The sequence below is a fragment of the Chionomys nivalis genome, chromosome 25 (genome assembly GCF_950005125.1).
Source record: "Chionomys nivalis chromosome 25, mChiNiv1.1, whole genome shotgun sequence".
Lineage (NCBI taxonomy): Eukaryota > Metazoa > Chordata > Mammalia > Rodentia > Cricetidae > Chionomys > Chionomys nivalis.
The window spans coordinates 22,885,521-23,173,878 of NC_080110.1; the positions used below are offsets into that span (position 1 = coordinate 22,885,521).

Here is a 288,358-nt window from a genome sequence, read left to right on the forward strand (position 1 = left end):
TTACCTTGTCAAACATTTAGGATTTTGCTTCAATTTCCTTTCGAGTGATTAGCTGGAAAAATGAAAATTCTATAGGCCATGGGGAAAATTACAGCCAAAGAGTCTCTTCTGGCAAAACTCTTACCTTCTGATAATTTAGAACCTACCTATTGGATGGATGCTAGCAGATTCTAGATCATCTGTATTGTGACACCCAGGGCTCGAACAGTGTATGTTGGTGCTCACTTCCCTGAAAACCAAGCATAAGTCTACTCCCTTTCGCTTTAATGCTTTAAATCTACTTGTCAGTTGCTGTTATTTGGTGATAAACCACAAGTTTTCTGTAATATTTAACGGTAATTTTCAGTATTTCTAGGTTAGTAGTTCTAATACTCAGGTTGTGTAAATAAATATTTAGGTTATTTACAGGGACATTTAGTTCAAGTAAATGCAAGTTGATGCTCACTGAATGTTCTGTCCCAATCAGCTAACCTCACCAGCAAAACAAATCACCAAAAACTTATTTATATGAAACCAGTTACCATTTTTTCCTTTAGCAGAAAGCAGAAATTATGTTATGACAGGAACAGAGAAACAACATAAACTCAAGCAACAACAGCAGTAGCAATAAATCCGAGGATTCTAACAGAATTCCTATGGAGCGAGAAAGGACGTGTTTCTGATTTATTATCTGCTGATGAGGGCTCGCTGTGTGCATTGCTGTGGTGTCACACACACGGGCAAGCTGGGTTTCTCACATCCCCCACACCGGTACACATATAGGGATGTGTGTTCTCATGGACTTAGACAGACTATTGGTCCACATACATGCTTGTGTATAGACCTACATGCCTCTGCAATTATATAGCCTGACTATGGCAGATACACTGGTACCAGTTGTATGTACCGTTTTTGGCTCAGTGACATCTATCAGCTTGACAAGGATGCTCCTTGCTCCTCAAGTCTCCCCTGATCTTTCTTCAGTTTGTACTTGAAGGCGTTCATATTTCTTCATGGAATCAATTGCTAATTGGGATTACGTCCATTTCTGTAAGCTCCTGCCTATCAGGCTGTGCCTTTCCCATAAACAGTGGCCTTACTTTCTCCATTCATTTTTTCTAAAACAGGTCCTTTACGCGTTCAGTAAAAGTTTGTTGACTGAATAAAGAAACGAGCATGCTACTATTAGGTTGTATGTGTTTCACCTTCTGGACCACAGAAACTGTATCTTATTCATCTTTTGCATGCACAAAGGGCCTAATAAACATCACTGATTAGGTCAGTGATACAAGGCAATGATCCTTAGGCTCATATAGCTTACCTTTTCTAATCTTCGCACGTTAGCAGATTGTGTGTGTCTGGTGTATGATGAATACATGAAAGACTGGGTGGTTATGAAAATAAATATCGAAAGCAACACATGAGCTTCAAATGAAAATTTTCTAGGTGCTGAAGATGGCCCAGGGAGTAAGACTACATACCTGTGTGCCTACAACCCCAGCAGTGGGGAAAGGTAGCGAGACAGAGGGACTCTTCTAAGTTTTGTGTTTGCTTTTGCTTTTGTCTCATGTAGCGCATGCTGTTGCTCTTCAACTCACTATGTAGCTGAGACTGATCTTAGACTTGGGAGCCTTCTGCCCCCACTTCCTGAGTGCTATGCTTAACCATCCCATTAGGTTTTTCAAATATCAAATATCCTCCTTATTCATGCCGGGCTGGCTGCATCGCCACCAGTGAGTAGAGTTTCTGTGCCTTCAAAACAGATTTGAATTTTTAATCTGAAGCTGTTTTTAATGTGCATATTTTGACACCCATTGTTAGGAAGAAAGCTAGCTTTTAAAAGCTATCGCAGTCAGCAAAAGCCAAACAAAACAAAACAATTTTAAGCCTCAAGGTTTGCAGGTCTGACGTCGCATTGGTGACGATACCACCAATTGTTATCGGAGTAGAATTTTATCAATATGTCAGCTAACTTTGTTCCTTTATGGCCAGGTAGCTGCGACCCAGACATGGTGCAGAAATAGCTAAGATTTGGGTTAGAAAATTGGTGGTAGGCTGGGATACAGGATGCTTTTATGTTGTTTTCTCCTTAAATATTAACCTGGACTCTGGGCATCTGGTAGTTGCTCTGTGAAACCGTGTTCAAGGGAATTTCATTAAATGAATAATCCACCAAGGGTCGTGATCCTTGCCGGGTTTTGGCGCTCTCCTGATGCAGGAGATGCTTGCTTGAGTGAGTCCCCTCCTGTGCTTTTACTCCAGTCCAGGGTTTAGGGCAGAGCTGGGTTCTTAGACCTGGAAGGTTGTGTGGTAAAGCAGAAATCCTTTAGACTTTGGGGTGAGTTCGCCCCAAAGTGCAGGGTGTGGAAGTAGCGGGGTGGAAAGATGGGAGGCACAGCATGAGACCCAGAGGCGGCCAGGCAGAAACTAAGGATGGAGCTTTGAAGCCTCTTTTATTACTGGGAAGTTGAAAAGGGCAAGGTGGAAGCTTCATGAACCAGCGCCAGTTGCCTAGCAACTTGAGACGCTGGCCCTGTTTGCTGGGAACTGTCCCTTGGGCTGGCGACGGGAAGCTCCCAGAAGCAAGTTCTTGGTGGAATCTGGTTTATACTCCTTTCAGCCCTTCTTTTCCGGGTCTGGGCTTTACAGAGCTAACATTGTTAGGTCAAATCAACTTGGCTTGTTCCGTGTCCCCTTGAGTCCCAGATGAGGTGGAAGGTGGATTCCTTTTGGCACACCCCAGGTATTGTGAAGTAAGATTTTAATTGAATTAGGAACAACTTTGTGTTCAATCTCAGATCTTGAGTGGGTTGTCACCACGGATTCAAGGTGGGGTCTGTGTCCCTCATGAAATTTAAGTACTAAACTGTATTTACTAATCTTTTTCCCTCTTTCTTGTTTGTGAACTAGATTGGATGGAGTTAAGCCAAGTGACTGTTACCTTTCCGGGTCTCAGCTTGCTCAGTGTAAAAATCAGAAGCTTGGGCGATTTTAGCTTTTGAAGCTCTGTCCAAATTGTTAGATTCTCTAATTGGGGGGCTAGTAGGCAGATGCTAATCCTTCAGACTCCAGTGTGCCCCTTATGGCAACATTTCCCTTTGAACACTCTTATTTGCATTGGGATGAATCACTTTTGTGAATGAATCACTTCTACGCTGTGCCATTCTGAGTTAGCGCATGCCTAATTGACTGAATTTGCTCATTTTCTAGGCTTTCTCCCAAGTCTTGAGATATAATGTGGGCATCCACTGGAGTTATTGATTTTATAAGTTTCAACTCGGTTTTACTGAAGAGTACTTGGCGCTATTTGGTGCTGCAAACCCCTTACTGGATTGTTTCCTGAAAGACTTCTATGTTGGCATTGCGATGGGTGTAGTTAGATACAGAGAAATGAATTTAACATGGCTATATTTCAAGTGTATATGGACATTTATGATGCATTAATTTATCTATTGACTCAACAAGTATTCATTAAAGAATTTATGTTATATGAAGGGCAGTAACTACTAGCCTTTGTGGTTGCGATACCACACTAAAAACTCAGTGGAGAAGCACAGGGGACAGTAGGAACAGGACATTCTCGGTTTTTTATTTGCTCTTGTTATTAACTGCAAACCAAGTCTAGTGGTTTAAAACGTCATATGGTTATTTGGAATGGCAACCAGAGTTGCTAAGGTATGAAGTTGAGAGGCTGGGCATTGTGTCAGAGAGAAAGACATATATTGGCTGCTCAGCGTCTCCATCTTAACTTTGGCTTGAGTTTGAGTTACTGATCTATTGCTGTGAAGGGGCACCATGACAGAGACAACTTACAAAAGAAAGCATTTAACTGGGACTTGCTTGCGGTTTCCAAGGGTGAGTTATGACCATCGTGGCAGGGAGCATGGCAGCAGGCAAGCAGACATGACCTTGGAGTAGTAACTGAGAGATTATATCAAGCTCAGCCTGATGTGGGCCTTTTGAAACTTCAAAGCCCAGCCTTGAGGCGTACCTCCTCCACCAAGTCCACCTCCTAATTCTTCCTACACAGTTCACCAACTGGGGACCGAATATTCAAATATGCAAGCGTGTGGATCTCTGCGACTGTCAAGGGCACGGGAGTGACCAGCTGCAGGAGACCAGAAGGCAGTTCTGCTCAAAGTGACTTTGCAGTCAGGGTTGGTGCAAACTTCAGGAGGCTGACCCTGAGTGACTTATTCGAGTCATATTTAAGCACAACACAATTGGATGCAAATTATTCTGGTCATGATGAAAATTTTGAGGACAGATAGAGTCATTTGATTTTTATTTTGTACCTATTGACAAGTTGAGTATATCTACTCAATATGTTCTTTTACATCATTACATAGTTACTGATCATTCTGTTTGGTAGAAATATTTTCATTAGTCTACCCTGACAGTATCAAAATCCATCACGGCCTGAGAAGTGAATATACAGAAGAATAAGCTCATTTGGTAGAGAAGACAGGCAGATAATTTATTTTCCAATTTTGCTCTAAAACCTTACAACAGACGGAGTGACTTTAAGAAATATAAACGTATTATATTATAATCTTGGAGATCAGTGCACAAAATTTTGTCTATGACGGCTTAAAACAAGCTACCAGCAGAACTGGTTCCTTTAGGAAGTCCCAGGGGAAGTGTCGTTCCTTGTCTCTTGCACATTCTAGAAAGTGCTCGTTGTCTTTTCCATCTTTGGTGGCAGTTGTATAGCATCTGTGTTCTTCTAAAGCTTGCGACTCCATCGTCCCCCCCTTCTCGGTCTCACCCGAGACCTCCTGTACCCCTCTTCTAAGGACCTGTGTGGTTCCAGTGAGCCCAACAGATTAATTTTTCCATTGAAAATTTTAATTTAATCCCACCTGATATATCCCTTTTGCCATAAAAGGGACATATTCATAGAGCATAAAGATTAAGAGAAGGACTTCTTTGGGCATATGTCATGTCATGCAGGCTTCCATGAAGCACGATGTATTTGCATCACCAAAACTTGATTTCAGTTTATAAAGTCAAAACTAATTCATTATTAGCCATGGCAATTAAACACAATGGCTTCTCTGTATGGACAAGGGCTGTGTATGGATTATTTAAAATTTGAATAAAAGTGACCATTTTGCATTTATTTTATCTCTTGAAAAGAGCAGCACATTGCATGAGAAACACATACATTTGAATGGATTTAGAGGTCAAAGGAGTGGCTGCATCTAGGAACCAACCTCGCCTATTTTCTCAACGAAAGAATTCACTACAAGTATGTAAGCCATAGGATTTTCCTCTTATAGAAGGATCCCTTCAATTGTTTCCACTGTCTTTTCCTCTGTTTTCACTCACAAATGTTTAGGCTCTAGGAAGCCTGGGACCACCGAATTTGAAGATAATTATTGTTTTAAAATAGATTGATTTAGTTTTAAGTTTTTAATTTTAAGATTATTGCTTTATCATTGTTATTTTAAAAAATCCCTGCATATTATCAGAAAATATAAGTGAAAGGAGAAAATTTAAAGGAAGAAGAAAGTATCATTTTCTTTACAGTGTTGTCCCTATTACATGCTAGTAGATTTATGGTTAATTGGCACATCATTTTAAACTGCATACTTAATCACACATCCTATAACCATTTTATGTATTAAATACTCTGAAAGTATTAGTATGCACAAAAGATATAGTGTAACATGTACAAAAGATTTAAAATATCATAAACTAAACTTTCTCTACCTTGTACACTGTTTAAGATGGAGTTTCAGTGACTGAATCCCTCGAGTCTTATTTATTTTGTGCTCATAACCCACTTAGCATAGTACTGGGTACTAAAGGTCCAACAATCAATGAAATGAAGACTTAGCTCAAGGAACCTCTCATCTTACAGATGGGATTCATATTCCAACAGTATTGAATTCAACTAGGAAAGATATTTAAAGGAAACCCATGACTCCCTAAAGCAGAGAAGATGGGGAACCATAGGCTAAAACCAAAGGCTTCAATGAGACTTACACCTCCACTCTCTGTGTTCAGGGCTCTGAGAGGCAAAGAGGCGAAGACGTTAATGACGTTAATGACATTGCTGATGGCTACAGAGTCAAGCCACAGGGCTGTGGCTCATGTAGCTGTCACCAACTTGCTATTTTTGTATTTACATTCAAATGAAAATGTTTGAGGAACAAATCTTATGCTTTTATGTTAGTTGTGTCGGAAGGGTATCCAGATATGTATTGTGGGGAATCTCCTTCTCAACTCTCAAGACACTACTGTCTGTGTTTCATGGAGTAACTAAATGCAATTTCTCTCTCTGGTATTTTTATTTGTTTATTGATAATTTCATTTATGAGTACTATAATTATATCGGTTTCTACTCCCTCAATTCCTTCCAACTCCTTCCATGCTCTCCAAACTTCCTCCTCCATGGCCTTTTACTCTTTATTATCATATGTATGTATATAATTTATAAATATAACCCGCTGAGTCCCTTTAGAGTTGTTCATATGTATATGCCCTTAGGACTGACTACTTGGGATTGGTTAACCCATCCGGGGCTTTTCCCTGGAGAAGTGGGATCGCTCTCTCTTAACCAGCCATTAATTGCCTGTAGCTCTTTATGTAGGGGTGGGGCCACAACATCCTGCCAACTGGTGATGTTGTTTTTCAGGTCTTGTTTAAATAAGCACATTGTTGAGGTCTCATGGGTACAGCTTCCCTGTCATGTGTACACCTAACAGAGCCATCCCAGTCCTCTGGCTGTCACAGTCTTCCTGCCTGTTTTAGTCTTGTCATTGTTTGAGGACCCATCTTCCCAAGCTGACAGTGCTGGGCAGGTGGTCACTGTCTTAGCCATCATTTCCTCCATGTCTTAATTACAATGAGTAGAGTCTTGGGAGGCACATTTTCTATGGCGTTTACAGGGGGAAAAATGTAATTGTCTTTATTGTATCCAGTCATGGCTTATCTTTTAATGTTTAATGCACACTGATTCTCTCCCTCTCTCTCTCCCTCTTTAATTAAAGCAAGGATGGACTTCCAGATCATGGGCAATCCAGAATCCCTGCCTACCTGTGTGAGCTACATTTCCTTACGTTTCCATTGCTGAACCGGCACAGATTCATGATACTTTGAGTAGTTAAAACTACATATGCATATATTTTATATTGAAAAGCAGAAAAGTCTGCATAGAGAAAGCATGAATGTTATCATTCCAGAATTAAAAAAAAACACCTCTTTCAATAGGATAGTAGGAATATGGACAATATTCTATTGTTCTTATTTAATGCTGTTCTCACAATTTCCTGAAAAAAGAAATTCTTTCTTAAAAAATTCATTTTGTTATTTTAAGATTCAAGTTTAATTTAAAATGACACATAACATCATAAAACTATGAATTTAGGAATTCTATAGGGTATTTTGATACATGTAGAAACCAGGGTAAGTATACTTACTCTAAAGAAATGTATGACATTCTTCATTTTGTGATTGGCATAGTAAAAGTTACCTAATAGTAACGATACCTGTATTTTAAATTGTCATGTTGATAAATATGAGAATGTAATTGATATTAGTAAAGTTTTCTTTTTTTAGAATATGTCATATATTATAGTTTCATACATTTGAAAAGTAAAATCATTTTTCATGTAGTTTAGATTACAAGACATGTAACTTCGTAGGTTGAATTACACCATAGTAATACTTTTGCAGACTAAAAATAAACAAGGTCAATAATTTCATCTGTTTCTACATGGTAGATACCTTTGTCTTCAGCTGGATATGAAACTTAAGTGACTTTTAAGTTAAAAAGCTATGCTTATGTACTGAACACACAATATAGATAATAGCAAGGGGCATGTCAGAGAGGGTGTAGCAAGTGGTCTTCTAGTTGTATGCTAATCTACAGTTTATAGTGGATGTGAAAATTTATTAAATATTTACTCTACATTTTATTCACTCATTATAAAAATTAAATGCATGTTGTTGGTCAAAGCTTTTGTTACATAAATTATATATAGCAAGAAATTTTCATAGCTCATAAAATATGTAAACTATTATAAAATCCATTTAGGCAATTTGTACCCACAGAATGCTTTGTTTGTTTTTCTCTGAATATCTATAATCAGCCTATGGCTGTAGTGATGAGCCAATTCCAGTGTGAATGTTGGGCGATATTTTTATTTGCTATGAAATATTATGAGTGGTTGCTTGGTGAAACCAATTTTGAATGCTTAAAATAATATTGCTGAACATTCTCTTGTTCCACTGTACTAGCTGGTTTTGTGTGTCAACTTAACACAAGCTAGAGTTATCTGAGAGGAAGGAGCCTCAGGTGAGAAAATGCCTCCATGAGATGCAGCTGTAAAACACTTTCTCAATTAGTGATCAGAGGGGGAGGGCCAGCCTATGGTGGATGGTGCCATCCCTGGGCGGCCCATCATGGCTTCTTTAAGAATATGGGTTGAGCAAGCCATGGGAAGCAAGCCAGTAAGCAGCATCCTTCCATGGCCTGTGCATCAGCTTCTGCTTCCAGGATCCTGCCCTGTTTGAGTTCCTGTCCTGATTTCTTTCAGTGATGAACAGCAATGCTGAATTTTAAACCAAAGAACCCTTTCCTCCCCACCTTGCCTTTTGGACATGATGTTTCATCACAGCAACAGAAACCCTAATTAAGACAGTAACCCAGCACTAGACAGCTACATATGTGGTGTATTACATTTTATTTGAATTATTAATATTTTCTGCCTCCACTTTTTAAGTCTCAGAAGTCAACAAAATAGTAAGTCAAATCTTGATTCCTAGTATTTGCTGATTTCCATGCAAACAATCCAGTGCTGGCTGACTTAAAGTGAGCAGATTTGGAAAGGGAAGTGTGCAGTTATAACATAACACAGATTTAGATCTTATTAACCTGTTCCATGCTCACCTCAGCAACACACAAGATACCCTAGGGCATTACAACAACAGAGCAGGAAAACTATTAGGATAGTGGACTTTGAATACTTATTGCCTTTGTTCTTATGTGTCTGTATATGTTTGTGGTGTGCACCTGTGCTTCATACTTTGGGGAGCCCTTCTCATCCTCCTGAGTGCTGATGACAAGCAGCTGCCACACCTGCCTAGATATTATGTGGGTTCAGGGCATCTGAACCACTCTCCTGCCTGGAAAATGCCTCGGTCATTGAGGCACCTCCTTATCACCACCCTTGTTTCAAATATAATTTATTTAATTTTACATTTGTATACTTTTATTATTATATTTCATTTATTATTTTATAAATAATGACTGTATTTAATAATCAATTTGAAAAGTTACTAAACATTTATCAAAATCTACAACCCTTCCTGCTATGCTATGCTAAGCTAACACACCATTAGCTTAATTGTGACTTTGTATATAGATAATGTATTTGAAAATGATTTTTCTGTCATTACAGACTCACTTAAAATTATATGAGCTGTATAGATTATTTCTTTTAGGGTCCCACCACTTGATTTGGGAAGCCTTGTTGACTCTGATGAGGAGGTAATTTTAACTTTTTTTTAAATATAATAAATATTTGACAACAGTAGCACCTATGAGCATGTACTATCATTCTATTTTATTTTTTAGGATAATTTTTCAGAAGCACCATGTGGTACAATGCACGCTCATCTCAAGCCACCAAAGTTACCTTCTTCGACTCTGGCTTGGATTACGCCATGTCAAAGACCATCTACACAGTATCTTCTGAACGAAGTGGTCAGTATGCATTTAGTCTGTGTGTTACAGTGGCTATTGCTCTAAATTTGGCCTCAGTCATCTTCTGTGTTATATTTGTACTGTCTCAAAACTCTCCAAGAGTTGGACATAAATATATATTCCCAACACACACATATATGCATACACACATATAATATATCGGTATCTGTGCCTATCTAAGTCAGAACAAATGCTCACTGACTCTATTATCTTTTGCTACCATGAAAATTTGACAAGCAGCCACAAAATACTAGGGAATAAAATATGGTGATACTCTGGAAATGGCAGCCGGTGCTTTTAATTAGTGTTGTTAATCTCTAATTCCTAGGGCTGTTTTGATTAAAAAATCAAAGCCCTACATAAAATATCTAAGAAAAATACCTTGATGTTAATTCTTTCAAGTCACTTTTGGAGCAGACCTTCAGCCGAGCAGAGAGTAAAGGATTCCCGAGGCCACGTGCCCATTCTGGTCAGGTCACCTGTGATCAGTGCTCTGTCAGCTGGATATCTTATTGTCCCTTCTGTTTGGAACACAGACTACAGTAGTTTTCTTTACAGCTAAGAGCTAAAGTAAATGGTAAGCCTGGCAATGTCAACAAGAAAAATACTACTTAAAAAAAAAAACTTTTCTAGACTGTGGTGCTGGTGCACACCTTTAATCCCAGCACTTGGGAGACAGAGGCGGGTGGATCTCTGTGAGTTTGAGGCCAGCCTCATCTATAGCATAAATTCCATAGCAGTCAGGTCTGTACAGAGAAAGCCTGTCTGGAAAACAAACAAACAAACAAACAACCCCAAAGAAACAAAAAGCCAAAATACCATTTTCTGGCCATCAAAGAGAGTTCTGTGAGAAGGATGTTGAAATGTAGGTGACCACGGCTGATGGCTTCCGGCATGGGTGCAGGTGCGGAAGGAGTCAAGGGGCTGGTCACTGGGAGTTTGACCATGCTCCAGTATGGATAGCACAAACTGAACTTAGTTTTCTCTCTCTTTCTTTTTTTTTTTTTCAGGGTTGGAGGAGGGTGTGTCACAAGGGTTGTGGGGAGGATCTGGGAGCACTAGGAAGTGAGTTTGGTCAATTTATGAAGTGAGATTCCCAAAGAACCAATAAAAATATTATGAGAGACCTAGCTTTCTGGTGCACAGCATGCTTTGTGTGTTACCTCTAGGAACAGGACATCATCCCAGAGGATTTACCAGCACCCACAGGCAAGTACAAGCAGAAATATGAGCAATATGCGGTGGAAATGAAGGAGGGCTACAAACAGCACATTCGGAGAACCGCAGAAAAGACGAAAGCTACCAGCAGGCAAGACCTGGAAGGAAGCAAGATGAATGAGAAGGTAACGTGAGAAACTTGTAAAGTGTGCATGAAACTTAAAGCGAACAATGCCCGTGTCTTAGAAATATCCTTTCTGCTGTCAATTTAGAAAGTTTAACACTGAATGTTTATTTTAATAAGTCAGGGCTATTTAAAGTATTTTATTTTAATTTTCAAGACATACCCAAAGCACTGCTGTCAGTATCTTTTGTACAGAAAACTTTGTTCCTATACTTTTAAGTATGTGACCTTCCAAAGAAGATGGACAGTAAGAAGAAATCCCAGAGGAGAAACTCTTAAAGCCTGGCAGGGTTCTTCACTAGTTGCTTTGTTGGTTATGATCATTTCTGTCTTTTACTTAATGTCTACTGTATATCAGGTATATACAAGAATTTATCATTTTTTGATACAGTATCGACAGTTATCCCAGTTTATGGCTAACGAGGTTCAGAAAGGTCATCTAGCTAAACACATGGAAGCCTGCACCCCAAGACTGGCTGGTACTCTGAATTCTCCAACAGCCTTTTCGGGAATACGTGCCCGATGGTTTGTTTTTTGCCTTCCTTGTGTAGTGTGATCAGGTGGAAGAAGCCCCTGTGGATGACCTTCTGACTTTGGATAGGAAAGCCCTCCTGCAGCAAGGTTATGCGGATAGCCCTCGCCATATAAGGAGCAGCACAAGGACATCAGATGCCGTAAGCCACCAGCACTTTCCTTTATTTGATAAGTCATTAATGTATTTATCCTCCCAAGATTTCACAGTTGTAATTGGATAAAGAGTTATAGCAGTGAATTTGGACTAGGAGGAATACTCATTAATATCTAAATTTAGCCCTTAGTAATTGTTTATAAACAATTTACTTGTGTTAGGTATGTTTTCTGAGGAAAATTTTTTTGAATCATTGAATTTGTGAAAATTTAGTTTATTCTGCTCAAAATATTAGTTGGCCACTATGGTGGTATGCTTTGAATTTGGCACCACTTTCTTGCCACAAAATAAAGCCCAATATTTTGGTTTAAGATTATGTTTTAACTACATTTCTCCCTTTGCCTTTCTCCCTTAAATACCTTTTCTGTGTGTGTGTGTGTATATATATATATACACACACACATATATACACAACACATGCATATAATATAGGTATACATGTATATATGCAAATATACATAATAAATACACACAAATATATGTATATTTGTGCACACGAAATTTTATATATGTATATATAAATATATAATGCACATACATATACAAAAATGTATGTGTTTTCACACACACACACATATATATTTCATTAGCTACTGATATTATACAAATTTAGGCCAGTTATGGAAAAGTCCAGGAGTTAAGTTGGTTCTTTTTAAATAAAGTTAAGGCTCTAGACTTTATGGTCAGAGAGATGGTTTAGTCAGTCAAGTACTTGCTTTGAGATCACAAGGCCTTGAGTTCAATACTCAGAACCCACATAGCCAAAGTTGGGTGCAGTTTCAGGCACTTGTAATCCTAGAGCTATGAGTAGGGCTGCATTGATCCTGGGTCACAGTCACCTGGCTATTTAGCCTGGTGGACCCCTTTGGCAAACCTCTCTCTTCAAAATTTACATTGTGATTCATAACAGTACCAAAATTACATTTATGAAGTAGCAATGAAAATAATTTTGTGGTTGGGGGTCACCACATTGGGAGGAACTGGATTAAAGGGTCGCAGCATTAGGAAGGTTAAGAACCACTGGTTTAACCTAATTGGGGGGGCTCCCGGCCAGTAAGAGACTCAATAAATAAAGAAAGAAAGAAAACAAAACCAAAACAGGTAGATGGAATCTGAAGAATAATACCCTAGTTTATCTTCTGACCTGCACACAGATGTTCCTGTGAATGTGCATATGTGCACACACGCACACACACACATACACACACACTTCAGGCTATTAAATTTAAACCTAAATTTATGTTTTTTTTTTTTTTCAAAATGAGTTAGGCTGATGAATATGACTTAGGCCAGGCCTGCTATAAATAGGTAATTATCACATTTCTCTGGGGTCCAGCAGTACTGGAAAAAGTTGCTGACAGGTAAGGTCCTCGGGTCCTCCCCAACTGCCAGGAGATTAATATCTTAGGCATCCCAGAAAGGCAGACAAAAGACCAGCATGGCAACTCGCAATGCGGAAAGTTGTGGTTTGTACAGTCGAAATAATAACAAAACAATAGGCTTTATCCAGCTACACAAGTGTTATGATTTAAGGCAGAGGTTCTCAACCTTCCTAATGCTGTGACCCTTTAATACAGTTCCTCATGCTGTGGTGACCCCAACTATAAATTTATTTCCAGTCCTACTTCATAACTGTAGTTTTTCTATTGGCTATAAATCATAATGTAAATATCTGATATTCAGGATATCTGATATGCAAGCGCCCCCCCCCCAATATGGTCATGACCCACAGTTTGAGAACCGAGATTTAAGGGGTTCAAGCTGTAGTCATTTGGTTGCTGTCGTCCACAATCCGTATGCAATGTATTTCGCAGTGGGATGGGGAGACTGGTTTTGTTGGTGGATGTGAATCTGTTACAGCTTTTGCTGTGTGTAGACCCACACGGGCAATTCTCTGTGCCTATTTACGTTTAGAGGGATAGGGAGCATTATCAAGGTTATCATCTAAAAATAACAAAAGCTACTCACGAGGAGGCCTACTTTGTTATCTCCCGAAGCTGTGCTTGAAAGTGATGTCTCCAGTACCTAAGTCCCACAGAGACTGTACTTGCCCTAACCCCAAACCATCTGAATGGCCATGAATGGATTTCATTTCTTTAACAATGGCATCATCAAGTAGGCCAGAGGTTTACTTCTTCCCAGTAACACTCCTTTTTATCTGTTTTGTGCCACCTCCCCTCCCTTCTCCACTTCCACCGCCACATACTCGTTTGCTTGAGTGAACTTTCTCAAGGCATCTAAAAAGAATACCCATTGATTGCCAGTGGAAGTGTCTTGATGTAGTTTCTAGCAATTTAAAGAAGAGCAGAGCTGTGAGTTTTGACAACCCCCTTCTCAAGTTCCTTTGCCGCTTTTGTAGTGTGGACAGGACGCCTGTGCTTTTAAACTGTCTCATGCATGCTGAGCTCTGAATCGGTGGTTCCGATCTTTAACAGGACCTTTAGTCTAAGCCACCCTAAACCTTAGCCCTCAAGCCGGGCTTTCTGTATGGACACCATCACAGCCCCTGATCGCTCTCTTCTGCTTACTTTTGTGTTTTACAGCTATGTTTTCATCAAGGTAGATTTTTTTTCTCTGTAGATAGTGTCAGTACGTTTCAGTTATTGTCTACTCTTTGTACGACCCTTCAATATCATAAAAGGCACGTTGTTTTACTGAACTTGTATTTAATTGCTGCTCTAAGTTAGATCAAAATTGTAATGTCATGATCTTAGAGAATGTACTTATTAAGTGATATAAACTCTATTTGGGGCATATTTGGATGTATGAATGTTAAATCTTAAATATCTGCCAAATAAAAGCTAAATTTAATTATAGGCTACTATTTAGGTGATTGTGTTCATTTCTTAGGTTTCTTAGGATTTTTTACTTTTTATTTTGGTGCTCTGATTTTGACATTCTTATTTGCTATTTTATGGCTGCTTCAAATAAAACTAAGGTTGCAAAGCCTCTCTTTAAAACAGGGCCATCAGTTTTCTTTTTATTTATCGGCGTGAGCAGTAGAGATGCAGAAATTGCATTCTGAGATCAGAACACTCTTCGATTTGACTCCTTAAATTGAAACAGTTTTATCCGTCTTTCAAAAGAAATACTTTAGTGTTTGCAGTTGCATGATAAGCTAACTGGAATTGAACAAATCTCCCAGTTGGATATTCCCTAAAATGTAGCAAAACATATTTTCAGGTGAGTTAGAATGTGAAAAAAATAACATGAAGACAGTTTTTATAATTTCTAATAATTTTTTTGTTGAGAATCTCATACACATAGACAATGAGATGTGATCATATTTGCCCCTATTTGATTGCCCCAACTTCTCTCCTTATCTCCCATTATACATCCCTCTCCCAACTTAATGTCTTGCTTGTGTGTGTGTATTTGAGAGGGAGGGAGGGAGGGAGAGAGAGAGCACCCACTAAGTTTGATTGGTGCTGTCCATATATGTATGTGGATGGGGCCATCAATGGGAGCATGATAAACCTACTATGAATAAAAGAAGAATAAGGAGAATGGTTCTGCTTTGTCCAGCAGCTCTCATCTCCCAGCAGCTTTTCAGGAAGGAGTGGGGCCAGGAGAGCACTTCCCTCTCCTGTGCCAGAATTTTGGTTGTCTTGACCTTGTGCAGGTATCTCTTGCTGCCCTGTGTTTATGAGTATGGTAGTCATGCCACATTCAGAAGGAAGCATTTATGAAGGCAGTTTGATAAATCAGTAATCAAATAAAGATTATTCTTATTAATTAATTATGTACAGGGGAAAGATTGTATTCTTTCTGTGATATAAGGTTTCTTTCCATTAATCAATTGTCATATTTGAGTGTGTATATATATGCATACGCCCCTGTGAGCATCTGGGCGTCAGGGACAACTTACAGGGATTGGTTCTCTCCTTTCATCATGTGGGTCCCAGGGATTGAACTCAGATTGAACAAGGCTTGACAGCAGGTGCCCTTGCCCGCTGAGCCACCTCATCAGCTGCTTTTAGGTTTGTGATGAAAACTGAATGCTTTCCATTGTTTGTCTTCTCTGCTGTGACTTGTTTCAATGAAGTTCTTGTTCTCTCTCTCTCTCTCTCTCTCTCTCTCTCTCTCTCTCTCTCTCTCTCTTTGTATGTGAGTGTTCATGTTGAGGATCTCCCTATAGCAAGTTGAGATGGGGTTTCCAGGATGTTCTGACTGAGAAATGCAAGGCAACTTGTTGGAACTAGATCATGATGTGTATTGAAATTTTAGTGTGTTCATTTTAGGGAATGGTAATTTAATGGGGCTGAAGAGATGGCTCAGAGGTTAAGAGCACTGATTGCTCCTCCAAAGGTCCTGAGTTCAGTTCTTAGCTACCTTATGGTGGCTTATAACCACCTATGTTGGGATTCAGTGCCCTCTTCTGGCATGTAGGTGTACATACAGATAAAACATTCATATGCATAAATACATAAATAAGTCTTAAAAAACAAGCTGAGTAGTAGTGGAATATGCCTTTAATCCCAGTACTTTGGAGTCAAAGGCAGGTGGATCTCTGTCAGTTAGAGGCCAGCCTGGTCTACAAAATGAGTCCCTGGACAGCCAGGACTGTTACACATTGAAACCAGAGAAACCCTGTCTTGAAAAACCAATTTTTTTTTTAAAAAAGGTTTACTAATTGGAATTTAACATCTATACTTATGGAAAAATCAGAAAAAACATTCATATTTTATAATTTGTGCTAACTCTTCTGCTTTGTGGATAATGAAGTTGTTTTTTATTTTATCTTCTCAGGAAACCGTGGCAGCAGAGAAGAAGAAGCAAATGGTTACAGAGCAAATGATGATAGACCACTTATCCAGGTGAGACTAGCTACTCATAACAAATCTGTATTCAGAAACTGACTACAAAATATCTTTTTCATACAAAGCACCCATATTCTTGTCAACCAATGCCTAGCTGATAGCAGTTCCCAAACTTTCTGTTCACAGCAGTTTTGTCATTTTAGTGACTTTTTAAAGAACTAAAAACACTCTGAGATGAGTAGAAATACTTAACATTCAGTCTGGGGAGAAAGTTCAGTCTGTGAAGGGCTTGCCATGTAAGCGGGAGGACCTACTTTAAATCCTCAGAATCAATGTGAAAAATCCAGGCGTGGTAGCAAGGGGGCTGTAGTTTCTATTCAGGGAAGGAGACAGGTGGGTCCTTGGGCCTTGCTAGTTAGCCAGCCTAGCTTACTTGGTGAGCTCCAGGCCGATGAGAGACTGTCTCAACAAACAAGAAGTGTTCTGGGTGGTGCACACCTTTAATCCCAGCACCTGGGAGGCAGAGGCAGGTGAAACTCTGTGATTTCGAGGCTAACCTGGTCTACAGAGCAAGTTCTAGGTCAGTCAGGGTTGCACAAAGAAATCCTATCTCAAAAGTAAAAAACAACACCCCCCCCCCAAAAAAAAATCCCATCCTCCCAAAACAGGAAGGGTGAATTTTGAGGAATAACACCAGAGTTTGGTCTTTGGAGCACACTCATGTGGGTACATACCTGCACCCTTGTGCTCACATGATCATGTAATTACAGGCATGTAGGCCCAGATGCACATGCATGTGTGCACGTGCACACACACACAGTTAAAAATTCTACTTCTTGATTTTATTAAGTATTTTTATTCAAACTACTTAATTATTTCCTTTCAGCTAATGAATATTTGAATTACATATAAACTAGAAGATGGCATTTTTAAATTTCAGTCTTAGATTTTTGTAAGCTCCTTTTGGGCACCGTAGAATCATTTAGAGTTACCCTCTGATCTATACTGATTGTCACATGACATTGGTCTGTTGTCATAGCACCCATAGAAAACGTGCCTTTCAAAGATGTGATATCATTTAAGGAGATTAGTAAGGCATCTTGCTGAAGCTAGGACTCGCCCTTGAGCCAGTTGCTATGGTTTCCAAATGGTGATGAGCATCTTATCTTTATATTCATTAGAAATGAATATCCCACAGAGTCACTGTGGTAACCGAGATGACTGGTGCAGAGTTGAGAATTTTGGCCGTAATTGTCAATAACTTAAATCCCTCAGAAAGCAGTGTGAAATATACATAAAATAAATCGAAGTGTGACAAAAACATGCTTCATTTGAGGGCTATCCACATTTGTTTAGCATGTTCCTTTTCTCCCTTTTTCTTTTCTGCATTTGGTGCTGGAGTTTGAACCCAGGGCCTTCCATATGTTGCCTTAAGTGCCGACAAGTTCTGAGAAGTCACTGCCTGCAAGATGTCTCTTTCTTTTCATAAGAAAAGTGGTGATGCCATGTCGTTGGTTAAAGGGACTTCTTAGTTGTCAGTGTCTTGGTCTATCATCAGTGTTTGTCTCCATTGAGAACTTTAATCTTTTTGAAGCAATGTTCTTCTATTTGCCTGCCTTGCGCTCACCTCACTTGGCCGTACTTGTTGCAGCCACTTATTCTCGGTTCTTGTTCATCCATAGCCACTTGCTCATTCATGGTCAATGAATTCCATCTCCAACATTTTTACCTCCTGATTTCAACCTTCTTCTATATTCCAGTGCATCATCAATCTTCAAGATTGTGATTTCCCTTTTTTCTAATCTAAATTTTCTTATTTGACCAGCTCTTTTAATTTTCCTCCATGGCAATTCCATTCTTGAAATTATTTAGTCCTCAGTCCCCAAGTTTTAGTGATGCCTTTGACCCATTTCTTTTTCTCAACTCCAATATCAACTTGACAAAGACTCAGTTCTAGCAAATTAAGTTCATTTCTTATATTGCCACCCTTCTCCTTGTTGCCACTTCCTAGCTCCCGGATAATTTCTTTCAGTTCCTACTGGCTTTCATTGGTTCTTTATTAACTTCTTATTTATTTATTCTCAACTCACTCACTAAAGTGAAACAGTTGGAAGACAGGCCAGATGAAATCATTAACCAATTACCTAGCTCAATCTCAGGAAATTCAATAATTTCTTGATTATATAAAATGTCAAAATTTAGTAGCTAAAAGTAATTTTTTTTTCCATGTGTCTTCAGGCTAGACTTGGTTGGTATCCTATTTAGGGTTTCTGCTGCTGTCAAGAGACACCATGAACACAGCAGCTCTTATAAAGGGAAACATTTAATTGAGGTGGCAGGTTACAGTTTCAGAGGTTCAGTTCATGTGGTAGTTTGAATGTCATTGCCTCCCAAAAAATCGCATAGGGAATGGCGCTATTAGGAGGTGTGGCTTTGTTGGAGTAGGTACGGCCTTGTTGGAGGAAGTGTGTCAGCTGTGGGGGTGGGCCTTGAGGTTTCCGGTTTCCTGTGCTCAGGATACTGCCCGGTGTCTGCACAATGTAGGACTCTCAGTTTTTTCTCCAGCGCCACGTCTGCTTGCGTGCCACAAAGCTCTCTGCCATAATGGACTGACTGAACTGCTGAACTGTATGCTGCCACCCCAATTAAATGTCTTCATTTATAAGAGTTGCATAGTCATGGTGTCTCTTCACAGCAATACAAACCCTAAGAAAGACAGTCCATTATCATCTTGGTGGTGAGCATAGTGGCATGCAGGCACACATGGTGCTGGAGAAGGAGCTGCTACATGTTGATATGCAGGCAGCAGGAAGTAGACTATCACACTAGGAGTAGCTTGTGCATAGGAGACCTCAAAGTCCACCCCTACATCCCTATGGAGGCCATATTTCAAACCACCACAGCTGGTCTGATGTCACTGATTACTTAGACAAGTCATATATGAACAAAAAAATATGATGTCACCTCTGAGCTTAGGCCTTAAGAATCTGCATGTATTTCTGTTTATACTTTTGTGTTTTTATGACAAGAGGACAAATGGCCATCTGGTGGCTGACATTTTCCAACTGCTTGAAAACAAGTGAGCACACATTTTGTCATGCTAGACACTAGATTTCGTGTCTTCCTGCCTAGGGCCGTCATCAGTGATCCAGAACAAGGTTTAAACACTGAGGAACAAGAGAGCTCTCATGCCCCTCCAGACTCAGAGAGGGCGCCACTTCGAGTTAGGAGACGAACTCTGCATGAAACGAAGTAAGCAAAGTTTAACGACGCATTGTTGAAATACATTTCTGTACACGTCCATGTTTTTTAAACCATATAAAGAGCAGTAAAAGTTTTGAGATTTCAGATCTCAGTGCCATCTCCTTAAAATTTTTATTCTACCTTCTGTCCTTGCATTCCAAGTTTCTACATTTATAGTTTAGAAGGGAAGTCACAAATTTTCAGGATAGTATATATGTGAAAATGAGCAATATAGTAATTTAGACACCTCTGCCTGGGATGATACCCTGGCTAAATCAGACTTATGTAATATATAAAGGACCATCATTCCAGACATGCCCTGCTTGTTAACTAGTTCATTTCATTCTAGATCCCTGGGAGGGTAATCATGCCTTTGACACATAGTCTAGGGGTCTTACTAGATCCTAACTGTAGCCGTTAATGGGATATTTTTCCAGTCCTTTGGCATAGCCCACTGAACTTAATGACTTTGCTGACAATTGACATTCAGCCTCATATTTGATAGGAAATCTATTGTACACAATAGCCCTTCTATCTTTTCAGACTGCTATAAATGTTTGTCTTACCATTTTGTCTCATTCTTAGCTTATTGTTTATACATTCAAATATTTGAGGGATAATGTGCTAGATTCCTGTTGTCACAGGAACACATTCCCACGAACAATGCATTGCTGTGAACAGTATTTTAAAACAATAAAATTTATTCATCTTCTTCTAGAGATACAAAGTCTAAAAACAAGGAGCTGACTTAGTCATGTCTTTCACAGCTTCTGAGGTTTTCTTTATTCTTGGACTCATGGCTCCTTCTTCCATCTTCAAAGTCAGAACTTATGATACCACACCACTTTGACACTCCATTGTAGATAAAACTTTATCGCATGCACCACACACACACACACACACACACACACACACACACACACACACACAGATGGCTGTATTGAACCTGCCTGAATAACACAGATAATCTCCCTATAGTAGGATCTTCAACTTAGCAACACATTCCAAGCTTCTTTCATTATGTATGGCTAACATTTCCACATGTTCTGAGCGTTAGACTATGCTATCTTGAGGGGGTAAACCACTTATCTACTGTATATCTAATATCCATACTGTATATTTAATATATCTACTGTATATTTAAGTGGTTTCCTTTTAAAGTAAATTGAAATGAGGCATAATTTCAAAAAGTGTACACATTTGAAATTATGATAGAGGAACCATGACAAACAGATCAATATTCATGTGTCCAACTCCCACATGGAGACACTAAGCATGAACAATACCCCCATAAGTACCACTGCCCTGTCTCATTCTTCTCCACTTCACTGCTGTGTCCTGTTCCTACGACGTCCTAACCCCATCGATTAAAATTCAAAAAGACAAATCAGAAAATTTGGTCTCTACGGTTTAAAGTTTTTAAATTTTATTATGTAGATATGCATATCTCTGTCTGAATATGTTTACTTTGGTGCCAGTGCCTGGGGGAGGCAGAGAGATTGGATCCCTTTGGTGCTCATAACACACAGTTATGAGAGATCCGGCGTGGGTGCAGGGATTCAGACTTGGATCCCCTGTAAGAGCAGCTCAGGTTTTTAACAGCTGAGCCACCTCTCTAGCCCTGGATCTAGTCCCGACCCCCCGAAATACTATCTATCTTTTTGTCTGTATTTCTTCTTCTCCTTTACTGTCATCATCATCACCATCACCATCATCATCATCATCATCATCATCATCATCATCATCATCATCATCACTACATCATCATCACCATCATCATCAATATAATATGATGTTTTATAAAGATTCTCAATGAAGTATGTCTAATGCCTTTTCCCCAATATTATCTTTAGGAATGTCATCCATGCTGTCATTTATAGTTGTTTTTCTCATTCTATCCATCATTCCATTATATGGATATATCACAACGTATGACTCACAGACGCTTAACATGCCTAGTGATTCATAAATTATACCGCTGTGAACTTGCTTGTGCATGCCTCCTGGTAAAAATGAACACTCCCTTGTGCTGAGTGAATACTTTGCCTTTATGGACCACTTAGTATGCCCACGTTCAGCTCTACATGACACTGGCAAATAGTAACCCCGGAGCCAGAGGCAGGGTGAGTGGTCTAATTGCTGTCCGTTTTGGCCAGCCCTCGGTGTTGCCTGTCTTTTTCATTGTCTTTCTCATACTGAATACGTCTTGGTGATTTTATTTTGCATTGCATTGGAGACTAATGATGCTGATTAATTTTCACGTGTGCATTGTTCATCCAGATGTCCTCATGTGGAGTTTGACCAATTTTCCAAGCTATTCTTAGATTGCCGGTACACTTTGGCTCATCTGTTTCCCTGCACCTGTCGAAGTATTGCTTTACACCAAATACACGCAGCTCGTTTAAAGGCAATCCAGTTCAGAAAAATTCCATGGGGATTGTTGATTAGGATTTTCAGATCCATGGCTTCCTAATCTTTTGTTTTCACCAGAGAAGGAGGAAGAGGAGGAGGAGGAGGAGGAGTGCAGCCCCCACCTTTTCTCTGGGGACAGCCTACTGCAGATGCATACATTTCATCGTTGTGCCTAACTTTATAGGTTTTTCACCAGTAAAAAGAAGCAGCTAGTCTGTGTAATTCTAGTGCCAAGCAGTTAGCCTGTCATTGCTGCATACCTAAACCATGCTTTCCACCAAACTTTGTCAAACATTTATCTTTAGTTAGCATTCAATGTGCTTAATTCTTCTTTTCGAACGGACTCAGAACTTATATAGAGAAGCATGTGTGCTACTTAGCGGGCACCTCGAACCTAATGTGGCACTCTGCATTCCGTAATATAAATATGTATTTGCTTATATCCTTTTGCGATGACTCCAGGCTCCTTGTTGCAGTTACCTTGCCTCTCACCTTTGCTCATGACTAAGAAATAATAAATTGTAATGATAAGAGCAAGGTTGTTTCCAGATCTGTCATGGGCTCATACGGCTATAAGCAACGACCTATCTTGTCTTCCATGATAAATATGTTTATTAAACGGGGATAGTGGCACTTACCTCACAATTTTATTTTTAAATTTTATTGCAAGCATTAAATAAACCACTGGATATTAAAGTGATTTGATGGTGACTAGTGTCTACAAAGTCCTCATTAATGGCAGCCAGTCCTGCTGCCTCTTCTCTTTTCCCAGCATTTAAAGTCATTCCAGGAACATCGAATGCTCGATGACTTCATTAGTTCCAGTGGGTCACACTAAATTGAGATGCTGCAGCCTTCAGGGCTCCTCCTGTGTTCCCAAACTCTCCTTGGGGTAGCAGACTGTTGTTTCCTAGCTCCAGCTTCTATTCTGTGGGTGTTAGAGGTGCTAGAGGGGCAAAGCTTCAACTGTTTCCAGTGACTGCTGTCTGCATTCTTACTATTATACCATTGCTATTTCATTATTCCTGCAGTTTTCATAGAGATAGATGAACAGTAATGGTACATCATTGACTCTTAATTTCTCTCTCTCTCTCTCTCTCTCTCTCTCTCTCTCTCCCTTCCTTCCTTCCTTCTTTCCTTCCTTCCTTCCTTCCTTCCTTCCTTCCTTCCTTCTTTGCTTTCTTTTTTTGAGACAGGGTTTCTCTGTATATCTCTGGCTGTCTGGAGCTTGCTTTGTTGACCAGGCTGGCCTTGAACTCACAGCAATTCACCTGCCTCTGCCTCCCTCAGTTCTGGGATTAAAGGTGTGCACCACCCCCACCTGGCTATCATTGACTCTTATCCCTTAAGGTAAAGGACATCATTAAGTATAGGGTATCCAAGGGTGTCCATTCTAGTTTTGCTTCATATTTTAAAGACTTTTAGGGCTAGGAACCTTTAGAAGGTCAGCAATGCTCTCTGTAGAGTGTGAAGACATATAGTTGATTGATCCCCAAGCCTGAGCGTGGTTCATTCATCCAGCACTCTTTCTCACCATTTTCTGGTGAGGAATAGAATCAGCTGTTACAGTTTGACTGCTTGGGCTCTGGGTGCCAGCATTTGCCCTCCTGTGTAGTAACGAAGTGACTTAGAAGTAGGCATATGTTGTTTTGGTCATACAGCTCATGGTGCTGCAGCTCTGGGCTGTAGTTGATTCTGCCATTGTGCTCCCCTTACTGTTCACAGGCAGGGAATTCTAACCATCCTCCTATCTCACAAGGACAAGGATCTTTCACGGGAGATTAAGGTTGCTTTTGTTGGTCACAATTGCAGGTGGTAAGAAACCCAGCGCGATGCTGGGAGGAAGGTACGAGAACAGGGTTAGAAATGGGGCTGGAGAGATGGCTCAGAGGTTAAGAGCATCTTCCAAAGGTCCTGAGTTCAATTCCCATGCAACCACATGGTGGCTCACAACCATCTGTAATGAGGTCTGGTGCCCTCTTCTGGCCTGCAGACATACACACAGACAGAATATTGTATACATAATAAGTAAATATTTTTTAAAAAAGAAAGAAATGGGTTCTGAGCTGGTGGGCAGGCTCAGGTCGATAGCCCCAGCACATGCCAGGCTAGCACAGACTATATAGTAAGGGTGTAATAGCAAAGGAAAGGAAATGAAGGAGAAGACAGTGGCATAGCTAAGGGCACAATGTCTTCTGTGTCTTTATGTATTCATACTCTGAATTTTCATTTTCATTTTTAATCTGTGCCCTCTCAGAATCTTGCCACAGCCCTTTGGTGCACTTGTCATTTGTGTCAATTGCAATTGTTCTAAAACAATGACTTACAGAATGTATTTTGGCAGGATAAGAACCACCTCCACATTAACAGAGAATGACCTTTCTCAGAAGGTAGAATTTGATGGGAGGGTCTTATCAAGGTAACTGCCACTTTATCTTTTTTTTTTAACTTATAATAATATATTCTCTTCTTTCATAGAAATGTCAAGATTAGATAAATTTATGCTAATACTGAAATATGTGAATTTTGGGGTTATAAAAATTTAAGCCATAGCTTTATTGTTATATAAAACAGGACACTGTAAGATAAATATTTTAAGAATATTTAAAAGTAAGACTTTTGAAAAGATCGTATTAATTAGTGTATTATGAATAGACGATTCTAAATCATTTAAAAGTTAATTTTTATGTCCGATGGTTAATTTAGTTTTAGTTAACAGATTGCTGATAGAGCCAATGACAAGGAAGATGGCGTTTTAAATTTTTTTTTACCGCAGTTTTGTAAATTTTGCAAGCTTAACGTTTTATCTTAAGTCTCTGTAGCTTAGCAACCTGCGTTGTGACAGAGCCGGACGCTCCCGCTGTTCAGCTTATGTCTTTTCATAATAGACAGTTCCAAACCTCTCAGTCGGGGCTTTCCACAAGCTGTGGTGTGTTTCCCACAAACCCGTGTGACCCGTACTCACTGCCATTCAAGAGACTTAAGAAATTGCTGCTTGAGATGAATGCTCTTAGTTTCCTATTTAATTTTAAAATCACCGTATTTAAAATCATTGACATCATTTTGCTAGAAATGGACGCGATGCCTGCAGAGAACTGATCGGGTTTTTCTTTACCCACGACCAGTCCCTAACCGTGTATGAATATCGAAAGTTCGGGAAAAACAGGTAGGCTTTGAAATACTGTTAAGAACCCTAGAGAACTGCTTTTCAAGAGGAACTGGATGACTTCATTTGGTTGTCGCTGTTGTTGTTTAACTTCTAGAACAAATGTGCTTCCTTTCATTAAGAAAGACATTTATAGTCATCAGTGTGGACGCAGAAAAGGAAAGCGGTACGGGCTCGGCGACTTCTATACTGTAAGTTTGAGTGTACGCTGGCACTTCACGCCTTGTGTCGGACTGTGTGCATCACTCTGGTGTGGAGCGGGGGTGGGGGGGTGGGGGGTGGATGCGGGTCCAGTTTATTTTCGCGAGCAGAGACATTTGTGTGAATGGCGAATGGTTGTTTCCCAAGAAGGTTCTGCCTCCCAGATAAATCCCAGTCATAATCGTAAGCATAATATTTATTTTCTATAAACATCCACACACTGTTCCTTAGTGGAGACTGTTGCCAAGAGAGCTTGGCTCTTAGTACTTTTGAAACACTCTGTAGGAGGCTTGTTCTGGGTAAGTGGCTACCTTAGTCGCACTGGGAGCCGTAGAACAGCTAAGGAGGTGCTTGGGGAGTGGCGCTGTCCTCTGGAGCTGTGACTATGATAACCTTTATTCTTGTGACTCTCCCGTGTTTCCTAGTGTGCTGAATTTTTGAATTATTAAATTCACATACAATTGCAGTGAAACACTCTCTGTACCAATCATTCCTATAATACTCATAAATGCTCACATTCTAAACACCGGAGGTAGAAAGCTGGATAATTCGGAGCCAGTCATTGTTTGTTTTGTGGTCACTGGGGTATAATGGGAATGAGTTAGACAGGAGCCAGACTGGAGAAACAGTGGACCCAACTGTATAAACTGTAAGACTTCTTAGAAAAAAATGCTGTCTGAGCTAAATTAAAGACATGCCATCTCATTGTTGGGGTGTTGGAGACAGGTCAATCTTTGGTTTATGGGCTGGACACAACTTAGTTTGCTTGGTGAGTTCTGGACCAGAGAGGGACCTGGTCTTATAAAAAAATTAAAAGGGTGGATAATTCATACAGTATGCTACTTAAGGATGTTCTCTGACTCCCACACATGAGCATCCATACTCTCCCACAAGTAAATAAAAAGTGGGCTAATATTAAAGAGCGATATGTAATATATCAAGGAGTCACTGAAAAGAGGATGTTGGTAGAATGGAGAGGCTATATGATCAGATTTTTACTCTTGAAATAGCTTTCTGATTTCAATGTGTGGGATGGTTTGAAGACCAGGCACATAGGCAGGCATGGATTGGAAGGATAAAGTAGGAGAGAACTCATGATGTGTGTGTGTATGTGTGTTTGTGTGTGTTTGTGCTGCCAATCCTGAATTTTTACATGGATTCTGGAATTTGATCCTTTTCCTCTTGCTTGCAAGATTAAATCCTCTACCAACTGATCCCCAGTCCAAGACTTTTTTCTTTCATCCCCACTCTGTGACTGTATTCCAACCAAATATTGCAACCTTGATAAGCAAGTGACAATGGCTACAAAGGAAGTTAGAAAACAAATCCTTAGGGAATATAAGCACCAAGATGTGATGACCAAGTCCGGAAGGAGTGAAGGAGGAAGAAGCGCTAGATATCTTAATCATGGGTTAAATGCTCAATGCTCATGACGTTAATACTTGTCTCTTGATGTCTAGAGAAAGTAAGTTTGGATCCTTCTTGTGTAATTCAAAAATGACATGCCTACTGTCTATTGGAGGTGACAGTAGCTACCATTTCTGAACTGTTGTTGTAATCTGGTGTAGTTGCTGATCTATGCTTACCCTCCCCGCCACCCATGTGAACCAAATGTGGGAATTCATTTACTTCTTTTATCCCATGAAAGTGAAAAAGAAAGAAAGTAGGAAGGAGTCAGGAATGGAGAAGGGGAGGAAAAGAGGCAAGAAGGAAGGAGAGAAGAAGGAATTGTTACCCTCGCTTTGTATTTAGAGTATACATTTTGAAAGGTTGTCTCAGCAGATTCATGTACAGCAGCAGCTTTTGTGTGTTATCTCTCCCTTGATATTTACCTTTCCTAGAATGGTTTCTGGTTCTGTGGAAACACTTTCCTTGGCCAAAAATCTAACAATAGATATCTAACTTCCAAAAGAAGTTATGTGTACCTCAAATGGAGAAGAAAGTGCCTATGCCAATTATTAATTTTCTAAAGGAACTCTTCCAAGAAGGAGGAAAAGAAAACAGCCCCTTTATCCTTTTTTTTTTCTTATTTTTCTTTTAGGAAGAATGAAGCCTCTTTTATTGAGTTTGCATTTGCTCTTACACTGGTCACAGGTATAGGAGAGCAATTCTGAAATTAGAATAGTAATTCTGTAGTTTGGGTTAAGAATTTTTGGTAGGAATTTTGTCATTGAAACTTTGATGCCCTAATCAGGTTAAAAGTTGGTTTTGTAGTTTTGGAATGTCTATCATCCAAAGACCAAGCAAAAGAGTACAATCATTCTACCAGAGTTCCCCATTCTTTTTTTAAAATTGATTTTTATTGAGCTCTACATTTTTCTCTGCTACCCTCAGAGTTCCCTATTCTACACAGCATCTTTCTGTGAACCAAGAGCTCTGGCTTGGGGATTGTCTTAGGTTTTTTCCCCTGGCTGTTGCTGTGATGAAATACCATGATAAAAGCAACAGAAGGGAGAGAAGGTTTACTTGGCTCACAATTCCAGGTTACAGTCATCATCACAGGAAAATCACAGGTGGCAGGGAATTGAAACAATCTGTCATGTCACGTCCACAGCCAGGCACAGAGAGCAATGCATTGGCAAGGCAAATGTGATTTGCTCAGCTTGCTTTCTCCAGTCCTAGACATCCAGGATTCCCCTGTCTAGGGAATGATGTCACCCACAGTGGATGGGTCTTCCCAAGTCAATGTTAAAAAGATAGTTTCCCCTGCCACCCGTGCTCATTGTTCAGCCTAAGGTAGTCTTGCTTTGAGACTCCTTACCCAGGTGACTATGTGATGGGGATCTACCAATCACATCTAGTTAAGGCGTGGCTACCTGGAGCCCAGGAAGAAAAACTATGAGGACCCAGGTGTTCTCTCTCTCTCTCTCTCTCTCTCTCTCTCTCTCTCTCTCTCTGTGTGTGTGTGGCTCCCACCAGACAGATAAGAAGTCAGACCTCCCACTCTTATAGCGTGAGTTTTCCCCTTATAACCATTAAAACATAATTGTTATTCTTGAGCTGGCCTGGTTGTTTATCGTACCAATCTAATTTGCAACAACTATGCATTATGTTATGTTGACAGAACTAACCACCACAGGGATGGCCACACATTCAGTGGAGTTCACGTAATATTTCCTGTGGTTCTTATTTAATATATGAATTCTCCTTTTTTCAGGTGGATTATTGTATAGGAGTAAGTGCACTGTTTTAGGTTATTTTTAATTAGCTCATGTTTCTATAGTATTAGCTGGAACCATGTAGTCCTTAAGTATTCTTCAAATCTACTATATTTTGGTTACTAATAGAATATCCTAAGGAAATTATAATAAAAAATTAGATCCCTTCAATCAGAATGAGTTGTATTTTAACTTTGGATACCTTCTAGCTTTTAAAAAAAATCTGTTTGTTCATTTCCTCAGGGTGCAACTTTGACATTTTTGAGCTGTGATCATCTTAGCCTTCCAAAGAGCATAAAAGAAAATACATTATTTAGACTTCGAATTACAAATGTTGATCAGATAGCTTTGAGTTCTCTGAAGTAAGTCAAATGCATTTGTCATTTTGAAAATCAGTGAAATCACTGTAGTTTGTGTTCCCATCACAAAACACTCATGCTAAAATTAAGGTTTATATCTACAAATAATAGCTGCATATATCTACTTTATGTGCTACTCTATTATAATCAAACTCACTTCCGTGTTTGGGAACAGTTATGACCAGTAAAAATTTAAAATTGTCTTATTTATAGGATGAATAATTTGTTCATTTGTTTTTGCTATTTTACTAAATGCTATCAAAGTGGTGCTTTCAAAGACAGGGTTTCAGACCAACATTTAAACTATTTCCTACATGGTTGGTGTGATGCCTTTGATCACTGAAAAGCTATGGCCTCTATGGTGATGCTATTAATTGATTGACTACATAGTGAAAAAATGCTATGAATGAACAATGATATCATGGGTTATTTTAAATAATAGAAATACACGTTCTTCTTGCTGAATATTTTCTTGACTCTACATATAATCAAAATGGTAATAATTGATGTACTGTATATATAAGAGAATACAGTCTACAGTCTAATTGTAAGAATATTTGTTATTTATTATTGTACTTTCAGGCCTATAAAAGTGTTTTTACAGTTTATACTTTGAAAGCTACAACTGCTCTTAAAATGAAGTTACAGTTAAATATTTGAAAACATTAAAGCAGTTGTAAACGTTAATGTCTTCAGAGATCGTGGCCCTTTCATAGCTCTGGACTTAATTCTCCATAAAACCAATAGCAGGGGACAGAGGTAGGATTTCCTCTAGCTTGCACTCCTCCAGGTCTGCTGAGAGCATCTTTGGAGTGGGGAAACGCGGCTTAGAGCATCTGTTCTCATTACAGAACTGCTTCTGTGGAACACGAGGAAGACACAGCCAGTCAGGAGGCGCAGGATCGGCAGGTTCTGCGGGCCATTCAGGGTATGCTGTGTTCTTCTCCACTCTCAAATACTATTTATAATTCTCAACTAGTTTCTGTGTTATCAGTTCAAACAGTATTTTTGTTACTTCCACGTTTTATAGACTTTGATTTGTAATTCTCATTTTTTAAAAAGTATAATATTTTCTAAAATAGTATATCTTTTCATTATGTGATATATATACATAATTATATATATTATATATAATTTATAGTATTTTTATGAGGCTGGGCAGATGACTAAGCAAAGAGAAGACCTTGTTGCTACTCTAGAGGACCTTAGTTTGGTTCACAACACCCACATCGAGTAGCTCACAACCTTCTGTAGCTCCGCCTCTGGGAGATCTCATGCCCTCTCTTGGTCTCTGTGATCACCCATAAGCATGTGTACATGTACCCACACACAGAAAAAAAATTTGTAAATAGTTAATAAAATATATCTTGATATGCAAATATATATATGACTAATAAAATAGTTATTGAAATATTTTTATGATTTTTCTGTATTAATGGTACTAAATAAAAAGCATGTGAATTATAACCAGTAATTTTAGAAATGTTAGATACTATGGTTTTAATTATAAGCTAAATAAAGTATGACACTGAATTTTAAAATATTTTAAATATATTTACTTGTGTATGTGTGTGTTTCTGTGTGTGGACACATGTGACACAGCACAGGAGCGAGGTAAGATGACAACTTGCAGGAGTCAGCTCTTCCTGCAACTCAAACTCAGGTCATCAGAATTGAGGACAGGCACCCTTTATCCCCTGACCCATGTTCTTGGGAAATGGTATATACATATATATGATATATGTACATACACAAATATATATATACACACACATACATGCACACACATATATGTATAGACACACACAGACACACACACACATGCACACACACACATATATAGGCTCACACTGTAGCTTAGGTGGTAGATTGGTACTCACTGCAGACCAGGCTGGCCTGGAACTCACAGCCATCCTCTCACCTCCACTCCAGAGCTCTTGGATTACGGGCATGAACCACTATATACCTATTTTATGCCTCAGATGGCATCCTGAAGGGACTCCTGGTTCAGTGCCTGACTGTATGTCTCCAGGTCATGATCTACAGAATGGGTTCTAATGCCTGTGAACAGATCCCGCTGTCCAGTAGACATGCAACTTTGTGTTGATTCTTTGCAGCTCTTCCTTCACCATTTCTTCCTCCCCTGCTCTGTCATAGATGATACAATTTTTGTCACTACTGAGGCAAGAGACACTTTTTCTTTTCTTTTTCTAGTATATTCATTGTAATAGGATACAGATGGCATCAAATGAAATAGCTGTGCTACATGGAGAATTTAGCAGCCAGAACATGTAACCTCTAAGAATTTCTGGGAAAATAATGGTTATTGTGAATATGTATGTACAGCCTAGTACTTCAAAACCTAGATGCACATCATGATCCAGTTTGAAACTTTCAAACTCTTAAAAATTTCTGAACTGATTGTGTGTGCACATGGGTGTGTGTGTGCGTGCATGTGTGCATGCATGTGTGTATGTGTGTGCGTGTGTGTACATTTATGTGCGTGTATGTGTGCATATGTGCTTGTGCATTTGTGTGTGCATGTGTGTGTACATGTTGCACATGTGTGCATGTGTGCGTGCGTATATCTGCGCATGTATGTGTGCACGTGTGTGCATGTGTGTGTGTGATTTGCCTGGCATCAATTTTGTAATTCAGTTAGTGTAAATAAAGAAATCAGAAAGACAGTGAGGATATGGGGCAGTTAGATAAAGGGGTCTAAACAAGAGAAACTAGAATTTTATTTGTAACATTTAGATTATTCTGGGTAAAGAGAGACAATTTTATCTGTATGTAAAATGTAACAGTTTCACCACATGATGGTGCTGTAGTCTTGGCAGATTATGAACATAACAGTTGTGCTGGCATTGTCTTTACTAAAACATTCTTCTTTCCAAAGTCCTTTTTCAGTTCAATTTAAGGTTTTCATTGAATACCAACGTTCCCTATTTTCATTATTATTAACTTGCTTTATTAAAAGAGAAACAACTGCATTTTGATGGCTTTGTGCACAGAAGCAATAGTTTCCATGTCTCTGTTTATTAAACAGATAAACTAAAGGAACAGCTACACAAGAGAGGTGTCCGGATTTTGACTGGATTGGGAAAGCACTTCCAACACTTGGACAAGGAAGGCAGTGGGCTTTTGGAAAAGGCAGAGTTTCAGCAAGCTCTGAAAACCTTCCACTTAGAAGTGTCTGAACAGGTATGTACCCCACATTACTTTTCGATGTGGGTGCATTCTTGCATGACTGTGTTCACTTTCCTAATGAAATTTCAGTAGCTCATTTGTTTCCTTTTTAATGCTTTGCATCAATGTTAACACAACTCCCACTGATTTTGTTTTGTTTTGTTTTTGAATTTTGACTTTTTGTCCCTTATTGTTTGCAAACATGTGCTAACCTCTGAGATAACATACTCTCCACTCTCATAACCTTTAAATGAGGAAAATAGTTCATAGGTGCATCAAATAGAAGACGCTTTGGGAACGCAGGTGGTACTCAGTTCCAAGCCAAGCCAGCAGGAAGGAGAGGGAAAGACCAAGGCAAGACCCCCGAAGGAGGATGCTTCCAGATTGGGCTTTGAATAATGAGGAAGAACGAGTGGATGGGGTAGAGAAGAGAGCAGAGAGCAGATCTTCATGAAGAGTGAGCATGGCTCAGACGATGATCATTTTGTGGAAAGGAGAATTATGTTTCAGCATGAATTGTGGCTCTTCCTCAAGCTTCAGGGGCCTACTTCCTACACACTCTTCATTCTGATGTGAATGATCTTCCACTAGATATGTGTGTGCTAGAATTTTTTTTCTCACCATTTAGGCCACAGCTTTCTTTACAGAAGAGATCTGCCATCTGATCTCGAATCTATTCTATAGCAACTTCCATTTTGTTTTTTTCGTGGCTCTTTGTAGCTGTAAGTAAAACGGCACATCCCATCCAGATGGGGACCAGGGTGACTCCTGTCCTGCTCTTTCTTTAGCACCTTGAACTGAATCTAGCATAGCAAGCATGAAACCAATAGTTCATAGCTTGAGCAAGTAGATAGAAGAGTGGGAGAAATTAAATCTGGTACGTGAACGCCTTGTGTTCAGTACTGGGAAATTTTGCTTGTATGTTAAAAGTTTATGAGTGATTCAGATTAAGTATCATATACAAGATTCTCTTGCATTTTCTCTTTTGCTAAAAAATTATCTTGCCACATGATCTTTATTTCTGTAATTGTGTAAGCACTCTACCAACTGAGTCATGGCCCCAGCATATACAATATTTATTAATGATGAGAAATAAAGGTCACCATAATGTATCTTTGTTAATATAAAGCACAAAAATTTAAATTACCCAAAACTCTTCTGTTTTCACTCCATGTAACTATCCAGAAGAGAGAGCCATTTAGTTGTGTAATCTTACACAAGTGTTTTGACTTTCATTGAAGGCTCTGCCTGAGCAGTTCTGAGACAATAGCTATATTTAGGGAGGCATGGGAGTGCAAATAAAAAGTTACATGAGGATTAGCTTTATCAAGTATAAAATTCTGTGTCGGTGTGATACTGTATGTCAGTGTTGTAACATAATTATCTTTTAGTTGGTTGAGATGATGACATTGAATTTTGTTGCCTGTCTAGTGATAACAACTCAGGGGCCATTCACCTTCACAACTTACATTCATAGATAGAAAAATAAAACAATGATAGGAAATTAGAAAGCTATGGTATATTTTGGTTAAACAAACAAATAATCTATAACTGATAGAGGACTGGTGTCCAGATAATCTGGCCCTGTGTATATGGGAAAGTACTGTATTACTTTGATGCTTCTGTAATTGTTTATGACCTATTTATAATTTGTGATTAAGACTGTAGTTACCCGAGACTTCTGTCTTAGTTGCTCTCCTAGTGCTGTGACAAACCTCCATGATCAATGCAATTTATGAAAGAAAACATTTAAATTGAAGGCTCTTAGTTCCCCGGAGGGTTAGAGTCCATGGTGCTCTTGGTATGGGACATGGCAACAGGCAGACAGATATGCCTCTGGAATAGTCACATCCTTCATGTTGACACAGTAACCATGAGACAGAGTGAGAGAGACAACTAGGACTGGCATGAGCTTTTGAAACCTCAAAGCCCACGAATAGTGACACATCTCCTCTAACAAGGCCACACCTCTTAATCCTTCCCAAACAGTTCTACAAACTGGGAATCAAGTGTTTAAATATATGAGCCTCTGGGGGCCATTCTCATTTAAATTACCACAACCTAAGAAAGACAACAAAAGATGTGTTTCATCCTTTCTCATATGTTTCATTTTATTATAAACTTAATCTGTTAATTTTCTAATTTTTTAATGGTGCTCGAAATTGGTCCTGAGTTCTCATACATGCAAAGTAAATTTTCTACCATTGATCCCCACATCCCTCCATCTCACACATTTTAACTAATATTCTTGTTTTGCTTCTTGTTGTATCACCATGCTATATATATATGTATATATATATACACACATATATATGTATATATACGTATGCTCTTGCAGTCATAAGTACATGCAGAGGGAGGTGAGGCTGGGTCTCACTGTAGAAGTAGATAGAACCTATGTGTGAAAAGACAGAGCCATTCTCTCTGATTTTAAATAAAAAGTGATATGCTCCACAATGAACCAAGTTTATATAGAAATTCTCCCAGTAAAGTTAAAAGTCCATCTGAACTAGTTTCTGTTCTGAACATTGTGTAGACTTAGTCATATCATTTTTCATCACTAAAGTTACACTTCTTAATTCTTGAAGACATTTTTTTCCTGAGCCTTTAGAGGTCCTTTTAAGTCTGTAATTCTTTGAGTTAAGTGAATACATTTGTCTCCTGTCCATTGTTCTCATGATTTGTAAAAGTTAAACTTAGGCTTAACTCAACATATGCATATTTTCTTGGTAATGTATGAGGCATTTCCACATGCAAAAACTGTGTAGATCATTGGCTACTCGGGGGGGGGGGGGCAGGTTAATTTGAGCCTTAGTTTTCTAATTACAGTTTTATTTGAAAACACTAGGAAGTGGAAGAGAATAATTTTTGAGTATTTATTTGCCAAGGTGGGTGTTTTAGTAACACTCTCATTTAAAGTTTGTAAAAAGATTTAGAATATATCTGAGGTTCAGTAAAAAAATGCTATAATTTCTTTTGTTGCCAGGATCATGGAATAGAAGGATGTATTAAGTAACACTTTTGTCAGAGAAGCACTTGGGCATGGCAGTGAACAAACTGACATAATGTGTTTAGTTAGAATTATGCTATTTAGTGTAAATTGGGGAATACTTTGGAAGTCATTCAAACCTTCTATGCTCCCAAGATCAGATGAAACTCCATGAATAGTCTCAGTATTTCAGAACCTGAATAAGCTTTCAAACTGTCACAGATACAAGTTAAAAATGGAGAACAAAATGATTCAAAACCAAGTACACAGCAACCATTACACTTTATATGAAAAGACACTGAATGGTAAATGGTGGGGAGTGCAATGTATAGAGAGAAAGGAAGAGGTTGGCCGAATGGCATGAATTAGCATTTGGATAAGAGGATGAGTTTTGTCTATTGCACGGCCTGGTGAATAGTATCAAGAATAATGTAGTGTGTGTTTAAAGATAGCTAAAACAGATTTTAAATATTCTTACTACAAAAATGCTAAATATTTTCAGTGTCAGAGATAATATTTAGTCTGACTTGTTCTTTCTGCAGTGTATATATACATTGAGATATCACGTTAGGCTACTAATATATGCTATTATTTATCACCAAAAAATTATGATAAGATTCTTAAGAATGTAGACCAGTGATTGATGGTATGCAAGAGGTCCTAGGTTCAACCCTCAGTAGTTCTTTGCCCTCAAATAACATACTTTTAAAAAGCATATATTGTGAATTATCAGTCATTTAGAACAGACCCTGAACCTCGCTTAAGTGTTCACCCCAGAATTCCTTCCACAGTTGATTTCCTAGGTTTATCTGTAACTTTTTGAATTTTTTTCCTAAGTAGGTTACCTTGTCTAGGGCCATAGATAACCTAAAAAAAAATAACTCTGATCTTGTGACTTATATAACTAAAACATGTAATGGCATTTTCTGTGGGCATTTCTAGGATTTTGAGTCTTCCTGGCTGATTCTGCAAGGCGGTGACCCCAGCAAGAACAAGGTTGATTATGGAGAATACAAACGTGCCATTTTTGGTGAAATGAACGAATATAGGAAATCATTTGTTCGCAAGGTAACTGTTACCTGACCTCAAACTATTACATTTATTAGATTGTTAGATCCATTGTTTAGCATCTTTCGTGGGTCATCATTTAAAGCATATTATATCATTTTAGCTGGGTTTAATAAGAGTTAAAGTAAGCAAGCTTATATATGTTTGTACAATTCTACCTAGAATAAAACAAAATCATCTTTCCTAGAAAAGATTGGAGGAGAGAAAAATAAAATATTAAATTGAATTGTCTTCATAAATTCTTAGTATTGTCCATTACTAGCTATCCAGCTATATTCCCGTGTCCAATCCTAAGCCTGCTGGCTGTTCCTCAGAGCTAGTAGAGAGATTGCCTGTGATGGTTCCTTTCTTAGCAATCCCAACTATTCCGGTGTCAGAGCTCAGTCTTCCTTTATGATGATGACTGAACGTGTTCCTCTGGTTTTTCTGAGATGCATGTAAAGTGTTAAAAGGAAAATAACAAAGATCATTATTAAGTTGGAATTAGAGTCCTGGAGTTGGAGACGTAGATCATTGAGTAAAGTGTCTCTAGTGCAAGTGTAAGGACCTGAGTTCAAACTCTCAGTTCCCGTGTAAATGTAGAGGTAGTAACACATGTCTGTAATTCCAGTACTCTTACGACAGGATGAGAGGCACGGGTAGGAAAGCCCATGAGGCTCACAGTTGACTAGCCTGGACATGCATTACCTAACAACAAAGAGACCCTGTCTCAAACAAGGTGCGATAAAAGGACTGACCCCCTGCCTGTTTGTGTTGTACACGCACATACATGCACACATTATGCATACATCACATATACACAGATCCCCAAGTTTTAAAATAAAAAAAATATACTATAACTTAGTACTTAATTGTTCTTTGAATATCATCGTGATAATTTTGAGTATCAGACTGGTCTATCAAATTGCTTTTTTGTAGTTTGTAGAATAGAAATCAAAGAAGGGTGGGCACGCTTGGCTTCCTCTGAGGTCCCTCTGTAACTGTTCCACTGTTTTTCCATGGCTGCCCTCCCTGAGCATTGTGCTGCCTTTTGTTAAAGGATTAACAGTCATCCTGTGCTGGGGCCTACCCCAATGATTCTATTTTATCTTAATTACTTCCTTAAGTACCCCACTTCCTCATACAGTCCTATTCTGGGGCATCTAAGTATTAAAATTCAGGAAAGGAATTTGGGGCACAATTGAATCTACAGCTGGTATAAGGTTGCCGTGAATTAAATATTGTGAGTGATGAGGATGCGTCTGGTTTTAACTCCTGGCAAACACAGGCTGCCGCTTTGGGTAGATTGGAGTGTCTGTGTATCTTGTTTCTCTCTTAGTATTTTTAGTATGTAGAGTTGCATTGGGTTGGAAAAACAGTAAGTGAACCAGAAATCAGAAAGGCGGTGTTATGTTTTGAGAAATAAACATTTCATCTGTTCATTAATTCTTTTGATGCTGAGTTCGTAGCTTCACTTTTGAACTAGCAATCAAACAAAACTTCACATAACTTCCTAGCTCTTTGTTTTGGTCATTTATCAATTTTATGAGTCCTGGCGCTGAAAGTGGCCAAGGGCTTTGACCCAACTCTTTAGTTCCTGGCAGGAGAGTGGGATCGACCGTTTTCTGCAGGTCAGGATGCTCAACAGTGAACACATAAAATGCTTGAATGAGGCATTCCCAGTTTTTAGTTTAGTCTCCTTCCTCCTCGTTTAATCAAGCACCTGTTTATTTCCTTCAAAATATCTTGTTTACAGTTCGGAAACAATCGGCTGATAATTGCTCCTCATACGTAACGATTTCACAAAGAGAAACCCTGTCTTTCTTTAGGCCTTCATGAAACTGGATTTCAACAAAACTGGTATTGTGTCTGTGATAGACATAAGGAAGTGTTACTGTGCCAGGAAGCATCCACATGTGATTTCAGGTAACTATCAAATACCAGATACATTTGGTTTTTACCGTGCTTATTAATAAAAGCGTCTTTCTTCAAATTACACTAATCCAAAGCATCAGCTGGATTCAGGAAAGAAATAAAACAAATTTTGTTTGAGGCAATGTTTAGAGTCATTTTCCCTTCTATCGTCTGTACTTATTGATTTCTTTGACAGTTATAATCAAGCTAGAACTCCCATTTCTTGTTTGGAAGGTAAGGAATTGGGGTTTAAAAGAGATTTGGTAAAACTTCTGTTAGGCTCCCTGGTAGAACTACTGAATCTTTTGATACAGTTATTCATCCTTGAGGATCGAGGAGGGTTTGCGTCTGATCTAGGGGTGGAATTACATACACAATGGCGCTATGGATCTGTCAAAATCCAGCCTTAGTGTGGCTGAACACAGCACTTAGGAAGAGGAAAGAGATGTTTGAGGGCAGATAGGGCCACACACTGAGACTTTGCCGCAAAAACAGGAGGAGGGCATACTGAATTTCTTAAAGCAAAATTTTAAAGCCTCATTTCCTATTATAGTTCTTACTCTTTTGTGTAGTTGATTTATGACTACACCTTATCACAGTGTTTAGCCACGAAAACTACCTTAATTTCATTTTTTTTGTCTTCAAAAGAATAAACCTTGTAGCCCTGTAACATATCTCTCAGTCCTTACTCATTGATTTTTCATAATCTGCTAACAGTTTGTAGGGTTTTTTTTTTTCTGACTTGAAAGCTGTATTAGAGTTTCTGTTTTGTAATTTGTTTTTGACTGAACGGTGTATTTTGGAGCTACTTAGATGTAAATCCACATTGAGACATCTTAGTTTTATTTGCCACATATTATCCACTTAATAATAAACACATTGCAATGTGTACAGATATTCTTCTATTGGTGGACTTTTAATTTTTAATTATTTACGTGCATCTAGTGACACATTCATAACAATTTCTCTGATAAAAGTTGTCTGTTTTCCCCCTACTCCTCTTTCTTTTCCTCTTTTTTCTCCCCCTTCTCCTTCTTCTTTATTTTGAGACAGGATCTTGCCAGGATGGTCTCCTGCTCATGGCTTCCCTCTGTTTCTGCCTCCTGCATGCTTGGCTTCACAGTCTAAGTTATAAAAAACACTCTATTTCTTACTTTCTTAAGTGATTTGTTAGAGGGAAAATGCTTTCATAATTTTGTAACTCTTTCTGGTCTGTTAGAGCAAGGAAAACAAATCTATCACGGGTAATGGGAGACGGGTCTTTCCTAAGTGGGAGGTTTTAAGAAGTTATACATTTCTTGATAATGGAAGCATAAATTTAAGTAAAACTTGTCTTAATTAGGAAATTTATGTTTCCTTATACATTAGATGTTGGTTAGATTTAGCTTTGACTAACAATCGCAAATCTACTTTATTATCTAGTATAATCTTTGTATAACCGATATTTCATTTTAATAAAATGATGACCTTTCTATTTGTCATGTATGTTCTTAAATGACAGCAACATGTTTTCTTGAGCTTATTTTTACATGTGCGTATGTGCATTTGTGTTTCTGTGTGTGGATATGCTTACTTACTGAGGCTAGATGATGGTGTCCCATTCCACAGAGCTGGAGTTACAGGCCATGGTGAGCCATGCAATGTGGGTGCTGGAGGCCAAGCTTGGGTTCACTGGAAGAGCAGCAAGCATCCTTGATCACTGAGTCATCTTCCCGGCCTCCTGACTTAAAAATAGTTTAAAGATAATTTTAAAGATCATTGATTACCTACTGCCATCGTTTTTGCTTTGTTAATACATGCTTCTATTTATTTTTATTTTGGAAATTATCTGATCATTTTCTGTGACTTTTTATCTTTAAATCAGTGTACTATTTTGAAGCTTTTTTTCTATACTAAAGGCTTGAGAATAGATCAATGTATGAAAGGAAGAGGAGGAACAGAGAGGCAGATTGTGGGAGAAATGAATTCTGGTTAATGTTTGGCATACAATTTGAAATTATTGAAATTATTTCATAAGATGAATAAGTATTCCTTTATTATCATCCGTCATCTTGCTGAACTTTTAGGGAAAATATTTCACAGTTATTCCTCTTCCTGCAGGGCATTCATCGGAGGAGGAAATCAAATCGTCTTTTTTAGAGACATTAAGAGAGGCCTGCAGCAAGTCTGACGAAGTTTCCTATGGTGAATTCGAAGATTACTATGAAGGCCTAAGTATAGGAATAACAGATGATGAAGATTTTGTTAGCATCTTATGTACTCCATGGGGAATTTAGTCTTTAACAGTGCACAAACTTATCGGCACCAAATATTTTTATAGAAAGGGTGAATTTTATATAAAATGTGATCATCTTGTAGTATACTTTTCTATGATTCTTTTTATTTTTTATTTTCCCAAAAATGTTGAGTCTGGGAAGCCCTACTTAGGAATAGATGCAGATATGTGTTTGTAAGCACAAGTGCATGTCTACTTGTCCAAATGTCTATAAAGACAGGCTCTTTCTGTTACTCCTTATGCTTAGAGTTTAGAAAAGTAATCAAAAATTAGCCTTAATAGAAAAGTTCCATCTTCATTAAACTGTGTGAGGACTTGTATATAGTAATCAAGTTTCCTATCCTTTCTCAAGTTTCTTAAAACCTTTTCCTAGAATATAGTTGCCAATGTATGTAATGACTTGGGATTCAGATCAAGGCTGAAATAGTGCAGCTTCTTTGAAACATACAAAAATATTAACATATATACAAAACAGTGTCATAATCAGTATGATTATAGGTGTTTTCTGTGCACTGTATTTTGAGCAGTTAGTGTTTACCTCTCAGTGTTCGTTTAAAGAGATTTGTCAGGTATATTTTTGTCTCCATAATTACATACTACTCTTTTTTCAGTGCTAAAAAACAAACCATATTTTCCATTTTGACTGTCATATTATCTGGATACAAATGTTACTTATATATAAACAACAAAATGTTGAAAATATTGGAATGTAGAAATATTTCCTTAGACTATCATATGAAGAATTCAAGGACAATTCAACATTTTTTAGACAAAATTTAAAAGCATATTTTGTGTCACAAAATGAAGACATAGTATTCCAAACACCTCTTTTTGGTACACTAAACATTCAGAACATTTTCTTCTAAATATGGTGTTTTATGTCTTCCTGTTCTACATGCATTCTTTATAAATGGCATTCTTTGCTTTTTCCTGGATGGAATGTTCTCAATGTTGGGATTATGGATCTGTAACTTTCAAATTGTTGTTAGTTTCTTATATAGATCATCAACAATAATTAACACTTTAGGGAAAAGAACATGGAATAAAGATGTCAGTTAAGAAACTTACCAATGAGAACCCCTTTTCTATCTATCTATCTATCTATCTATCTATCTATCTATCTATCTATCTATCTATCTATCTATCTATCTATCATCTACCTATCATCTATCTATCTATCTATCTATCTATCTATCTATCTATCTATCTATCATCTATCTATCTATCTATCTATCTATCTATCTATCTATCTATCTATCTATCCATCTATTTCTGTTAGAGTTTCTGATATGATAAATCATTCTTATTTTGATTAGCTTCACTGCCAACATTCTTCTTAGACCTTGGCATAGTGAAAATGACTTAGTATGCATTTTAATAGAAGAGCGCTGAAGGAATTGACATTTTCAAGCACTTACAACATCAACAATTTGTGTTTCCTGTTCCCAATAGTCTTTAAGATTCGGAAATACTTTCTATTAACTTTAAAAGGTTTTACATTGTGATTTTGTTGCATGAGTTAGGTAAGGAATAGATTTTCTAATTAACTAGATATTTGTCATTTACTTGCCTAAGGTAGTACAGAATCATTTCCCCAGTTCACTACAATAACATCACTGAGCAGTGTGAATTGATTGTACTGTCTCTATTCATATATCTTTCTTTTTACAGAATGTTAGGGAAATGGGGATATATCTAGGGCTTTTTGATTTTATTTTAATGGAAAGAGTAGACATTCACAAGATGGAAGAGTCATAGGATATTCATAACCAGAGTAAAGATAGGCACATCCCTCAAACTCTCTGGCCAGTCAGTCTAGCCCAAAGTGAGAGACCCAGAAACAGAGGAATAAAGATAACTGATATCTTACTCTAGTCTCTGCATGGGTGCACCATGCACACTCACACGTCTGCATCATGCAAATATACAACACACACATACACACACACACACACACCTCCTCCACACCAATTAATGCTGCATGTTAGATAAATAAACCATTCAGTGACACAGTCATTAAATTTGTTGAGTAGTGACATCAACACAATTGCTGACAGTGTGGACATACTAGGTCTTTCTCATACTGCTAATATCATTCAGCCTTAGGTACTATGAGATGTTACTTCTGAATCTCTCCTTTCTTTCGTCTTCAATGGTCATGTCCACACTCTTAGCACTTTTCAATATATTCACATGTATTTCTCCACATCAACTCTGTCTCTTACCATCTTAACATGTGACACACATTGCTGTTGGGGTGACCATTTTCTCTTTTTTTTTGTTATATTGCGGATTAAACATCATGCATATTAAGTAAGCTTTCTCCTACAGAGCCATATGCCTCACATCTTGGAGACATCTCTTAAAAATATATATTACTGTCTGAATAAAAGTACTCCACAACATTCCACATCTTTCAAAAAAGTTTGATCTCCCAACTAACTCATAAAATCTAAACAATACATGTTCCTGATGCTTAACTACCTATACTCAGAGAATATTGCATATTCTTTTAGCTTTTCTGAATTCCTTAAAAATTTTTAACTAGATTTTGACATTTCAAATCTCAATACTGTCATACATGCTGTGTTACTGCCATCCAAAATGATTATCTCTGTTTAGTAGATCCAAATTCATCCATTCTGGACTTTTAGTACTACCTCAAAAATGATGCTATCTAAGATCCCCATTGCACACAAAGTATATCATTAGTATAGTATCCACTACTATACACTATAATGCCATTTTGCTTACGTGCTTTCTATTAGATGGGGAAATACCTTAGAGGCAGCAACCATATACTTATGATCCTGGTGTCTAGTTATGTGTCTCACATGGGATAGGAGTTATGCCAATGTTATTAGGAAACGTGTGTGATTTATTGAGTCACAGCTATTTACTGTGGGACAATGGTCTTGTTCTCTGTAAAGATTTGTCACTTGTATTAGTTTAATAAAACACTGATTAATCAGTAGCCAGGCAGAAAGTATAGGCAGTGTGACTAGAATAGGAGAATTCTGGGAAGAGGAAAGGCTCAGTCTGCAGTCGTCACCCAGACCAAGAGGAAGCAAGATGAGAATGCCTCACTGATATAAGGTACCTAGCTATGTGGCTAACAGACAAAAATTATGGACTAATTTAAGATGTAAGAGTTAGTTAATAAGAAGCCTGAGCTAACAGGCCAACCGGTTTAGAAGTAATGTAGGCATCTACGTGTTTCTTTGGGACTGAACAGCTGCAGGATCAGGTGGGACAGAAACCTCCATCAACAGCTGTTTTGGGGTTCTTGCTCTTGATCAATTTTGCATTAAAATATTCAGCAAAAACCATGCAAGAAGTCTAAATGTGCTTGTTAACACAAGTTCCACCTTGCAAATGCAGTAAATTTACAATGCAGAGTGAACTGTTGTAGTTAGATGGGAATGATTTCTAGTGAGCTATTCAGTGAATGGTGACTATAATAAATGTGACATCTTGTGCACCTAAAATTGCTAAAGGTAGATTTTAAATATGTTTTTAATAACAAATAATAAGTAGTTTGTCACAGTTGTACATGCCTATATTCCCAGCACAGAGAAAATAGAGGTAGGAGGATTGATTCTTCATTAACCTTTGCTATGTAATGAGATCAGCAATGAGACTCTGTCACAAAAATAATGAATGAATGAATAAATAGTAAACATGTGAAGTGATGGAATGTTGACTATTCTACATTGTAAACATGAATTAAAATATAATAATATACCCTATGAATATATACAATTATTTGTCCATTAAAAATATAATAAAATGCTCAGATTTTTAGCTAGGTATTATGGGACTAAGGTTCCCTTCTCAGAGACCATGATGTTCAGTTATGAGGAACTCAGATTAACTCCAAAGGACTGAATGAAAAGTTTTCTATGTGATGGCAAATTCTATACATATAGGAGAAAGGGCCACGGTCCTTGCTGAATTTGTCATTTCCTTTTATCTTGTTAGAATGAGGTTTCTGAGGCACGGCTAAATTAGTTTAAAGATGAAGTGAAATGCCATTTGCCTTTGCAACAGCACACTGAGTTTCCTGGAATTCATAGATGATATTAAAGCTAATATGAATCAAAAGGGTGCGTCTCAGGGAACTCACTGTGTCACTTATTCAAGCTCCACACTTACCAAGAAGATGGAAGTAAGAACTTTTTACTAAATATTAAAAGAATAATTTTAAGAAAGCTTTCAGATGGCCATTCCACCAAGGAAAACTATGTACTGGCATTAGTATTTTAATATAGCTGATATGGTAGGCAGGACAGGCTAAGCAGTTCTAAATGCTGTTTTCAAACTTATACTCTTCTCCAGATTACCTGCATGTGTTTGGGAAGATGCTCCCTGGCAAGTGATGTACGGATTGAATAAATATAGCTATTCACAGATAGACACACACACACGTAATAGGCAGGAAAAGTATTTTAGATAGTAGTTTTGTAGGAGAAAGTGATTGGTACAGTTATGGCTGAAGGAGTCAGACAAATTTGTGGTTTTGTTATCTCCAAGTCAGAAGCAGAAACTACTGTGAAAACCTGAGCTTCAACTGTCAGTGAATTGCAACTGGATACGAATCTGAACCCCTTTCTCTCTCTCTCTCTCTCTCTCTCTCTCTCTGTGTGTGTGTGTGTGTGTGTGTGTGTCTGTCTCTGTCTCTCTGTGTGAATGATTGTGTGTGTTTATGTATGTGTGTATGTGATTGTGTGTGTTTGTGTGTGTGTGTGTGTGTGTGTGTGTGATGTTTGAGTAGGAACTAAAGGATAGAGATCTACCTGTCTCAGAATAGGACATTTTTGATAGTTTCTTCTGAGAGAAGAAAAAAAAAACCCACCTGTTTCTGACCCCAAAAGACATGGTCTCAGGTCCTGTTCTTTGGAAGCAGATTCCCAGGGAGGTCACAGGCTCTCAGAGGAAAATATATGTGTAGGCACTATGCTTCCAGCCTCTGGGTCACAGATAGGACTCCAGGATGTCAGGTTTTTTATCAACTAATTCATCCATTAGTTCACCCAGTGCACACATATTGAGTAGGACTGTGGGCAGACCGTATTCGAGTTCAGGAGATAGCACTGGGAGGAATCAACATAAATCCCCTGCTTTGGATAGGGGGAAGAGTCTGTGAACAAATAAATGAATAAGGCAATTTTAGTTAAGTGCTTTGAAGAGGAGACAAAACAAACAGTGTGGGCAGAGCCTGACAGAGAAAATCTTCTCAGAGGAGATAATTCCACTTAACCTAAATCAGGACAACTGGAAGAGAAAGAACATTCTAGGCAGAAGAAACTGTGGCTAAATAAATCCCTGAAGTGGAAATGAACTTGGTGTATTCAAGGCAAAGAAAGAGTGAGGCTCCTGAAACATAGTTGTTCCCGCACACACTGTGTGTGTGGAGAGAGAGAGAGAGAGAGAGAGAGAGAGAGAGAGACTGAGAGTATGAGGTTCTCTGTGTGTATGTGATTCTGTATGCGAGTATGTGTGTGTGTGTATGTGACTGTGCTTGTATGAGATTCTCTGTGTGTGTGACTGTGTGTGTATGAGATTTTCTCGCTCTGTGTATGTGTGTGTATGTGATTGTGCTTGTATGAGATTCTGTGTGTGTGTGTGACTGTGTGTGTATGAGATTTTTCTCTCTCTGTGTATGTTTGTGTATGTGACTGTGTTTGTATGAGATTCTGTGTGTATGTGACTTTGTCTATGTGATTCGCTCTGTACATATGTATGTTTGTGTGTATGTGTGTATGTGGTTGAATAAGAATTAATGGATAGAGGTAGTGGGAGGTCAGGAGGAGGCAAGGTCGGATCAAACAAAGCCTTATATTCTTGGAGACGAGCTTGGATTTGTGTTTTAAGTTGAAGTAGTGATAGCGGTGCTGCGATTTGATTTTCACCCGTGGGCAGACAATGAAAACCGGCATGTGTGTGGATGCACTTGGGAGGGAGGAGATGTGCTAAGAGGTAACATTAATACTTCAGATGATGGTGAATTGGAAAGGTGGGACTGCAGCTTTGGAAGTGGAGAGATGTGGGTGGATTTGTGATGGGCTTTGGAGATAGAACAGCACCTCTAGGTGGCCCATACAGATTGGGAAATAGGAAGCTAGCTGCACTAGACTGAGCAAGTGAGTGGGTAGATTAGGGAGGAAACAGACTTAGATGCGAATGTTTGTTTTTTCTTAGTTATAATTTTTTATAAAACATCTGCATAAGACTATCAAATAGGTAATTGGATTTGTATGTAAAGAGGAAATAAGGAAATAGGAGCGGGCAATATAGAATCACTAGTAAGTAGGTAGCATTTAAAAATTTTGAGATTTTTTTGTGAAGTATCAAAGGATATGGTGTAGACATGAAAAAGCAACAATTAAAATGATGGCCAAGGTATGAGCCCTAGAGACACGTACAGGTTTGGTAAAGAGTGGAGAGTGCTGCCGTAATTGACTTTCTACTGTTGGGTTAAAACATTGACCAAAAACAACTTCTTGTTTATTTCTTCTTATACCTTAAGGCAACTGTCCTGAAGAAAGTCAGTACAGGAACTGAAGGAAAGAACCTGGAGGGAGGATGCTTACTGGCTTGCTCCCATGACTTACTCAGATTTCTTTCTTTCTTTCTTTCTTTCTTTCTTTCTTTCTTTCTTTCTTTCTTTCTTTCTTTCTTTCGTTCGTTCTTTCTTTCGTTCTTTCTTTCTTTCTTTCCTTCTTTTCTTTCTTTCTTTCTTTCTTTCTTTCTTTCTTTCTTTCTTCTTTCTCTTCCTTCCTCTTTCTCTCTCTCTATCTCTCTCTCTCTTCCTTTCTCCCTCTTTCTTTCTTTCTTTCTTTCTTTCTTTCTTTCTTTCTTTCCTTCCTTCCTTCCTTCCTTCCTTCCTTCCTTCCTTCCTTCTTTCTTTCTTTCTTCCTTTCTATTTTATTAATTAAAGTTTTCATTTCTTTTACATACCAGCCACAGTTTCCCCTCCCTCCTCTCCTCCCATCCCCTCCCCAACCTCACCACCCACTCTTCCTTCTCTATTTAGCAAAGGTCAGGCCTCCCATGAGCTTGAACAAAGCAGGGCGCATAAACTTGAGGCAGGATCAAGCTCCTCCCCCTGCATCAAGGCTAGGCAAGGTAACCTAGCATATGCAATAGATCCCCAAAGGCCAGTTAAATTCCAGGGACAGGTCCTGATCTCACTGCTAGTAGCTCCTCAAACAGACCAAGCTACACAACTGTTACCCACAAGCAGAGGACCCAGATTTGTCCCATGCAGGCTTCCTAGCTGTTGGTCCAGAGTCCATGAGCTCCCATGAGCTCAGGTCAGCTGTCTCTGTGGGTTTCCCTGTCATGACCTAGATACCCCTGGCTCATATAATCCCTCCTTCTCTTCAACAGGACTCCAGGAACTTTGCCCAGTGCTTGACTGTGGATCTCTTCATATGCTTCCATCAGTTACTGGATGAAGGCTCTCTGATGACAATTAGGGTAGTCACCAACCTTATATTACAGGAGATGTCCTCATATCAATCATTTTAAGGAGTGTTTCTTATACAACCCAGGACCACCTGCCTAGGGGTGGCACCACCCACAGTCAGCTGGAACCTCCCATATCAATCACAGATCAAAAAATTGCCCCATAAAAATGCCCATGGGTCAATCTGAAGGAGATAGTTTCTCAGTTGAGGTACCCTTTCCCCAGCTCATTGACTCTACTTTGTGTCATGTTGACAAACCAACACAAGTAACCGATCAAGGCATGATGATCCCTACCTAAAATTCCAGAATTCTGAAGTCAGAGGCAAGAGAGATGTCATGAGTTTGAGGTCTAGACTGTATAATGAGTTCCCAGTCAGCCAGGACTATCAAGCAATACCTTGTTTTAGTAAGACTTGGGAGGTCAGGTGGTGGGGTGGGAAGGACATTGGGGTGAAATGACAACCAGAAGGAGAAGCATGGTGGCCAAGGAAGTAGGAGGGAAGTCATAGATATTAATATCAATCTGTAATAAGAAGGAGAACTTATAAACTATATTGGAGAAAGTGAGCACAAAAACTCAACTCTTGGATCTAACAACACAAATGGGTGAAGAAACGCCAGATGACCAAGACTCAAAGACTGAATGGATACCTAGGACATGGCTTAGTGCTAGAGGTTGCTCTTGAGTATAAGAATTTAGAAGGGAAGCAGATAGAGGACAATATTAAAGATTAGTGTAGGGGTGGGAAACGTGTTTTTAACATGGTAGAAGAATTGCATAATGATGATATTGGTCTATCCCTGGAAGTAGTGCAAGTCAAAGACGAGAATTTCTTTCCTATGTGTCATATCTACGAGAACTCCTCAGACCACTGTGGAAGAGCTCCTTGACAAAGGGAAGCGTAGTTTAAATAGTTAAGGTTGGATGTCCTACTGACAGGAGGAACTACATGAGACATAATATCAGGCATAAATATAAATCCATATAACAATGCAGCAGTGTAGGATTAAAAACCAAACAGGGAGGTAGAGGTATGAGAACCAGGAGTTTATGGTCATCCTTACCCAAACAGTGATGGAGGTGGTTCTTGTATTTTATCTGTTGCTTTCATTGGTTAACTAATAAAGAAAACTGCCTTAGCCCATTTATAGGCCAGCCCTTAGGTGGGTGGAGTAAACAGAACAGAATGCTGGGAGAAAGAAGCTGAGTCAGGAGTCGCCATGATTCTCCCACTCCAGACAGACGCAGGTTAAGATCGTCCCTGGTAAGCCAGCTCGTGGTACTACACAGAATATTAGAAATGGGTTAGATCAATAGGTAAGAGCTAGCCAATAAGAGGCTGGAACTAATGGGCCAGGCAGTGATTAAAAGAATACAGTTTCCGTGTAATTATTTCGGGGCATAAGCTAGCCATGTGGGCGGCCGGGTGCCGGGGACGCAGCCCTGCCGCAGATATTACAACAAAACAGTGAGTTCAGGACTAGCCTGGATGACATGAGACTTTACTTAAAAAATAAGTTACAAGACAAATACTTTAATGTAATAATTTACACATTAAAACTAATTTTAAAGCATTAAAATACTAAATATCATCAGAAATAGTTAGGCTGAGCTATATTAGAGACTGATACAAGAAGAAATAATGCAGATTTTAGTCTCTTTACACTTTTAATATTTTCTTATTCATAGATCTTATTACATTAATTATGTGTCTTCATAAAGGCAAGAGAAGGCTATTGGAGGCCCTATTCTCACTCTCAGTGTTATTCGTTTGAGAGAGGAGCTAGCCTGGTGACTGGCAATTCTCCTGTCTCTGCTGCCTGAGTACTGGGGTTGCAGACACATATGTGACTGCATTCAGCATTTTTGTGTGGGTCTAGAGATTTGAACTTATGTCCTTGTGCTTGTTTACAAATGCTCTTACCTAATCAAACACCTTCTTTGTCCTTATTGCACTAATTTTTGCAACAAAGATACTGTATGAGAACAAAATTGTTCTTGATTACCAGGTTTTTGGCATCTAGTTTTATGTCTGAGACAGGAGTATCTACCACTTTAGCCCAGGACCAGCTCTGCCTGCAATCTCGGTGGATAGGGGTGCGGCCCAGCTCTCACTAATTTCAAGGAATAAAGGAACAGTATTCTATGAAAATCAATGAGGAGTGATTCTTGACTTCAAACCTTTTATTTTGTAAGTCCTTGGATTCAGTGCTTCAAATCACAATGCCAAAGTTATTTGCCACTGAGAGGTTTGTGGTTGGACAGCTTTAAAATTCTGCTTCTAATACTTCATTAGATATGCTTTCTGTGTTTACTTCAGTGGCTTGTCTACCACAGAAGCTCGAATGAGGTCAAGTGTGCTACTGTGCAGAATAATATGCTTGACTGGTCAAATAAGCCTGAGATCTCTGTTATCGAGAAGGATTTCTCCTTAAAAATTAAAGCAATGAAACGAGATGAAATGCAAAATTTTTGAAATATATTAAGTATTTGGAAAGGCATAATTATTGCATAGGTTGGATTGTGATGTCCCTGCTCTCTGAATTGCTATGTTGATATATCCTGTGACCTCAGAATGTGACTGCATTTGCAGGAAGTCCTTTGTATAAATAAACAAGCTGAAATAAAGTCATCAGGTGCATCCCAATCCACTGTTTTTCAGAGGAATGAGTAAGAGACCCTAATTGTAAACACATATGTACAGAAAGAAGATAGCACAAAGGCAGAGGGGAAACACTACAGACACGAAGATGGTCAGGTAAAGAAGTCTGAACCAGATTCTTCCCTCAGTTCTCTCAGAAGTGCCAGTCTCTCTGGGACCTTCCATTCTGACTTTCAGCCTCCAGACCTAAGTTTCTAGGGTTTAAGGCATCGAGGCATCTAGTTTGTGGGCGCTCGCTAAACTCCCTACCAAAAGAATTCAATTATGTCTGCCCATTATGCTGTCTCCTTCCTGGCCCCCAATCTTGCACATTGCAGTAGTCCTTATTACTACTAAGGTGAAAATTTTCTCTTATTAACTACTGAGAATTCCTCACTAGAGAAGATCACAGGCCTTCAGTGTAAACATGACCATCCAAGGCTCAGAATTCTCATCTCTAAGCCTCCATGTTTATTCCTCAAATCTATCTCCAATTGCCTGCCCTTCTGCATTTGCATACACATTAGCTAATCAGAGAATAAGTTGTTTTTAAAAATTTATTCTTCCCTTATATATTACATCCCAACTGCAGTTTTGGGATAATTCTTTAGGAAAACATGTCTTTTTTGTGGTTCTTTCCAGGAGAAATTTTAACAGAAAATCCTCCCATAGAATATGTTTTTCATCTCATGATCATGGTTTGTCTTTAAAAAAGAAAAACAAAGCTTCGAGGACACTGTGAAATTACTGTGTGTGGGGACAGAAACTTAAAACTTGAAGAGATTTAGAACAAACTGATAACCTGGTTTATATTCTTCTGATGAGTTTATAGCTTTATAATTTTAAAGATTTTATTCTGTTCGTAGTATATGCTTTTAGTAGGCTATATGGGATCACATTCAGCAATATAATTAAAGGTTAAATATAATATCAAATGTGCTCCGTTACACATGTGTATTGAAACTTGCATAGAGACGCATACGGACAGACGCCGTGGAATGATGACGTGGTAGTTAACCTGCAGTCCTTCGCGCTGCTATTCTTTTGCGGCAAGAGCAATCTGAGAATCTTTTAAGAATATAATATATTATCAATTACATGCTCGGGGTTGCAAATAGATGTCCCGAGCTTATTCTTTCTTAACTGACAGTGCATATCCTTTGATTTACATCTCAACACCTCCCACACCAACACTTGCTCACCACCCGTCTACGGACAGATCTAAGCGGCTTGGAGGATGCGTCCTCCCGAGGCATGTGTGAACAATAAGCAAAGCATAAAGGTAAACACAGGGCGCTAAGGTGAATTTGTGGGACTTGCAACGATGCATTTTGAATTTTCCTGTAGTTCTCATATCACCGGTATATGAAGAAGGTTACCTGAGTGGAAAAGCTGTTGGAAACCGCTATCTTAGGACATCCTCATGGCCACCACACAAGTGTAAGCGGCCCAGAGTCTCAGTTCCGCTGCTGTTTCCGGCACTGTTTGGGAGCAGTGAGACCCCAGATCCTGAATTTCTTGCAATCCCCTGATCTGAGTGCCTACAGCTGCTCTGAGCACGAGACCTTCAGGAGTTCCTGATGGCAGGAGAGTGGTTTCTGGTGTGTTTGTCTGGGGCGTGGCTATCTCTATATAATCTGCCCCTGAACACAATAAAGGGGGGCATTCTTGGGGAATTCAAGGATGACCCGTGTCGCTGTCTCTCTGTCTGTGTGTGTCCGTGTATTTTAACCTCCAGCTCCCTTGCCCGAAGCTCGTGAACTGGGTGCCAGCGCACAGAGCGCAGACATGGGGGCGCGGTGCGCAGCACGGCAGTGATTGAATGCAGCTCTCCAAAGATGTCGAGAGTCGAAACTCTGAAATTTGTTTTGCTGCTTAATTATTCCCCCACAACATGACTTTTTGTTTTCTTTGAGACGGGGGCCTTGAAGTCCTGGCCCTCCAGTCTCACAGATTCTGGAATTACATTCATGTGACAACAGGCCCAACTACTCTCCCACACACTTTTGAAGTTTAGAGCATTTGTAATTGAACTTGAAATTTAAAGTTTTTGTGAGAACACATTGCAGTATTGAATCTGCTTGACACATGATGCATTTTTTCCATTTCTCATTTTTGTCTCTCATCTCAGAACTTTTTAATATTACAGTGTTGATTGTCAGTTTTGCTCCATTAACCAAATATTTTTTTCAGATACCTTAAGATTGGGTTTTAGTGACCTATTATTCAAATCTGTATTCTGTTAGCACATTTTTTGTGTTTCTGCATACTTGCTTTCAATCCTTCTCTGTTGTTTTATAAAATAAGTCTGTCTATGTATCATTTTATGACCACATTATGTGTGTGCATGTGTGTGTGTGTGTGTGTGTGTGATTTATTGCATGTTTGAGGATCATCCATTTTAGCAACATCATACTAATCTTTCCATCCTCACTTTCTCTGCTGCCTTTAAGTGTCTCTCTCTGATCCTTAAACCACAGACTAGCAATTGTATCTCTTGAGACAGGTTCTGCTTAGAATTCTTTGAGAAGCTGTCTTAAAACAAAAACAAACCCTGAAGAGTATATGTGGGGGCACTCTATTTTGTACACTTTTGGTTTCTACATTATTTTCCAATTAAAATATTGAGTTCTGCCTTATTAGGAGTCTCGCTGACATTTCTTATGGTTGGCTAATTCTGAAGCTACAGATAAGTAGTAATCTTAATGGGAAGGATTTAGCCCTAATTGCATTTTATCCACAAGCAAGCTAACAGTTATTCTCATTTATTGTTTCATTTTACAAGCATATACTGAATATTTATAGGCCTGACACTGTGCTAGACACTGAGCTACACAAATACAAATCCCACAGTCAATATCTCCATGTAACTCCCTGTCGAGGGTCATTAACAAGGCCTGTGGCCAGCTGTCTGGGGATTAAGTCCTTAATTGGTATTGGAACTGTTCCCTCTTTCCCAGGTCACAGATGTGTTTCACACTCTTCTTTTTATGTGTCCGCTGTAAACCCAACCCAAACCCAAACTGTAACTGCGTGGCATGCAAAAGGAGTTCACAGAGGTGCCTACAACAAGTGATTCCTGCCGGGGGATTCAGGCCCTTTTCCTGTGATCTACGCATATTTTTGGCCACATAATATATTGTGATCAAGCATCTACACTCCAGCAGCATGAAGCAGTCTTGAAAGGGTGTTACGAGACTGGCGCATACGCGAACATGGCAGATTAATAATTAACTGACATTTAAATGGAGGAGGAAATAGAAAGCCCATTACTCAAAATGAGGGCCAGGCATTAATTCATTGAACTTTACAGTGTGATGCCAGTTCTCTCTTCCAAGTGTTAGCAAGCACGGTATAGAGGCGAGGTTGCACTGGCTGGTCTTCAGGCTTCATGGTAAATTAGAATAGTTTCTGATATTTGCCACCTTGTTTTGGCTTACATGACAGACTGGTGCCATGTGTATGATTACCTCACTTAATGAAGTTGTCAGCTGGTACGAATTAAAATTCTATATTATAAAGGTAGCCAAAGGTATGTTTTGATAAAGCTGTAGTTGTTACATGGTATAACATATTGTCCAAAAATAATAGCATAGCCATGATCCTGGCTGGGGTTTTATAAAGATGTGCAGTTAGCTATGGAACTCCTTGATGCAAACTTGGAAGATGGTTTATTAGCTCTCTTTTCAGAATCTCTCCCTTTAGTAAGGTATCATCAAACAGCAAACAATTATTAACCCAGAGGACAAAAGAAAACACAAGAAACAACAGTTGATGAAAGATAAAAAACTTGAGAAATCAAAAAATGTTCCCCTAATTAGAATAAATAGAAACCCAAATGCCTGTAGGAGGAGGGGCGCCTGTAAGACTCTGGCTTCCAGAATGCCTGGACCATGGTGGCATGGTGGTGAGGTATATGTTTGGAAACGGGGTGAATGAAAATCTATATACAAAGCAACTGGACTTCAGATTCCTTCCATCTACCCAGGCAATGGGAAACCACCCCTCTCCACTTGTCCTAGTTGAAAGCTGGCTTAATCTGGAGAAACTGAGTTAAAGACTTCCTGCTCTAGTACCAACAGCTATTGCAGAAGACAGAGGTGTATTTAGAAGCCAGGAATAGTGAGATCATGCAAAGTATTTAAAATTAACATTCACAGTGTGACATGATGTGATGTGAATTGATGTCATATGATGCTGTGCTTCTTATGTTATGTTTTATGTTACAGCTCTTCCCTTCCCTTGGGTACAGACTCTTGGACAGTCAGATTCTTTCCTTCTTGCTAATGAATCCTGAGGCTTATCTGCTAATCAACTTCTTATTTTTATATGTGAAAGGGCAATTGATAAGAAGTAGACATTTGAGAAAAGAAGATTGTGGGTGGGAGAGACAGAAAGACACACAGAGAGACTGAGAGAGACAGAAAGAGAACAAAACAAGAAAACTTGTATCAAAAAAGAAAAGGAAGGAAGGTGGGAAGGAGAGAAGGAAAGAAGAACAACAAAAAAACCCATGGCTAATATTCTGATGAAGAGAAGAGCCAAACTTCTTAGAAATTCATATGAAGTGGAATTATAAAGAAATTATAATTATAAAGGAAAACAGAAATTAAAATGTGATGAACATGAGGTTTTCTTGAGCATCTCTGGTACTGGGGCTGTTGGGAAATAGTGACCTGAAGGGGTAGGAAATGTCAGAAGATGTGCGGGCATAGACAAAGGCATAGGTCAGGGATGCAGGAGGGGATGGACATCACAGTGGACAGCGGTGTGTGTGCGTGTGTGTGTGTGTGTGTGTGTGTGTGTGTGTGTGCATGTATGTGCCTGTTGGAGGCACTGCTGGTCCAGAGCAGACTTCACATATCCCTCTGGGCCTAGTTCTTTTTAGGTCAATCACTGTTTCATTTCCTATCTAATGAAAAGACTGGGGCTGTAGGTCTTTGGCAGCATAGAATTCATACTGAAACTGTTGAAACTCCGCAGGAATAGCAATGAAAATTCCTACCACAAGGAAAAGGTAGTTCTTGGTCCAGACTACTCTTGTGGATCAGTAACAGTTGTTTTAACATAGAGAAATATCAAATCTAGGGGAACTAGCCAACTTTTTTATTCTCACATAGAAATTGAAACCTCAACCTCAATGTTTTTTTACTTGAATCCAAGTCTATTAGGAGTGGATACCAGAAGAGCTTAGGAATACAATATTTCACTGGGCGGTGGTGGCCCATGCCTTTAATCCCAGCACTTGGGAGGCAGAGGCAGGCGGATCTCTGGGAGTTCGAGGCCAGCCTGGTCTACAAGAGCTAGTTCTGGGACAGGCTCCAAAACCACAGAGAAACCCTGTCTCGAACCCCCCCCCCCAAAAAAAAACCAAAAAAAACAAAAAAAACAATATTTCATCATTTATTAAGTAATCTAGATTAGTTGATGCAAATGCCCAGACCCCAAAAGAAATGAATGAAAAAGTTACTCCAGAAAACAAAAACACAAAACAAACAAACAAATGTCTCAGAGCTACGAATTGGAACCTCTGGTGTCTTCAACATTTTTGCTTCCATGATTCCGTTAAAGCTCCTACTCCAAGAAGACATCCTTTGAACCGTACCTCAGTTGGAAGCTTGACATTTCCTACTGGTCATTTCACAAGTAAAGTTACATAATAAGTTTTGTGTCTTCTTAACCCGGAAGTAAAAACGTTATGCTTCGTTGAATCGCTGCAGAATCTCCTGCTCCTTCCCAAGGGCTTGAAGACTAATGAGTCTGAGTTCTTTCACTGGACCGAGGTGCTGTCTAAATGCCTGGCTGGATGCTTTCCTCCTGAACTGTTGCACGAAGTTGGTTTGGATTGTTTTTCGGTGTGGAGTCCAGAGCTTTCAAAGCAGCTCCTGCCGTGTTTGAAGGGAGCTGTCAGGATGAAAGTGGAATTGAGGGCTCTGAAGAAGCAAGCGGTCGGGATTCGAGGCCCAGCAGCTGTCCACCACAGGGATCAAAGAGGCATTTCTCTGCAGCTTGCGAGCGGCACAGTTTCTGTGCCATCCATTTTAGACATCTAATTGGACTACGTCTGGGTTTAAAGGCTGGGGGAAGTGGGCGAAAAGGCTGACTTCCTCTCTAGTCCTCAGGAAGACAGGACACACCGCAAAGCAGAACTCCTGCTGTCCGTTATTCCGAGCAGACCTGGCCCATTTTCATATTTTAAGCCATCAAATAGACAGGTTATGGCCTCTCAAACAATGGAAAACAATTTAAATATTATCACTTTTTCTGGGTGAATAAAATTAGCTACTTGGGGAGCAGGCTTTCTTTTTTCAAAATTGTTTTTACATTTTTTTCATATATTATATCCCAACAGTAGTTTTACCCCCCTCATCTCCTTCCAGTTCATAACCCCCACCACCATCCCCTCACCCCTCATCCACTTCTCAATTTCCCTTCAGAATAGGGCAGGCTGCAAAGGCCTGTTGTCAAGGTGCGATAAGGCTAGGCATCTCCCCTCATAATAAGGTTGGGCCTGGAGGGTCTCGAAAGCAGGCAAAAGAGTCAAGACACAGCCCTTTTTGCTACTGTTAGGAGTCCCACAAGAGGATCAAACTACATAATTGTAACATATATACAGGTCAGACCTACATAGGCTTTGTCAGTTGGGTCTCTCTCTGTTGGCCCCTATGAGCCCAGGTTCATTGATTCTGTGGGTTTTCTTGTGATACCCTTGATCCCTCTGACTCCTACAATCCTTCTGCTGCCTCCCCCACTCCCACCCAAAGTTCTGTAGGATTCCCCGAGCTCCTGCTAACGTTTGACTGTGGTTCTCTGCATCTGTTTGCCGCTGGATGAAGGTTCTCTGATGACGGTTATGTTAGGCTCCTGTCAACGAGTACAGTAGAATGGGATTCTTTTAGTTTATTACTTATCAAAAAGATTTATAGGATGAGTACTGTAGCTTAGCCTAAACTTGTGAATCTTCAGTCATTTTTGTTTGAACAGATTGGGAGAGGGCCAATGCTTCTGCATCAGGATTCATAGATAACCTTACCATGGTTTGTTTCAATGTCTTCCCTGGCCCTTCCCTACCTCAATTTTCAGAACAGAGAATATTAAAAGTCAACCACTCCTCTTCTGTTAACAGCTTCCCCTGCAACATTAGAGCGAGGATGGACACTAGTACATAAAGTTTGTCTCAATTTTTAAATAAGAATAAAATAAGAATAGAGTAACTTAATCTATTAGAAAATAATACAATGGATATTTACATCTCTAAATTTCACCACAGCAAAAAATATTCTTGTATGCATTTCTTGATACTCTTCTGTGAAAATCTCATTAAAATTGTTTCTTAGAAGAGTTGCTGAATCAGCATAGATGTACTGTTCTGACTGATTGTCAATGTGTCTTCTAAAGTAACCTCTCCAATTTTGTGCCTTCTACTAAACATGTAGGAAAATAGCTATTTTGTATAACTGCCAAGGTTTGAAAGTTTCACTCCTTTTAATCCTTGCCAGCCTTATGAAATATAATTCACTTTAATATACTTTTTCCTTATTATGTGACAGGTTGAGCATTACATATATTGATGTAGCCACTGTGATTGTTCCCTGTAAATTGCCTGTGTTGTAGATTTATGTCCTAGTTTTTCTATTGTGTTTTAAAAATAATTGCACTTAAGAACTTAGTATATATGTTCACACACACACACACACACACATTTTTTTCCCATGAGTTAGCATCTTATTCTGTAGTCTGCTCTCACGTGGAACTTACTATGTAGCCCATATTGACCTAGAAATTCTAGCAATATTCTTACCTCAGCTACCTGAGCACTGGCATTGTAGGCACAAACCCACCATGCCTGGAAGTAAAACTTGTGAATTGTTTCCTTTGGTTTTGAGCTTTTATTGGAAATTTTCTCCATACTTTAATTTATATTTCACTTGCTATTTTGTACAATTAACAAATCTGAATTTGTACTCAGAGACAGGGAATAACAATATTCAACCATAACTGAGTAATAATTAAATTATTCAAGTATTATCAGCTGTAGTATCCACATGTTCATTTTGCTTTATAATACAGTCTTTATCAAACTAAGTTAAAATATATACATGGAAGTGTTCATCAACCTTGTATGAATGCTAGTTGTAGCATATTTCAACTTGTTATTTGTCATGTATTGAGATGACATTTAAAGACATATTTATTTGGTCTAGGTATTTAACTCAATGCTAGAGTTTATGGGGTTCAATCCCCAGTCTTTAGCCCCCAATATCAAAAATAGAAAGCCTATCAGAAGTGTTTTTACTAAAGCACTGAGAGAAAAAAAATCAATGGGACAAAACAAAAATGTCAGCTGAAAGTCAAATCCTGCAGAAAACCACAAGGTTTTTGGAGTGTTTCCCTATGGAAACATGAACCCCAATAGGGGGGCATGAGGCCTTGAAACTTGCCATTTCTAAGCGAGTATAAAGGTGACTTTTATTTACAACAAAGACAATAAATCATTGTTTCATCACTTGGCTGGATTCTGCACAACCCACATTGTCTCCAGACCCTCTTTAATCTCTATTCCTTGGAAATGGTCATTTCATCTGAGACTGTTGATTCAACTGAACTGAACCATGACTGGCTCATATTTCTCCATCTTTTCTCAGACGATTCTATAAAAGACCTTGTCTACACCCACAAACTGACTAGCCAGGAATTTATGGCTGAAATTTCTCTATCCTGGAGGCTTGAAGTAGATGGATGAACAAGACTAATGAGAAAAAGAGACAATAAACAATCACCCAGATAACCAATTAGTAACAATTGTGATGTTACGGATTGTGAAAAACAGCTGCTAAAAGTCTATAGCTTAAGCATTCTCAGTTGAAAAGAACCTAAAATTCAGGGTCTAGATAATTAGCTTATTTCGTTATTGTGAAATAACGAAAGCATAAATTACTTCCTGTCATCTCAATGAAAGCCGAGCATCTCTCTGTGTGTCTGTAATCTCAGCCTTAGGGAGGTAGCACATCCTTTGGACTTGCTGTCTTACCAGTCTTGCTGAATCTATGAGCTCCAGGTTCAGTGAGAGACCTTGTCTCAAAAGATAAGGTAGAGAAAGGCCAGCTGGCCTGGGTCTGAAAAAGCATGGGATAAAACCGGACTTGCTGAACATAATGGACAATGAGGACTACTGAGAACTCAAGAACAATGGCAATGGGTTTTTGATCCTACTGCACGTACTGGCTTTGTGGGAGCCTAGGCAGTTTGGATGCTCACCTTACTAGACCTGGATGGAGCTGGGTGGTCCTTGGACTTCCCACAGGGCAGGAAACCCGGATTACTCTTAGGGATGATGAGGGAGGGGGACTTGATGGGGGAGGGGGAGGGAAATGGGAGGTGGTGGCAGGGAGAAGGCAGAAATTTTTAATAAATAAATAAATAAATAAGTAAATAAAAGATAAGGTAGAGAGCAATTGAGGAAAATAACAGATCATGACCTCTGGCCTCCATAAACAAGTTGTACACATGCACATGTGTACCTACACACACACACACACACACACAGACACACACACACTGTATCCACATATGCAATTTGAAATCCCAAAATTTTTCAAATACAAAACTATTTGAGTACTAACATAATGTCAGAATGGAAAATTCGTCCCTTCAAGAGATGGGCCAGAGTCCAAAAGCAAGCATATCAAAACTGGTGTGTAAGACCACTATCTTCCTATGTAAGTGCAAACAAAGCATAAAGAACGCCATGCAAATATTCCAAGTTATAAAACGAAACCATAAACATCTCTGCATTCAAGCATTTTACATGAGGGATGCTAGCCCGAACAGGGGAGTCTGATCTATACTTGTGCTTGTGTGTGGAGTGCTTCAGGGCAGGAGTCCACAGTAGGACACAGGATCTGAGACAAGAAGTGGATCAAGTTTCTAGGTTAAGATGACAGAGTAGGAGATAATATCAAGACAACGAGAACACAGCAGAGTGAGGAAACTGCTTGGCATGCACAGATGTCCCTCGTGGGAAATTCCCCCTGAGTATGTCACGTACAAAAACTGCTGTCCACCAACAAAAACCAACTGTGCTATGCACCAGCTTTTCAGGGAAAGAGAGTATCTATGTGACTGGAGTTTAGAAAGCATAAAAGGAAGACAGGAGGAAGCATACTGCTTGTGAGTCCCTAGCAACAGCTTCATCTCATATAGCTCATGAACCACACCCTCTAACCCGCGCCGATGGGGTAAGAGAGCCTTCGGGGTTCTTCACTCCATCCTGTAACATCCTGAATATCAGAGGGGCGTTAGATTCTTCTCAGTCTTCCAAGGGTTCATGTACCCACGAGCAATTATTGTTCTTCGTCATCCTTCTCTACACTAGAATTGCGGGCAAACCACATCAAGACCAATTACCATGCTTGCGTTTCTAAGGAGTTGCTAGTATTTTTCATAATGACTCTATGTATATTTCATGAAACAGTTCTTTCAATGCGTGGTTCAGTAATCAGTTAAGCAACAAAGCCACATAATTTCAGGCTATTTTTTGAACAGCTTAAAACGTGGATTTTCTTGACATGGTTAGGAGGAATGCACGTTACCTTAAGTATGGAAGACAGTGAGACAATGTCTCCCTCTTACAGCTTGGTATATATCCTAATGAAATGAAATCAGCATGTTGAAAACAAATGGACACTTTCATGATTTTTTTCAGCATCATTCACAATAGCCAACAAATAGAAACAACTAAAATAAAGAGTATGAACTTAGGTATTTTAGCGCAGTGGTAGAGTACTTACCTAGTGTGTGCAGGTCCATGGGACTGATTCCTAAAGGTTCAGAAACTGAAGGAAAAAGAGGACTGTGGTGCTTAGATGCCTTGAGTTATATTTGAACTCTGAAATCATAAAATCCTGCCACTGGAAACACTATGGATTGACTTGTAGATGATCATGCCAAGTGAATGAGTTGGGTACACATAGAAAGTTCCTTGTGATCTTGGTCATATGTAGAGTTTAGGTATCAGTTAGGATGGTGTTAGTATTATTTAATAAATGAACCCTTCGAGCTGGCAATATGCATCTCTATTTATTTAAGTATGATAAAATCACTATCTTTACCATATGCCAGACAATTGAAATTCATGAGCACATGAACAATTCTGTTTCCTTTGTTTTCTAGGATTTTTGTTTTATTTCTATATACATATTAGATAGTATATATTCATTAAAAAGCCAACTTTTAAATTTTGGATTTATCTTCTTATATTTATTTTTATCATTGCTTCATTCATTAGCATTTCCTTACTTGGGATCAATTTTACTTAAGCTTAAAGTTTCTTTTCTTCCTTACCTTCCTCCCTCCCTCTCTCCCTACCCTCCTTTCTTTCTTTCTTTCTTTCTTTCTTTCTTTCTTTCTTTCTTTCTTTCTTTCTTTCTTTCTTGTTGATCTTCCATTTACAGGTTTTCTCAGGTGAGTGTATGTGCATGTATGCGTGTGTATGTGTATGCATGTGTGTGAAAATCTTTGTTTCTAAATGATATTTTGGCTGCATAATGACATTTAGGCTTGCATTTATTTTCTTCTAATACTTTGAAGATGTCATTTTTGTTTCCACAGCATCCACTGTTTCTGTTTCTAACCCAGCTGCTGGTCCCACCATGACTCACTTAGAAGGCTGTGTGGGCTCTTGCTACATTTGAATATTTTATCTGCCTGCCTTTAGCAGTTTCTGTCTGACATGCCTAGGTATATTTATCATTTTATTAGTCCTGCTTTGGCTCCAGGAATACTTTCTGAATCTGTGACTTGACATTCTTTTTAGGTTTGGAACATTGGCACCTTTTATCTATTTAAATTATGCTTCTGTCTAATGATCCTTGTTCTTTCCTTCGGGGGTCTTAGCATCAGACCTTTGCAATGTTGCATACATCCCATATATTATTGTCTTCATTTTACCATTTTATTCCTTTTCTCTCTGTGTGTGTCAAACTCAATATTTCCTGCAGCCTGACAGATCCTCCACTTCATTGATAACTTCATCATTTGTATCTGATGTCCAGTTAAACTGATGTAATAATTTACTAGACTGTCAGCTAAGACTGACATGACCAGGGAAATACAAAGTCAATTTGGCATCATTTTTGTATTTATAGGATATCTCGTGTTATAACAGCAGCCACGAGAATCAGTTCATGTTGGCTTCTCAGTGGATGCTAAACAAACTGAAGATAGGAGAAAATAATTGTTATGATCTTAATGAGTAATTTTACTACTATATTCCAGCAGGCAGTCCTTCTCCCAAGAGTATATGAGCTGCATAAATTGAACTCAGTGGGTCATCAAAAAGAAATAAATACAAGAAAAGAAAAGAGGACTTGAAGTTGGGGTGTAGGGTAGGAATGTGAGGGTAGATCAAGAAGGAGTGAAAGGAATGCTATCAAACACAATGTGTGAAAGTCTCAAAATATTGATAAAGTAATGTAATTAGAAAAGCGATGCCAGAGAATGATTAATCATGCTGATTAAAATGCAATTTACACAAAGTGGTTTGATGGGCACCTAACATTGTTAATAGTAGTATATATGAATCGTATATGATTATAGATCTGATACATCACAAAAGAGTGTATCAATTGTGCAGTATTCCTTTTAAAAATGTTTGATTGAATTTAAAAATGCAGAAATAACAGGGAAAAATCTGTAACTTGGGCTATACAATGAGATGAGCATTGTGAGAAACAAAAAGAGGTTGAGAAATTCCATCAGTAAAGATACCAAAGAGACAAAGTGAACATAATTAAAGTTGATTAGCTACTCAGTGAAAATAAGCATTCTCTTCAAAGACAATCTTCAGAATTTAATGTGCAGCTTTTATTAGCTATTACTGAGTTGTTACTTTTGGTAGGTATTATGGCTGTGTAGAAGAGTATCTTTATCCATAAGACACACTTAATGAAATATTGACAAATGAACATTTCAAGTCATCTACAAATTATTTTCAACAGATTCGACAGATGTATACTTATGTACAAATCTATCTATAAATATAATTATATATGTAAATCACATGTGCTTAAAATATGCATGAAGATTTTTCATCGGTGGTCAAATGAATACAATGTAATGAACCAGTAGTATGATATTTTTCTCCTATCATCTCAGTGAACATAATTATGCATATATATATATTATATTTCTTATGGTAAAGCAGAAAAATGTGGAATACATTTTGGGCAGAATTTTTTAAAATAATGAAAAATGAATATTTGAAAATAACAGAATAGTTGCTACATATATTGGAATTATGAACATTCAGATAGTTTTCCAACCATTTTTAATTAAAATAAAATCCCAATTTTTGCTATGTATTAATCTAGAATCAATCTAGATTTGTTGACAGTGTTGGTTTTGTCTTTTTCACAACAGGACAGCAAAGCTGTCACAGACATGTTATTGTATCAGTCAACAAACTATAGGTGCCGTTGCCCTTTATGGCCAGACTCCCTTCCTTTGCTTTCATCCGAAGTATTTTTGCTCCAGAGTTTTTTCTCCACAGGAAGAGACTGAAGATGTTTATTTCACCAGCCTGAGAATAGGGCTTCTGGGCTCTCTCTCTCTCTCTTTTTTAATGGGTAGTGCAAGCTAGCTTCCTTCCTCTGCTTTTTTAGTCCAGTAATGGCACAGAGATATTTCTGTATCATTTTTTTTCACTATGTAATAGATTCTAGTATGATTCCCCTGAGTTAGATTCTATGGAAACATTTTCCTTACTAAGAAAAAGAAGTGCATGTGAAATTAAAATGCCTCTTCTAACTCTGGATGGAAGTGATGAGTCTTGAGGTCTAATGAGCACACGTTTCTAAGACTGGGGAAAATTACAGCTAAGTTTTTTCTTTCCTTTCTATATTAGAAGTTGAAATATTAGATCATTCTAAGATGATCATTTACGATGATCTAATACTACTTTCTAATAACTTTTCAGCATCTGTGATGGCGTAACCCACTTCCCTCTCATATAGAACCTTCTACCCAAGCCCAATACAAATTCCTCAATTTGCCTTTGCATTTTGTATTGTGTTGTCTAGGGAGAAATTGTGAGAGTTTAAGAGCTATTTTTATTTGTCTATTAATGTGTAAGCATTGGCTTTATGCTAGACCGTTTCCCACTTTATGTTGTTGCTATTTCTCAAGCAATGGGTGTGAAGCGTAATTGGGGAAACAGAATGAGAAGAGAGTTGACTTTGAGGACTGGTCATTGTTCATAAGAAGCTAGAAGAAGCATAAGATTAAAGTGTGAAAAGCAGTCATAAGATCACTCTTATTTAGAATTGGAAAGAATATGCTGGAATGAGTTTACACTTATGTATTCACAGTTTGACATTACCTCCCTAAGAGGGGCCTTGTCTTCCTTTTGACTCCGCGGCACACCCTCTGTCTCATTAGGCTGAGTGACATCCCTCCAAGATTCTGGGTGACGGGTGCGGATATGAGCTGTGTCAGGACAGTCACTGCATGACATTAAGTCTGAGCCAGCTTGACTGATAATCCAGGAAAAGAAATAATGGGAAATTATCCCAAGATAGGGAATCATTCAGTACATTCAAAACCAGAAATAATGCCACTGGGCCTGAAGCTTAAGGCTGGGTTCTAATGTAACAGGAGGCCACAAATATGATTAAACTGGAATGAACTCTTTCTGCTGTACTGTGCCCAGGCCACCCCAACTTCATAGAACCATCAGCCATGATAACTCCACGACTCTTATTTTAAGCCACAGAGCTTTGGAGTGATCGGTTATGCAATTGTCAACAGGTCAGAGTTTAACTCTGGAAACGTGAAGCTCCTGTAAGCAAACACAGCTCTTGCGGTGGCCTGGGGGCCCAGTGGTAGCCTAAAGCTGAGAGAACACAGTAGCAATGGTTCATAAAAGTTACAAAGGCCTCGAGGCAACACTACAGAGGGCTTGAGTGAGAGCCAGGAAAATGCTATTGAAGATTGATAAAGGAGTGTGGAGTTCCACAGTCCTGCAGCCTACAGTGATGGAGGGGACTCTAATAAACTCAGGGGCAGGCAGGAGAAAAGGCAAAGTTTGACAACTGGATTCTTTTAGTAGCTCTGATAAAAATAAGAGAAGAAAGATAAGGAACATCAGGGAAGGAACCACAGAGGCTGTGACAGAATTTCGAGAAATTAAACGAGACAGAATTTCCTGAATTGGAAATGGAAACTGTTTTCGTTTCTTGGTCTCTTCCAGGAAAATAATACCAAAGAAATGAAATCCAAACAGGCCTGTGAGAGCTTCTGTTAGAAACTAGGAAGGACAGATGTTGGTATCTCAGACGCTTTCAGTTAGACAGAAGTCATCTAAAGAACATGATGGTGTGTCCGGTAGACAGTCCCTACTGAAACACAGTCATGGCCTGAGCCTGTGGTGTGAGCAGAAGTAGTTTGGTCCCAAAGTGTATCCACGTTTTAAAAGAAAGATGCACAGTATGACTTTTGCTTAATGGAGTAAACTATAATTTGACAAATCAAGATTTTAAGGGAATTGTGTTAGTTTGAATTGCCAGTGACAGAAAAATAAATAAATGAAGAAAGAATTGGAAAGCTCTTGGACTCTTGCCTACCTCAGGTAGACAGATTTATTACATGGAGCCAGATGTTGCTTGTGTGTCTTGCTCCTAGATGCCTCTGACTAATGTCACAATAGGGCATTAACTGAAGAAAACAGATACTGTGGTTCCTAGTCGTGTCAGGAGCTACATGATAAAGTCTCACAGCATGACCGCTTAAATATGAACAGGGACAACAACAAGGGCAACAGCCAGGCCAAAATAAGCAGAGAAAAGTCCGTGAGACATCAGCCCTGTGCAGAGAAGTGCAGGCAAGCAAGGAATGTTGAGCGTGGAAGGGATAATCTTTCTCAGGAAGAACACCAATGGCTTATTCGACTAGTATCAACCACCTGCTGTGCTCAGCCCTGAAAGCATACACACAAGTAACATTAATGAGACTCAGTTGTCATATTTAGGAATATAAATAAATATAAATATGCATATGTCTATATATATTTATTATATATACGCATATAAATATACATATATGCACATAACAATACCTTAAAAAAGAATAAATTTGAAAGGGGGCAATGAGGGGTGTATGGGAAGGTTTGGACGGAGGAAAGGGAAAGAAGACATGATAAAATTATATTATCATCTCAAAAATATCAGAAAAAGAATGAAATAAGCAAACCACAACAATAACAGCTAAAAATTTAACATCAAAGTTAGGAGAACATTGATATGGAAATACCTGAATGTTTACTAAAAACCATGAGTTTCATAAATTTATTGCATATTGAAGGATGTCTAATTATCAAAGAAGAACTGCATTTAGACTTGTGAAGAAACTGAGGTTCAGTTAAAAAGAGGATTGTATTATGAATGAGTAAGAGTGCAATGTCAGAAACACAACAGGATGGAATCTGATATGAATAGTCTCTTACGGGAACTCAAACTTTGAATAAGTCATTCCCTGCCCTTGAGAACAATCAATGAAAATAAATATTGCTAGGAAACACAGGAATTTGAAGCGAAATGTCTACATTCAAGTTCTGTTTCTTTAAATTACTATGGCTTTGACTTAAGGCAATTTAAATAATTTTATATAAACATATCTTTACCTGTACTATATGAACAAATTTTGTTCATATACCCTCAGACTATTGGGACAATTAAGTGGAAACACATATCAGATTACTTATCTCAGAACCCGGAAAATGGTATGCGTGCCATAATGGCAGCTGTGGTCACATTACAACTGTAACAGCCATTTCATCATTTGCATCATCTTTATTGTCAGCATTATGATATGCTATGATCCAGGCGCTAACATGGATGTTGAGTATATCATTGTCGTTGAGATGTACTTAATTCCGGTACTGATAGTCTAGCATAAGAGACAAGCAATTAAGTGAGTATTTCAATTTTGACTTCTAACTGTCCCGAGGAAATAAAAGCTGCTATGTGCGCAGGCATATGCTGAGTACACAGTGTGCAGCTTGTCTCAGAGCCTTGAGGAAGCCTTGGAGGGGGTGGAGTAGGAGGCCAGCCATTCCTCAAAACCTTTTTCAATGGCCCGAATCCAACCTAGGAGGATTTTCTACTCTCTACCTTCATCATGACTTGAGCAGTCTCTTAAATGCTCATCTCAAAACACCATGACATTGAAAATAAGTCTACAGATATGTACTTAGGGGAACACACTTAGATTGTAATGACGATGAAAACTATTCTTAAATCTCAAGTGGATGCTCAAATTTAATTTTCACAATAAAATGATTCAGATTGTTCAGAGAATATTGGACCCTTTCTGGTTAAACATCAAAGTAAGACATTGAAGTTGGTGGGGTTGTTTGTGTGTGTGTGTGTGTGTATGTGTGTGTGTGTGCACGTCCATCTGAGGGGGGGGTGATTTGAGAAGTGCACTGTATCTCTTGGAAATAACCCACTGTCTATCTCCCTGCATGGCTTAGCATTCTCTTCGAGGAGTTATTTTGCCGTGCTAATTTGTATTGTAGTCTTATGTCATTTTCCACTTCCCTTTCCCAAATTGCACAATCATCTGTGCTATCCGTAGTCCAATTTGAGAAATAATTGGATAAAAATAAAACCGAGAAGCATGTTTCCATGGCCTGGCTAAAGGGAAAAGAATTTCAATAATGTTGTCTTAGCACAGTTCCTCTCAGAACCGCTTCTCTGCCCTGATGTTATTTTTACTTCCCTTGGTTCCGTTTGAAAGCTGCAGAAAGTGCCTTTTCAGAAGCCCGAATCTCCACCTGTCTAGATGTCTTTCTAAATATTGAAACTGAGCTGGGGTGCTGTGCTTAGACACGCTCTAATCTTATTGTGAGTCTCTTCTAGCTCCTCATCCTAGAGCCCTTATTTTTATTTCCCGTGGAAACCAACCCGATGACTCCCAGCCTTTTCAGAACAGTATTTGTGACTCACGATTTCTATTCTTCTCCTTCAGCACAGACCAAATCCAAGCAGACTTCTGTTTCTTAAAACTCATTTTACTTGCCTATTGTGATTACTGGTTAATCATATGCTGTTTGTGAAACATAAGGAAGAGACAGAATTCTGATTTATTTAGATAATTGTTTTCAGTTCACAAGCAACTGGGACATATCAAGTAAGATTTGTGGGGTTTTATCATGCCTGTTATCTTCTACTAATTTCTATACATTTCATGGTTATGCATCTGTTCAAATTGTGAACCTATCATTTGTTCTCTGACCAACATATGAACTTTAGAATAAACAATGATGGGCTTGAGTAACTCCAGTTTTTATTGTGTGAACTTGAGTTAGTTATCTGAAAAATTCACTCTCAACTTTTCATTCCTAACATGCTAGTAAAATAATTGTCTAACGATGGAGTTTAATCAAATGCTTTCGATATTTTATTTTTCACTTACATGCTTAGGGAAGTTTTGACAGCTACTATTATTAATAATTCTTTTCACTTCATTACCATGACAATAATTGTTTAATTGGGAAAAATTACTATTTAAGTGGTTAGTTGGTAGACTTACCATAATGCATCATAAAATTATATGTGTATATCTGCTTGTACATGTACATAGACAGATTGATGGATGAAAGATAGATGATAATATTTCACATGGTTGATTTGCCCTTAGTCAAAGTTATTTCTTTTCTGGCACTTTTTCCTACTGTATATTGCAGACGGAATGTTCAGAGAATGTATTGCCTTATTTTCATAAACCTTAAACTCAATCCAACTTCCTCTAGAGAGCATTTTATAAGAAGGTAGGATACTCAGGCCACTGATTTTCAAGGTTTTACAGCAAACCAGCTACAGTAGACTCTCCTGGTATAAACTTTTGCATTAAAGGTGCTTTTCAAAGGGTATAACTAGAGCTTTTCCAATAGTCTTTAAGGTGCAATAATGTTCCTTGGCTGGGAGATTTTAAAGAAAATGTTAGAAAGGGAATCAGTAACAATGTATAATTGAATAAAGCAATACATATGTAAGTGAGATAAGAGTAGAAGACAAGAAAAGAAAATATTAAAATATGTGAATCACATCTTATCTAACATTCATGATTTAGGAACAAAAATAACAAAAATGTACTTTGTTGATATTTGCCAATAATTTAATCCTTATGTAGAGGGCAATCACCTTAGGCATCATAATCTACTGTATCTCTCTCTCTCTCTTTCTCTCTCCATATGTGTTTATGCGCACGTGTGTGTGTGTATGTGTGTGTTTGTGTGTGCTCATGTGTGTGTAGGACACTAACTGATACCATGTATCTTCTTCCCCTTATTTTCTGAGACAGATTCTTTCATGGAACCTGGAACTTTCTGTGCAGCTGAACTGGTGGATGAATGAGCCACCAGGATTGTCCTGTCTCTACCTGCTTAGCACTGAGATTCCAAGGTATGCCCTACGGTGCCAGACTTTTTATATTGGTCCTGTAATGTCAGGCTTTTTATATTAGTTATGGGGATTCAAATTCAGGCTCTCATGCTTGCGCGGCAACCACTTTAAGGACTGAGTGTTCTCCACAGTCCACTTTCATCTATATTAAATGAATTGCTGGTGTAGAAGACAGTAATGCAGAATTTTCTATCAAAAGAAGCTCTTTTCAACTCTTTTTAACTGCTTATCAGTGAGCACCATCCTATATACACGGATATGCTTTCTTTCAACCTAAAATGCCTTTCCTTGGAACACTTGCACATTCATTTTCTAAGTAAGCAGTAAGTTCAGATGGACTAAATACTTTTGCTGTGATGATATCTATGAGAATCCCCTGTCCCCGAGAAAAGCTGTAGCATGTATTACATACAAATGAAACTGTCACATTTTAAAATCATGAATTTATCTTATTGAAGTCTATCTCATGGTAATCCACATAATGATTAGTTTAGGTAGAAATGGAAATGCATTGCATAAATGTTATGGGTTGACTGTGTGCTCCCAAAGTATTTTGAAGAATTTGATCCCACGCTTGGCAATGTTGAAAGACAAATCTTTTTCGATGTGTTTGGGTAATAAGGATGGAGTCACGCTGTTTATAAAAGGATGGAAAATGAGCTCTCTCTTTGTTCTGCTCTTCTTCTGCATGAGAACACAGTAAAAGAAAAAGGTCCACATGACAGTCTAGAAACCTTATTCTGGACTTCATAGACTCCCAAACTGTAAAAAGACAGAACAAAACAAAATTAAGTTTCTATACATTACAGATTAGTTGGTGATTCCCTGTTAAGGTAACATAGACTAAGTTAACATAATAAGTCATTAAAAGATGGTTAAAACAAGCATTTCAACAGAAAATTATTTTGAAAAGTGCATATTTGTTACCAGTCTTTGAGAGCTTTATTTCCTTGTATTTATGCAGACGGTAGTAACCGAGTAGTTTGGGGACCTGCACAAGAAGCAACTAATGGGAAATTGTGGTTATTTTTCATCTATTGGGAGAAACTCTTTATGAATATATTATATCGCAAGGATGAGCATTTTTTTTAAAGAAAAGTTAGACTTTAAATGATTTAATTTGCTTAGCTCTTAAACTTTTACAGGCAAGCTATTCTGAGTCAGGGTGTTTCCTTCTCTTTTCGAAAAGGATCTCACTCTCTAGCCCAGCTCATTATAGGTCTCACCGTGGAGTCAGGCTGGAGGCTCGAACATCAAATTGTTCACTCTCCTCCACCTCCTGGGTGCTGGCAGTAGAGGCCTGAACCAGCATACCAAGGTCACTGCTTGTTTTCATGAGACCCAGAGTTCTGGGGATGATGTAATGCTGACTTTCTGTAGCTTTTTCTGATGCTAAGTCCAGAACACAAAGGGAGCCACATTTCCGCTGCTTCCCTGTGAGCAGAATTGTCCACCCAGCCCTTTAAGCCTTTGCTTCACATCAGTCAGAAAAGAAACTGGAGCTGCTGTTTTTTTTTTTTTTTCTCCCTCCTCCGTGTTGCTCATCATCTTTTAATGCTTTGCTGTCTTTTCACTTTTATCCGAATTTTACAGCAAGATCAGTGGAGATTGCTGGCTGGAGGGGTTTTCTGTTCTTGTCTCTCTTACATAACGAACCCTGGATGTTTATATTAGGATGCTCTTATATTGACAAGGAAACAAAAGCGCCCTCCATTCATTGCTCCTGTACCATTCATTGCTCCCCCTTGGCACAGGCATCCCATCCTGTATCTTCCCACATTTTGTCATCAGATTTCTCTATCGTATTCTCTAATTTTACACCATTGAATCATATGAAAATCCTGACTTCTTCTAAAGCATAACCCTCCTATCGGTATGATTACTTCTGAATAGCTCCTATAAACTCACACCCCCTTGGTACACTAGAGTTTACATCTTCCCTTTCCTCCTGGCTAGTCCTTTCCATCGGTTTCCTTTCATTTTATGTTCTCTCAAATATTTCTGCAGAATAAAACTAATATTATGAAACTGAAGTCCTTCATAAGTGAGTCCCGTCATCCATATATGAGACATAAATTGTTTGATAATTAGTATATAATATAAATACTTCTTTTATTAAAACGAAAACACTGAATTTATGCAAAGAGTTTTGCAGCTATTATGCTCTCAGTAAATGTTATCTATTACTTGAAATGTTTGGGTTAATTTGCATTTATTACTAGTATTGCTATTGGTGATTTACATTTAAGCTAACATCTTATTCCTTTTCTATATTAAACTTATGACATTAAAGAGGGAACAGACTTATGACAGGAAGAGAATGGATGATGGAAGTTGGATATGGCTGGCCATTTTTTTTAGTAATTGGAGCTTATCATTCTCACATCAATAATTCATCAAAAATATTCCATATTTGATATCGCCACATGCCAATCTGACTATTGTATTATCTCAGTTGAGTTTCTCTCCTTCCAGACATGTTAAGCTTGACAACTGAAGCTAACTTTGTCACCAAATAGTAGCGTGGATAGCAATATTTGCTCTTCAGAGATGCCTTCTTCCACTTACATCCTGGTACTTTACTTCCTCTTTGGATATTGATCCTTAGAATGCTGATGGAATTATAGAATGGTATCCTTCTTAGGCTCTGGCTCCTCCTGCATCCCACCTACCCCCTCTGTCTCTCCTTGAAGTGTACACACAAATACACACAGAGAACATAATCTCTTTGGTGCTGAAAGTAGCCTGACTTGCATCATGCTCTTCCTCAAGACGATCTATAGGAGTCCTAATGTCCGCTACTTGGAGTGTGATTTTGTTTGGAAACCGGGTCTTTCTAGAGGTAACTGGATCAAAATGAGACCATTATCATGGGTCTCTGCATGATGTGACTGATGTCTTCATAAAAAAGAGAGAATTATTTGGTACAGAGATAACATGCCCGGAGGGGGTGAGAGATGTGAGGGGACCCGGGAAGAAAATAGTCAAATTCAAGCTGAGGAGAGCTGACTGGATCACACTTCTCAGGGCCTACAGAAGGAACTGTGGGACAAGACGTTACTTCTGGGGTACCCTGCAGTTTATAAAGCTTAGTTGTGTCAGCACTAGCAGCACAACAAGGCCCAACAGACATTTGGGTTAATTAAGCAGGATTTGGCTGATGAGAGCTTTGCTTGGTTGCTTGGTTATTTCAGACAAAGGAAGCTGAAGTTGTACTTTTCGGAGCATTCTGTTCCCGGGATCAACTTTGAAAACTTGTTTTGTTTTATATAACCGTGACGTGGTGACTGGAAACCTACATTTAAGTGAAGCGTGGAAGTGGGGCCTGGTAGAAGACACGGGAAAGGCAAGCCACTGTCACCTGTAAACAGATCAACCCTGCCAGCCGTCATTAAGGAAAAGATACAATTGGCTCTAGATTCTCGCTCACTTGTTGGGAGGGGTGGGGCAGTGCGGTGGCGGGGTGTGGAGAACTATGCCTAAAGAGAGCAGGCTAAAGCTCCAGAGAGGGCAAGGATGGATCTGTTCAGCCTAGATTCCCCAGACCCACCCACCCATTCTTGCTGTGTGCTCAGGCGAGCGGTGCTGAAGGAACAGCTCTAGCAGAGGCTGCTTTCGGGCGGGGGTGGGGGGAGGACCAAAGCTGTGGATCCAAATCTTAGCTGGGCGCCTTCACTCTCAACTGGGTGAGCTCCCCGTCGTCCCCCGCCCCCTGTCCTCCGGTCGGCCTCCGCTCCAGTCACAGTCAGCCGGGCAGAAGGTCTGCAGCGGGGTCGGGCTGCGCCAGCTGGACCCGCCCCGAGCTCCATGGTTCGCCCAGCCCCGCGCGATGTTGACTCTGGGCGCGGAGCGTGGCTATGGGAGAGCCCGCAGATCGCAGCAGCGTGAAGGCGGGGAGCGCAGCGGGCGGCGGGCGGGGACTTTCTCCCCGACCTCAGCACCCAGAGAAGCGGCTCAACCACCTGAACCCCGAAAACGCCAACAAGTAGTTTCTCCTTTGAGAAGGGCGGCTCAGCTGGCCTCAGAGACTCCGTCTGGCTGCAGGGAAAACCTCGACCACTCGGAGACCCAAGCAGATCCACTTTTCTCCCTGTCTCCTTAAGGTATCCGGGGACGAGGAGGGGGAGAAAGGAAGGGCGGTGCAGGCGGGCATCCCCTTGCCTAGCTGCAAAATTGTGGATGCGAAGCCCCAGGGAGAGGCTTGAAACAGCCGGTCTTCCAGCTCAGGAACGCAGGGGGTGTGCCTTCTGCGGCTTCTCCTGGGCCTCACCCCTCCTCGAAAGCAACCCCCGACTCTCCAGACTCTCCACCCCAAGATGTTTGTTTTTCTTGGGAAGGGGGAGGGGTGGGATCGATTGCTCACTTTTGTCCTCAAAGATGGATCCTAGTTAGTCGTTTCCTTTCCCAAGTAATAATAACATTAGCAACAAGGATAACAGTAATGGGAAAAGGAAATTGGATGAGGATATTAGTCAGAGGTCTCCTTGGTGAAAGGAACAGGCAGCAGGGACGTGTGTTGTTGTTGTCGTCGTTGTTGTTGTGACTTCTCTCTTCAGTTTTCTGCCTGGTAGGTTGCGGAGTTGGGGGGCGGGGGTGAGCCGGGAGCCGAGCGGGCAAAGGGTAGTCCCTGAGTACTGGAGACCAGAGTGCTGTCCAGGGTTGGCCAAGGTTAGGCAGGCAGCTGGAGCATTCGAGGGCCTCCGCTCAACACTGCTAAGTTGCCTTAGCCAACCTAACTCCCTGATAGGGAATTACACTGAGACCAGGGGCAGGGGTACTGAGGGAGATATGGGATGGTGGGGAAGGTGGGTCCATCTAAGGAGAGGAACAGCCTGGAGCATAGATGGGTAGCGGAAAGGGTCTGGAGAGTGAGCAGTGAAGGGTCTGGGAAAAGAAAGAGGGGCTTGGGGGCTTAAGGCAGGTTGGATTTGGCAGGGATAGACGAGAAACACGGTGGAGGGCAAAAAGGAAGGAGAGGTCAGAGCCAAGGGTGGACTGTGCGCCGCAAGAGAAAAGGTTTCCTGGAAGGTCAAGGAAGACTCAACTGTTGTTCGTTCTCTGGAAACCTGGGCCAGGCATGATGCAAGAGGCGGGGACAGGACTGGACACCAAGCTCCTCCTGGGAGGGTCCTTCGCACTTGGCGAGCTAGGCATCTTGGCACTCTTGGGCTGAGGTGGAGGTGGGGGGGGTCATGGTGCGTATAGGACTCACAAGAGCTTTAACTTGGTACTGTGTTCGCCTCCCCTAGTCATGTCTGAGCCACAGAGATGGGCAAGATCGAGAACAACGAGAGGGTGATCCTCAATGTCGGGGGCACCCGGCACGAAACCTACCGTAGCACTCTCAAGACCCTTCCCGGAACGCGCCTGGCCCTTCTCGCCTCCTCTGAACCTCAGGGCGACTGCCTGACCGCTGCGGGGGACAAACTGCAGCCGCTGCCCCCTCCGCTCTCTCCGCCGCCGCGACCGCCTCCCTTGTCCCCGGTCCCCAGCAGCTGCTTCGAGGGCGGCGCAGGCAACTGTAGTTCCCACGGTGGCAACGGCGGAGACCACCCTGGGGGAGGCCGCGAATTCTTCTTCGATCGCCACCCGGGCGTCTTCGCCTATGTTCTCAACTATTACCGCACAGGCAAACTACACTGCCCCGCCGACGTGTGCGGGCCGCTCTTCGAGGAGGAGCTGGCCTTCTGGGGCATCGACGAGACCGACGTGGAGCCCTGCTGCTGGATGACATACAGGCAGCACCGTGACGCGGAGGAGGCGCTGGACATCTTCGAGACACCCGATCTCATCGGGGGCGACCCTGGTGACGATGAGGACCTGGCGGCCAAGAGGCTGGGCATTGAGGATGCTGCAGGGCTGGGAGGACCCGATGGCAAGTCTGGCCGCTGGAGGAGGCTGCAGCCCCGCATGTGGGCCCTCTTTGAGGACCCCTACTCATCCAGAGCCGCCAGGGTAAGACCCGAGTCTCCCACAGTTCCCTGTGGCATCAACTCTTTCAACACTCCTTCAAACTTTGGTTCTTTTCTCCAGCAGCCCCTGAGATGAAGAGGAGAGAGCTCAGTAGAGATGGTTTTCGAAGGGCTTCATGTGGGGTAGGGAAAGCCCAGAGACCCTTACCCCATCTTTCCACTCTCCCCGACAGTCACTTCACTGATCTCCCACTCATACAGATTTACTTTAGCAGGTGAGAACCATGTAAGAGTCCAGGGCTGTGTCCTGATGCCGTTACTATCTATATTCACCTTAGTTTTTGCCTTAACTTTTCTCTTTCCAACTTTTTCCTTTAGCGAGGGTGTGTTTCGGAGCCTGTTGCCCATCCTGATGTGACATCTTCAATGAGGCCCGACTCTCAGATTTGTTTCACCAGGGCAGTAGCTCCAATAAGAATCTAATACGAGGACTGAGAGAGGGAAGATAGAATTCTAGTCTATGTGGTTGGGTGGAAGTAGGGGTGCGGGCAGGATTGTTTTGTGGGGAGGATTGTTTTGTGGGGAGCTTGTCTCCTCCCAAGGGAGAAGGCCACTGCGTTGTTGCAGTTGCTGCCCCCAGTGATCCTGCCTCGGGATCCTCAAACTGGGTGTCCTTTCTCCTAGGTGCGTCAGCGTTCTTTTCAGGTTGATCCTGCATCCATCACCTCCTTGAGCTGTCTTCTGGTCTCTATAACCAAATAACGCTGATTGTTGAAAACTTTTCTTGACTTTTTATGTTATATTCTTAACCTCAATGTTTCTTTTTGGTTTATCATTTAAGTGAGAGATTAAATTTAGTCCATGTCTTTCCCAGCTAACTTCCCAGAATCCCATGAAGGGACTACAGAAATCACCAATGATGGTGTCTCCAGTTTAAAGGAAATAGGAGAAATAGAAACAACCAAAATAATACAGTATATGAATTGGTCTTAATTATATTTGAGGACAGAACACCGAATTTAGTAAATCTTTGCCAACTGTGTATGTCTTGTATTTGCTATCCAGAAAAGACCCTCACCCCTGCAGGATGGTAATTCTCCCTGCCTAAGTTTGGCTCCATCCTCTTGGCCAGTTTTCCTTGAACAAAAGAAATCCTGCATCTTAGCTATCATACCACTATCTGCCCACTAACTTTCAGGGAGTTATACTTCGGACACACCTCAGAAGTATGCATATCTATCTGTGTTGTTTTCAGGCAGAAGTAGAACACAAACGAGAAAATGTAAAAGGGCGATGATCTCTTGAGCCTGGCTTTGAAGTCATGCATTAGTTTTAGCATGGCCCTACATTCCTAAATTCAAACATGGAAGTACTAATGTTAATTCTAAAATTTTGCTTTTAAAAGTATTCCATAATTGCAAAAGAGTTTTCATTTTATAAGTGATTATTGATAGATGGACATGGTGGTGTATGCCTTCAATCCCAATACTTGGGAGGCAGAGGCAGCCAGATCCGTGAGTTCAAGGCTAGCCTGGTTTACTACAGAGCTAGTTCCAGGACATTTAGGCTACACAGAGAAGCCCTGTATCAAAAAAGGTACTTATTTACATAAATAAAATCACAGACTCATAAACATTACTTTGTATTTTTTGGTTTTCAGCTGAGTGCTACTGTGCTCTCTTCCCCCTGGATGGTTAAAGAGATAATTTGATTTTGTTTTCAGGCTCATCATGTGACCATTTTCTTCAGTCTGTGTACAATAAAATAGATGGATGTTTTATTATCTTTCCTCCTGATAACATAGCATGATACCTTCAGCTTGTTTTGTATTTCATTGTAAGTCAGACTTTATAACTAAAAACTCACTAAGGTGCCCAACTTTTATTCTTACCATGAAATTTGATTCTATTTATTATTAGCCAAAGGTAATCCATTGACTTGACAGCCATTGGGTTTGCTAAAAGCCATACTTAGATTTTGTTGTAATTATGTGGAGGATTTGACCTGTATCTGTAGATGAGGAAAGAATCAAGAGATTACCACAAGGTCAGGAGAGGGGAAAAACAAAGTCAGCTGACAGTCACTGGCCTGAAATCTGTTTTAGAAGTCACCTAGAAAAGACTTTCCTTTTCCTAAATGAGATGAGGAAAATGAAGGCTCAGATGTCAAGAAATGGTCAAGGTCATAGGTCAAATTTTTAGCCCAACTCAAATTATTCTACTTGTGTCATGACATGCTCTCAATCCCTTCCCACAAAAACCTCTGATTATAACCGGCTAGACTGTGGCATCTCTGCAAATCCTATTGCTCTTGTGATCCAATGTTGCCTAAGACATTAATTTGGCTTCCCTCTTGGAAAGGTCATTTATGACATTTCAAAATATGTGCACTCTAGGACTTTGACTGGTAGAAATTTTACAAGGCACCAATCAACAAAGGGATAAAAATGCGTGATGATCTTCACTTCTTTCATGAACTGTGTTGGAACTTTCTGCTATTGGCTAGTCAGTGTACACACTTTTGTTTGCAGACTCTGAGTTCAGAAAAGCACCTTTTCAGACCACCAAGGGTTACCTGAATCAGACAGCCCAGATTAGTTCGTAAGTAAATTAATATTTGAGCTCCATTCTGGCCTGAGTTAATGATACCAGACTATTCCTTCATGCAGTGTACCACTGAGGAGGCTCATGTGGTGTGATTCTGGGAAACATAAATCAGTTATCAAAATGATTTGCATCAGCTCTGGCCTTATTTTCACAAATCTCATTCTCAATAAAGTTAAATATTTTGTAAACTTTTTACCTTTACATTAGTTCATGTTTTTATTGAAATATGTAGATGAACAATTTTAACTGCGCCTCTTTTTCAGTTTTTATACTAATTTCTTTATTTGCTTTATGATTTTCCAATGTCAAAGAGATTTGTGCAATTTTAAAATAGGTCTGCTTTATTTCGACTTTTATGACATACATGGTCACACTACAATACCAGTCATAGGAAATAGCAGTCGACTTTTATGACACTGTAATTTTGTCTTTTGTTGGCTGGCATGTCCTCTTTATCTAGAATTTTAATTTATGATATAAGTAGATATTTGAGAGATTTTGGTCAGTAAGTTTCTCTGTCATACTTATGAGTTCTTTTCTTTAATAAGAAATTTATAAAAAATGCCATTTAAGTTGTCAGGGAAATCTGTTGTGGAAAACTGATCAGGAAAGAGAGGAGAGATGGTTCGGTTGATGGGATTGACGATATTTGCAAATAGTGACCGGCAGGGAGGGATGCATTTGTGAAAGCGTTATGTATGTACTAGCAAATGAACATTTATGGTTTAGGGGATGAGCTTTTATTCAAGATTCAGTGCAATAAGAGGACACCATAGGCAGAAATTTCTTGGTAGAGCTGGTAGATATTTTCAGAGTCACTATTACTCTGAAAATACTCTGGTATAAATCACCAGGTTTGAAAACATTAAAAAAAAATGTATGCCCAATTCTAAAGTGCTGAAGGAGGAAGGGTTATGTTGATCTTTTTTCATCCCAGTTTTACTTTGTGGGTGAAGTGAGGTGACTGGCTGGCCTCACTTCTGTTTGAGAGTGTGTCCCCTTTGTGGGTGACTTATGCATGGCTTTAATTACCAGGTAGACTTTCCATTTTTCGTAGCTAGGTTCAAAAAGGATTTTTTTCTAATGGTCATATATAGCTCGTTCACAAATGATGGTAGCCAGTTGTGAATTTATCTTAGAAATCTTGTCTCTCCGGGTTGTATTTATTATTTAATTGCTCTACATCAAAATCTACATAAAATAAAGTGAGGGCAATGCAGAAGATACATTTCTTTGTTCTCAAAAAGCTGATCATTTCATTTATAATAAAAATATTTCCAAAAGACATCACCTGAATTAGAAAAGCAAGCAAGACAGGAAAGCATTTCAGAGGCACTAAAATGTTTTCCTAAATAAATAAATAAAAGCTCGTCTTTCTTCAAGTGTTTCTTGTAAAATCTATATTCTACCTGTAGTTATAAACCAATAATGTTACATATTTTTCCAACCCAGAGACCGTGTTTGACCTTAGATTTCCATCTATCCATCTTTCTGTATATCTATCTATCTATCTATCTATCTATCTATCTATCTATCTATCTATCTATCTATCTATCTATCTATCTATCTATTATCTATCTATCATATCTATCTATCTATCTATCTATCTATCTATCTATCTATCTATCTATCTATCTATCTATCTATCTAGATACCTACCTATCCATCCATCCACCTATCACATATCTATCTGTCTATCCATCTATTATATCTATCTATCTATCTATCTATCTATCTATCTATCTATCTATCTATCTATCTAGATACCTACCTATCCATCCATCCACCTATCACATATCTATCTGTCTATCCATCTATTATATCTATCTATCTATCTATCTATCTATCTATCTATCTATCTATCTCTATTATTCAAAGTACTACGACAGCTCATGTCTCCAGATTTTAGCCTGTGCTGTTGTCTTCATCCTCCTCAACTTGTCTTGGGTGTGTTTTTGTCACAATGATTTTCCTTACTTAAAAATCTTTAGCTGATGTCATGAATTTCAGAATAAAATTTACAAAAGTTAATACGACAATTAAGATTTTTATAATCTAGCTGTTGCTTCTACCTCTTTGTTTTCAAAAGTTTCAACATCTTTCTTTTTGCCTTCAAAAAAAGTTGATGGTCAATTGACCAAGAATGGTGTTCTTGGATAGGTCAGTTAGTATGGTCTTGGAGTTTTAATTTAAGGGTTTTTTTAAATTTCAGAATAATCTATAGCCCCTTTTTAGTTTCATGAAGATTATACTTATATCAAACAAGTGGACTATTAGAATGTGGCTAAGTTTCTTCATTTTTTCTCTATTAATTTTGAATCATGGCCAACTGTAGGACAAAGCAAATCCAAGTTCATGCCCTTGAGAAGGTGTTGCTGTGATGTCTGATTTTATTTTTCGTTTTCAGTCTAAACATCTTTGACCTTTTCCATGACACTAACTATATAATTCCTAAATAAATTCAAATCTAGTTAAGTTAATGTATTGTGATGATTAAACAGGACCAGAGAGTATCTGAATCTCATTAGATCAGTAAAGGAACAAAGCCACTTATTGGTTACATTGTAATTTTGGTAGCATATATGATCATATACTAAGAGAGTTGTTCCATTGTTGGGTACCAGGTGTACCAAAGATGAATGCAGTTGGGCACACTAGGTATGATTTTCATGTATCTTTTTAACAGCTCACTTGTAGGCTCAAGTTTAAAAAATTGAATGAGAGATGAAGTGTTTCTTCCTTGTCAAGAGGCTATTTGCAAGGCAAATAAAAATAAGGGAATGTTCAAGTTTATGTGAAGATGAAGATCTAATTTTCCCATTTGAATATCTAAATCACCATGATTTATTTTTACTACTACAAATAAAGTAAATGTGTTTTTCAAGTTTTATATATTTTGAAGTTCTGAGTCATATATCCTTTTTATTATGGCAACCTTTATGTAATATCTAAATGAACTAGCAAAGCCACTAAAGATAAATACAGGTCTCCAGAAGGAAATATATAGTGGCAAATATTCTAAACAATAAACAAGAATATATTCCAGAATCATAATTCAATTTTGCTTGAAATTTTAGGGGCTTTTCTTTTAGAACAATTCACACAGTCTTTTATGATAAAATAGCATGGTTTACTGCTTGTTCCACAGGCTGAAGGGTGGCAATTATAATTTTATGCAGTCAATATTTTCACATAAAGGGAGTTGAATGTGGGTTTAGAGGAGGGAAAGACAGCTGACGTAGAGAATATAGATAGAAACAACTGGGGAAAAATCTGTATTAGGAGCCATAGGTACTTTGTTCTTATCCTGAAGTCAACACAAGTTGAGTTCAGTTCATCTGCCTCTGCCTTACTCCAATAAATAGAAGATAAATAAAAACTGGGGATGACGCATTGGATTGTACCCAAACATCTTTTCATCTCTAAAGTTTTGATGTTTGTAGGGTAATTACTTCTAAAGATCCTGGATAGGAACAGCATGTCTGTACCCATTCTGACTGCGCTCCGAGAACTGTCACACCAATAAGGTAAACCAGAATTGATTTTTTTCATTTGTAACTTTCTGCCCTTTTTTTTTCTCCCCCCCCTTACAGCTGTTGGGTAGCTGCTGCTCTGGTTACCATAGAAACAGGTTAGCTCCTAGCTTCCTGTTTCCATTGAAAACAGCTTTTTCTTAACCACATATTGATCTCAGGAAATCATTTTGCTGTGGCTCTGTCATGAAAGCCATAAAGATGATCTGCTCCGTCATTTCCTAGGTCTAAGATTCAGTGCAGGTGTAGATCCATCCACCCACAAGGGTAACTGATTAGATAATCGCAATTTTATTTCCATTTGAAAAGTGCCTTGGCAAAAACACCATCCTTTTCTCTTTCCCATATTTTATACAGCAGGAAGAGTCTTATTCATGTGAGCTTTCTGAGATGTGTCTAACACATTTAAATGTTTACAAAACTGTCGAATATTCTCCAGTTTCGATCTCCTTCATAACCTTGTCTATCAGAGTGAGTCTGGAGAGTAGTTTGCTGTCCTGGCACACTTGAAAGCTAAGATTTAATGTGTTCATTTATAAGGACTTTCAAAACGATATGTTTGTTTATTATATAGGGCTCTGCATTTCTCCTTTGAGAACATAGCCTATCATGGGATATATATGTTTACATATAGAAAAAGATAAATACATTGTCAAGGACCAAGCTTATGTCATTTTATATGGAAAGGAGATGGAGGAGATTTGTAGGAATGTGGTTTGAAATTTTCAGAATACATTAGGTATTTGGGAGATATATATTTCTATCAAACACCATATATATATATATATCACAAATAGTTTACATTTGATATATATCAAATAGATATATCCATTTACACACACAAACACACACATATACACATACACACACACACCTCTCAAATATAAACTATTTCCATAGGATTTATGACTGAGAAATGCAATAGACTTTTAGTGTTCATGAGGATTAGATTTGGAAGAAAACTCAGTCATCTGCCCCAATTTCCTCATTTTGAAGAGACAACTGACGTGTTCTGACCATGAATAGTTAGGGATAATCAAGGCTAAAATTAAGATCATCTGACTTCTGGGTCTTTATTTTTTCCGTTTAAACTTGCTTGAAAAAGCATGGGACAAAACCGGTCTCGCTGAACATAATGGACAATGAGGACTACTGAGAACTGAAGAACAATGGCAATGGGTTCTTGATCCTATTGCACGTAATGGCTTTGTGGGAGCCCAGGTAGTTTGGATGCTCACCTTAATAGACCTGGATGGAGGTGGGTGGTCCTTGGACCTCCCACAGGGCAGAGAAACTTGCTTGCTCTTTGGGCTGAGGAGGAAGGAAGACTTGATTGGGGGAGGGGGAGGGAATGGGAGGTGGTGGCGGGGAAGAGGCAGAAATCTTTAATAATTAAATTAATTAATTAATAAAAAAAAACTTGCTTGCTTGGTCAACCATGTACTTCCCATTAAATGCACACATTTAGCCACTAGAAGCAGCAAGTATGTTAGGAAGAGTAATGTCAATCTCTGCCTAAAATGATCGATCTGTGTTTGTTAAGCAAATATCAGGAAGCTGCCACTTCCGTAGGGATCGTCAACCTTAGGTGTATCTGTCCAGCGCTGCTTTCTTCAGTTCCACATCCTGTCTTTGTACCACCTTTAAAGCCTCAGAATTAACCTGCTGACACAACAACATCCTTTTCATCCTCGGACTCAGAAAGCTTGACTCCTTGGTGTCTAAAGATCTTTCCTTGTTTGGTTCATTAAATTTATGACTTTTTGAGGTTTGAGATCCTGGTTTAACCTATGGGGGATGGATAATGTATTTTGTAGGGGGCAGTCTTTTCAAATGTAGTTAACAAGGATTATGTGTTTATACTGGCATAACTGGTGAGAAGGAAAGATAAAATGTGTTTAAGGCTGGTGGCAATCCACGTGCGAAGTGGGACATTGTTGTAAGATCAGTAAATAAAATGTACTTTTTTTCTGAACTGTATTACAACGATCAGTTAGTCGAGGGCATTCAGTGGGACTGTAAAGTGATGCTATAACTTTGTGAGTGTCAGACAGAATGCTTGTTATAGGAATCAAAACAGGAAAACTCTAGGCAAAATGATACTTTTCATATGTAGCTAAAACCATTTCAGGACTGCTATAACTAATCTCACCCGAAACTTGACCATCACAAGGGCATTCTTCCAATATGATAGTCTTTAGAACTCAATGTGTTCAGAAAATCCCATGAAGATACTTCAGGAGTATCTAATTTATGCTTCACATTCTTGTGTGTGAAGATCTATACTTGTGTGTTGTCAAAAAGTACTGCCCTTGTTCATGGGTCTAACTGAATGTTTAGATTCTGTAATGCAGACAAGGTCAAGTTAAGGTTATATTTCACCTGCTTACCCAGTCCATTGTACTGTTGACGTCTTTAAAAGCTGAAACAAAAGCTAACAGTCTATTGGGGGTTGGGGAGCGGGGCTTTTTGATTTTTTTTTTTTCCTTTTTTGAACTAGGGTCTCAAGTTGCTCATGCTGGTCTTGAGTTCCTTATGCAGTTGCAGATAACTTTGAATTCCTGATTATCCTGTCTCTACCTCCCAAGTACTAGGATTTGAGGGATGCACCTCCATGCCTAGCTCGAAATAATCTTTTTCAATAGATACTTAGTCATTTAGTCTCAGCACTAAAGTGCTTCTCTTTAAGAAGCCTCTCTACAAAATGACTTAGAGACGAAAAGTCAACATTAGCCACACATATTCTTTTATACTATATCAATATTTTGTCTAGGTTAAAAAATACTCAGGGAATCAAGGGAGGGGAAATGATATAATAATATTTTAATCAAAACATCTTCAAATATCTAGTAAACAGAAAATACACTACTTTTTAAATAAAATTCAATCATTTAAATTATTATCAACATACTCAAATAATAAAATTTAAGACTACATAATAACAAATTATATTCATACAAAACCCCTTTGTCAAATAATTGCATTTTTGAGCACTTTATAGGAAGTATATAAAAATTTCACATCTGAGTTCTGAAGTATACACCAGAAATTCAGATATGACTTGTTCATTTTAATAGTTTTGAATTTATGGATTTATTATAAAATATTACTTACTAAAAGAAAATATAGTATGGTAATTATATTGATGCCATAATAGTAGTCATAGGACAAATAAACTTTTCTCAATTGATGTTGTTATATTGATTTTTGAAAATTAATTAATTTGAAAACACTAATTGAAATTAGTGTTTAAGAAAAGAAAACAACACAGTTACTATGGTTTAATTTATCCTTAAGTCGTCCATCATTGAGGAATCTTGCAGAGAGAAATGATAGAGCAGTTATAAAAGGTGAGAGAAAATCTACAATGCCATGATTCCTTTTTTCGAGACAGGGTTTCTCTGTAGTTTTAGAGCCTATCCTGGAACTAGCTCTTGTAGACCAGGCTGGGCTTGAACTCACAGAGATCCACCTGCCTCTGCCTCCCGAGTGCTGGGATTAAAGGCATGCGCCACCACCGCCTGGCTTGCTATGACTCTTGAAGGTAGATTCAGTAGAAAATGAGTCTTGGTAGTTTAACCTGAAGCAATACCAGGTTGCAGGAAGAACCACAAACTGCGATTACCCAAGCACCACCCAAGAACAGACCACCCAAAGGAAACGCCTAACATTCCAACCGCTGTAGATAGAATCACCTGCCAGCACACTCACCAGGACACCCCTAAAAAATGTCAGCCAACCAGCAGTCCTGAACCTCAGAAACCCCTCACCCCCACCTTTACTGCTAAAAAAACCCAACTGTAACTGAGCTCAGGGCTCTCCGATTATGCCAATACGTTGTGCATATGGAGAGACCGAGTTTGCAAACTTGTATAAAGTAAAGGTTCTTTGCTTTTACACACAGGGATGGGACTCGGTCTCCTTGTTGGTTTTTGGGGGACTTTATGGATCTGGGCATAACAAGTATCATCATGTAGTTCTGACTGGCTTGGAACTTGCCATGTAGACCAGGTTGACACTGAAATCAGATTCCAGCCTCTGCTTATGAGTACCGTGATAATAGACATACACATTCAAGTCCCAATTAAAATCATTCTAAATAAAAAGACCCCCCAAAAGAAAATGGGCAGAATATAGCTGCAGCCTTTTCTTGTCTATTAAACTGAATCTGATATAACAGGAGGTGTTGGTTTCTTCCATAGCTAATAAAATTGCATGATGAGATCAGAGGAAATCTGATCATATGATCAGGACTGTCATATGATCAACAGATGTTGCAAAGTTGAACTACTGTATTTATACTATGAATGACATATACAGGTGAACTTATGATTCATCTCTAGTCTCATAATGGAAGGTATTGTATCTTATGTAGAGACACAGAATGCAAAATTTAATTTAATATATTAGACTTCAAAGACATTAAAATGACTAGTCTTGATGTAAAAGTGGGGTTGGGTTTAGTTAATTTTCTAAATTTTTTATCTACTACTCGCATTTTAGTTGCAATGTTCACGTTATCAGATTTTTTTATAGTTTTTAAATTTAGTGTTATCTCTTTAACCTGTTCCTTTAAAAACATGTTGGATAGCAATGATTTAATGAATCTCTGATTCATCCGTCTTACACAATTTCTCTTTGACATTTGATTTGTAGCATAGTTGACAGGGATATTCATACACTCCTTTGCAATGGGTTTCTTTGTTGATATGCTTTCGTATTTTTTCTACCTTGGTGTGCATTTATTGGATGATGAAATAGCATATTGTTGGAAAACACAATATTCTCATTTAACTAAGAACCAAGTGAAAAGCAAGAATCATTGATCTTAGTGCTTTTAAATTTGTGTCTATCAACTTACAATTGCTTTAACAGTTGGCCAGGACTCCGTTGCACAATAAGAATGCAGAAGAAATTGAGACTTGGCATTTGGCTTCAGGATACATATTTGCAGGAAGAAAGAGATCTATAACTTAATAGTTATAATATCCTGCATTACATCCTGCGCATGTCAGTGGAGATAGGGCTATAAGGTAAATGCACAGAGTAGGGAGGGAGCTGTGCTGTTGTGTAAAGTAGACAGCATCTAAACTCATTCCCAGCAGATATGTAGGTATCTGCAAATAACCGAAGGGTAGGTCAACATGGATGCTTCATAGCGAGTATCACATCAAGTGATACTGAATAATAGGGAGGTCAGAGGGCATGGGCTATAGTAAAGACAGGATATCTTAGCTTGCAGCATTTCCTTTTTTAAACCCTGTATCTTCTTTGGGTCAATGGGATGAAAACCCGTCTGTCTGTAGGTTTTGAGGTGAGTGTTCAGGGTTGGACTCAGTCTGGCAAATTTTCATTCTCTCAACATCTTAGATTGAAGTATGAGCTTTGGAAGCTATTTCTCGGGGTTGCCTTTGGTTCACCGGACTAGAAAGAAAATAACAATATTTTACTTAATGGTTGCTATAAAGATAAACTAAATATATTTGTGTTAAAAATTCAGGCCCCATTCTAAGAACATCGTTTGTATTGCTATAATTAATATAACTGCTTTTGAGGCATTTTGGGGGAATGTAGTAATAGTCAATCTTTTCTTGCATTTGGAATGATCTTGAAGAAATTATCTCTCCTTGAGAATTTTCTTCTGGGTACTGAATGACTATTGGACTGGGAAATTGACTATTGGTTATCCATGCTTAAATAGAGATTAATTAGAACAGCATCCTATATATTTTCATGATGTATCATGCATTTTTCAAGTGGCATAGTGAAGACATATTCCCTGCCTTTAATATGTTTGCAATGTACTGAAGGAAAAAGGAAGGATGGTGGCTTTGCCACATCATGGCATCATTAGTAGATACAAGTTAGAGTGCTTTGGAGACCAACACAGTCATGTTGGGAATGGAGCATCTTCCTGAAGAGAATGAGGCAGAAGAGAAAGAGAATATCCCCAGATTTCTTCCCCAGCTACCGGGAAGAGCCTAAATAAGTTTCAAAAGGAGAGGAAGGTGGGTCCTGTTCAAAGCACTGTGGGTAAACGAATACAATTAGGTTACTAAGGGGGAGAAGATTCAACCAGTGCTAGAGGTGAGATTGGTTCAAAAGGCCTGGGAAACTCTAATGCACAAGTCTAGTATCTGTTGGTAATAGGGCTTTTCTTTTCTTTCTTTCTGTTGTTCTTTTTCTTTCTTTTTTGTACGAATCTATATTGAATATATGGTTTGGATATTGGCTCATAGTAATGATTCCTCCATGGGTTCTAGAACTACCATGTTTAGAATTGTTTCTTGTGATTCTTTTCTTTTTATATTTCTATATCAGCAACCAAATTTCAAAAATATTTTATAGATATTATGACTATTATGTTGTGTGCCTCTTAAAATTCTTCATAGGTATAATTCACACCAAAGCAAGACAGAGAGGGGTGAGCACTCTTCCCCCCAGGAAATACAGAATTTATGCTGCTACTACTTTGAATTAAAGTTCATGAATAGAAAATAAAATTTCTCATTTCTCTGACACAGACTTGCCTACCCAATGTAGTCATCCATGTGGATTCCAAAGTTACAAACTTGAACTAGAATCGTATATGACTCAAAGATTTGAATTTGCCTCAGGACATTGTTTCAAACAAAAGTTTTCTTTAGAAAGGGTCAGAAAGGAGCAAAAATGACGAGGAAGCAATAAAAACAAACAGAAAAGCATCATAGAGTTAAAGCTGGAAGAAGATGGTGACATCAGATCCAAAGACGAGGAAGTCCTCCCAGCACTTATGCACGCACTTCCTTGTCTACGAAACCTTTGTTTCTTTTCCTTGGCTACAAACTATGATCACCGAATTCTATAACTCTTCAGATGCTTTGAGTAACTCCTCAAACTCCCAGCCATTGTTTCCAATTTTACCGTAAAAATAGGGCTTAATTCAAGCAATACTTTCCCTTTTTAACCTTGAATACAAGAAATGTGTTCCCATCTTTTCCTTAGGTGCACCATTGTTACCACAGCCTGGAATGGCCTACCTCCCCACCTTGGTTTAATAGAGTGATGCAATTATCTCTTAACATCCGCAAGCCTTACTCCTTCTCATCTCGCAAACGTTGTTCAAAACTCTCTCTTTGTGCAAGCTTCCATCTCTCTTCATAGGCTTGTCTCTAACATTTCACTGCATGAATTTCTTGAGACTGCTATAAGAAACCACCACACAGCTAGTGACTTAAAACAGCAGGAGCATCCCCTCTTACACCTGTAGGGTCTGAAATCTGGGAATTGGCAGTTTTAGCTTGTTCTGGAGGGTCTGAAGGTCAGGCTACTCACTCCTGGTGATTGGTGGTTGCTCAAGGCCTTGGCTGCCTCTGGCCATGGGAGCCTCACTCTAGGTGATGGTCACATGCTTTTTTATCAGTCTTGTTTTTCTTCTGGTAAAGATCACAAGCAGTGGACTAGATCCTACCCCAATATATGTCTCCATTTTAATTTTACCAATTATATATGCAGATAGGTTTTTTAAAGATAAGGTCATGCCATGATCTTTGTGCTATACAAGAATTTGAGCATCATTATTCATCAGTTCTCTCATTTTCTGTTTTGGTTATATAATTATAGCACCTGAGAAAAAGTTCTTACTTTTTCCACAACTTTTGTTCCTTTTTAAAATTTGAGACAGAACTCTCACTCTGTAGCCCTGACTCGTCTGGATCTCATTATGTAGTGCAGACTAACCCTGAACTTGCAACAACCCTCTTGCTTCATTCTCTCTAGTCCTGGGGTTGCAGATAGGAGTCATTGCACTGAGTATCTTTCTTATTTTTCTTTTGCCCCTTTCCTTATTATGTCATACTCTCATAGGTGAAATGCTTCTGTGATTCTTCTGAAGATATTAATTTTGGGGAATTAAAAAACTTCTCTTTCATTCCTGACTTTAAAGCTAGTCTCTTTCTGAACATTAGTTTTCTGTTAACCTTCTTGCATCTCAAGCGATGGATTCTCTTCAAATGCCTTTTCCTCTGAAGGGCTCAGGGTGACTGTGGCACAGAGACAGTGGGAACAGACGATCCTGTACAAGCACGCCTTTACGGTGGGTGTAGAAGAGCAGATGCACGAACTCCAGCTCCCTGCAATAGTCTAGGAAAGTAAGTGTGGTTTGGAGACAGGCTTCCTTGTTCTTTTTCTTCACACACTTGGAGGAAATCTCTGGGTAACTAATCAGTTCCCTCTACTTTCTTCTGGCATACCAGCCTATTCATGGAGGAGTGGATTTCCTTCTTGATTCAAGGGGGTGTTTTGTGGATGACATTCTTATGGCTAATTCTGTAGACAGTCACTAGAGGAAGAGGGGCATATTCCGAACAGTTACTCCACATCCAGCTCCCTTACCAGGTTTGTTGCATCTAAATTTCAAGTTCCTCTAGATTACACTGGGCATGAAAGGCTAATCCTAAGAAATACTCTCAGAGCTGAAGAGATGGCTCAAGGGGTATGAGCTTTTGCTATGCACGCATGAAGACCAGAGTTCTGCTTCCATCACTCACGTGGAAAATGGAAGTGGTAGTGTGGCTGTCTTAAACTCAAGCACTGTGGACTTGCTGGCATCAACCTAGTATTGAAAGACTCGGTCTAAAAAGAATAAAGTAGAGATGGATAGAGCAGGACACTCCATGTCCTCCTCTGACCTCTTCTCATACAGGCTTTTACACTCACAAACAGGTACACATATATGTATAAGCTCACAGACACTTACACAGACATACACAGACACACATGGACAGACAGATAGACACACAAACACACACAGATGCATACACAGATACACACAGACACACATACACAGACACACACAGATACACATGAACAGACAGACAGACACACACACAGATGAATACACAGACACAGACATACACAGAGAGCACTATCTCCTGTATCTAATACTGAATTGTATTATTCAGTATTTAAGTTGCATCTCCATTAGTTAAAACCTATTTGTTTCATATCTGAATATTTTTATTAAGAACAAAATAATTTCTTTTCTGATCTTCATCATTGTGTTTTATGTCAGCATTTTAAATGAGATTCGAATATGGAGTGAGGTTCTGGTCCTAGAACTAGATTGTGGTTGTGTGTCTGTGTGTCACCTAATGAAGGGAAGAGCTGAGAAGTACAAAGTCAAGGGAGTTCATCTTTGTCAGAGTGTTGTAGCGTTCAGTTCCGCAAACTTAGATGGACGGTCTCCTGAGCACCTTGATGATGTCACACACCCTTTCGTTCCTTGGTTATAAATTTGTATGACATCATATGTTTAATGCCATCTTCAGTATTCTATTAAGCCTTAAGTATTCATTTAAATGTGGTGTGACAGATAAAGATTGCATACTTCTGTTGGCCATTGATTATGTAACTTACGTATGAAACATTAGTTGCTTAATGTTAGGCCTGGGGCCTCTGCAGCAGATTTTATACACACTATGTACTTAGTCTATACTATATTCACAAAAAGTTCTTTTCACCACCTTAACATATTTACTTTATAAATGCTTTAATCATTTCAAGCATTCAACTTTGAAATGAACTATGACACAGGTACATTATGAAGCTGTACAATGTTTTGTTTTCTCATAAACTGACTCTATAAGCCTGTCTCTATTTTTTTTATTATTTCTGTGGAATTTTGTGTTGTATATGTTTTTCTTAGTGACTAAGACACAAAAGTGTGAATGAGCCTAGGACCACACAGGGTCTGGATCATAAGTATCTCCATCCTCCTCCTGTGCCTTTTATTCCACACACGTGGAGTTGTCATCTCTGAGGACAGGGCCCCCTGGGATGGAGCCGTTCTATAGTTAACTATGCTGTCTGTCACTGTAGAAGGTGTGCATTCTATAAAAATGATTTTTAAAAAGTCTAGTGTATCCCATGCATGATCCAGGAGCACAGCTGTTTGTTATTGCCATAGGGGATTCTGTGAAAATATGATTGTGATTTTTCTACTGCTGGTATCATAGTAGATTTGTTTATACCACGTTACCACAAATACATAGTACATCATGCTGCCACTTTATGACAGTTACCATGTTATAGTATTACTGGGCGACCAGAATATTTCAGCCCCTTTCTAATCAGATGAGCACAGCATAGTATATATGGTTCTTGTTTGCCCAGAACCCAGTACGTGCCACTTGATTGTATATGCCCATAGCCTTCTCGTCCTCAGTGGTTACGGAGTTGTGTGGCAGAGGTTCTTGCATCCTTTTGGTTCCCCATATTTATGGATAGTATATGGTAATTTCCTTGTAGGTTTTTTTGAAAATAGCAATTATATATGCTTATGGGACATAATGTAATGTTTTGATATATATTTGTAATGTGGAATGATTAAATCAGGCTAATTGACAAACTCAGCATATCATATACTTATTTTTTTGTAGCGAAAGCATTTCAAATCCTCTCATTTAGCAATTTTGAAATATAATATGAATTATTTATCCTAACTACCGTACTGTGCAGTGGCTCTCAAAAGCTTATTGCCCTTAGCAGGCTTTTATCACGGTCTAAATAACTTCCTGATTTCTTTGCCTAAGAGACTGTATTTCTCTCTGATTCTTTCCCACAAAAGCAGTATTTCTTTTCTCTTTTTTATTCCACAGTTCCCCCACCTTTTTTTTTAAATTTACTCTAGTCCTCAAATACTCAATCCAAATGAGAAGTTTCAGAGTCCATGTGCAGTATGCAATTTAAATTCCTGTTAGATTAGCATTTAAACACTTTCTGGAAATCATCCTTTGGACAACAGTGACAGTTTAATTTGTCACCTACCTACTGAGAATACATTTGTAAGAGTCTTGACCCTTGACCACTCAACAGATGCTCGTGAGTCTCCGCAGAAATCATGCCCTTAAGTTGAAAGGATGTTTACATATTAGTCTGCTTTAATTTTACCAGGGTAGCAAGGCCAGTGGGAGCGTATGTCAGGTCCTCATTAGGCAGAAATGTATCTGCCTAGCAGTGACAGATGACACTGGTTGTCCTGCTAAGTAGATGAAGTAAGACCTTTGCTGAAGGATACTGTGTCCTCAGGAAAATAGATATTGCAGAAGCAATGAAATCAGACGAGGAGATAAGGTCCTATGTAGCACACTCTTGTTTCTTGACTTCATTTATCAAATTAAGATTATCCAAAAGTGATTTCTCCCCAGATAAAGTAGAATAAATGATACCATATGAATGAAGCAAAGAATATTTATATTTAAAACACAATTATGCCCAGATATTTTAACTAAGCTGGACCAATATAAAGGCACTTAACGAGACACACATACATCACTATGGGGATGAGAAAAGCCTGTTTCTAAAACCTTACGCTACGCAACAGAGACCAAGGAAAGTCATTTAAAAAAAAAGTGAGATTGCACAAGAACTATAAACGATAACAAAATACTCAACGCAAAATGTTGGGATGGCCAGGTTGTTTTAAAACAAAAGTTCTTTACATTTTATAGTCTCAAACAAAAGTACTATTAAGTCATAAAAGTAAAACTTTGACAAAAAGACACTGAAAAAATATTGGCTAGACGAAGGGACACATTGATTGCTTTTCTTTCAAAGGGTATTAGAAGCTTATCATATTATTTTCTAAGGTAACAGAGCCATAAAGATATACTGAAGACTTTCAGTTTGTGTGTGTATGTGTGTGTGAGTGTGTGTATGTGTTTGTGAGCGCTAATGTATGGGTGCATTGTGATTGTACATGTATTCACGCACATATAGATGCCAGGGATTATTGGCTTTTAGAGAAAGATACCTTACTAGGATCTTGAGCTTACCAAGTCAGTTAAGTTGTCTGGCCAGGGGTCCCAGAGATGCCATTTGTGTCCATATCCTCTTTCCTGGAATTACAATGTGTGCCACCCACAAGCTTTTCATGTAAGTGCTGGGAATTGAACATGGGTCTTTTGCACTGAACTGACTGAGCTATCTATCCAGCACTATAGATTTTGTATCTAACAGTTTTTGTGATCAGAAACTATAGCACTACATCTTTGAATTTTTTTTTATCAGATTCAGTTTTTAAATCTCCAAAGGGATTTCATACTTCATAGAGATTATCCATGTTTATCGTAAACATTCTTTAACAATTCTTCTCGTTTGCTTCTGTGAATGGTATGTTGTTGACTGTGATATTTTATTTAGTAATGGGGTTATATAAGTAAGTCATGAGTAGTTATGCAATTAACTACCATAATTGTGTTCCTAACGTGATTTCGTCATTTTGAGTCCATCTTTAAATTTACTTTTCAGTTATCATGAAAAAAATTTTTGTGTATACTTTTAGAGATGAGGGTACCCTAATTGCATTCAGATATCAGTATTATTTTTTTTTTAGAGTGAAATTCCAGGGCACATAATTTTGCTTCCTAAAGCCTAACTTTTCTGGTTGATACTCTGAAATTAAGGAAAATAAAAGGATAGCTAAAATTCCTATGTGTTAGGAAGAACATGGGAACCCCTACACAAATTCTGGGTCTGGAAATGACTAATAAAGCATTATACTCACATTAAAATGTAAAGGAAGATGAGACATTAGCCAAAGGAGGTAAAGGGGCATTTAAGAATTAGATTTAAGAAACAGGGATTTGTGGGACAGAAGGGAGAGATAGGGAGAGGAAGGGAGGAATGGAAAGGGGGAGGGAGGGAGGGAAAAAGAGGGAGAGAGGGAGAGAGAGAGAGAGAGAGAGAGAGAGAGAGAGAGAGAGAGAGAGAGAGAGAGAGAGAGAGAGAGAGAGAGAGAGCAACAGGGATGAAGAACTGCCCATAGTCAGAGGCTGAGGGGATTAAGGGAAACACCTGTATTCTATATGGTACTTAGGGTGCAAAGTGTCTCAGGAACTCACATAAAGTTGCTTTGATTGATAAATTCTTAAAAGTATTCTACCTATTATTTTTAGTTAACTTTTATATTGGTCAGTGTTCATCAATTTTGTATCACTACCTCTCACTTTATATTCTTGCAAAATCTCTGATGTAGTCTTCTACATTTCAGATTTCCTGAAATTTGTTTTGCATCTTTAAACCTGTTTGTTCCTCTGACAGGTGTTTACACTTTCTACCATGGTTTTATGGTTTTTGTATGCTTGACAATTACATTGCTTGGTTTATTAGATAACTCTTAGTATTTTTGGAGGGCTAATTTGTAATGAATTTTAATGTTTCCCATTTGTCTTCGTTTTGCTGACTCAATATCTAGTCACGTTTGCCAAAAATTTCAGTCAGGTAGATTTAAAGAAAGGCCTTTTGTTTCTGAAACTTTGGGAACATTTTGTCTATCTCTTGCTACAGATCTGCATCTTCTTTTTTATCCTCACCCTGTACGTCCCTTGCTATGTCCCCTTAGCAATTCTTTTTACAGAGGCAGGGTATCATGATGGCTATGGACATATGTGTTGGCATAGCATGACATAGCATTAGACTCACTGCTATAGAATAGATATAATATATAATATATTCTTATAGTATGTTGTGTGGCATTGGCTGGCCTGTTTCCATTTCATTTTTCAGTAAAAAGAAATTTAGATGGTAGCTATAATGAGGCTTGACTGATGAGAGTTAAGTAGCACCATGTGTTTACCTTGTACAGCAGGATGTTTTATGGAAGGGAAGCTTTCTTTAGACCTGTGTTTTTATTACATGGATCTCAAGTGAACGCCAATGCAATCAACCAAAGGCTCATTGTGCGTCTGGGTGAGGGAAAGGAGGATTACTTTCCATTGTTACACGGGTTAAAATCAAATCTAGAAGGTTGGGGAAGAGGTTTTAAAAAGCACTCACATAGTTTTGTCAATAGATTTTTATCACATAGCTGGTAGCCCTCTATCAATGCCTTGACCATAAATCAATTAGGTAGGGTTCCTATGTAGAAATGCGATACGACAACAGCCCTGATATCATTGCTCACTTCTCATATAATGAGTTTTGTTAAAATTCACCCCCCATTTCCCTCTCATGCAATTCTTCCCCCTTCTCTCACTATTGCCCCTCTAATTTTATGTGTTCTGTTTTTGTTTGTTTGTTTTTGTTTTTCGAGACAGAGTTTCTCTGTAGTTTTGGAGCCTGTCTTGGAACTAATTCTTGTAGACCAGGGTGGCCTCGAACTCACAGAGATCTGCCTGCCTCTGCCTCCCGAGTGCTGAAATTAAAGGCATGCGCCACCACCGCCCAGCTCATGTGTTCTTAAAGCAACAACAACAACAAAAACTAAAATTAACAACGAAAACAACAACAAAGCCATGGACACTGGTTAGTACTAATTGTATGCAATTGTATGTGTATGGGTTTATGACCATTTGGTGGAGCATGGATAATCTCTCAGTAGCCTCGTCTGCATTCTGAAGAAAACAGCAGCTATGGATTAGCAATACTTTCCCGTCCATCCTGGGATTATGGCTGGTTTGATCGTGTGCCAGTTTGGTGCAATCACTCATGGTTGCTCTGAGCTCATGTGTGCAAGGGAGATGTAATATCTGGGAATCACTGTTTTGCCATTCTGACTTTGCCTTTGGCTTTCACAATCTTTCTGCCCCCTCTTCCTCAATGCCTTAGTGGTAGGGTTGTGATAGGGGTGCTCGCTCCCCTTTGAGCTGGGAATTCCACAGTCTCTCATTCTCTAAACTGTAACCCGTTGCAGGTCTTGATATTAATTACTATCTCCTGTGAAGAAGTTTCTCCAATCTATCTTAGGAAAAGAGCTAATCTATGTGTATAAAGAATTATTTATAAAGTATAAGCCCTGAGAGGGCAGTTTATTACTATGTCCATTTAGCAGAATAATAGTATGAGGCTATTGGGGCCTATGACCTAGGTGGTCATATTTTATTTTCCTGGTTAATGCCACTGGGCAGGAGTCCTGTTTTGTGAAGCCAGCTTTAAGTTTAATCTGAAAAATTGTTGGTTACTCCTGTATAATTGAGCCCTTGTTGCACCAGTGGGTCTTTCTTGCTAGGCTAGTCATTATTATTATTATTATTATTATTATTTGGTTTTTCGAAACAGGGTTTTATTTAGCTTTGGAGCCTATCCTGGAACTAGCTCTTGTGGACCAGGCTGGGCTCGAACAAACACAGATTCACCTGTCTCTGCCTGCCGAGATCTGGGATTAAAGGTGTGCACCACCACCTCCCTGGCAGGCCAGTCATTATTATAGATTACAGAGTACATATAACTAACTGGGTAAGATTGTAGATAATACTTTCTAGTCCTGTGAAAACTAGGCAGTAGAAATGGAGCTTCCAGCTTGGTACTATATTGAGTTTCCACATCCTATGTCTCTGGTATTTAATGTCTTCAGAGACAGGGACTCATCAACAAGTTCTGGAGGGTAACTAATCATGTTTAGTAGAGTCTATGAGACCCCACTGAATAAAACCTGAAAGGAAACATTCCATGCTTGCCACTGGGCTTTGCATTTGATAGTCCATGGTGGCAGGGGGAAACACTGTCCCCTCCCTATGAAGTAACTCCTTATATGCATATGCATGTCTTAGGATGCTTGTACAGAAGTGGGTTTGCACATCACATTCTCAAGGGTATTTAGTGATGGTTATTCTTCCCCACACTCCTTTCTCTGCTCAGAGATAGGTAGCTCCTTTAACCAATTATTATCATCACTGTAATAACAAGAACAGGCATGGTTGGGTCCTTGCCAGAGTTGATTTTTAAGGTCCTAGGGCTAGAGACAGGAAGATTTAATAGCATTTTCATGAAAACATTTTTGGACCACAATATTTCAAATAACCTTGTATAATTTCCTGCAATTACTTACTGTTACACATCTTTTATTATATGCACTTCAATAGTCTATAAAACATCGCTTTTGGAAAAGGGGAGGGAGATTTTATTATTATTAAATAATTATGCACAAAGGTGATAGTATTTGAATTTGAAGTATTTTCTTTGGAGCTACACAGAAATCTATCTCCTTAGTACATGCAGATTAAAAAGTGTCCAAGTGCATGCATTTTTTTGCAACTTAAGTTTTCATCCTTTTATTCATAGTCTTCAGGTTGCCAAGTTTGTGATAATCATTGAGGTCATTTCAGGTGGTCAACAGTCAGATGTCAGTTAAATGTAAATTAGTCAGGTCTCTTTCCTCCTACACTCTGGATAGGGTGTTTTCTTTCTTTATTTGGATCCTCAGTTACTCCCTCTGGGTTCCAGTATGCTACTTGCAAGTAACTGTCCTCTGTAGCAGTGGTGACTTGTGTCACTATTGAGTTCCCCTTGATTCAGTAAGGAGCAAGAAGGTGAAGAAATGCATCCGAGAAAATGAAGATTAAGACAAAGGCAGTACCAAAGAAAACACTCTAAACGACAAATTGGGCTTGTTTGCTAGATTAACCTTTGAACTCCCCCTGTGCTTTAAGCAACAATAATATCAAGCTGAAGGCATGAGCTCCATTGGAAGTGTTCTTCATGACATACCCCCCCTTCAAGGTGTTGCTAGCTCCCCTTCCAGATTCAGAATGCAATCCTTTGTTGCAGTATCCCAGATAACTTTAAAACATAAAAAGAAAAGTGCTTGTCTTTCTTCTGAACACTCAGATTCAGGAGAAAGCCTTTCAGCCTTTCTTTTCCACCCAGACAATATTTCCTTATGTATGCCAAGAGGGGTGAATCCACGATCCTTCTGTTCCCAGCTTCTTTCAGGGATTGCAAGCATCCGTCATCTGATTTGACATGTCCTTATGGCATATTTTAAAAGGAGAAATCAATTATTTATCTAGGTTTTGGTTTGGTGTGTGTGTGTGTGTGTGTGGTGTGCGTTTGCACATTTGTGTATAGGCTATAGATTGACATTGGGTGTCTTCCACAATCACTCCCCAATGTACATTTTGAGATGAGGTTTCTCACTAAGCTCAATACTCACCAATTCAGCAAGACTGTTGGCCAGTGAGTTCCAGAGATCACTTTGTCTCCCTCTACCCAGCACCATGCTGTGGTGTCTTTCTGTGTTAGATAAATGTTGAGGCCCCAACCTCAGGTCCTTGTGTTCGATGACTGACATTACTGACCGAACCATCTCCCCAGCCCTGCATTTTAAAGGCCCTTGTCCTAAAGTTGTATATTATCTTAAATGAGTTAAGGTGTCTAAGAAAAAGAAAGTGACGCCTGGGATTTTCTTTCTCCCAACTTCAGGACTGGAATAGAACGATACCAGTTTTATGACATGATTCAGCTCACTGTATGCTTCAGTTTGGTGAGTCAGGACAACATCTGAAAGTTTTGGTTATGTAACTGCCATATACTCAGGGATGAAGAAGTGAGAACCAAGCCATGGATATAAAATGTCTCCCTCTGAGCTAATACCAGCCCTTCTTTCCTTAGTGCATACAACTGATGAAATGCTAGATGTGTGATTGGCTGGATTACATTCCAATCTGGCATTCTCACCTTTAGGAATTAATTACAAGAAAATATATCAGATATGAGAACAACGACCTTGTACAAATTGTTTCTAGGAAAGTATATCACAGGAGCAAAAGTCTTGAAATAATCTCTTTAGTTTCAAACAGAAAGAGGTGAAAGCTGTATGTAAATTACAATAATCCAGTTGTTTGCATCATGTGGATTCAATCAAGTGAAAACTGGAAATGTTCAGAAAAATAAGTCCAGCTGTAGATGATTTCAAAGACATGCTTTTCTTTAGCTGTGAACAATGCACTATGGACGGCATTTGCATTTCACTTCTACTGTAATTGTTACTATGAGTAACGCGCAGACGATTTAAACTGTGCAGGAGGGTGTATGTAGGTTACATGCAAACACAGTTTTGCTCCTGTAAAAATCTTCAATATTAATGACTTTTGATATCTATCCAGAGACAAATCTGTTATGGTTAAGGAGGGAGAGGATTCTATTGGGGAAATATTGAGGACAATACAGTAACATAGAAATGTATTTTCCAAAGTTTTTTCTTGTGTGACATGTCACTAGAGAAGCATGTGTTACATACAAACAGAAGTCATAGTTTTGTGAGTTATGATTTTTAAGTTGAATTAAAGACATATCACTTCCTTTTTATCTAACAATTTATATATTTCTGAATATTTACTAACTTTATAAAGTGTACATATATAATAGCTTTATATTTTTATTTTTATGTGTGTTGGTGTTTTGCCTATATGTGTTTGTCTATGTTTTATGTGTGTACAGTGCCTGCAGAGGTCAGAAGAGGGCATTGGATCCCCTGAGATAGGAGTTACAGATCCTTGTCAACTGTCATGTAGATATTGGGAATTGAATCAGAGTCCTTTGGAAGAACAGCCAGTGTCCTATAATTATTTGATTTAATTAAATGTATTCATTTATTTTACATCCCTACCGCAGTTTCCCCTCCCTCTTGTTCTCCCATCCCCCCCCTCCATCCTTCTACTCGGCCACCCCCAATCCACTCCTCCTCCTTTTCTGTTCAGAAAGGGGCAGGCCTCCCATGGGTGTCAACAATACATGGGATATCAAGCTGAGGTGGGACTTAGTTCCTCTCCTGGCATTAAGGCTTGGTAATAGCCTGTGGTCTTAATGGCTGAACTGAACCATCCCTCCAGCCCCCTGATGTAGTAGTTTTAAAAGACAAAGTTAGAGAAGCATTTGTAAATGAAGGTATTGGTACTGTAGATGCAAAAGCCCCGGGGATCTATTGACCGTCTTCTGATTTAAAGCAGCAGCAAATTTCTGCAGACTCTGACCTCTGATGTCTAAGCTCCAGCATTCACCACCGAGAGAAGGCATCAGTGAGAAAAATTAAGCACCTAAATTGATTTCACTTTTTCAGGAACTAGACGTTTATTGAGTTTCATGTCCATTAAGTGTGATTGTTGCCAGAGACTATTGATGCTGGCTATGAAGAGATACAAAGTCCAAATAGGCGTGGGAGTGGGTGGGAGTGGCTGCAGTAGACAGGTGAGCAGAGTAATAAGTATTTCAATTGATTCAAGAGAGAGTTGTACAGGAGACCTTAAGGATAAACATCTAAAGTCAACCTAAAAACAGTCACAAGAGATTTCCTTGAGAAGGTGTCCTGAGCAAGGTCCTTAAAGTCAGGTTCTTTAGGTAGGAGCAGAGTAAGGAGAAAGATAACCTCAAGAAAGGCACATCAGGCTTGCCTTGTGTTTCAGCATTCTCCACCCATCAGTAATTTGAGTGGTAGTATGCAGAGGCATAGGATGTGTGATGGGGGAAGAACTTAGTGTTTTTCTTGAAGTGCTATAGACGCTAGAGAGTTCACGAACCCCAGAAAGAAATCTCAAAGAAGGGTGAAGAAAACTCCCCAATGTGTAGGTTTGTAGACTCTTCTGCTTCATATCGCCGCTGAAGGTATACCTCAGTTTTCTCTCACTGGATTTTTTTTTTTTTTTTGGTTTTTCGAGACAGGGTTTCTCTGTAGCTTTGTTGCCTGTCCCGGAACTAGCTCTTGTAGACCAGGTTGGCCTCGAACTCCCAGAGATCAGCCTGGCTCTGCCTCCCGAGTGCTGGGATTAAAGGCGTGCACCACCACCATCCGGCCTCTCACTGGAATTTTAAGGGGTTGAATGACCAACATGGCACAAGCAGAATGAAGGTCATTCATTTAGTAGAGGTAATAATTTATTGGTCCCTGGCTGTTTGGCTCATCTACAACAGAATACTAAAAACTGGGTAATATATAAAGAACTTATTAGCCTGTGGTTCTTGGTGTTAGGAAGTACAAGATCAAAGTGTCAGCCTCTAGTGAAAGCTTTCTTGTTGTTTCTCCTATGACCTCAGAGAAAAGAGGAGAACGGAGGGCGAGAATACAGACAGAAAAAGAGGGCCATTTCTAAAAACTTCCTCCTATCATGACTGACATGTACTTAATTCATCAGACTGTTGTCCCATGACCCAAATTCCTCCTGTTTTGTCTCCATTTCTCAACACCTCAGCATTAGAGATCGAATCTACAAAGCATAAACACTGAGAAAAAATTCAAGCCATAACATTGCAGTAATGTTTATTTTAACACATAGAAATGGAGCAGCTATGCAAAGTAATAATTACAGGACAGTAGCATATACTCTTATTGACCCAGTTTTGTCTTGTAATTCGAGTGCCCATTACTGTATGAAATATACCTTCTGTTATTATTGTTATTATTAAGTTGCAACTAAATCCCCTTTAAACCCTCGTCCTGGCTGGTTTGGTGTCAACTTGACACAAGCTAGGGTCATCAGAGAGGAAGGAGCCTCAGTTGAGGAAATGCTTCCATGAGGTCCAGCTTTAAGGCATTTTCTCATTTGGTGATGAACAGCAATGTGGAAGTAAAAGCCAAATAATCCCTTTCCTCCCCAAATTGCATTTTGGTCTTGTTGTTTTGTTGCAGCTATAGAAACTCCCAATTAAGACAAATTGGTACAAGCACAGTAGAGTATTGCTGTGACAGATTTGACCATATATTGGGGAGGATTGTGGAAGAACTTTGAAACTTTGGGCTAGAAGAACAAGTGGTTGTTAAGAGCTCAGTGGGATGTTCTTTAGGAGCTGGAAAGATAAGAATGTTGAAAGCAATGCAGAAGATGGAGGCCTGGCTTGTGAACTTTCAGAGAGAAGTTTAACAATTCTGTTAGCGCTGTTTGTTATTTCGAATCAAGATCCTACAGTTCTCATTAGCTGGGGGCTGAAGAATTGGCTGTGATTAACGAGATACCTGAATTACCACAGCTTTCTTAGCTAGAGCTAAGAAATTGCGGTGATTAAGAAGAGACCAGCTCTGTATACCAGGCTGGCCTAAGACTTTCATGGGTGTGGTGTTTATTTATGTTTCTCCTCCTCCTGTTCTGTACAAGGGATCAGGGAGCAGTAAATACAGTTAATGATGAAAATGCAGTCTTCACACATCTATGAATGAATACCTCCCATCCCTTTTGTTGTCTCGGGGAGCTGGAGGCGGAACCCAGGGCCTGGAATATGCTAAGTACCTGCTGTGCCATGAAAATTAAAATTACTTTATTATTTAAAAAGAAGAAGAGGAGGAGGAGGAGGAGGAGGAGGAGGAGGAGGAGGAGGAGGAGGAGGAGGAGAGAAAGACCAGCATCACCATCACTGAAGTGAAATCTGGGAAGTATTTCCTGAGACCACACAGAAGTTGTGTTCCAGAGGCGGCCAAGGTTGCACCTTGTGCTGGCAGCAGGACTTGATAATGTGTCAGAGTCACCCAGGTGGCACTGGTTTCGAAGGTATGAAGAAGTCATGACGAGTAGCAGAGGCTTGTCACTGTGAGAGGCCAGAAAAGGCTATTGGTGAAGGTATAGCCTTAGCGGCACTTGAGGACCCAGAACTGAAGGGTTCTTGCAAAGAAGCTGAGGTTTGACACCATGAAGACAGACTATGAGAGGCTACTGATGAAAGTGCAGCCCAGTTGCACCAGAAGTCCCCAGCATTGTGGAGATGCCAGCACCATGGGATGACCACCAAGAACAGTAACAGCAGTGAAGCAGAGCCAGCCGGAGCCTAAAAGACAAGCTTGTGTGTGCTGCAGAGGGTGGAGCCGGAGAAGTGACCCAAGTCCTCTGAAGGAGTCTAGAAGCTCATGAGTGAATCCCAGGTAAATGGACATTGAGTTATTTATACTCTTGGAGTTTGATTTTGCTTAGTTCGGATTATGACAGTGCCCTGATTCTTCTCTCTTGAAGAAGGTATTTAATTTTGATTTTTAAAGGAGCCCACAGATAAAAGACTTGAAATTTTAAGAGCTTGGATATTTTGAAGAGACTGAAATTTTAATGTGTTTTAATTTGTAAAGAATGGGGTACTTTTAAAATTATTTATGATTTTAGAATGAGATCTTGGGGATGAATAAGAAGAGAAAGATTGTGGCTTATTAGTGATGTGTTTGTGTGTCAAATTGACAAGGGATCTATTGTTTTGACTGGTTTTGTATGTAAACTTGATACTAGCTAGAATCATCAGAGGAAGGAGCCACAGTTGAGGAAAGCTTACATGAGATTCAGCTTTAGGCTGTTTTCCCATTTAGTGATCAATGGGGAGGGCCCAGTCCATGGTGGGTGGTGCCATCCCTGGGCTGGTGGCCCTAGGCTGAGCAAGCCACGGGGAACAAGCCAGTAAGCAGTACTGTTTCAGCTTCTGCCTCCAGGAACCTGCCCTGTTTGCGTTCTGGTCCTGACTTTCTTTGATGATGAACAGCAATCTGGAAGTGTAAGCTGAATAAAACCTTTTTTTCCCCCAACTAGCTTTTTGGTCATGGTGTTTTGTTTCAGCAATAGAAACTCTAACTGAGACACTGGACAATTTAGATTTCACTTGTATTTATTAATTTATAAAAAAGGTAATCCAGTTTTCAATTTCCTTTGATCATGGAAATAGTCTGAAATGAAAATATTATTCACTTTGATTTTCTGTTCTGTGAAAAAGAGAGCTCTATTATTATCATGTAAGATATAATCATAGAGAATCGATATTTGAATCATTTTTTGTGGGAACAAGGCAGAGAGAGCATTAAGGTGGGTTGGAAAAGAACCACAATTGTAGCAGTAAGATTCCTAAAGGATGCTGGCAGGATTTCAAAGGCCAGGAAAACCTTGTGAACATTCCAGAGTGAATAGTTTTGTCTCTGGCTGTAGTCTGTTCATAAATTGCCTAATTCACACCTGAACATAACACGCTATGAATGAAGATCAGTGCTGGTTTTTAAAGTTATTTTTGGGTTAGATATTGAAACTGAAACTATTTCTTTTATTACGGTAGTCATCTTCTATGATTAATTATTCACTTTTTAAAAGAAATTAGTCTGGCTGTGAAGTGGCATATTTGCTTTAAAAAAAAAGATTTGTCAAATTTATTTTGAAGTCTCTGCATGCTTGGTCTGTTTGAAAACATGTGTTAAGGAGCACTGATAACTCTTCACCCTATTACTCTGCTGTGATGCCAGAAATTCTAGTCCTGGACCCCGTCCTTTCAATTAGTATACTGTGGTTTCTCAATGTCTGTTATCATACAAAGGTTTCCTGAAAGGGGTCACGGTCAAGTTCAGCTATAAATACGATGATGAAATAGTAATTAGATTGCTGGCTACTCCATTAATGAGGGGCTGGGGAAGGCAGGAAGTGGACGGACCTGTCTGTTCAGTGACAGAAGGTTGTTATAACGATGATGCAGTCATTGTTTCCCTTGCTTTGTGGTCCAACTCATGTTTCTTAATTAGTGAGTTCCAGTCCCCAGCACCCACCATGACTTAAGAAACAGAAAAGCTTGCGATCTCTCTCTTTTTTTTTTTTTTTTTTTTTGGTTTTTCGAGACAGGGTTTCTCTGTGGTTTTGGAGCCTGTCCTGGAACTAGCTCTTGTAGACCAGGCTGGTCTTGAACTCACAGAGATCCGCCTGCCTCTGCCTTCCAAGCGCTGGGATTAAAGGCGTGCACTTGTGATCTCTTGTCCTTGACCCCAAAACCCAAAAACGTCTGGAAGTAGCGCTCTTTATTTTTTTTAAAGCCAATTTGCAGAAACTCTTGTCCTGAAATGCGGTGAAGCTATTTATAGTCTTCTTTATTTATCACACTTAGTGTGAATGTTTTGATTGCTGTAGAAATATTAATGTGCTTGATTATGGGGTACTGCCCTCCACCCTGCTGGAGGCATTGCTTAACACATATTAAACATATCATGTTGCTTTTCTGAAATCTAAAATGTTGAAACTTTAGAAATATATCTAACCTTAGAGGTTTTGAACAAGACACCAAAGACCCTAGAAAATCCCATGTGTTCTGTAATCTCTAAGAGTCAAGCAGTTCTCTTATCTAAAAAATGAAGTTATAATAGCTGTCATAATTAAATAATTCATGTTGTGTACTAAGATTCACTTAGTACTATAGATTTCATGCCAATCATCCTGGTGACTCTGTAGGGTCTTCAAAGGACCCCCTTTAAGGCCTGAGAAACTTGAGGAGTAGTGAAGTTAAATAATGTACTGTACCCGTACCTTATTGTATACCTGGAACTCATGAAGAAAGACTTCAATATTTATCTGTGGGGTTACCAAGGTCATTTTGCCCTTGTACTTTTTTAGTCTCTCCACAGAAGAAAGTTTACTCAAATTATCCTAAGAACCAAACCTGTTGAGTTTTACAGTGAGTTATAACTAGCATGAGCTAACTGCTCTTGCACACAAACCCTACTTAAGAGAGGCTTCACACCGATATTAATGGTCACTCCTCCCTAAACATTTTGAGGTTCTAGTGGGATGTAAGAATCTGATCTACACAACGCTAACAAAACCGATGTGGTCTTTCCCTGGAATTTGTAGTAGTAGGCTCAGAAAATGATTGTGATACTATTGGTACAACTGCTATTTAAAAAGACAAAGTGCATGTACACAAAATTAGCAAAAAAACCTTTTGAGTATTTAGAATATTTTTTTAAGTTTCAGAAGTGAAAAGAGCCTTTGGAAGTCTGACTTTAGGTCTCTCTTGAAATGACAAACAACACAATTGCTTGCAGCACTATTGAGTCACCCACACCCATCAAGCCAGAGAAATCAGGCATTCCATCTTGCGACTTTTTATGAAGAGGGGTCCTCAAACCAAATGGGAAAGAGCTTTAGTGACATCAGTTTTAGACTTACATTCTGGTGAGACCAGCCTTCAATCCCCTAATGCTATTTATCTTATGCTAGCTTAAAATTTTAATTTTATTTATTTATTTATTTATTTATTTATTTATTTATTTATTTTTGCCAGTCTAACCTGTAATGAGTCTTTCTCCGTCCTGTCAGCCAGCTCCCAAATAATGACACGGAGACTTCTTATTAGTTATAAAAGCTTGACTTTTAGCTTAGGTTTGTCTCAACTAGCTCTTATAACTTAAATTAACCTATTTATATTTATCTATGTTTTGTCACATGGTGTTACCTTTCTTTCATCTTGCACCTCCTGTTTCCTCTCCATCTGGCTGGTGACCCTGTCCTTCTTCCCAGAGTTCTTCTGTCTCCAGGAGTCCCACCTAGCCTCTCCCTAACTATTGGAATTCAGCTTTTATTACACCAATCACAGAAATATATTTTTACATAGTATACAAATATTCTAGAGCACTAACCCTTTGGTTATAATAATTTGCTTTAATTGCAGGTGTTATAATTATATATAAGAGTAGACTCTCACAAATGGATGAGTTACTTGTCATATATACTTATTATTTCTGTAGGAGACCAAGGCCTCACTCACCTCATTCCAACCCTAGCACAATGAATATGTAACTCCAACTTACAGATCGTTTGATGTTGGGGTGTCTGTTGTGGGATCTGCACGTGTTATTTGAAAATTGATGTTACACATCTGCACACACTTCATAACATTTAGCCACATTAATATTCAAGAATGCTGATCACATAAAATTAATGATCTAGGATATTCAAGTTTGCTATTGTTTCTACATCTTGTAAGAAATTAAATTCTCTTAAATGAATTTTTAAATTGGGAAGGACAAAAGCCTACCCCAAATATAACACAGGAAACTCAAAAGATGGGGATACGAAAATGCTCTAAGGTAGATCACAGTTGTTCCTCTAGATTGTTCCTTCATACTTAGTGACAAGAAAGCACCAGTGCAATTTGGCTGGTTAAGAAATTTATATATGAGGATAATATTATGGAACTAAAACAAAGGACATATTTTTAAACATATCTGAGTTTCCAAGCTTTGGAAATAATTAAATATTCAAATACCATGATGAATAGAGCAATAATGGCTTTATGTGAATTTTTGCATACTCAATTCAGATCTATTTTTACATCTTATGAAACTCTTTCATTATGATGAACTCTCTTTTGAAAATTCTTTTTAACTTCTATCCCCTAAGTCCTACTTTAAAATGTTTGTGTTTACAAAAGAGTATATAATTATGGAGTATATTAATGAAGAAGGCAATGACAGGCATGGGATCACTATGGGACGAGAAGTGGTTCTGTGATAATATGAAAACCAGGCAGTGTGTATGTGAGAAATGGGGTCTACTCTATATTCCTCTTTTCTCTGCATGCAAAAGAAGAAGGGAATATGGTGAAGCAGAAAATATGATTGACAGGTTCAAACATAAAGTAAAAAATTATTAATTTGCAGTTCTTATTACTTTCCATGGATGTTATAAAATAATTGTATCTGTAGGGTAGCCTTCAGAGGCAGTGAACTTGATGTAATTCTTTAATGTCCGACAGATGACTGCAGAATTAAAAAGAAGTAGAGTCAAAGAATTTTAGAGCTAGAATGGACTTAAAGCTAAGAAGGTGTAAAGATGAAAAGATGCTTAATTTTTGTTTGGTGAGGCTACAAATACAGATTGCAAAGTAGAATTTGTAAATTATTTTACAGGTAAGTGTATAAAAATTTTGTGAAATTGTTAAAAAAGAGATTATTGCTAATAGAATATATGATTGGTAGATAATGGTGTATAATAGAATTACATAGTGTATTGTATAAAATATTAAACCTGATTATTAAGTAGTCTGTTAGGTCTTGGCATCTTAAAAATGTTATAATGACCAGCTTTGCTTTACCCAGCTATCTCTGGATCTGTGGTTGTAATAATTGTACCATGTCGAAGTCAGTTCCCATCAGGGGGCTTGGAATTCCTAGACTGATGGTTTGGGAGACTTGAAAGGAAGCAGCAGGCACACAGTGGGTGGGCTGACGTGTGATGTAGGATTGTACCCTCGCAATTGCAGCCTGTCAGAAATGAAGGTTGGTCTTGGCTGAGGAATATTACCTTAAGTTGTAACCAAAGAGTGTGAAAGTCCAGCACATTCTAAGTTCTCAGTTCCCAACACCCAGCAGGGAATGTTTTGAGTATTATAAATTCAGAAGGCTTCCATATTGGTAGTCTATGATGAGAGGACATATCAGTAATTTCATAGGGAAGAAAGCCAACTTACAAATAGCCTGATGTTCCTTCCCAGTAGCTGGAAGATAAAGGTACAGGTTAAACGGTGATGTGCTTTCTGTTTGAGCTTTTCTTTGCTACAGAATAGAAAACTGAATATTCAAAAGTTATGAATGAGCTATGTGAATTGAAGCCTTGAACAGGCTTATTCTCCGCACTTGGAGTTATAGAATTCATTTTTATTTTCTTTGTTGTGTGTGCATACGGGTGTGTGTGCATATGTGTGTGTGTGTGTGTGTACGTGTGTGTGTGTGTGTGTGCCATAGCACATATGAATAGAGGTCAGAGGCCAAACTGTGGCATGTTCCCTCCATCATGTGGCCATAGGGCATTGACTTCAGGCCTCAAGCTTGGTGGCAACCCGCTGAACCACCTCAACAGCCCGAGATCTAACATTATTCACAAAAGAATAAATAAAAGGCAATAAAAGTATTTCTATTGCTTATCATTTGTAAGTCTTATTTGTAAAATTGAGGCAACATGTTTGATAGGAATAAGTACACTATAAAGTGAGGGTCTATTTCCAGGGATTGTGTCCACAGAAGCCTGCACAGTCTCTTCCCTTTTTGACTAGCTGGGGTGAGTTGATAGGAATTAATGAGAGGTCCATAACTGGAAAATATTACGTGGCAAAAATGAAAGTATTTTACAGATGTAATTAAGACTCCTAATCAGTGTAGTTTATATTAATCAAAAGGGAGTCTATGGAGGGTGGCTGGGAATTAATTAGATGGATCCTCTAAAACAATTCAGAGGTCAGACACAGATAAAACCAGGGAATTCTGAATACAGAGAGAGAGAGTATCCTGCTGGTGTTGAGTAATAAGTTTCTTGTAGTGAGAAGGCTTGATGGGTCCTTTGGAAGAATGGCCTTTATGAGCTGAAATGTCCCTAAGCTGACAGCTGGGCAGAAAATGAGTCACATAGTTCTGGATTCTTGAGCAACAGAAGCCTCATAAGAATTAAAGAACTCAGGAGAATATTTCATGGCCTAAACATGAAGGCAGCCCAAACACCAACTTGATAAGCATGGCCCTGTGAGATCTAGAGCAGTTATGTCGTGCCAAGATTTCCAATTTCAGGAAGTCTGGGATTGGTGTGGGACAATTTTGTATTCTATTGATTATGTTTTAAATAAACGCTGATTGGTCAGTAGCCAGGCAGGAAGTATAGGCTGGACAACCAGACAGGAAGTAGAGGTGGGGCAAGGAGAACAGGAGTATTCTGGGAAGAAGGAAGTTCTTTCTGTAGTTCTGTCCAGACACCGAAGAAGCAGGATATGACCTACCCCACTGAACAAGGTACCGGGCCATGTGGCTCACATATTCTAGAATAATGGGTTAATATAATTTATAAGAGTTAATAAGAAGTCTGAGCTAATGGGCCAATCTGTTTATAACTTAAGGAGACCTCTGTGTGATTTTCTTTGGGGCCAAATGGCTGTGGGACCTGGTAGGGGTGGGAGGACAGAAACCTCAACAAAGCAGGCCCTCATGTTACATGGGATAATGGATAGATGGGGTCCTTAGACACGACAAGGTTATATATGACTGCTGTTGACAAAGGTCAGCATAAACACACACACGAATTTACTTCATTATAACATACAAGTCACATTGATCCACGTACGTTAGGTAATATCAATACTTCTGGAAGAAAGTCATTTAATAGAATACATCATAGTATATTTTTTTCTAAGAAATTAAGTTATGACTATTAAGCTTTTTGAGGATATTATAGATTTTCACTCTTCAATAGAGTTGTGTGAACCATGTGACATACCCACATCTGCACCAGAGTCTAACAACTCCTCGTGCAGAGGAAGCCTGAGCTCTGATGGTTAGAATGAGTGCTCACAGTGCAGGCTGCCTTGTTGTTCTGTGTCCACCTGAGAGCGTCAAGAGAATAGGGTTTTCTGTCTGGGCTGCTCTGTATGACCGTTTACACAAGTAACTCAGCCCTTCCTGTGCCCATGCTTCGTTCTATAACACGAAGGTACCCATGCTTGCTCCAGCTCCCTTGCAAGGCTGCCTAAATCACATGTGACACTGGATGGAAAAGAACTCCGTGAAGTTATAGAGCTCAGGTTATTTCGAAGTCATCCTCCATGCCTTTGCCTTACACTGTGCTTAGAATTCTCGAGATGTCAGCTTAGGAAAAGAAGAAAGCCATTTCAGTGTTGAAACACAATCATCCAGAACTCATTTTTCTTTTACTGGAACACAAAAGATAAAAACAGCATTTGAAAGGTGTTCTCGCCTGTGCCTTTCATTCTTAGCACTGCCTGTCACTCTCAGGCACAGAGGACCATTGATGATTACAGGAGACCAGGAACTTTTATGAAAATTCTAATATGGGATAGATTTTTAATGTGTTCTTTCTTAGTTTTGAAAGTAAGGAAGGTGACATTTTATATTATGTAAAATAAATATGTAGGTTGCATTAATTCTGGTCCCACCAGAACTAAATGAAAAGTTTCTCTGGAGTATGATAGCTTTGTTACTCGATGGTACTTTCATAACTCTTTTGATTAAACAGATTTTAAATGAATCACTTTTGTATATAAAACTGGCCTTCTAACTCATATAGACCTTCACTGGTATCTTATCAACTTCAATAATTTGTGCTGCCTCACTGACTATTCAACAACTCACCAAGCTATTTTAGCTTAACTAATTGTAATGGTCAATGAATGATTCAATCATTCATTAAAAATATTTTCTAAAAACAAACAACAAAAAAAGTCAGACATGGCACGCCTTTAGTCCCAGCACTTGGGAGGCATAGGCAAGTGGATCTCTGTGAGTTCAAGGTCATCCTGGGCTGGTCTACAAGAGCTACTTTCCAGGACAGGCTCCAAAACCACAGAGAAACCCCCTCTCAAACAAAACAAAACAAAACAAAAACTCTTTACTGTTTATTGTGAGCAGGATTCTGGCCTTTGTGTGATCATGAATTTTAACCTGGACCAGAACATAAGGAACTCAGACAAAGTCAATTCCAATTAGTTTTAAGTTTAAAAGGACAATTTGGTTATCTCAATTTACTTATATTTATATTAATCTCTAGGTTTCAGAAAAGAAGGCCACGTGTAGTAAATGAGTTGTTTGTTAGATGATTTTGACCAACTCTCTCTCTCTCTCTCTCTCTCTCTCTCTCTCTCTCTCTCTTCTTTTCCACACCTGTCACCTGTCTCTGGTGAATTTTCATGACTAACACATGGATACCTGAACTTCACAAAGAAAGATCATTTTCTTAATTATCACTTGGGTTCTTTTTATAAAAAAAAATCTCTTATACATTACAAACCAACTGCAATTTCCCCTTCCTCCACTCCTCCCAGTACCCAAATCTCTTTCCCCTCCCCCAGACTCATTCCTCCTCTGATTCCCTTCAATAAAGAGCAGGTCTTCCATGGATATCAAATAAACATGGCATAGCAAGTTCCAATACTAGGTGCCAACTATCATATCAAGAGTATATGAGGAAACTCAGAAGGAGGAAAAGGGTCCCAAGAGAAAGGTAAAAGAGTCAGAGAAAGCCTTCACTCTCAGTGTTAGGAGTCCCACAAGAACACCAAGATACATATCCATAACTTAGCTCAGACCCAAGGACTTAGCTCAAACCGATGTGGACTCCCTGGTTGCTGCTTCAGTCTCTGTGAGCCTCTATGAGTCTTGCTCATTCTGTGGGCTGTGTTCTTATGGTGTCCTAGACCTCTCTGGCTCCATCACTCCTTCCTTTCCCTCTTACTTGGCTTTCTCCATGCCTGGCCTAATGTTTGATTGTGAGTCTCAGTGGCAGCCATTCCCTGATCAGGCAGAGGAAATCTTTTGGTGAAGGACAGTAGAAATCATGAGACAGAATGTGAATATTCATTTTGGCCAAACTAAATCATTTGCAATGTGTTTTAATGTCTAGCTGGCTTTCAGAGACCGATATATTATTTACTATCACAATCAGCCACAAAAGTGATTTGATGCTAAATTTCATGAAAAAATGATTCTCACCTTTGAGTAATTTCCATTGACCAGTGATGGTTGAGTATGAAATAGAGACTACAGTTGTCAAAGTGAAAAAAAAATGTGTTTTGTGACTGTGGTTTTCTGTATGGGAACCAGGAGAAGCAGTCTTCTCTATGGAAGAACACACAAATTAGTTAGCCAATACAGAATGGTCAGCCCTTAAAACACACATATGAGTAATATTATACAGGCTGAGTAGGCTGTATTGAGGAATATACATGTCTATACAGATACATATATGCATGTAACAACAACAATTAGTGAAAAATAGGCCATATATTTGAAGAAAAAGAGCAAGGAGAGGTATATGGGAGTGTTTGGAGTAGGAAAGGGAGGGGAGAAATGATATAGCTATAATCTCAAAAATAAAAGAAAAAAGCTGTTTAAAAAGAACAATTAAAAATATGTAAAAGAAAAAGATGACATTTATCATTCTCCAAACAACGAGGTACTGTTTAGTTTATTGACATATTTTCTGCAGAAAGTTATGCGAAACCTCTTGGTGTGGGGAAACTTGCTGGTGTATAATTGCAGATTTGTAGTTAGAAGTTCACCCTGGGGGCAACTTTTGTCTGCAATCTGCTACCAGTACTTTTCAGCTTCCTTTGAACCATCATAGATCAGTTTTTTTTTTTGACTCAGTTCTCTGTTGTGCAGACAGTCTGGCATATATGTTTGGTAGAAGAATCAACCTTTCTGGCAAATCTGTGTTTAACAAATACTTTTTATAATATTTTACGGACTACTATGTGTACCACTATGCCGAATACCTGGGCCATATAGAAATATTTTCCTGTTTCCTGATTGCTTTGTTCAACATAGCCATGTTTTTCAGCTTTGCTCAAATCACTAATTAAAAATATCAGTTTTTAATTTTATTAGTTACAGAAGGATGAAGGATAACAGTTGGAAGAAATTGGAGTTTTAGATAGCAATTCTAAATTGCTTGAGTTTTCAGCTCATTTTGGTCTCCTCAAATCTTATATCATACAATTATAACAAAATGCCATTCAAATATTGAATATCAAATGAAGAGATTAAAAAACTTGGTAATAATGAAGGTTTAATATATCCACTCCACCCCAAAACAGGGTTCCTCTGTGTAACCCTGGATGTCCTGGAATTTACTCTGTAGACCAGGCTGACCTTAAGCCCACAGAGATCTGCCTTCCTGAGTCCTGGGATTAATGGCATGAGCCACCATGCTTGGCTAAGATAACTTCTTAAGGGTAGCAGGAAGCCAAAAAGATTTAAATCACTATAAAGTAGAGGTCATATGAAAAATAAAAGAAATTTTAACTGAAAATAATAAAGGATTTATGGGGCAGAATACAAAATTTAATGATTCAATCGTTCTCAACTGGACTTTTGACAAAGCACAGGCAAAAGGCATCAGCTGTGAAGTGACAATGTGTGGATCACAATTTAGACTTGTGGAAGAGGGTAGCATCAGCCTGGCATCAGCCTTTAGTCAGAGGTTCTCGAATCATGGGTCTATATGTTAACTTCTGAGTTACTTTGTACAGATTTCTTATCTGTTTCTCTAGAGTTTACCCTTTTCCTTTTTTTCTGTGATTCTAGTATCCCAGGAAGATGCTCTACCACTGAGCTTCCTCTTTAGCTCCAATTATAATCAATTCTAATAAGGAAAAAATATGATCTGTTTTTGATGTCTCAGGAAAAAGGTAGAGTTTTTTCATTTTTTAAATTGATTTTATTGAGCTATATATCCTTTTTCCTTTCCCTTCCCTTCCTCCTCACTACCCTCTGCACTCTCGCATGATCCCCATGCTCCAAATTTACTCAGGAGATCTTGTCTTTTTCTACTTCCCATGTAGATTAGATCTATGTATATCTCTCTTAGGGTCCTCATTGTTGTCTAGGTTCTCTGGGATTGTAAATTGTAGGCTGGTTTTCTTTGCTTTATGTCTAAAAGCCACTTATGAGTGAGTGCGTATTATGTTTGTCTTTCTTGGTCTGGGTTACCTCACTCAATATAATGTTTTCTACATTCATCCGTTTGCCCACAAATTCTAAGATGTTATTTTTTCCCATTGTGTAGTACTCCATTGTGTAAATATACCATTTTTTTCATCAATTCTTTGGTCGAGGGGCATATAGGTTGATTCCAGGTTCTAGCTATGACAAACAATGCTGCTATGAACATAGTTGAGCACATGTTCTTGTGGTATGATTGAGCATCCTTTGGGTATATACCCCAAAGTGGTATTGCTGGGTTGTGAGGTAGGTTGTTTCTAATTTTCTGAGAAATTGCCATAAAGGATAGATTTTAACATTCATTTACTTCTTTTCTGTTGAATTTACCAACAGTATTTTTTCAAAAATATTTCTTAAGATACTCCCCACCTCCTCTTACATCTGGAGGATTTGGGGAGAGGGAAAACCATAATCAGAATATATTGTATGAAAAAAATCCATTTTCAATAAAAGAAAAATAGAAAAAAGTAAATACAGGAAATTATAAAAATATTTCTTTAAATTTTTGAGATCATAATATAATTATATCATTTCCCTTTCCTTTCCTCCTTTCAGACCCTCCCATATACCCACCCTTGCTCTCTTTCAAATTCATGGCCTCTTTTTGTCATTAACTACTACTAATATTTTTATTTTATAGATAAAAATATTGCACATGTATGTATCTTTCTTTCTTGTTAAATATAAACAAAATAACACAAAAGAAAGAAAACCAGAAAGAGTTATTCATAACTCTCTGCATATAGACACCCAGCCTCCTTGATTGACACAGACTGATTCATACTTTGAAAGAAAGGTTCACCTTTGAGTTCACGTGCCATTATTTCCTGGAAACTAAGTCACACCAGAACACATTCATTTCAATTTTACTTAAGAAGCGACAGAAAGTGACACTCATGTGTAAATATAGGTTACATTGCAATTTTAACGGTTACAATATTTCGCAAGAGATGACATTATTGAATCGGTGCCTGCTTTTGAGCGTCTGAAATGCCTGTGAATGGCAGGCAGCAGTGGGTGAGCAACTGTTGTGAACATGGCTGTCACAGCGGGATTCCTTAGCTCACATGTCAGGGCTGCGGGTAAGGGCTGAGCATTCGTGGGAAAGCTTCTTAATCATTCTTCTGTTTGTTTTCCTTGTTGGTAAAAAGAGAGAAGGTGTAATGATAATCTCAGCATCGCGAGAGTCTGAAGAGTGAATACAGAGTGTCATAACATTTGTATAATTACTTTGGGGCTGGAAAGGTAGGGTGACATCTCAAACATACATGTTTGACTGCTAGAGCAGCAAAGTCCCATGGGCAAGGCCTGAGACAAACACACTCTAGGTCTTACTTTTAGATATTTAAATGCAGAGATTCAAGGAGTCACACAAAACAGAGAGCATCTTTTGAAAAAAGCTTAGTTTCCAATTTAATCAATTGCTTCCTATTTCATCCTTCATGCTTTCTTCTATTAATATGCAATAATTGTGCAACGGTGTAGGATTTATAAAACAATGACATTTATAAAACCAGAGATTGATTTATACTATAAAAATAGGCTATTTGTCTCATGTTTTTTTTAATTTGCATATCACACAAAAATACATGTGTCTTTAATGTTCATTTTACTACTTAGAACTTGTTAACTCTAAGTGATTAGTATTCAAACAAGTTATTAATGTGCATAAACCCAAAGTCATTTGCTCTGTTTGAGAAATGTTCTTTCTCACCATCTGGTTGACTTTCCACTTAGGAATCCCATTTAAATAGCAGGTTTTTGCTAACTTCTCTGCTTATTCTCTTAATTTTGATATGGGGTAAACCTACTTCATTCCCCTCAAGAATCCTGGTCAAGGGATATATATATATATATATATATATATATATATATATATATATATAACCAGGAAGTAAAATAGTCTAAGAAACAGAACAACTGTCCTCTCTCCCTACCATCCTCTCTCATGTGGCTTCTCTGGGAGGCCCTAGTGATGGCCTTGGGTTCTAGGACAAACAGATACCTTCATCCTGCCTGAGAGCAAACTCTCCCATGCTGCTGCATGGCCACCAAAAGGTCAGGTCTGGCCTTTCAGATGCACTTCAATGATTGTGTGCCAAGAATATCTTCCTGATGAGGACAGCCTCTAAGAGGAAAGATCCTCTCACATTTAAGTATGGGAACTCACAGGAAGTAGGTCATGCCTTTGGCCTTTCAAAACTGGTAAAATACATCAGCCGTGAAACTGTCCCAAATAAATGCTGCCTAAAGGAGCTGAAAATATTCCCTTTCACTAACCTGAAGTGCAGTGGGAGGAGGAGGCACCTAGCAAAAGAAATGAAGCCAAAATTGAGAGGTTTACAGAGGATGAGAACAGACATCAGTAAGTCTCACTTTTCTTCTTAAAAACCCGAGGCCCCGCAGTGTAAACCTTTTGTATGTGTAAGTGGCAGGCTTGTCTGCTGGATATGAAATCTGCATACATCTAAAATACAGTATCTATCACCTCAAAGGATTGTCTTATGTTCAAACTATTGAGACTTGACCTCTACCGGTATGCTAGCAAGAAAGAATAGGAAGAGAAAATTTGAAGTCATTCATTTTAAAGTTCAGAGATACACCTTATCAGGTGTCATTTGTATGGTGGAAATGGGTCTCACTGATGTGAGTGGATCCTGAGTTGGTACTCCCAGCATGCCAAAGAGCTCAGTCTTCATTTTATTTGAAGCCTACCATCCTGGCCATTTAGAAACAGCAGGCTGTAGAAGTCATATAGCCCAAATCTTCATTAAGACATCAATAAGAAGTTATCTGTCAAAGAAGTTGAGTTGAATTTTATGTGCATTTCAGAAAATTGTTTATTCCATGTTTTAAATTTTCAAATAAGTGTTTTGATCTTGAAAGAAAAAGTTCAATGCAAAACTCAACCATGTAGAAAGATTCACTGGGATTGAGAAAGGTGGAAGTGAGAGGAAGAAGAGAAGAGATGGGGTAAGCACACAGGGGGGGGGTGGGGAAGAAAAGGGGGAAAGGAAGGAGAGAGAGGCAGGAAAGAGGATATATAATTTGTAAGTGCCTACATTCTCTGATGGATTTATGCTGGGGCTGGGTCAATGGCTTTGAAGCGAAGAGCACACACTGTTCTTGCTGAGGACTCTGGCTCATTTTCTGCACTCATAGTGTGGGTCACAACCATGTAGAACCCCAGGTCCAGGGGACCCAGTGCCCTCTTCTGAACACCACAAGCGTCAGATATGCATCCATACTGACTTAACATTCATACATGTAAAAAGTCAAACTAAATAAATGTTAAAGTGTAGAAATTCAGTCAATTTGTTCTAGGAGAAACAAATTACTTTTGGTTGATTGGATGGGTGGTAAATAAGCTTTCTGGGACTATAACAACAGTATTGAGTCTTGATAGAATTTATTTTTGCTTCATTAATCCCTTTTCTATGTATTTCAGCATTTCTGCATGAATATTGATTTTTGTATGTTGGCATCTTTTCCCCACATTTAGAACCCACAGGTGACCAAGAATGGGAGAGAGGCTTTATTTTGCCTTAATAGGAAAATTTTAATCAAAACATATTCCCTGGTTACTAGCAGTCTTGCATGAGCCCAGAGGGTTCAATTCCTGTTCCAGTTTGTGTGAATGTCACTCCCAAGAGCTGGGCAGTTGCTAAGCAGCATGACTGCGTATGGCGACTCTAGTTGTGAAGCCTTCTGATGCAGAAAATTTACCAACATGATACAGCAATCTTTCCCCTTCATTTACATTGCTGGGGGAGAACTGACATTAAAAGTCTCTACCAAGCAGAGGTTTGCAGTGTCCCAGTTTTGTGTTTGTAATACTTGATAGAACAGTGTTCTTCAAAGGTTCCTGAAATTGGGGTCTTTCCTCACTCAAAAGATATCTGAGCTCTTTGTTAGACAGAGGATGTTCGCTTGTCCTCTAAATTTGTTTTTGAGTCAGAACTTGAAATAGTTTTTTATGTGGGTTTTGGGGAAAAGTCAGTTCTTACTTGGATAAATGTCATTACATTTTTAAAGTGTTCCTGTAGAAATAAATCTAGAATATTTACAATGTACTTTTAACATTAACAATTTTGTTTACTTCCTACAACTTAAGGTTTGATAATATTTGGCATTAGTAATTTTATGATGCCTGAAAGAAATTGCACGCATTAATTGGTATGACATTATGACATCTACGTTCCATTACTTTTTACAATATGAAATCTAATTTATATGTGTACCTACATATAGGTTTGCCACATCATATATCATAGTAAAAAGTGGGAATAAAATGTTCTATTTTATTTTTATAGCTTTTTTTTTTATTGTTAGCTGCGTGTATCCGTGTAAGTGCATGGGAAAGAGCAGCTACCTGTGGAGTCCGGAAGAGTGTGTCAGGCCTGGAGTTAGAAATGTTTGTGAGCCACTTGAACGTGGGTGCTGGAACCATATTTAGGTCCTTGGCAAGAGCGTTATACTCTCTGAAACACCGAGCCACCTCTCCAGTCTCTTATTTTTTTTTTATTTTTAAAATAGTTTCTGCTTAAGACTCTATTCTGATGAACGTGTTTTTCTTTCTTAGTTTTTAAAGGAGAGATGTGGAATTTTCAAATCAGTAACAAAATTGAAAATTCTATTATATGTTATGTATTCAGAACTACTTTTTGTGGTTTCTATAGCCCATTGGGTTTAAATACTTACATTTCTCTTGGTTTTCTTGGAACACTGAGTATAACTAGGGTTTAGGAAGGTAGGATCCAGCTTGGAAGACATTAGTGAACTTATCAAAGAGTAATTGTTTTTAACAGCATCACCCTCACTACTTTATAGGTTGTATCAAACCTTAGACAATAATTGTAATAATAGATTTATGATTAAAAGAAACATATTCAATCACTGTGTGGTAGTCATTAAATTTTTCAAATTGTGGTTACATAGCTTGATAAGCTCACGTTTCAACCTTAACCTTGGGATGGATTGTCTGTACAATCTTGGGCAAAGTATTAATGTTTTTGCTTAATGAGATTGCTGTTGTTAAGAAATGTAAGTGAACTTCCCACTTTATAATAAGATTTATACCCATTTTGAGGTTTATATAGTTTTCCTAATGTTATTAATCTGCTAATCTACCGTAACAAAATGGTTCACGGAGATAAAAAAAAAAAGCAAGATTTAAAGTTACACAATTCTGGAAGCTAAAAGACTTATTTGAAGGGGCTGGTTGTGTTGGCTTCTCCCGAGGTTCTTTCCCCTGACTACTTACTTGCTGTGGGCTCATATGTTTTGTCCCTGTGTTGGGAAATGGTGGCTCTCTGAGGGCCTCACTAATAACTCCGTATAGCTCATTATCTCTTTGAAACCCCTCTCTTCACTGACGCAGCCATATTCCCAGATACTAGCAAATAGGGCTTAAAGATAGTAAGTTTTGAGCATATTTATCCCACGGTCTTTGTATTCATTTCTAACTCTTCCAGCTAGAGTCTGCTCTGTGATAAGCTCTTGCTAAGTTCAGGAAACTCAAAGACACCAAATACTCCCTCTGCCCTTAGTTAAGTCATGGTAAGGTCATACTGTTTTCTGAATTTGCCTGAGTTACAGAATGACTGAAGGACTTAAACATCTTTAGACTCTTGAGTACACGCAACTCCTCTGGGGTCGGCTTGGAATATGTAGTTATAGAAACATCACTGGACAATGTGACAGTTTATCCATTGAATAGAAAATAGATGTTATTTTCCAGATATCTGAGTCCTTTTCTGTTCACTAGTCTATCTCAGAAATGTCAGCCCAAAAACTTAGAATCTCAAGTGCATTGCTCAAGATTGACACAGCTGAATTGTGTAATAGAACTGTGCTCTCTGAATGCATTTCTTGCACGCTGATAAATGTTCAGTCATACAGTCAGACAACCTCACATCCTTCAACGGGTCTGAATACGGGCTCTGAAGGCAGCAGCAAGCCAAACTACTATTCACAAAGCCAGAAGTCATGTGCTTCTTAACTTCTACTTGAACTGAAGGACCCCATTTTAAAAGCTCGGGTGCCAATACAGTGTTGAGAAGAGTGGGAAGTGCCAAGGCATGAGAGTGTTGACCTACCGTTTGATGGGACTACTGGGAGATGTTGGAAAACAGGAAGCTGAATCTAGTTGGAGAAAGTAGGGGGCAGGGGGGTGCTTGCCATTGAAGGGTCTATCTTGTCTCTGGCCAGTTGGCTCTTTCTGCTCTGTGGTTCCCATAAGATGAGCAGCTCTTCCTATTCTGCCTTTGCACTCTGGTGTCCTGTCTTCCTAAGGCCCCAGGGATAAATGGTGCCGTCCCACTACAGAACCTGCGACTCCATGAGCCCAGTTCAATCTCTTTACTTTCTGAGGTTACTTATCCCAGCAACAGGGCACAGACATATATGAAACTTTCATTGAATGATAAAACAAAGTCCACTGCCAGACCCCAGTTTCTGACTGTTAGCTTCTTGTGTTGCACACATCGTAAACTTCTGTCTTTTTCTCCTACCTAGGGTGTATTTTCACCATGTTTGAAAGCCTTTTGACACAGGAGGGTGCCCTTCCCACTGCATACTCAGTGTCTGATTAGGACAATCCCTAGATAAATATTGTGCAGCGTTGATTCTATAACCTGATTATATTTGAAGTCTGGAAGAACTAAAATATAATCTGTGGAAGAAGACATATTATTACAACATATATTATACATATATTTGAGGAGGCCTTGGTCTTTGTAGTAAAACTATCTTGATCCATTTTCAGAAAAATCTTTTCAGAGGAAAAAAAAATTCAAAGTAACTTTGTTGGCTGGAGTCCTGTTATGGTCCCTTAAGTTCCCAAGCCCCTGCTTCTAGTGCTTTAACAGCCAGATTGATTTTTTTAAAAAGTAAATGTCGTGGGAAATGTCATAACCGTGAAAAGTCCCTGCTTTGGATTTCAAAGTTCCAGTTCTCTCCAGAGGGAGAAGCAAAGTGACAGACACCCTGTGCAGAGACAGGAGGTGGCCTGGGCCTCTGCTTTTCCTGCTACCTAAAATGTGTGGCTGTGTCCTTTCTTCTTGAAGCATATCTAAAAATAAAACGTCAATCATCTGTTGAAAGGTTTTCAGATGTATGTTATTATTGTTAAAACGATCAGCCAAAATGATGATAACTCGCCCCCTCTCAATTAAAGTTAGAAGTTAGAGTTCACTGCCCTTAGCGATTACAACAACTTTAAAAATTTTGCATAGCAATAGTTTTGATTTTATTTCTGATATACTTCATAACCTGTCTTTGTTGAGTCGCAGACCTACTTAGATAAATTAATAAACCAAAACAGTGATTAAAATTTATGCACCTATAAAAAATATTGTGGGAAGTGTTAATGTCTATCATTGACCTCTATTGACTTTGAAAGTCAATTGCATAAATAACATAGCATGAAAAGAGTGACAAATATTTGTCAAATACAAATTGCAACTTGAGTCCATGACCTACTTGAGTGAGGTCCAATTGAAATGTATTTGACATCAGTGAAGCTAAATGATGTTTAAGTAAATCCAGGGGAAAATGCTTACTGGGGGATGTGAGAGCCAAAGGTCCACTAAGTTTTAATTTTCCACTTAAAATGTCTTTAAGTGATAATTTAATTGTACTTCATACTTGGGACACACACCTTACCCTTTGAACCAGAGATGTTGTCAAATACAGTTCAGCAGAGCAGGAAGCCACATTTAAAGCTCGGCATTTCAAACTCCATTCTCTAAGGAATACAGCTCTGTTTTTTCACCCCTTCCCATCTCATGGGTGCTGAATATGTCTTTATCTCACACGAAAACCTGTTGGCTATGAGTGTTGTAATTGCTCGCCTACAATAGTCCTGCTGCTGTGATTCATGGAGCTATGGAAATAAGAATCAGAAAATGCATTAAGGGTGGATGGATGAGTTAGAGATTTGGCTGGAAGGCACAGAGAAATTAGAAGACAAAGTATGCGATTCATGTTTACAATTTATCAGGGTGTGCTGGAATAGATAGTTCCTGGTTCAGTATTTTAACAATGTCAAAGACTAGGTTTCTGTGATTTTTTTACTCTTTTCTCTCAACACTAGAAATAATTGCTTTTTCCGTCATTATGTGCATGACTCAGGGAGAAGGACAGCAAAGACTAAGGGCTACAGAGAGGTGGGAAAAGCCAGCCAAACCCCCAAATCTTGCCCACTAATATTTCTTGTTTGTTACCAATTGATTATTGCCCTTTGCTTTAAGGCAAAAAGAAAAATTAGGAACAAGAAAACATTGTTCACTCTCTCCATACCTATTCAATATAGTTCTTGAGATTTTAGCTGGAGCAATAAGACAACTGGAGACTATCAAGGGATACAAACTGTAAAGGGAGAAGTTAAAGCATCTTTACTTGCAGAGGATGTGATTGTATACATTAGTGAACCAAAAATATTCTTCCAAGAAACTCCTACAGTTGATAAGTACTTTCAGCAATGTAGCTGGATAGAAAATTAACTCAAGAAATCAGTATCTCTACTAATTACAAATGACAAGCAGACCGATGAAGAAATCAGAGAAACAGCACCTTTCATGATTGTCCTCAAATAATATGAACTATCTTGAGGTAACTGTAACTGAGCAAGTGAAAGACACGTATAATAAAACTTTAAGACACTGAAAAAAAAAACTGAAAAGGATATGAGAATATGGAAAGATCTCCATGTTCGCCCATCGGTAGATTAACATGGAAAAATGGCCACCCTACCAAAAGAGCTCTGTAGATTCAATGCAATCTTTAAAATTCCAAATACTTCTTCAGAGATCTTGAAAGGATAACATTCATGTTCATATAGAAAAATTAAAAAAACGGAATAACTAAAACAATTCTGAATACTAAAAGAACTGTGAGAGATATAACTGGCTCCAATTTCAAGTTGTACTACAGATCTATAGCAATAAAAAACAAAGGCAACAACATCAAGAATAGACACATTGATCAATGGAATTGATTTGAAGATCCAAACATAAATCCAGATTTGACTTTTTGATAAAGAGGCCAGAGATATACACTGGACAAAAGTCAGCATCTTTAAAGATTGATGCTGGTCACACTGGATGTTGGCATGTAGGAGGAAGCAAATAGATCCTTACTATCACCCTGGTAGATCAGAAAATGAGGGACAGCCTTCAACTCATTGACACAGGGAAATATTTTCTGAATAGAACCCTGCTAGCACAGCTACAAACCCCAAAAATTAATAAATGGGAAACCATCAAACTGAGAAGCTTCTACATGGCAAAGGGCAATGTCCTTTGGGCACAGTGGCAGCCTATAGAATGAGAAAATATTTTCACCAACTCTACATTCTATAAAGGGCTAATATCCAAAATGCATAAAGACTAAAAAAGTGAGATAACAAGAAAACAACCCAATTAAAGATGGGGTACAGATCTTAATAGAGAATTCTCAATAGAGAAAACTCAAATGGCTTCGAAACACTTAAAGAAGTGTTCCACATCCTTAGTCATCAGGGAAATGCAAATCAAAACTACTTTTAAATTTCATCTTCTACCCATGAGAATTGCTAAGATCAATAAAGAAATGCCAGCTCATGCTGGCCTGGATGTGGAATAGGGGAACACTCATTCACTGCTGATTGCAGTGCAAACTGTTCAGCCTCTAAAGAAATTAGTATGACAGTCAGGAAGATGGGAATGAATCTACCTCATGATCCAGCTTTATATCTCTTGGGAAATATACCCAAAGAATGTTCATCCTGTATTTCAGAAGCACTCAATCATATTCATTGCTGCTGTATTTTTCAAAGCCAGAAATTGGAAATAACCTAGATTTCTTTCAGCATAATAATAGATGGAGAAAATGTGGTAAATTTGCACAATGGAGTATCACCTGGCCATTATAAAAATAAAATCATGAAATTTACAGGTAAGTGGATGGAACTAGAAAAAAAATCATCTCTAGTGAGATAATTCGGACTCAGAAAGACAAATATAGTATGCATTTGCTCATGTGTAAATATTATTTGTTAAGTCAACAATAACCAAGCCACAATCCATAGAAACAAAGAGTTTAGATTTTGTTTAGTGGATAGGGCTGAGTAGAGAGATATTCCTGAGGAAGGGAAACAGGTAGTTATGAATGATGAATGAAGGAGGTTGGAAAAGGAAGATTAAGTGAAAAGGGTGAGGCATGGGGTGGATGAGTGAGGAATGATGGAAAGAGACAGCTAAAATTAGGGGCCATTTGAGGGGTAGTATGGAACCCTAATGCAGTAGAAACTTTTTACAATGTGTACATATATGAAGGTGATCTAATTGAAATTGATAAATAATGGGGGAGACAGAGCCTTGAATGGCCATTTCTTGTCAATAAATGAAACTCTCATCTTATTGAGCTGGTGGCCAAAGAGTCTCATGAAAATCCCCTAACAACCCAAGCCCTTGTCAAGACTGTATAGGTTGTTCTCCATCCACTGATGGCAAGGCACCATTGCAGCAGACAGCATCCATACAATTCATTGATCACAAAGGTCTTTCTGAGTATTATGACTTCCGTGTTAGAGATTTTTATGGGGTTCCTGAGTGTACAAATGAGTAGGTTTCCTTTTCTAATGCCTCCCTTTGTGATCTTTCCCTTCTGTTTGCTTGTTTTTTTTTTTTGTTCATTCCCAATGAGTTGGGTTTTGTATATGCATTATTATCCCTTAGAACATGTTTGTTTTCTAATGAGAGACAGAAAAGTGGTGGGAAGATGGGACAAATCTGGGAGGAGTAGAGGGAAGGGAAACTGTAATCAGGATATGCTACATGAGAAAAGAAATCCATTTTCAATAAAAGGAAGAAAAGCAGTTGCAAGGACAATCTAAAAGAAGAAACATGGCTGTATTGTAAAAGAGTTTATTTATGAGCTTTGAAATTTTACTTTACTATCGTCATGTATCCCAAAATAATGCTTTTCATTGATATTTTTTCAGCTATTTAAAATTCTTGTGCACTGTACCAAAGAAAGGATGGGATTAGAGTTGGCCCCCAGGACATACTTGGCTGACTTCTGTTCTGAATTCTGCACATTTGGCTTTGGTTTTGTTTGCAGTCCCCAAAGAATCATTCCCCAGATGTACGCCCACGTTCTTTGGGCTGGAACATCTGCACCCTCAAAAGCTCTGAAACACACAACCCTTCCTCTTGACCAGAAATCACACTGGCCAAAGACCTCTCTAAACACTAAAATGCTACTTCACTCTTATTCTTGGGGCCCTTGAAGTCTCTTCTTCATTCTTTGTGGTAACATGTCTCCTTTTATGTTCTGTTTCTTTTGATGCCACCCCTCAAGTCCAGCAAGCTATACTTTTCTCATCTTTCCCTTCCTCAATATTAATCTCTATTCTGACTCTTTTCAACTTCTTGGATAATGACTGTCATGAATTTTGCCCTTTTTATTAAGATATAATAAGTTGGGGTCATCTGCAGGAGCAACAAGTTTTCTCATTTTGTTTATTGGAGGAGAAATGCAGCCCACGATCTTATAGATAAAGAGAGGTATAAGGCTTTGCTTATGGAAAGTTGAGTTACTTTCATTTTGTTCTAATCTTTCTAGTACCAATTGTGACTTCAAAGGAAGTTCATCTTTGTTAGTTGGGATTTCATCCTAGTACAATCATTCTAAGACTGTCTTTATTCTCTTACGTGATTTTGTGTCATATTTACTTAAAACTTGTACTCTGTGGTTCGAGGCCAGCCTGGTTTACAAGAGCTAGTTCCAGGATAGGAACCAAAAAGCTACGGAGAAACCCTGTCTCTAAAATTCCAACCCCCCCCCAAACTTGTTATAGTCTAGCTTGAATCACTTTTATTTCTAGTTTGATTTTCAGTACCTCCAAATGAGCTCACTGTTCAATAATGTAAGTCAATAATGTGTAACCCAGGAATTACCTCAGTTTGCAAATGAAAAGCTAATACATTGAAACATCCATAGCTGCTAAATCCAATATTGAACTAGAAACTTGTAAAGGCATAATAAATAAGAGAATTTTTATTGTGAGGAAGGATTGAACGTAGCACTTCTCATTTCCCCTGAATTTGTGTAGGCACCAAACTGTTTAGAGACAGTTATGGAACCCTTTTCATATGCAGTTTATAACACATATATAAGTGATGAGGTGTGTTGAAACTTGAACTTCTTAATAGAGACTATCTTCAAAGACAGAAGCATTAACAAAAACAAATTTCAGTTTTTCAAAATGATTAAAATGTGAAAGAGATTGTATGTGACAGTTACCATGTTGTGAAAAAAAACAGAAGATTCTTCTATGACTATTTATAGTCTATATAATTAGTTGACATAAAAAGAAAATAGACTTATAAAGTCTTTTTGTGATTTTCCTCTTTTACTTGTTTGGGTGAGTGGCTCACACATTCTGTGTGACTCAAAACACACCTTTGCCTGTCAGGTTTCTTTTTTTACAACATGATGGCTTCTATTTAGGCTTCCAGGCACACCAGATGGTATTGGGAAATTTAGTCAGCCTGATTTATTGAAGCAGAGTGTCCACGTGTTATAAATGCCAGAGATGAGGAGCCTTAGGTGCTAAGATGCCAAGGCGGCATGAGATGGGATTTGGTGAACTTCCATGAGGGCATCAGGCAGGGAGGCTGGAGTTAGACACTGTTGAGCCAGGTGTAGTGGTTGTTGGAAAAAACTAGAACAAAGAGTCAGCTGTCTAGTCTATAAAAGTCAATTCTATAAGTTTATTTGTTTGAAATGTGCCTTTACAAGTTTTAGCCATAATTTCTTCTGGATCAACACACGAAGAAGGTACTTGTAACAAATCCTTAAACATTAGTGCCAAGAAAGAGTCCAGGGGAGTCATCTATTCCCATATGCTCCACCCATGTTTGGGCATGTTAGATTTAATCCCAGACTTTAGGGCATGACAGGTAAGTGCTGTGCCTCAGAGCTACAACCATAGCCCCGGCAGATTCTCTAAATGCATTTCTCAATACTATGTAGGCAAATGACATTTTACAGGTTTAAAATATGTGAAATGATAGTATTCTGATGTATTTATGATAAGTTGTAATTTGTGTTTATTTGGTGTTTTTCCACTGTTACCGGTACTGTTTTGGATAAACTGAGTCCTTAAATTTATATTTCTCTTTTAATTATAAATATTTTTTATGTGCTTAGGGTTTTGCCTGTGTGTATGTTTGTGTACCATGCACAGGTCTGCTGCCCCTGGAGGCTAACATATCTCCTGGAATTGAGTTATAGATGGTTGTGAGTTGCCAGGTGGGTGTTGGGAATCAAACTCTGGTCCTCTTGAAGAATAGCCAATGTTCTTAACCATAGAACTATCTCTTTAGTCTCTCTCTCTCTCTCTTCTTGTTTTTGAAAGCTACACAGCCCATAACTATTTTTCTAGAGTCACCTTAGCAGATACGCACAGTTCACTCCAGACTTTGTTATAACTCTCATTGCTTGGGTCCTGAAACTGTGACTAGGGGTAATGAGGCAATGAAAGAAGGGCGGGCATACATATAGCAAATCTGGGGTATACTGGGGATGTGTGTTTAGAGAGGGCACCTGCTACTGCTAGCTACCCAGAACTTCATCATGTTTATTAGTTAGAGTATGCGGGAGGATTTTCTAGTCTCTGTAGGAGGTCTCTGTATGTGAGAAGTCTTAGTTTATAAATATCTAGGAGGAACAGATGAGGAGTTGCTAGTCTTTGGACACACTGACCTTTCACTGACACTTGGACCCCAGAGGAAAGCCTTGTTGTCTGGGAAAGGCTTTGCCACTCCCATGGGCCTGAGGCATTAGAGCCCTGGGCATGGACATGCCATGTCAAAGATACACATTCACTCAGGACTTCACACAATTAGGGTTTCCGCCCCTTCCTGCAATGCTTTGAGTTATTTCCTTAGTCATCTGGCTATCATGTCATTTTTAGATGAGGATTTTCCATATGACGACTCGGAGATTCTCCACATTGTATAAATTACCTGTAAGAGCCTGTGTGAGCACTCAATTGCTCAATTGCTGTTTTTCTTCAACAACAGAAAAGGTCAAGAGTTATGCTTCCGTGATGTACCTTTTCAGACTGGAAAAGTTCATTCTCCTGTACTTAATCTTTTTGTGCAAGAATTTTATAAGGGTTCAGTAATCACAGTAGAAGCACTAAGTCTTTTTGCTTTATGCAAAAAGTGTTAAGGTAAAAAATATTTTTGGTGCTTACAGAGTTTATGTAGAACATATAAACTATCATGATGTTTAAAGTGATATTTTAAGTCTTATCTTAAGAACAACAATCTAATCTTATCTATCTATCTATCTATCTATCTATCTATCTATCTATCATCTATAATCTATCTTTCTGTCTATCAAAATTCCATCTGTTCTTTAAATTTTCTGTTGAATTTTGAAGCTCATATTTTATATAATATTTTTTAATTTAAATTTTTATAATTATTTAATTTAACTAATTAAGACAATTAATTAATAAAGTATTATTGACACCTAGAAGGTTATTTACAAAAATGTAAAAGGTATTTTATTCTATATCCAGAATTAAAACTGGTTACAAGGTAGGATCCACATTTGAAAAACAATATGGGAGTTTTTTCTTTCTGAGTTTGGGTGACTTCAATATTATATACTCTTAAGTTCATTCAATTTTCTGATTTTATATTTCCTTGTAGATTAATTAAATTTTATTTTGTATGTGTATCTTATTTCACTATCCATTCATATTTTAATATTGAGGTTGGTTCAGTTTCCTAAACACAAACAATACACATGGGAGTGCAAAAGCATCTATGCTAGGGCATGGAGTTTTCTGAGTATGTGCCTGGGAGTAGAACAGCTGGGAGAAATGTGGGTATGTTATACATTGAGAAAGAGACAAAGAAATGAAGAGCTGAATCACATGAGATATGAAGGTAAAATATTAATTGGTTTTCTACTTTCAAATCTGTCATAGTTTTGTATGTGTGTGTGTGTGCACATAAAATCTACAAAAAAGTGTGAAAATGTAAAATTCCGAATGAAGCTTCATGGTTCAGAATTGCCATTCTAACTGTGTAGAAATTCACTGAGATGTGTAGTTTTGAACTGAGCAAGAGTGTGTTAGGGTGGCTACCTTAATTTAGCTGTATGATGAGTTCATTATACTAAAGTTATTTTCAAAAGTTATTAATATTATTTAATATATAATGACATATATTTAATGTAAATAAAATATTATTTTATTTACATTAAATAAGACAATGATTTTGCCACCTTTCATTTTTAAGGATATTATAGCATGTGCAGATATGTATTTGGATAATCTTAGATGAGAGCTCATAGTTTAGTAGAGAGACATCCATATCACTGAATAACTATGACGTAACCTCAAAGAACTATCAATGTTTAGAGAAAGATCAATTCAGTCTGCTAATTGGATCAAAGACCTCAGAGGTGGGATGTTAATGTTGAATAGGCGTGTATCAAGTGCATAAATTTGGGGTTGAAATGATGTTTCTAACTTACAGGGTAGAAACTGTAAAAACTTGGCAGCACGTTATGTTTTCCAGAAGTGAAGTATGCTAGTATCGACAGTGGGGGTACAGTGCAAAGTTGAGTAAACTTTTAAGCAAAGGTCCTCAATTCCTTCAGTACTTCTAGGTCACTTTCAGTTCTCAGGATGTAAAATGAAGTTTTAGTGATGAATATCACCATTTTGTGCCTTCTGAGTAAAGGATATTGGGGAGCTAATCCTAATAGACCCTGGATGGAGATGCATAATGTTAGCATGTTAGAGGTTATGCAAGTCAAGGGCGTGAAGGCAAGAGAAGAAAGGAGACAAAAATCATGGTAAGACATCAGGGTGTTATGAGAACTTTGGGAAATTAAAAACTCTATTAAAAAACCAAGAATGTTTAAAAATAAAAACCCAATAGTTTAAAAGTAATGACTCTATTGGCAGAACGTAGCTGAAGTTCTTCTTGAATTTTCCTCAATAATCTTCTGTTGAAGACCTGAGGAAGAACAACATGAGAAAAAGTGATTGAGAAGAAAGGTGTTGATCATTTTGTGTCTAAATTTAATTATCATTTATGCTTGGTTTGATTTATTTTCCTTCCTTTCATTTTACCAGATAATTGTATGAGTAATTTTTCCAAGCAGGTAATTAAAATGCTTTTCAGTGATACTTTAAATTTTGGGATGCTATTCAAAATATAAGTGAAATAAACAGTGGCCATTTAGTTTATAAATGTGGGACATTAATGAAGATTGAAGATGCCTAATCTGAGAATTGAGCTAGAATACTCATGGGAAGATAAACTATACTTACTGATTGTTGTTTAATTAGAAACCTGGCAAGGAGAACTATGCTTCACAGATGAAATTTTCAGTGGAAGCGGGAATTACCCAGTTAGAACCATATACATTTTCTTGCCTTTCACCATGCTACCGGAGGTGATTTAGAGAGATGTTTGATGAATAGTGTTCAAAACACCAAGATACCGTAAGTGATGACCAGTGAGCAGTGTTGATTTGTGAACGGATGCTGTCGACGCAGGACACTTATATTAAGATTTCTAATGCAAGAAGCAGAGTGGGTAAGGAAACTACAAAACAAATGGCATAGTTGCAGCACAAATAGATACACACACAAATTCTTCACATTTATGAGATGCTACCCATGTGAGTGACTGGACATGGGCTGTCCTGAAATGCAGGCTCGTTTCACGGAGGGACTGAGAAGTGGCTATTTTATAATTTGTTTTCACATGTTAGTATTCTGGTAGATATTGATAAGATGATAGCAACCTTCAGTTTCCACCAGGGCTATTTCTCATCTCTGAATATTAGTCATCCAAAGGTTCATTGCCCTCATAATTACAATGTGACAGAATGATGTAGGATTCCCTTTGTATGCTATGAATACGATTGGTTAATAAGGAAAGCTGGCTTGAGCTTATGGAAGTGCAAACAGAGGTAGACAGGGAAGATGGAACTGAATGCTGGGAAAAAGAAGGGCAGAGTAGGGAGAAGCCATGGAGCCACTGCTGGAGACAGACACTGGGAACTTTACCTGGTAAGCCACAGTCACATGGCAACACACAGATTAATGGATATGGGTTAAATTAAGATGTAAGAATTAGTCAATAAGAAGCTAGAGCTAACAGACCAAGCAGAGATTTAAATAATATGGTTTCTGTGTGATTATTTTCAGGCTGAGTAGCCGGGAACCAACAAGCGGCTTCCTCCCAACAACAGAAGGCAAATAAGAAATGATGTCACTTTTTAAAAAGAATTATTTATTTTTATTTTATGTGCATGGTGTTTTGCCTGCATGCATGTCTGTGTGGGAGTACCAGATCCCTTGGGACTAGAGTTACAGATAGTTGTGAGCTGCCATGAGGGTGCTGGGAATTGAACTTTGGTCCTTGGAAGAACAGCCAATACTCATCACCACTGAGCCATCTCTCTAGCCCCCATAATGATGTCATCCTGAAAATCATTACGTTGTGAGAACACAGAATCTTAAAAATTTGAATTGAAAGTTAGTTTAAAATGAGGAGGGGGAGGGAAAGACAGATGCTGGGAAAGCTGACCTAGATACATGTCATCATGTTAGGAAATATTAATGCAGAAAGAACATCCTGAAACGTGGAAGCTCTTTGAAGAAACTGGGATAAATCTTGAGGAGAGGCTCTAAAACTCCAGCAATGACAATATCCAGTCAATATCACATTTATATTTAGAAAATAAAACAAAACAAAACAAAAACAACCTACGTCCCAAATGCAGTATAACACACATACATCTTTTCCCTTTAATTTCCCAAAGGAAATATTGATACAACATTCACCAAGTAATACTTTTATTTAAATGATGAAAACAAAACCAACACAATCGGAAGACACAACATAGCCAAATACTAGCCATCTAACCCCTTCCAGCTAGCCACAGGTGGCCTCCAAATATTTTAACTTGAAAGAAAATTTAAAAAAAAAAGAGAGAGAGAGAGAGAGAAGTATCTCCTGGGAACTCATTTGTCCACTAAAGTCCTTGGCATAGAATGTATTATTAGAAGGAGGCTGCTTGTTTGTCCCAGATGCCCCGAACCAAAATAATCACACAGAAAACTGTATTAATTAAATCACTGCTTGGCCCATTAGCTCTAGCTTCTTATTTGCTAGCTATTATATCTTAATTTAACCGATCTCCATTAATCTGTGCATCACCACAAGGTCGTGGCCTACTAGCAAAGTTTCAGTGCTTCTGTCTCCAGAGGCAGCTCCATGACTTCTCCTGACTCTACCTTTCTTTCTCCCAGCATTCAGTTTAGTTTTTCCTGCCTACTTCTGTTGTGCCCTGCTCTAACATAGGCTCAAAGCAGTTCTTTATTAATCAACAGTAATCCCACATCAATGTAGCACCTTTAGCACCCTAGGCAAGTGCAGGGACTCTACACTGAGCTCATATTGAAGGAGTAGTTACTGCAGGTTCAAAGTCCCCTGGGGAAGATTCTCAAATTTTGCCAGTTTCCAGAGGTTACCTTGTCGAGGGTAAAACTGAGAATCTATTAAAGACACACATGACAGCAATCCATAGGTCTGTAGCCTTTGGAGGCTATTTTGATTAAAATTTGTTCGGAATTTTAATGACACATAGCAAATATTCACGTTTATGCATACAATCTCCTGGTGGGAGCAGAGTATGTGAGGAAGCATGAGATGCTCTGTGGTCCTTTAGTTGATATTACCATGCTGTAGAGCCCAGGTTCTCAACCTATGGGTCGTGATCCCACATATATCAGATTCCCTGCATAGCCGATATTTACATCACATTTCATAACAGTAGCAATGAAATGATTTTATAGTTGGGGAACTGTAGAACATAGAACTTGAGAAACTGAGTTCAAGTGTCAGGCATCTGTACTGGCCTGACTTTGGGGTTCTGACAGGCTATGGCCTCAGCTGTAGCCACTAAGAGCACCCCATGTGCGCATTCACTGAGTTCCCTTTTAAAAGGGACTTGCCCACCTCCTGTTTCTGTGTCTGTCTGTCTGTTCCTCTCTCTCTCTCTCTCTCTCTCTCTGCCTCTCTCTATCTCTTCTGCTGCTCCTGTCACCATAGGTCTCCCCGCTCCTCTTTCCCATTTCCCATTCATTTTTCCCCAATAAAAACCCCTCCACATGAGCTCATGGCATCATTCTCTTTTCCACTGATTTTTTTTTAAGATTACCACAATTGCAGCATTAGAAAGGTAGAGAACCACTGCTATAGAGACTTTCCCCATTAGTTGGCCCTTAATATTTGCATGTATTTGTTGAATATTTCATGAAAATCTGCTACATGTACCAAATGCTTAATGATAATTCAAAGTCATTTGAATTATAGCTCAAGCTTTTAATATTTCTTTATGTTATTGTAAAATCTTTGTACTTTTCTACTTTTGTTGAAGACATGACAGATTTCTAATTGGTACTACATATGTTTTTCCACCAAAATTTTGCACAACATTATTTTATTAATTTTTGCTTTTGTAACCAATTTCAAATTCTCAACACACAATAAGATCCCTCAGCTATAGGAGGGTGATAGTCACTCACTCATGAGGATGGCGAAATTAATGCTATTATAGGATTTATCTGTAGAAGTAACGTTTAGCTTATTAAATAATTTAAAACAATAGCAAAGAGACTTGGAACAAATACAGTAAAATATCATGATGCTTTAATTTTGAATGTTATTTATAATAAACTGAATATATTTTATATTCTTGGCATGTTTCATAACTAAACACCACTATCTGCCCACCCCAAGCATGTATTGTACTATGACATGTGTATTGTGACATATAACAAGCAAGGTTCTGAATAGTATCTACTATTCTTGACAGTGATTCAGTTTTTTAAGCGTTTGGCTTTGTCTTTTGCTTCATTTCAGAAACAGATAAAACAAAACAAAACAAATTCCATTCACTGTAGATACTGATCTAGGAAGAAAGGCAACTGAACGCTAATGACACTAAGTGAATCAATGCCTTGGGAAACACCTAAGGTCATCATTATCTCAGACTTCTCCTATAGGATATGGTGCTTTTCATGGTTCAGTTTTTTTTTTTTATTCCATCAAAACACCCTAATCTGTCAAACCTAAAATCTTTGTGTTGCATGCAGGCATTTTGTAGACAACTCCCGTGAAGATGTCTTTCCCCTGACTTTCCCATTAATACCAGTTTAAGCGAATATCAGGTTAAGTGAACTGACTTGGTTAAGCTCTTAGGGCCATTTGCACTATGGACACAGTATTTGTGTCAGAAGGAGGGCATCATTCTCTAAAGTCAATTCACAATTTGTGTAACAGATGGAATCTTGGTGGCCCAGACATGGCTACAGTGTATTTGCAAGACAAAAGTACTTATAAAGTTGTGTGTATGTGTGTATGCATGTGTGTGTGCTCTATAAGTGTTAAAATTTTGAAATATATTTTTGGTAGATTATGAAAATGTATCTGGTAGTTTAGTAGTCCTAATCTAATAGTGTAGTCAACTGTTGAATAAATTAATAAGTTATTGATGATCTTGTAGACACGATTCTGCCAATTCACTGATTCTCTTTGCTCTCTCATGTTTCTAACACACAATGAGCCCTCTGCACCACATTTTAAAGATATTTCTAGGTAATATCCATTTCTTTTACTAACTTATACTTCAGAACATTTAATTCCCTGTGGATGCTTTTTTGACATAGTAATTTTAAATAGAAGATGAAAACTTAAAACGTAATTGTTAGAAATATCAAGCAAATATATTCAGTGCATTTATCTTTGTACAATAAAAAAATTACATTCTGCTTTTATCTGCTCTCAGTGACAAGTGAAACCATTATAATTGCTAGTACAATATCAGTCATATAAAAATGGGCTTTCGTTGTGCATGCCAATGTTTTCTTAGGCAATCTTTACTTCCATGTGATGATGCTTTGCCATCTGTATGTCATTTTTATTATCAATCGAAGAGTATGCCTACACATGTATAAAAATACTGCTGACACTTAAATTAGTTTTAAATGTCTAATTAAAACTTTCATCAAAACATAGATGCTGGAGTTTTCAGGCTGACTTGTAGAAGGGTTTGCTAATGTTTTGCAGACAAAGCAAAAGAAATCAAAGTGAAAACTATGGGGAATACAGGAAATATGGGTAGTTAGTGGTTGCGTTTGCAAGAAGTGGCTGTGGAAAAGCAAGGTGTGGAGATCCAACGTGGAAGCAAAGAACCAGTAGGGACCTTGGGGCCTGACTTCAGGGATTTCTTTTAGACCCGTGTGTTTGTGTGTACAAGTGTGTGCACGTGTGTGCATGTGTGTGCATATGTGTAGATGCCTGTGGTCAACCTCTGGTGTCATTCCGTAGGATCCGTCCTCTTTGTGTTTGGAGAGGGTCACTCATTGTGCTGGAGTTTGCTGATTAGACTAGACTGGATGGCCAACAAGTCCTGGGGATCTGCCTGTATCTGCCTCCCCAGGTGATACCTTATCTGGCTTTAAAAGAAAAATAGATGTTGGGGATCTGGACTCAGATCCAAATGCCTGCATTCCAAGTACTTTACTGACAGTTTTCTCTTTGGCTGATCTATTGAAATCTATGTAATTCAGGAGATTTGGGAGAGCTCAGGATGAAGAAGAGGTGAAATATTACGCTAGAAAGATGATGACTGAGTGATGAGTCTTAGTGATGAGCTCAGCCTCCACGAGGGCAAGCAGCTAGGATCATAGCCAGAGCAACTACCAACCCAACACTGGCATTTCTAGTCAGCTGTCGCAGTAAAAGGGAGAGGCACAGTTGGTGGAAATCTTAGAAGGCAGGCTGTCTTCCAAGAGGACAGCAGCTGGTACACATGCTTGTTCAGAAAGTAGAGAGGGGCACTAGGCTGTGAACAATGAGATGGAAGTTCGGGAGAAGATCTGGGGGCTTGGACATTGCCTAGACCTATTCCTTCACTTTACAGATGAGGGAACTGAAACCCCCAAAGCCTTAATCGCATAAAAAGTTGGTCCAGTTTCTTGGGATCAGAACTTAAATCTGTTCACCTCCACAGTGGTAGTCTTTAGTAGCAGCACTGTGTCTATAGGCTGCAAAATACCGACTAGTGGAAGCAACTTCTCGGGTTAATCCGTGCCCTGTGCAGCCCCCAGATTCATCAAGGTAACAAATGGGTTGCTGCTGCTGAGATGTTGACCTCTGCCCCTACAGAAAGATAAATTAAAAGAAAAAAATAGGGTGCAATTATTTAATCCTTTTGCCTCTTTTCTCTGGAAGAAAAGTGCCTTTCCACATTCTCTTCCTTTGAACACACAGGCAAGCAAAAGGTCCTAGCCTACCCCAACTGACTCCCAGATGACAATCTTACCCTTTGCTCATACAAGAGAACCATCTAGAAAGGGGAGCCTGGAGTTCCCATTCAAACTCCCAAAATCTGATGCCTCTGAGCAGAAATGACTTTTCTCTCCTTTCACTGAAGCTTGTGACCCCCAAATTATGACTGTTAGTTACTACGTTTAGGGGATGAGTTGTCATCCCACAGAGGTGATGTGATTATTTTCTTGAGTAGCGATTACCAGGGAGGTCACACGTTGAAGAAACTGATTAGCCTATCTATTGATTTCATTGTCCATATTTTCTATTCCAAACTAATTTTTAGCTTACAAATGACAAACTTGTTTAAATAGTTTAACAAGAAATTCACATGTACTAATTTGTGCTTTTTGGAAATATAATGATGTTAATACTCCTTCCTTTGCCCCCTGATGCCAGATTTTTTTTTTTTTTTTTTTTTTTGGTTTTAACTCTCTGGTCTACCAGCCATGGTGTGTTCCTGAACAAATCTTTCTAACCATTTCTGCTGGAGGAATTTTTCCAGAGGCTTTTCAAGGGTGTGTAGTTACACACTGGGATTCAGCCTGTGACCAGCCTGGAATCTGAGTTCCGGCATCAACAGCTCTAGTTACATCGTTCAACCTCTGTGTGGATGAACCTCCCAAGTGGTGTCTACAATGTGGTACAAATAGGCTTCACAGACGTTTGCATGTTAGGATGGCTACTTATAATTGACTTGCCTATTGCCATTGCCCCAATTAGCCACCCTGCGAAGTATTTACGAGAGAAACCATTGTCTCCTTAGTGTTGAACCAAGCATGGGATTGTTCGTAGTTTTCTTTCATTGTGATATTTTAAAAATTCCTTCAGGTGGCTTAGAAGAAAAACAAGTTCTCACAATCATCACAGATTTCTTCAGGAATGTATAACAGATTTTAATGTAAGATATGAATTATATATCTAAAATCAAATGTTGGTCCATTTTACAGCTGAAAAGAGAGAGAACTTTTGCAGATTTCTGGTAGGACATCCCCTCAGTGCAGGCAAAGTTATAGCAACCACCATCTGAAAGCGTATTTTTAGAAAAGGAGAATGAGCCTGATAATAATATTTGTGATACTGAAAAGCAATTAAAATTGAAAAAGCAGTTAAAATTGAATAGAATTTACCCCCAGATTATTGTGTACATTACAAAATTTTGTCTTCAAACATGACCTCCCTTTTAAAGAAAAAAATTACATTCTTTCTCTTGGTTGCCTGGCTGTTTTCAAAGCAAAGCTTCACCTAAGCTTTCCTGTCTTGTCTCTAACCGTTAGTCACAACTGAAATTGAGGATGAAGTAAAAATTTGGTTCATGTTTTATTCTTTTTCATTATTTTTCCAAGACATGGCCTTATTGTTATATCTGGGCCAGCTTAGAAGCTTGAAAAGAATGCTTTATTGTACAGTAGAAAGAAGTGAAATGAGCTGGTTATTTTAATTCTGAAGGAACAGAGGCAGCCACGCTGATCTTAAAGATGTAGACAGCAAGTAATTTGATTTATTAGGTCCTTAGCGTCTCTAAGGCATTATCCTAGAATGCCTTTATTGTTTCAACTGTCCTTTGGTGAGTAACCCTGGCAGGTGTTGGGAACCTTTTCTAACTCTTATCCAATCTTTATTTTTGATTGTATTGAAAGTGATTTTTTTCTCTCGTAATATATCCTGATTATGGTTTTCTCTCTCTCCTCCCAGTCTCCTTCCTACCTCCTCTCCCATTCAGATTCTCCACCTTTCTCTTTCTCATTAAAGAAGAAACAGGCTTCTAAGGGACAATCATTAAGTAAAATATAAGATAAAATAATACATAGTAATATGACAATATAAAGGAATAGATGGGAAAGAGCACAAGAGAAAGATATAGATGCATATACTCATTCATTTTCACACTCAGGAATCCCATTAAAACACTAAACTAAGATGGCGGTGGTGGCGCAAGCCTTTAATCCCAGTACTCGGGAGGCAGAGGCAGGCGGATCTCTGGGAGTTCGAGGCCAGCCTGGTCTACAAGAGCTAGTTCCAGGACAGGCACCAAAGCTACAGAGAAACCCTGTCTCGAAAAACCAAGAAAACAAAAAAACCAAAAAAAACATAAAAAAACCAAAAACACTAAACTAGAGGGCATAATACGCACACACACAGTACCTATAGGGTAAAAAGAGAGAAAGAATATCTATATAAATAAAATAAAATTGAAAAAAAAATAAGATAAAAATTTTAAAACAGTCATGACATAACATTATAAGACAAGGAAACTACAATGATTCAATTGAGTTTTTTTTTTTTCTTTCTGCTATCGTGCAACCTACCCTTAAGATGAATTTGTTGCCCAATCTAGACTCCCTTGGAGAAAACTAAATTTTCATTTGAAAGTGGTTTTCAATTGGAAAATGATTCTATGTTAGGCATGGGGTTGTGTGTCTCCTTCTCCTTTTGCTCAACCCTGCCTGGTGCAGACTCATGCAGGACCTGTGCCTGCTGTCTCAGGCTCTGTGAGTTCATATGTACATCGATCCTGTTGATTTCCAGGGCCTTGTTTCCTTGGTGTCCCCCATCCCCTCTCGCTTTTATACTCTTTTTGCCTCCTCTTTCACAGGTTTCTATGAGTCCTAAGGGGAGGGATTTGATGAAGACATCCCATTTAGGTCTCTCATTCTCTGCATGTCTGGCTGGGAGTCTCTATGTGCTCCCATTATGCTGCAGGAGGAAGCTTCTCTGATGATGGCTAAGCAAGGCTCTGATTTACGAGAATAGCATAATATCATTATGAGTCATTTTATTGTTACTTTTGTTGTTGTTGTTTAGGACAGTAGTATTTGGTTTTACCCCAGGTCCCTGAGCTATATAGTCTAAGGTTCTTGGTCACCCATGCAATGTTATATAGAAACTCTATCTCCTGGAGTGGACCTTAAGTCAGATCAATCTATTGGTTGATTATTTCAGTAATGCTTATAATCTTGATTAATTAGACTTTTCTCTCTAGGAAATAAGCTCAATGATTTTTTTTTGTTATTGGTGGCTATAATAATAAACATGTACTGCTAGTAGGAACAATTATAAAACTACCACAGAAAGTGATGGGTTTCAGTAGGCGTTTTCATAAATATTACATTTTTGTTGATTTTCTTCTCACGCTCCCCTTCTTTAGTTCCCTCCTGCCCCTGCTTATCCCCTTTCCCTCTTCTGCAGCCCTGTCTTACTTACTTTTCTATTGCCATGAGAAATCATTATAACTAGTTCATCGTTTTTAAGAAAGAGTCTACCGGGGCTTACAGTTTCAGAGGGTGAGAATTTCCATCTTGAGGCACAACTATAAGGCAGAGAGAGCCAACTGGAAATGGTGAAACCTTGAAACCTTGAAGCTGCTCCCTAGTGACACACCAAACAGGGCCATACTTCCTAGTCCTTACTGAACAATTCTGTCAACTGAGGACCTAGTATACAAACGTGTGATCCTGTGTGGGCATATTTTTTTTCAAATCACCACAGGTTCCCTATTTCATTTTCATGTTACATGCCTTCCATAAACCCATTTTTCCCCCTTCTGTCTTTGCTTAAAAAGTGTATTATTTTTTGTATCCTGGCCCCAACCATTTTTTACCTTTCTGTTTTTTTATATAAAGATCCAATCAGAGGTTGTAGCATTTATTTTGTTCATGTACAGGCTGCTTCATAGTGATGAAAATGGAAGTGGATAAGGATGGAATTTCAGCAGGATTCATGTTTGACTTCACCTTCTTCCCGATTGTCTCATGCAGCAGTGTGGAAGACTTGCGCAGAGACATTTCCTTGTTAAGATAGGCGGATGCAGGAGCTATTGTCAATCTTACCAAACTTGATCGTGTCCTTTCTTTGGCATGTCCTAATTTACTCAAGCAAAATTAGTTCATTTCATTCTTGAACTGATGAAACCTTTGGTTATGACAAATAAATATATCACATCACAAATGTAGTCATAAAAATCTTTAGTAATATTAACTAATATGAAATTCTCCAGAACTTGTGTGCAGAGTATGACATATAAAAGAGTTAAAGATGGAGTCCTTGAGGAATTGGTATTTATAGGACAGAAAGGGACAAAAAGTAAATGGTAAGGGCTTCAGAAAAATGGTTAATTAAATAGGATAGGGTAAGACTGTAATTTGAGAACCAAAGGAAGAAAGGAATACCACAGCATGTTCATTAGATTCAATGGAGGCGGGCAGGGCATCACTAGTGATCATGGCAAGGACATTTTCTGAAAAAATGATATCAGCAAGATGAAGCAGTCTTAGGAGAGGATAATGGTGAGCTAGATAGTATACTTGTAACTGCAAATTTTATGGAGAAGGGAGGAGGGGATAAAACCGAAATAGGGTGGGGTTTTCCAGCGGAAAATTTCAGAGTAAAACAGACTGTTCAACTGTAAAGTAAGAGAGAGTCCTGAATTTTATTGTAGGCATCAGAAAAGACGATAGAAGGGTGAATGCTCAGAGGAGAGCAGGGGGAAGAAGTGGAGTTGAGGCTTTGTTAATGTAAGAGACTTTGTACCATGTGTTGAAATAGAAATTTTGCTGAAACATTAAGGACGCCTTTCCTCTAACATCAGGGAATAGGCCTTGAAAGTAAGGGTCATACAGAACAAAGAATTCCAAGTCTTTTCTCAATAGACTATAAGCGTGTCATAGAAAGAGCGTGTTAAATTATCATGAGTTATTCTCAGGGAGCATTCAAGGTGACATACATAACTCTCCAGTAGTGATCAGAAAACCTGAACTTGAATCTATCGTTCAAGCTAAGGTTTATCACCAGTGAGCAATAAGTGATCAAGAGCACATCCATTGTTATAATCACTGAACCTGTGATGAACACAGAGATGTCCTCTGTCCCTGAATCCATATAAGATGCTCTTATATTTCCTTTCTCTGGCATTCAATATGCTACCCTTGATCATTTCCACTTGCAGGACTACAGCTGTAGCATTGCTATTACACATCACTTTGTAAATTCCGTCTGGGGCTAAAAATACTTATTTTCATAAGTACAGGGAGTCTGGATATTAGCGTGTCATTATTTAGCTCTCATTTTTCTACAAGGAACTTAATAGAATCATTAGTATTAAGAAAGTTGTAGATTGAGCCCTCCTGGAGGATTTGTTTAAATATGTCATTAAAATAATGGAGCCCGACCCTGCAGTAGTAAAGAAGGACACTTTGGTGTAACCACCATCTTTATCACATCCACACACAGCTGTGCCCGCGTTATGGTCAGGGAGTCAAGAACATTGTTGCCTAATGAAATCAGCTCGTCTCCATCTGTTTTGCCCCAAACCTACTCCCATGTGCTATGAAACAGTGGATGGAGAGTTTTAAAAGAACTGGAATTTTCAACCTTAGGGCCTAACAATCAATGTTATCACTGCTTGGCCACTTGAGTGACATGATATTTGATAGCACAACAGGAAAACATTGTATTTATTTATCACGGTTATCTAATAATGCTTATAAATGAGTTTGCTGGAAACCATTCCTTTTTGTGAGAATAAGTATAATAATTTATAACCAGGCTAATCACACCAGAATTTTGGAGTATTTAAGGCAAATAAGACTGTATTTTTTTTTTCATAAGATATACTTTAGTCAAACATTAGGCTAGTTCTGGAATCTTGCAGAGGAGGAGGAGAAAGGAGTGTAGGAGCCAGAGGGGTCAAGACACCAAGGGAAGGCTCACACCATCAACTAACCTGGGCTCATAGGGGCTCGCAGCGACTGGACTGACCACCAGGGAGCCTGCATGGAACTGACCTAGGCCCTCTGCTTGTATGTTACAATTGTGTAGCTTGGTCCTCTTATGGGAATCCCAACAGCGGCAATAGGGACCAACTCCAGCTCTTTTACTGGCTTTTGGGAATCTACTTCTCATACTGGGTCACCTTGCCCAGCCTTAATACATGGGGAAGTGCTTAGTCTTACTGCAACTTGATATGGCATGTTTTACTGATTCTCATGGGAGACCTGCCCTTTCCTGGACAGAGATGAAAGAGGAGGTAATTGGGGGGTGGGGCTGAGGGAATGGGGAAGAGGGACTGGGAGGGGAGGGTGGTGGGGAGGCTACAGCTAGGCTGTAAAATAAATAGATGAATAAAATAGACTATGCTTTAGGAAGCATTCATATATATTAACATCAGTGAATTATCTATGAATACATGCTTCCAGAAAAGGCCAGGAGCTGCTTTACGATTTTCTAACCTTATTGCTTGCAGTCTGAAATTTTATCACTCTACAAAAAGAGAACAATAGCACACCTTTTTCCTTGACAGCACTGCAGACACACTGAGACTGGTAATATTATTAGAAATATATGTAATTGTGCTCACAACTTCTTCCAGCCCTGACCTTACACATTTAGTCACTTCCAGGTCAATCTAAAGTCAGCCATTTTTATTTTTCTCCAATTGCAGCATCATCTTTTCTAGGTTGTACTGTTTTATTCTTGTTTCGGAGAGCACAGGTTTGCATAATGTTTGGATAGAAGCATGCCTTTTTCCTCATATGCTTTTCTGGGTTAAGCAGAAACACAGCAGAAGACCTTTGAATATCAAGTTACTTTATTCAACAATAATATTGGTCATATCAGCTTAATTATGTTTTAATTTTATCAAGTCACTTTGAAGCAACTGGAAACTGACCTGTTGGAAGATTGATAAGTGTCTCAGCCCATTTGTATCAAGTTGACAACTTGATGATAACTTCATCTCCTTTCTGTGACTTGTCTAATTTCAGTGTCTCATACCTATATTACAATGTGCTTTTGAAATTCATAATAAATATCCAATATTATTCCTGATACAGATTGTTAATATCTTCTTTTCCTGACACCTGCTACTTTTGATAATTCAAATTATGCTGTTTAAAGAAAGTCTTCAGCATGGTTGTTTCAGGACTCTTGCTTCTTTGCAGTCTAGTTCTGGGAGCAGAGTATGTGATTTATACCCATCATGGGGGTGAATAAATTCATACTGTTATTATCGAATGCTTTATGAGGAAATCAAATAAGTTTTAAGTTTACCTCATGCTAAACCAAGTCCACTTGTTTGATTTTGCTCTGTATTTCTTTCCTTTTCCACTGAGCCATATTTACATATTACTCAGCTCGTTGGGAGGGTACTTCCAAGTGGACCTGAACTGAGACATTGACTCTGAGTGTGAATGGCTTCTTATGCAGAAAATAAGAATGTATTAGTCATCTCAGTTGAGGAGAAACTAAGGAACTGGGTCAAGTCTTGCATTAGAAATAGAAAAGAATGAGAGGAAGGATGTTTCTGGAAATAAAGACTTGAGTATGAACTTTAGAGCTGGTTTGGGAGGATGTTTTAAGTTCATTTTATAAAATTTAGTGTATATCCAGTAAAAGCATATCTATTATAAATGATTGGGAAGATTGCGTTTAGCCTCTGAAACCCAACAAATTTCCCATATGAACAGGACTCCATTATCAGTTACCTGATTAAAGTAGTTAAGTAACACATTTTGTAATTTGTACTATATTTGGTCACCAGAGTTTGTAGATAATATCAAATGTGAAGTATTACTACTGGAAAAAAACCATTTCCATGTTTATAATATTGGGATTTAAAATCATGAGGCCTTACTTATCTTTTGTATATAAAATTTAAAGTTAATTTTTTATTACTGATACAAATTCACTTCATGAATGAAATCAAATCTTTGTAATCTTAAAAATATGTTTCATGTTTCTTTTTGTGAAAAAGAGACAAATAAATTCACTAATGAATATTCATAGCTCAGTACTGTAGGCACATGCCTTTAAACACAGCACTTGGGAGACAGAGGTGGACAGATCTCTATGAGTTCGAGGCCATCCAGGTCTATAGAGAGAGATCAAGGACAGTAAGAGCTGTTACACAGAGAAACCCTTTCTCGGAAAAGAAAGAAAGAATAAAAGAAAGGAAGGAAGGAAGGAAGGAAGAAAGAAAGAAAGAAAGAAAGAAAGAAAAAGAAAGAAAGAAAGAAAAAATCCTCAGTATGCATTTTAAAGGTCGTGGTTTGTAAATGGCTGTCCCCACGGGTTTTAGGTCAAAATTCCCAAATGGACTTTCACAACTAGAAAGGAACAACTAATTAACCAGGAAAATATTTTGTTACTCTGGTCCACAAGATGTAGCTAAATAGAAGTTGAGCTCACTTTCCCTGACAAAGGACAAAGCGTGAATGGGGACAGTTTGGTTTATAGTCCTCCTGTGAGACAGAAATAGGTTTAACAAGTGCTGCCATCATTTAGGAAACAAAACATGTGACTAGTTCTTTCATCCCCTGTTCCCTTATTTTTTTTTTCCTAGAATTCCATTGAATTCTTCCCTTAGCAATAAAAAAGAGAAAGTACAATTTCAAAATTTTATAATTTGGCTCTAATGTATGTGCCTAAGTAAAAAAAAAAAACACAATCTTTTTCTGCAAAGATTTTAATATTCTTTGTGAGCATCCTAACTCTCCTCCTGAAACTTCTCAAATGGACCCAAAGGATGAAGGGAGAAAAGCTGTACTGTCTCTGATGACTTCAGGATTGAACTGTGCTGCGGTTTGGACAGGAGGATCAATGACAGGAACTATATTGATGACCTAGATAAATTTAGAAAGGCACATAACTTCTTTGATTTGTCAAATTCTAAGTTCTTTCCATTATATAATTGTATAACTGCCTAGTCAATATAGTGTGTGCATGTATCATAGAGCCACTCTGTTAGGTCACAGTGTATTTAGGTGGGTGGCATTTAGAATTATTAACTTCTCCTAATTTGATTTATAGTTACTTTGTTCATACAATGTTCCTGTTCTTTTTTCATCCTATAATATGAAATAATTGTCACCAAATTTCTTTTGTATGGCATGGGATCCTATCATTATCAACTACCTCTTTTCTGACATTTTCAAAATAAGTGACATGCTCATCCATGAATCTATTGCTATCACTTTATTGCAAATCTCATCATTCCAACGGTTTCTATCCGGTTCTAAACTTCCAACCTATTCTCTTTGTAATGAGTTTTTACACTGCTATGTGAAGATTTTTCTAATTACATAACTGAGAAAAGAATAAACATGTGTCTCTTTTATGAAAAGTTAGATTTTATGTTGTAGTATCACTTATCAAAGAGCTGTTTTTATTTATTTTTATATAATATGTTTTCATTATATATTCTATCCTCTTAAACTCTCCATCTTGCTACATACCCAATCTTATGCTTGTATTTGCTTTCCTGCTCCCTCTTGCCCTGTCTCAAAGAAAAAAAAAGAGAAAGAAAATGAAAATAATTTCTTATCATTGTATTTGTGATTTTTAAAACTCAAATTTCATTTTCCAATCACATTTTCAGTTTTGTACAAATGTCCTTAATTTTCTCCTATCTTGCCCACATGCTGGACATAGAACAATAAGATGAAAAACAACCAAGATTATATATCTTTTATATTATATATAACTGAGATTGTGGGATTGGAATATCTAAAAACTGTATTTCTGAGATGGAATGTTTTTCACATGTAAAGAACTTATAACTAGCTGGGCAGTGGTAGCACATGCCTTTAATTCTAACATTTAGGGAGGCAGAGGCAGGCAAATCTCCATGAGTTCAAGTCCAGCCTGGTCTACAGAGTGAGTTCCAGGACAACCAGAGCTACACAGAAAAACCCTGTCTTGAAAAACCACAGGAAAAGGAGAAGAGGAGGAGGAGGAGGAGGAGGAGGAGGAGGAGGAGGAGGAGGAGGAGGAGGAGGAAAGAACTCATAACTAAACAACAATAACTAACTGGTACATTCCTTAATTTTAAAACATTCAAAGGGTGTGACGGAACATTTTCTAATAAAGGGTATGAGATAACCAATGAACATTTGAGAAGATGCTCAACATCATTTGTCACTGAAGATGTCCAAATCAAAGCCACAGTAAGAAACCATGTCACTTCTAGTAGGATGACTTTATTGAAAAAGAGTAGAAAATAAAAAGTGTGGGTAAAGATGTAAATTGGAACTCAGGGATGTTGATCAGATGCAGAATTTTATAATAAAATTTTTCAGTTTGGAAAAGATTTTGACTCTTTGGTTAGCTCAAACATAGAATGAACACATAACAAGCCAACCAACCGTACTTCTAGTTACATACTAAAGTCACTTGGTTATAAGTCAACTTTCACATGAATATTTATAGCAGCACTAATCACAATAATCAGAAAGTAAAAGTAACATGAGTGCCAGACAACTGGTGAGCAAATAAATACAATGCAGTAAATCCATACATACAAGAGATCATGGTTGAGCTATAACATTGAAGTAACGTTGTATGAGTGGGCTATGAAAATATTGTGTTGATAGAAACCCTATACGTATTGACATTCTATGATTTTGTTTATAGGGAATATTGAGAATTGATACATCTGCAGATCCCGAAGGTAGATGAGTGGTGGCTATGAACTGTGAAAAGGAATGGGTCAGAAGTGAATGTCAACAGGAATGGAATTTCCTTCTGGGCAATAAATAGTCATAAACTCAGGATGGTGGGTAAAGTTATGTAATATTCTAATAAATTAAAAGCCAATTGCTGTATACACTTCAGAGGTGACTTGTAATGGCATGCAGATCACCTCAGCGATACTGTTATAAAAATAAACCGGTAGTTTGAACAACCAAAACTTAATAAAGTAATTGAACCTATAATTTAAAATGTTCATACAAAGAAAAATTCCTGGCCTCAGATGGCTGCATTGGCAGATTCTAGTAAAACAAGAAAACAAACTGGAAGAAATAATACCCATTGTATAAAGACTCTCTCACAAAATAGAAGAGGTAAAATGCTTTCTAACATATTCTGTGGCTTTCTTCTCTCTCAGGAAAACAGAGCGCATAGAAAGGACAGAAAGAAATGAACCCTACAGATCAATGTTGCTTATTAACATGAAATCAAGTAATTTCATGCAGTATCAAATAAAATCTAATATAGGTATCATTTGAGGTTTATTCCAGAAATGTAAGCTAGATTTATCATTAACAAATAAATCGGTATAATTTACCTTTGCACTACATTAACCAACCAATAAAGGTAAACAGTGGAACTTTCTCAACACACTACGATATTAATCAATGACTCTTTATAATACAATTTCCCTGCAAGCTAGGGATGAAAGGAAGCAAGCTCAATCAGTTACCACTCGTAAAAAAAAAAAAAACCCTGAAGCTACCATCACACATAACAGTAAAAACCTGAATGTTTTCCATTCAAAGTATTCCTTTCCTCACTTCAATATTGTATCTCTGATCAACTTTGCAGGAGCACGGGCTCAATTTATTTAATAACAGTTGCGTTATCCAGCCCCTGACTGAGTCTGTGGGGATAGTGGTGTAGACATTACTCTTACAGTACAACAGTTTGATTCGCTTTTGCCATTCTTTAACTCATTTGTCTCATTATTACTGTTAGGTAAAGCATCCTCTTGGGTGATCGTAAAGGTGTTGGATAGTCCTTAGCCTCTCTGGACTTTTCTGCACTCCTGTCTTCCGTGCTTTAGTTCAGTGTTGTCTTCTGTCGGCTGCACTCTTTGCTTTCTGTTTCCTAACGACAGTCAGCCAATTGAAGGAGCTGACAGACCAGACATCTGAGCTATCTATTTGTTCCTCCACCATCTCCACTGGCAGGAGACCAAAGCTCCCTTCCAAACACCTGCAGCTCTGCAGAGTTGCATGTGAATTGCCTTAGCCTTCTCCCAGCTCGCTCACTACAGGGGCGCCTAGCGTGCACGCCCTGCTCTTCTTATATGTTTACTGTTCCTAGTGGTGTTCAAACAGAAAGTAATATTATTCACTTGGTTCATATTTTTTTCCATATACAAAATGACTGCTGATTTGTTCTTAACAGTCCCTGAATATGGAAAAGGTGGTTGTGATTGTTTTGACTTCAGGGGTAAATGCATATTTCTACAGCATTAGCATTCAGTTATTGGTGCCTAAGGTTATTATGATCAAGGCGAACATCATAGAAGAAGAGTTTCCTCAACTTTTCATGAATTCTAGAATAACAATTCTACATCTAGAATTCTTTGGTTTATAACTTATCTTTATATTTTATCAGACTATGAGAATGCATATACTGAAGAATATCTAATCAGTCATCACCCCTTGAATATCATTTTCCCATCATCTGGGAGAGCTGGATTTTTACCATAAATGGCTTATTAAATTGCTAATTTAATTTTCTCCTTGTACCTTGCATGGAGTACACATGTTCTCCTGATTTACATTGGAACCAAGTCCTCTGAGTGCTATTCTGGGGTGACTGGTAGAATTCTGACGGGTGTTAAATTCAGTGTTTTTGTAGCTTCATATTATTTGATTTTATAGTCTCAGAATTCTCACTCATTGTGTATTATCGTATACAAAACAATGATCACTTACATTGAGTTTTGTAGTTAGGACACAATGGTGAAGCAGATGAACACTTTCAAGATTAATTAGTAGCATTCATTACAGATGCACATATGGTCTATTTTTTACATTTTTATATGCTAAATTTTAAAAATTGCATTGGGCTTCATCAAATATGAATTTAAACTTATCATTTTATCCAATGATAGCGCTATTCCTATGAAATACAGTTACTAACTGGTAGCGTATATTCTAAACTTGACTGTTTTGCGTCATACTAGTTACTTATCAGAATTCTCACACCATGGGCCCATAATAAACTTCTATTAACATTCTGGGTCTGAAGTAACTAATTTTTTAAAAAATACCTATTAAATTAAACAGAGGTACACAGCATATTTAATAAAATATTTAGTTAGAAAGACAATTATCACATGTACTCACTCATAAGCAGTTTTTAAACATAAAGCAAAGAAAGCCAGCTCACAAATCACAATCCCAGAGAACCTAGACAACAATGAGGACCCTAAGAGACATACATAGATCTGATCTACATGAGAAGTAGATCATGGGAAAAGACAAGATCTTCTGAGTAAATTGGGAGCATGGGGACCTTGGGAGAAGGTTGAAGGGGAGGGAGAGGCAGGGAAGGGAGCAGAGAAAAATGTAGAGCTCAATAAAAATCAATTAAAAAAAAAGTACCTCAAAAATATTTAGTCAGTTATTTTTTTGCAGTAATTATTTCCTTATTTAATAATCTAGAATCTGAATCTGAATGATTAAATATTTAAGACAACTTCCAAAGGCTAGAACTTCCAAAGTCAGCTAGAAAATGTGGGTTTCAAAGTGAGAATGAATGAGATGTGAATACAGGAGGTGATGGCATTTTGTCACATGAAGATGATTCATATGATTTGACCCCTCATATAATTCCAGCTCCAGAACATCTCAGAGGAGCACAGGGCATCACAATTCAGGAGAAGGCGCTTGAGTTGGAACCAAAGTTTATTCCCAAGGCTGGCGTTTGTGTTGACAATATCTGGTTTACTTCAATGTACTTTTTGTTCCAACCCGCAAAGCTTCCTGCCATTCAACAATCTTGCTTTCTTTACGTGTTTTTAGTGAAAGTGTCAAGTATATGAAAAGATGAAACAATCTTGCATTGAGTATCCCTACACCCATCAGCTGGTCTACTGTGCAGACTGAATTGGGCATACCTTGTCACGTGACCACTTATTTATCTATTCTTCATTCTATCCATCAATCTATTCATGTTTGGCAAATTACAAAGTAAACTGCAGATACAAACATACATCTGGCTAAATACGTTGATAAATGCATTTGATGCTAAATAGAAATAACTAGTATTTTGTTTATATTTAGTGTAAGTACCATGCAAAACCCCTTGCTGAGCCTGGTAACTAGTGATATCTTACTGATATCACCCATAGAGCTGTGAGGATGGCATTGATTTTATTTTGAAAATGAAAATAGACTTAAAGCAGAAACATGACTTTCTCAAAGTTGTTTTCACCTGCAGTGGCCAGCCAACTTGTTTAGTGTTCATAACCTTTCTGAGGTTATGACTCTGAAGCAGGGCTGGGATTTGAACCAGAGAAGTCAGATGTCAGAGTCCCGGCTTCTGTATTTGTCTTCTGTTCCTGCTACAACACATAACCATGATCTTAGTGGTTGAAAACAACCTCCATTTACTATCTTAAAGTTCTATCAGCTGGAAGTGTATGTGGAGTACAGACAATTAGATCCCTTGCCTAGGGACTTTCAGGTCTGTGATCAAAGTGTCATCTTGGCTGGGCTCTGTGTCTATGAGGACTCCACCTGCAAATCTCTTGAGATACTGGTCAAATTGTGTGACCTGTGGTTATATGATTGTCTCCACATGAAAATATCAGTTAAATTTTGAAATTTCCCTTTGTCACATAACATGACAGATCTGAAGACATGATTCAGGAGACAGTCATGTCTGTCATTGTCACAAATCAATGTCATTGATTTCAGCACTTGTTTATTGTAACTAAATCTTCTAATGAGTTTTTAGTGAATATTAAAAATCACACATAATACTTGAAGGTACTATGTGGAAGAAAGTATTGTAAAGCTCATATTTACTGTTTGGTGTTTGAGTGATGTTGAGGGTCATGTATATTGAGATGTTAAAACTGTAGTTCTCTAGGCTGGGCAGTGGTGGCGCACACCTTTAATCCCAGCACTTGGGAGGCAGAGGCAGGTGGATCTCTGTGAGTTCGAGGCCAGCCTGGTCTACAAGAGCTAGTTCCAGGACAGGCTACAGAGAAACCTTGTTTTGAAAAAACAAAAACAAACAAACAAACAACAACAACCCCCCCCCAAAAAAAACCCCAAACAAAACAACAACAAAAAACCCTTTAGTTCTCCAAGGTCCTCTGATTCAACTGAACAAAGCTCATATGAGCGCACGGAGACTTAAGCAGCAAGCACAGGGCCAACATGGGTCTGCACCGGTTCCTCTGTGAATTGATTATAACTTTCAGCTTAGTGTTTTTATGGGACTCCTGAATATGTGAACAAATGGGTCTCTGATTCTGGTGCCTTCTCTTGGGGCTCTTTGCCTTCTGTTGGTTTGTCTTGTTCAACTTCAGTATGATGACTTTTATTTTATCTTTGTATATTTTATTTTGTTTTGAAAGAAAACAGAAACTATTGTTCCCTTTCATGGGAAATATCTGTTCTATATGCAGAGAGAATCATTGTGCTTCTATTTTAGGAATCTTAGCCAACATTTCCCACCTGCATATGAACGTTTGTAATCATAAAGCTTTGTATATTTTGGTGGATAAGTACCTTGGTTGCCTCCAAGCCTTAGGCATTTTCTCAACATATGCTTATTCTAGTAATATCGCAAAGGGCATTTTGCGCATGAGTGCATTGGTGTTTCCAAATGGCAATCACAGAGGAGCTTTAACAGATGGGATGGATTGGTCTGTGAATGGCAGATGTTGGAGATTCATTCAGGATTGTCTGTTAAGGCTATATGAGTGAAAGGGTGGACTGAGTTAGAGCTTGACTTTCTTGCATTTCTGCTTCACTTTACTTGTTTCTGGTCTCACTGATCTCTGGATACATACATCATTGCTTATTATTATGAGAAATCTTTTTTCTAAGATATTGCTTCCTTTTTATGGTTTAAAAAGAAACTCAAGTCACATACAATGATCTCTTGACAAATGTAACATATGTTTTTAACATACACACAGATAAGAATAAATTAACTTATTTCTGTCACCTTCTTTGCCAGTGGTTCTTAACCTGTGGGCTGCAACCTCTTTGCAGGGCCGAATGATCCTTTGCAGAAGTAGCATATTAGATATCTTGTATAGCAGACATTTACATTGCAACTTATAATGGTAGCAAAATTAGAGTTATGAAGTAACAATGAAATAATTTTATCTTTGGGGTCCCCACAGCATGAGGAACTCTATTAAAGCTTTAGGAAGGGTGAGAGCCAATGAATGCTATGTACTATAAAGTGTTATAATGATTTCTACATATTCATTAAACCATAATTTAGATGTGATTCACATTTAAAGCATCCTCATTTCCTAGATCTGGTACCAGTACAAAGGGAGAACTCAATGTTGCTTTTTGGTTATTTAACTAATCCCATCATCCTTTCATTTATATTAGATAGAACTCTTTCATATCTATCTTGTGCTAGTCAAGGTCAGGGCCCGAGACAAGATAGATGAAGATTTCTAAAGATTTTTATGACTTAGACTTAGGTAGAAAAAAAAAGCATGCAAATAAGCTGTTGATACAGAATTTTAATTGCTTTTATTAAGAGTATTAAAGGAAGAAAGACAATTATCACATGTACTCACTCATAGGTGGTTTCTAAACACAGAGCAAAGAAAACCAAACTACAAACCACAATCCCAGAGAACTTAGACAACAATGAGGACACTAAGAGAGACTTACATAGATCTAATCTCACGGAAACGTAGAAAAAGACAAGATCTCCTGAGTAAATTGGGAGCATGGGGACCTTGGGGGAGGGTTGAATGGGGGAAGGGAGAGGTAGGGAGGAGAACAGAGAAAAATGTAGAGCTCAATAAAAATCCATAAATAAAAAAGTATTACAGGAACATGACCTAGGTAAGGTTAGAGACCTGAAATGGAAATGAATACATGCATGCCAATACATAACTATAACACATACATCTTATATAAAATGTGTTCTTGTGACAAGTGCCCCTAAAGGATAAACAGAGAAAGATGTATCTTGTGATTGGATCACGGCTAATGGTTGGCATATCATGGGTACTACAAAGAATTGAGTAGTGTTGGGTAGACCTGCTGATTTTAGCAAACTGTGTATGGATTTACTTCTGCCTAAATTTTTATATATTCATCTAGCCCAACAAATTCCTAATTTATTAATCTGTCATGAATATATCTTCTGAAGTGTGATAGTACAGTGAGATACTAAGCCTAATAATATTTTATAAATATGTCACTTGTATAGTGATTATTATGGACATTTAACTTTTTATCTCTAATAAACATATTTTCATCCTCACTTTTTCACATGATCCTCACACCACAGCAGAGCTTTTCATGAATAATCTTCTATTACCCTCCAGTACTTTGTCTGCATTCCTCTCTCACTTTCTTCTGCTTCAAATCATATACATAAGGAATTTTTATGCCAAGGGCCATACAATACACTGGAATAAAATAGGCAAAGACACACAGCTCTGAATGGATGAATTTTTAATATTTAATTCTTGATAAATGAGAGAGTTGGGGAGGGCAAGCTCAATGTAAACTTTTTGTCTCTATTTGAAGCCAATGTGTATTTGTTTTCTAGAATATTCATTGATCTGGTTGTGGTTAGACAAAACCTTCAAAACATGCTAATTTCCTGCCCATTTTCCCCCATTCCCTAGCTGTGTAGTATGCTTGAGTCATTGTCCTCAAGTTGTGTGGATGTGCTTATTATTGATTTTCTGCTGTTTGTTCGTTTGCCTTGAGTCTTGGGACCTGCACTGGTAAGACAGTAGTGTGATGGGTGTTGAGATGCATAATCATGAGAGAGACACACACAAACACACACACACACACACACACACAGAGAGAGAGAGAGAGAGAGAGAGACAGAGACAGAGACAGAGACAGAGACAGAGACAGAGAGAGAGAGCATAAGAGGTTTGAGTTGAAAGTTGTCCTGGTCAACTCAGTACAAACCGTGTCAGAAATGGCTATTCAGTCTTCGTCTCCAACCTGCAAGGAGCTTGACTCTTAAAAGTGAAGGAAGGTTTTCCCGTCTTGTAACAACCTGACCTTAGTTTTATGAATCAATACCAATTGAAATTCTGAGAGGCGGGAAGCCATACATCTGATTAGCAGGTGAGTGGCTAATTGCACCTTTTCCAAAGAAAACACGGAAATAAATAAAGCATAATGTTCTCCACTCACAGTTATCTGATTAAATGCATTTCCTTTTGTCAAATAGATGAAATTAATGAGTTTCAAGTTTAACCTCATTTTTAAGAACATACCCAGGCATTTAGAATCTTTCTGAGGTCTGAATATTTATTTTTCCTTCATGTATGGTTTGAAGGACAGAGCTCTAGGTAAGGCATTTTATTCCTTCTCACTAACAAAGGAGGTTGAGCACTGAGTATCGTGTTCAAGAATGTGAGATTCTAGCATTCCTGGTGGTTTGTTTGTTTATTTATTTGTTTATTTTTGGTGACAAATAATGTTTTCTTTGAACTCCTTCCTCTACTGGATTCTTATATTTTAAACTACAAGTGACTTTAGTGCTCCAAATATTTGTTTGCTCTATTTTTAGTTAGGTATTGGAAATTATAGCATTATGAAGACATTGTAAGACTTCAAATACCGCAATGCAGCCACCTGCTCCCAGAGCGTGGTTTTAAAGCTGCAAAGCTTTTCTGTCAATAATTTACCTCTTTCCATTTTCCCGTTGCTTACAGCATTTTCTGTAATAGACATTCGTACATATATGCACACAGTTTGGTGCTGATTGCATTTCTATTGTTGAACAAGTAGAAAGAGTAGTTTTGCATTGTAGGCCATACAGAATTAAGTACAGTTTTAAGTTTATGTTCTTCTTGCTTTAATTTTTTGGTTATTAAATGGAAAGGTATTCTCACTCATCCCCTAGCTTTTTTCTTTAAACAAGATGTAGATAGTATCATGTCAAATATTGTAATCAAATGTACTTCATTTGTAACTAGAGTAGGAGGGTCAAGGTAGCCTTGTAATCTGGATTTCCCACAAAAGTATGTGTTTGAAACTGGACCATCGTAGCCCAGCACCAGATATTTCCTAGCTCGGCCACTTTCACCTCATACTGAAAATATATTTATCATTATGACATTTATTATTATTTTGGCTTATTTTACTGTTAGCTTACATAAAAGTACTAGCTTAGGTAAAAGAACTCGCCATATATTTTTAGATGGTTACAGACATTTGTTGTATACCTGGAGTATCTGTGGAAGAATCTTTTTTATTTAAATATGAAAAGGAAATTTTGTGAGCAATTATTAACTTATTTGAAAAGTTACAGTGAATCAGTGATTAAAACTATTCCCTTGAGACTTCTGTGATAGGCTCTACTATTTTTTACTTTTATTGAATTTGTCTTCCAAATAGACAGCCGTTGTTTTTTTAAGGTGTTAGGTTTTGTCTTTTTCGCCTGCCTCTTTGTTTTAGAGCAACACTATCTGATGTCCCCCAGTTACTTCTCTGCCAGTGTTCATCTTTGTAATTCTCATCCATAAGGATTCATTTCCTCTTTGAAGATTTCTGGCTCGGGAGTGATACCCCACAGGATGTGATGCTCTGCTGAAGACCTGTATGTCTCTGCCTCATGGTTTTTCTCCATGGCTTGTGATCGAAATGTCCCATTATTAATTCTGAGTGATCTTTAGAACTAACAAAACAGGATTGCCAAACTGTCAGTTTCTTCACTTTCCATGGAGCCCTTAGGCAATGTTCCTTAAATAACAAGCTCCCTTTTCTCTTGTCAACAGTGGGAGAACTGGCCTTTTCCTCTGCAAGTAAGAGAGAGATCTGGTAATTTTCAATAGTGTTTGCATTTAATTTGAGCTACAGTTCTAACTAATGCTGTCATGTAGCTACTAATTCGCACTTTGTTAAAGTGTGGCTTTTGCCAGAACCCGGAGATTGTTACTACCTGCGCTCAGCAATTTCCACAGTTGAGATTCCATTCATAAATCTCCGTGACAAGTTCCAAAACCCAAACACTAACTGAGACAAACAAAGAAGAAAACAGCACATAGTGCATTAACTAATGTAGGGCACGTTTAACACAGTATTGCTTTAGTGAACATTATAAAAATGTTTTCCAAATGTTTATTATACATGAAGGTTTTTTCCCCTCTTAAGCTGTCGGGGTCATTCTGTGGAAATTATAGGGAGAGATGTTAGCTCTCTACCACCTGACGTAAGAATTCAAAGAACTGTTCACTTCCAAAAGTCTGGGTAGTGGGTAGGGCTCTTTTGGTCTTGCTGAATAGAAATTACAGATGAACACAAGGGCAGTTCTCTTAATTTTTAAGGCTGTGAATTGTAGAGGCTCACAGGCTGGGCTTCCAAACCCAGAGGCTTTCCCCTTTAAGTCAGAGATTTAGAGGCGTGGCTCCAATTGGGAAACTCAAAGACTGAATACTCTTGGTGGTCAATGCAAAGGGTTTCTTTTCTAGGTTTAGAGTGTCAACACACAGTGGCTACAGTTACAGCTGAACTTTAGATATCGAGACGCTGGCCCTTTAAGCTTCTGTGGACTTCTCCATTGAGTCTAGTAAAGGAGGCAATGGAGTCCTTGTAGTTTCAAAACCTACCTGGACTTTCTTCATAGCCTGTCCTGGAACTAGCTCTTGTAGACCAGGCTGGTCTCGAACTCACAGAGATCCGCCTGCCTCTGCCTCCCAAGTACTGGGATTAAAGGCGTGCGCCACCATCGCCCGACCTCGAAGTACTCTTATGGTCCTTAGTGTCAGTGGATTCTTCCTTCGTTGCTCCTTGAAGTCCTGGAGCCATCTCCTCCACGTTTTATCTTCATGATGCTTGGTGTGGAAGCCCTGCCTCTCTAGGATGCATAGCTGAGTCTGTTACAAATTGGAGTTTAGAGTACCAGGCCATTGGTTCCTGTGGTTTCTGGGAATCTTTAGCTGCCTCCAGTTTGTATCAGGGATTTATCAGCATCCTCCTGCCTGAAGTTGCTCTTGGTACCATAGCCGTGGTTGAAAGCTTCAAGTTTTCCTTTGTTATTGTTATTTGTTCCGAAGACAACCAGCTGAGCCTACTCTACCTGTGATGAGCAAGTAGGCAAGAGATCATTTTGCAGAACCATCACTGGGACCTAATGCTATAACTACGCAAGTGGTACCCAAGAGGGAAAACTTCTAGACTAACCTTAGAAAGTGGCTAACAGTGTGTTTAGTAACCAAGACTGGGCTGCTTCGTGCTTGTGCATCAGCTATAATTCAACCAGTCTTTAGTATATGTTTGACTTCAGCAGTTCCACCAATCACAGGCTGCACACAAAAATCAGGCAGAAGCAGGTGATTCTCTATGAGTTTGAGATCGGCCTGGTCTATATACCAAGTTCTAGGCCTCTCAAAGCTACATAGTGAGACTCTGCCTCAAAGAAAACAAAACAAAACACAAGGTATAATTCTTTACTCTTTCATGCAGTAGTAAGGTGACAAGATTGAGAAAAGAGGTATTAAGCTTTTAGTATTGACTCTGTAGCTCACTAGAAAGCCATGACATGATCTGCTATTGAGTTATTATGAGCAGAAAAGTGATATCATATATTAAAGTGCCTTATAAATCCCAAGGGTAATAATCAAATGGAATTTTTTATTTGAACATTTGATTTCCCAGTGGATGTGTCCAGAAAAGGAAAAACCCAGAAGTCTGATGAAGGAGATTGATTTCACTGGAAACCAGGGAGTATATAGTTTTTGTAGTGGTGCACATAAAAAGATTTAAAAAAATAGTTATTAAATAGAATTTTGTTGATGAAATGACATGGAAAATATCCTTCACAATTCTTGTAACAGATTCTACATCTAGTCTTGGCTAAATATTTTATAACAATTATATTGAAATTAATATGATGTTATTATAGGTGAGGCTAAGAGTTAGTGAAATATTTCCCATTCCATCAAGATTGTAAAATGGAGTTAAAAGACCTACCTGTTACCTTGTTTCTCTGCTTGATTTGATCTTCTGGGAATCAGTTGAATAGTTCATATTTTGTATACATTGGAATTATTTGAGAGATGACTCAGTGGTTCACAGTACTTGCCAGCATCAAAGACATACCCAGGACTTCTCAAAATATGGTTTCTTTAGCAAGACTTCAAGCATGACAATCCCAAGTGACAAGCCAACATAGGTATGGGAACTCTCAGAGTTTCACTTCTGGTATATGAACTACAGGCAATTGATGCTTGTTGGGAGAAGGGTAGTTTGTTATCTCCAGGGGCATTCTCCTGATAGGTTGGCCAGTCTCAAGGGATCAACATTAATACATACGAACAACAAAGATCTCATAAGATTATATTTATAAACATATACATATGTAACAGTTTATAACAGATGAATAAGGAACCATAAATTTGAAAGGAAGTGGGAGGGAAGCAGGAAGAGTTGGGAGAAGGGAGGTCAGGGAGAATTATGCAATTATAGGGCTCACATATGAGGGTCTCAATAAATAAATAATAAATAAAAAAGAAAAATAGTGTTTATTATACTACCAGAGGACCTGAGCTCAGATTCTTGCACCCACAGCAGGTGGCTCACAGCAGCCTATGACTCATCCTCCCTTCTGGTTTCCACAACAGTCTCACATATAGTCACGCACACACACACACACACACACACACACACACACACACACACACACGGGAGAGAGAGAGAGAGAGAGAGAGAGAGAGAGAGAGAGAGAGAGAGAGAGAGAAAGAGAGAAAAGTATCAAGAAAAACAGTTCAGCCAAGCAATTAGAAATCTTGGTACACTGGTTAAGATTGCTTGGAATGATGTTGGCTCAAATTCAAGATTTAGAATTTATTTTCTAAAACACTCAACCTAGAGTAGTACCTTTTTTCTTTTTTTCTTGGGCCATTGATACTCACGCTTGCAAACCAATTGTTAAAGGGAACTCCCATCTGCACAAACCCTCCTTTCCCTTGGTCCAGTTGTTTACCATTGGAGCAGAACATTCAGTAATCATCTGGATCTTTTTGATATTTTCTGATATCTTGGTTGTCATTTTTTGCCCATAATTACTGACACATGCTGAGTAAGCTCTACCTAGTAGGAATAGTTTGAAAAAGAATTCAAGTATGATGCATTTCATTAGGGGATTATAATTTTTGTACAAAATGTTTTAATCACCATTCAGAAAGCAAATTTTTTCTGGAAGGATAATGAATCTTAATACATGGAAATCTTCCATTTTAATCCTTCATTCGTACATAGAAAGCATTTTTGTCACTAAAGACTTGCCTGCATCATTGTTTGTTTTTGTGGAATCATGGGACTGCCCAAGCTCTTTGTCTTGTTATGTGAGTAAATATTTAAACCATCTTAGAAGGTTAATTCCTAATAATCCCCCAAAAATCAATTTGTATTTACCTATCCTATCTCTTTTGTAATTAAATCTTTTATTTTGGCCTTATTGAAGGTATAAAACAGTTGTCTATCTGATATGTAATAAACCTTCATAGAACTGAAGATTCAGTGGAAATAAACCTACAGTCTTTTGACTGAGACTAAATAAGAAGGTATTTTGAGGGGTGTATAAATGCCCTCGATATGGCTTGTGATATGGGAATAATCACATCTCTGTTCTTTCTTGAAGCATAAAAATTGATCCATGTAAGACTGATAGATGGCTTTTATTTTTCCTGGAGTTACATATGATGTAGAAAATTGATTTGGAATGCAAGTGACTGCTTAAGGGTATCAGAGCCAATCCATGAACACAGAAGATAAACTGTCATGGAGCAAGATTTGAGAGCTTGGAGGTATTTTATGGAATTTTCCATCATCTTCCTCTTGTTCACAATGAAACTACATTTGCTTCATTAGGTGAATGGAGGAAGCCTTAGAAATTCTAGTACTCACTGAAAAATGGCTCCATTGTGTTAGAAGAATGATATTACGTTTAGCTTGGTACAAATAATGTTCGGAATTTGCTCAGGTTAGTTTTTTTAATAGTTTCCCGAGTCCTAGGTGGTTTTGAAGGTGCTCTTGTTTTCTGTGTGAATCTGAGCAATTTTTCCTGATTACTGGGATCCCCAAGGTTCCACTGTGATGTGAAAGAATTAGAGGAAAGAGGAGATTGGTGCATATCCCAGAGGCACAACTATCCTTAGACTGCGTTGGCTTAAATTTTATTGGCCTAGAATCAAGGTCTCCAAGCTTGTTTTCAGACACATTAGGATGCTCCCCTAAGAGGAAGGAAAAGCAATGCTGCTATATTGGTTTCTTGGCAGAATGAGAGTGGATGATTAGAAATCGGAGATTTTTAGCAGAACTGAGGGTTGCAAACAGTCTGTTCACCCCTAAAAGACGCCTGTGAAAGGAAGACACTCAGGGTGGTGGGTTCTAAGGATGGTGGATGCTCAGGAGGGGTGGGTGGTACCAAGCTCCTTGCTTTGCTCTTCTAAGTGTGTTCTTAAAACATTTAATTAGAAGAGAAGATTTCATTATATCTATTTTTATACTATTAAGAATAGAATTGGTTTCAAGCCATACCCTAGCTAGATTTACATAGCATTGACTTTAAGCCAACCAAAACAAAGCAAATACATTTAATGAAAACTAAAATAAAACAAATACCAAGAGCTTTGCCATGTATGTCTCTTTTGTACCTAATATTTGAGGCTAGATTCTTATGAAACTTCTTTATTTTTACATTAAAGTCATAGCTTAATATCAGATAATAGTATTAGGAAGACATTTACCTTTTAGAAATAATATTTTTATTATATTTTTGAGCATTTCACATGATTTATTCAGATCACGTTCACACCACCGCTGCGAGCTCTTCAGAGACCCACCCCATTGTAAGTCCCAAGTCCCAGTCTCTGGCCTCCATCTTTGGAGGCCCCATCCCTGTGCCCACCAAAATCTTGACCACTCCCCAGTCTATTTAAACTGCATCCCCTTAACTTCCCGTCACGTAGTCTCTTTCCTCCCCCCACTCCCCCCAGTGGTGGTAACATTTGTGGCTTCCCGGTTTTCCCTCGGGGCCACGAGAGTACAGGAATCCCATTAAACCTGGATATTTTTAAATTTGGCTTGTTGTGATTTGGCTTGATTAGGATTCTTGTGTCAGCAGGGAGCTCACATTAGGACTACCTACATCTTCTTTTATAAAACCCATTGTCCAATTTGGGACACCACATATTTTGGGGTGGGGGTCAACTCTTGGAAAATAGTTGACCTACTGATGTCACATCCTCAGAAGCTATCAGTTGCCAAGAGCTTCTCAACCAGCAGTGAGACTTCCTGAATCCCTCTCCTCTCCCTTCCGGAACTTCGTCTGGCTTCAAGTTTCATAGGTCTTGCGCTGGCTGTCATAACAACCGTGAGCTCATACGTGTATCTACCCTGTCACATTTGGAAAGCTCTTTCTTTCCACTACCCCTGGCTCTTAAGTCTTTCTGCCCCATCTTTTGGGATGAACTCTGAGCACCAGGGGAAGGAGTGTGGCATAGGGTTCTTATTTGGGACTGCATAGTATGTAGTTCCTTATTTTCTGCATGTTGACCTCTTAGGTTTCTCTGTGTTAATCCCCATCTACATAAAAAGAAGAAAAACCTCTCTCACTGGGGTTGATAGATACATTAACACTGAAGATCTTCTAAAGAAGACACATGGAAGCCTAGTAGTAGAGAGCCTTCATAAAATATGTACATATACCCATATAAAGAGAGTTTAAATGGAGTTGCCCTATAATAAAAGGAAAATACCCTTATTAGACACTACATGCTAGGAAATTAAAAGCTCAGATCCCAGAGTGGTTTAATAATTTGGCTTGGCCTGTGGGGTCGCATAGAACCCCCCCATATACGACAGGCTATTACTGTTATTCTTGGTTACGCTAGAACTTGAGAGTGATACCTTATTGCTGGGAACACCTCATACTTGACTCAAAGAATGTGTAGAAATCAAGTTGATACTGACATGGAATCTTTGTCCCTCCTGGTTCAATTTTCATAGTGCTAGAAGGTACTGGGCGTGCTGTCAGAAGAGAAAAGCAATTGCCATTCTCACCTTCCTGTGAACTATAATGATTGGACTGGCAGGACATGCCAGCTGGTGCAAAATTGACACAAATAGTTTAGGAATGACCAAATACTTTTTAATTGGGCTTAAGGATCAAACCACAGGATGGTCCCATCTTTAGCACCACTTTGGGGGCCAAGAAACAGTCATTGACCGTGATGAGAGCTTACTACTGTTACTGTGCTAAACAGACATAATATAAGGAGACTCTAATGACTGACTCACAGATTGGCAAATTTCTCAACATTTGCCTTCTGATAATGAGGAAAGCTTTTACGTTGATCTTCATTTTTTTTTTCTTGGCAAGTTTGCATTGTCTTTTTAAAGGACTATACTTAATGTTACGTAATCCCTTGATTTGTTAGATTTTATATCTAGAATTTGATAGACTCAGTTTAAAAATATGCATGCTCAGTAAAGTGCTGGTAAATTACCAAAGAAGATTGGCCTGAGAATTGTATTTAAATCACCGTGTTTAAAGCGAATACGTGTTCCAAAGGCTAGATTTTGAAGGAAGTATGATAAAATTATGGTCCACAATACTGCCTGGTATTTTTTCCAGATTTCTGATTTTGACTAGTGTTTAAGTTTCATTATATAAACTTCACAGATGTTAGAAGGTAGTTTCTGTTCCAAAAATGAACAGCAACAACAAAATTATTGTGTTTTCTTTATTATTTTTAGTTGTATTAATTTTGATTTGTCAAATATCTTAAAAACAATCTATCCTTAGATTGTTACCTACTAAAAAAAGAGGCTTACTATCTATCTTTGGTATGGCTTGCCATGATTTCTTTGGTACTGGAAAACACAGGGAGAAGACGAGCATAGTTCTTATCATTAGAAAAGTGCTTAACATCATTTGGCCACATATGAGAATATTTAGTACTTGCTTGATGTTTTGTGCTGTAATATGTAGTCCTTTTATTTCATGGACTTTCTTTTTTTAATTGATTTTATTGAATTATACATTTTTCTTTGCTTTCCTCTCTTCCCCTTGAACCCTCTCCCATAGTCCCCATGCTCCCAATTTACTCAGGAGATCTTGGATTTTTCTACTTCCCATGTAAATTAGATCCATGTATGTCTCTCTTAGGGTCCCCATCATTGTCTAGGTTCTCTGTGATTGTGATTTGTAGGCTGGTTTTCTTTGCTTTATGTCTAAAAGCCACTTATGAGTGAGTACATATGATATTTGTCTTTCTGGCTCTGGGTTACCTCACTCAATATGATGTTTTCTAGATCCATTCATTTTCATGCAAATTTCAAGATGTCATTATTTTTTTTCTGCTGTGTAATACTCCATTGTGTAAATATACCACATTTTCCTTATCCATACTTTGGTTGAGGGGTGTTTAGGTTGTTTCCAGGTTTTGGCTATGACAAACAATACTGCTATGAACATAGAAATCAGAAATGAAAAGGGGGACATAACAATAGACATGGATACATGGACACTCTTAAGCTTTAGTTTATTTGGAATTATAAAGTGGACCCTTTCTACCACCTAAGAGGCTCTGAGACTTAGTATCTATCTTTCAAACAGGTATGACAGCACCTGCCAATCAGGTTATTGTGAGCTTGGGATGCCATTTTGATAGAGTATCTGCCATTATGACTAGTACAATACAGGTATAATTTTCCTGCTCCTTCTACTCTACACATTGAGTTTCATTGCCCATTGATCTACAGGATGAAAACTTCTCAGTTCTTCTAGGAACCAAGGTGGTGTTGACAAATGTCGAGGGATCTTTAAATTTTTCTTTCACTACCCTTCTGAGCTCTTTGGTTGGGCTGTTGTGTGATCTGACTCTCAATTTTGTCTTCAGTGATCTCCACGTGCAGATTCTCAGAACACTCTTCACCAAGCCGCTCGGGAAGCTGGCGGTCTGCAACACTGTGTTCTAACTTTTTCTCTCCATTCTCTTTGAGACTTTTTGAGTGAACTTAACACAAAGACTTCATTTCTGGTGGAAGTAAAGGCAGTCAATGATCACGTTGAACACTAGAAAGAGCACAGAGAATTTCTCTCTGGTTTTACAGCTGAACTGACAAGTGACTAACATTCTCTTTAATTCATCACATACACCCATGGGTAAGATTGCTCTTTTCTATAGGGAAACTCCAAATGAAACGGGACCCTGCACAGCTGCAGAGAGTATTTGAATCACATGCTGAATACTAACCGAACTAATACAACATTCTAACCTCAATAGCTAATCAAAAGGCATAGTTAAACAAAGTGGGCCTATTACGATCCTTTGAGAAATGCAATCAGTTCTTCGAGGGGCTTTGCAGACTCCCTCCTACCCCTGTATATTTTTTTTCTTATCACCTATGACAACTTACATTTTATAATTATGTATGTGACTAGTTGCTCATCATCTCTTCCTTCCCAAGGGTGGAGATCCTGTTTATTGCTCATTGCCATGTCCTTAGCACCTCGTGCTATTTACAGCCCCGTTTTCCCAAATTCAAGAATCCAAAAGCAGACGTGTTCACAAACTTTCTTAAATCAGCTGCCATTGAATTCAACTATATACTAAAAGACAAGTCATGAAGTCATTAGGATTAGTGATGGACACTTGTAGTGTGAGAAATTAGAGGGAGACGGATTAGGATCTTAAGACATTACTAACGAATGGGGAAGGAAAAATGAGGTCATCAAATTAGTCTTGGCATCTTGGACCATGTGGGCTAGAGGGAGAAGAAGAGAGCACTGGAACTGTAGAGAGGGCCACTTCCGGGAACTGTCTACATCAATACACAAGGCATAAATGTAGAATGGCAAGGAAGGAGATACAGTGTAGCACCCATTAGTATTTTCAAGTGTTTGGGTTGAGTGTTTTGCAGATTAATGCTGCAAACTTATGTTTAAGAAGAAAATATTTTGCCAAGCCAAAGGAAATGAAATGTGAACTGCTAAGAACTGAGCCCAAGACCTTTTGAATAGACATATATAGACACCCCACACCCCACTCCCACGCCCCAGTTCTGTGGACTAGCCACTGCCTTGCTTGGCAGAGTAATTAATAGCCAGATGTCAAGGGGGGAGGGAGGTTGTGAGAGTCTTTATTTCTTGCCAGCGCCTCTCATCAACTTTAGCATTTCTGTGTCAGAAGCAGGACATTCTTTAAAAAATGTTGGCCTCATTTATGGCCTTAACACACAGTGGCAGCTTCAGATGCACCTGGGAGTGCCTGGTCCCTAGGACTTAAGGGGGAGAGTCTTATGGATTCATTCCAAGTTCATAAACAACCGGCAGGACCAAATAAAACGTGCTATAAAGAAGATCTGCTCCACGTACTTGTCACTGTAAATCTGGCTTGATTGAGAGGACAGCGCTATGGGACGACAGAAGGAGGAGGTTACAGCTTCTGGTGGAAAGCCAGGCAGGAGGCTGTCTGCCAACTCTTATTGCCAGTACACCCAGGAAACTGTTCTGGGCTGCAGCATGAATCAACTGGGAGTGTTGACAACACACTGCTGCCATGTTGTGGCATCTCAGCAACTATTAAAGTGATAGAAGGTTGCGGGATAACAGGAGCGAGTTGTTCTGCATGCCCCTTAAGAGCATATGACTAGAATTATTAAGCTCAAGCCCTTGAGAGACTTAGCCTTCTGATTTATTCATTCTGTATTTATTACTCTTGAATCCTGTCTTCTATTAATTATAAGTGAGACAGAGGAGATGGCCTGGGAATCTCGGAAAGCTTTATGCAGAGTATGGGAACTCTCTGATTCATCTCTTGCCTAATCTGTCTTCCATTTTTATCCCAAAGAGCACATTCTCCATTCATTTGCACAGATAGTCTGCTTTTTGAACATGTAAGGAGGTGTTGTTGCCTAAGATGTCATACAAAAGTTTCACACATTGCTCTAATTACCAACAATAGAGGACATTCTAGAAAGTTTTATACTGATACAGAGTGTTACGGGTATAGAGAGAGCTCTCAAGTGGCAGAGTTGGTAGACTGGCCTATCTTAACTCCGTTTGCTCTGGCACAGGGCTGCTTCCTGGGGGAAAAAGAGACTTTGCGAGTAGTGGAACCTAGGGTGAGAGAACTGGTATAACCCAAGAGCCAGAAAAATGGCCTCAAAGTCTGTGCTGGTATCCCAGGTATTTGCTGAGCTTTCTTGGTTAAGTTGCCAAGTTCCCCGAACCTGCTTACCTGTTGGGGATAATCATTATGGAAATATTACATCACAGTGTTATTTTGAGGAACATATGAGACACTGAATTGGAAAACATTGTGCAGTAAAAAAGATAAACAGTGGAATATAGTCCTACTCATGTTTAGCTGAAGTCTGTCTCCACCTGGGATGGAGGATTATTTTTTTAAAGGTTCTGACAGAGTGTGACCTTTTAATGACAACTTGAGAGATGTGGGCTGGCTCTCTTGGAAGTCTCTTCTTGGGATATTGTTTTTCTGAAAACAACTCTGAGCATCTTCAGGCCCCATTTTGTGAGCTTACCACACGTGCACGATACTCACCGATTTGACCGGGCCGCTGAGTGAAAAAGAAATGCCTAAAGGTTGTAATGGGAGGGCATATCCCATTCCAAGTAACGCTGCAATTAATTGATGCCAACTTTATGATTACTGAGCCACTCTGATTCCGGAGAATTCTAATTTGGCCTGTTAATCAAAATGGTTACTATGATCAAAATGCACTGTATGAGATTCTCTGAGAATTAATAAAAATATAGGCATTTAAGGTTTCTGGATCAATTTGTTTTGCAGCAAAATTTCCCCTGTGTAATCCTACTGCTTATCAATCACGGATCTTGAAATAAGGAGAGCTGTGTTCATCTGAAGCAATGTTCTGTATCGTTGGCTCTTGGCTCCCTTGAGGTGGTAGAGATAATCAGAATCTGAGTTTGTTGCTGGCATTACTTCACGGGGCTATTGGGGGCCTTTTCTTCCATCAGGTTCTGCATATTAATTATAGCATTGCTCAGCTTTTAAATTATACCCCTGACAGACTACCCCCTGCTGCCCTTCCCTTCCCAGCTTTCATTTAGCTTCTGTCACATAAAACAAAAAGAACACATTTATCGGATGCTCTATGGTGTTTCAATACTCTGTGCATTGTATGGTGTTGAAGACTCGCTAAATAGGACTATCTCCTTGAAAACATTTACTGTTGTAATGTAAACATGCTCAAACATATTACTTTTAGTTTTAAAAAGCATATGGCACACCATAATGATCTCTATTGGTGTGCAATTATTGCTTTCCTTCTTAATATTTTACAATTTATTATTTGTATGTATGGGCTTATGACTGTGTGTGTATATGCATATGCATGTGTGTGTTTGTGAATGTGAACATGTGCCTGCATGTCCATGTGCTATGCAACTTTGTGGAGCTGATTCTCTTTCCAGTTCCTGTGGGTTCCAGGTTCAATTCGAGGTCCAAGGCTTGGGTGGCAAGTGCTTATTCACTGAACCATTGAGCAGGCCCTGGTTCCTTCTAAAAGCCTCCCAAACTTCCGGTGGAACAGAATGGAACCTATTCTTTTGAACACGCTGTCTAATGCCCAACCTACCATGACTTCTTCCTATGCTCTGTTAGTTTGGTATATCCCAGCCACTCAAAGTTGGACTGAACCAGTTTTGCGTTATGATATGACCACAAGCCTTTGGGGACCAAGATGTAGAATGTGGTGGTTTGAAGGAAAATGGCCCCCATAAGCTCATAGGTTGTGGCACTTGTGGGAGGGGTGACCTTTTTGGAGACAGTATAGCTTTGTTGGAGTATGTGTGTCCCAGCAGGGTGGGTTTTGAGGTCTCATATATGCTCAAGCCACACCCAGTGAAGCAGATCACTTCCGGTTGCCCGTAAGTCAAGATGAAAGAACTCTCAGGTCCTTGTCTAGCACCGTGTCTGCCTATATGCTATCTTCCTTCTGCCATGATGATAATGGACTCAAACTCTGAACTGTGAGCTACCACCACAGTGAAAAGTTTTACTCTAGAAGAGTTGCAGGAGTCATAGTGACTCTTCATAGCAAGAAAAAATCCTACCTAAGACATCCTGCTTAGAATGCCTTTTTCTCTTCATTTCCACTGTCATCTTCTTTCATTAAGGAGAAACTTCAGCATCACCCTTCTTTGAGGCTGTCTCTTAACCCCTTATATTAAGTGGCCACAGCCCTTGTTCCATTATGTTAACCAGCTCATCAGCTATATCTAACGTTATTTTGTTTTTTTCGTTTGTTTATGCTCAAATGTTCACACCAGAAGTTAGAAATTCCATAGGAACAAGTAGATGTTGTTCTTAGCTATGCCTTGGGAGTCTGGCAAGTTGTAGGTTATTCACTAATGGTATTCAGTAGATTATCAATCATGAAGCAATTGAAAAGTCTTGATTAAGTTACCTGCCTCCTGGGAATCTTGGTTTGTTTGTCTAATATCTTTTTGAGAAGGATCCTGGGGTCTTGTGAAGCTTCCTAAGTGCCTACTTTGGTTTTGAAGAATTCCAGTGGCACAGAAGCACAAGGATGAGAGACAGTTCTTGTTTGGATGAGTACTTTGGGTGAGGTAGCCATCTCACAAACACATCTGCCTTTGAGTATGTTAATCACTACGCAGGCTCTTTGGGTTGCTCAATTGCAGTGGTGCTATTTTCTGGGATGCTCAAGCTTTCTATCTCTAAACTGTAACATGCGCTATTATAAAAATGCTTTTATATATCAACTCGTGATCCCCATTAAAAAAACTGGTAGAGACCATTTTCCCTTTTCCAGTGTTTACAGATCACTATACGTGTAAAGGACACACAGGAGACATTAGTATACATTATGTCACCTTATTGTCCTTTCAGGTTCATCTCTCCAGGCAGAGGAACTCTAATTATTTTGCTTGTTCCCATGGGTTCGTAATTTCTGTCTTAAAAATCAGCATCCTAAATACTGCAGCATCGCCCTTGTTAAGGAATACTGGTGACAACGGCAGCAAAGTGGTTTGGATGGGGGGAAATAGCACCTGACTTTAGAAATCATTTGTATTCTGTAGAGTTACCCCAAGGTCCTAACAATGACCCAAAATAAGCCAGTGTTCTAGTCTTTTCTGAGGACAAATTGTTATATTCACCGCTGCTTGGCTGCTGTCATTCAGATCTTAACAGCAATGCAGGGCCAGCCTGTTGAGGATGCAGCCTGTATTTTTCTCCTTTGTATGTTCTGAAATGAATAGGCAAATGAATTCAAAAGAAAACCTTCTTGAAGCATCGCAAAGCACCAGAAACGCAAAGCCGTAAAACCTAGAAACTTCCCAGTGTAGGAAGACAAATGTATAATTAAATTTGGGAGTTCTTCCTTTCTTCTTTGTTTTCTCTTCTGTAAAATAAAAAAAAAATAAAAAGAATAAAAAAAAAAACCTAACAGCAATGCAAAAAATTTGCAATTACTGGCAGTCACTGGTGATAACGAGAGTCAGGACATAGCTTTGCTCAAAACAAAAGAAAAAAAATAGTCCCTGTGTGAATGGGATCACAGAAAGAACAATTGGAAAAGGAAGTGTTGTTCAAAGCTAGCCTGGAAGTTCTAGTTAGAATAGATGGTACCCCTCTCCTTCAAAACTTCAAAACTACATAGTTAAGGCAAGCTTTAATATGGTGGGGGACCATCTATTCTAACTATAAAATAGAGAGTAATTTTTATCAACCACAGTTTGCAGGTGTTTGTCTGGACAGTCCACACACACTGTCTTCTAAGGACAGTGAGTTCAGGGGTTTGAGCTGAGACTGCCAGGGCAGAGATTAGGGATGAGGTCTTTAGAGATCTTCACAGTTCCTACATTGAAGTTGTTGCTTACCTTTGTGATTTCGGGGGTTTTCTGGTCTTGTAGATAAAAGGAAATATTTGTAGGATTTTTCAGTTGAGGAGTTTAAAAGTAAATATAGGATCATGAGACCAAAAGAGGGAGAGAGTAGGGGTAGGAAAATAATTTTTTAGATTTAGATGAAGTTGAAAAGGGAGTGAGCAAACTATCAAAAACCAAAATGCAATAGAGCCAGAATAGGTGGAGGACATCACAAGAACAAGGTCATCTGAATCAACTAAACAAAGAGTATATGAACCCCCATTGATTGGAGCATCAAGCACAGGTCCTACATGGGTCTACACCGGGCCCTTTGCTGATATAACTATTAGTTTAGTACTTTTATGGAACTCCTGACTGTGAGAATGAGTGGATCTCTGACTTTTGTGTCTGCTCTTGGGGCCCTTTTCCTTATGTTGTGTTGCTGTGTCCAACTTCGATATAATAGTTTTTGTTTCATCTTATTATATATTATTTTGTCATGTTTGGGCATTGTCTCCTGGTAATCTGTTATTTCCTTGTGAGAGACAGAAAGGGAGTAGATCTGGAGAGAGGTGAGGTGAGGTGAGGAGGAAGGAACTGGGAGTAGTGGAGAGGGGTGTTACAATCAGATATATTGTGTGAGAAAAGAATCTATTTTCAATAAATGAAAAGAAATAAAATTAAAGATTGTCATACATTTTAAAAAGAAAAAGAAAAATCTTTAAATTCTTACAAGTAAAAAGAGCTAAAAAGTATTGAGACTGAAAGGCTACAGAGACTTGAATTTAGTCTAACTGCATTTTGCATCAGTTTGGTGACCACCGCAGTCTTCACCAGGAAAATGGATGCGTATCTAGAGGTGTCTACCTCTTATTTTTCTGTGTAGTGATACCTGAATATGGTTTATATATAATATACAATGTGTATATACTAAAATATATTAAATAGGTTTTATGTAGCCTAGGGGGGACTCACAATATACACATGAGAATGACTCTGGATTCTGATATTCTCTATTCTACCTTCCCAATTCTGGTCTTGCAAGCTTATACCACCAGGCTTGTTTTATGTGGTTCTACGAGTTCATGCATGCTGTCATGTTCTCTGCTTAATCCCTACATCCTTAGGCCTGGGCATAAGTTCTTAATCACAGCCATCTCTCAATGGCCTGGAATAATACTGATACTCTGGGATTTCAGATATTTTTGAGTGCTACTCTGATTCCTTTAAATAATTCACCTCATCTTAGAAATTCAGAATAATTTTCCAGGATGTGTTTATTTTTCCTCCCATTAGTCTTTCCTAGGACGGAGCGAACCCTTTCAATCTGCAACTCAAGTGTTTTTTCAGTTCAAAAAACGTTTTGTCTATTGTTGGCTTGATTATTCACTCTCTTCCATCTGTTCATTTCCCTTCATCTGAAATTCTCATTATTTGCATATCAAACCTTTTGTATTTTCCTTCAGAATGAACTCTTCTTTTGCAGTCTTTTATATTCTTATCTGTTCTTTCTTACATCCTGCGATATCTTTGTGAATTCTTACAAGTTTTAATCCCATTTTAAATTTTTTTCTAGTACATTTTAAAAATTCTAGTTTGGAAAAAATTTCTACAGAAAATCTTTAGATAGTCCTCTTGTTCTCAATTATTTTATGTTATTATCAGACTTTTAAAAAATGAACTACTTTAAAAAATCTGCATGTTGCTGAATTTCTTTGTCTGTTTGTAGGCATTGTGTCAAGTTTTCTGGATCTCATAAGAGCTGGCCAACCAGAGATGGGGATAATTTCAATATCCTCTTTTTCTTTTCAGCTTGAGGAGGACTTGCAATCTGAGGAGGCAACATGAAAAAAGCTTTTTGTGTGCTTGTATGTCTGTTGGATGAAATATAATCTTGTATAGGTTAATTTCAGATCTAGTAGCGATGTATCCCCTATTACAGCTCTTCTATTTGTAGACACTACTAAGAATGAGCACCTCAAAATAACCCAAAACATGCAAGCAAGCAAGCAAGCAAGGAAGCAAGCAAACAAGCAAACAAACCAAAAAACCAGTCTTCTCTCAGAGTACCATGGTTTAAATACTAACTCCAATCACATGGTTTCTTGAAACTCACCAGGAGAATTAATATCTATTTTGCCTTTTCATATATCTTGAAGAAAAAAACATGAAAAAGAATAGTAGAGACATTAAGGTTTAAGGTTCAGACATGCTATCTCTCTAGAATCTTCCAAGTCATTAATGAAAGATTTTGCCTCTTATTATGTGAGGAAATCAAAAATTGATAAAAAAAATCAATTTCCTCATTTGTATTAATGGATTAATACAATTTTGATTCCTATTTAGCTAGATTGTAAACTTTGTACATTGTCTAATATATGACTGCATTAATTCCCAGATCACATTGTATTTGATTATAGAAAAATTGCGGCAGTCACATTCCTCCTTTCTCTCCCAGACACATATAAAAATGCAGTTTCAAAAGATTATAGTTGACTTGTTAGGCAGTAGTTTAAATCTTACTCCTTTCCAATGAAACCAACTGAGCCTTGAAACACAGCAGAGATTCTTGAAAACACATTTTCTTTTCTTGTGTTAGAATGTGTTAAGGCAAATAAAAATCCATGTATAAGAAGCTTCAGGGGCCATGGGCAACAATTAGTAATTTTTGGGTTTATGAAATCAGCAGCTGCTCTAGAAGGGACAATAAGAGTTGAAACTTAGTGGAGCTCAGTCACAGACTTGACTTTGGGTGCACTTTTCAAATAATTGCGTATAGGATGGATGATTAAACAGCAATGTTAGACATTGATCCAGGGACTCCAGGGGGTGAAAAGGAGGAAAAAGGCAAATCGTCCTTTTGCCCTTCAAAAGCATCTTCAGTTCACTTGCTATGGAAAAGAATGATAGAGTTATACAATGATAAGCATAATTTTCTGGAGCTATAATTAGAACAGAATCATAATCACCATACTTCCTCTCTTTTCTAACTATAATTTTCTTTTAAAGTCCACACCGTAGGTAATAAATTGGGAATTCAAGCATTCAGGGATGTAGAATGGCTAAACCATGGGCATGGATATTTTGGAGCTTATTAATAATTTCGAGGCAGGGAACAAATACATCATCACAGTGCAGATGTGAATGGTCAGGTCACCGTAGCAACTGAGTGGTTCTGTCTTGTTCAGAACCCAATTAAATGCTCTGTGTATGCCTCCATGGTGTCCTCCAAGCAGTCAAGACATGTCCTATCTCTTTAAATTAGAAATTTTGTTCAATGCTGTGGGTGCAGAAAGTAAAGGCCAGAGGGGGCAAGCAGCTTTCTGAAGGTCACATGAGTGACTTATATGTTTCTTATTTAAACATTTATCCCCATAGTCAAAACGTCTGTGTGGTAGTAATTTTCAAGGCATATTTATCATGAGAGAGTCATGTTAGTAAAGAAGTGAGTAGAACATGATGTCAAACCTTGCTCCTTCCATTTCCTCAATTCAATCTGCATTTTTGAATTCATCTCATCTTTTTAAATAGTTTTGAAACCATTAATCTGCTCCCAAAGGCTAGGAGCCCAAGGATGGCTCTAGGGACTTTTACTTTGAAATCTTACAACTCTTTTCTTTGACTTTGACTTTACTTTATTTTTTCTGATGTGAATGCAGACTTTAAAGGTGAATTGGGCTTGCACCCAGGATTCTACTTGCTACTTCCAGGAAATAGAGGAGTCTGGAGAGCTCTTCATCTTCATGCGCCTCGGGCAGAGCAATTGCTTTGCATCTCTCTCTGAATATTTTGGAAAGGGTAAGAGTGGTGACTTGGGAACTCATTTTCTGTGTTTGCTCTTTCAGATTGCTCAAAAAATCATTTATTTGGGGATTGTCACATCACAAATTCCTTGTACCTTTCGAGGTTTACACCAAAAAGTTGTAGCTATATTACTTGAAAGTATTTGCAGGAAATATTTGAAATGAATAGATATATTCTGTGCTTTCCCTCTGTGCTTCAGCTGAACCTGTAATGATTACAAAGGTTTGACATGACTGGTCTTATCATTAAACAGGGTTTAATTTTAGAGAACTCTTTCCCTTTCAATGGAAGTTAGCAAAAATACAGTATAGTAATTTCAATTCATGCATAGAATCAAAAGCCACCTACTAATACTTGTTATCACTACTTCTACAATTTGTAACTTTATAAAGAGTTATAAATTTATTATGAAGAGTAATTATCTCTACTCTTAACTGTCATTAGTTTTATTTGCTCTTAATCAAACATAAAACAGTTCACTTTAAATTTACTGACAGAAAATGGAGCTGTACTTAAAAATTATTGATCATTTATACACACACACATGCATACACACATGCACACACACACACGACATACTAGATTACTCGTGGATTTCTCTAAATAGCACATGAAGAATTGATAAAATGAAATACATGCTTTGCTGTTGCTGATATTAGCTTTTCTCATAACAACTTAGGGCTATCTAAAACTTCAAGGGACAACAAGACACAGTAATTGGGCTAGCAATGGGCTACACAGTCAGTATGTGGTAGTGTTATTGTTATTGTTCACTTCCTGCTTTTTTGAGGAAATGGTATCAAACTGAAGAAAACCCATGTTCTGTTCCATCTCCCTTGTTTCTGTCTCTCTTATTCCCATTATTAAATTCTGGTTCCTCTGAGTAACCCCCCCCCCCCACTGTGGTCTGCTAACAATCTCTCCTGCTTCTTTGCTACCATACCTCTTCATTCCGCAGTAAGAGGATGCCCTTCTAACAACAACATGACACCCTCTAACAATTCTGCTTGGTTTCACCGTTGGACTATTTTTCATGCTTTGGTCACCACCATTTGCTGAAGCCATCACACTTCCCAACACAGACCTCTCCCATTGGCCTGAGATACAGCTAGAGATGCATTCTGCCTGAAATGGTATTCCACCCAGTATCTACTTTTTCTTCTGTCTGCTCCCTTCCCCATTCCTTTCCTGGTCTTTACTCTTCAGTATCCTAATTATTGGTCTGGGAGCTTGGTTTTCAAAGGCCTTCCCTCAACACCACCTCCTTCTCTACTTATGTCCTCATCTCTAATCCCCAACCCCAGAAGTTCTTCATTCCAAGAAGGCTAAATTCCATCTCTGTACACCCAAAATTTCTCTTCTCCCAACTCAGGGTTTGTCTATTTAAATTCTTTGATGGCTATTCTCATCCTCCTTATAGGCACAATCACAGACTGGAAGTACTCCAGTGAGATCCTATTGGTCTTCCAAAGTCCCCTCCGTCTTATGTGGCAACTCCATCCCTGTTTTGTGAGGGGCAAACTTTCAAATGAAGTTCTTTGCTTCTCTTTTCTCCAGTTCCTTAGTCAGTACCTGGAACAGGATTCTGCTCTTGCTTGGTCTTGTCAAATGCTGACCAGTAATCCCCTCATCTTTATTTGCACAGGGCAGCCTTCTCTGATGGACCTCAGTGCCTTCACGTTTTCCCTTTTCCCCTTTTAGAGTATCGTGAATCCAGGACTGCACTGGAACTCACTGTGCAACTGAGCGTGACCTCGAACTCATGTGGTATTGGGGACCGAATCTAGAGCAGTGAGCATGCTAAGCAAGAGATCTGCCACTGTACCGCATTCCAGTCCCAAGGCTAGTTGTATCTTAGTGTCAAAGAGATGAAAGATTGGCTAACTGCTTCAAGGTTGTTTTGGAGTAAAAGCGTTTAGAGCTGGACTCAATCTGTTAACTTTGCATTCTGACTCTACTGCTTGCTTGACATGTTGCCTTTAGTAATAGAATCTACACCCCCTTTAGTCTATTCTTATGAAAACAGCCTGCTATTAAAAATCTAGCAATTGTTTTCCATTATTTCCAAATAAGAGCTGAAGTCCTTTCTTTGTCTTCCTTTTTTATGTCCAGACCCCCATCTCTTTCTCTGCTTACTTTTTATCTATCTGCCCCTGTGTTCCTGCTCCAGCTGATATGCTGGCCTTCTTGGCTGTGCTCATATATATGAAGCACTCTGTAGTTTTTTGCTATAAATCCTTCTTCAATATTTGCATGTTTATATCCTTGTCTTTCATCCCTCTCCCTAAAAGCTATATTTACAATACTTAAAGTGGTGAATTGTCCCTCCTTGTGTACTTACCCTTTCTTCTTTTACTTATTGTTTCTTTTTCCCTCAAGTGATTGATGTCTTGTATATTATATGCGTTGGACATCTTGTTTGTTTCTGACTTCAGCAGAACACAGCTTTCTGCTAGTCAGGAAGGTTTCTGCTCTTTAGTCCTTTCCTGTCTCAAGCACCTAGATTAGTGACAGCAGATGTACAAAAGATATCTGCTGACAAAACAGACTGCTGAAATTATTAATGTAGGAGAAAATGATTTGTATTGGGAATTAATGCTCAGTAGTAGTGTTTTTGGATTGAAAGCAGATTTCTGAGCTTGAATCCTAATTCTACTATTTGGCAAATTGCTTAACTTTCTTGGGTTGTTTTTCTTATGTGTATCTACTCTAAAAGTAAATTACAAAGGTAAATATGACACTTGAGACTTATTTAAAAGAAACCCAAAACATACTCATTTTAAGTAAAATTTTATAATGATGTTGACGATGATAGTATGAACTATTCAGAATTCAAAATCATAGGCAAAATGACAGTTCTTGGGAAGCTACCAAAGTACAAAATACTCAACAATTAATGTTTTTGGAATGTATGTTGTGGGTTGATTCTTATATATTATTGTTAATTTCTCCATGAACATGAAGTTTATTTGTTTGTTAATTTTTTTTTTTGAGACAGGGTCTCTTTGTGTAATAGCTCTTGCTGTCTTGGAACTCACTTTGCAGACCAGGCTTGCCTCAAACTCACAGAGATCTACCTGCTTCTGCCTCCTGAGTGCCACATGCCACCATCACCTGGCAGTTATGAAGCTTTGCAATCAATTTGTAATGACAACTCTGCTTGATGAATAACTGTAAATTACTAATGCTAAAGTGTGTTCACTTCACCTTACAATAAGACATTTATACACCTTTATTTGCACTATCTAGAGAGTAAGGAAACCAGATAATGGCAGAATATCCAGAAGAGTCATTGATACTTCATAAGAAACGACATCAATAATCATGGCAATGACAATATGAATCAGTTCTCTAGGGCAATTTAATTTCTTTTTTTATGTGATGGTTGAATTCTGCTTCAATATCTTAACAAGGTTACTGGTGTTCTTTCTTCAGGTTGATAGGTAAGAATCCACCTTGGGGTCTCATTAAACAACAACTTTTATTTGGTTAAAAGAAGAAGGGGGAAAAACCCACCCACATTTGAGAACCATATTCACAAATATGTGTAGCCTACATGCCAAATCTGACTCACCGTGGGACATTTTCAATTATTTTCATGGGTTTGTTTGCTTTTCATGAGAGCTGGAATTTGCCATTTTAATCATATGGACTCACAGATCCTCTGGTTTGTCCTTGAAAATGATCCAGTAAAGCAACTCAGCACTCTCTGAGGTAATATTGAAAATTGCTCTCAACATTCCCCAATCTCCATCTTGGCATCCTGGTTTTTCTTTTTTTATTTTTTTTTCATGTGTGCACACATGAGAATCATCAAGCACTATTCCTCCTCCTTGGTGGACCTACACCATTTAGTACAATTGCTTTAAATAATATAGATTCTTCAATTAAATAATTAAAGACTCCATCCCATAAAATTCCATATGAGATAAATTGTATGATTATAATATTGAATGTATTTAACTGGAGATATGTATATATTTATTAGAAATCTGTCATGTGTTTATACATGCATCCTTACATGTCCTTGACCACACGTAGGGAATATGACTATGTCCAGACATTCGCATGACTTGCGACCCCTTATGGAAGTACATTTTGGCTCCCAACATGCTTTGTTCCTGAGTCTATCACCATGGGTCTCCTCCATAATTATTAATAATAGGTGACAATACAGATGTCATCTCACTTATTTAATTTACATCTCATGATTTTATTTTAAATGCTATTCCAAATGATCGACTCTTCCTTAGAAAGGGGGAGGGGGAGGAAAAAGAAATCGGTTCTCCTGTTACATCATGGGTTTTTGTTTGTCTTTACATACGGAAAACACCTCATTTCTCTCCTTTCTTAATTTTCCTGCAAACGCAAAACTATGGCCACTTCTCCTACAGAAAACCTGATTTCTTTTTCCCTAGAGAAGAAATTTGCTGGGAATAAAGATGGGTTGTTGCCTGAGATCTTCATGCATTCTCCAGTGATGAAATTGCCCTGTGACAGAACTCAGCATGGGGCCGATGCACGCCAAGAAATTGCTCTTGACAGATCCCCTGGGTTGGGGACTTTGGCGAGCTGGATACTCCATTGAGATGTCCTATCCCTGCTTCCCACTTGATTATACATGTGCATTGTTGTCCAATCACATTGCGAGAATGAGTGGTTTGAACATGATGATTGGGCAGTGCACGTGCATTGTTCCCTCTTAAATGGGACTGCATTTTCTATTAATTTCAAGGCTTGTTAAATTTGGTCACAGAGGAATATGAATTCAGTCTTTGTTTCATTTTTCTCTCATTACTTTCATCATTTCCCTCTCTGCTGAGAGGGAGGAAGAACATCATAACGTCAGTGTGGCTGGACCGGAAGCTCTGGACGGTCTGTGCTGAAATAGTACACAAGTCCACTTCTTGGTCCTTTCCATTTCTTGATGACACCCTACCAGTATGCTTTGGAGCAAGGGATGCTAGGTGGCAGCCACATTTGTTCCTTTTTGTTCCTTCCCAGAGATGTTTACTGTATGGAAATTAGGGTTGCTTACACTTTTACACCAAAATCAACAAATTCTTCCATCCTGTTGCCACGATCCTTGCAAATCTGCTCACATTGTGCCTCACCGATCAAACAGCCAACTCTGGAACAAAACGTGGCTTCTGGGTAAACCACTTCAGAATTCTCAACAGGGACTCCCAGAATAGGCTAAGATGTGAAATTACTTCGGAATGATACAGCAGGTCTCTGAACATTATGTTAAATCCGTTGCCTTCCTCTACTGTGTTCTCTCTCTCTCTCTCTCTCTCTCTGTGTGTGTGTGTGTGTGTGAGTAGGTGAATGGATCAGAAATCACCTTAATTAGAAAACTTTATCTGACCAGTTTTTAAACTCATGAGTGAAGCTTCCCACCCAGCACAAGACACCTATATGTTTGTGAGAAAGTCTCATTGGATCAAAAGGGCAAGCAAGTCTGCCTTGAAATAAAAGTCTTCACTGAGGGTCATTGATTGAAATCTATAAGTGTTGCTATGGCAGGTGTGCACAAGCATCTCACTGCTTACGTATAAGTCCTTTCCTTAAAAGTGAATTAATATATATAATTCAGTGTTAAAACATATCTTGCAATTACCCCCTTTAGAGGCTGATTTCCTTAAAATGCCTTAATATTTATAATTCAGCGTCGTACTTTAACTTTCAACCAGCTCCTGTTTAGAGGATGATTTTCTTAAACACAGTGTGAATACGCTTAAATATTTGTTCAAGTTAGTGGTTCTCAGCCTGTGAGTTGTGACCCCCTTGGGGGTGTTGAGCAACCCTTTCGTGGGAGTGGCCTAAAACCATTGGAAAATACAGATACTTACATTATGATTCATAATAATAACAATATTGCAGTTGTGAAGTGGTAACGAAAACAATCTAATGGTTGAGGGCCAGCACAATGTGAGGAACTGTATCAAAGGGTTGCAGCATCAGGAAGGTGGAGAGCCAATGCGCTAAGCATTGATACCAAGGTAATCCAGAAGTATGAAGAATATGAAGTCATATCATATTGACAAAACGTGGAAAAGCATGCTCTTAACCCACCAGCTAGCATGCTTTCAGTTATGCTATAATGCTAAGTACATGATAAATGCATATTTACTTAAGCACAGCATATGATAAAATTGTACATACATAATATTTTATGGATTATAAGTAAAATATATGAAGAAAATTCAAAAGAGTAAAGGTTTTTAATTTTCCAACATCTTATTAATGGTGCACTTTAAATTCAATATTATAATACAATGACTCAGGGAACTACTTTTCTTTCATTTTAATTTGTCACCCAACGGAAACAGACACTTTAACATTTGAAGTCCTCTTAAAAAGAAATTGAATTTTATTATGGTTACTTGATTTGGTCACATTCAGAGAGGATAAAGATTTGGATTCCCTGACACCTATTCAATATTATTTCATATCATTTTCTGTTTGTGACTAGATGCAAAGTTGGGAAACCCAAAAGTCAGAGAAAGGTGAAGACGAGATAAAACATTCAAATTAAATACAATTTTAGTTGAGCTTCAACAATTGCCACTTAGCTATTGATTTTATTTTCCAGGTTACACACTAGAATGTTGGATGGGTTGTTTCAATTATTTTGATTCTTGTATTCTGAGATAGTCCCTTTTTGCATCCCATCTAGTAAGAATATGTTTCATTAACATCATCAAATTATCTGAATAACTCAATGCAAAATGATCACACGAGTATTGCATGTGCCTGAGGTAAGGACTAATTCTGTGGACCCCATCTCATGTATGTTTACTCATAGTATCTTTGTGACGATGCTGCACGGCTTCCCGTTTCAAGCCCTTCTTGTAGGTTTACTTCATGTTGATTTCTTTCGTATTTCTTTGTTGGCTAATGATGCTGAACTCATTTTTATGTACTATGTACAGCATCTCCTTTTTATTTAGTGAAATAACTTCAGCTCTTTTGTCCAGTGTTTGGTTGACTCTCTTAATGCTCAGTTCTGAGTTCCTTGCATATTGTAGGCACAAGTCCTTCATCATTCGGATGTCTTGCCAATGACTTCTGAACATTTTCCTGTTTTGCTATATTGTTATGATAAAAGCAGAAAGCAGGACTTTTTAAAAAAAATAATCTCCATTTTACATAGGTTTGGGTTTATGACTACTGGGTTAATCCACTTCTCACAAGGTTATTTTTCTATTATTTTCTTCTGGAAGATGAATAGTTTTAGTGTTTTTATTTAGTATTATGATCCAAATTAAGTTAATGGTTATATAAATGATGTCTTATTTTAAAATATCCTTTACTGTTTTTTAATCTCTTTGTGTTTTGTGCAGCATATCTCTTGATGTCTGATTACTTCAATTTTAATTTCACCTTCATCAGAATCTATGTGCACATAGTTCACTATTGATGGTCTGAGAAGATTAAAGACTATCATGAATATGATGTACTTTGTCATGCTTGTATTTCCCTGGTATCTGAGACAAAACTGTATTGATAACTGTATGCAGTCAAAATTCTATGATATAATTCTAGATTTTGAATAATTGTCCACATAGTTTACCAATCTCTTTAAACTCACAGCCACTATTGAAAATGGAAAGTCCTGAAGGGATACTGGCAAAATAATTCAGAAAAAAAGTAAAAGGCTGCTTAGTACCATCCCAAACTGTCTGCTTGTATTTTTTTTTAGAAGAATTCTTTATGAACCAATGGTAATAAAACATATTCACAGCATATAGAGGGGAATCCCACATCACCTCACCTTTTCTGTCTAAATAAAAAGGAAGGTTTTTAACTGTAACATAGTAGAATTACATACAGCAAAACAGGTATCAAGCAAGAATTACAGTTACAATATTTATATCTGCTTTATGTTTTATCATAACTAAGGAAAACTATAACTATAACTATCTATTTTTCAACTCCATCAAAGACTGCAGAAGGATATGATATTATCTAAGTAAACAGGAAGTGCATTGCAAACAACCTCCAAAATCTAGAATTGACAGAGACATCTTGCTGACTGGACAGTCAAAGTTCTTCTGTAACATTCTTCTAGAAGCCAAGGACAGTGACACTGGGTTTTGGTCCTACTGTATGTACTGGCTTTGTGGGAGCCTAGCCTGTTTGGATGTTCACCTTCCTAGATCTGGATAGAGCGGGGAGGACCTTGGACTTCCCACAGGGCAGGGAACCCTGACTGCTCTTGGACTGGAGAAGGAGGGGGAGAGGAGAGGGAGGAGGGTGAGGGAAATGGGAGGCGGGGAGGAGGCAGAAATTTTTAATGAAAAACAAAAGAGGATGATGGGCATCGAAGAGTCTTCTTATGAAATTTGTTAGCCATTTGGACAAGAAACTGCTCTTGCCTGAACTGCTTGATGCTATATTATATCAACTGGACATATAAGACCCACATAAAAATGACTTCTGAACCTTCCACAAGATGGGATGTTTCTTTAGGGTTCCTGCTTCACAGAGGAAACTGCCAGACATTATGCAGGACACAGAAGAAAGTTACTGGCAAACTGCCAATATAGGCAGAATTGTCAATGAAAATTCCTGCTTCATGGAACAGTTTGCCAGATGCTTGTATGTTTTATATAGGCACTACTTCCACATACTGTTGGCGGCAACGTACATTTAAAAGCACAGTCAGTATGCAAATTTATATATCTATCCAAATTCTATAACACTAGGAAAATATATTGTTCATTCTTGTGTACATTTTTTTCTGATGGCCATGTGAATTGACATACTTTGTTTTCTCAAAAAGACATTTGGAAATATATTTAGCTGCATAATGCTATAATAGCACAAGATTAATCAAAGCAAGAGCAAACCTCTGATGTACTTCTGCTTGAGGAGCAGATGGAATGTAATTCGTTTAGTTTCATCAACTGTTTCTTTATTAGCTCTGCAATCCAAATGCCAAGGCTGTAGAAACCAGTTTATTCTTTCGGATGCATTTAGAAGAGCAAGCACTTTTATTAAGCAGAATCTTATTACAACTCCTGGCATAAGACTTCATACAGTTAGACTAATGTGTAGGAGTCCCAAATCTCATCCAGCTGAATTCCTTTCTTTTCTGTTACCTTAACTTTCCCTAAGATGTGATCACAGAACCCAGTTTTGCAACGCAACTTTAAAGTGGGTATAAGTGGCAACCAACAAGGAGGACGGCATGCTAGCCCATGGTCAAACCACTGTTTGGTTTCAGAGAAAGCTGACAATGGTTCTACTGACTGTTCCACAGAACACAATGGCTCTGCCTCTCTGACAAATGCTGAAACTTATAGAAATGTGACAGCAATTCCTAACATATGCTTTGTGTGCATATTAATTTGTTCTCGTCAGTACTTACTTGAAATTGGAATTGGAGTAGTAGGAATATGGATTTCTTTTTTGGCAAAAGCTGAGCTCTTTATCTTCAGATAATTGATCATTTGACAGCTATGTGATGAAACTGTAAGAACTCAGGATTGAATTCTGATAAACACCATATGTTTATATGAGCATATCTGAATGGTATCTCTTTTTATAATCCCTGTTTTCATAGAATCAGAAAGTTTCTGTGTGACATTCAGATGTAGGAAATAGGGACTCTACCATTTTTAGCACTGAAGGAAACAGGAGGAGGACAAACCCACTAATAACGCTGTGGTCAAGAATGAGTGATACACAGCTGGGCAAGCAGCTGGGCTTTTCATGGACGAAACAAAAGTGCAAGCAAATGGAACTCTCTGAATGTGAATGGAATCCAATTCCAAGACCCCTGAATGCATTGTACAGTTGAGGGTTCACATGTACAATAATCATTTTTCTTCTTTCATCTGAGTCTTTGAATTCAGAATTTATGTTGAAACAAATAGCCCTTGCATTTCTCAAGTCCTCTAAAATCTATTCATGTTTTTTCAAATTAATAAACTCTGGCTTTCCATTTGCATTTTATTACATTCCTTTGCATAAATAATAGTGAGGTTTTGCATTTCTTAGTAGCACCCCTTGTGAGATTTGTCATTAAAGAAGGTTGTTAGTCCAGAAGCTACAATTAAAGATTGTAGGGATATTGACACCTTTTTGTTCATTTGCCATACCCAGGGAAGAGCGCCCTTGAACAAGGTCAAACAATGACTCAGCGGGACACCAGGAGCACATTTCTAAGCTCCCAAGGCAAAGTCCCACCCCGTGGAGCAGCAGATCTCCTGTGTGATGTTTTCCTTCAGACCACACTTTGCTTGTGATATTATTCATCCTTGAAATTCTTCCAGTATGATTGCTAGAAAAAAAAAAAAAAAGAAAAGAAATTCCTCTTACCAGACTATGAAAACCTAAGAAATCTACAGAGAAAAGGGATTTGGGATAGATTTAGAATGTTTGAAAAGCTTCTCTGCATTTCTCTGTGGAACTGAAACCTGAGTCAGCCAAGCAAAGGAACTGGAAATAAATATTTTACAAATAGCAAGAGATCGCATAGCAACATGAGAGATCAGTAGGACATGCGCACTTAAAGGGCTGCTTATATTTCTTATTAAGAAAAATAGCAGCGAACGTCTAGAAAATGCTGCCAATGTTTAGTAACATCAAATATTCAACAATATGAGCATGTTTTAAAGTTAATTGCATCTAGCTAAGACCCGTGCGTACCCTCAAAAGGCTTGGCGTGCATGCCGAACGCTGTAAATTGACCATTCCTTTAATGTTTGGAAATGAGTAAGACTTTTTAATTAAGCACAATCATATCAACGTAAACAACCTGCTTGCTTGTTACAGAATTCTCAAAGGTGGGAAGTAGTACGTTCCCACTAACGGCTCAGACTGAACTGTCTCTTAGCTTGCTGCCATTATTATTTTCAAAAGAAGAAATAGGAGATTATTGGATTTCTAAATACTTCCTACCAAGAATAGCAAATATAGGGATTAGCTACAAATGCGGTTTGTTTTGTAAATATGTAAACTCAGGAGCTGAGAGGCCAAGATTAATAATTGCTTGGTCAAAGGTGCTATAGCTGTTAGGCAGTAGAGCTGGTTGTGCTGGGATTATTCACCTGTCCTCAGAGGTTGCCACCCGAATTACACCGTATTGTTTCTAATTGTTCTTATTAAGTAGGATTACTTATTTAATAAGGTGGGATGCACTTTTCTTATTATTGTATTAAATTTTTAAAGACCAGAAGTTGGTTTATTTATTTGAAATTGTGAACTTCAACGTCATGACATCATGGAAGAGACAAAACTTTGGAGACAGTGAAAGAGGCAGTGATTACAGGGGTGGAAACAGGGAGGAGAGAAAGCACCCAGGATTTAGCAATATACATTCAATATCCTTTTGTGTTTTGAGACTTGAGTTTTGTGGCTTTGCCTTACACATGGGTCTGTGAACCTCTTCACTGTGGAGAGCTTGGTTGGTTCCAAACTCTGGTAATTCCTAATAAAGTTGCTATTAACATTTATGTGATATTTTATTTTTATATATAAAAATTTTCACGGTGGAGGTTACAAGTGAAATAGTGTATACCTGGAACTCACAAAGTCTTGGCTTTAATTCTCAGCCCTAAAAATAGAAATAGTTTCAAGAAATTAATTATTATTCTTCATGGTATTAAAGCAGGAATTTGTTCAGTGTGTTAAAGCAACAATATTAGTTACACGCTGAATATTACGACTAATATCTGAGCTTAATCTTTTCTTCATATATAAATTTGTTTCGTTTTTAAAGTATTTATGGGTAAAATTTTACGAGTGTGTAAGGATGGAAGGCTAATATATAAGTATAGATAAGTGAGTTTTTACAATTTGTTACCTACCATAACCAAACCTTTTCTTCAGGGATTATTGCATGCTACATTTTATGTGCACAAGAAACTTCTCAGTAAACAAGCTCTTTCTCGCCATGGAGATTCCTTGAGCAAATTGACCATGTGGTTTTTCTTATGTTCAACCCAAAGCTTCCTTTATGTATTAAAGCTGTAAGGACTTTAGGTCACTTTTTGTAGAATCGTACTTTAAATGAAGTATTATGAAAAAAAAATTAATGAATGAGAAAGAGAAATGATGGTTTACTTTGTAGAGAAGAGGGCCCTTAACGTTCTGACAATATTCCCCAATTTCTTCCTTTCCCTGAAACTGTTCCAAAGTAATTTTAAAAAAACATAACTTGGAAATATTCTAGTTTATGTTCCTCATCATTCTTACATAAACTGAATCTCCTATAGATGCAGGAGAATGAATTGAGTATTTATTTGTAAATGGAAATCAGTTTGACATGTGTTGCTTTCAGTAGACTTGATTGGCTATGGCAATATGCAAATGTGAACTGGATTTGTCCATTGTGTTTGTAGAAAATCAAGGAAGCCAGTCAAGATGCAGATCACTTGTTATAGGAAAGAGTGAAACCTAGTCTATATATTGCTTAATAATTTCACTGTTTTGCCAAATCCCATCTAAATTAACTTCAAGGTTTCAGATGAGTCACTGCCATCTCAATTGAAATGTATTTCTCTGGAGGGTGGAATCCCCAAAAAAAGTCCATTTAAACTAGCTTTCTCATGAGAGATGAATCAATGACAATAATTATGGTAGAAGAGTCAAGATTAAGAAAATCGAGCAATTTAATGCTATTTAGCAGATTAAGGAAACGTATTTAAGAACAGAACAGGATGCATGTATCAGTTTCCTTAAGTCCCAGATATGCTGTCATTTCCTAAGTGGTGACTTTCCAACCTTAGAAGGGCAGCCATAACGTCATATAGTTTCTTATTGAAAATAAGACCAAAATATAATAATATTAATAGTCTATGGAAAACATCATCCAGGACTAAAAACAAAATGGGACTTGGGATGAATTACACAAATGATTGAATACTCCTTTATACGAATGAATAGGCCAGGGATTTGGTAAACTATTGGTTTGGTGGATAATTCAGAATAAAGAAACAAAAAAAAAAAACCATCCATCCAATTTAATGGGAGACCAGGCTTTAATTAAGGATAGTTAAGTATATATGGGTAAATAGTTGAAAATGGATATAAGATGAAGGAAAGAAACTCGTTTTTAAATAATTTTCATTTATTTCCTTTGCAGTAAAATAATAACTCCAAATCAATAAACAGAAACAAGAAGGGAAATATTCTTGGGGATGAAAGAAAAGAAGACATGAAATAGTCATGAAGGAGAAAGGAGAGAAGGGAAGAGTTGTCAGAGAAGGGAGAACTTAAGAAAATGTCAAAATGTGGGATTTTGCTACAGTTGATAAGAATGTCAAAAGATTACAGTATTTAGCTAAGTCCAATCCTTTCTAAGCATGATACTGTTCAACTCAACCATGGATTCTGATCTACTGACAGAATATAGGAGAGTGGCCAGCAATGAGGATGAAGATAATAACTTGTAAGTCATGATGGTTGCATAATTTTTGTATTAATCGTTATTATAAATCATTCTCTACCCTTGCACTTCTCCATCCTTGTGATTATCCAGTTATATATAAATCAGTAACCAATCAGCAAAGTTTCTTCTGTCCTTGGAACGGACAATGTAATGTTCAACTCTTTTTATAGCATGGGAACATTCAATGTTGGTTTCAGATTTTACTTCTCATTTAACTAGGTGCATTTAGAATAATGTTTCTAGACTTATCTGTTTCCAAACACAGTGGGTTATATACTCTCTCTATTATTGTTAGACCTTGTTCTGTGATGTCTCTGAAGTGAGGGTTTGGGTTAGAGAGGCAGGAAAGTCTTCATCACTGCCGATTTCTGTTGACAGACCTTTCGTTCTGTTATTGTCACCACGTCAGCACTGTCATGAGGACAGATGTAGCTAATTAATCCTTATCACTTCTGATTCAGTTAAAAAATACCTGGAAACTTTTCAATGTCTGCTTGGATTGCTCTCTGGTAACCTTGAGTTTTAGAAAGGTTAAAACCTTGTTAAAAGAAACAAGGACCTTTCAATTCAGACAGTTGCTTGGGGGAAAGTGGTTATGTTTGCCAATAGCATTAAGTAAGAAGGCAAATTATTGTTAAATACAACTTTGAAGAAACAGAGAAGAATTTTGATGTTGAATTTTGCATTTTAAGCTAGGAGGATGTAACAAATAATAGATGCAGATGTTTATAAATATACAGGAGCAAAATAATTTTGCTGTATCTCTTATAATACTTTAGGCAAATCAGGCTATTATACTGTCTTCTTGAGACTGACAACTCACTTACGATGCATCATTTTGGTAGAGATATATTTTAAGGTGGTTTATTTAATCAATATTATCAGATGAAAAAGATGATGTACAGTAAGACAAAGAGATAGTGTTTTGTCTTTACTATGACCTTTGTGTATCTTTTGATTTTTTAAAAAGTAATTGAAAGTCAAAACATTACTTAATTGATGCAATTTTATGCTTAACATGTAACTAAACTGTAACCACACAGATAATGAGTCTGCACATGCATGCAGTCCTGAACTTTGTAACAGAATAATATCATGTTAGCACATCTCTTCTTCTTCCCTCTCCCCCTCCTTGACAATAGATTCATGCTTTGAATTGCAAGTAATATCAATTCCACATTAGTTTTTCTGAAAACTCGAATCTCTTGTGGGTAAATATGAATTCCAGTTGCCGCTAGACATGAAAACTGAGATTAGCTTTACTAAGTGTAGCCTTGAACCAGGACCTCCGAATCTAAACACAGTGGCACTGACCGGTGAGCAGCGTGGACAACTTCTTGTGTCTTTAAAATGTTTTCATATTCACCTCTAGAAGTGTTGCTGGTTTGATTCCTTAGCAAACTGGAAGAGGGCTTCAAGACCTTGACTATCCCACTGATTCACAAGTATCCAGGTAATGGTCTATATGAATGGTCTATATGTCTGATTTCCACAAAAGATAAATATTGCATCTGGGAAATCAAGGTTTGTGATTGATTTTCTGTTAAGGGTATGAGACAGGAACTCTCTTGTTGGACTCTCTCATTAAATCAAACTTGTCTTATAATATATTCAGACTTGATATTAGTTGGCCATTGACAAAAAGGAAAACATTCTGAATGAAGTCTTGGTTAAATTTAATTTAATGTATGAATTAATGCCCCTTCATCAGAACACACACACACACACACACACACATTTCTTTTACATTTGTGGCTGCAAGAGGTTATGGTTCTATAGATTCATGAAATGATAGTTTATAAATGGTCATTTTTAGTTGATTGATCATTTCCTTCTCAAAGTTAATTTCTTTGAGAGTTTTTAAATACAGGAAAAGAGCAGAGATACTCAACCAGTTTTAAAAAGATGCAAAGATCAAATAATAACCCCAACTAGATTTCATTGTTTTTTGATGTCATGACAGTGCTTATGATTAAACCTTGTTGATGAACTGATGGACCAGTAAGTAAGAATAACTTGTACTAGAATATTATAAACCTTCATACACATTAGGGTCAATTTTCTTCAAGACTATTAACATGTTCCTTTTATTCAAATGAAGCCTATGGGACTGAAATATAATTTTGATATGTTACCTTTTTTTCAGATTTTGGCAGATATTTGGAGCTATCGGGAAAAGTAAATAATAGATAATTATTCATTTATTAATATAATACTTCTATTTGTGTATTCTGTAGAGTTCCTTTTCATTATCAAAATCATCACTTAAAGAAGAATCTCATTCCCCAGAAACTGATGTGATGGATTTATCCAATTTGCCCTGAAGATATTTATATAAGTTGTCATCAGTGAATTTTAATGAGTCAAAATATACTTAGATGCATTTATTAAAGAATTAAAAATAAGCTTTTTTTCTTCTTTCTGGACAGAACTACACTGATTAAGATATTTTTACAAATAAACTGTTGGGTTTTGTGACTGTTTGAATGAGAATGGCTCCTATAGTCTCATATTTTTGCTTTTTGGTCCCCAGTTAGTGGAACTATTTGGGAAGGATTAGGTGGTGTGGCCTTTGTGGAGTGGGTGTGGCCTTGTTGGAAGAGGTGTGTCACTGGGAGTGGGCTTTTGTGAGATTTTAGAAGCTCATGCAAGGCTCAGTGTCTCTCTTTGACTGCAGTTTATGTATCACATGTGAACTCTCAACTGCTTATCTGTTTTCATTCTTGCTTGTCTGCCACCATGCTCCTCTCCAAGATGATAATTGAATACCACTAAAAAACTATAAGCAAAGCCCTAATAAAATTCTTTCTTTTATAAGAGTTGTTTTGGTCATGTCTCTTCATAGCAACAGAGGAATAACTAAGCCAGCTGTTTAAGTATTAGCCAACATTACTTTGTAACTATCAAAATTTTGTCAAGAAAAATTGAAAGGCAGATCTGTCATCTTAAAGCGAAATTATATAGGTCAACTCAACTCTTACATCTAAAGGAAGAATTTTATTTTTCAGTGTGTGTTTTGGGAGAGAATTAGAGAACTTTTGTGTTTCTTCTCATCATGTTTCTTTCTTTGCTGATCAGTTTCTATCACTCTAAAAATTATAGTATAATACTTTAAAATGTTGAGCCCCTAGGTGTCATTTGAGGGTAGTGCTTAAATGCAGAGAAGTACATTAATCCAAAATTCAGATTATTGCATGTTTTCTTGTTAAAATAAACATCTCAGCTACATTGATACCCTTGAAGCAGGAAATGCATTTTGAGACATTTTGATACTAATATTTAAAGAAAGCCATGAAGAAATGTGACATAGATATCTTAAATTTAATTCACTATTATAGTAATTGAAGTATTTAACATTTCTTATAAATTATGAAGTAATATATAAATTCTGACTTAGAGCAAAATGTGCAGTATTTGATTATATATTTTAAAGAGCGTGAATCTAACTTTGCCTTGAGAGTTTATGGCATTTTACTTTCTTTGTACATTTTTAAAAACATAGCACCATATAGTGAGCCACTTAATTCTAAGTTATTATGATTTTATTTACTGTCAAGTTTGCACTACTGAGCATGGGTTCTGTCCTGTAGAACAGGTCTTAAATTTGATCAGAAAGTAGTTGGCTACTCATACTATGCACACCGCTGTTTCACCAATGGTTAGCTATGGTGCCTGCTCCACCTGGAACAGTGATTGGGCTAGGGTCTGGGATTAAAAAACACACAGAGGCATGGGTCACTCTTGAAACAAGAATGCCAACTTTATTTTGTTCCAGGGCAGCTTATATAGGGCTCTGCTTCTCTAATGGCCACACCCTAGTTCTCAGGAGTTTTCAGCTGCAAGCCCATCAGAAACCACTCCCCTGCCATCAGGAACTCATGAGGGTCTCATGCCCAGAGCAGCTGCAAGCACAGGAAAACAAGCTGTTTACTCCAGCAGGCAAATGGTCATAGAAAATTTAGGGTCTGTGGGTCTGCAGTCCCCAACAGCTGAATAAGCCTTAGCAGGCTAGTCACTACTCTAATGAGTGTGACTTCCATCTGGTAACACTCATGATCAGTGTTCTCCACCAATAGCCTGTATGTAAACAATGACACACACCACGAATGCTAATCTGCAGCGGGAAGGCTTCCTGCTCTGTACCAACTTGTACATGTCATATGACCCTCAGTGTCATGTTACCAAGTGTGGTATCTTCCTTTTGACACTCCTGCCACTAAGTGCTAATAGACATTCAAGAGTAATTGGCAGTAGGCTGTATTGTTCTGGGGTCTCGATCCCAATGATCTATATCTAGGATTTCTGTGTAATAATTTATGGCTATGGGGAGACTATTATCACTTCATGCAGATAATGCCGTGTAAATATTTTTTATTATGTATTCTAGTAAAATTATAAAATAGTAGGTCCTCATATATCTTTTAAAACTTGTTATTCAGCCCTTCCTCCTGCATTCTCTTCTGCACTACCATGTCATTAGATCATTATTGTTAAGAACCATAAGTATTTTTAGAATAACTTAGAATTCTTTCTGTAGTCAATTTCTAAACATCATTCAAAAACAAAACAAAATAAAACATGTTTGCATCATAGAGGACTTTAAAACAAGATCTCCTGAGTAAATTGGGAACATGGGAAACTTGGGGGAAGCTTGAAGGAGGGAGGGGAGAGGCAGGGTGGGGAGCAGAGAAAAATGTAGAGCTCAATAACCAAAAAAAAAAAAAAAAAGAAACTAGAGAACTTTATGTCAGAGTGACATATTTGAATTTGTCTCTAGTTTCCATGAGGACAAAAAGACTTCCTAGTTGGCAAAGCACCATCAATTGTGTGGTATTAGTATTGCAATGTATCTCAATATCAAGGCATGCATAGTACAAATACTAACTACCTTTGTAAAGTGATTGAATTTTCAATGATTATACTCTATCATACAGAGGATATCTTCACACAAGGCTACTATTCCTTCATATGATTGGGCATGGCCAGTGGGTTGTGTGTTGTCTGATACAATTTCTTCATCACTGCAACAAGACAGCAGGGTCTTTACATGTTTGTCTAGGTGCACAACTTGGAGAACACAACTGGAGACATGGAGGATACAATCCAATGAAAGTCCGTAATCATGATGATGGTGTTGATGAGATTAACATGAACAATTTGTTATAGATTTTCATTTGGACTTTTGAGTTATAACTGAAAGAAAACATTGTTTCATAGGTTGAGGGATCAACAATCACAAAGGTTAAAGACCTTGAAGTCATATTCAGGTATTTTGACAAATGTTCTTCCAGAGTCCTTAAAGTCTCAATATTTAAAGGCACCATGAAGAACACTGTGTGTGTGTGTGTGGGGGGGGTGAAAACAATGATTAGTCTCTTAATCTTTCACTAAGCAGTTGATATTTCATTTTGCACTCATATTCACTATCTTATCTTCCCTCCAAGCAGGTTATTTTGTCTTCTAGTGACAGAATGGTAAATAAACTAGAGAGAGTGAGGGTAGAAATGAAGAAAAATGTGTGTGTGTGTGTACATGTGTGTGTCCTTGTACATCAAACAACTTAAGCATAAACTTGTTAAATGTTGTGTCTTCTTTTAGCTGCATATTTCCCATAAGGATTAATGAAATATGGAGTTTTCAAATATTTCAAAATTTGAAACTGGAATTGTTCAACAAGCATGCATTGGTGAGAATTACTTATTAATCGGTGCAGATTTGAAATGTTAGCATTTCTTTTGGACAGTCGTGCACTGGGTTGCAGTAAGCAACGTCTGGTGGTTCCTGAGAAGAACAGGGAGAGGAAGCAGTGGAGATGTGAGATGTGCCTTTGAAGTGACAGGAGACTGAAGTGAGAAGCTTCTTAGAGCAGGGTGCTGGTATGTCTACAGGGCTGTCCAATTGAGGCAGCATTAGGCTGATGAGTACAGCTGGAGCATCTTACAAGGCAAGCATGAAAAGACTACTTTATTAATGGTAACACGAAGCTGTGTGTTTTTTTTTAAATATATGGTTCCATATTTACAAAAAGTCCTTGAAGTGGGTATTAAACTTACGAAAAGCTGAAATAGCCTCCAGTAAAGCTAATACAAGGCCACCTGATATAAATTTTAGTGTTTCAAATCTACCTAGTTTAGTAAGTGATCACTATCCATATGTGTTTAATGAAGGCAGCGGAGAAGATGACTTTAACTTTTATTTTATTTTTAACTATTTTATGATAAACAATATTTATATACAGAAAGGTCTTATTGAAATAATTTCACCAAATTTATCATTCATAAAGAAAAAATATACAGCTAGTTGAATAGAAAATTGTTAAATGTTGCACTTTGTTGTTGTAGCTGCATATTCCTCATAAACGTGAATGAAGCATATAGATAAAATAGTTTTCAATGTTTCAAGATAATAAGGCATATTTTAAGCATAGCTAGGTTTTGCCTTTGCTTGACTTTACTGCAATTGAGACTACCATTCAGAGAACAGGCAATTCAATTATTGATAGCCTATTGATCTATTTCATGGTAGTATCACACACACAGTGTTTTAAGAGAAGATATTCATTTCAGAGGATTAAATAGTGAAAGCCGAGGCTGTAATTACACTTTCTTACTTGACATAAAATTTTATGCATAGTTTGGTAGCAGAGTAAACACATTCTACTAGTGTGCTAGGTCAGGATTATACAGCCACTTAATGTTTGGTAGACTATAAATGAAGAAATAATCATAGTATGTGCCTAATTTCATTCTAATTTCTTCCTTAGTAATTAAAACACACATATATGTATTTCAGCAGAATACTTACATATGATCATAATGATTTACCCTTAGTTTGTGGGGGAGTCTCAATCTATTTTCTAGAATTAGTTTCTGATCATTCCAATTCTGATCAGCTTAAGATTTAAAGCTGATTTTGGGTTTTCTTCCTGTGGCTTCTGTGTTCCTTCTTTAGGAGGAACAATATTTTCTCCTAAAAATAAGTAGACAGTATTAACTAACTACAAAAGGTCTTCTGCCTCAGCTACACTCATGTTTGGGATTCAGTGCAGTTGTTTATTAGATTCACACAGGCTAAGGAAAACTTACAAATTGGTTTTGAGCTCTAAAGTATGTGATCATACATCTAGCTTCAAATTCTGTGCATTTTTAAAACACATCATTTGAAATTTTTCCTTTGAGTTTCTCTGAGTTACTAGGCAGGAATTTAACTTAGAAAGCACCATGAGTGAGAAGACACACAAACATCTCAAATTCCTTTAATGCCACATTCTGATCTTTAAAAGTTTTCTGTCATATCCAAGAGATGCTACAGAAATATTTGTAGATTGTTAAAATTTTAATCAAGATATTGTGTAATTACATGGCTCTTTTCAAAACATTTTTCAAATATTAGTAGAGTCATAAAATACCAATAATTGATAGGCAAACCTGGGAAAACAAAAACCCCCGTGGGAATTGCTGTGGGAAAACTTGCTAAGCTAGTATTCGGGCAGTGACAAAAACCTTTATGGTGTACTTGTAGAATTATGATAAAACTTATTATCCAAGTTTGATACTTTTGGGGTAACAGGGGCCATAACAGTGACTTCAATGGACAGACAGACTTTTGGCTGCTCACGCTCTGTACCATCCATGGTGTTCAGGAACTCTAAGTGTCCCAGTTCATCTGTGTTTACAATAGAAGTTTTGGTTAAATATAATAGTTACGGGGGGTTTGCGAGAGCTTCTTTTCTAACTTGGTATCTGTATAGTATACTGAGTTCACACTTATTAAGCTCATATTTCAAGTAGACACCAAGGCAAGTACATATAATGCAGGACCTCATAAAGCCCCATAATTTATGAGATAGGTTAGTTTTGTCCTTATTTAATGGAAGAAAAAAATTAATCTTCATTAAGCCCTTAATAAAGGACTTAATCTTCATATAATATGGTAAATTTTATTTTGCACTTGCCTGGACCCTGTGCTAAACATATATGCGTCCCCATTTAAGCCTCAGAATGAATGTATTAGGCCAGTAACTTTGAAAATTTCCATTGGCAGATGACTGTAAATATCTTGTTTGTGGCACATAGTTGGTAAGTGTCATTACCAGAAGTGAATTGAAGTCTGTCAGACTAATGGCTACTCTTCAATTAGTGGGCATATTTGCTTCCGGAAGTAATGCTTATTGTCATGAAACAGGACTCTGACAGAAGGGCAATGTCCAATTTAAGGAGGAAAGAGTCACCAGAACTGTTGACGTATATGAGCATGACCTAGTGATACCCATGTAGATGATATTTGCAAAGGATATTGAATTGGAATACAAAGGTATACACTGTTGGTGCAAGGAAGCAGCTCTCCTCAAACTTCCTGACCTTTCCTAGCTCTAGCCGTGGTTTTCTGGTTCCTCAGTACTGCACACCCACAGTCTGAACTGCAAACTAGTTTGACTGGCAAAGAAATTCTCCGAAACCGAGTTGCATGAGATTGATGCGGGCAAATGAACATGAAGCTGTGGACACAGGAAAAAAATATTTATTCCTTGAAATAAGGAAAGCATTTGAAAAACTAAACACATTTGAAAATGTATTATGTCTTCCCAAGACCATTGGAGATTTCCAACATTGTTGAAATCATCATCAAGCAGAGGGACAATAAAATATATGACTCTGCCCACCTAAAATATGGGGAATATCAAATCCTCATATTTTCAATTTGAGTGCTGCCTGTATCAATCCCCTCAGTGTATAATGTGCACCTGTTCTTTCTCACCCCCTCCAGTATTTGTAAGCAGAAACTCTTAGAACATTGTGTTGATTAGCTGGAGGAAGTGCCAAGTACTGCGAGGAGTGGCTGAGAGGAAGCTCTTCATTCTTTCTTTTCAATTAGCTCTGAGGCCTGAGAGAAGCCATTCTACATCCCTTATGCTAATATTAGCTTCAATTCAGCCTCATAACAACCTTCTTAGCTCCGAAGGTTGCCGTGAAGGGAAAATAGTCTGACATTTTAAAATGTTCTTTTGTTGGGCCGTTCACTTCTTCCGGGGAGTTTTAGCTAGTGTTTCCAAGTGCTTCTCTTCACGCTCTAGGCTCTGCAAAGCCACGGTCTCACCGAGAACTGCTTGTTCTTGAATCATTAATGGTTAGCAGAGATCTTGACAGTAGAACATATATGATTAGGTTTTTCATAGAAAAACTGTGTCAATGAAGTCTAAGTAGTCAAAATGCCTTTGAACGTAGCACATATTGTAAACATGTAGGTTATAGTGATTCAATGCCAGTTTGCTAGTACATTCAAACAAGTAGAATATAATCTTTCATTAATGTTCTGCTTGATATGGAAAATACAAAATTCTCATATTTTTAACTTATTGGTTGGTACCCATATTATCTATCTCTGTATATTACACACACAGTGTATACATATATAAATGATTTATATTTATATTATATAGTATATATATGTAATAGAATCTGCTTTATAAGGGAGTCTATTCTTATTTGATGGTGAACTGAATATATCTCTTAGCCTTGAAGACTGGCGATGACCACCATAGCTAGTCTATTGAATCCCAAATATATATAGACTAAGAACAGATGCAACAGATCTGACTTATTTTTATTTAAATAATTTAATCTGTATCATAAATACAAAATTGAGTTGCTAATTTCCCAATTTTTGTATAATTTAATTAAACTATAATGCTTATTTATGCAAGTCATAGATTCATACATGTCAAAGTCAGTATTCAAATATTTTATTAAGACAGGAGAGGTTGTTTCTAGTGGAGTTTTACAGATGAAGATCCAGTGGTTCAGAGTTTCAGGAAGTATCTAAAAGTTCTTTTCCAGCCAATGGCAGAAGCTGTGCTGGCCTTTGCCATCATGACTTTTCCTTTAGTGTTCCTAATAGCTTCAATGTCACCCCGTGGAAATCAAGTTAAGCTATATTCTTGACAGGATTAGCATTTTTTCTCTGAAAGTTTATCTTTAATACTGTCCAGATAACTATTAATGCAGTTAATAAATTGAAACTAGAGATGACTCAGGGCTATTAGTTTTTTTCTTCCTGTATACTAAAATGGCTAAGAGGGAAAAGGAGAGGCACCCACTTTGATAAAATTATGATTCTGTTCACTTTTAAAAAGGGATGGAATTTTGGACAATTTTGAAGTAATAGATAGAGCTTTTCTAATCTTTATTACCTATATATAACCACCTCTAAATTTTGATAAGCCTGATTGTGTCTTATGTCTTTGCAGATGTATTTTGATACTCTCTACACATAGCTCTTGCTCTATCATTATCTGTGCAACATGCCTGTCTCGGTCTCTTTTACTCTATCTGTATTTCATGTTGACACTGATTCATATCTTTCTACATAGTCATTCTGAAATGCAAACATGAAGCATGAGCAGTTCTTAAACTCAAATAGAATGATCTTCAATATTTTTTGAAATGTGAGTTGTAGTGTCATTAAATATTTTTTCAAATATCATCTTACTTTGTTCACAGTAATTCAAGCTTTGAATGCTTCGGGTTTATCTGCTATCCTTCACTACATGGGTGTAGAGATTGCTTACTCATTTTGTCATTGACAGCAGCTTCCTAATGGACATTCTGTGGCCCTCTTTCCTTTACACATCTGTGATTGATAAGGTTGTTTTTAGAAGATTTTGTGATGAAGTAGAATTTATCTTTTTAATTTTGAAATTCTATTAATCTTCTACACCTTAATACTAGTTTACTACTCAAAAAGGAATATACTTCCCTGAATTTTATCGTCACGGATTTACATGTGCACCTGATTCAAGAAGTATTTTGTAAATTCTTTTTACTTTACACTTATTTTTTTATGTAGTGTGTGTGCATGTGTGTGTGTGCGTGTGTGTGCCCATGCTATAATACATGTGAAGGCCAGAAGACTATAAGATTCTATCTTTTGTGTGTTTGTTTCTAGGACTGAACCCAAATCATCAGACTTGGTGTAATTACCTTTACTCTCTGAGCCATCTCAATGGCTCACAAACATTATTTTGATTCATTTACTTCTCTAACTAATAAAGCTAAGCATTAAAACATTCATGATGAATGCTTGTGCTTAAGCCCTTGCGCATTCATCTCTTGTATTTTGCAACTCATATTGTAACTAAAATAGCATTAATTTATTTTAAAGAGTATTCTTTATATTTTAAAAATAGTAACTCTTATCAGTAATGTTATAAATGTAATTTTCCTGATGCTATAACAGCTATTATTTTTGTCTTTATTATTATTATTAATGCAGTGATGGGGGTTGAACACAGGATCTTGCACATCTTAAGCAAATGCTCTATGGCTGAGCTATGTTCTCGCCATCTTAAGGATCCTTATTTTATTTTTAATTTACTTGAGATGTTAAACGTTTTATTTGTCATACTGTTCAGCAAAGGTCATGATGAACTTGAACTTGAATTATCTACCTACTGTCTGATACCGTCTTCCCATACAGGTTTGGTACCCTTGCTCATATGTGGATATGCCTTTCTTAGGCCTGACCACTATGTCTCCTTTCCAGAGGTCTCAAGTCCCATTAAATAAGGGTAATATTTGTTATATTTATGTCAGTGAGAAAATAAATATTCATGACATGTTGATGTAGAAAAACAGAAAACGTGGATAGAAATTCTAGAAAGTAAAAGTCACTTGACCTCAATACATTTTTGAACATACCAGAGATGGAATTTTTCTATCCCTGAGTTAATTGAAGTCAGGCTCAATTCAAGGATTGTTGTAAAACTAGCATGATATCATTGTATAAAACATTGTATATAGCTGCCATATAGTATAGTGTGTAATATATAATTCAGTCTGAAAGTACTTAATATCCTTGTCAAAAATGCTATTGATTATATTTTCCCACAGTTTTTGTATGAGGAAGACTGAACTTTTAGTACAAAAGATTGGGGGTCAAAGTAGTTGCAAGATTGGGTATAGAATTTCCCTCCCATTTGGACTCTATAACATAAAATTGCCTTTATTGCCAGTATATAATTTATTCCTAAGTGTTTACAGACAATTGCAGTACCTTGGAATGTATCTTCAGGTTTCAGGATTGAAAACGTTCAATAACCATGGTATCTCAAAATTATGGTACTCAATATTTATTTATATAGCATTTTTAGTGTTTTCCACAAGCAGTGCTTTAACCGATCTTCACATTGAGTCTGTGAGGTAATAGTAAGAAATAAGTATCTACGTGTTTTTTATGTTCAAAAAGCAAAAACAAAACAGCACAAAGGCCACTTGCTCAAGCTTAAACAGAATTAAGGGATGCTCATACAGTTAAGAACCTGAAATTCTCTTTAGGTTTCTTAAGTACTTGTTTTAAAGACACTGGATACTAGAACTAGCAGAAAAACCTGTAAAAGTTTGACTTTGTGGTTTGAATGAACTTCTAGGTGCCAATGAATAATTTTACCAGATAATGTCTGCTGATAAAGGGCGGTCTAAACTCAGCAGATGCACACCATGATTTTCAATTTATGCGTATTTCCACTAAAGCATGTACAATTCTCTTTACGAAGTACAAAAATGTACTTATATTCTGCTTATATTTTCAAACTATCATATAAGCATGACTGTTAACTGAGTTGGAATATTTTATTGCTAACATTTTCCCAGAGAGTGGAAAAAAATTTATTGCAAGATGTGAATCAAGCTGTTTGTAGATAAAATATTTAGCCAACTATCCCCTGCAACCAAATTATTATTTTAAGAGAGAGCTGTAAATCTGTAGAACAAAGGTCTTAAGGTTGGTCTCCTTATGATGTTTTATTGTGCCTCCCGCAGCCAAAGGGACTTCTAAGGTCAACACGAATGAGTAAAAGTAGCAGCAAATACATTGGGTGTGGAGATTGCACTTCCAGTTTAACAACGTATTGATTAGGAACTCTAAAGAGCATAAAGATTAAATATGACAAAAATATCTTGGTTATTGAAACCTATTGATATACCTGGTACACAAAATTTTCCTAAGATACTTATAATAGTTCCAGGAATAAGACATTATTATGAGATTCTTGTTAAATAAAGAAAAAGTACCTGGGAACTGGGGAGATGGTTCTGTAGTAAGGATACTTGCTGGACAAACATAAGGATTTGAATTCAAATCCCCAGAGCCCATGTAGTAAACTGGACATGGCGGCACACATACCTGAAACACTGGCATTGGATGCATGAAGACATAGAGACAGGAAAATCGATGGTAGTTGATAGCCACCAGTCTACCTCCAGGTTAAACCTTGTCTCAAAAGACCATGTGCAAAATGACAGAGGAGGCCGCGGTGCTGACTCTTGTAACTGCATACACAGGCTCACACACCTGCACACACATGTGCTTAACATTGTTGTACACACAGATTAAAACTATAAATACTGACAATACAGTCAGCACATACACTTATGAGAGGAATATCAATTTAAAATTTAGATAATAAGAAAATATTATGAAAGTCACACCTGTTACTGGATGCTAGAATATCTTACTATTACCAGAAGGAGTCTGCATTGAGAAGCTAGAGATGCCATAATTATATTAATCAGTCTTTGTCAATATACATGACTGCTGAAACATACATAGTGTTACATATTAAGGAATGGTTGCTCAACTCAGGTAATTAAATTCTAATAGAAGTCATTCACATAACTGAGCACATGAGAGGAGGGAGGGAGGGAGGGAGGAAGGGAGGAAAGGAGGGAGAGAGGGAGGGAAGGAGGAATAGAGAGAGAGGAGAGAGAGAGGAGAGAGGAGAGAGAGAGAGAGAGAGAGAGAGAGAGAGAGAGAGAGAGAGAGAGAGAGAGAGAGAGAGAGAGAGAGAGAGACACTAAATGATTTGACACACTGCTTGAGGTCATAATAGAGAAGGATTCCATATGCAACAGGGGCCAGGGATGATTTCAGAACAGAACTGACCCTTGAGTTGGTCCTTAGAGGATAATAAGAGCTTGGGAATAGGCTTGTGCTATTTGGCCAGATTCTACCCCAGCACAGCACATACATGATGGAGAAGTTACACACATATAGAGATGTGTTACTGCCTCTGTTGGGAAGCAAAATTTCTGGCATTAGAGTGAACTGTGAGTTCTCTTTATTCATGGCTATTTGGTTTAGGAGAGATGACCTAGATAGTTCCTCAGAATTCTTGTTTTCTTTTAGATTAGCACTCTAAATGGGGCTTACACATAATTATAAATTTATGCTCTCTCACACACACATATTAAAACCAAGTTTTTAATAATTGGTTTTCATCTAAATATGTCCCCAAACAGGGCTTATTTGAGACTAGCATCTGCTTTGCCTTAGCTAGCTTTTAAGTCACCTTTTCCAAATTAGCAGTAGAAAAATATTTTCAATGAAATTATTACTTTGGAAAAATAAATTTTAAGTTTTTTTTTTCCCAGCAGAGATTATCATGAGACCAAAGATGTTAATAGGAAAAACAAACTCGATGTATTAGGAAGCTAAAAAGAACACTTTGGTGGAAAATTAAACTTGGTGAAAGAAAGCTTTGCTGAAGGACCATGGCAGGCTCAAGCTCCTCCGTGGCCACTTTATTCTTACTGCTCATGCTCTGTGGAAAAGCCTTAGACAAGCGCAGGAGAGCATAGCCTTTGCATAACTCACTGCAGGATGAAATGTTTGTATGCCAAGGAGAGAGACTGCACTTGTCCCTTCTTGTTCCCCAAATGCTCAGAGGAGCTAGCTACTCTACGTTTGATGATTTGCTGATTTTACATTAAAATATTGATCCAAAGAACTGCAGACATTAGCTTACCAATTGAATCCTTAGAAATATCCAAGGCTTTGATCCCCAGTACTGGTTTATTTTTATTTTTACTGAGAAATATAGTAGTATTGACCCATTTTTGTGTGCTAAGATTTGTGATGTGGGAAATTCCCATGATCAAGAAATGTTCAAGTGTCTGCATGTACAGATGTCTATGATCTTGCATACTTGGATATGACAAAATGATTCTATTTAATTTTTTTTTTTTTTTTTTTTTTTTTTTTTTTTTGGTTTTTTGAGACAGGGTTTCTCTGTAGCTTTGGAGCCTGTCCCAGAACTAGCTCTTGTAGACCATGCTGGCCTCGAACTCCCAGAAATTCGCCTACCTCTGTCTCCCGAGTGCTGGGATTAAAGGCGTGCGCCACCACCGCCTGGCTCCATTTAATTTTTTCCACCTGCCTATCCATTCATTCATCTCCTGTGTCCACCATTATGCTAATTACAATTAAAACTATTCTTTTAAAATCTCAAGATTTTAGATGTTTTTCATAGCCAAATTTTTTCTTCCAAAATAGAAATTTTAATGCACCTTTTTAGTCACTGGCTGGGAGACTTCATGCCCAATGAGAGAATTCCTGAGAATCTCCAGGCACCCTATGTTGATGTTTTATTATAAAGATTATATATTAATCTTACTTCCTGCCTAGAAGTTTTTTGGTGGAGGAGTGTGCATAAGTGTGATGTGACAGACTCCCACTCTTGTGTATTCACAACAGAACAAATTTTGCCACATACAAAACCTAGAACATGGTAGGCTCTTCTGGAAACCGAGTGAAAACAAACAATTATATTTTCAATGAGATCCTAATCCCATCTAAACTTCTAACATTAAAATATTGTTTCTGTTTTTATTCTTGCCTATATAATTGAAGTAAAGAAATATACTTTAAAAATTTATCAGTGGTTTTTACTTGAAAATCCCAGGTATATAGAGTTTATAGAAAATTATCCAGCAATGATCAAATTATTGCCTCACGGAACATTAGCTCAGTTAAGAGAAAATGTCTTTTTGCAGCAAAGTGACCCTTTACAGTATTGGTTCCCAACCTTTTTAATGCTGTAACCCTTTAACACAGTTCCTCATGTTGTGGTGACCCCCAACTATGAAGTTACTTTTTGCTACCTCATAGCTGTAATTTTGCAACTGTTATGAATCATATTCTAAGTGTCTGATATGCAGGGTATTTGTTATGTGACCCCCTGTGAGAAGGTCGTTTGCCCCACCAAAGGGGTCATAATCCACAGGTTTGAAACCACTGCAAAAGAATTATTGCAATGCCATCCGGTAATTTCTTTTTGCTTAATTCTTTGAGCCACGTAAGAAAGACACACCTCTAGGTGAGAAGCTGTTGGCTGATGGCGGATTGAAAGCCACTTTCTTTAGGGAAACCACTTTAAAAAAACAACAACAACAACAAAAAAAAAAAAAACAGCCTGAATTCTCTAGTCTTTGTTTAGAATACTTTCTTCCTGCATGTGCAGCTTGTGGTGGGATGTTGTTGTCCAAAACCTCTGTAATGAATATTATATTCATGGTGAATGAAAAGAGACTGAATGAATTCTATTTTGTTCAAGTTACCCACACAGAAACAGAAGCATAAGAATAAGGACTTGAGTCATGAAAACAAAGTGGCAGATGGATTGTGTCCAGAGGATGTGATTTGTGAGCTGGGAAGGGGATCTGGTGAGAAAGGCTGGCTTTCCCGTGAAGATCAGGACTTAACTGAGAATATGGCATTGAGTCTTTTTCTGGCATCATTCTTCTTTGGAGACTCCTGTATGCTCTTTTTCTAAATGTTCTGCTCTTCTTCCTCCTTACATCACCGCTGTGGCAGAAGTAGGAGTCAGTTAATTTTCCCCTGGAAACACATCTTTTGTAATGTGCTTTGAAGGCCTTATCCTATTATTACTTAGATATTCTAACAAAGACTGTTACCCATTGAAAAGGTCTTAAACTGCCTGAGCCTCCCTTCTGAGATTCCAATGATTACCAAGATTATTTTAAGAAGGGTGACAGGTCCCTTGTTATAAATTAAGGTGTATTTTGGAAGACTCTTTGAGGAGATGAAATTTTTGTCCCTCAGTGTTACCATGAGCAAAATAATAAAAGAACATACGAGCAATACCAAGGAGCCAAGTCGCATTGAAAGTTGTACCTTGTTTTTCAGTTAAAGTTAGTGGGATGTATGGAATATCCCATCATAAAATATTAAATCTGATCAGACTGTGATATGATGTTACTGAAATAAGCAAGCATAGGAAGCAATTTCTATGCGTCATTCAAACCTATAAAAGCAGACTGTTGTTAAATCTTATGAAACAGATTGATTTCAGTGTGGCTTTTTCACCATACATAACTGGTTGCATTGTTTAATAATGAAGCTCAAGAGGGTTTGTTTTTCCTGAAAATGATAATGACAGTAACAGGTACTTTGTGACATTGCAAATCTGTTACTGAAAGTTGGTCAAATGGAATTTTGTAAATATATGAATTTATGTTTATTAATCAGCTTACTTTTAAAACTAATTTTAACCAGAAATAAAAGCACACTCAGATTTTAATAGGAGAAAATAAATGATGTTTGTACAATATTAGAGAGGGATATGTTGAATTTAGCTGGAAAAGAGTAATTGAAGACCAACAATTAGCAAGCCAATAGATTTCTTGCTAAAAGCAGACATAGGTACCAGTTATTGAGTAGGATAATACTAAGAGTCATGCACGTTGGATGTTAGTCATAACTAAAATACTGACAGTAGCTAATAATGATAACAATAACAACATCATCAGCAACAGCAATGCTCCTTTTACTGTGCTGAATGGTAAATTGATTGAAAGCTCTCTGTATAAGTAGCTTTGGTACTGTTCAAGAATAACCCTTGGTGTTGAATACTCATTCTTTTGTTTGTCTTGTGGGTTTTTTTAGAGCACTGTTTCGCTATGTAAGCCAGGACCACTTGTGACTCTCTATGCTTCCTAGCCTAGCCTTGGAGTTACAGCAATTCCCTGCATTTCCTCTGGAGTACCAGGACTCCAAGGCTTTCCCAGTTACATGGCTTGAGCCTTTTAATGTTTGTAATTCTGTTTCAAAAAGGTAAGAGGAAAATGTTTATGTATATCCCAGTCCTAGGCCTTCTAAATGTGTGGCTTTTGTAAAGTTATTCTTGGATATGTGTGCATGCATGAGTGTGCATGTGTGTGTGCATGTGCGTGTGTGTGACTTAATGTCTATAGATGCAAGAAATGAGAAAGTGAGGGTTAGAAGATGAGAAATGCGAAATGAGAAAGTGTTAGTTGAACCTTCTTGGTTCAGCAGTCTGAGCACTGGATTTTTCGGCAGTTTTTATAGTTTGAACTGATCCTTTTCAGAGGCCAAGGGCAAGGATTATCAGAGCAATGTTAGATGGAAACTAATCAGTCTACTGCAGCCCACTCTCTACTAGGATGTTGGAGAAGATCCTGTACTCTGCTTCTCCACAGATGTGCTTATTAAAAGCTATCATGAGTATGGCTGTATTGGGCCTCTCTCATATATTTTAGCTAAGATTTCATCCCGGTTCCAAATCTAGAGGGTCAAAACTCAGATCAAGAGGTCTACCATGAGTTTAAATAATATGTTTTTTTTTTCTAAAACATCTGCTAGTTTTCAACTATAAGGCTGGAAGAATTTTGAGCAATAGACCTGGTTATAATAGTGGGAGGCTTCTCTATCTTCACCAAGGAATTAAGAAGATTGTTCAGATGTCAAAGATGTGGTGTTTTTTTTTTTTGTTGTTGTTTTGTTTTGGTTTTGTTTGTTTGTTTGTTTTTTTTGAGTGATGATAAGAAGAATCATAGCATCTTTTTGCTGGAACAAGACTTAATCACCTGCTTGGTTTCCTCAGATGTAAGTTGAGAAAGATAGGTAAATCAAGAATAGAAGTGTATAGTCATTCCACATTTTCTTGAAGTTTCAACGGACAGGTTTGATCCTATCAGCCTCTTCCATAGACCTTTCATCTTGCTGTAAGAAGAAGGATAGGCATTTTTATCATTAACACTGACACTCTTTTATTCACTAATTTCACATTTTTTTTATTTATGAGTGTAAGTACATGTGTGCATGTGTGCAGAGTCAGCAACAATTACTTCTAACTTATAGTTTTATTTTTTAAACAGAACTTTCAATCAACAACATATCCTTCTGTGTTTTACTCTTCCTTTCCCTCCTTTCTTTCCTGGACATAGGTTTCTCCTTCCATAATCTGATTCTTAATCCTATTTGGCAATCCTGTGTTCTCATCTGGATTAGACTTGTTTCTTATTGTTCCTCCTCAGGTAAAATGATTTCCTTAGTGACACAACACTTATCACTTACCTGGGTACTGAGTCACCTGCCTTCCTGAAGTAGCATTACTGACTTTGTGAGAACAAAGGATGTATTACATATGACTTTGTAGTTTCAGTGGCTCCTGTGATGTTTGAAAGACCCTAAATGTTTATTAAATCAGAGATAAACAATGCTCTGGCTTTATTCAAGACTTAAAACTTTAAATTTGGAAGAGATATCCAAGATTATGTCTCAATCTTGAATTATGTTCATGACCCAAAGGATATTAACCACAGATCAAGATTAAATTCCAAGTTAGAATAAACAAATGTGAGCTGAGGAATTTTTGTTTGCCTTGCGGTAACTTGATACATTGCTGACTATCCACAAAGACAAAGAAGAGTAGACATGATCAATAGTAAAAACTTCATGCAAGGTTGATTATCAGGATGAACAACCCAGGAGGGGAACTTGGAACCTGATACCTCACCATTCTTCCTCCTTCCTTGCACGGTTCCAAATCTGGCTATGGGTTCTTTGTACTGTCCATCCTGGGAGCAAACACTGAAGAATTTTAAAGAATCTCAATAGGATTTTTTTTAACCTATTGGGAGTTTATAAGTAGCCCTGGGTGACTTCCTATCTATCTCCCTGGTGACAAGAATTATAGCACAAAGTGTGAGCTTTGTATATACACATTCCCATGAAACAATCAAAACTAAACTACCATCTTAATTAGCCATCAACCCAATTCTCTTCTTTGGCTCTTAGATGGCCAAATCTTTCTCATAATGGTTGGATTTTCAAAAGTCAGGCAATATACAAAGCTATAAAAGAGAAGGATTAACTAATGGTCAATGTCTGCACTGTGTCAAAATGGCATAACTCTAAAGACTATTTCATTACAAAGTAAACATTTTTATGAGGTTAAATAGATTTAGTTTTATTTAGATCAATTGAGCTAGGAACATAAATTGTAAGACATAGTAACATTTTAAGCATAATTATCTAGATTCTAGACAGAACAAAATTAATATTCTCTGTGGAATATTAAATTTCTTCTATGGCTTATTCGGTAAAGACATTAAAAAATCTTCTATCTGTATTTTTGGAATACGATAGTCTTCCTCTTTAAAAAGATATTATAATTTTACATAGTTGGAATGAATAATTCATGGCCTCCTAAATATAGGCAGAGTCTTCCTAAATGTGCAGGATATTTTAAGAAAAAACAAAACACCCTAAATAAGACCATCTATATCTATCTGAAATTCCTATAACATTGCCACTAAGAAAAGAAAATTTTAAACATGTTGAGACATTTTTCATATTGATATATTTAAGGTTAGCTTAATACAAATCTCATCTAGCTAAAAACATGAGTGTGCACACAAAATTACAAAAATCTGGGCTCAAAAACTGATGTTGGAATCCTCATTTACCTTTAAAGCATGAAATTCTCAATGAGAATCAAAATTTCTTTTCACCAAAATTCAGACAACCAATAATTAATTTGTCAGTTAAATTAATATTTTAAAACTCTTACTTAAATCACTGTTGGTATTTTGTCATCAGTGTAGTAACACTGGTTTCAAGGCAGCCTCGAGAAATCTACAGATTCTTATTGGCAAGCTCTTACATATTAATTTAACCCATTTCTATTAATCTGTGTATTGCCATGTGGCTATGGCTTACTGGTTAACGTTTTGTCTGGGTCCGGCAGGGCTACATGGGTTCTCTCTGACTCCACCTCCTTTCTCTCAGCATTCACTTTAGTTTTCCCCACCTAGCTCTGCTCCCCTATAGCTCTGCCATAGGCCCAAAGCAGTTCCTTTGTTAACCAATGATAGTCACAACATACAGAGTGGAATACCACATCACTCAATAGTCTGCAAGCTATATTTATTTGGCAATTTTGACAGATTTGTGTCTTAAGACCATGTCAGATAAAAGTCATTTCAAGATCTGTAGTTCAAAAATCTTTACTGAAATAGTTTTGAAGTTTTGACTCAAACTGAGAATGGAAAGAAAATTTCAAATTAAGGTTGTCGTTCCCAGGCACTCTGAGTTGGCAAGAAAACTTCAAGTTCTACAGATGTGTTCTTGAAAAGATAAGAATAAATAATCTCCTGTACACAGGATTTACTTGATTCTTTTTCCTGTCTGTTTTCCTTTTTAACTCTTTATATATCTCAAATCTTTTGGGTTTCCCAAACTTTCTCTGTTTTCAAGACTTCAGCAACATAGCAAGAATACGGTATCCAAAACATCTGCGTATAAACAAAAGCTCTCTTCAAGGGCTCAGATATATGTCTTATTTCTCTTTTGTTTAAAGTTATAGAGAAAAATCCCATTCTTTTCATCATTACATCTTATTTCTCTAAAGATTAGTTTATACTATGTACTTTGGATTTAGCAGTAGGGGTTAGTATCTTTGAAAACTTTCTTTTTTTTTTTTTTTTTTTTTTTTTGGTTTTTCGAGACAGGGTTTCTCTGTGGTTTTGGAGCCTGTCCTGGAACTAGCTCTTGTAGACCAGGCTGGTCTCGAACTCACAGAGTTCCGCCTGCCTCTGCCTCCCAAGCGCTGGGATTAAAGGCGTGCGCCACCACCGCCCGGCTGAAAACTTTCTTAACCAAATCAATTTAGTAGCTGATAAAATTAGATCGCACAATTATCTTACCACAGTGCTCGACTGCCGCGCACCGTGCCCCCGTGTCTGCGCTCGGTGCGCTGGCTCCCAGTTCGCAAACTTTGTGCAAGGGGCTGGAGGTTAAAATACACAAGACACACACAGACAGAGAGACAGAGACAGGGGTCATCCTTGAATTCCCCAAGAATGCCCCCTTTATTGTGTTCAGGGGCAGATTATATAGAGATAGCCATGTCCCAGCCAAACTCACCAGAAACCACTCTCCTGCCATCAGGAACTCCTGAAGGTCTCGTGCTCAGAGCAGCTGTAGGCACTCAGATCAGGGGATTACAAGAAATTCAGGATCTGGGGTCTCACTGCTCCCAACACTCGACACTGTCAAGATCTTGAATTCTCTACTTCAGTCAAGCAGTTTGGTCACAGGTAGGAACAGGTACAATGGACAGCAACCGAGCAGAAGAAAGACCGACCACAGCGTGCCACTTCACAGCTATTGCCTCTGCAGCAACAAATTTATGTATTAATACCAAGCTAGCATTTTACATCTGCCGTTCTACTAGAGAGCCTTTGCTTCCATAGATGTTCGGCTATTATTCATGTTAAAGGATGTGAGGAATACAACATTCTAAGGTGTCTGCTGATTCAGTTGATTTTGGTGAATTGTGTATAGTTTTAGTAGAAAGCATAGTTGTTGCTACTGCATTCTTTGAAAATGGACACATTATACATTGTGCATGGGATATTTATCGATGAGAATAAACTCTGTCCATAACCACTTAAGATTATGCAGGTGCCCATTTAAGATTACAAGAGAAAGTAAGTGATCTCCTGGATTTTTTACCTTAAAAAGTGCAGCAGAAATAAAAGGATGCTTTCTAGACCAGACTCATAAGGCAGTTAAGCCTAAGAAGGAGAACAGGAAACAATTTATTGGTCCCCACTTTGATAAGCATACAAGACTGTGATGTTTGCTTTCTATCTTCTTTTTCAAGTGCTGTCAAGGAATCTTTTACGTTAGAAGGGACCCTGCCTGGCATGACCCAATGCCTTTATACCATGGGGTCATTTTGGGGGACAAAGAGCAGCTGTATCAATAGTTGCATTATCTGTATCCTTAAAGTGGGTCGCAGGCCTCCCTAACTAAATGGCCAAGAGACACACAGATGGACCATATTAAAGCAGTGACTGAGTTCCAAGCCTGTAAAATTTGCTTCCTTCTATCATGAAAATGAATGAAATACATGAAAATCATACAAATGTGAAATAAAGTTCTGAGCACAATAAGAGCTATAGTAAAATGCATGCCTCGAGCTTAGAAATTTAAGTATTAATTTTATGGCAGATTTCCGTATCGACATGGTGTGGGTGCACTCAAGTGTCCCATGAGTATACTTTAGAGAGTTAAGTTAAAATAATTTTTTTTTCAAAAAAGGCTGCATTCTATTTATTTCCTATACTGTTTTAATTATATTTGTAATTAATAAAGTTATTTTCTTTATACTCAATGAAAACACATCAACAATGTAACATTTGTAGATAAATTATGTAGTCTATGCATTTCTGCATATATTATTTTTAGTACTGATATTTTAGAATGATGACTCTCTCTTGAGAAGCGTGTGTCCAGTAGAACCAGGGATAGCTCTCCTTTTCTTATATGTATGTATCTCCTAACACCTATGTGTTGTATATATTAAAATCTTTTTGTAGCAAACTCCATATACATTCAAAAAGGAGAATATTTATAGTATTTATTCTGATTTCTATTGCACATATTTCTCCTTGACAGTCAAAATAAATTAGCAACACATTTGTTAGGATGGGAATCTTCTTTCCAACATATTTAATTTTTTGAAAGTGTCTTCTCTTTGCTTCACAAAGAGAAACTTCATCTATAATCAAAATAGTAAAGGAATAGTCAAAAATGACCTCCCATTCCCAAGTCCAAAAACCCATTAAAACTTTCCTTCACTGCCTTTCTGGTGTTTAAAGCTGTTAATCTCTTAGTCTTCAAATCTCTTAGCTCCTTTGATTTTCTAGAAATCAAGCCTTTTAGTCTAAAACTAGTTAAGCTTGAGCCAGCAAGCAGCGTTCCACCAAGGTTTCTGTTTTAAGTTCATGACTTGAATTCTTGTCTCCTCTTTCCTAAATGATGGACCTGGAAGTCTAAGTCAAATGAACCCTTTGTCCTAAATGATAGACCTGGATGTCTAAGTCAAATGAACCCTTTGTTCCTAGGTTTTGCTCAGTCTTGATATCTGTCACAGCAATAGAAAACTCCCTTAGCAGTCATCAACTGCCAATAGCTCTCTAGGTAGTGGTGGGAGTTCATGTGCTCTCTCTGTCCCTGCTGGAATACTTACTGGCGTGATCTTACATAGATCTTTCATAAGTCATCACGTCTGCCATGTGTTTGTGAGTGTACTGGTCCTTTGGGTTATTGGTTAAGGAATCCTATGTTCACTCATTACTCAAGGAGGAACACAAACTATTGCCAATGGACTGTAATGATGAGGCAAAACACTTTTTACTAAATATACCACCCAGTTTGACTGCAGGACCTGGAGAAATCAATCTAGAACTGACTGGGGAAATTTCCTCAGTTCTTAGCGCAGGAATGTGCTATGTGGACTGTTGGTGGGGTACATTGTGAGAACAAATTAACAATGATCTCAACATGTTACAGCGCTGATCCATTAGGCAAGATGTGCCCATTTTGTGCAATGGTTAAGTGACATTATGTAGGTCACCAATAACTTTTTGAGGCCTGATATTGTAACTCTTGGAAGCCCATTACGGGGGAGGCCACAGGGCCTTGGGAGAATCTCCTAATAGTCGTTGTAATACTTGTATTAGCAGCAATACAACTCCTATTGTTTTACTAAATGCTGATGTGAAACTGTTTTCTAAATATTTATGTTCATGCCCAATGGGGTTAGTATTGCACCTTACCCCAGATCAGAGAAGCTTCTCTGTGATGAGCTGTAGTTAGTGCAGAGTCATTGACTGATGCAAAAGCTGAGAGCTGGTGGCTGTGGAAAGCCCTAAACGGAACATCAGAATCACACTCCCGAAGGCTCGGGCAATATCATGGAGGTGTGAGTGTTTCAACATGAGGTTTTTATAGCTTGCTTTTTTTGTAAAATTATTATTATTGGTGTAAATAAGAATGCAGATTTAAAAATGTGAAAGTAATTTTAATTGATAAGTTTGAGAGGAGCTTGGTATTTTATGCTATCTTTTGACCATAATAAAATTTTAATTTTCATGAAGTGTAAAACCTCCTGGGTAAGTGAAAAAAATTTTAATGTGTTCATGTGAAATAATTATAAGTTAAAAATGCCATTACTTAAAAAATATCTTATAAAATTGGGAATTTATTTTCACTGAACAGATTCAGCAGATTGTATTTATATATTTATTTGTATGTATGTAGCAATACCAATCAATGAAAAGAGACCATGAATTTAGGAGAGAGTAAGGGAGGGGCATAAAAAGGTTTGGAGGGAGGAGGTAAGCAAAGGGGAGTATTATTGCTATTAAAATTTAAAAGTATTAAGAAAAATGCATACAAACTTCATTAAAAACATAAGACCCAACCCCAAAACCTAAATAGACTGAATCAATGCATATTCACCACAATAATTACTAATCTTTGAATTGACTCTTCACGGGGAATTCATTAAGTGCTCATGATTCAGTCTTATTCCATCATTGAAATCCATTTCCTCCAAGAGTGATAACCATATGTCATATTTTTGTTTTTGGGACATCAATGTTTCCTTATAAGAAGTAAATTTATAAGGGGACATCACTAGATGTTCAGATAACAAAGAAATTTAGTGGTGTTTGCTCCTCTTTATAAAGTGGCTTTTATGTCATACAGAAGTGCACACAATATTGAATTTTGCCAACGTTTCATGAAATTTCTGTATGTGTTGATGCTGTACTGTGTGTATGTGTGTTTGGTAGAATTGCACGTTCACATTCTAAATTTCCCATCATGCATAAAAGCATGTTGGCTAGATTAAAAACACTAACTAATATATTTTAGCAGAGTAAAATCCATAAAATTCAAATGTAAAACTTTTAAATCAAAAACTTTTAAATGTATTTATTGGCCATTAGTGTTTGTTTCTTTGAACATTTTCTTCATTTATTTGAATTGTTTATCGACTGACAGTTTTGCACAGTTTTGCTTCGCTGTAATTTAGTTCTTTTTTTTTCTTTTTTATTATTCTTTTTTAATTAAAATTTCCAACTGCTCCCCGTTTCCCATTTCCCTCCCCTCCTCCCACATATTGCCCCCTCCCCCCACTCCCCTCCCCCATCCCCACTCCTCTTCTCCTCCCCCCAGTCCATTCCCCCTCCCTCTCGATACTGAAGAGCAGTCCAGATTCCCTGCCCTACAGGAAGACCAAGGTCCTCCCACTTCCATCCAGGCCCAGGAAGGTGAGCATCCAAACAGGCTAAGCTCCCACAAAGCCAGTTCATGTATTAGGATCGAAACCTAGTGCCATTGTCCTTGGCTTCTCATCAGCCTTCATTGTCCGCCATGTTCAGAGAGTCCAGTTTCAACCCATGCTTATTCAGTCCCAGTCCAGCTGGCCTTGGAGAGCTCCCAATAGATCAGTTCCAATGTCACAGTGGGTGGGTGCACGCCTCGTGGTCCTGATTTCCTTGCTCATGTTCTCCCTCCTTCTGCTCCTCATTTGGACCTTAAGAGCTCAGACCGTTGCTCCAAATTGGGTCTCTGTCTCTCTCTCGATCTATCGCCAGATGAAGAGAATTCCCTAATCGAGATTCCCCCTCTTCCCAGATATTTCTAAGTGCGTGTCAAGTTGACAAAAACCACAGCTCAGAAGACTGAAAGGGCACCTCAGAACCGTGTAACAAAGGAATGGCAGCAGAAAGGTGCCCATAAAATGTTTCAAAGTAGAACTCGGTGGAGATTATGCACACATGTATCATCCTTGGTTCTTAGGTTTCTTTTTTCTCTCTACTTAGTGAAATCAGACAGAATTTCAAATCAGTTGGACAGTTTTTATTTTGATCACCTGTTGCTAAAAAGAATTTTTGTAATATTGAGGAATTTTGCAATTATCTAGCTTTCAGTGTAATGTTCGAAAATTCATCAAAATCAACAGACTGAATTTGATAGGGGAAAAATAGTAATAGAAAGTGAAAATGAGCTCATTGCCAAGTTGAGGAAATGTAGGCATACGTGATCAGTCTTGCCCCACAATCTCATTTTCTCTGCTCTTTCTTACCTGCCTAGACATGTCCAGTATAAATTATGAAAGCATTTGTTTTAGATCTGGCCCATTGGATTGTGGTTCTGTCCAACTGTAAAATAAGAATTCTAAGGATCCCAAACACTTCAAATTGGCTACCAATGATTGCTTAGTCAATGGAGTTTCGGCTGTCTTCAGTCCATTAGTGACCATCCACCATCTGTCTCCTGTTCTACCTCTCTAGTACTGTCCCACCATCATCTCCAGCCCGCTACAACCATGTGTCTGCTGTCCTCACTCTCTGTACTAATGGTAATTATTATCTGTAGGGCAATTGTCCTTTTAGAGTCAGACAAAGCAGGCTGTGAAAATGAGAAGTACTTTTATTTCGTACCAAGAGAAGCCAAGGCATGATACATAAATTGAATGTTTACTTAGATTGTTGTTCCTAACCCGTAATACTTTACTCAACCCAGAGATTTTTTTTTTTTTTTCGAGACAGGGTTTCTCTGTAGCTTTTGGTTCCTGCCCTGGAACTAGCGCTTGTAGACCAGGCTGGCCTCGAACTCATAGAGATCCGCCTGTCTCTGCCTCCCAAGTGCTGGGATTAAAGGCGTGTGCCACCAACGCCCGGCTCAACCCAGAGTTTTAATTCAGTCCTACTGTCTGTGATTTGTTATTACCTGCATGTCGACACTCCACCACTAGTTCTAATGACTCCACTTCTGATCTAACTCCTTGTCTACTCTTCCATATCCCCTCCTCCATTCTTTGTTCCCTTTCCTTTACTCTCTAATATCTTTTGTTCCTAGAACAACCTGAGACATTGTGTCCTCTTATTCCCTGTCAGACCATGGACAACCCCACCCTGTTCTCATTACAAATATCTATCTCAGACTTGTAGACTAAATCATATCTTACTACAAAATTCATATGTTGAAGCCCTAAACCATTGTTCTGGTACTTGGAGATAGGACCTCTGAGGGCAGAGTTAGATTAATGAGGTCACAAGAAAGACTCTCTATCCAAGAGTTGCTTCCATAACAAGAGGAAGAGACTATGGAGCACCCACTTAACAAATAAGGAGATAGTGAGGAAGCAGTTATCTGCAAACCAGGAAGCAACTTCCCCTCTCCCCGACACTTTCTAGTAGCTTCAGGATCATGAGATCATAAACTTCTGCATTTTATTTCAACTGATACTCCATAATGGCATACCAAACATGTTAATACAACAGATAATAGCATATTTTCCGTTTTTTTGACCTTCTTGCCTAAGTGAAATTAACTGTAGTCAGCACTACCTTCAGTCATCATCCTGGGAAAGAGATATTTTTTTCTCTTCCTGGCCTGCTAAGTTCATGTCACCATTCTGAAACTTCTTTATTTGAATTAACTTTTGTCCCTGTGATCAGTACATGAAACAAGTTTCTCCATCTTATTGAAGTTATTTAAGAGTTTCTCAGTCTCCTTCATTCTTTTTGTTAACAGTGGGCTTTTCTAATTAGGTTTCTTTTAGATTTATTTTCTTTCACTTTTTCTCTCTGGTGAGAGCCTATTGCCTTTGAACACAGGTTTCCAGTCTTACTGGGTAAGGCATAGGGTAGGGTACAGGAAACAAGTTCATCAACAAAGCAGAACATGTAGCATGATTTCAAGTCAGTATTTCACAGGGACCCTTTCCCTTAAAGGTAGGCTAAGATAATGGTCATGAAAAAGACAAGGATGCCTCTCAGGGTCAGCAGCCACATTCATGCCTCTACAGAGGCAGCTACAATTACCCCTAGAAATGTCTGGAAAACCTTGAGTCACTAATTGCATCCAAACCACTAGATGAGCATTATCAGCTAATCAGGTCTGAATCATGATAGCAAATTAGCTCTGCCATCACACTACTGCAGTGGTGGAGGGGGAGTAAGAAATTCCAAGAAAAGGAAGGGAACAAAGTTTACAGAAGAAGACCTTAAGGTTATGGTTTTTGCCTGTAAAACTATATTATCTATGAACATAAATTATAAATTATTTCTCTTCAATATGTACCTTTTAGGTAATAAAAAAAATTAAGTCAGATTTTTCCTCGTATTAGTCAAAGTTTTAAAATTGTTTCACATATGGTCAAGTTGATATATTTTTGAATTTTGTTAATTATTGTTATGTGTATGGTGTGTGTATGTGTGTGTGTGTACCATGGTGTATAGGGAGGACAGAGAACGATATTGTGAAGTAATTTCTATCCTTTTGTCTTTAGAAAATAGTTAGGAATTATGCTGGTTTAGGAAAGTAGTGGATTTAGCTTCTCCTCTAGATCCATGAGTTCACCAGGACAATTTCTGTACGAAAAGCTGATGGATCACTCTGGAAAAGGGGCTGACACTATGTAAGAGCCAAAATGAGAGGAAAGTTTCTGGGAATTTCTGAAACAACACACATAAAAGTATTGCCATCAGGACTGCCTACACACGAGCTGAATGGGGACAATAGCAGGCATGCTCATGTGGAAGGTAGTGGGGTTTGCTTCAAATGCCTCAACTCTACTGTTTGGGAGCAGTGAGACCCCAGATCCTGAATTTCTTGTAATCCCCTGATCTGAGTGCCTACAGCTGCTCTGAGCATGAGACCTTCACGAGTTTCTGATGGCAGGAGAGTGGTTTCTGGTGGGTTTGGCTGGGGCGTGGCTATCTCTATATAATCTGCCCCCGAACACAATAATGGGGGCATTCTTGGGGGAATTCAAGGATGACCCGAGGTGCTGTCTCTCTGTGTGTGTTTGTGTATTTTAACCTCCAGCCCCCTTGCCTGAAACTCGGTAACTGTGTAATAGCGCACCAAGCGCAGACATGGGGGCGTGGTGCGCGGCAATTGGACGTCTCCACCGAGACACAGACACACAGGAGGTTAAAATACACAGACACACACAGACAGACAGACAGTGACACGGGTCATCCTTGAATTCTCCAAGACACACACACCAAGAATTAATGAAAAAGAGTTCATGAATTTGGAAGAGAGCAAGGGTGATCATATGGGAGGACTTGGAGGGAGGAAAGTCAAGGGAGAAGTGATGCTATTTAAAAATATGTTATAAAAATGTCAGAACACCCCATGTATCACAGACAGTTTCTATGGAATTCCTATGTGTGGGAACTTGTTGTATATAAATGTGTCTATATATGCTTCTTGTGCTTTTTCTGACTTTTTCTTGTTTGTTTTGTCCTATTAAGATTTGTTTTGTTTTGGGTTTATTATTAGTCTTTAGATGCTTGGTTTCTTTTCCTTTTCTCTTTTACTGAAAAATTTTTTTTTCATACAGTATAGTCTGATTATGAATTCCCCTCCTCCAATGCCTCTCAGTTCCTCCCCATCTCCTCCCATCTGCATCCACATCCTTTCTGTCTCTCATTAGGAAGAGACAGGCATCTAAGGAATACTAGTCAGATAAAGTAGGATAAAGATAAAACAAACAAGGCAGACTAGGACAAAACAAGCAAATAGGAAAAGAAGAGCCAAAGAAACAGCACAAGAGCCGGGCGGTGATGGCGCACGCCTTTAATCCCAGCACTCGGGAGGCAGAGGCAGGAGGACCTCTGTGAGTTCTAGATCAGCCTGGTCTACAAGAGCTAGTTCCAGGACAGGCTCCAAAACCACAGAGAAACCCTGTCTCGAAAAACAAAACAAAAAACAAAAAAAAAAACCAAAAAAAACCAAAAAACAAACAAAAAAGAAAACAAAAAAGAAACAGCACAAGAAACACATGAGACAGAAAGAGTGTGGATTTGGATGAGAGGGGGCTGGGTAGGATCTCGGGGGGGGCCTAGAGCAAGGGAAACCATAATCAGAATATCTTATATGAAAGAAACTATCTTTAAGAAAACAAACAAACAAAACCCAATCATTTCAATGAGAAAAACTGTTAGAACATGAAACTGTTGGCATGGAACTCTGGGAAACTAATGAGTGGTACTCTTCAGATGGCAAAACCTCTAGTCCTGTGCTGATTTTGGAAGTATGAACAACAAAGACCTCCATCTATCCTCTGGCAAAAGCACTGCCAGGGATGAGCACATGAAAAGCTGGCTGCTCTGGGTGTGGAAGGGAGAGCAGAAACTGGGCTAGGCTGATGCTTTCTCCAGCACTCTGTATTCCTCATTGGACTTCCTTTACCTGCATATAGTAAGGCCGTTGGTTCTCTACTTTCCCTCTCCAAATAGATTACAGATTTCTCACACATGGGGATTCATCTTGGTCTTCTTAGCACCTCACCGTTGAGAACTTTTACTTGCTTGTTGGAAAATAAATATTTATTGAATTGCAGACGTTTGCATGACCTATGGTGATATTTACAATTCTGGCATGACGGCAGATGCTTGTGATGCTCTGGCTTGGGAGGTGGGCAAAAGGGTGATTGCAAGCTTGAGACCAGCATATACTTCTTAGTGAGACCCTATCTCAGAACATTCCTCCGCAAAATACCACAAAAGAAAATCAGAAGTCTGCTGAATAGGAAGCAATATAATCACGTTAAATATTTTGTAACAATCCCATGAATGACTGTAACCCTTTCTGACCACTAGGGCTACCAATCCAATTCTAATCTTTTCAAAAGTTTACTGCATTTAAAGAAACATTTACATTTTTCAAAATAAAAAAATCAAAAAGGTTTGTCAGATTGCAACAAATTATTGAATACCTTGCACGACTGATTTGCTTAGTATTCTTAAAATTTACCTTTTATCCACGCAAAGGAAGCAAAAGTGAGGAATCCATATAACACAGCGCAAATCCTTACTAAGACTCTGGCCATTGTCGAAAGTGCTGAAATCTGAAAAGGGAGAAATGTTTGTGTTTGTTTTACAAAGGATGTACAGGAAGTACTAAAGCACAGACAGGTTACAGTCATTTTCTTTTGGTTAGCTGAGAGCATTCCACACCAATTTTTAAAGGAAACGTTTTGGTTTTATGACTGTAGCCATTCACATTGTGGGTGTCGTTTTGGAAAATGGATTGCTGAATATACCTTTGAGAGTCTACTTGTGGCGAGAGACTCTGGTTTTCCTTCAGGGTCAGCTCTGGCAAGCTCAAGAGCATATTAATATAGCATTTCCTAGCTTTATTAAATATTCAATAGTTTCCCTTCTGTTATCTCTTTATCGGGGCAAGGCCTTTAAAGCTTGCTCTAGAAGCTGAGATGAGCTAAGTAATCTATGAAAACATCACTGCTTCCACCAGCGGGGGCATAGAGGTTAGAATGGAAATAGAAAGGGCAGGAATGACCCAGCTCACACTTGGCCATTCAGAGGCTATCGTTTTCCAGTTTTTAGTGCTCAAATATCCACTTCAGCTTATTACAAGTGCATTTCCTTAGTTTGCTCCACATATATTAAGCAAGCATTTAGCTATTATACTTCTACTTTGTAAGGACTTTGAAGAATCCACAAGTTGGTGAAGAAAAGCATAGGACTTTCATTCTTCCAGTTTTATTATAGACTTTTATTATTGAAATACCTATCAACAACCAAAGTTTAATATGTGTGTCTTTGCATATGTGAATGAAATACTACTTTTTTTTTTTTTTTTTTTTTTTTTTTGGTTTTTTGCGAGACAGGGTTTCTCTGTGGTTTTGGAGCCTGTCCTGGAACTAGCTCTTGTAGACCAGGCTGGTCTCGAACTCACAGAGATCCTCCTGCCTCTGCCTCCCAAGTGCTGGGATTAAAGGCGTGCGCCACCACCGCCCGGCTGTATGGGAACATTGTAGCATTTGTTCCAAGCCTTTCTCTGCAGCAGAGTGGAAAACTCTTGCTGAAAAGACACATTTAGAGGTAATATACATATTACAATGCAGGCAGCTTTATTCTACTCACCAAACCTTAGTTTGGTTCTCTGGAAGATGGTATTAAAGCAATTTGCTATACTATTTGTCCAGAAGATTTAATGAAATAAAAATTATTCTTAAGAGGGACATGTTCACTGAGTTTTGCATATAGATATTGTTATTACTATCATTTTTAGGACTTAAAAATGCATCTTGTTTTTAATATTATTTCTTTTCTTACATCAAGATAGCATTGCTACTGGCCTTGTAAAGGCATTGCAGGTTTCTTTCAATTTTTGAAGTATCCTTACCAGTGGCACACTCCTGAATTTCTTCCTTTCCTGATGCCCTTAGTTCAATAGACAGTTTGAATGCATGAAATTTGGCTAATAGCAATTACAAATAATACATAGATACTATGGCTCTGTGTTGGGTTACATTAAAAAGATGATTATTTCGACAATTCTTGTCATAGTATTCAGGAACATTTGACATTCAGAAACAAGATTATTTTGCACTAATCTCTAAAGTTTAAACCCAAAAATGCGATCAGACACTGACATCATTTGTGTAGTTTTATGTAAGAATTAACATGTTTAGTTTTAGGAAAGAACAAGCAAATGAACTGTGATGGCTTCTGCTGATCTCTATGTACTGTCATGTACACAGTAACGTGTGTGTATTCACGCACTTGATGTCTACACTTCTTTGTACCCAGTAGTTTTTCAATCCTTGAAATATTTGCTTTATTTTACTTACACAAAAATGTTTTGATAGAAGCCACCAGTGGATTATCTCTCTCAGTAAGCCTTTTTATATCTTTTTTGGGACTCTGGATCACATGACATTGTTATTCCTTCCCTCAGGAGGTCACATGTTCACTTCCCATCATATCTCTGGCATTGACTTCCCTAGGAACACTGACAATGTCCCATTCTTATGTATTCTCCTCTTCTCTTCACGACTTACATTTTTTCATCCTATGGCATTGTTTACTTTGTTTCCATGAGCCTTCTTAAAAGTCTGACTCTAATGCATGAACTGACTTTGTAGAGCCCGTTCTCTGAAAAAAGATACCTGGCTCAGCCTAGGCATGGAGGGGAAAGAGAAAAAAATCCTTGGCCCTGCCTCAATGACGGGACCTGGCGGTCGTAGTTGACTTCACAGGGGAGGCCTTAACTTCTCTGAGGAGTCCATGGAAAGTGGGGTAGAAGGAAAGGGAGAAGAGGTAGGGGGAACTTGGAATGGTAGGTAAAAATTAATTAATTAATTAATTAATTAAAAAATCTATTTGGAGGAAATGGCTAGGTGCGAATAAAGGAAGCAAGATGAATGTGATTTTATGCTTGACATGACCACAGCCTTTAACATCCTTTCTGAGCACTTACTTGCCAAAACAAAATTAGCATGAAAGCAAATCTATTTATTTATTTATTTATTTTGGTTTTTCAAGACAGGGTTTCTCTGCAGCCTTTGGAGTCTGTCCTGGAACTAGCTCTCGTAGACCAGGCTGGCCTCGAACTCACAGAGATCTGCCTCCTCTGCCTCCCGAGTGCTGGGATTGGAGGCATGCGCCATCACTGCCTGGCTATGAAAGCAAATTTAAATTACTCTGAAAAAGCATAAAAGTTATTAGAGAAGAACAGATAATATGGCAAGAATGAGTGCTATAGTAGAGAGACGAAGGAAGAACTGACAAAAGAGCTTGCTTGTGCCCTTTTAGTCAGGGTCCTTTTAACAATCAGAGTTGAATCTTAAATTCTGTGCATTTCTTTACTAGCCGTACAAAGAAAACAGCTGTATTGAGAAAGATAAGAACTGTGTGAACAGGACTGGCTCATTGTGGAGTTAGTGGTATTCACAGTGGGAAGGGTAGATTAAGAAGCTCCATGTGAAGAAAGATTTTGAAGACTAGGTTAAGAATATCATGGGTTAGCAAGTAATTAGAAGCTGTTAAACTATTTTGAACAGATGGGCAGAATCACATTTGTTTCTTTAAAGGAACAGTTTTTCCAAGTAATGTAGAAAAGTCAATTAAAGGCATATTAGAAGCTAAGCCCTTGGCTCCATAATGTCATAGATATTTAGGTCAAGATTTATAGGATTTAGTGATTCAACAGACGTAGGCATTGAGGAAAGAAAGCGAGTAGTCATGCCTTTTTGGCTAATTGGAAATAGAGTATTCAAAACAAGATGAACATGTATAATAAAAAAGCATACTTGAACAGCACATTAGAAGTGTGCTTTGATGTCTATCAGTGTTTCAACACAAAAATTTCTAAGCACCTGTTTTGATTGTCTTCATATTGCCAGTGACAACTCAGTGTGAAGAGTGTTATTGACTTGAAAATAAAGATTATGAATCACAGTTGAAGATTGATGTTAGGTTGCTATTGGAACATTGAATATTGTGGGACTTGAAAAAGCAAATGAGATTAATTCATTTCAAATAAACCCCAGTGTTTGGGCAGTGGGCTTATTTGTTGTTTATTCAAAATTCCAGTGACTCTCAGAATTCCTTAGATTAGAGCCCAAATGTTCATGTTTGTAAAATTTTCTTGGCATAGCAAGTACATATTTTTTAAAACCTAATAAAGGTATCATCTGTGCTGTGTATGTGGAGACTTTGAGACTAGAATGTCCTCTCATTGATTTATAAATCAATTTATAAAGTCAGTGGTTTTCCTCAACCAGAAACTGCCCAGAATTTAAGTATTTTCAATGAAAAATAAAGATCTTAAAAAGAAAACTAATTTTGAAAGTGTAAGAATAAAATAAACAGAATAGTATTTTTTCTACTTTTAAAAATATCTTTCCTATTTGGCTTGATAGAAGACAATTATTTTAAGATTCTTTTGCCTGATTCTGCAATCTGTTGAGATACCATATCCTTCAGTCCTGAAAAAAAATTCCATTTTAAACTAGTATGGCAATGAGAGAAAAGTTAAAGACAATTTCTTAATATCACTTCAAAAATTACTATTGTTTGTGAACCCCCAAAAAGGTCTAAGGATCATTAACAGTCCATAGACCACAGTTCATGATCTGTTCCTCTAGGGAAGGAAACATCCCTGGTGCCTTTCCATTGCATTGCCAACTGATCCCTTCTGGATTTTAATTAATATGCTTCTTGTAACCAGATTGTAATTTCCACAGTCTATTTTACTGCTTTTGTGGCACACCCCAAACTTTCCTGTGTCTTCCATGGAGAACTGACAAATATATGAAAAAGAGTACATGGCTTTCAATCAGAGGACAAAATGAGACTGTAGTGTCAGCTAATCCAGACACAAATCAGGATGCCTTAGGAAGGCATCAGAATGGGATGTCCTCACTTGTACTGACTAGCCAAGGGGGCCCCTGTGTGTTACAAAATCCACGATCCAGATGTCAGATCCTAGATTGTGATGGAGTAGGTGATTTCATCCCAAGACAAACTGATTCTCTTAAAACACAAGTTCTCACTGGATCAGTGGTTAAGAATACTTCCTGCTCTTCCAAAGGTCCTGAGTTCAATTCCCAGCAACCACATGGTGGCTCACGACCATCTGTAATGAGATCTGGTGCCCTCTTGAGGAAGAGACCTGGTCAGTTGTCCTCATCAACTTCATGAAACCCAGTGTGGACAAATTCAATAGAACCATCATGTACGGGCTGCCCGTGCATGCTTCAGCTTTGCCAGTGCATAAATTTCATTCAAATTCAATTCACACACATATTATATTAAAGATGGAAATTTGGAGATGTGTTTTCAATAAATGAAATTAGAAATTGAAAGTCTGGCGTGTGTCATGAATTTATGGAACACAGCTTTTAAATCATATAAGTGAGAAGTGGCAGTTTTTACCTTAGTATAGAAAAGCATTTAAAAATTATTTTTATGAAAAAAAAGAATAGGAAAACGCTTTAAGTCTTATCATGAGACTTACAAAACTAAAATTGTGCTGTGTGTGCATCGTAATGGATTATTCTCAATGCTGGTTACATGACTGTATGCCAGAGTCTATTGCAATAATACTAATCGATCATGCGAAGCTCCCTTGCTTGTATCTTCCTAAATTATATTTATATCTAAACAGACGTTAAAAAATTAAGATTACATTAAAATTAGTCTGAAATAAAAATATAAATAGAATGTTGTATACTCAAATTGTATAAAAATATTTAAAAAGCAGAAAATATCTATTATTAGGGCATACATGAATGTTAATTGTCAAGCCAATACTTGATAATATTTTCTTGTTTGAATAATGGGTGTTAAATTATGTCACATTAATTCCCAGTCCTATATTCATAGTATAATAATTTCTTTATATAATCTGTACTTTGTATATATGTCATACATAGAAAGGTGTTTGTGTTACATGTCATATACCTGCTTATAAATAGATGTCTGAGACATAATCATCTCCTTTGATGTCTGAACTTGATAATCATATACAGAGGCTCTACCGACGTGGGATTAGCTTTTCTATGAGTTTGCGAAAGCCTGGAGTTCTATTTTTAAATGGGAAAACTTGGATGACGCAAGCTTGATGTCTCCAGCCTGAGGAGAAGCTCAAGCTATTCTCAGTTCTCCATAGGAACAGGAGACTTGAGGGCCTAGTTACTCCTGTCTGGACGACTCTTAAGTCTACTGTTAGTAGACTCACTAATGAAGGAGATTTGCTTTGTCTTCTTCAAGACCATAGTACTGGGAGAAGTACACCACCCTTGTTGATTATGTTAAAACTGTGCCTAATACTTGAATACATATACTACCAAGAGCATCTACTGATAAGATGCTGTAGGAGCAAAGAAAAGCATTCTGCTGCATACGTTTTGACTAATAAAACCAAAAAAATATTCAGAGTGATCTGGTTTTAAACAGTAAATTTAATATTCTTAGCTCTTGTCTTATTTAAATTTTATTTTAAAATTAAACAGGTAACATGCAATTAAAATTGTTCTATGAAGATCTAAATTCAGACAAGAGTCTCCACAAGCAACACCTGATCCGGTGCTACTGCCTGATGTGCATATATTACTGCTATTAAATCACAGTACTTCCGTTCCTTTGTTTCCTTAGGTGTACATAAAGAAACAGAATTAGACTGTATAGGATTGTGCCATTTGGTTTTATTTTAACATTATTATTATTATTTGGGATTATCTCACTTAAATAAGCGTTTACCTATGCCATTATTTAATACTATATTATGGGCATACCGTCAACTCGTGCACCTGTGCGTCTTTCAAAATACAAATGCTAGCTAGTTGCACACCCGTATAATTTTATTCTGCCTGTGTTTAATATGAAAATTTAACACAATAGGTTTCTGTAGGTGCAACTATGGTATCTGGGGCTCTACGAGCATCTCATACCTTGGTCCTGGATGTTCTTGCTCTTTTCCTGTCTTTATGTCATTTATTTAAGAAAGAAAGCAGTGAAAACATAATAGAAGTGTGGTATTCCCAATTTGAAAACATGCAATGTCCTTAGCTCATAAATTAAAAACATATTCATTTCACTTGGGATTAACAAATGAGAAATTCTGTTATATATTAAATTCACATCATAAAATCCCCCTTAATGTCCATTTTCAAGCATTCACTTGCCTGATTGACTTAATAAGATTGATCTTATTTTCTTCATAACAAGTTCCCCTGTAAGGTTTCTATTACAGATCAAATTTTCTGATCATTAATTATTAGCTGAATAAAGTGACAGAATCTGCTTTGGGACTATTGGAATTCTAGCACAGTCCACTGACATATTTAAAAATCAATCCTTTTTGCCGGGCAGTGGTGGCACACGCCTTTAATCCCAGCACTCAGGAGGCAGAGGCAGGTGGATCTCTGGGAGTTCGAGGCCAGCCTGGTCTACAAGAGCTAGTTCCAGGACAGGAACCAAAGCTACAGAGTATCAGGAACCAAACACCTACTTCATGCTCTTGGGCAGGTGACGACAGAATGTGTAAATCCTTACTTGGAGCAAGTTTCATTAAATTGAATTTAAAAATGTGAAGAAATCATATCAATAGCCATACGTTATAGGAGCAAAGATAAGAAATACAATAAACTGGAAATCTTGGCATTTATGAGTAAGCTAATAGAACCCAATTTCATTTGATATTAATGGGAAAGAGAAAATGATGAAACTAAGAATAGACTCTCCTTTTTCAAATCTCTCTCTCTCTCTCTCTCTCTCTCTCTCTCTCTCTCTCTCTGTGTGTGTGTGTGTGTTTGTTTGTGTTTGTATTGGGTAAACTGATATGATCCATGCATTTCCCGGACATGAGGACTTGTTCATCACGGCACTGATGGAACAGGAAGGACTGTCCACTTTCCATAGCTATGGACATTAGGTGTGAGGAAGAATAGTCTATGTGCATTCCTCACAACTCAATTTTTTAAAAGGGGTATTTTCATCCTGAAGCTTCCTGGAACTTTGCCCCAATTCTCTGAATGTGGTCCGCATGACACACCTTGTCTGAAAGCTTTCTAACACTTTAATTATTTAACTTGAGTAATTTTATTTTCATTAAATGCCTTGGGACTCTGTGGTGTTATCATAATGGGAAAGCAAGAGAAATGGCAACGTGATGCTTCCTGATTCCTCCCTCAGACACATTCTATTAACAGGATGGATGGAAGACCCCGCTAGCAACATTTGGGGGAAAAATGGACCTTGTTGATGACTTTGTTCTAAATTTGATCATTTCCTCCAATTATTTTGTTGATTTCTGTTACTTCTTTTAAATTAACATTTCAGTCCCCAAAGAAATTTAATTGCACCTTATTTTTCCCATTCATTTCTTCTTCACCCTTCCTTCCACCCATAGTTTCAACTCTACTGACCATCTAGGCACCAGGGGTCGGAGATTAGAAAATGGATATGACATAATTCCAGTTCATAATGACTGTCCAGCTCAGTGGAGGGGAGAAAAACCAATTATCTCCTCCCAAGTTTCTTTCCTTTTAATTTGTTTTTCTTAATATTCTAATATTCACTCTAACTTCCCATTTGACCATTTCAGCTCTATTCAATGAGCCAGAAAAGAAAACATTTTTTTCCTGTACCCAAAGAGCTTAGCATGAAGTTCAGATAAATCACGTCAAGCTGTTATTAATGCAGCCAATGTTTGCCTCTGGGTGATTGCGATCTTCAGAGCTCCTAGCATCATCCATTCGTTTGATATGTAAACTAAATTCCTAATAAACCAAGTCTGTCTTTATCCCACAGGAGACAGCATACTCTCTTAAGATTTTCCCTTCTAACTGATGACGTTTGCCCTTACTGAGTGTTCTGCTCTGTGTTTGAACCTCTCCGGCTGTCTTGTCGCACAATGACCCCCCACCCCACTCACACACACATTTTATTGTCTTCACAAGGCCTATTGCCTTCATAAGTTAAAGCAGAATTAATAGGTTTTGCCTAAACAGAGATAGCATTATCTTAAACTGTGATACCATCATTGCCTGTCCAGATTTCTGTGGGTGAGCCTGTGCATGTATTAGCTTCGTTTGCATCACTAAGTCATGCTCCTCCTTAGAGATTTTGCCCTTTTCCCTTTGTCTCAAACTTCAGCATCTACTCTCTCAAACATTCTCTACTCTCAAGCAGGCAGAAGACAATCTCCAACCCCTCTCCTGTCATATGGCATACTTCTTTCTTACAGCTCTCTTGTTTTAGTTCATGTGTGCTCTTTAACTTTTAAACAATTTAAAAAATTGTTTGTCTTTCTTATTTTATGTAAACATAACACGTATCTACATCTGAAATAGATGTCCCTCTTTATGCTAAAGTGTTTTCATTTATTATTTGAAATAGATTTTTTTCTCATTCATTACCCCCCATACACAGTTCCCCCTCCCTCCCTGCCTCCCAGCTCCTCTTCACTTCCCCTCTCACAGGATCCATTCCCGTTTGCTTCCTCTACAGAAACGATCAGGATGGTATAATAAAGAAATGCCCAGTTATAAATGTACCAATTTTTTTGACAAGCATCAATGCATATTATAGAACTGTTTTTTGTTGTTTGGATGTGGCAGGCACACTAGAACTTTCTGAAAGGTGAAACCATTAGACTGCCTCATGCAATGGTGCCTTTTAAGATTACAGTGTCCACTGAAGAGAGTGCTTCCTGAAGATGTGTATAAGCAGAACATCAAACTACAGCTTAATTTATAGATCATCGACTCTGCATGCTAATATTATGCCTACTCTGAAGTGCAGGGGACAGAATGGCCTTATGGGTACTATGGGGGAGAGGGAAAGGAGAAGAGTAGCGACACATGTGCAAGGCTCTAACAACAAAAAGTGTCCCTTTCAATCAGAAACTTTCAAATCTAGAGTAACAGGAAGGATGTGGTTCCCAATCAATTACCAATCACACATAGCTACAGCACATCATTGTTTAGTGTATGTAAAGCTGTCGTGATACTTAGTTTGCAACAATTGACTGAACTGAGCTGTGTATTTCTTTGTACATGAAATGAGAAAGTGAAATGGAATAAGTTAACATCGCAAATGTCCTGTAAGACTGAACAGCTGGATTATGATACCAAAACCAAGAGTACTTGGAACATGTGCATAAGGACCAGGTCAGTGCTGTAGATATGAGATTTGTTCAATGCCATGTGATGGATATGCTCAGACTATCTAAGGCAGACAATAACACTGATTAGTCCTTTTGTGATGTTACCGCAAGCTTATTGAATTAAAAAAGGGGGTCTGTTTTCTTGAAATGCAGCTCAGCCCTTCTCAGTGGCAACCATGCTTGAAGAACATATGTCAGGGCACAGATTGGATATTGGAACTAGTCCATCATGTTCAACTAAGAACTCCTGCTTGACTACAGTTTCTTTCTACTGGTGATTCCATGCTTTATGAAAGGAACAGCTTGCTCGTTCAGCAAGTGTGGATTCCGCGACATTCCAAGAGAGTACTAGAAGCCTCAGCCATGCTGCAGTGCCTCCAGTGAAGGACAGCAGTGCCCTCCATTCCAACACCTGCATTTCAAATGTTCAGATATGTAGTATTAAGAATTGTGTGACCTCGGGCTAGGGGAAGGGGTTTCAACAATTTGTATTCTTCCTATTGGAATTCGATAACTCAAAAGCCTGGATATTGTGGCTAAATTTGTCAGGTTACTGTCTGAACTGATCACTTTATTCAAACTGACTTAGAAAAAAAAAAGGATGTAAATAGGCTGGCTTGATATTCCTGAATTGTAAAATGGGGCTAGTGGTAGTGTTGTTATGCAGATTGGTGTCAATCAGTTCAACAGTGTGGGTCTAGCCAGAACTATATACCTGGTTCTTAGAATTAATCTGCATTTGTAAGTGCATATACGTTCATGTATCATTAACTAAAGAAATGGAATCATCGATTTTGAAAAACTAGCTGTATAATGTATTACACCAGCATTTTCAAGTTGTTATTTTAAGTCTAGGAAGATAATTGTATTCTAATTGTCTCCCTAACTCAGTTTCTTTCCTTTAATTAATGCTGGTTGAGTTTGCCCTTCATCCAGACTTACTTAATTGGGCAGTTTCTACCTTCAGCGTATTGTACACTGCAAGTATTCTTTTCGTATTCGTATTGCATGATACCCAAAACGCTTTATTGATAAGTAGAAGCTGTCAGCTACATTTGCATGATTCCTAAATTCCCAAGCATGTAATCTGCCTTATATCTGCAGTTATGAACCGTGTTTTAACATTTCTAGGTCAGAAGCAATTGTCAAAATTGGAGTTATTGTCACAATTTCATTTTTCTTTTTCAGACTAATGTCATCAACAATTGTTCTGAGATAACTTTTATGGTTTCTTCACAGTTTTCCCTCCTTCCCAAAGCAAAAAGTAAAGCTCTGTCTATATGTGAGCAAAGACAAGAGTTTGGAGAACTTTCTGGTTCTGGCCTGGTTAGCTTTTTAGAACCATCCCAAGTGACATCCCCAAATATTCCATTATCCTTTTGGTTGACAGCGATCAGTGCCGTTTGGATTCGGATATATGTCTATGATGGTTCAGGTCACTGTGCATTTCTGTTTCTTTCTTTCTGCAGTTTATTGCTTTTGCTTCTTTATTCTTCATCTTGGTTTCCATCACGACCTTTTGCCTGGAGACTCACGAAGCTTTCAATATTGTTAAAAACAAGACAGAGCCAGTCATCAATGGTACAAGCGCGGTTCTCCAGTATGAGATTGAAACGGATCCTGCCTTGACGTATGTAGAAGGAGTGTGTGTGGTGTGGTTTACTTTTGAGTTTTTAGTCCGTATTGTCTTTTCACCCAATAAACTTGAATTCATCAAAAACCTCTTGAACATCATTGACTTTGTGGCCATCCTCCCTTTCTACCTAGAAGTGGGACTCAGCGGGCTCTCCTCCAAAGCTGCTAAAGACGTGCTTGGCTTCCTCAGGGTGGTTAGGTTTGTGAGGATCCTGAGAATCTTCAAGCTCACCCGCCATTTTGTAGGCTTGAGGGTGCTTGGACACACTCTCCGTGCCAGCACCAATGAATTTTTGCTGCTCATCATCTTCCTGGCTCTAGGAGTCTTGATATTTGCCACGATGATCTACTATGCCGAGAGAGTGGGAGCGCAGCCGAATGACCCCTCAGCTAGTGAGCACACCCAGTTCAAAAACATCCCCATTGGTTTCTGGTGGGCTGTGGTGACCATGACTACATTAGGCTATGGGGATATGTACCCCCAAACGTGGTCAGGGATGCTGGTGGGGGCCTTATGTGCTCTGGCTGGAGTGCTGACAATAGCCATGCCTGTACCTGTCATTGTCAACAATTTCGGAATGTATTACTCCTTGGCAATGGCGAAGCAGAAACTTCCGAGGAAAAGAAAGAAGCACATTCCTCCTGCGCCTCTGGCAAGTTCACCTACGTTTTGCAAGACAGAGTTAAATATGGCTTGCAACAGTACCCAGGGTGACACGTGTCTGGGTAAAGAAAACCGGCTTCTGGAACATAACAGATCAGGTAAGGCATGATTTTAAATGTGGACCACGTAATGCTTTGTAGACCAGTGCATCCTATAGGTAGAGGATAGCTGCAAATATACTTGAGTTTTCAGTTTCAACTTCTCCTAAAATGTGTGTTTGTGAGGCTTATAGATAACTAGACGGTAGCATTTCTACACTTGGGTCTGCAGAGCAGGTCTGTGGGGGTTTCTGATGTTGCTGGGAATGACCTCTGCTGATAGTGCCAATATTTTCTTTTGCCCATTTGTTGCTTCTGTGCCAATGTTTCTTTGTTTCTCGGCATGATGTGATGGTATGACCTGAACCATTTCCCACTCTTCATCCTCAAAATGTTCACCTTCATCTCATTTGGCTTGGTGTGTTTGTCTCAGCTTTACCTCTGCCACATGGTACCCTGCCTCTCAACCTCATTCAGGAGAAGCAGTTACTTAAGGAGAATGGATGCTTGCACGTCAAAGGCCTAGACACTATAGAGGTGATGTGGAAGACAGCTATTTCAATAAGAAAGCTCATTATTAGTAATATTCTAAACTGACTAAATTTTTATCATTTTAAAATTAGGTAGGATATTGCAACTTAATTCTTTTCTTGAAACAAAATCATATATAATGCAAAAATTAAACACTCACCATAGTTCAGGGCACAGGTAATCTGCCATGGTAACCAATGACAAAACTCCATCTCATTCCAGCAATCATTTCTTATTGTGTTGTGCCTTGACCTCTGCTCATTTCTAGAACTGTATTTTGAATATTTTATTGCTCGGCATTTGCTGGAATCTTGCTTCCTATATGCTAGAGGCAACACACAGTTGATTGATTCTGAGGTGAGAGTCAGTCTGTCCAAGCCAAGGCAGAGGGAGTCCTTGCTTGTCTATTGTGTCCTAGTAAGATATAGTATTTTTTTTTAGATTATCAATTTGAAATTTAAAGTAAATATATACTCTCTTTTAGATCTACTCTAACTATTTCTTATATGAAAAAATAATAACCGCTGATGATCTCAGGTCTCATTTAGAAACAAGGTCTGCCTTAGCTTCTGAAAATTTTGATGAGGCAAACAGAAAACTGAAAGAAGTGTGACTGGAGATGAATCTGCTGTTTAAAATTTTCATCTGCAGTCATTATATATGCATTTGGGATTTCAGCTGGAAGTTCTATCGACACGTATCTGACAGCTACAGAGAATACTTACCTGAAAGGGGAACTTAGCTGAGGTGGTTGCTATTACACTGCTGTCAGTGTATTTATGCAGAACCCTTAAGAAAGCCATGGTCAAAGAGGACACATCTTCTTCTCCATTCAACACTGTAGTATCAAGCCCTTGTGCAGGCTGGTGTATATAGAAAGCCCCCGACAAGCATGCAGAAGTAAACAATGCTTTCACGGACACGGGAGATCTCTGCTGTGTGCTTTGTTCAAAATGATCTCGAGTCTTCAAAGTGGGATGCTAGTTCTTATGCTTCGGGATTATTTTAGTAAAGATTTTTTGGGGGGGGCGGGAAATTGAATTTCAGAAAACTAGGAAAAACATGTCTCCTTAAGAACTGCAAGGCCAGTCACTACTTAAGAGTTTTTTCCTAAGTTAACCATTTCCATTCACGGTGTCTGAATAATGTGTAACAAACTACATGGTAAATTTGTTCAAATTTATTACTGCATTTGTTTTGAGTTCATACCACCTGTGTGAAAGCCACTATCCATTAGATTCCAAAAACGAATCAGAATTTTGTAAGGAACTCTCCTCCCTTTTTCAATGCATTTTCATTTTACTCGGTGTAATTCTCTTTATTGTGCTGAGTACAGTGATGTGAGTACTGTGTGCTGTAGATTGAGTGACTGGACTGCAGGCATCTGCTGTAAACTCTTTGTCCTGTCTCATTTCCTCATCCGTCCCTGTCTGTCAATGAACGTGGTGCTGTGACCAGTGTTATCAGGTGACGACAGTACAGGAAGTGAGCCGCCACTCTCACCTCCAGAAAGGCTCCCCATCAGACGCTCTAGTACCAGAGACAAAAACAGAAGAGGGGAAACGTGTTTCCTATTGACGACAGGTGATTACACGTGCACTTCTGATGGAGGGATCAGGAAAGGTAGGCATGCATTTAATCAAATCGTAGTAGGTAACATAGCCATTAAGTAAGAGCGATGCAAATTGCTCATCACCGTGTTTCCAGGGAATGCTGCATGTGATTTACTCTCTCCACTACATCTCTCATTATAAGCATTTTATAATCGCCATTATGACAGACTGCTCTATTATTGTGACATTACCCTTTATTCTTTATACTTTCTTCATCCTTCCTTTTACCATTAAACACATTAAGTCAGTCATTAATTATTTTATCATAGCGTTTTTTAAAAGCAGTCTTTAAAAGTTATCTTTTGTATTAAAACAATACTCACTAATTGGCTCTATGACTATATTTGTTAAGTAATTGATGACCATGAAACAATCGATAAGGTATATACTTTTTCAAATGGAAGAGCTAAATACCCTTTAAATAGCTTTCCCAACACTTACCAGAGCAGCAAATGCCAGTAGCTTCAGTGACTGTCTCAGTGGGCAAGATCCCCCCTGCCATGTGCATTTGTAAAAATTACTTGAAAGGTCACTTGTGTGATTAAAATTACCCTTTTTTTTCTTAGACCCCCAAAATAATTTTAAAATCATTAATATTTTTCACTGGACACTAAATAGTAGTTAACATCTAGGAAATGATCAATATTTAATTGTTGATGGAATTAAAATGGTCGAGCAAGTGTCTTGGTTAAAGAACAGGAAAATATCTGTAATGACTTATTTATTACCCTTGTTAGCTAAATCTGAACAGAAAAGTTCACCTTTTGTTCCATTGTATTCCGTAATTGATGTCCGTGTCTGTTTTTGCGAAGCACTTTTTCTAGTTCTTCAATGTTTTAAACTTAAAATGTTTGTTTTGTGGTGGCGCCCTTAGAAAGCTTCTCATAGCTCAAACTCCAGTTCCTTTTTATTCCTTCTGAGCATTTTATTGCTTTTCTGCTTTCAATGTCTTTGAGACGTGAAAGCAAAGGACTCTTCACTTTGTTTTCATTTTTTTTGCTGAGTAATATATCAAATAATTCTTCATCCCAATTATTTCCATGTGTTCCTTGGACAAAAATGTGCTGCAGTCCTCTGAATGGGTTTCTATATTAATTTATATTTATATATGTGCTAAAGTTCAAATGTTTTATGAGGATAGCTAAAATTTCATAGTATTTGAGCAAAATATACAAACATACACTAATACTAGTATCTTGTGTTCAAAACAGTTTCCTAAATGCATATATATCCTAACAAGTTTATCTCTGTATATATACATGTATATATGTGCATACACATATATGTATATGAGATTAAACACATATTCATCTTTATACATCTTCCATTAAAGTATTATATACTGTGCTTATACAAAGGTAATGTATATAAATATCTTGAATCAAATTTTCTTCCGTGTCAAATAATACTTTCTACTTTAAACAGTTGAGAAATGTCTGAGAAAAGCTTTTAACATTATAAGCTAGCATATTAATATAAGATTTTACTATAAAATTGCAAATCTTTATGAACAAAGCACTTAAGATACTTATTTTGCAAGGAAAGATACATACAGCTTTATTTCACAAAAGGACTTTTTTTGATGAGGACTGGTTTTGTAAACTGATTAGCTCACATGAGCCTTTTGTGCTTCATTGTTCCTTGCCTTGTAACGCCAACTCTTCCACATTTTTTTTTTTAAAAAAAATTGTTGAATGTTCTTCCTCTGTGGGTATTGTCTCTGGAAACACTTGGCCATGCTGGCTTATCTTTGACTGTCAAATCTACCAGAAAGCCATCCGCTGCCCTTCCTCTTTCCTTTATAGAGCTTATAGAGTTCTTTTAGTCTTCCCAAATATTTACTTTCTATAGGATACACTCACTTTTCAAATGGATCTTTCTATTAATTTTATTTCAAATTTCCCCAAATTCTCTCTGTATCCAATAAAATTTAAAAATTATTGGATTCCTATCTATTTTATATATAAGTATAAAAATATTCCATAATGCTTTTAGAGAGAGGAAAGATTTGTTTAAAGAGTAACCTGTCAATATTTATGATCTTTGTGTTTTCTTAAAGCTGTTTTTGAGTAACATATTATCCAAACTACAACCTTCATGCATGCTATCTATATAGCACTGTTGACATTATCCCAATTGAGTACATGTTCCTAGGTGCTGAATAAAGTTGGAGTTCCATATTCTGATGTTGGCTCCAAGTAGATTTAGTATTGTTTGATTTTCATGTGTAACCAAGATTTTATATTCAAATCATCATTGATATTTTCAATGACTCCAAAAAAAGTTTAATTAAGGAAAAAATATGTCACTAATCAGAAATATTTAGAATAGGTCAAACTAAAGATGTACAAAGAAAATATAATTTTACTAATTAAACACCTGTTGTAAATGAGGAGAGCTTTTTAAAATGATATTAAATCACTTATTTTAAAAATAAAAGGATCTGTAAACAGAATAACAAATATTTACTTTAAACTCTATAATTTAGACTAGCAATCAAGATTCATTTATCACTTGGTGATTAAGATAAAATTATCTAACAGATCATTACATTTCTGAGAGGTGTGTAAGGGGCTTGAAGTATGAAGTTCCCTTTTGATGCATTCCCACCAGTAATTAACATTCATCAATGTTTATAATCTAGTTTTTATTTTTAGGTCACATAATCAACTTCTACTGCATAGGAAAAATCCTTTTCTCTGTGATTTTTAAGGTTATAATATCAACCACTTTAGAGAAGTGCAGTTACAATGGAGTTACCATGCGTATTGTTTCTATGTAATGATAAATTACTTTCAATTAGAAAAATGAAGGCATTCTTCCATTGACTATCATATCACCTAGGAGCATGGAATGAAAACACCCTCCTCCATGTTTTATAATAAAGGATGCTAAAAGAACAGAGACAGGTAAATGTTTATTCAACAGAAAGCAGGCCCCTAAAAACACTATTATAGTTAATGGAATATCTATTCACAAAACCATTTAGAAAACATCCAGTCTACAGGAAATCAGTGTGTGTGCATGAGGTACGGAGTGTTCGTTACTCTGCTCTTCTGTTTCTCCCAATGTTAGCCCGTTATGAGGTTGTTATAGAGTCTGTCTTGATGATACATGTGTTGGCCTCTCTTATATCAGATTTATAGATAAATTACTTCAGTCCCAATTAAGAGAAGTAGAGGCAATTACAAAAGACTCTTTCTTTTCTCTTCGTCCCACATTCAGCAAGCACACTAGAGCCCATGGAGAGTACTACACAGTCTAGAGGAGACACGAGACAAGAAGCCCATTGGAATTGTGTGCATTTACTCAATTTTGGTTGCCCTACAGGAAGTTCATTTCCAGCCCTGTAACTGTTCAGTGGAACTGCCAAAACATTTATGTCCAAAGCAATGTGATAGAACTTCATTTCCATTCAAATGTCTTGCTTTCTACTTCATGTCCCATTTTATACGAGATGCAGCCCAAACTCATTCAACTGCCTCTAATGTCCTACTGAAAATACTGCACCACGTGAATCCCTCCAAAGGTCACAGGACGGGGTAACTGGCTGAGTGGTTAAGGAAAACAACCAAGCTAATGTTTCTGAAAAGCTGTTCTAGTATCTAAGTGCATGGATATCACTCACAATAGGTTAGATTGGAAATATTGGACTAAAATAAAATTTGCCTCAATTTCTAGACAGTAAAATCTAGAGGGTAAGGGAAAGAGATGAAGTCATCTGAGAACATCAGATTCAGATTTATTTCACTGAAATTATGACTCAGTTTACATTTCATTTGTTTTTTTTTTCTTTAACTTTATTTTATTACCTAAGGGATTGGTAATATACTTTCCATCCTGTATCACCTGGATAATGGCACAAAATGCCATTATTATTTGAGTCACCCTTTTCAACTTGTAAAACTCAAAATATACTTATGTTGGAAACAAGTGTACACTTCAAGTAAAGCATGCTTCATTTGCTATTAACTTTAAAATTAAAAAAGAAAAATGTCTCATGTGTTTTTAACGTTCAGAAACACATCCTGAACTTTAAAGTGTTGAGTGTGTAATCTTAAGTCGCTTTGTCTAAGTTTTAAACGTTTTTGTAATCTCTATGTCCAAATTGCATCAATGCTAACTATAACCTGGATATAAACATATTTTGGAATATTGTAGCTATAATTTATGATAGCCAGTTTAATAGTTTCAGGATGCCAAATACAGTGAATTTTTCAGTTTTTAGATGTATGAATTGTCTCAATATTGAATTCTTTACACATGGTTTGAGCACAAAAATAGCACTTTTGATTACCCTGCATGGTATTGTTTGTCTCTGTCTCTTTTCTGGTTGAATTCAACTGATGTCTGTGCATTTTTTCATAAAAGGATATGAAAAATCCCGAAGCTTAAACAACATAGCGGGCTTGGCAGGCAATGCTCTGAGGCTTTCTCCAGTAACATCACCCTACAGCTCTCCTTGTCCTCTGAGGCGCTCTCGATCTCCCATCCCATCTATCTTGTAAACCAAACTGCATCAATCGGCTAAATTATATCAAAACAAGTACTGTTTATCCTGTAATGGAAGTAATTAAATGTAGACTTTCTCCAGGCTCCATAATACAGCATAAATCCTGCATGATATAACTATTTGAAGTCAGAAATGCTACTTGAGTAGCTAAAACATCTTACTCTTTAATGATGATTTAAAGTAGTGCTACTCCTCAATATGAATTGCCCCAATTCCCTTTTGCAATACAGTGACCAATAGTGCCAGATATTGGCCAGTATACTTACTAATGTATAACCTTATCTTCAGGGAGATATACTTAAATAGTGTGCTTCTAAATGCTAACCACTTCATTGGATCTTCATTTCTTGTGACTCCAAACCATTCAGAAGATGTCTGGGATGCTAATCTAGTTTGCACATGACGTGACTTTGGTCAGTTCATTTGCATGGACCATCTTGTCTGTATCACCTGAATACAGTGTTGTAGAATCCTGGAACTGGATGGCTCAGGATATGTGTCCTTGCTTCAAACCATTCTGCCATTGTGAAAGCACCAGTCGCCTGTTCTGCATGTTGAATTGCGGGGCAGGGAGGGTACCCTTCTCTTTGGTATGTTCCCCTCTATTCTTTGATAGAAATAGTTGTTTGAAATAACTTAATTTCTTGAATGATTTATTTGTCTTCAAAAATGCTGTATTGGTGTTCTGAATGTTTTTGGTTGTTTGTACACACAGATAACTGCAAAGAGGTTGTCATTACTGGTTACACGCAAGCCGAGGCCAGAGCTCTTACTTAATGACTTGGGGAAGGCACAAAACATGAGAGAAAGGTAACTGCTAGCCAGGCTTGCATTGTTTAGCCAGGAATTGCTGCTTGGTAATAGGATCATTACCCCCGTTCTCCCCTCCTCTTTGTAAATCCTAGAATTTGTCATTATTTTCAAAGGTAGAGTGCTAAATATTACCCAAAGCTCTTGTGTAATTTTATTTATGATTTTATGTGAACATCCAAGTTTACAGGTGTTCACTAGAGGGTTTTGCTTGTTTGCTCTGTTTTTGACTAGCCTTAAGATTTGCATCAAAGGACTAACCAGACTTTTCAGGCCATGTTTAATCAGGTGCTGTGTCCTGTGTGTTGTTTCCATCTGTCTGTCTTAGCTCCCTGTCTTAACTGTCTGTGCCATCTGTCACCACAGCAGGTAGATATGCCCTGAGAAGCTCTTTAAACTTAGCACTAATCTCCCTACTCCTGCCCTGTGACTTCTCCGCTACTTGGAGCAGCCTCTCTGCTTTGTATATATGTCAACGATGCTCTGTAGACTACCTAAATTAATAGGCACTGTGAATCTTCTTTGATGAGCAGGACTGAAGCAGCAATCTCATCATAGTACTTGGTTGCCTACTGCAATGTCATTTCTACTACCTAGCAACCAGCGTTCATCACTACATTCCAACAAACATCCCTAAGGAGTCCTTTGCAGTCTGGAGGGAAGAGAGTCTGTTTACACATCCCTACCCAATGCCATAGCAATAGTGTGTCTGATATTTTAGGTATATGAGGGAAGAAAAATGCCATAATGTAGTCGCTGTGTAGACAATACCTTTGACACATTGATCCTTAAGATTATTAATGAATTCCTAATTCTCGTGTTTATTTTTGATAGAAAGACAATCGTCTCCTTTGTTATTGGCTAAAGGCATGTGTTAGTCTTCACCCCCAAGCTGTAGAGCATGAACTGCATGTCAGAGATCTTGTACAGCAATGTATTTGCCCAGACGTAGCCATCCGAGACTTAGAGATACCATGATTCTTTTGATAACATCGCTATAGAATGCTATAAACATGCAGAGGTTTATGGTAAAGAATTAATATGCTGTCTGGTGCTGCTGTTATTGACTGCAGTGTTGTACAGAATTTATCATGGATTTTTGACTGCTGAAAAAGGGACAGTGAGATTTAGCCATACCCAGGATTGTACTGGAAACTTCTGCTACTGAATGTGCCCTGATGTGACCAGTTTGCATTCAGAAGAGGTCCTGCACCTTCGTGAAGCCATTGAAAGCTTATAAAGGAACAGTGATCGGAACTGAAACGGTGCTCGGCAAGGAAAGAGTCTGCTTGTCGGCTGGCTGACCAGTGTCCAGGAAACACCTGTAAATACCACCGTGTGCATGGGTCAACCACTCCGACAATCTCATAGCACAGGAAGCCAGCTTCATGATTAACATCTCTGAAGTTTCAAGGAATGCCCATGAGACTCTGAGTGTCTCCTCTTCAGGTCATGGTGGCTTTGCTGAGAATTACCGAAGGCAGTGAATCTGATGTAGTATAGGTCTGTTTTCATTCCTTATTTGTACATTGTATGTTGGTTCCACAAACACTTGACTGCCTCATTTTCTTGCAGACCACTGATATATCAGCTTGTCCACTGTGCTGTAGACTTTTAGTATCTCCATATAAAATCTAACTAATTTTTAGTCATGTATTCATTCAGTTCTGGAAAAGTGTTATTATCTAAAAGAAATCCACCGAAACAGTATTCATAGTTTAGTCTTCTGTCGTTGTTACCTCAATTATAAATACTAAAAAATATAAATTCTGGCAAGGAGAATATATTTTTATTAAATGATCAAGGAAAATGTCAGTATATAGTAGAATATTATCAAATTATATCCTAAAATGTCTATTTTGCATAAAAGAGATATTCTTTAATCAATTCCTTTTTTGTGAGCTTTGTGGCTAATGAAGCCTGTATTTGTCTTTAACACTGCTGTAGCTCAAATTGTATGAGAGTTTTTCATCTTGCTTAATCAATATTTCTAGAATCTATTAGTTCCCCTGGGATTCTGAATATACTGTATAACCTAATTATGAACCCCTGTATCGTGTACCTTTTGTGACCACCTCAAGGTGCATGCGTAACCTTGGTGATAAGCCAATGGACATGTTACTAACTGAAATGAAGAATAAAAGGCAAATGGCCGGGGAGAAACTTGAATCCTATCTGATTAAATCATCCATACCATTCTCTGGGCTCCTTTCTTCGTGTGTTATTCTTTCAACAGGTTTTGCTGTTGTTTTGCTTCATGGTATCACTTCACACACCCGTACCTTCCAAAGCAGTAGGGAATGAATGGCTCTTTAAAATGCTTAAGCGTTCATCTGCATTCAAATCTTAGAAACATAGCTAATGTTTTCCCCATTTCTATATGTCTTCTTGTTTCCTCTGTGTAAATTCCTCCCTTAAAAGAGTATAAAATTACTAATTATCATAATACTCAATATTCATAGGCAATTTTATGATCAATACTAAAATTTTATTTTTATATCTGATTTGCCATAGTTCTTGGCCCAAATCCTTTTGATTTAATATTATTAAGAGTACAGTTAAGGACCTGGAAGGCACAAGAAACAAAAACAAAACAATTGAGACATCAAAGAATGTGGGCAAAACCAAACCTTTTTTATAATGTATCAGCATGTAGTTTTCTGTCTCCAAAGCTGTTTAGTGTTAGTTATTAAGAGAATACCTTGAGCTTGGCCAAGGAGTCTTTGCAAATAGAATTACCGGCCAAGCGTTATTACCATTTTGTTAGTAACAAGCAGTGATTTCAGGATGGACTATTTACTGTGAAAAGGAGCCCTATGTTTAGAGAAAGCATACACTTACATACATTGTAATTGCGCCAATCCTTATTTAAAAAGCAGGATTAAGCTATCATGACTGAAGAGTAAAGATATTTATCTTACTTTTAAAATAAATCACAAGTAGAGGCCTGTGAGATGCCGAAGGGGGGCTAAAGGCTCTTGTCATCAGACCTGGTAATTACAATTTAAGCCGTAGGATCTATGCAAGGGAAGGAGAACTGACCTTTACACGGGCATTATAGCACACACACACATATAAAAATAAAATACAGAAATAAATCACAACCAGTCAGGCTGAAGGATAGCTTCCCAGTGAACTGAGAAAGACTTTGGGGGTGGGGCCTACACTCTGGCTGAAAACATGTATGACCAAATGAATCAATTTAAATATTGAAATCTTTAGGAGTCAAATTTGATTAAAACATGTCCCAGGAAGTTTCCCTTACTGAAAAGAATGTCCCCTTTTCTCTCAATGTTCATTTCCAAATGAAAATTTTAAGATGTAAATATTATTAAATGCTAAATTTGCATTAATATTTTATTGCAGGTTCAGTGAGCTCAATATTGTATAAAAAATCCTTCTCATTCTTTCTTGAACTGCTTTTGCTTAAAAATATGACATTGCCATTGTTTTTGGAAAGGAAATGGTTGAATCCTTATTATCACATCTATTTTGCCATCACATTATCAAGTCAAAGTAGATAACAACAGACTATGTGATTTGGGCATTGAGTTATGGTTTTCAAAGTGTAGGGACACCTCCATTCAGAACCTGCTAGCACGCATTATTTTAAGAACAGAATTTTTGTTCTTCCACAGCAGAAGGCACAAAGTTCCTCTGGTTCTTTACATGCATGCACACACGTTCCCCAGTACCATGAAGGAGTCTTTGCTTCAGTTGGGGAGTCTGGATCCACACAGTGACATTATCACGTAAAGTTCATGGTTCAAACTCGAGGCCACCATAGGCACTGTGAGTTCTATGAGGTTTGAGAAATATGTAGTGCCCAGTATGTCCCTTTGTGGTTCCACACAGAACCACTTCACGATATGAGGATCCTTTGCTCAGTCAGTTCAGGTTTTAGAGGCAACGTCTTTCATTTACTAGTCTACACTAAAAGCCACACTGTATCGTTTCAAGCCTTGTCACTGTGATACAAACTAGAGTCATCTAGGAAGAAGGAACATGGATTCAGGAAATGCCTCTATCGTATTAGACTGCAAGGCGCTTCTGTGAGGACACCATTTTGATTAATGATTGATATTGGATGGCCCAGCCCACTGGAGGAGGAACCTCCTTTGGGAAGATGTTCCCGGGTTGGATAAGAAAGCAGGCTGAGCAAGTCAGTGAGCAGCATTTGCCCATGGTCTCTACTCAGGCTCCTGTCTAGCATTCCTGCTGTAGCATCCTTCTGTACGGACTGTGACTTACTTGGCAGTATTAAGTTGAAATAAACCCTTTCACCTTCCAAGCTGGTTTGGGGGAGTTTGATCAAAGTGACAGAAAAGCAAACTAAGTCACTTGATAACTCATTTCTGTTTATTATTCCATTCTTTATATGTATCATAGTTTCTTTACTATTGCAATAGTGTGCTGTTTCTGGAGAAACAGGGCCAACAGAACACACACACACACACACTCACACACACACGTGAAGGGATTTATTTTAGTACACTGGCTCATAGAACTATTGAGGCTCAGAATTCTCAGTGTGGTATTTGCACCCTGGAGGTGGTGGAAGATTTCCACTGTGAGTCACAAGGTCTGAAAACAGAGCTCAGCTAAAGCTTTAGTCTAAGCCAGAAGGCCTATGCCTTGAAGAATGGAACTGTAGTTTCAATTTAGCCTAAGGCCTCAGAGATAGTAGTAAGTACTGGCAATAGAAATCCAAGTCCACACCAATCCCCCTCTGCCCTGTGGGAAGACGAAGGTCTTCTATCTATGTCCAGGAAGGTGGGCGTCTAAACAGGCTAAGCTCCCACAAAGCCAGTTCATGTATAGAAGAGGAGTGGGGATGGGGGAGGGGAGTGGGGGGAGGGGCAATATTTGGGAGGAGGGGAGGGAAATGGGAAACGGGGAGCAGGTGGAAATTTTAATTAAAAAAGTATAAAAATAAATAAAAAGGAAAAAAAAAAGAAATCCAAGTCCAAGTCCAAGGGCATGAGAAGACTCGTATAGCAGCTCAAACCTTCAGTCAGGAGGTCAAACTCTTCCTTCTCCACTATTTTCTTCTATTCAGTCACTCAGCAGATTGGATCTTGTCCACCCACATTGGGGAGGGCAATCTGCTCTGCTCAGCCTGCTGATTTAAATGTTAATCTCTTCCATAAATACCATCAAAGACACATCCAGAAATAATGTTTAGGCAGAATACCGGTCCAGTGAAATGACACATGAAATTTAGAGCTACAAGTCTGCCCCTTGGGCATGGGATCTTCCAGGTCTATAATACAGCACTTACCCAGAATGTACAGGGCCTTGGTTCTGATCCTCAACACTTAGAAACTAAAGAAAACCAAACAACCACAAAAAAATCAAATATTTAACTTGTCACTTTGAACCAAGAAGGAGATTGTTAAGTGATACTTAGCCTTCAAATAAGAACGATAACAAAACCACAATTCTGACTAACATTATGTAATTGGTTCTTGAATCCCCTGTTGTTCCACATCTGAAAATTCAACATCTATGGATAGAAAGTAATTAGGAAAATATTTTTCATTGCTAAATATGAATAACTTATTTTTGCAATGATTTACTAAAGGAACATCCTAATGACGACTTGCATAACATTTAGGTTCTATTAACTATATAAGTAATCTCTAGGTTATTTAAGACATAAGGAAAGATGTGCTTAGATAATTCAGGTCCTTTGATTTCTGGTATAAGAAACTGAAGCATGTGTGCATTTTGTCTCTGGAAGGTGGTTTTCTGGACCTAATCCCTCACAGATACTCTGAAAATCATGGTGTGACTAACTAAAATATTCTATTTTATTTCAAAAATGTACTGAATCATACTGCCGAAAAGGTGATAAAATCCGTTAAGTGGTGATTAATTACTTTTTCCATAATAGCTCCCATACTGTGTCATAAAACTAACAGTACTTAAGTGCTGTGCTATAAAATTAATAGTACTTAAGTACTACGATACAAAGTCAGTGCTTAGTGTGAATCCTAATAGAAATGAAAATGAGAAGAAATCAATTATATCTTATGTTCACATAAATGACATACATAATCATGAGGAAAGATACATGATTAGTTACATCATCTGTGTTGGGCATTCTAATCGCCCTCTTCCATGATGCTCTTTGTATTTCTACATCAAGCAACTTGTGAATTCTTGTATTGTAGAATGTCACAAACCTTAAGGAGTTGAGCCTGTGCAATCCTGTAGGATTGAGGGATTGCATTTGCCTTTAAAGTTAGTCATCCGACAGAATAGTAATGAGATACCCTGTGAGGTGTCCCAGATACCTTCCCTTGGAAATTACAAGACACCCTTGCTAGTACACTAACACTTTTGAGGAAGAGGAATGATGAACTCAAAGGAATTGAACAGTAGTTTGGGACTCTGGGTCTTCCACAGAGATATGATGTTTCCTCCAGCATAACATAAGGGAAGACGATAAAACAAAATTTTTCTACTGGGCTGCTTGTAAAGGGAGTGAGTGATGCTCTCCACATTTCCTCCCCTTAAGTCTTGGATCTATGAATCATAGTCTTGAGAGGAAACAAATATGGTGTAGTTTCAGAGTATATAGAGCTTTCTGAGAAGACTGCAGCTTGTTGCCACACTCACGATGATGCAAACCGGTACCCAAAAAGTCACTGACGATGATCATATGGTAGTTTCTTCTGGATGGTTGTGGTCATGGCAAGACCAGTGAATTCTGTGTCACAAGTCCATAGAGAAGTATTCTGTCAGCAGACAGATGGAGTTTAGTTAAGAACACTGCATTCAAGAAAGGGAAATCCATACCTAGAGTGCCTGTATGTTTCAATTAAAGTAAAACACTGCTTCAAGGAAGATGGGAATCGCCCATTGTAGTCGATTTGCTACCAGACAGCTATCTGACCTCCCTTGGAGGAAATGATGCTACATCAGGATTCAGTGTGGAAGATTGAGCCTGCAGCAATGGCTGCAGCCAGGTCAGTCTTGGTGAGTAGGATTCTGCCTTGTTCAACTGGTTGATTTATAGCCTAAATCGCTACCACTATAGAAATTTTGTTCTTAATCCCATTGGTCAATGGCATTGGTTGCTGGGCTAAAAGGTTGATACTGATGTAACAGGCCATCCTGTGAATTGACAATAACAGTATTTTCTTTCTCTGGTTGCTCTTTGGTGAGCATACATACAGGATTAAATTTCCACATTTTTACTTGTTCAAAAAGTGTAGTGTATACTCATAGATGTCCTCCAGTTTGCTTGTCCCCAGTTTTCCAAACACGTATTACAAAGCTTATTACTATTCAGCGAAATAATTGGCCATACACCATATATTACAATGCAGTTATATGTCTTCATTATATATGTGTAGTTCCTTCCAAGAAAGAATAAATAGTATATTACTGTGCAATTTCTGACCACTGAGAAAATTTTTTATTCACCCCTGCATTTAAGAGATGTCCCAGAAAAAATGCCTATGTACCACAGCTGTCCCCTCTCAGACTGTGCCAACACATGATGCTGAATAATCAATAAACCATTACAGAGTCTGCTCTTGTCCTAAAATCTGGTAGTAGAGAACTTCTCATAATAATAGACTAGGAAACAAGAAGCACGGTAGCAGTCCACTGATATTTATACAACTGCATGTGATATTTTGCTTTCAGGGATTCTTGAGCCAAAATTTTATATATCACCATCATTCATTAGCGAAGTACTATGCCTTCCCAAATTGATAAAGCTTGGTGTGTCAACACTCAATTCGTGCAATTAGGTAAAGTGACATACTGATATGGTGGCTATATTTGTTATTTCATTTGTTACTAGGAAAAATGCCTGATGAAACTAACTCAGGGAAGAAGGTGCTTATTTTGGCACATGGTTTGAGAAAACACAGTTCCTTGTGGCAGAGAAGATATGAGGCAGACATCTAAGGTAGCCTGACACACCATAGGCTAGAGAGAATTGGATGCTGGTGTTTCAGTGTCTTTCTCTGTGAAAATATTTATTTATGGAGGGACCCAAGTACATGTGATGGTGTCCTAATTTACTGGGGATAGGCTTAAGTGTTGAGATTTCTTTTTTCTATTTGCTAGCACAAAAATGCTAGGCTAGATCTTCCTTCTTCATTGAAACATTTTCTCAGTTTCTCTCAAGACATACCCAGAGGTTTATTGCAAGTCTTATCAAGTTGACTTTGGAAATTAGCAATGACAGTGGTATGTGGGTATGCGCTTAGTTCCTATATGCTGCAAAACAGACTAAGATCTGTTTCTTAAAAGGGGAACACTCATTTATATAATATGGCACATGTTTTACTCTCAAAATCACAAGATCTTGTTATAATTTACCTACGATTATGGATAGGCTCCAAACAGCATCCTTAAAGGTTGTTAAGACTTTACAGCACAATTAGATCCATTCTATTATACAACCTGTCTGTCGTCGTAGCTGGTGTAATAGCCTGAACCTGTTCTAGTGTCTTGTCTTTTACTAAGTCCCATACAAAAAATAGCAAATTTTTAAATCATGCAGCAGATGGGCACCAATAAGACGTCCACACCAGTTATATGCCACCTTTACAGTCCAGAGAAGTTTCTTAAGTGCTGTGATTCATTTTTGTAGGGGAAATTAGATTTAACAAGATATATTTTACCTTGGAAAGAATATCTTCACATGCTCCATCCTGCTGAACTTCTAGAATTGAGAATTTCGTTGGATTATTTTTCTATTTGCTGACACTCAAAAATGTCTTAGCAGTAAGTCGAGTGTAGTAGTTGCTTCTTGATTGCTAGATCAAATCAAAATAATACTGTTGATTCTATGAACAAACGTGCTATCTTGAAGAAGACAAAGGTGATTACGTTTGTGTAAAAATTATGGTAAAAAGCTAGGAGGCAGAAGCACCGCTAAGGTGAAGGCTAACTGCTGTCCTGATCAGGTGAAAGCAAGCTGCTGTTAACAGGAGCAGGGGTAGCCATTTGTCAGATAATAGCTGCCTTCCAGATGTGGTCTTTAGCTCAGACAAAACCAAAAAACAGATCTGAGAAAGCAGCCTCAATTATAATACATAATTTGAATATCACACTAATAATCAGTGTGTAGAAAACTGAGCATAGACCCTTGTTTTACTAACAGTTATAGGATTTCCACTTGATTTTTCTCACCATAATAGTTCCCACTCTATAAGTAAGAAAATGAATACAAGAATTGTGTCAACTATTGGATATATCTATCCAAATGAGATGAGAAACACCCGGGGTCCATTGGAAGATGGACCTGTGCCAAAACTACCAATTGCCCAATTCTGTAAACTTCTACAGTGACTGGTGAACAGTGCCATTTGGTTTATCCTAAAATAGGGTGATTTCAAATTTTAAATTCCAAGATTATGAATGATGATGTATGTGCATTTATGTGCAGTTTTGTGTGGATATGCATTCCTATCTACTTGAGCGACTACCGAAGAGCAAAACTGATGGACCATATGCCACGAGTGTGCTCAGTTTACACCTTTTTTGGGTACATGTGTGGTGCCAGAGAGTGAACCCGGGATTTCTGTACACTACATACATGTTCTACCATTAACCTGCATCTCCAGGTTATAAAACTATCAAAAAATTTTCTGTTACCAAGTTATCACAACTATAGCTCCCTTGTCATTGTCTCCTATGAAAGTCATATACAACGAATGTGGGTCAACTTTTTCAAATATGTCACTCAGAGTTGACGCTGTAAATATATTAGATTATTAGCCACAACCAGACTCTTTCTCTTTAAAAAAAAGTCCTTTGAATCAATACATATTAAAATGGTAATAGGAATTAATAAGAAAATAAATATAACTTTATCATTTGCCATTCCAAAAAATGTGTTTCCCTACTGGTTTTTTTTTTATATATATATATACCAGTACCTTACCCCTGAAAGCAACTCTAAAATGGAACTATCTGTTAAAGGAATATGAAAATGTTCTATAAGCGTACTTAAACAATTTAGTAATATCAGTATATTCTACTAGTGATTCATGAAATTTAATTCATCATGACTACTTTTTAAGGTTTTTTTAGAGTTTGAAAAGAATTACCCTTTTGTTTTGTATACTTTTATTTGTGTGATACCATGCTGTATTGGAGATGTATACTTAAGCAGTAATGATTGCTCAAGGATATTTAGACTCAAAATAATAGAAATTTAGTACCATAATTGCAGTCCTTGGAATTCTATTTTTGGATGAAATGGAGGGAGGGGGATATACAGAAACAAAGAAAAGCTGAATTAAGCAGCAGACACTCAACGCTGCCTGGAGTCACATCATTTAGTCTGAAATAAGTTAAGATCATCTGAAAGTAAAAAAAAAAAAAAAGTTTCACAATTCTGTCCAGCAAACCATCTCAGAATCAGTTCAGCATTGAAAGACTAGAGGTGCTCTTTTCAATGAGAAATTATTTAATGCATAACAGGAAGATGGAAGAAAGAATCATCAATCTTTTACATTCCCTACATTGTAAATTTAGATAAATTTCTCCTAAATACTTTACAATCCTCAACGGTTGTGACAAATAAACTTATTATTTGCATACAAACTTTCTTTACATTCACATGTTACATACTTAGAAATCAACAAATGACTCTATAAATACATAATATATAACTGCATTTTTTTTGCATGAAAATGTTTGTATAGACTTAGGTCTCACTAGAAGAACAAAACATTGTGACATGTTTGGATTCCTATGTGGAGATATGAAAGATGAACTGAGTGTAGATTGTGACATCATAGGAAAATGAGATTTAGTCAGGAACAGACCACAAATCTCTAAGTAGACCTTACCTATCTGAAGCCCGGTATTTCCCTTTAACCAATCAAATGCTTTGCTTTCCTCCCATTAGCACCATATGGAAGCTTACCTGCTGGTCTCATTTTGGATCCTGAACAGCATACATTTTGACACTTTGTAGTTGATAAATTAACATCTGTGTAAATCAAATTTAAAAATTTATTCATCTAAATGAACTTTTAGTATTTCTTAGAATAGCTATTAACATACTATTAACTTTCCAAGATTAGGTGTCCTTATGTTTATATCTATTTGTTTATGATTTAGAGCAAAAAATTCTATGCATAACACTGAGTGTTGAAATACTGTGCACAGAAAAAGACTGAATTCCATTGATGACAGCTTCGCTTAGCATTGAGTGCATATCTAAGTACTATTTCCATCTACGGCTATAGACAGAAAGAATTTGTTGTATATGTGTAGAAAGAAGACAAACTATTTTATGAAAAGACATCTCAAATGTCATCGACTACAGACATAGAACACTCAACCCATTCCAATACCCTTCATCTAAGCCAGATCAACCGTGACCCTGTTTTATGATGACAAATGTCAGTGAAAAACACTGGGTTACCATGCTATTCATCATAAAGATGGCCTTACCTTTCTTTTCACTTTGAGAAAAATCATGAACTTCTTATTACAAGTGTAGACGTCGAACAGCCTTTTGCTTAGATAATTTACTTTTGCAAATTACAACTACAAATAATTTTACTGCCTTTTAAGAAAAATAAATCTTCTTCCAATGTCTTGCCAGATTTGCAACCCAGGATTCTCTTTTCTGAACAGTCATTGTTGAATATTGTCATTTAGAAATTTAGAGCTTCAGACTCCCCATTTCTGTGAGAAGACAGGAGCCAAGTTCAAAGAGTCAATTAACAAAAACAGACAAGTTACTCAATCGACCAATCCCAAAATCATTTAAACATTTTTACTGTCTCATCCCAGGATTTACATTTCTCCTACTTCTCTTTCTAAAAGTCCAATATTTATCCCTATTTCTATAGTTTGAATTCTATTGCAATAATCTTCAAGAAAGCCTTCCTTGTCTAATTGGTCAGATGCAGCTTTTTTGACAGCTTTTTGAGAGATATTAATTGTGGAAAATCCTAAATGATCAACTTTTAGGATCTTCAGAGATTGAACAGGAATGTGGAAGAATGCAATCAATTTGCAAACTATTTTAATTTAAAATGGATCTCTAGAAATCTTTAATCAAAAAAAGTACAAATTGCTAAAAATCAGTTTCTTTCTGTTTTCTAATATTCAACTCCCTCTTTCCGAAACCGTTGCTTAATGCAGTTGATCTTTTTATTTTTACTTTATTTTATCTTACTTTTTTTATATTTTATTTTATTTTTTACTTTATTGTAAGGAAAGTTGATACAATGATCTAGGTGGTCATGTTTTTTTTCTCTGGATATTAACTTCCAGATTCCCCCAGCAGGCCTTTCTCACTCCATCCCCCTGCTTGAAATTCTTCTGGGGTCAAAAAAGATGTTTAATAAATACTTCATGAAGGGAGCAGTCAGTTACTCAGACTGACTTTTCTGAAATTTTTATCCCACTGTGTTGTCCCCTAGTTGTTCATATATAAACCTCAGAGGATTAAAAAAAAGTCCGCAAACTGAAAATATCACCCATCCAAAGCGTTTGATCTGACTTTTACCTATCTAGGGTCACATGTGAATGCATTCTTGATTTTTTTTTCTCCCCTCATCATCTCCAGGACTTATTGAACTGTCTTGGATGTTATAAACTGCTTTTACCCCCATCTTCTGATCTCTTGATCTCCCTCTTATGTTTGACTGGACTCTCTAACCCATTAATGCCAATGTAATGTAATTTATTTTGCCAATGAGTCTATGGCTACTATTTTAAAAAGTCTCATATAGGTCCTTAACATTTTCCTGAAGCAAAGTCAGAGTGAATTCCTAGGGCCAGAAATCACATTACTGCTCTCTCCTGGTGCTTCTCCCCGCAGCTAACTCAAGTAATTGTATCTTGCTATGTCTTGTAGATTCAACCATGGCAAAGAAAATGGGTTTTAGGGTCGAAATAAATTTAAGTTGAGCTTTTGCTCCTCTTCTTTATTAGTTAGCTCTATGACTTCAGGAAAGCAGTTTGTACTGTGGATTTTATAAAAATTGGTATGCTAGAAAAACTAGTAGTACCTTATAATCTAGTCATATATTTCAACAAGATTATATAAGTGATATATTTTTAGTGCAGTAGTGTGCTCGGAAATTCCACTCAACAAACAACCTTAAGTAATTATAATCAATATGTTATCATTGATCTGTTTTTTAACAAACAATTCTTGTGGCTTAGCAACTTGTCATTTTCTTCTTCCAACTGATTTTATTTGTAGTATTTGCCATGGTACATTTTTTTAATTTTTCTTTTTTATTGATTTTTATTGAGCTCTACATTTTTCTCTGCTCCCCTCCTTGCTTCTCCCCTCTCCTTCAACCTTCTCCCATTCTTCAACCATATTCCCCAATGTCTTTAAAGAAAACAACTCTTATTTTAAATTTATCTTTTATCAACATGTATATACATTCAGATATCTTTGGTTGTTGGCTGACTAAGCTTCCAGGGATAATTATGTTTTATGACACTTATCTTGGACAAGGTTCTGGATTTTATATACAACACTGCAAAAGAGACAGAAGAAATAAGCACAAAATAAAACCATCTCAGTTCTATATAATAGTTTATGAAGTTGGAGTTATGAATGACAATAGTCAGAGAATTAATATCCTTTGTTTATGTAACACATTATGTACTTTAATATGTTTTCACAGTTTGCCATTCCCATTAATTTAACAGTTTCAGAATGATATGATTTCTTTTATAATATACATGATATATAAAGTCTGTACTGATTCATTCGTTAGTAAGTAATTATTGAACTCCAGTAATTTTCTTTAGCATACAACTTTAACAACTAAGTAAATTCTTTGCTGACTGTAGTGGAGAAGACATAAAATATATGAATAAATGCTTCTAGAAAGTGATTAGGGATATAAAGCAGAAAAGGAAGGTCTGTGGATATGGCTTTGTTGGTACGGTGCCTGTCTAACGCAAGGGCTGGGCTGAAGCCTCACGCCATCACTAATGTGCACAGGTTCCTGAGTTCAATACTTAGTATTTAAATAGGAGTTGTGGTTCACATATTTATTCCCAGCTCTGGAAATAAAGAATCAGGATAAGAAATTCAGGAACATCCTTCGCTACATGGTAATTTCAAGGTTATCCTGGGCTATGTGAGACCTTATTTCAGAAATAAACAGAGAGATGGACAGACAAACAGGAATAAGGGATTGAAGTGTGAGTACTACACTATATGGAGTGTTCAGGAAACATCTTAATATGAAACAAATTAGGGAGTTTTTAAATGAAGGGGGATGGAGATACCATAGCTTGACTGGGGTGATAGGGAATGAATGAGATAAAGAGGGATGATGTGGGTTCTGAACCAGATCAGGCATTTTAGGTCATCGTAAGAAAAACGGAAAAAAAACCAATAACAATAACTCTTTACAATTGTTATCTAATTATTTGACCTAATTAATTTTGTGTAATATGAAATACATAACTTGGAGTGTATCAAATTGCTAAAAATGTCTTCAAAAAGTGTTGAATAAACTTGAATTTTTATGTCATATAAGTGACATATATCAACAAATGTGTAGATACACCTTTGTCTGCAGTGGTCCCCACATTGTTGACTCTTGCTTATCCTTGGAGATTGAGTCTCCGACCTCTGAGCACCTGTGACTTTAGGCTGACTGCTCATAGGGAGTTGTCACCTGTCAGTGGGCAGTGTGGGCAGAGCTGCCCACACAGTGTGATTCAGCTCGTCTTAAACCAGAATCCTGCCACTCCCACACACTGTGATTCAAAGACATTTTCCCCTACCCTTGCCACAGGGCTAAAAATTACCACATATTTCTGTCCCTTGTGTTAAGCATTGGAGGTTGCTGATAATTATCTGAATACCTTTCAAGAAAACAGACAAAATAACTCATTATCCATTAAAAAAAAATCCTCTCAAATCCAATTAGTTGGCAAGTCACCCACCACGCACTGGGAGAGCAGAACACGAGTAAGGTGTGTTGAGAGTGTGAATGGTAAAGGCGTGAACTCCACCTTCCTGTAGAAGTTCTCCTGCGGCAATCCCTGAGCAGCCAGGAAACAGAGAAGTGCACCGACATCAGAGGGACATGTTTAACTGATACACTCATGACCTAAGTTTTGACTCTGCTCAGAGAGTGAATACACAGGTCTTAGGCAATGGGTGGACCCTGGAAGCAGAAGATCTGGATCTTCGGGTAAGTCATGTCACATGCCACAAGGCTGGAGTACCAGTCTGAAAAACTGTACATGAAATGCTTCCCAAGGTGATGAATAAAGACATGTTGTAGTGTTCAGGCTACGGGAAACAACAATCAGCTAAGCCACAACAACATCTCCTGGAAGTCAAAGCATTTCAGGGTAGCAGCCAGCTCGGTCTCATGAAAGTAGTAAGACGAAAGTAAGATTTTCATCCCTGAATCCTCTTCTGAGTATTTCAACCTAGTCATTATTTTAATCAAAGTCACTTAAAGACACACATCGCCACTAAAGTACTGAATATCACTAAGTGATACATGAACCTTAAATGCATGCCTAGGACAGAGTCAATGTAATAAGGTTGTTTCTATGAGAAATATGGGGAGATACCAAAAATTCAAAGCTGAAAAATAAGTTTGAAAATCTCTTTACCACACTCTGAAAAGAACAGAGGGAAATGAACTAAGACTTAAAGAAGCTAAGTCTAGCTCTGGGCTCTCAAAACCTAATGGAAACAGTTGGTTGCGGACCTTTACTTTCTTTTTTCTTTTCTTTCCTTTCCTTTTTCTTTTCTCTCCTCCTTCTTCTCTCCTTCTCTTCTTCCCTTGATTTAAGATGTAGGTTTCTGATGACTGTTGGAATATTCTTCCTTCCTTCCTTCATTCCTTCCCTCCCTTCTTCCCTCTCTTCCTCCCTCTTCCTTCCTCCCACCTGTTTCTTTCTTGTCTACACAGCCTGGTTGTCCTGAAACTCTCAGAGATTCAGCTGCCTCTTCTCCCCCACCAGTGGTAGGATTAAAGGCTAAGAACCTGAACTAATAAATATATTCTGTTCTTTCATTCCAATTGTATTGACTCTCATATCATATAGCATGCAGTAAATATATTCATATATTCACACATCTATGTGATTTATAGAATGACTTTAAATTCAAAGGATATATCAGAGTTTCACAAATGGACAGGACAGAAAGAAATGTTAATGGGGTCTATGTTGATTGGTAGGAACTCAAACCAGCCCCTAGAAAGAAGCCACTACACTCAGGCTAGGAGAGTCATAGCAGAGATCAAAGAGCAGAACCCAGTTGGGGTTTGTAGATATACCCAGAAGCACAGATTTCCTTCTCTCTCAAAATGAGGCCAGAAGGTCTTGGTCAAATACAGCCTCATATAGTGAGGCACACAGCCTGAAAACTATTGTTTTATACATTGTGGAATAACAGTGTTCAGAGTTGCCTAATTTCAACAAATAGACCAATCATATCAGAAACTAACTTCGGTGATGAAATCGAGTTCACAGTGAAATGAAGTTAATCAGACCAGAACTTCTTAAGGTCCAATCCGAACATCTAATGTGTATTACTAAGGAAATACTCTTGTGTGAAAAAAAACATCAGTAGTCAAACAAAAAATTCTTTAAAATTGCATAGTAATGAAAACACTACATTCTAAAACTGTGTGAAGACAAAGCTCTGCAGAGATATTTACACTATTAAGTATATTAATCACAGAAGAAAGAGTGAAAAGAAAACCATCAAAGCTAACACTCGTTTCAGAAAAGGTAGGTGCCTACTGACAGAATGATAAGGCGATTCTAGTCAAAATAAGGTGAGGAAGACCTCAACTAAATAATCATAAAGCAAAATATGAGCCAGGGAAACAAATAGCACCCAGTCTCTAGGATTACTAATAAACATACAATTATCAGGTAATTGATCACAGAAATAGATACAATTTAGAGATGCATTAAATCTAGAAGAAAACTAAATGACTAGGGACACTATCTCGATTTGATTTATAAAAGGAGTACTCTTAGTGGCTATGTGAAAGCAAGTCTTAGAAATCTAATAGAAGTGTTCAAAATTTCAGATATTTTATATGTAAAATATCAAAATTAATGAAGTACAAAATAGAAAAGTTCAACAGGCCATAGCTTTCTAGTGAAATCTAAATGGCAATTAACATGCATCCCAACTCTACAAAGGCAAGCTGCAGAGCAAATGAGTTTGATTAATAAGTTCTTGCAAACATTCAAGAAACTGGTGCAGAATATAGAAACAGAATGGAAGTTTCCCACTTATTTTCTCTGGTTAATGTGACTTCAATATGAAATGGGAAATGAAAGTACAAACAAAAACTAAATAAGTCAAAGAATGATAGGCTCATATAAATTATGACGTGCAAAAATGAGAAAAAAACTTTAAAATAGTTCATTTTGCTCAATTGGTGTTGACTACAGGGATATGATTGTTGTCTTGTATCAGAAAATGGATTATTTTCTAAGTTGGTGTCAGGAAAATAAAAAGCCTCATTATCACAGAAAAAAAAAACTGTGATTGAAATGAATACTTAGTCATGATCTATTTTAAATATAGGAAGTTGTAGGGGGGAACTTCTATAGGTCCTAAAACCACAATAACAAAGCCAGGGTATTCAGAAGCACATAGTTCATGGTGTGTTAGTCACATTGCCAGTTATGTGTCTTGGCACTGCAACCATTAACACTGTGCCCTTGCCAGCTTTAAAAGAAAATACTAAGAAATGAAGGTATAAGAATCAGAAGATGAATATTATGGTATTTGACTACTCTGATAAGCGAAAATAAGATGCGAAGTTTCTAGCAGAAGATAAACTTGGTAGAGCTAATAAAACCTCAAAATTAGGTATTAGTCCAAGGCAATGTAGTAAAACCACGGAAAAGTTAAAACTCTATTAAACACATCAATAAATGCAAATCCCTTCATGCTAAGAATTCAAATCTAACCTTGCAGAAAATAATGTATTATAAACGTATGCATGATGCAACACAAATTAGTTTATAACTCCTATCAAGTGAGTTCCCTGTGCCAGAAACTCAGGGAAACACATTTGAGGCCTTCCACAAATAATAAATACTCAAAGTTCAGTGCTCTCAATGAGACAGCTTGTCATTTCAGCTCATCTACCTTGGTTGCTTGGTCAAGGCAAATGAAGGCTTTTCTTTTTTATTGCCTCTGAATCAGTAATATTAACTTCCATGTCACACAGTGCGCAGTAAATCTACCGCGTGCATGTATACAGTTTACATATGCATTCAAGTTTTAAAGGCTGCTGTAGAGGTCAAGAGGTTTCTGAAGTGGGCCAAGAGAATGCCTCGATAAGATGATGAACCCAACCAGCACCAGGAAGCATCTGCTGCTGGATCTAGGTTTAGGAGCTCTAAGAGAATGAGATGGAGAACTGGAAATTGATCCAGAACTGGAAATGGTGGGTCAGGTCCAGGTGAGTGAACATGTGGACAGGCAGGCAGTTGAGTAGCAATTCCTTGGTTCTTGCCCCACAAACAAAGTATCATATGATGGGTTGCAGTGAGGTCATGCCATCTCACTGCTATGTATCATGTCACTTTTAGGGGGTTCTAGTGAAGTAACTACACCCTTTCCTTGGGCTGGAGTGTCTGATACATTCTTGGGTCTGTTTTCCATGGTGTGATTTTAAGATGCCCATGTAGGAGACATGCGTAGTTACAATCCATTCAATAAATCTATATGGTTATCAACTCCCTTTATATGCCCAGTACTATATCATGTGATAGGTGATTAGCACCTGACGATTTCTGCTTTTACCCAGAGAAATTGAGTCAAAAGTAGTGTGTAGTATGGAGTCTCACAGAGAAAGACACATCCCCAAATCAAAAAACAAAATACACAATCAAAAAACTAAATTATTTAATACACAGAAGTGTTTTTTAATAATTTAATATATGCTAAAATTTGTGTAAAACTGTACATACCTTTGAATACATCTGTCAGAATACCATGCAGTGGATGGGTTTTGACAGCAGATTTTTGTTTTTACACAGTTCTGGATACAAAGAAATCCTAAACCACAGTCATGAGACTCTGTATATGGTGAAGGATCACTTCCTGCACCAGTCACAGGCAGTCATTTCTGCTCTTTCCTCACGTGGTGGAGGAGAGCTTTTGGAAAGGGGTATGAGTTCCAGCAGTTGAAGGCCTGACTCTCATGATACAATTTCATACCAGAAACTCTACCTTCAGTAACCATGGCACTAGGGTAACTTCTTACTTAGCATAAATAACTGTGCCAGTTTGAAAAGAAGAGCCAAGACGGGGGCTATTAGAACTAGGGATGCAATCCAAAAGGACAGCAGAGTATTTAAAGAGAAACAGACAAGACGACAGATTAGAAACTCAAAAACAGACCTGCATTTACACATAAAAGTGAACTGTTGGTAGGGAACACAATTGAGGAAATTGTTCAATTTATAAAGAAGATATGATGGGCGTGATCAAACTCAAATTGAATATAAAGCAGACAAAATTGGCATAACTTCAAAGGGAGATTTTTGCACAAGTGAAAAAAAACTGTTAACTGGCACCGTGAAAATATCTGATGCTATGATTTAAAATCAGAGTTTAGTTTAACAAACGATGAATTGCCTGAAGTCTACAGATTGTCACTTTTAAATCCTAAAATTCAATTTTCAAGGAAATATTAAAATACCCATCTGGGAACCTCTATTAGCTATTAGTCAGAAATGCAAGTTTACCAGATGGCAAATAAGAATGGTTATGATGCAAAAGAAGAGGTTCTCTTAACTTCACTGAAAAGTGTAATGAAAGTACAATACTGTTTATGTTGGCTAATTGATGAATTTTATGAAAGATTATTTTTGAGGCTAGTGTAGAAGAGTACATGAATAGAGATGCTCTGTAGCTATAGCTTATGTAAGTCAGTGAAAGGAAATGCACATGGACTTTGCAACCATGCCCAGCTACAGGATTGAAAGAAAAACACACGGGTGTGCCGTGATAGACAAGTAGCAAGATTTTCATTGTAATACCTCTTTTGATGTCAAGGTTGGAAGCAATCTAGCTTTTCATTTCTATGTCAATGGCAAAGTAAATCGTGAGCTGCTATGAAATAACAGAGCATGAATAGACTTTAAAGTGTTAAGGAGAAAACTCAAGAAAGCATATTTTTGTGTTGTGTCTACAATACAAGTACATGCACTTTCTATACCTATGGCATACACTAGGTTACATATTATGTATGTAAAATAGAGCTAAGGATTCAGAGGCTAAAAATATGTCAAAATAAAGTAAATTTATATGAAAAGCAGATATTGAACACTTTAAAATGACTAAGTCAACTTTCTATAACCATTACCATAGAAAATAATCAATTCCTGTAATATTTACTTTCAAAATAATCACTAATATTGCATTTTAAAGAAAAAATACAACAATGGAGGTGTTCTCCACCTTCTCTTTTTCCAACTCTACTTCCAAAGGGTGCCATGAAATGAATGGAAGAATTTAATGGAGACATTCCATTTAGGCTTTTTTATTTGAGGTCTCACTCTCTGCATAATGGCCGGCTGAATCTCTGTATTTGTTCCTATCTATGGGGACTTTTGAATTGAGGCTAACTTCGTTTTTCATTAGAATATGGCCACAAACCTATGGAGGCCAGGAAGTGAAATATAATGTCTTAAGTGAGAATGAGCCTATGCTCATGTATTTGAATACTTGATTTCCTGTTGGTGGACTTATTTCGAAAGGATTGGGTGTGGCCTTGTTGGAGAAGGTGTGTCAACTAGGAGCCCCCTTGAGGTTTCAAAGAACTCCTGTTATTTTCATTGCGCTCTCAGCTTACTGTCTATGGATTGGAATGGGAGCTCTCATCTGCTGATCCAGTTCTATGTCTGCTGCTATGCCCTTTGCCATCATGGAATGAATGCCTATGCCTCTAAAACTGTAAGTCCCAAATAAACCATTCCTTCTGTTTCATACCTTTTTAATGGTATTTTTAGCACAGCAATAAAAGACAAACCCAGACAATACATGGACACACACATACACATCTGAAAATCACACATTTTTTTTGTGTATACTTAAGTATTTTTTTTGAAAAAAGGTTTTACTTTACATAATATATTCTGACTATCATTTTTCCTGAATTAAAAAATAAACAAGATTCTAAGGGATAATATTAAAATACAATACAATACAATAAAAAAGTAACACATCAAAATTAAATAAAAAAAAAAGCCGAAGGAATAGTGCCCAAAAGAAGGCACAGGAATCAGAGACTTACTATTCACATACTCAGGAATCCCATAAAAGCACTAACTGGAAGCTATAATATAATACAGAGAATACAGTAAACACCCATACAGGCCTTGCGCATACTGCTTCAGTCTCTGTGAGTTTGTAAGAGCTTTACTCATTTTGATTTAGAGGGCCTTGCTTTCCATCTCTTCTGGCTCTTATATTCTTCCCACCTCCATTTCTGTGAGGTTCCCTGAGCTCTGAGGGGAGGAATTTGACGCAGACATCTCTTTTAGACTGAGTATTCCAAGGTCTCTCACTTTGTGCATAATTTCTGGCTGTGACTCTCCGTGTTTGCTTTCATCTGCTGCAGGAGGAAACTTTCCTGATAATGGTTGAACTATGATCAACAAGGCATTGGTCTATGACTATAGCAGAATCTTATTAGGAATCATTTTATCACTACATCTTTTTTTTTTCCTTTTAGACCAGTGTTATTAGCTTTTGCCCTAGGTCCCTGGGCTATAGAGTCTCAGGTTCTCGGTCACCCAAGGAGTGTCAGGTATGGGTTCCAACTTCTGGAATGGGGCTAAAATCAGATGATTTATTGATTGGTTACTCTCACAAGGGTTTGCCACCATTGCACTAGCATATGCAGTCAGAACACCACTGAAGATCAAAGGGTTTGTGGCTGGGTTTGTGTTTACATTCCTCTTTAGTAGAAAATGGAGTGTCTTTCTGTAACAAAGTCATTGGAACACACCAGCAGTACATCTCCCTGTTCAGTGACCTGTGTAGGTGTTGTCTTCAGCCATGGGGTTTTCTTGTCAGTTTATAGATAGCAACCTATTATCTCAGTAAAAACCTGGGTTGTTTGGGGAGTCTCACAGGGCCCCTCTGACCAACAAGTCCATTAAATGTAACTCAAACCCAGTACTGGAAGCTTCATTTGGTGACAAGAGATTTCCAGGTGAGTTTCTCTCTCCCTGTTGTTAGATGATTTCATTTAGATTGCCTTCATATATGATTATATTTTAGGAGGTTTCTACTATATTGAGTCCCATGCTACCCTCAAATACTTCTTAATATTAACTGTCTCTCCCCATAGTCCATCGTACCAGCACCTCTCCTTTTCTTCCCCACTTGATCCTTCCATTCCAGATACCACCCCCATCTATCCATAAATATCTATCCTATTTCCCTTCCCTAATGAGATCTACCTGTTCCCTCTAGTCTCTTACTCCATATCTACTTGAAAAAGTCACATTATTTTCAGAAGATGAGTGACATTTATAGAGAAGGCAACTATTAGGGAAGAAGATTTCTTTCTTCTTTGTCCCAAAACATATCATCAAAACCTAGATCAAAATAGCTTCTCAGCAATTGTCTTAGCACTGAGTAATAGCATCAGCAGTGAACAACAAACAAAATAGCATGTCAAAAGAACTGGCTTAAAAATAACATTCAGCTAGCTTTAAAAATAACACATACCTGATCCAATTACTACAAATACACTTCCAATTTGGACACCATCGTTCTCAGTACTAACTGGGAATAGTGACCATATTCTATTATTCAATGCTCCCCTGCGCAGGGTAAATCAGAGTTTCACATCTATGTCTGAATAAATCTGTGCAAAACAAAAAATTTTAGCACTTCTCCAGAGTATTCATAAATGTTAACTAGCAAAAATTATCAATATTAATTTTAAAACAAGCCAAAATTGTAAAGAATGAAATAATTTAATTTCAGGGTTTCTGTATTCACATTTAACAAAGTTTAAAATATGAATGAAACTTCTACAACTAAATTGAAAAACAAATCAAATAGTTCTTTAAAAAAATGAACTTAGCAATTGAATAGCCATCTCTCCAAAGAATGTATTAATTATGGTCAACAGGTTCTCATCATCACTAATCATCTCTGAACTGAAGTTAAAACCACGACAAGACAGTATTTTACTTCTGTTAGCAAGGATGGTATTTAAATTTAAGGATAACTGTTGATGCTATTGAGAGAAGGAACCTTTTGTGATGACCTACATTTCTGAAACAAGTAAGAATCCTATTTCTGAGTGAAGACAGACACACATCTAAACTGAAATCAGATACCAAGACCTACCTGTGCACCAACAGTCACTGAAACAATATAATAGTCAAACTGTGAACCTGGATATCTATTATCAATTGAGTGACTAAAGATAGTGTGATATACATACCCAATGGGATATTTGAATATTTCCCTTAGGAGGATACAGAAATCCTGAATAAATAATTTAATGCTGAGTGAAATAATCCAGACACAGAAGAACAATATTCTATGTTGCCTTTTATAGTATGAATCTAGAATAGTCACATAGGGTCAAAGTCAAGTGAGGGCTGTCAGCCTGCAAGATATAGAAGCAGGGAAGATGTTAGAACGAGAAGAGAAAGTTTGAGGACTACAGACAAGCAAGTCTAGAGGCCCAGTGCACATATAGTGCTTACATTAAGTAATCCTGGAGTATTTGCTTTAAACTTAAAAAGGGTAGTTTATATATGTTCTTATCACACACACTTCATATGGATTTATTTATCTACAAATACATTAGGTTGTATGCATCAAGTTTATGTTTACATAACTGCGTATAGGTCAAGCACAATGTAATTTGGGTTGAAATTTAAATACAACAGCTTGTATTTAAAAACAATAATCAACCCAGATATATTTGCAATTATTTCACTTGATCGGCAGGCTGAGATAGGACCATCACTCACAATTTCAGGGCCAACCTGATTTTCAGGGCAAATTCCAGTGAACCACAGCTGCATAGGTGACCTTGGGTCCCAAGGACAAATGGCAGGATAGCAAGATGGCTTTGCACGTAAAAGAACTTACTGTTAAGCCTAATGGTGTGAGTTCCATCCCTGGGATCGATAGTGTGGAAGGTGAGAACTGACTACTAAAAACTGACCTCTGACCTCCATATATGGGCCATGACACGTGTATTCACACAGACGCAGGATAAATAAATAAATATACTGAAAATCTGCAACAATGAATGAATCAATCCATCCTTCCTCTCTGTTATCTATGTGTGGTGACAAATTATCATATAAATATTAATATGTGAATTTGTTTGTTTTACACAGTACTAAAATAATAGAAATATGAATTACTAGACAAATATTTTTTTAAAAGACTGATTTTCAATTGATAGTTTTTTCTCATGTGCTTATATCTTTTTTTGAGATAAAACAACACAAAGACCCAGATGCTTTGAGTGAAGTTATTTTGTTTAGAAAAATGATATCGACTAAAGCATTGGCTCCTTCACTCTCCTGGCATGAGTGGATTGGTGTGTGAGGAGGATGCCAGGCATGGCAGGCATTCATCTAAATGTTTTTCTTGTATTCAAAGTGTGCTAAGGAAAATCTTAAAACTGTTGCTTTTGTAAACGAAGGTGCTTGTAGGCGGAGACTGCTTGCTTGCTTCCTGGCTACTCAGACCCGAATAATCACACAGAAACTATATTAATTACAACACTGTTTGGTCCATGGTTCAGGTTTCTTATTAACTAACTTTTACATCTTAAATTAACCCATTTCTATTAGTTTGTGTATTGCCACGAGGCTGTGACTTTCCTGGTAAAGTCCTGACTGTCTATCTCCTTCAGCAGCTCCATGCCATCTCCTTGACACCGCCTACTCTCTCTATATCTCTGCTTGGATTCCCTGCCTGGCTTTGCTCTGTTCAGCCATTGGCCAAAACAGATTTATTCATCAACCAATAAAGCAACACATATACAGAAGGACATTCCACATCAAGTGCTTTAAAGGTAAAATATAGAAACCCTAGAATATGAATTGGTATATATACTCTAAATATTATATTTCAAATATCTGATATATATTGAAAGAGAGTTTTAAAACTTTCAGGACCTATGAAGCACACATTGTATATGTGTGATCTTTGTGTATGTGTGCATTTTTTTTTTTTTTTTGGTTTTGGTTTTGAGAAAAGATCACACTATGTGGTTCTTGAGGGCTTAGAATTCACTATGCAGACCAACCTGGTTTCAAACTCACAGAGATCCACCTGCTCTCTCCTAAATGCTGAGATGAAAGGTGTGTACCATGGTGAACTTCAGCTGTTCATTTTAGAGACAGGATTCTGCCACAGCTAAGATTAACCAGAAATACTGCCTCAAAATTCTGGGGGTTACAGACTTCATGTGCATTACATCTAGCTATCCTAAAATTATTATAAAGGTAATTTTAAAGCAGTGACACATTTCATTGACAGAATATCATAAATCTACACTAGAACATGAGTGTTTCAATGATGTAAGAGACAAAGTATCGTTTTCTGCAAGGCATGTTGATGATGTGATGTTCTAACTGAGGCAGAATGCTTACCCTCTGCTCGCTGTTTGACAGGTGCCCCTTTCAAAAAGAGCTCTGGCTGTACCATAGAATAAAATAGATTAGAAAGCTGCTTTCTTCACAGGCTTGATACTTTCAATTCCTTAACTGTTTCAAACTTCAAAAAGCTAGTAAAGGAAATTCTGTAGTTGGCTTGCTTGAGAAATCAGCAGGGATCTGATCTCCCCGATTCTTGACTTTTGTACTGCAATCAGCAGACAAAACCAAAATAGCATCTAAAATTCTTGTTCAGGCAAAGACCAGATTAGATCATAGGGAAAATGTGAAATTCTAAAAGACAGCATTCACGGTTCTTTTCAGACTTACATTGTTGGAACAAAATTAACTGAATTAGCAGTTTTCTTATTTATCAGTTAGTGATGGGAATTTAGATTAAAGTTGTTCTTCATTATTTTATCACTGCTTTAAATGTTTTCTGGCTTAAAGGTCTTGGAAAACATAGAAAACTCCAGAAAGCAAATTACCTGACCTTGTAGTTGAAGAAGTAGCCCTAGGCAAATTTGTTTCGTTTTCCTCTGTGCAAAATATTAGGTGTTGCAAATTTTCTTCAAGTACATGACCTTTCGAAGATAATTTAATTCTGGTGGTCAAAATTATTTAAATTTCAAGGCTGGGGAGATAGCTCTGTGGATAAAGCACATGTCATGCAAGCCTGAGAATCTGGGTTTGAATTCCCAGACCTCTTTCTAACAAGCAGGCTAAGTAGTACACATTCAGAATCCCAGTGCTCCCCACGTGACATGGGAGGCAGAGAGAGGAATCCGCAGGAGCTTGCTTGCCAAATAGTCTGGTGTTCATGACAGCAAGCAACAAAAGACAGACATGGTCGCAAATACGTTGGAAGGTGAATGCTGACATCCAAGCTTGTTATTGAATCCCAATATCCACAATATAACATGCATATATTCCCTTCCACCACTAAAAAACTAAAATAAGATAATCTAGTTTCACAAATTTGGCTGCCATTTGGTTATGTGGAAAAAAAATGGGAAGCTAACCTTTTTATAAAGAGTCCAAATAATTTTATTTACAACTCGTATTGCGGTAGGGATTTTTTTTTTTATTGAGATTTTTTTTTTTTTTTTGGTTTTTTCGAGACAGGGTTTCTCTGTGGCTTTGGAGCCTATCCTGGAACTAGCTCTGTAGACCAGGCTGGTCTCGAACTCACAGAGATCCGCCTGCCTCTACCTCCCGAGTGCTGGGATTAAAGGCGTGCGCCACCACCGCCCGGCGGGATTTTTTTTTTTTTTTTAAATAAATTTATTTATTTTACATCCCAGTTCAGTTACCCCTCCCTCCTCTCCTTCCAGTCCCCCACCCTGCCACGTCTTCTGTTCTCACCCACCAATCCAATCCTTTTCCATTTCTTTTTATGAAAGGGCAGGTCCCCCATGAGTATCAACAAAACAAAGAATATCAAGTCGCAGTATAATTTTCGGGGAGGAATTTTTTTATAACCTTTCTGATTCAACAGTAATAGAAGGAGGATATTCTATCATTGGTGCCAGGAATTAATAAGTAATTACCGCTATTTCCATCGCTCTTTTAGTTTGCCTTTCTTAATAATTGTGGGAGTTATTTTTTCACAGCGGTGCACATGGACAGAAAGAAACTCGGAAGTTTTACATGAGTTAAAGCCTCTTGCCAACTGAGAGTAAAGATGTATACCACATTAACATTTGCTATAAAATTTACCTAGACAGAGACTTTTATTTTATGTAAACATGTTTTCAAGTAAGAACATTTAAATCACAAAGAATTATTTTAAAGTCTAGCATCTATGTCCATTCTCCTTTCCCAGCTATACGTCTGCAAATAGTCTTGTAATCTCCCAAGAAACAATATTTACAATAAATAGCATGAGATAATTTCCTTATGCAGCCCTTGAGACTGCACTTTTATTTTTGGATTAAAATCCCATCAGTGAATATCTCCACCAGGGCCTTCCTATATCTTGAAAGTCGCCAAAATGGCTGTTGCTAAGGCAATTAATGTGACGCTTCCTTGAAAAGACCACATCCAGGCTCTCCGATGTATACAGCTTTCTCTTTTTCTTAATCCCTGTGCTTAAATCTGTATTAAAAATTCCCCTTTTAGAGCATGGAGAGATGGCTCAGTGATTAAGAGCACATGCTACTCTCCCAGCGGACCCAGGTTTTGCTCTTAGCAGCCATATCAGGTGGTTTATAATCCTCAATTCTATGCCAGGGTTCTGAAACAGTTCCTTCACTCTTTGGCGCTTATACTCATATATACAAACATAAACACATAATTTTTAAAAAATCTTCCTTAACAAACTGTTTCAATTGACTCATAATGACATTTCTTTCTATAGAAAAACCAAGGATTCAGATTTAGCTGAGTAGTGTTTCCTGAAGGATAAGAGAAACCCAAAGGCCTTTCTGGTCAATGATAGGCTGTGTCTCTACCCCATTGCTGGTAACACAGCAAACTCTCCCCGTGTTTCATACTCAAGGAGTCTGCATGAAGATGGTACAAGATTTTACTGGCTTAAAACCTACAGCTTTGTACAAAGATGTGAAAAATTCACAATACACCAGAGATTCCAAATAAAGTCATTATACAACTGAGTCGCTATTTTTTCATTCCCAAAGTACCATCTCTGGGCACGAAACCTTTGTACTTTCTCAGAAATAAGTAATAAGAAATCCAAATAATAAACATTCTATAGAAGGACACTGAACTATTTCATCATTTTCTGACAGTTTACTTCTGTAACTAAGTTTAAAGAGCCATAGTCTATTTGTACCTTTGGCCCTTACTTTTAGAAAAATACTCCCCTATGTTATATTAGTTTGAATGGTTCAGACTTCAGCTTTTTGTTGTAGAAGCCTATTATAAATCATATTTTCCCCTCTGCTAGGTTGTGTTATCTTCTTCCAGGTGAATTACTAATTAAGAAGGCTTTATAAAAAGTAAATTCAGAGTGTTGTTGGTTATTGGTCATGGATACAGAAGACTGACATTTATTTTGATATGCTTTTCTAATTACGTAGCGTAAACTTTAGTGTTGTTTTAATAAGCAGCAGCAAAGATAAGACTTATTACAGTCATGGCATGTATCATAGAAATAGCTGTGAGACACTAATAAAAGTATAAAGGGGCATAACAAACAATGAGAGAAAAAAACCTGTGAGTGTGTGTGTGTGTTTGTGTGTGCACACACGTGTGCAAGACAGGGTGAGCAGCATCCGGATGACACAGCATAGTGGATGTTATGGACAGAAGTGGAGGGAACTAATTCTTCTCTTCAGTGTTTCGGCAGATGGTCAACCTTTCTAACGCAGAGCGTTTATTTCTTTGAAGTTATGATATTGCCACAAAGCGTTGTGAAAATATAATCACTGCACAGAAGACACAGTGCTGGGGATTTTGCTAATAATGCTACTCGCTGACATAGATAGAGCATTGGGGCATGTTGATGCTGAAGATCCTGTAACAGAAAATTTCCAGAGGACCACATTTCCAAGTATGCCTACTGGTATTCTATGACTGGGCTGATACATTTCAACAAAGTTAGTGGCTTCTGCTGATACAGATTGATTTTTCTTTCCCTCCTGTAGCTAGAGAAGCTCTGAGTATGCCTTGCTAGTTTAAGATCAAAATATTGCAAGGCTGTTTTTCTTTTAAGGCACCCAAAAGAGAAGCTTTCCTAGCCCTTTCCAGCTTTCCAGCTAGAAACCCCTTGCATCATTAGAACAAAGGCCCTTCTGCCATCTACAAAGCAAGTAGTATAGAAATATCTTAACCCTCCTATGACCCTATAAGAACTTTTAAGAACCCTCATGATCATATTGACTCCAATAATTCTGAGAAGATCTCTCTCTGTTGAGATCATCTGGTTGGGAGATGAATTCTATTTTCAACCATAATTCTCCTTTGCCAAATAATATACAGATTCATAGATTAAGATTGCCACATAGAATTGTGCAAGGAAAGGACCATTGTTCTGTCTCCCACAGCTGGAAAATCAATGGTGAGATGAGAATCAACATTTTATTTTACTTAATTTTGGGAGCGCAAGAATGTGATGGTCAATTTTTATCCTAACTGACTGGATTTAGAATCGACATGGAATGACATATCTGGCTACATCTATGAGATTGTTTCCAGAAAGGCTTAAGTCAGAGGCTCCTCATTTCCCAGAATATGAGGAACATCATTGCAGGGGCTAAAGTCATGCACTGAATGAAAAGAAGGACGAGAGCAGAGCAGCCGCACTCAACTCTGTGTGCTCCTGACTGCAGGGATGATGCAACGACCTACCTTAGATTTCTACCACAGCAACGTTCCTGCCACAAGGACTGAACTCTCAACCTAAAGGTCTTTTGTTAAGTTGCTTTGTCAGATATTCTGCCCCAACAATGTAAAGACTAACTGTATAATTCAGAGATTATTTACAAAAACAAAACAAAACAAACAAACAAACAAAAAAAAACAAATCTGCTAGGCATTTTGGAGGCTATCCTGAGAAACAGACAGTGAAGAAAATGATAAATCTCAAAAACCAATAAGGATGAAGTTGAGGTTGCAGGCACTTAGGAAGCAACTCAGAGCTGTATTTTCAAACCAGAGGCAAGAGTAAAGTGAATAGCAGGCCAATATTAGGAAGAAATAGGAGCTGGCATTCACATGCATTAAAATAACATTAAAAACAGATTACACGTTAATTAGCAGAATTTTCCAAATTAGAATTGCATTTGTAAATATTTTGCTTCTCATTTAATTTGCGCTTACATTGTTTTAGATTCTAACCATGAGTCATTTTATGATCATATGGTGATTAATAGAAATTGTTAGCAAGGTCATTCTGTACATCCAAGCAGCGTTTTTCTTGGGGACTCAAGACATCCAGCACTGAACTTTTTACAGAGTAAACCAGGTAACTAATGCTCTTAGAAAAGTTGATTACGTCACTCTTCAGCATGCCCTTTGCCTTGGTCCCCTGGATTCTTAAAAAAGCTGATTATGTCATTCTCCAGCATGTCCTTTGCCTTAGCCCCCTGGATTCTTAAAAGCCAATGACACAGCAGCTCTAGGTCTTTCAAGTCAGCGCCAGGTGGAGGGAAAAGCCCTACTTTCCATTTTAGAGCTGGATCTCAGAGACTGATTCAGGTTTCAAATGAATATCACAACTCAGGAAAAAAATCACTGGCTGGAAAATCGGATCTGGAAATAGCAACAGCAGTAAAAGTAGATATGCTCTGGGGAATACGTGTCACTAAATTATTCAACATCCTAGTTACACGTCCTTTCTCTGCCCAAGAGCCTACTAGAAAGCATCCTGTGATGACTTCTCTGCTTCTTAATGATAAAAACTGTCAAAATAGATAATTTCTCTGTTCTCTCCCATATGATTCAGCGTGTGTGTGTGTGTTTTATGTTAACTGAAGAAATGGAGTAATACCAGCTGAAATGTGAGATATTCAAAGGCAATGTACTCTGATACATGAATATTCAGTGCTGAGATCCAAAACCTAAAGAATTCAAAGGGCATATTGTGAGCATCTCTTTCCATCTCCTGGAACAACAGATCGCCGTGATTCATTGCTTTTTTTGCTTAAGGAAATAGCACATGAACTGCTTTTCCTCTTACTTGTGCTATTATTCTTCATTTCCTTATTCACTACTACTTTGAGAACCCATCCGTCCTCAAACATGCAAGCTCATTTCCTTGACCTCACAGTCTATGAGTTTCCTTTTAACCCCATCACCCTTCTGCCATTGGTACTTAGCCTATTTTTGATCAACAATAAAGCACATCCCTCTTGCAACTCAAACTTCTGCTGCAGCTGCTTTCATGCCTGACATCATTAGCATCATCAGTCACTTGATAATCTCTCCTTTGATTTCAAATATATTTATATTTAGTTAGTGTCCACTGTTTGTATTTCAATACACTTTTTATAATGTGCTCAATTAATTAATAGAAATTATTCTATCTCATGGCCATGACCAAGGCAACTCTTAAAAGAAAAAGTCTTTGATTGGGGGCTTGTTTACAGTGTTAGAGGATTAGCCTTTGAGCATCATAGGAGAAAGAGACAGATCTGTACTGGAGCAGTTGTTGGTGGCTTTACATCCCGATCTGCATCTAACAGACACACAGAGACACACTGGGCTTTGCATGGGATTTTGAAACTTTAGCTCCCACTCCAGTGATACACTTCCTCCAATAAGGCTACCCTCGATCATTCTAATCTTTCCCAAACAGATCCATTCCCTAGTGACGAACCGTTCAAATATGTAAGCCTATGGGAGCCATTCCCATTCAAACCCCTAGAGTTACCAAGAACCTTTTGTTCACATGCATCCAGCATAACTCCTACTGTTAATGATTCTTGCCTTTTTTAGTAAATTCACTTACTTTTGAGAATGTTCTCCAAATGTGACCAAGAATTACCAAGGTAAACTCTATATAATTATGTAACAACTCTGTTACTAAATAGAGGCAAATCACATAGAATTTGTATCTATTATCTTGAAGTTTCTGAAATCCTGAACTTTACCCAAACTAGAGTCTTGATATCTCCATTTGGATGTTGTAAGAACACCGATGAGTTGGGATTACCAGCTCCAGGTCTGGTGAGAAGTATTGTTCCTAATGAGATAAAATATACAGTGGTTGATCAGGGCATACCATGTCCTCCTGTGGTTTCCACTCCTCTGGTTCTCGTGCGTGTGTGCACGTGTGCACATTCAAACAACTACACACTCACCACAAACATATGCACAAGCTGTTTATGACATCAAAGTCCTATTTCACCTCTATGGTGTCAGATTAGAAATTAATTGTATCTCCTAATTATTTCTCAAGTCAGTTTCTCTATCTCCATTGTCACTGGCTTATTCCAGACTGTGTAGTTCCTTGCCTGCTCTAGTCATACCCAATTAATTCTCCTCATGCCAAAACAGCATTAAATTGTATCTTCCTACTACAGTACAATATTTATGAAATGCAAAGTAAGATATAACACCTCTTACCTCTAACCTAAAAAGCTCGTTGCTCATAGGAACAAAACATCTGATAAAGTTTAAAATAAGGCCTTTGAAACTGACCCTATTTGCTTTATTCTTCTTCATCGTCTTGTACCCTGCATTAATCTTACTGTCCTGTACTTCTTGAGTGCTTCCTTCTGATTTCATCTTCCCTACCACTTACCTTCTGACTTCCATCATAATTAAGTTCAATTATTATTTTTTTCAGAAAGATATCTCTGATATAGATAAATAAATGCCTGATTTGGAAGATTAATTTCACAACTGTTTGGGCATCCAACTATGACATCTTTAATTTTATAGCCTTGCATGAATCTCATATTAATTTCTAGCCTAATGAACAGTAATCTTACTAGTGATAAGGAACAAAATGAAAATTAATGAAATTCTTATTACTAGTTTTGCCTACTAATTTCATCTCTAATCTCATCCTAAAGTCTGTAAGTACTAGCTTGAATTTTGAGAGTGTGTTTAATAAGGGTTCAAGAGGTTCTTGAGACCATTATTGTGTGATTGCATAACAAAATGCAACATTTGCCTTTGGTTTGTTCAACAGAGCTTTTGTTTGTGTTTTTTTAGTTACTAGTGTTTTTAATTTCTGGGTCATATTTCCTTAAGAAACAGAAAGACACTTCTGGGACTTGAGAGATGACCCAGTAGTTAGCAACACTTGTTGCTCTACCAGGGTAGAGTGTCAAGCACCCACGCTGAGTCAGTCACTCAACAACCATCTGCAATCCAGCTCCAGGGGATCAGATGCCCTCTTCGGGCCTCCACTGGTTCCTTCACACATGTGGAGTACAAACACAGAGCTACAGATACACACCTAAATAAATGTAGAAACAGATCTTTAATAACATTCCTTCTGTGGTTTCTTTCTCAGTGATTAACCAGTTGTTCTAATGACTAGCCTTTCTTTGGTCCATGTAAGCCTGGGAGCTTGAATGAATACTGACTTCCTATCTACTTGATTTGAATGCTGTCAAATGCTCAGCTCTTTTGCCATTGCTATATTTTCTGTTTGGATAGACGCCCTGAAATTTGGATACTCATTGAATATTCATGTCTTAGTTAAAAGAGTAACAATTGCGTCATTTCATTTTATCTGCTGCTTTCACTGCAAGGAAATTTTGGTTGTGAATTTACTTTTAACCTTTTTTTAAATCTTCACTCTTCAAATAATAGTTTTGCCATGTTTTTTGGTTAGTAAGGACTAGGAATGGTTAGGAAATTTGCTTTATTTTACGCTTCCTGTCCTATAGATGTCAAAGAACAGATAGTGATAAATATAAGGCTTCAAAGATTGAGACTCATACTTGGTATTTATACTATGAGCATGCATACAAAAGTACTTGGCGACTAAACTATATCTCAGATGTGTATATCACTTTTTGTAGCAATTAAATGTTTTCAAACATTTTTTACCTAAAATATTGTATTTTTTCAGTTACAGTTAGAAAGCCATATATTATTAATATTATCTCATTATTTGAACCCCAAAAATAAACAGAGAAAGCATTACTAGCTATAACTAACATCATATAGACATTACTGACAAGGAAGTAACAGTCTTGATTTTCTGATTTAAAGCCTAATAATTTTATAATTATGATAATTATTTATTGGGAATTTCTTCAAATTAATTGTAAAATACAAATACAGGGATATTGTTTAAAAACACTCAAAATATTTATTTTTATTTATAAATCATTTGGGAATGTCTAGCTAGCATGGAGTGGTACTTTAAGGGCAAAGAAAAGAAAAGAAATGTTTATATTGGCAGGAAGATCCTCACAGCAGAAATTATGAAAAGAAAATATCTTTTACTTTTCTGTGATCAGACACTATGACTAAGACTATGCATAGATGAGCTAACTCTTAGGTTTACAGTTTCAGAAGTTTAGAATCTGTGACTACCGTGGTGGCACCAGGATGGGGGCGGGCATGGTGCTGGATTAGTAGCTGAGAACTTATGATTATTATCTTAAAGTTTTATACAACCACGTAATACATGACAGTGTCTTAGGAATTTCCTGGATGAGTATATTTGCAAGTCCTAAGATAGTGGTCTGTCTGTTTCCTCCAGTTTTCAGCAGGAAACTATTCGCAGAGAAGTCTAAAGTATAACTGTACAAAGTAGAGACAAGGCCCCAGGAATGTCCATTTATATTAAAAATCAAGGCGTTATAAAGCACAGCAGTAGGGAAGGTGCACAATATGCTCTGTAATCAGTGCTCTTATACTAGCCTTTGAGAATTGATTCCTAGGGAAGAACTTTGACACATAGGCTTTTCTGTTTACTTGTTTATTGGGGTCTTTGTGTGTTTGATTTTCATGGTGAAGAACACATATCATTTTTGTACTTGATTGTGAAAATTTCAAGAATCTTTAATTACTCATATATATATATATTTACATATTTTCTTTGTTTAAATATATATCAATATATTTTATATATGTACTAAATTTTTCTAATTTTTGTACGTGTACATCACTTACTTATCAGCTTACTTCACCATGATTTCAGTGGGAGGAGGTCTGCAAGCAGGGGAATTTGAGACCCAATTTCTGATTTACCTAAATAAGCAATCTAGTTTTAGAAAGACACTGACCTGAAGTAACTAAGAAAATGTTTCCTTGCATGGTTCTTTTCCCCCAATACGTGGTGAAAGCATGCGAAATTTATAATTTTAAAAAGGAGTAGCCAGCAAGTGCAAGGGTGGTCTGCTGGAGATTTCAGTCACATTGTTAAGTCCGAGGCAAGTTCTCACTTTGGAATACAATGAGAAAAGCAGAACATCCTGAATGGCTGAGATGTAGTTAGAAAAACTATAATCTAACAAAGCAAACTCAACAAACATAAAGAACCATGTGTGTGTCCCAGAATAGCTGTGAACACAGCACAATACAATTGTTTACTATGTGGCATCAAAGTGTCAAGGCTGAACAAACGTGGTTGGTCTAAAAGAAATATAAACAACCAGAATGAAATTTGGAAAAAAAAAGTACAAAGAATTTAATATTGTGAATACTGTTCCAACAGCTGTAAGGAAGCGTTGGAATTAGCCTTGGAGTCAATCTACAACACAAAATGTTTCTAGATAATAGAATATTCATTTGGGCAAGAGAAGATATACCTACGGATGTTGTCTTTTGAGATGGGTTCACACAGTATGTTTGAATAAACCTATCAATATATGTCTAAGAAAGCGTAAAAGGGAATAACTAGAAGTAAAGGAAACAGTCAGCATGAGGAGAGCAAGGATGGAGGGTGGTGGGGGAGGGAATGAACGAGAACAAAGAATATGACATGGATGTCTGCCAGTTATTTATCTATTGCTGTGATGAGATACTAAGGCAAAGACAACTTACAAAAAATAGTTTTTGGGTGGAGCATAACATGTCAGAGGGTTCGAGTCCATGACCATCATGGCAACGGGCATGGTAGCAAGCCCATAGGCATGATGCTGGAGCAGTATCTGAGAGCTAATTTCTGATTCACAAGCATGAAGAAGAGAGAGGTAAGTAAAAATGTTATGAGCTTTTGAAACCTCAAGTTCCACTCCCAGTGATGCACCTCCCCCTACAAGGCCGTATTTCCTAATCCTTCCCAAACAGTTTCACCAATTTGTGACCAAGTATTCAAACGTGTGAACCTATGGAGATGGTTCTCATTCAAACCATTACAGCCAGTATAAAGTTGCTATGTAAAACCCATTACCTTATATGCTAACATATAAAGAGAATCATAAAAGGAAATGATAAGCACATGGTTGATAGCGCATTAAAGGTCTGAAAATATAAACATAAAACATAAAAGTGTATCTGAACCACAAGGAGCCAAGTTTACAAACTTTGCTGAATCATACATATCTTGAAATTAGGAGACTATATTTTGTATCTCATTTTCCTATAATAGAATGTATACCTAATGCAAATTTCTGTGAGTTGGTAAATAAATTAATGAATATCATCTAAAAATGTCCATTTTTGAATATAACAAGAAAACACTTCCTTCTTTATAAAAACAATTAGGTTCTGCCTATGAACAGTTTATTCCTAGATAGTACAATAGATCTTGCTTTCATTATTTTATGACTCTATGAAATAACTGAAATAGGGATTGCTCTCCACACTTCATAAAAAAATAAATTAAAATGAAGTTCAGAGAAGGCAAGTGAGATGGCCAAGGTCATTTGGCTAAGACAAAATGCTCTTTTTGGCCAAGATGAAATTTATGTACCTATGTGGGTGCCTGCCAATTTCCTCTGACAAAGCATAAATTATGATTTTTAGTATGTTCTAACCTATATGTTTAATTCAAGCTTGGAGAATTTCAGTGTCTTATTCAGAATCAGTGAGCCAGCACACACACACACAAATCCACAACAACAAAGCTCATTTTCAAACTTGAATCATCTGATTCTGATTCTACTGAATACTCTCTTGCCCTTAAAATCACTCTGATCTAAGAGGACATTCAAGATGTCACAAGGACTTGGAAATCTACCAAGTTGGAAGGCGAGTTTGTTTTCAGATAAAGTAAACTCTTTTGTGCCCCATCTGCTTGCAGAGTAGTTTGAGGGATTGCAAGCTACCCATTTGCAGAAACATTGCATTTCTCCTTCAGACTTAGATTCCGTGTCCTCCAAGAATTCAAATCAATATGATGAACAAATGAATCATCTTCTGACTTAGTCACTTGTACCTGTCACTTCAGAAGCACTTACCTCATCCCCTTCTCGCGTTACGTTCTATGTGCCCACAGGCACTGCTCAAAATAACCTGTTATTTTAAAATCTATTCGTAGAATCTACACAAGTCCATCTACGAGATTTTCATATGGTTTAGTCTATACATAAATAGAAGGAAGAAAGTGAGCAAAACTTCATAATGTAGTGATTTTTCGGTGGGCGGATGTTTAAACTGTTTCCTCTCTCTCCATTCATTTCTTCCGTGTACACACGTGTATACCTGTTCTCATGAGTGGATGCACATGTGTGTCTGTAATATTCACACCAGTTTTCTTCCTTGATCATGCACCCCTTTTACACTGAGGAAATGTCCCCTGCTACACTCAGAGCTCAATGATTCAGCTAGTTTGGTTGGCAAGCTTGTGTCTGGGTTCCCCTGTGTCTGCCTTCTCAACACTAGTATTTCAGACTGGCTGCTACACCCACCCGGCTTTTATGCAGGTTTTGAACATTTTAACTCTAATCCTCATATTTATTCCACAAGTGCTCTACTTGCTGAACCACATCCCCAGTCCTCTTTTAAAAGTGATTTCAACAGCCTGACACCCACCACCATGCAGCCCAAAGCAACTTCAAACCCACAGCAATCCTCCTGTCTCAGCTCCCTAAGTGTTGGAATGGCAGTTATGAGTGAACTTGCTTGGCGTTTTCTTTTATAGGTTTTGAAAAGTCATTCACTTCCAGGATTTTCTTATCAACTGAAATTAGCATTTTTTATGTGATTTTGCTATAAAGGTTAAAGAAATCAGAGCATTTGTGGCAGAGACACATTAAATGATAACTTGATCAATAGATCCTAAATAAACGCTAAAATTGATATAATACATATTCATATAGAAACAATATAGAGAAAATATTTAGCCAAAATACATATTGTATACTTTATTATAAACAAAAGTTTTGTGTATGTGTGTAATCTAGGGGCATTCTCTCTCTCTCCTCTCTCTCTCTCTCTCTCTCTCTCTCTCTCTCTCTCTCTCTCTCTCTCTCTATGTATGTGTGTGTGATATATATGTTTGGTGCCTGCACATATATACCTGTGGAAGCCAAAGGAAGATGCCAGATATGTTTCTCTATTGATCTCTGACTCATCCCCTTGAGCAGGGTTTCTCACTAAACTGGAAAGAAAATCACTGAGCTCACTGTTTTAGCCAGGCTGGTTGGCTATCTAGCTTCAGAGATCTGTCATCTCTACCCCCTAAAATATTGGGGTTATGGGCATGTGCATCCATTCCTGGTCTTTTACATAGGTTCTATGGGTTGGAATTCAGGTCCTCAAACTTGCACAATAAGTGCTTTTATCACTGATCTATCTCCCCAGCACCTAAATTAAAGCATTTAAAACACTACTTTGAATTTGATAAAAATATTAGATGTACAATATGTTTCATTAAGCTTATTTGGGGCAATTGTTTTGTCTTAGCACACAAACAATACAACAAATATTTTGAAATACTTATCTTCACTAATTTCTAGAGAGTTTTGAAAATCATTTATAAGTGTTGCTAAATAAATTTCTGTTTTTTAGCTGAGAGTATGAAAAATAACAGAATAAGAAGTCAGCAGCAATCAAGTCAAGAATTATAGTGAATAATTTTGTCATCTACCAGTGGATTTTTAACTTCTCTTGGCCAGCATTCTGTAGCCACTACGTTTTTAGTCTTTTGTTCTTAATGATCACTTCTTAGCTGGCTTAGATCACTTCAGGAAGTCTCCTTTTAAAGATTAGTATGAACCAACAATGAACTGTAGATGAAACAGGCAGCTTCACTTGAATTGTGCCATCAAAACCTTAAACTGTCTTCCTATTTGTAGACAGGAGAATGCTTTGGAATGGATCAAGGCACATTAACACCATGCACATTGATTTCATCTGGGGATGATGCCAGATCGAACATCTGCCCTAATGTAAAATGAAAAGGGCAGTTGGTAAATGAAATGATAACAATAAATCTCAATGATGGGTAGTAGAAAGGGATATATCTGAGGAACTGCAAAAAAAAAAAAAAGGCAAAATAGGCTCACATTATAATACGGATTTAAGGGATTGTGCAATAAAACTAGCGGTCTGATTTTTCCTGGATCTTTTTGTTTTCAACGTGTAGTGGTTTTGTGTTGAAACTATTATTACTGGTAAACCCCACCATTGGAATAAAAAGTGAGGAGTTGAAGGCAAGTGTTATTGGAATTGTTGTTAGGAATTTTTTGTTGTTGTTGTTGTTTTGTTTTTTGTTTTTTCGAGACAGGGTTTCTCTGTGGTTTTGGAGCCTGTCCTGGAACTAGCTCTTGTAGACCACGCTGGTCTCGAATGTTGTTAGGAATTTGGGACTAGAGTTCTGACCCAGCTACATATTGAGAACTTATTATCTTTGGAAGCCATTGCTACTTTCCTCTACTGCACTTCTCCACCATAAACTTAACCTCTAATAAGTTACGTTTTCATGGTACATTTCTGTTAAGAGGTGGAAAGCATTGAAGGCTCTGGGGAGCAAGTATAAAATGGTATAAGTCTAAAGACATTTGAGTACTAATATTTATTAAAATTAAAAATAGTTTTTGAATACGTATTAGACAGTATCATATAAATAAAAATCAATCATCGATTTAACCTTACCAATCTATCAGTCTATCTATCCATTCATCTATCTATCATCTACTAATCTATATTCTTTAGTAGCTTAGTGTCCAGAAAAGGGAAGCAGCAATATGGCGGATAATTGTCAAACATTGTATGCTTCTTAGATGAATTATATGTTTATCTCAAAAGGCATGGTATTAGGGTATAACATATTTAAAACATTTTTGTGTTGCGATACTTGACCTGAAATGTAAGACGAATAATTATAAATATATTAATAAATGTACACAATTATCTTAGTGAAGAAAAATAATCTTGGTTTTTATATAAGATTTGGTGTCACCCACCTGTAATTCTAACATGCAAAGAGGATGTTGATACTGAGTTCAAAACCAGTTAGGCTACATAGAAAGTTCAAACAGTCTAGACTGTGTAATGAGACTGTGTCCCCAAAAGAAAAGTCAATAAAAACATCTTACCTTTTTACAATGATATAAAGATTAAGTATAGCTTATTAACTTTTCATGAAATTACTAAGAGAATATGGGGCTGGAGTATTCATGAGCGGGGAGATCAAAGAAATTGTTATAAAAGGTTAAGAGGGAATAACTGGAAAAGAAGTGTCAACCTGGAATGGAAGAGCAGAGGGTAATGTAGAGGACGAGTATGGGGAGGATCAATTCATACTAAAGTTAAAGATCTTTCTAAAAAGACATAGAAACCTACCACTGGATCTTCATAAAGATACACAGAGAAGTGGGGTGGGGGAGCTACCCTATACCAGGCAACAATGCCCCTACTAGACAGTAGACGCTACCTCATAAAAAGCTTAGTAACAGAAATGGATTACTTATTTTGGAGCTATTGGCAGTTGAGTTTTTTTTTTTTTATAGAAAGCCCTTAACATTACAAAATATTGGCTGCAACATGCCACCATCAAATAGAACAAGAAGCTGTGTTAAACTCTGTTTTTGTGTGTGAGTGTGTGTGTGTCTAGAATTCCTTTTTAATCTTTCTCAGGCTTTATGTGGATATAGTCACACACGTTGGAGTGCCAGTTATCCCCCCGGAAGTGTTTCCCATGGTCCTCTTTTTCCATTATCTTTCAGAATGCTGTTCTCTTTATACTATTCCCTTTTTTATAAAGACTCAGAGACAAAATAACACAAAGTCCAAGGCCATGGATTCCAGTAACAACAAAAAGGATTAAAGCGGATTTTCCTTCATGTGACATGAAATACTGATAAAAAGAGGAATCCCTGATACACAAAAAAACTATTCCAGGTATGTCCTGAATGATATTTTAATATTTATTGATTCTTTCATTCCCAACTTGATGCCTACATACCATTTCTATTTCTTCACAGATTATGCAACTTTTTAAAATGCTGAACAATTACCAAGTTCCAGAACTGAGCTAAAATATTCACAACTTTTATCCTGGCATTTCCAAAGTTCTTCTATTATGTGGTAGAGAATGAGAAAAGACAGGAAATGAGAGACTGGCTGTGGGCTGTGTTTTATCCCAGAGCACTGTAAATGCCTCTTTAGCTTACCGGTTTTCTTCTGCGTAACAGAATGACCCTTCTTATTCACTCTCATTTAAGTCCTTTATTTCATTTTGGCACAGTATCAAATGTCCTTTAAAAAATATTGATGCTGTCTTTAAATCTATAACATCAAGAGTGTTTACCGATGCATGAACTACATCCAAGGCTATGAAAGCACTGAAAAGTCACCTCTCGTAAAATCTTGGGTGTAGGAGAGTGAAAGCTAGGGCCTGATAGGATCCTTTATAATATACAAGTTCCGATGAGTTCAAGTGGGTGTGAGGAACAACAAAGCAGCTGAGTCCTCAGACTGGGAGGGTGAACTGGAGAAAGTTTCTGCCCTTCACTGTCACCTGCACTGCACACTTCCATAATAGACTGAAGGTCTTTGCTACTTGAACTGTTCTGTTGTTGTGGGATTTTAATTTGGGGATGTGAGCACTCCCCTGACTTTGCAACAGCAGAGAGCAAAACACAGACATTATAGAGCTATTCAGAGTTGAGTCTGAATTACTGTTTTCATTTGTGTTTCTGGAGCTCATAAAACGTAACTGCTCTGCCACAGTGAAACAGCAAAAGGACACGCTAACCTGTGCTAAGCTTTCCAGCTCCCCTAGGTGACATGTTCAGTGCAGCGAAGCTGAAGAACAATAATCCTCTGGGTATCTTGTTAACAATGTACTAATTTTTATGTCACTTTTAACCTAGAAGCTGTCCTTGTATTAAAAGGGAACATACAGATCTTTCCACTGCAAAAGCTATTCCTGAAATGTTCCAACGAGTAAGTCACTTCTTCAGCAAATATGTAACACCTGTAATTGTGTCAAATGCTACATCTGTGGATACAGAGGTACACAAAATGAAGACAGGGAGATCATGCATCAACACATGGATGTTTGCTGAAGGAACCAAATTGTATCAGCTAGCACCATTGCTAATAACGGAACCTAGAATTTAATAACTATTTACCTGCATATTCCCATAAGAAATATCAGTTCCATGGTGTGTATGAATGGTTATCTCTAGTGTGTGTGCATGTGTATATGTTCATTTTTGTATATACACATATGTGTGCGTGTGTGTGTGTGTGTGTGTGTGTAGGCAAGATGTTGTTGCTGGATGTCTTTCTCAATCGTTCTCCCCATTAGTTTTTGAAACTAATTTTCTCACAGGACTGGAAGCTCACTAATTCGACTAGATTGTTTGTTCAGGTAATTTCAAGGATCTATCTCATTCCAAGAACTAGCATTACTGATAAGCCCTGCCATGCCATACCTTTAACACAGATGCTGAGAATACCAGTTCCTGTCCCCATGTTTATCTAGCGTGCACAAGAACCATGTCCCTGGCCCCAGTGCCCTCAGTTATTTTGAAAGGTATTCTGGTTTGTTTATTTTCAAGTATATTTGTAGCTGACACTGTCCATTAGCCAGGTTGCTATCAAATATGTATGTTTAGTAGGAAAAAGTTCATTTGATTATTCCCATTATTCAGACACTATAATTTTGTTTTTGCTATTAGCTGCTTGAATTTATCTTCTACCGATTATTACCACAATTATTGCAGCCTATTATTGAATATCATCATTATTTTAAATTTTAATTATTGCTATTATGCGGCATTTTTGAATGTATGTTGAGGAGAAAGCCTTAGGAAATACATAGTAAAAGTGGCCAAATATCCTACAAATGTACATAGGTTAGAAGTTTTGTATTTTCAGACACTCATTTAAGTATGCATTTTATAAGCAACGTGCATCTTTTAGATATTAATAAGTTTTAAAACACTTATCACATAATATCAATAAATTAGAAGATGCAGACATGTTCACATCTCTGAGCTAAAGCGACCAAAATGAAGTCAGGAACAAATGCCCAGTTGGTCCTTTGAGATAGATAATATTTGTTACATCGTAGCACAGTGTAGGTTCAGCAGAATAACTTAAGCTTGGTTTAACACCCAAAATTTTCACACTGCCATGATAGAAGATTTAGGGATATTTGTAAATGGATTGAGAGATAGATAGATAGATAGATAGATAGATAGATAGATAGATAAATAGATAGATGATAGATAGATGATAGATAGATGATAGATAGATGATAGATAGATAGATGATAGATAGATGATAGATAGATGATAGATAGATGATAGATAGATGATAGATAGATAGATAGATAGATAGATAGATAGATAGATGATAGATATATGATAGATAGATGATAGATAGATAGATAGATAGATAGATAGATAGATAGATAGATAGAGAACAGAAACTATATGTTGTCCATTGAAATAAAGTTCTGCTCTTAATTGTCATAAAAATCACTGCCATTGATTGATACTGTCTAAAATCTTTTGAAGTATCACATGCTAATAATACCTTTGGGAACAACTGGGACACTTCATTAATCATCAATATCCAAATAAATGTCTCATCATTTATATCCTAAGCAATAATTTAATCTCATATATGTATAACATACATTAAATAATGTGAATCTATTTGAAATCAATATATTTCATTGCTCAGAGATTTATAAAATTCGTTGTGGAGCTGACAAAACTCCATTTCTGTATTAAATGGCATAACCTAAAATTCTTACAATTTCTGCTTCAAATGGTTACTCATACTAACCCTGCCTTCTCTACCTCTCTTTTATTTTCTTTTTAAAAATAACACCTTAATATTTTAGTACATCAAACTACTAATTATATTTATTATTTTCAACAAATTAATATTTGCAGAAATAAGCTCACAGCTTGCGCTGACTGAGGTGGCTGGTGCCCATTGTCCCAGTACTTGAAGGTCAGAAAGATTGCCATGAATATCACATCAGTTGAAGATAGAGTAAGTCTCTCTCTCTCTCTCCCTCTGCCCCCCCACCTGTGTGTGTGTCCTCCCACACAATCACACACATGCATGCACATGTGTAATATTGCTCTCTCTCTCTCTCTCTCTCTCTCTCTCTCTCTCTCTCTCTCTCTCTCTCTCTCTCTGTGTGTGTGTGTGTAAATCAAAGAAAACTCCTCTGGAGGCTGTGATGATAGTATGAGATATCCTTCATATTCTGGGGCTTCTGAATAACTTGATCCCCAATTGGTGACACTGCATAGGTTTAGGGTATGTTGCCTTGCTGAAGGAAGTATGTCATCGGGAGCAGGTTTTGAGGTTTCAAAATTTATGTGCCATTTTCTGAATGCTCTTTGTGTTTTCTGTTTGTGGTTCAAGATATGAACTCTCAGCTGTTCCTGCTGCCATGACATTCTGGACCCTCTTGTACTGTCAACCCAAAATAAAGCATTCCTTCCATACATTCTTTGGTAGTGGTGTTTTTTGTTGTGTTGTTATTGTAGTTTTTTGTTTGCTTGATTTTTTTTTTTTTTCGAGACAGGGTATCTCTGTGTATCTTTGGATCCTGTCCTCCTGGAAGTCACTCTGTGGAGCAGACTGTCCTCGAACTCATAAAGATCTGCCTGCCTCTGCCTCCCGAGTGCTGGGATTAAAGGCATATGGCAACACCACCCAGCTTGGTTATGGTGTTTTATCATTGAAATGGGAAAGTGACTAAGATAGAGGTCACTTTTGAGAAAGCCTTCCCATAATGAATCAATCTGGGCTAACCACCACCACCACCGCCACCACCACCACCACCACCACCACCACCACCACCACCACCACCAACAACAACAATAACCCAAACCAGTAAGGGGTGTTGCCCTCATGAGAACTGCATTGTAGGTCGTACAAGTACCAAGAAACTGTCCTGCTTAGGATCAGCTGCAGTGCAGCTGGCTATTGGGACTCTGTAGCATATTGGGAAGAGTAGAGCATGACCTCTAAAACATAGGTTGAGTTTGTACCATGCAGAGTCATGAGTTTTACACTTTCATAAATCAATATGCCTCAATGTTTCCTTTTCTCATCAATCACAACTCTTTCTGACAGGATCCAGGAAGTGAGGCTATACTTCAGAAATTGAAGGTCTGAAAAACAGTCAGTCTTTCGTTTCCATTTAAGATAAACTTTTGTGGAAAATACATAGAATAGCGAATATTTCGCCCTTTAAATTTTAAGCAAAAAAAAAAAAATAAATTTTAAGCAAGAAATGTCATCAAACAAATAACCTCCGCTTTTTAACCTTTTATTGAAAATAGACTTTAATCTCACATAATATATCTCTATTATGATTTCCATCCCTCTACTCCTCCCAATTTCCCCCCAGGTCCCCTCCCATCTGGATCCCCCCATTTATATCTCATTAGAAAACAAATAGGTTTCTAAAGGATAATAATATAATAATAATATAATATGACAAAATAAAACCCAACCCATTGGAATAAGACAAAACAGACACAAATTCCTGTGCATAGATATGATTTCCCATGTGGAGTTATTTTATGTAGGCAGCTTCCTTTTACGTCTGAGAGTGCACCTCAGCCAGTGATTGACTCACTCAGCTGCTGCTTTTCTGAAAATTTCTTTGTTTCATTCTTTTCTTAAGAATATTGTTGCTTCCTAGGAAATTCTAATTTGGCAGATTTTTTTTTTCTCCCTGCATTGAAAAACAATCCATCTCGATTGGATTCTCTTGTTTCTGAAGTCAATAGAATTGTATCACTGTTCTGAAAATGTAAACATTTTGATCATTATTCATGACTGTTTCTTTTCCTGTCTTCAATACAGGGATTTCAGGCTGTCAGCACTGGCACACCTCAGAGCTTCTGTTCATATTTTTCTATGAAAATATTTGCATTTGGATGGTCTTGTCTTATTTCACAGGATCTAATGTTTTATTATATCTATCAAACATACTTTTATTTTTATTGAAAATAGATTCATTCATACACTATGTTCTGTTTATAGTTGCTCCTCTTCAAACTCCTCAGAGATCCTCCTTACTTACCCAAATCCACATCCTTTCTCGTTCCCTTTCATTAGAAAACAAACATTTATAATAAAAACAAACTGAATAGGGGAAAAAATGAACAGAAGAATAAAGAGCCAAGGAAGAAGCACAAGATATATATCTATATATCTATATATATATAGATATATCTATATCTATATATATATAGAGAGAGAGATATGCAGGCAAACACACACATACACACACACACAGAGAGAGAGAGAGAGAGAGAGAGAGAGAGAGAGAGAGAGAGAGAGATAAAAATTCCCTAAAGACACAAAATTGGAAACCATAATATATAAACAAAAGACCTATAGGATAAGAAAAAATACCCAGATAAAGCATTATAATACACACACACACACACACCTCCAAAATACTATTGAGTTCATTTTGTGTCATCTACTGCTTGGCATCTGCCATTTGATGTTGGGTCTGTCCCCAAGAATGGTTTGCCTACCCAGTGAGAGTCCTTTGCAGAAAGCTGATCTTTCATTGCCCATTGTTATCAGTTGGAGAAAGCTTCTAGGTTAAGGATATCGGCTTGCGTTCACATCGACTCTCAGGATCAGGACCCCATCTGACCCAGACCTGTGCAGGCCCTATGCTGACTACCACAGTCTCCTTCCCGTCCTGCTGTGTTTAGGCTCTGTTTCCTTGGTGACCTCCATGCCTTCTGGTTCTTAGAGTCTTTCCATCTCCAATTCCACAGGATTCCCTTAGTCATGAAGGGAGAAAATGGAGGAAGACCTGGTGTTCTAGCATCTCTTATTCTCTACTCCTTGTCCAGTGGTGAGTCTCTGTGGTTGTCCTCATCTACTGCAGAAGGAAGCGTCTCTGATTGTGACTGATCAAGGGGTTGATTCATGAGTATGTCGTCATGGGTCATTTGGATGTCATGTTCCTTTAGCATTATGGTGCTATTTGGTTTTCCGCTAGATCCCTGGCCTATCTACTCTCAGTTTCTTACCACCTGATCTAGCATCTTTAAAAGTTACTACATTTTTTTTTCTAACGTCCTTTCTGTTTTTGAAATATATTTTGCTTTTCTTCCCATTGCACTCATGTTTTTCTTTAGATTCTTAAGTACAACTGTTAAAAAGTCCTTTCTTGCTAATTCAATTATATTTGTCACCTAATGCTGATTTTATTGGTTGATTTTTCTCCTGTTAAATATTCACATTTTCTTGCTTCCAGGCATGTTTAGCAAGACTTTACTGATATTGTAAGTATTAAGTCATTTGACATCTAAATTTTGTTACTTTTTCTTTTAAATACTTAAAGGACTTTAACCTTTGTTGCATATAGAGAAGCTAGCTCTTCGGAATTTTCCTACTAACAAACTTCATCCCTGGAGTTCTGTTGAATGTCTGTGTGCTCCGTGAAGTTTTCCACTCTGGATGTTTGGCCTTCAAACACTTTGCAATTCTCGGGGAGTTTGGAGAATCATTCAGTTCAGAATCCCAGGATGTTAACTGTTGTCTTTGATGAAGCTTTCCTTGGGTGTGCACATGTGAGTGTTCATCAAAAGACTCAAGGTCATTCCTACTGACATTTCAGAAACTTTTCCATGTCTACCTTCTTCTCCATTATCATGCAGTGCATAGGAAAAGACTCACACATTTTGTTCTCTTTCTTCAAAAACAACTAATGCAACTCTGCTCTGCCTTTTGACTACATAATGCCACCTAAATCCACTCCCAACTCTTTTCTTGGGGACTGGAGTCCTGAGTTGTTTTACCAAATTTTTGTAGAGCTGTTTTACATATTTTTTCAGCTTCCTGGTTGTTACTAGAAAGAACACAGATTTCTCATTATGGCTTGAAGTAAAGGCCTTTTATTTTCTTTTTCATTATTTGTTTTTTTCATATTGTCTTTATGTGTTTTGGTGTGAAAGGAAAAGCTATGTGGATACGTTTCTCTTTAGAAGATTATTGCATTTATATGAAGTCAATAAAATCAGACTATGTGAGTGTTTTGCAATAAACTGTTTCAGAAAAAACTTCTAATTTGATCTCTTCACTATTTATGAGCAAACTTTCTAGCCACCGAAGTTATTCTGACAAATAAGACTGGAAACAAAGAGAGAATAATACTGGAATATTAGAGCCATATTTATTATTTCATAGTTTCCCCACAGTAAACACTGTGAAGAAATACTTTAAAAAGTAGATGTTTTTCCTGGAGATAATCAAAATGACTTAGCAGTTAATGTTCATTGCTGTTAAGCCTCACTTTCTGGGTCTGATCTTGAAACCTACACAGTGGAAGATAGAGAGAAAAGATTCTGGCAAGTTATTTCTCATGTATATCATAATCATACTGTGGTATATATGCTCTTCCATCCCCACAAAATGTAAAGAAGAAAATTAAAGGCTATCATATTTAAACTAAATATGCTTTAATTTTTATTTTTGGTGAAGATTTTGGGAATTTGATTGCTACTAAATCTTTAATT

The 288,358-nt window shown here is 37.8% G+C and overlaps 2 protein-coding genes across 12 annotated transcripts; both read left to right on the forward strand.

The window, feature by feature from the left end:
• The first annotated feature begins 2,275 nt into the window (after nt 1–2,275).
• Nucleotides 2,276–41,380, forward strand: Caps2 (calcyphosine 2). 2 transcript variants are annotated; one of them, XM_057757860.1, is made up of 18 exons: nt 2,276–2,317; nt 5,119–5,230; nt 6,978–7,027; nt 9,433–9,478; nt 9,566–9,694; nt 10,864–11,037; nt 11,588–11,710; nt 16,474–16,541; nt 19,617–19,736; nt 24,484–24,558; nt 25,210–25,305; nt 25,403–25,496; nt 28,908–29,026; nt 29,875–29,951; nt 32,073–32,227; nt 36,144–36,269; nt 38,078–38,174; nt 40,263–41,380. In XM_057757860.1, the coding sequence occupies exons 2-18, from the start codon at nt 5,153–5,155 to the stop codon at nt 40,436–40,438; spliced, it is 1,803 nt and encodes a 600-aa protein (XP_057613843.1). In that variant the 5' UTR covers nt 2,276–2,317; nt 5,119–5,152; the 3' UTR covers nt 40,439–41,380. The 2 variants fall into 2 exon arrangements, with proteins under 2 accessions (XP_057613843.1, XP_057613842.1); XM_057757859.1 differs by lacking the exon at nt 2,276–2,317 and adding an exon at nt 2,541–2,722.
• A 32,275-nt stretch (nt 41,381–73,655) lies between these two features.
• Nucleotides 73,656–241,622, forward strand: Kcnc2 (potassium voltage-gated channel subfamily C member 2). Of its 10 annotated transcripts, none has more exons than XM_057757729.1 (6): nt 73,656–74,115; nt 75,262–75,967; nt 231,104–232,031; nt 232,405–232,508; nt 233,961–234,125; nt 239,344–241,622. In XM_057757729.1, the coding sequence occupies exons 2-5, from the start codon at nt 75,281–75,283 to the stop codon at nt 234,078–234,080; spliced, it is 1,839 nt and encodes a 612-aa protein (XP_057613712.1). In that variant the 5' UTR covers nt 73,656–74,115; nt 75,262–75,280; the 3' UTR covers nt 234,081–234,125; nt 239,344–241,622. The 10 variants fall into 10 exon arrangements, with proteins under 10 accessions (XP_057613712.1, XP_057613715.1, XP_057613713.1 ...); XM_057757732.1 differs by having other exon boundaries at nt 240,512–240,623; XM_057757730.1 differs by lacking the exon at nt 239,344–241,622 and adding an exon at nt 238,487–238,621.
• The last annotated feature ends 46,736 nt before the right edge of the window (nt 241,623–288,358 follow it).

What these genes read in the sequence shown, in the direction of transcription:
- Caps2 (XM_057757860.1), top strand. Translation starts at nt 5,153, where the DNA reads ATGGATTTAGAGGTCAAAGGAGTGGCTGCATCTAGGAACCAACCTCGC. An exon ending in CGAACTCTGCATGAAACGAA is followed by an intron (nt 19,737 to 24,483) that starts GTAAGCAAAGTT and finishes GTATTTTGGCAG; the next exon opens with GATAAGAACCACCTCCACAT. An exon ending in CGAAAGTTCGGGAAAAACAG is followed by an intron (nt 25,306 to 25,402) that starts GTAGGCTTTGAA and finishes TTTAACTTCTAG; the next exon opens with AACAAATGTGCTTCCTTTCA.
- Kcnc2 (XM_057757724.1), top strand. Translation starts at nt 75,281, where the DNA reads ATGGGCAAGATCGAGAACAACGAGAGGGTGATCCTCAATGTCGGGGGC. An exon ending in ACTCATCCAGAGCCGCCAGG is followed by an intron (nt 75,968 to 231,103) that starts GTAAGACCCGAG and finishes TTCTTTCTGCAG; the next exon opens with TTTATTGCTTTTGCTTCTTT. An exon ending in TCTGGAACATAACAGATCAG is followed by an intron (nt 232,032 to 233,960) that starts GTAAGGCATGAT and finishes TGCTGTGACCAG; the next exon opens with TGTTATCAGGTGACGACAGT.